A 247,314-nucleotide genomic window follows, 5' to 3' on the forward strand; every position below is an offset into this window, starting at 1 on the left:
ATGACTATCTATACTTACACATAATAAAAGTGAAAATATGTGTGTGTGTGTGTGTGTGTGTGTGTGTGTGTGTGTGTGTGTGTGTGCGCGTGGCTGGGGTGTCCACGTACACAGACAAGCTCCTGCCTCCACAAACAGATATAGCTTGCACCTATGAGGAGAAACCAATGTCCCTCCTATGACATTGCAAGTTATAGTGAGCACCATGAACATGTTCAAGAGCCCTGCCAATGTCCTCCACAAATACCATACTACCCACCACCCAAGTGAAGGCTTTCATTTGGGGACAATTTCATCCTCGATTTTCAGTTTTTCTTCCACCACAGACATTCCAGTGTTCCTTACTCTCTCCATTGGTGTGGAATTTGCATGACTCCACCCACTGCCTCTCTCATAACCCTTTCCTATTCTTTTCTATGGCACACAGCAAACAGCAACTGTACATACATACTAGAGAAATTTGGGGAGAATTCACTATGATTTATATGAGTTGTAGGCACTGGGATGTACAGTTCACCTGCAGTTTAAGAGCACTCTGAACTCCACCAACAATAGACCTGGAACTAACTTAACTTGGCACAAAGAACTCCCATGACCAGCAAAAAATACTAGCGGTCTTTAGAGGGATTTATAGAAGTAGTTCACCCACATCCAGAGCACACTATGAACCCAAACAATGATGGATCTGGACCAAACGTAGAATGAATACCCAATATGCCCAAATTTGAATACTGGTATGTTCTGAGGGGAATTGGGCTGGACATTTTGGAGTCATAGGTACTGGGATTTATAGTCCCCTGCAATCAATGAGCGCTCTGAACTCCACCAGAGATAGAATTGAATCAAACTTGGCAAACAGAGCCCCCATGACCAGCAAAAAATACTGGAGATCTTTGGGGAAAATTCACTTTGATTTGGGGAAGTTATAGTTCACCTACATCCAGAGAGCACAATTTTGTACAATTAAAAATTGATATTTCCAAATAACCTGGGCAGCACTGGGTACCCAAGCTAGTATAGGATAAAACTACTGATAGAATTAAAAGTAGTCAAAAGCAAGCCCATTTAAAAAACAGACCAAATACAGAGAATATAGCAAAAGATGAAATGCACTATTTTGGAAATGTTTTCCTTGACATATTGTTACTTGCTTATTTGTAACAGGATTTTGTGGAGGTGGGTGGTACATTCAAGCATACAGTTCTATGAATTAAGCTATAATGGCACCATTCAGGGGGGGAAACTACCGTCTCACCAACTGGTAATGGTACCAGAAAACAGAAACAGAGACAATGCACTTTTGTCTGTGGTAGGGATACCACAGTGAATCGAATTTAGCGCACACAGAAAAGAATGTGCAAAGCACAGAGTTTTATAAATCAGCCTGCTAGAGCTTTCACTGAATCTACTGAGTAAGTAAGAAAATGACCTGACTGAGTCTGAAAAGGATTTTTTAAAAGAATCAAGTAAGGATCATAAAATGGTGTTTTCTTTATAGGGCCTAGGAGGAAGAGTCTCATTTTGACTTCAAATCAAATTAAATGGAATAAATTGCTATATCATACCTCACACATACTTCAGCCAGAATTTCCCTTTCAGTTAGAAATCTCTCCCAGGATATTACTTTATTATCAAAGTAATTTCTTCAATAGACTAGAAATAATAACACTTTCCCTTGTCAGGTTTGGGGAGGTTACGATTAAAGTTCTCAGGATCCTAACAAGGGCTATGTAGTGCAGGCAGGCATGAAGAACCTTCTGGAACTAATTTAAAGTCCCCATGAAGCTGGATGCTCAACAAAGGACTCAGCTGGGGCTGAGTGAAGGTGGGTACAACTGTTTCACGTGGAGCATGAAGAATTGCCGCATGCCTAACAATTTAACAAAGAGAAACTGTTAAAGCATCTAGCTGTGTTCAGAAGACGTGCTGATCAGATACTGTGTTAAGAAGCCTTGATAAAGTTATTGAGCAGGAAAGACAATTATAAGTTTGAACATAAAACAAGGTATTTGATCTAAAGTGGTTTTACTCCCAGGCATGAGCTGGACTGAACCTTTCTAAACAGTTGTGTAGGTCAACATATGAAGGTATATCCACACTGAAGGATTATAGCAGTTTGGCACCACTTTAACTGCCAAATATAGCAGAGAAGGAGATTCCACCACACTCTGAAGCAACATAGTCCAATGTCAAACAGCTCTAAACATCCCAGCTGTGGATTTAGCAGATTTGGGAAACTACTTGCTATATGAATGCTTCACATCTTTGCAATACAGTAGAGTTCTGGTTATCCAACTTCCGGTTAACTGACACTCCGTATTATCCAAGGCGCCGGGGGCTGCCTGTATTGTTATAACAGAATGCACACCATGTACTGGAGGAGCAACTTTTGAAATTTCTCTCTCCGGAGGCAGGATCCGAAGGAGAACTCCATAGATGTTTTTTTCCCCCTCGCGTCTTTCCCTCAACTTTGAGGGGGTCGGAGGCTCCCACCAGCTGCTCTGAGGCAGCGGACGGTGGGGCGGGCTCCATGCGGAAGAGGGCACAGAGCTGCGAGGAGGCATGGGAGGAAGCCACCTCCGTCACCCTCATGGCTGTGAGTGAGTGTGTGTGCACAAAAAGTGGGGGAAGGGAGTGAATGAGGGGCTCTATGGTTCCATCTTCTGTCTCCATCCCTTCCATGGATTAATCCCCGGCAGCAGAAGGGGAGAAGGAAGGAAGATGATGAAGACGATGGGATTGAAAGAGACACGCAAGGAAAGGCTGCGTCTGCCTCCCCCTCCTCTGCCACCTCCTCCTTCGCATCCTCCTGGGGCAGCCCAAGGAAGGGAATGCTGCTGAGCCAGAGGGAGCTAGAGAGAGGGTGAAAAAGAGGGAGGAGGACTTTTCTCTCCCCAAGCAGCAATGGAGGGAGCCTGGTGCTTGGGAAGAGAAAAGGCCCTTGCCTCCTTGCCAAGCCCCCGGCTTGGAGCCTTGCTGCCTAGAGAAACAGTATTTTTCTAGGCAGCAACGGAGCTCTTGAAGCCGGTGCTTGGAGAGGGAAAAGTCTCTTCTCTCCCTGTCAGGCACCCATCTTGGAGCATGGAGAGGCTTGGATAATAGAGCCTCCCTATTATCCAACAGTTTCGGCTATCCGATATTTGGCCCTCCCTTTTATGTCAGATAACCGGAACTCTACTGTACTTGAGAATGATGCTATATTCAATGCATAAGCTCTGGAATCAAGAGCTGAATATTAGAAAACCACTGAAAACCTAGGTCACACCACCTGCCAGAGGTTGCTTAGTGCTACTGTTACCATCTCTGTATTTATAAGAGTTAAGACCTAAAGAAAGCTATAGAGCCCAGTGGGACAAAGGATTATCTATACCCCTCCTTCTCTTTCTGAGAAGGCATCTACATTGTTTGACAATCCTTTAACTGTGATTGCTCAATGCCTTGGAATCATCTTGGTTGTAGTTTCACAGGGCCTTTAGCATTCTCTGATGCTGATGCTTCCACAAAAGTACAACTCCCAGGATTTTATAGCATTGAGATATGGCCTCGAAAATGGTGTCAAACTGCATTTATTCTACAGTGTAGATGCACCCAGAATATTGGCTTGTAATTGCAAAGTTTAGTGAAAAGTACAGAAAATGACTCTTTTCCTGAAGACAAGCTACCATCAAGCCATATTGAATACTTCTAGCTACTAAATTAATTCTCCATTTGACATCTGCATGGTGTTTCCTTCTCTGTTTGTCTAAAGATACTACAATCTTTGTGGACAGAACAAGAAGTCCAATTAACTGAGTGCTTGTGACACGGCCACCGTTAGACCAAGTGATATGGGGTACTTTGTAGTTGCTCCTTCGCAGTATAGAAATATAGGATCATAGAGTGGAAGAGACCACAATGACTATCCAGTCCAGTGCCCTATCATGCAGGAATAAACAAAATAATAGCAGAACAAAAAAAAAACCTTTCCACTCTGGTACCAATTTTTTCTTCAGAACTTTGCTAGATACATCCCCAAAGCCATTTTATAGCTCTGAAGGCCCCCTTCTCCAAACCATAATACCACAATTTGCTGACAAATGAGGAATGTCCCTTCTAGAGCATTTTTCTCATTTCAGTTCTTATAAATTTAGTTGTGCCCTGGTTAGTAGTTAGATGGCAGAATGTCAATAAATGTCACCCAGAGAGGGTTTTTTTCTGGGGTGCGGGAATTGCCTCTGCACCCATCCCACATATAGTATTACCAAAAGTCATCCTCTACTGATGATGAGGACCTTTCACAGCATGTAACTGTAGCACGCTGACTCTATTTTAACTTCCATGGAGACATCCTATTGTAATTTATAGCTTGGTGACGCCATAGAGCTAATAACAACCATTCTCTAAACCATGGCAGTTAAAGTAGAATCATGGTGCAATTAATATATACAGTACAATCCCTGTATCCAAAGAAATATATATATGGTTTCAGTTATTCACTGAGGACACCTATACACTTTATGACCTCTTCTCAAAACCTCTGTTGCTCATACCATTGAAACAATAGGGTTCTCTATCACCCATGGTTCCCCTGTAGTACCCAACTTCTTCAGATGGAAGACCTCCCCTTCCTATCCCCAAATTATTAATTCTCCTTAGTCACCTTTCTGGATCTGAGATATGATTCGTTCTCTAACACAAGCTCATTTCTTCTTGGTCAAAGGTTGTCATTTACAGAAGTTGAGATAATGTCACTATTGCGAAGAATGAGGATTTGACCCTACCGTGGAGTCTTGTCAAATTGGACAAAAGGCAATGAAAGATCCATTGTCACTGAACTATAATATACATGCAAGGGTGATGTCCACCTATCATTCAGAAAGTTTGTAAAATGCTGTGTGTATGTGTGTGTGTGTGTGTTCCTGGTGTAAGAAGTTGCATAAATTGTGTTTCATATTCATTTTTTCAATATTAAAAACAAAAACAAAGAATTAAAAGTATCTCTCATTTTAATCTAAGGGGGAAACCAACTGTGTCCTATGTAGCTAAAGTTTACGAAATGCCGCAGTAATGTTTATAAGAACACAGAATTCTCCCATAATCTTAAGTGCCTTTAAACTCTACAAAAGCACTATTTAGGAACATCAGCCTCTCCAAAAACAATGGCAGCCAAGCCAGTCCAACGATTTCACTCCTGTTCAGCTACTCTACTATTTCTTCTCACTATAAAGGGAAAGCACAGGTGCTTATTGAGAACACATTCATCTGAACTCCCCCCTGACCCCATCTTCCTATTTCCAAAGCTACTCAGCAAAAGGGTACACTGGCTCCTCGAAACAATAACCTGCAGTTCCTATAAACTGAAGCTCTCTGGAAATCCTGGTGGTGATGTGCATTGCATAACACTGGTACCATTTGTGTGGTTGGATTTTAATTATGAAAGCAGTTTAGAAATGGAATAAGACACTGAGGGCAGCTGCAAAATCTCCTTTGTTGTAAGCATTTGAAGAGATTCCTGGAAATGTATGAGTCAAGGAAAGGCTGTAGCTCAATGGTAGAGTGCACTACACACAGGGAGTAACTAGTTCATCCCTTAGCATCTTCAGGTGGGACTGGGAAAGAGGGTCACTGCTTGTATCCCTACTTATAATAGTAAGAGTGAAAATCATATGGCCTTGCATATATTCTAAGAACCTTGGGGCAGTGAGAGCAATTTGGCAGTGGGACCAATTGTCTAGGGGGGGGGGTGGCATCTTCAAAAAGAGCTGGAATCTACCTGCAAAGAATGTTCTAGCTCAGTGGTTCTCAACCTGTGGGACTCTAGATGTTTTGGCCTTCAACTCCCAGAAATCCTAACAGCTGGTAAACTGGCTGGGATTTCTCGGAGTTGTAGACCAAAACACCTGGGGACCCACAGGTTGAGAACCACTGTTCTAGCTGAAGATCTTGTACTGAGAAGGGGGTTGGACTAAATGATTTATAGAGTTCCATCCAATTCTGATTCAATAATGGGAGCTTCAGGCCAACAATATCTGTTTGGTGGTGGGTGAATTATATGATTATCAGAATTCCTAGAATTGCTGATCATTGGACATGCTGTCTCAGCATTCTGCCACAATACTATGACATGTGGGATCTGATTCACTCCCAAAATTATTCCTCCGTGACAACAGCAAACAGCTTGTACTTCCCTCCTCCAACTCATACCAAACTTGATTTAGCTGCTTGTTTGCCAAATCTGTTGCCAACAGGAAAGCAAGAAGAAAGGATACATAGGCAAATATGGGCACTCACATCTTGCCTAGTGCAAGGAGAAAGTAAAACAGAAAATACTTGAAACCAGGGGCCCTTTTAGTTATAGCACTAATTCCACTTTAACTGCCATGGCTGCATGCTGCAAAGTACTAGGAGTTTCGTGAGGCACTAGAGCTCTCTGAAATCCAAAAACCTTTCCCTGAAATACAAATCCCTGTGTCAGTTAAGATGGTATCATAGTGCTGTAACCATACAATGTAAAAAGACCCCATGCATGTTCCTTTATTTTCCATCCTGCGGTTAAGGGAGTATGGGGTTGTTAGGGTCCTTGGGTCAACAGAAATAGGTGAATAAGGACTTTACTTGCTATTTCTGCAAATGATCAAATAAAACCAGCAACTGGCTGGAACCCTCGAGTTTTACTATATGGCAGAGGGAATCCCTGGGGAAAACTTTGTTCTTTAAAGAAAAACTTATTTTGAATGAATTCTTCAGCAAGGAAGCCCTAAGTTTCCACTTCTCGTCTCTTCAGTCTTACCGCAAATTAGAAGTTATGTGGCAAGCCCTCCTTTCTCAGTGCCCACATCATCCATCTTTGGGGTGGAGAGGGAAGGGGAATGACACTGAGAAAGAACTATAAGAAGATTCCCTCGGAAAAGCTATGGAAAGACTGCCCCCTTGGGAATCTTTCTTGCCCTCGCTATCAGTATCTCTTTCAGTAGCTGAACTATATAGCGCTGACTAGAATCTGTACTTTTAAAGAGGAATTCTTCCTGCATTAAGACACACATAAGTCCCACATTTATATCACATGGACATCTAAGCTTCATGTTCATTTATTCAGAAGCAAATCTGAGTGTCTTCAATAATGCTTAGTTCTTAGTAAATGTTATCAGGATAGTGAAGAAAAATATATTGTCACCCATCTGGATGTGTTCCACATATTTGTCTTGTCTAGGTGACCTCGAAGTGAGGTTTATAATGTCACCAAGTAGGTCAGAAACCTAACATTTCCTACTAAGCATTGAACCTAAGCCCACTGCTTATAGCCTCAGTTACCATTATTAGAAATGCAATGACGTTTGAAGAACCTCCACATGTCAAGAACACCACATCCTCCTAGGAAAGGCATGGATAAGCTTCACTCGTGTTGGTGAGCAGTAATTGACAAAACTAGTACTACTGGAGTCAAGAAGGCTATTTGTTATAGTATAACTTCATTTACTTGAATCAGCCTTGCATAATTTAGACCACAACTATTAATAAACTCATTTCAGAAAGCGTGAGTCAAAACTCAAAGTGATACAAAACAAAGTGACACGACAAAATGTTAAAAGAAATAACTACAATGTACTGCAAAGTTTTAATGGTTTTTCTGAACTGTGAATGTACACACACAAAAGTGTAGCCACTCAAAATTTTGGCAACAATGAATAGTTGTTGTCTTGCCAGTTCCTTCCTCTGAAATATAGCCTACAGAACTCAGTACTCATTGGCTGTCACCAATCCAGGTATTTACTAGAGCTGACCCTACTTAGCTTCTAAGATCAGACTGGATCTTCAGGGTATTTGGCAATATGCAAGTATCCATTACCCTTAACCACATTAACTCTTCAAAGACAAAGTCATAAAGTTATGCTTTGAAAAGAGTATAACCACTTGTATAGTAAACACCCACACGTTTGGTATCCCAGAGAATATTCCATAGAAAACTTTAATCTGAGTTTGAGGCAATTTTTTTAGGGCTTCAAGCATATATTCAAAGAACAATTGGGGAAAAACAAACTGCTGAATTCCCCATCAATCATTTCATCTGGTCAGTAACCATTAACTCTTCCTCCCACAAGGACAACACTTACTGAAAGCCATCACATTCAGTCCTAATCATTCAAAGGCCTCAGAAGATCCCAATATCTACTCCAGAATGCTGGTTCTCCAATTTAGATAAGTTACATTTTGATTTTGGCATCTCCAATAGGACCAAGACAATAAAATAAAATAAAATCAGTACATTCAGTCAATCCTCATTCCTGTAGAAGTTTAAATCACTGTCAGCATATCCTGCAGTGATTACTCAGTAATCTCAGTAATTTAGACCAATATGGTACAATATTCTCCAAGGGTAGGCACTTTTGTCACCCTCTGGGTCTAACTGTTCAGTTCTTGGCAGAATATAGCAGACACATTATAGCCAGTGTGTGAGGATGATTTACAAGCCTGGACTGGAACATCAGCCCATATGGTTTGGAAAAATGGGATTCCACAGAACAAGATACATAAGGAAACAATGCTCTCCTCTCTTCTGGAGTTTTTCAAAGAAATGCTGGATAGGAATTAGAGTTGGAAACTTTAAACTAGGATCATCTCTTTTAAAGAAGGACACATGTCCAAATGACCTAATAAAGTTGGCTTTTTAAACTGGTTTTATACAGACATTATTTGATGCTTGCAACCAGCTTGAGGTATAGATAGATTTTGGCAGTTCATGCATCATAAAGCTCCTGTGTTGCTTCAAATGAAATGTTTCGCTTTTTAAAATGCAAAAAAAAAAAAACATTTACAAACAGAAACACTGAAAGATATCAAACAATTAAAATGTCAAGACACACAAAAAAAAACACATTATATTTTACATATTCAGAAACTTCTCTGGTGAATGATTTGGCAGAGTTAGTGAAAGTATCTTAGCAACCTGCAGTTACCAGAGTTCTGGACTGTTGGTGTTACACAATTGTGATTGTCATTTAGCTTAGAAGTGTTCAGGCATAACACAAACCTACCCACTTATTGTATTCTTCAGTGGAGTGAAGGCTAGCTTCAGATTCCCCTGTCAACAAGAAAGGGCCTTCTTTGTCATGGCACCCAGATGGTAAAATGTTTTGCCATAGGAAACTCGTCAAACTATTTCCCTGATGCCTTTAAGAACTGGAATTTCACCAGTGGAACCTGGCATCATCCACTGAAACTGAATGATAGGAAATTTGGGACAAATAATGGGAAATACTTTTCCACACAGTGCCTGCTTAAATGGTGGGACTTATTCCCACAAGATAAGGAAACAGTCACTGGATAGATTTGCTAAGAGAGGAGGCAAATGCATGGAGAATAAAGCTAGTAATATCTATTAGTCTTGTGCATTTGTATGGAATTGCTACCCATTTCTATTTGTCCCATTCATATGACCCATTTCCGTCTGCTTCCAAAACGGGCACCTATACAAATGAGCTTTTCCTCGCACAGTCCAAAAAAACTAAGATTTTCAGACCTTGGGCGCAAAGCGTTAGGGCCTGCCAGAGCCTGTAGGCCCTGCCAGTCAGGGCCAACATCTGAGCAGGCCCAGTGCTCGGCTGTAGGCCTTGCCTGCTGGGCCTACGAGCATCGGGAGCTTGGCTGGCAGGGCCTACAGCCAAACGCTTGATGCTCATAGGCCTGGCAGGCAGGGCCTACAGCCAAGCAATCGATGCACATAGGTCCTGCAAGTCAGGCCTACGAGCATCGAGCCAGTTGACCAAGCAGCTACCATTTCCACCTTTTTTTGTTTCACTGCTCTTTCTGTTAGAGAGGGGGTTATGCCATTTCATGCCATCCGAATGGGTGGAACGGTACGAAACTACGAAAGAAACTGATGAAACAGTATCTAGGCCCAACTCTAATATCTATTAGACATGGTAGCTATGGACCATCTTCAGGACTACAGATGGCATTCCTCTGTGAACCAATTATGGGTGGACTTGAAGAGGGAGGCTACTGTTACATTCTGGTCCTGCTTGTGAGTCTTCCCATTGCCATGTGGTTGGCTACTGCGGAAGCAGAATGCAGAATTAGCTAGGCTGTTAGTTTGTGCCAGTAAGAATCTTCTCTTCTCTTGAAAAATGTTATCAAGTGCTTGTCTTCTGTAATGAACTGGAGGAAGGTGAACAAACTAAATTTTAATCAAGTTAAATTCTGATCCGGTGAAAGGCAGATCAGGGAATATAAATTCAGCCTGTACTAGATGGTGTTACATTTCACTTGAAGACACAGTTCCACATCTAGATTCAATACTGGGCTTTGATGCTCAGACTTAAGCAGAGGCCAGTACTGCATTTGCAAAGTTAAAGCTTGTGTGCCAGCTTTGCCCATTCCTGAAAACATTGGATCTGGCCACAGTGCCATTTGCCTTAATAATACCTTCTTTAAATTACTGTAATGCAGTGTACATGGTCTGTCCTCTGAAGAGCATTCAGAAGCAACTGGTCCAAAGAGCTCATCCAGATTGTTAACTGGAGCTGCCTACAAGGAGTACAAATGCTGGTTATGAGTAATAAAGCACAATAACTCTCAGGTCCAGGTTTTCTGAAGGAACATATTATCCCATATAAACATGCCTGTGTTTTGAGGATCAGGGAGGAAGCCCTCATTTCAGTCCCGCCACCCTCACATTTACATGTGGCAAACACACAGGAGAGGGCCTTCTCAGGGCCCTTCCACACAGACATACTACCCAGAATATCAAAGCAAAAAAAAATCCACAATATCTGCTTTGAACTGGGTTATTTACTCAACTTCCATATATTCCATTTCAGAAAATGTGAGATTTTATTCAGCTGCATGGAAGGGGCCTCAGTCCCTGCTCTAAGGTCTGGAATGCCTTTCCCAGAAAGATTAAAATGATACCTTCCTTGCTATCTTTCTGCAGCAGGTAATGCTTTTTTCCCATTTAGCTGGCCTTGGAAGAATGTTTGTTCAAGAAGAAAGGGCTTTTCCTAATGTGCTGGAGTTTCTGTTTGCTGCTTTTCTTATCTTTCTTTTAAGGTTTTTAAGGAATTGTAAAAAAAAATTGTTTAATTACATTTTAACCTTTGTGGATTTTAAGCTATGTTTGTTTTAACTGTCATAAGCTACCTTGAATTCCAAAGTGGGGAAAAGGAATGATAAAAAGAGGATGAGGAGGAGGAAGAGTTTGTCCCAGCTGGTTGCTACAAGTCACTTTGCAATGGAAAGTTGAAATAGAAATATTGGTTGGAATCCTGTTTGTTAGTCCCAACTAAAGTAAACTCATTAAAACAATTATTTCGTAGTGAGTCAATGCATAGGTAAATCCTATTGCTTCAATAGGTGTCTGCTCTAGTCGGGACTGGTAATAGAATTTAGGCCATTTTAATTAACTGAATAAGCAGAGATAAATTCATGTTACATATTCTTTCTGGTGTTACAAAATTCCAAGTTTTCCCTTAAAATTTCAGTAAGGAAGAACTCCAGCCTTTAGCCAACATCAACGTAGTGCCATTAGAAGTGGTGGTGGTGGACTGGATATTAAATCTCTGTTAGCGTTAGGGATTAGAATTGTCAGCACTGAATCAGCTGACAGCAAACATCTACTGACAGCTCCAGTAAAGTCTATAATCCTGTGCAAAACTCAGAAGCTACAAGTCGTTCTCACCATATATGTAACAACATCCTTTCCTGCCAAGCCCATTCACACTTTTCAACTGCCAGTCATCGTCAGATGAACAGAAACTGGGTGTAAAGAACTCAAGGACTTTGTATGCATGTGCAAAACACTCCTGTAGTTCTATAATGTGTGTATTTTAACAAGGTCTTGTAAAGCTTGAAGATTATCAGTCTGTTAGCTGAAAAGACTGAAGACAGAAGGAAGCTGGCGTGTTCTGCTTCAAAGTTCAAGAAAGTTGGGATCCTGATGCCCTCCAGATATTTTGGGCTAGAGCTCCTATTTGCCAGCATAGGGAATGGCTGGGGGTCGTAGGAGTTGACAACCACATCTTCAGGACGCCAGATTGCCTACCATTGCGTTAAGCAGTGCCAATATCTTTTAACAGTGGGAGCACAAACAAAAAGCAGCTGGGTTGAAATCACCAATTTGAAACTTCCCATCGTGTAAACAAACCAAAAGGCAGGCATTCCCTTTCCTTCATGAGCATTTCAATGATATGAATGGATCAGATCCTAGACATATTAAGATACTACAGCTTGGCTTCATAACTTAATATTTAGTACAATGCTTTTCTCCTCCTGTGTTGTCTATAAACATGAACAGACACTCTTTCTAGCACAATCAGAGTCATCCCCAAGTGATACCATATAGTTTGCACTCTATTCATTCATTCTCTTGCTTCTCTCCTTGAATCCTTACAATGGAGTGCCAATTTCTGCCACAATCCTAAAGCCACCCTATTCCAAAGCAGTAAATACCGGCATTGTGAAACCATGCGGCACAACTAGCCCTGCCTTGCCACTCCCAGCTATTGTCATGGGGTTTTTTCCCTTTACTTTGTCAAGATCTAAGGCATTTTCCACAATGGTTACTAGGAATTAGCTGGTTAAGCAAAGCTGTTTGCCCTGAGGTTATCTCAAATCTAGACTTTGGAGATTTCTAGAACTAAAAGAAAAGAGGGAAGGGGGTTGGAGAAGGGAGGAATTAACTGTAATCCTTCATAATTTGGTGTTGAAGTACAGGTTGATTCATATGTCTGCTTTCCACACAGATAACAAGACTACCAGACCGTGAGCAGTTTTATGCACACTAAAGTATCACAGTGGAGGAACGGTATAAGTGAATGGTGGGTTATTTTGGCCTAAACGACAAGTTGCTTCAATGGTTTCCTAAATATGTTCTTATTCTTTTTTTAAAGGAAGTCTTCTATAGATGCTTACACAGACTATTTCTATTTCAATGTATGAATGCACTGAACATATTTTTGAAATGTTACCAGAAAATGAATACATACTTTAAAATACCTTTTAAATGTTTGAAGTGTTTAGTAAACAAAAGGAAAGCAGGAGATACAAAAGCGAAACTTCAAAGGCAAGCTGGGCAAAATTCTAAGGAGGGTTTCTTATATGAAATCCCAGACAGTCTTTGTGCATTCCCTTAAAAAGCTGATAGTCTTGGTCTTGGTCAAGGCTTAAATATCTAGGAGTTCTAAAAATGCATTATTTTGAACGTGACCAAGATGGAATAAAAATAAATGAAATCCCAGCCACATAAATCAGACTTAGATATATGCTGTATCTTAGATATGCTTTCTCACTTTCCTAGTCGAGTGGATTCAAGAGGTTAATAACAGACGTGCGGGAAGTTACACGAATGAAGAAGCTGCTGTCCTAGCCACATAAATGAACAGTCTTTACTCTCAGCACAGTGACACAGAAAGAAGGACATGCATGCTGGTAAAACCCCTCATCAGTTCCCTTGTTTTCCTCCCAGAAGCAAGAGAGAACGAGAGAGAGAGGTTTCAATTGCAAAGCTTGACTTATAGCCACAGCATGGCATAACCGCTTTCTAATTGTCAGCAGGAAAGACTCCTGCAACTCCCAGAGGGCTGTGGCAGCAGATAGTCGGGCTCCTCCCTTGCATCTAGCGATTTTATTTGATAGAAAGAGCCCCTGCGAAGCCAGCCCAGCTAGGAAGAGATCAGCACCACAGGACCAAAATCACCTTTTTTGAAAAGGAAAAGGAGGAGGAGGGAAAAGCCAAGATCACAAAGGCTTTCTTCCCAGCTAATCGCATCCTTCCGTTACAGTACGGATAAAGCGCATGCAGAGATTGAAAGGTGGATCCCAGGGCCCTAAATTAAAGGAGGGATTGTGATTTTAACAATGCTATTCAAGAAAATACTCCTAGTGCTTAGAATAACATGGTCCCAAGGGGTTCAGAAGGGGAGGGTTTCAACTGACAGGTGACAAAAGTTTCCTGCTACCCTGTTGCATCCAAGAAGAAGTGCGGCCAGTTTGGTGTCTCAGTGTGTTCTGGCCAGGGAAACATCTTTTGAATGTGTTGTCAAAGGCTTTCATGGCTGGAATCACTGGGTTGCGGTGAGTTTTCCGGGCTGTATGGCCATGTTCCAGAAGCATTCTCTCCTGATTTTTCATCCACATCTACGGCAGGCATCCTCAGAAGTTGTGACGTATATTGGAAACTAGGGAAGGGAGGTTTATATATCTGTGGAAGGTACAGGATAGGAAAAAGCACTCTTGTCTCTTGGAGGCAAGTGTGAGTGTTGTAACTGATCACCTTGATTAGCACTGAAAAGCCTTTGCAGCTTCAAAGCCTGGCTGATTCCTACCTGGGGGAATCCTTTGTTGGGAGGTGTTAGCTGGCCCTGATTGCTGCATGTCTGGAATTCCCTTTTGCAGAGTGTTGTTCTTTATTTACTGTCTTGATTTTGTGGGTGAAACATCAGGAGAATGCTTTTGGAACATTCTGGAAGTGGTTTGCGGGGATCCTCTCTCGCTTCCTCACCCAATTTCCCCCAACCTTTGATGAGGGGAAAGAAATTATTCTCCACCTCTCTTCCCTTTTTTGCTTTGTGTGGCTGCAAAAGTTTCTTTCAGGATTGCTTTCCACCTTGAAATAGAAGCATCTCGGGAAGGAAGATGGAATCCAGGCTTCAATCTTATTGGGAGCTGGGTTGAAGTCTGGATTTAAGCGAGATTGGAAGTGGGAAGTGACAGGTTCCTCCCACCCAAGATTCCCCACAAAACCTGATCAGGAGAAAAAAAAGATGAACTGAAAAGAGAAAGGGCTGCTTTTCCAATCCCAAAGATCTATCTGCTCCAATGCTTCAAATCGCTTCTGGTTGCCCATCCCCTGTTTGGATAGCAGCCAGCATGCCAATGCCTTAAATCAATAAATAGTTTTCTAAGATTCTACAGAGATACTTGCAGGAGCACCTCAGCAAGCGAGAGTCCAAAAATGGCAGGCTAAAACCTGGAACCTCAATCAGTGGCTGAAACCGAATGAGAGATTCCCTCCTGGGCACACAGAAGACTGAGCGACTTGGAAGGCACTGAACAGACTGCGCTCTGGCACCAGGAGATGCAGAGCCAACCTTAAGAAATGGGGCCACAAAGGGCATGCGAGTGTGGAGAAGAGCAAACCACAGATCACCCTATTACAATGCAGTCTGAGCCCTGCCACTAGCACAATGGAGAACCTTCTTACAGCAACACCAGAGGCACTCCAAGTGGCCAGCTACTGGTCAAAAGACATTTAGTATAATGCAAAGTTTTTTTTAACTTTGCTTGTGTTTTTAAATACATTACAGCTGTATGCTCGGTTCACTTCTGACATGATAAATAAATAAAATCACCTTGATTAGCATAGAAATGACTTGCAGTTTCAAGGCCTGGCTGATTCCTGCCTGGGGGAATCCTTTGTTGGGAGGTGTTAGCTGGCCCTGATTGCTTCATGTCTAGAATTCCCCTGTTTTCTGAAGTTGTTCTTTATTTACTTTGCTTCAGACATGATGGATAGATAGATAAATAAATAATCTGCTCTGATAATGTCTGGGTGGGTGGGTGCCAAAGGACCATCCGCTGGGGAGAGCTCACCTGGAAGGCTCGAAGCCATTGCAGTCCCCACCCACCCACTTTCCATTCATGAGGAGAGAAGCAGGAAGGTCTGGTGGGCGCGGACCGGGTTTGGATCCATCTATACTAGGCATGGGCAAACTTTCTCACTTGGGGGCCTCATGGCTGGCCGGAGTGAGGTGGGCAGGCCAAGAAGGAGGGCGTTCTCCCCAAGTCCCCTCTCTGCCAGGAAGACTGGATGCCCAGAGAGGAAGAGAGCGTTATCTTCCTATCACATTCACTTTTCACTTTCACTCTCTTTCTTTATCTCCGCGACATACCAATACGCTCATTCCTCTCCCCTTGGAGGCTCACCCTTTACACAAAAGAGGGGTGTATGGGAAGGGAAGGGGGTACATTTGAGATGGGGCGGGGGAGAAAGCTGAGAAGCAGCAGAAGAGAGAAGCTCTCTCCTTCCTCCTCTTTCGGGAGCAGAAAGTGAAGGAAAGATAGAAAATGTCTGGATCCCAAAAGGGTTGGCCTTGGTGAGGATGAGATGGTGGACGGGACAGAAAAAGTGTATCAATTAGACCCCACATTGCCTATCCCTGATATGCCATCTTAGAGTTGGAAGAGACACCCAAGGGCCATCCCTTGGCACAATCAAAGCACTCCCAATAGACAGCCTCTGCAGAAAAGCCTCCTGAGAAGACGACTCCACCACACTCCCTGGCAGCCTATGCCACTCACATTCCAGGAAGTTCTCTTTCCCTGCCATTTGAACCCATGGCTCCCTTGTGCCCTGGTCTCTAGAGCAGAAGAAAGTCAGTTTCCACCCCATTCCTGCTCCTCAGTCTTGAAACAAGGTTCTTATGTTCCCTCTCAACCTTCTCTTCTCCCAGCTAAACATCCCCAGGAGGAAAGGAGGAAGGGGAAAGAGAAGAAAGGAAGGAAGAGAAGGAAGGAAAGACAAAAGGGAAGGAAGAAAGGAAGAATGAAAGGGTGGAAGGGAAGGAAGGAAGGAAGAGGGAGGGAAGGAGGAAGGAAAGAGAGAAGGGAGGAGGGATAGGATGGTGAGAGAGAGGAGGGCCTGAGAAAAGAGCCCAAGGGGTCGCATCCGGCCCCCAGGCCTGGGGTTTGCCCATACCTGGTCTACACACCCACAAGCCAGGCTTCCTTTTCTACAAGTCGGTAGGGTGATCCGTTGCTTGCCTACTAACCCTCCACCGTACCAACTAAAGTGCCCAAACATTGACATATATTGAGGGGGTTCAGGGAGTGTGTTGTCGCTTGTCACCCAGGTTTGTTGTGCTTCCAGACAAGGCGAAAGTGGGGTGAGATGATGGGTCCTTCCTTATTCAGCAGCCAAGCCATGCCTGCGTCAGACCCAGACCTGTGCCTTGCGCTGCCTGGCATCCGATCCCATCCCATCCAAGTGGAAATCCCTCTGGATGGCATCTTGGCTAAGGCTCCTTGGAGGTGCCTCTCCAGCCAGTCCCTGCCAAGCATCCCTCGGCCAAAGTCTCCTGTCTTCAAGCCCCAGCTTCCCAGGAAGAAGGTAGCACCGCTTTCCTCCCATTCCTCCCACCCAGCATCCACCACCAACGGAGCAACCTGGTGAACAACCACACAAGTTTTTAATTTGGCCCTCCATCCACCCACTCCGTGGCCCCTTTCTTAGTTCCTTACCTTCCACAGCCGCGATGGCAGACGCCAGGCAGAACAGCACCACAAAATCCAATGCCATGGGAGCCCCAAACATGACGATGCAGGAGAGGATGCCGTAAAAAAATAACAACAATAATAAAAATAGTTCCTTGCTGGACCAGATTTAGTTCCTTTCTAGCCGCCCCGTTTTCTTCCTTGCTTCTTCCTTTGTCAACATATATCCTTCCGAACTCCACGCCGCATGGATCCCCGTGTTGGTGCGTGTGTGTGGGTGTGTAGGTATGTGCGTGCGTGTGTGTGAGAGTGAAAGCGAGGGTCTATATTTGAGTGTCACATTGCAAGCTGTAGTAAAGTGTTCAGTGAGAACCAGATCAGGCACTCACTGAGGATGGAGGGAGGGGGAGAGAGAGAGAGAGAGAGAGAGAGAAAGGGAGGGAAGGAAGGAGAAAGAGGGTACTCCCCCCTCCCTCCTGGCCTCCCTCCCCCGCCCCCCATGCACTATCAACAGTCTGCCCACCCCCCGGAAGCTCCTGGCCAATCAACGACTCAAACCCCCCAAAATCCCCCGGCCAATCGGCAGTGAGTGCTGCCTTTAACGCTGGCGGGGTGAGTTGGAGAGAAACTTTTGCTTTCAACCGCGCGGAAAGGACCAGGGCGAGGAAAGGCAGCCAGAAGGAAGGGGAAGAGCGCCCCCTAGTGGCCACCAGCTCGAAGGGAGCCTCTGCTTTCCAAGAGAAAACAGTGTGTTCAAAACCAACTCCTGCTTCTTCTTCACCATCCCTGGATCTACACTGCAGTTTAAATCTGCATTATATGGTCAGTGTAGACAAGTGGTTCCCAACTTTTGGAGCTTCCAGGTGTTTTGTACTTCAACTCCCAGAAATCCCAGCCAGCTTGCCAGCTGTTAGGAAGTGTGGGAGCTGAAGTCCAAAACACCCAGAGCTTCAAAGGTTGGGAACCACTGGTGTAGACACATATACAGTAGAGCCTCATTTATCCAAGCTAAATGGGCCGGCAGAAGCTTGGATAAACGAATATCTTGGATAATAAGGAGGAATTAAGGAAAACATCAAATTGGGTTAATTTTACAAATTAAGCACCAAGACATCATGTTATACAATAAATTTGACAGAAAAAGTAGTTCAATACGCAGTAATGTTATGTTGTAATTACTGTATTTATGAATTTAGCACCAAAATATCACAATATATTGAAAACATTGACTACAAAAATGGCTTGGATAATCCAGAAACTTGGATAAGCGAGGCTTGGATAAGTGAGACTCTACTGTAATGCTATTTAATTGCACTGAACACCATTATATGGCTCTACACTGATCTCTTAATGCAGATTCAAACAGGGGTGTTGTGTGGTTTCTGGGCTGTAATAATAATAATAATAATAATAATAATAATAATAATAATAATAATAATAGAAACTTTATTTATAACTCGCTCCATCTCCTGAAAGACTCGGGGTGGCTTACACTGGAACAAGCCCAAAACAATATTACATCGATAAAAACAGTAACACAATAATATAACAGTATAATAGCACATGCTACACAAATTAAAATAAATTAAAACACAGTCAGTAATAAAATAACATAAAATATAGACAGTATGGGGCCCCTGGTGGCACAGTGTGTTAAAGTGCTGAGCTGCTGAACTTGCGGACCAGAATGAGCGCCTGCTGTTAGCCCTAGCTCCTGCCAACCTAGCAGTCTGAAAACATGCAAATGTGACTAGATCAATAGGTACCGCTCCAGTGGAAAGGTAACAGCACTCCATGCAGTCATGCCAGCCATATGATCTTGGGGGTGTCTACAGACAACGCCGGCTCATCGGCTTAGTAATGGAGATGAGCACCACCCCCCAGAGTCGGACATGACTAGACTTAACGTCAGGGGAAAGCCTTTACCTTTACTATAGACAGTATAGCCTGTTCTGGCAGCATTTTTCTCCTGACATTTCACCTGCATCTGTAGCTGTCCTGATTTTATGGGTGAAACATCGGGATAAAATGCTTCTGCAACATGGCTATACAGCCCAGAAAACTCACAGCAACCCAACCTTTTGAATGGTCATGTTCCCCCTTCATCCTCCAGGTCCCACTGACAGCACTTCCTCCTCTTCTTCTTTTCCCACCTTTTTGTTCCTGTGGACCCAGCCGTGTGGTTTTTTTATACAGTGGGAGGACCTTCCACCAAAATCGGGGTTCTCCAAAGCTAAGGCAACCGAAAGTTTCCTTCTTGGAAGAAGTTTGCTGGCATCCTCTCTCACTTCCTCACCCAATTCCCCCCAACCTTTGATGTGGGGAAAGAAATTATTCTCCACATCTCTTCCCTTTTTTGCTTTGTGTGGCAGCAAAAGTTTCTTTCAGGCGGGGGAGGGGGGGTTGCTTTCCACCTTACAACAGAAGCATCTCAGGAAGAATGATGGAATTCAGGCTTCAACCTTTATCAGGAGCTTGGGTTGAAGTCTAGATTGAAGAGAGGGTGGAGATGGGAAGTGGCAGGTTCTTCCCAACCAAGACGCCCCACAAAACACCATCAGGAGAAGAAAAGGTGAAATGAAAAGAGAAAGGGCTGCTTTTCCAAGCTCAGTGGTCTAACACAGGATCCAACACAGGCATGGGCAAACTTTTTTGCCTTGGGGCCGCATTATGGGCCTGACTGGGAGGGCTGGGAGGAAGGGCAGCTGGGCACACACTGGATGGGATGGACCTAGGAGGGGGAGAGCCTGGGAGAGGGTGGGCCAAGATGAGGGTGGGGCAGGGGCCGAGTCATCCTCAGGTTGTCCTTTTGGCATAAAAGATGGGGCTGCTTGCCCCATCCTTATGCCGGGGGGAAAACTAGACATGCGGCAACTGCCCTGATCCTCCTCTCCAATACTCCTCCCTTGATCTTCGGGCTGTCCTCTCAGCATTATGCCGCAAGGAGGGCAGGGCAGGTGATGACTGAGGGCTCTCGACCTCTGCGTGCCTCTTTCAAGCTGTCCTCCTGGTATAAAGACGGGGCTGTTCGCACTATCCTAATGCCAGGAGAAAGGCGAGACATGCAGTGGCTGAGAGCACTCCAAAGGGCTCTTAGCTGCTGCATGCCTTCCTCCCCTGTCCTTTCTGCAGAAAGATGTGGCAGGCCACCGCATCTTTAAGCCAAGAGGACAGGGAAAATGAGGAGGGCCTGAGGCAAGCACCCAGAGAGCCGCAGCCAGCCCCCGGGCCTTAGTTTGCCCATTCCTGATCTAACATCTAACAATGTTGGTGAGATATCCTCCTTTGAAGAGGCCAGCCACAGATGCAGGCGAAGTTTCAGGAGAAAATGTTGCTAGATCATGGCCGTACAACCTGGAAACCACACAAGACTCCAGTGATTCTGGTGTGAAGGCCTTTGACAATACAGATTCAAATATTATTATAGAGAATCATGGAGTTGGAATAATAATAATAACAACAACAACAACAACAACAACACACTTTATTTATATTCCGCTTTATCTCCCCAGAGGGACTCAGAGCGGATTACCACCTTCCCTTTCTGATTTTTAATAGGTCTTGATTTCCATTATCTCCCATAGCCTTCTGACATGTCATAATGCCATATAAAAGATGAGTCATTGTGAATGAAGTCCTATGATCATAAAGTTAGAAGAGACATCAAGAACTATCTACTCCAAAACCCTGCCACCCAGGAACACACAATAAAAGCACTCTCGACAGATGATCATCAACCAGCTTCTGCTTAAAAATCTGCAGAGAAGGAGATTTCAATACAATACAAGATAGCATATTTCAACGCCGAAAGTTCCCACCATCAGGAAGATTTTTTTCTAATGCTTAAAAATACATTTTGAATCCATTTGAATCCTAGCAGCAAAAACAATCTTCCCCCGTGCTTAATATGACATCCTTTCAAATAATAATTATGGCTATCATTTCTCTTCTCAGCCTTCTTTTCTTTTCTCCAAGCTAAACATACCTAGCTCCTTCAGCCCTTCAGCAAAGGACTTGGCTTCCAAACCTTTGATCATTTTGGCCACCCTTCTCTGAACATGTTCCAGTTCATCCTTTTTGAATAGTGGTTCTCGGAACTGCACACAGTATTCCATCTCCCCTCCCATTTTTAAAAAAGAACATTCTTCTATTTCCAACCTGGTTTGTACAATCTCAAGTTCCCCTTGCGCCTTTTATAAATATTTATCTTTCATTGGCGGCAGTGTGGGGAGTAGATGAGGAAACATCAGTGCTGTAATTCAGCATGACTGGCAGAACTGGATTAATACCTTTAGAGGCCCTAAAGCACTTAAAATATGGCGCTCCCATATATAGCTAATTCAAAATATAAAAAATCTTATTTTTCATAATGAAATAAAACTTAGAGTAAAATGGAAAGTAGTGGTTATTTTTTGTGTGCTTCCAATTATGTTTGGAAAGTGTTCTCCCACTTTTTCTAATTGCAAAGCCTTTTATTATGGGAGCTCTTTTTTGTGGAACCTCGTTCAACTGCAACATTTGCACATTTGTACCATAGAAAATTTGTGTGGTGCCCCTCTTCCCTTGATATCCTAAACATATGCTTTTTTTACTTAACGGTTAATCCAGCCCTGATGCCTGGGCTCTTTCTGATATATATTTATAGCATTATGATTCCAGGTTCACTGTCACTGCAGTTAAGGGCTGGCACTAAAGGTCTCTGGCTGAGGATTTTAAATATTTCTTCCTGAATGGCAAGTCCCAAGATCCCATTGGGTGGGACCTCAGCAGCTAAAGTGGAATCATAGTGCTGTAATTGTGCAATATGAAAGGGCCCCGGGTCAAACAGCAAGAAAATTTCCATGCTAAATAATATCCAGACATTTGAAAGGCTTGGCATAATCTCAGCCTCCAGGGTCCGGAGATTTGCTCAACCTGCTGCTGTTGCTGACACGGCCTTTCCTTGGCTTTGGACCATTTTAATCTCACTAATAACCCCTGGGATGGGATGGCTCCTTCATAACAACAAGAACTATAATTTTAATTACATTTGGGCAGGGCAGAAGCCTATTTTTGCATATAGAGAATCAAAGCAACATCACCGACTGTTCAACAAACTGCACAACAGATTGAAGACTGCTCATGATCTTTGACAGCGCTAATTCTGTCCTTCCATAGATATATTATCCAGAACTGTTGATGTCCAACCAAGTGATATAAATAACATGAAATATTAACTTTCACAACTGCAATTCTGTATCCACCTACTGTAAGAAAGACTCTGTAATTCCCCTGTTGTCCTTTCACCATTTGATAAAGACATTTCTATTTCTCCAAATATTTTCATGTGATGCGGTTTCTGGTTTAATAATGTGCTGTTTTAATCTATGCCTATAAAATTATATTTTCATATGGTTTTAATTCTATAGATAATTTAGTGTTGGTTTAATAATCTATGCCAATAAAATAATGTTTTCATATGGTTTTAATTCTATAGATAGTTTTTAAAATGTTTTTAGCTATAGGTAATTTTACTTGGGAAGCCCCCGGTAGCACAGTGGATTAAACCGCTGAGCTGCTGAACTTGCTGACCGAAAGGTCAGCAGTATGAATCCAGGAAGTGGAGTGAGCTCCTGCTGTTAGCCCCAGCTTCTGCCAACCTAACAGTTTGAAAACATGCAAATGTGACTAAATCAATAAGTACCACTCCGGTGGAAAAGTAACAGCACTCCATTCAGTCATGCCGGCCATATGACCTTGGAGGCGTCTACAGACAACGCTGGCTCATCGGCTTAGTAATGGAGATGAGCACCACTCCCCAGAGTCGGACATGACTAGACTTAATGTCAAGGGAAAACCTTTACTTTTTAGTTTTACTTTTTATTCTGTAAGCCACCTTGAGTTACACTCTTGGGGAAAAGATGGGATATAAATTGATTAATTGATTAATAACAATGACTCTATACAAACATATCCAGAGCAATAGTCCAACACAAACCACTAAACCACGCCAGAAAAGTATAGAGTGATGAAATTATATGTTCCAGCCTTTTAATTTGCCTATGGATTCCCTATGGGAGAAAAGCAGGATAGCCATTAAATAAGAAAGCAAGCAAGCTACAGTAGCTCTTCCCTTTCAAAACTATGACAAAAGGCTAGGGATCTGAGGGTCCAAACATCTATTTCAAAAAGCAAACAGAAATACAACCACCACCAAGAACTATCTGATTCTACATATTTTTCAATTTTAAATAATATGTTAAACTGGGATGGCCCCCAAGTAAATGTGTATATTATTATGGCAAGCCTTTATCTTCTCTGTTTTGTTCTTTATAATCTCAGTATAATAACAGTTTCAGTTTTTTGTATTCACCCTCCCCCCTCCAATTTCTATCCAGATGTCCTTGGTATTATATAAACTGATCCAAGCCATCCTATACTATGCAAGAGTGGGGGTGGGGGTGGTGCACCCATTTCACTGGCACAATATCCACTGTAATGCAAAGTTGTCCATCCTCAAATAGAAGTGCAGTGAAGAGCACAAAACAAAACAAAATGTTACACCACAGGCCTGGAAACGCCTATGTCCACTGCATCACACAAGAGTCCAGGAATATAAGCAAACAGTTTACTGTAAAAAAAATTTAAAAGCATAAACAAAATCAGGAATAAGAAAGGAAGATATATAATACAAAAAGGTGACAAAATTCAGAAACAACCAGGAATCACAGATACATTATAAATCCATACTCAGAAAGATATAACTAGTAAGACTTGAACAGGAGTACATGAACAGAAACAGAGAAAACTTCCAGGATATATTAAAGCAAAAATCAAGGCTTGACTTGAACCAGGAACAATAGAACACAGGCTTAGCTCCTCACTCTAACACAGCGTTGCCTGAACTGACCTTAAGGTAAACAACTTGTTGCTTAATAAACACCCATGAAAGCATTCTGTTTCCATGAATTTCACAACTTTCCCATGTAATCTGTCTGAATGACACAATTTATTTTTTGCTCTGCTTTGTAAACTAAGACTTTTATTGATCTCTGTAGCTGCAGGTGGAATCCCATGGGAACTCTCCTTATCACTCAGCTCTTCACATGATTCCTTATCTGCTGTTGTTACTTCTAACTCCCCTGAATGCCCTTGAAGCCCTGCACTTTCCAAGCCAGTTTTCTCACTGAGAGAACCACCATTTCTCAGACTTAAGGGCCCATCACTTTATGCCACAGGAAAGCTTACAATCCTCTCCGAATCATCCACAGGAAAGCTCACATCCTCTCTAAATCATAAGCTAAACCACCAGCCTCTGGTGGCTGATCTACAACACAAAATGACAATCACATCCCAGATTTGATAACAATATTGCCCATACCCACCAATCATGGAGACCATGGTAGTATAGAAATGTCACAGAGATACTGTGGCAATAGTGTCAATACCAGAACTAGGGCAAGGGGTCTGGCTTGGATTTTTCGATCAAAGGAAGATAAACAACCTGATGTAGTTTTCCTCATTTCCTGGTGTCTTCTATTTTGCCAAGCATCACTGCGTTTTCTAATGAGTCACACCTTCTCATGATATATCCAAAGGACATCAGTTTCAGCTTAGTAATCTTTGGCTCTATGATCTTTTCATTTGTCTTTTTAGCATTACATAATATCTGTAGAGCTCTTCTTCAAAATTTCAATTGAGTTTATTCTATTAGCTTTCTTCACTGTCCAGCTTCCATGACCATACAAAGAAATTGGAAATGCAACTGCATGGATCACAACTCTTAACACCAGACATTCTGTCTCAGGCTAATGGGAGTTGCAGGTCTAAACCTCTGAGGATAAAATATTTCTAGTTGTGCTTTAGATAGATGTCATGCTGTTCATGTCTTCAAACAGATTCACCTCTGTTCCTTTAGAAAAAAACTATTGATACTTAAGGGGAGTCTTGCCTATCACCGATGAACAACATGCCTAAAATACTCGGGAGTTTTTTTCTACTGGGAAAAGATCCCTTCAAGTCAAAGCTGCCTAGGTTCCATTGGTCAAACTGCAATGCGAAAAATGTACAGAAGCCATATGCATTGCAATCTGATACACAATGGGCCTAGAATTTGGTATACAGGATTGATATTCAGTATTTCAACTACAGCCTCATCTGCAAGAAATTATAGAATCAAACAGTTGAAAAAGGCCTCATGGGCCATGGAATTCAACTTCCTACTCAATACAGAAACTCCAATGAAAACATCCTCGGCACATAGCTGTACTGTCTCATTTTAAAGATGTCAAGAGAAGGAGATGTCATGATCTCTAGAAAATTGTTCTCATTTCATGAAGTTCCTTCTAATCAAAATTTATTCTCCTGTGACTTCAACCCATTACATCTGGATCACTTTGTGAAACAGCAGAGAACAGGCTCACCCCCCCCCAACCCCCATGACAGCCCTTGATGTACAGTATTTATAAAGGGCAATCATTCAGTCTTCTCTTCCTATAGCTGAACATGCCCTGCTACTTCAACCTTTCTTCATATATTTTGCTCTTCATACCTTTTTAAATCATTGCTCTTCTTTCAACCTGCTCCAATTTGTTTATTTCTTTCTTAAAATGAAGTGCCCTAAACTGAATATAGTACTTCACATGAGGCCTGACCAGCACAGACTATTACTTCTTGTGACTTGGAAACTATACTTCTATTAATATAGCCTTTTTTGCTGCAGCATCACACTGCTGGCTCCTATTCACGTTATTATCAACAATAATCACATGGTCTTTTAGATATATAATACTTCTGAGGCATGTATCCTCCATCCTATGCCTGCACATTTATTATTTGTGGCCTAAATGTAGAGTTTTGCATTTGAATTCTATTGAATTCAGGTTTATTAATCCCTGTCCAGTTTTATATAACCCATGCTGGCTCCTACTGATTACTGCCTTGTCATCAAGATACTTGTAGACAGACTCCTGGCATACTATTTTTTCCTGGGATTGCAGTCAGGCCAACTGGTCTGTAGTTTCAGGAACTTCTTTTTTGAAGAGAGGAATAATGTTTACAACACTCTGAAAACAGGAATTCCAGTCATGAAACAATCAGGGCCAGCAAACACCTCCCAACAAAGGATTTCCTCAGGCAGGAAGCAGGCTTTGAATCTGGAAGGCCATTAAATGCTAATCAAGGTGATTAATTGTAACATTCACACTTGCCTCAAACAGACGAGAGTTTCTCCCAACCTGGACTTCCCATAGATATATAAACCCCACTTTCCAAGTTTCCAACAGACCTCACACCTCTCAGGATGCCTGCTATAGTTGTGGGTGAAACATCAGGAGAGAATGCTTCTGGAACATGGGCATACAGCCCGGAAAACACACCGCAACCCAATAATGTTTACTCTTCTGCAGTCCTCTGGCGCCTAAACTGTTCTCAAAAATGTCTGAAAGTTCCTTCCTTCAGAAAGAAATGCAAAGAAATAGACTACCTCTTAAGTGTGAGTGAACACAGAGTAAACTGGAGCAGCATGACAAGGGAATGGAGATTGGGAGTGACTGATCACAGAGTCAAGTTTCCTTATCAATATCTGGGTTCAGTATTTTGATTTCCAGGCCCCTCCTAAGGGAATAAAGAAGATGCCACTAAATCAGCTGCTGTGTCACAGAGTCACAGCAAGATCTCCAAGAATCCCCAATAAAGGGTTCCAGGAGGTGCAGTCCACAAAATTAGTTTGGATCAGTGTTGTTCAGGATAGAACGTATGTAGATGAACCTAGCCCTATTCCAACAACTTCTCATCCAGATTTGGGAGCATTTTTGCTCATGTAAGGAAAACTAGATCCAAGGTAAAGGTAAAGGTTTTCCCCTGATATTAAGTCCAGTCGCATCCGACTCTAAGGGTTGGTGCTCATCTCCATTTCTAAGCCGAGGAGCGGCATTGTCCGTAGACACCTCCAAGGTCATGTGGCTGGCATGACTGCATGGAGTGCCGTTACCTTCCTGCCGGAGCAGTACCTATTGATCTACTCACATTTACATGTTTTCAAACTGCTAGGTTGGCAGAAGCTGGGGCTAACAGCGGGCGCTCACTCCACTCCCTGGATTAGAACCTGTGACCTTTCGGTCGACAAGTTCAGCAGCTCAGTGCTTTAGCACACTGTGCCATCGGGGGCAACCTGTGTGCAAATCAGTGAGATGCATTATCGTACATGATATTGTTGCATACAGCTTTATAGTTGCTGCATGTTGGATGCTGGTTTTTCTGCACAAACAATAAGGGGCATTTGGGGTTCATATTATTGTGATTGATGGTTAGTGACAAAGTTGGCACAAATTGCAGGAGCGGCTGCCTGCATTACTATACCAGCTTTTATTTCTATTTCTATTTATGCATTTATTTTTACTCTTCCTACATATGTTGCGTCCTGTTATAAAATGGCCATAACTTCAGCTTGAAAGAACCTTCAGGATCAGTCTGAAAGAATCTGAGATTTATTTAAGGCCTGAGGCTATAGCTATATCTTTGGGTATCACAGTTAACGCGCCTACATTTCCTGAATTTTCAAATATGAACAGTTAAGCTTTATGATCAGCAACCCACGCAAAGAGAAATCAATGGCATTTTATGGAGCAGTACACTGTTTCTGCCAGTGGCCTGCACATGGATATGACTAAGCCAAAGCAGGTTTCTGAGGGTGTTTTGGAAATGGAGCACATGTTTCAGGCATCCAAGATCCCTAGTGATATAGACTCTTATGTTGTGTCTTGTGGGAGTATCCCTGGGGCTACTAGCCAACCAGATATTAATGCATCTTCTTAGAAAAGCTGAATAAGAGGGAACATGTTAGAAGTAAATTTGATTGTGCAGAATGTAGAGAAAGTAGATAGGGAAAAATTGCCTGCCTCTGCTATAACACTAGAACTTAGGATCTTTCACTAAACTAGCTTCAGGGTAAAAACTGCTTCATATAATACACAGTTAAACTGTGGAATACACTTTGGCGCAATATGTTGTAATAGCTGCCACTATGGGCAAGTTAGGAAGGGGCTTAGACAAATTCTCAGAGGTTGCGGCTACTAGTAGCGCACTGAACATGATCAATAGTTATTCCTTCCCCTACTAGAAGTAGTATGTTCATCAATACCTGTTGCCATTAAGCAGAAAGTGGATATTTTATCCAACTTCTCTCTGTAGACTTCCATGAGCATTTGACTATCTCCTTTTAGAAGAAAGTGGTAACTAAATAGACCTCTGATCTGACCTAGCACCACTTGGCTTAGATATTAATGGCAAGGACATCCTTGTTTATGCTTTTCTGTGTGTTTTCCCATCACTTTTCACACATTTATTTTCATGGATGGTTCCAGACAGGTACCCCTAACACTATACTACTATTCCATATTTCCCTTCTGGGTGATTTTTCTTTCCTGGTAAGAAAACAAGATGGAAGGACCCTTGGAGAAAACATGGGAGGATTACAAAGAGAAAACTGTTTTCTGGACCTACTGTAAAATTCTGTGAATGCAGCTAGGGGGGTGTTAGAATTGTAGCCTCATCTGGAAACAGACATAGATTCTGACTTTGACAGAAGTGTAATTGGACTCACAAGACAGCCAGGCTGCCATGTTTACTTCTATCAGAGTTTCTACATTTATGAGCTGTGTTACAAGTGGGGAAGGAGGTAGCTTTTTTCCACATCATGGTGCTCTTATGCTGAGTCAAACCGTACATAGAAAGGGAAAGTCGGATGGGGGGGATGGAAATAGTATTACCTATCACCTCCTACAAGAATATGAACCCAGTTAAATCAAGACCTGTAAAAAGTATTATAGGATAAAGGGAAAGGTAAGGGTTTACCCTGACGTTAAGTCCAGTCGTGTCCAACTCTGGGGGTTGGTGCTCATCTCCATTTCTAAGCCGAAGAGCCGGCGTCGTCCATAGACACCTCCAAGGTCATGTGGCTGGCATGACTGCATGGAGCGCTGTTACCTTCCCACTGCAGTGGTACCTATTTATCTATTCACATTTGCATGTTTCAAACTGCTAGGTTGGCAGAAGCTGGAGCTAACAGCAGGCGCTCACTCCGCTTCCTGGATTCGAACCTGCAATCTTTCGGTCTGCAAGTTCAGCAGCTCAGCGCATTAACACACTACACCACCGGGGGCTCCGGTAATGCATGCTGGTTATAAGCATGCTGGTTATGAGAAAAACCATTTTTTGCATAATGGGAGGTGAGACAAATAATACATCCTATCTATAAAACAGGTGGGCAACTGTGGCATGTCTAGAACCCATTACACTGAGCATGGGATTTCCCAGGGACTGCATGGATGACTAAAAATGTCCTCAAAGAATATAGAATAGCTGGAATTTCACTCCAGGTTTTGGAGGGAAACAGGGCAGGGTTAGGGTTAAATAAGTGTTTCGTGCCCCCCCCCCCCTTTCTGCTTGGAATACTAGAATACAAGCCGATGGGTCTAATTTATGAGAAAAAAGATTCCACAAAAACATGAGGAAGCATATTTTTACTGTAAGAGCTCTTTGACAATGGAGTAGATTAATCTTGAGAGTTGTGGGCTCTCCATCTTTGGAGGTCTTTAAACAAAAATTGGACATGCAGATTTCAGGACTGTTGTAGTTATGTATTTCTGAATGGCAAAATGGTTGCACAAGAGGATCCTTGTGACCCCTTCCAATTCTATAATTGTACGATTCTATACAATTAGAATGCAAACTATTTAAAAGATGGATTTTTTTCCCACTGGAGGCTTCGAAAAACAGTAATTTCTTTTTCTTTTGGCTAGAAAATGGGCAGTCAAGAGAGATTAAGGTCGACCTGCAGCTGTAGAGCAGTACCTTATCCATCCCATCCCACCCTTGGCCATGAGTTGTTGCCTTTCTGGCAATTTTGATACCATTTATTCATAGAATTATAGAATTTGATAAAAATCAAATACCATCTAGTCCAATCCCCTGCCATGCAGGAATACACAATCCTAAAAGATGGCAGCACAATCTCTGGTTAAAGACCACAAAAGGAGAAGAATCTACCTCCCTCCAAGAAAGTTTCATTTACTGTCAAAACGTCAATCTCTTTCTTATAATTTCAATCCAACAGTTCACATCCTAATCTCTGGAGCAGCGGAAAACAAGGTGCTCCTTTTCAGGTATTTGAATATGGTTATCATAATACCTGACAATCTCTTCTTCAGGTCAGACATATCTGGTCCCCTTATTTAAACTTTAGTCTTCTTTCTGTTATCAAAGAAAATCCAGTTGGTAACAAACACCAAATAAACTGTAAAACCAGCTATGTTAGCTAGAACCCAAATTGTTAAAACCATCCAAAACTTGAAAAAAATAAAATAAAAAGAAATTGTGATTTTGTTTCCTACCCATCCCTCCCTCCCCTTCCTCAAACTCGTTCTTTCTTCCTACAGCTTGGCATACAGAACTCCCTACCAATGAGCTAGGCTGACTAATTGCACCATTATTTTAGGATTTTTCTGGCCTTTCTCCAATTTCCTGGGGTTTCTTTCTTTCTTTTTTTCACCATCCAGCCTGATGAAAGATTTTGAAAAATTCAAAAGCTTGCACAGCAGTTTGTGACATTTTGGTTGATTCTGATCATGACATTGCATAGCTGTGGAGTATTTTCATGAAGTAGTATGAATGTCCTTAATTTTGTTTTTGCTTTTTAAAAAGTAAATAGTGCAAACCTATGACTTCTACCAATTTTTAACAACAACGGCTGAGTTCAGCTACTACCTAGTGTTAGCTGGGTTGCCATGTTCAGGGTTTTTTTTTCAGACGCACAGTTTTGATTGAGCCAGTTCAGTGCAGGCAGATCACTTTGCAGGAGTTTTCTAGAATGTATGTTTCCTTCTCATTTCCATGGTTGCTGTATCTCTGTGGTTGAAAAAAAGAGAGATGTATAACTAAGAACAGAAATGCAAAGATCTGCTGGCCAGTTTCTTTCCCCCAAACAATTGTCATACATGGCATGTCAGATGTCTCCCATCTTCCTCCAGCAAGCTATTATGGGTGCTTCCAACTGCCAGAACATTTGACATCAGTCTATTTAGCCTTCCCATGCCCAGAAACGGAGGCTAATCCAAGCAATGTATTCAAGGCCAAGACATGTGGCCACAGAGCAGGGACCATCTGTTTGGCATCAAAAGATTTCATTTGTCTTGCAGAAGGGCACCAACGGCTTTGGGCCCAAACAAAGAGCCAGGCACACAGCCTCAAAGCGGCTTCCCGGTGCTGCTCCAAGAATTGCATCAGCGACCTGCACTGCTTTCCCTTGTCGCAGACATGGCTCAGAATCTCAAACCATCCTGTCATCTTTGGACACAGTCTAAGTCCCATCAGAAGGCTGGTCCACAAAAGCTCTTCCCAAACAATTGGCACAGACAATGATGGAATATTTGTTGATGAATGCCGACAAAGACACCTGCTTATTTCCTTCTTTGATTTCTCTTGTGCTGTCATGATTAGTAGAGTGAGGAGGGAGGGAAGGAAGTGCTTTCTCTGTGCCATCAAAAGAAATAATAATAATTTTGTGAAATCATTAAATTACATGTTTGAACATCCCTGTCTTTATGTGATTTTGGAGAACGGGAATGAGCCAACTATGAAGATTAACAGGAAGGCAGGACATAAACCCTTCCGTTATTCCTCATATGCTCACATTTGCAAAATAAGCTAATTCCATCACTCTCCTTTACAATATTGCAAGGGCCATTAGAATTACTGGTTTCAACAAACAGAAGTGGCTAAAAATCAGCTATGGGGTGACAGTTGGCAAATGCTGAATCATACAACCCTGTTGGAAGAAAATGTGCCACCTGAGGCAGTCTCCTTGCCACTGCCACCCACCCCAATCTCCAGCTTTCAAAATTGTTTTCAATGCTATGTGACCTTTAGCAGCGAATGTCCCCAGATTGGGAGGGGAACAACTCTCCTCTCAATAATATGATCTCAGGAAGCTGAGATGCTGGAATGGTGTCAAATAAGTATGAAACTTTAAAAAGTGTTTATTCCTGTCATGTCAAAGCAGCTTCCATGGAGGCCTTTTTTGAGGCCACCTCACCTTGGCTGTGAGAAAATTTATTTATTTACTATATTTCTATCCTGCTCTATCGCACCCTGAAGGGGACTCAGAGTGGCTTACATTCAAAGCAAATATATACAATACAATACAACACATAAGCAATAAAACAAATACAAAATATGAATACAATAAAATGGTTAAAAACATGATACCTAGTCCTGAAGTTGTAATTCATGTTGCTACATTATGCTAATTCCAAATTTTACTAAAACCCTTCTTCTTCAGTGTCTGAGCAAAGTATGGGAGATCTCTACAGTAAAGCTGCTATCAGGTTTCATTCAGTGTTGAATTAAAAATTACTATTACTTAATGTTAGGATATGTAGATGTGTATCAGTACTATATCTTTTCCGTAACTTGGTGCTTTCCAGAGGTATCACACTTCCCACCAACTCCAGTATGATGGAACAAAAAGCCCAACGGTGTTGGGAAACATCAGATGTGGAAGATTAGTGTACACAGATGAAAAGGCAATTGGAAAAATTAATGAGGCTTTCTCTCTTGGAACCAAAATACTTCTCAACCAGTAGAAGGAAAGGGAAAACCTAGATCAAAGCCTTTCCAAGCAGACCAGGAAGCAATTAGAGTCAGGTAATTGTGACTCCAGAGGAGTGCAACAGAGTTGTGCCAGAACTGCTGATGCCCAAACTTGCGTGTTAGTCCTCCTGAATCAACTGTCCTGTGCCCCACTAGCATCTCCTTTCCAAATTTTATAGTGCTCAGCCAACTCATCCTCTTCCTTCAGTACTTGCTACTTGTGACAAAGGAATCACTAAACAACCTCATAATGTGACCAAGTAAACTGGACTAATCCGCTCTTGTGTGGATAGAACCTGCCACATCAAGATGGTGAAAATCCAGATAAGGACAAAAAAGGATGTAATAACACACACACCCCAAAGAAGTTTAGATTAAGCTTGAGGGGATTCATGGATGGTATACATGGAAGCACATAGGGTGGGAAAGTGAATGGCTTGTCCTGAAAGTTGGCCAAAATTAGTGACCAGGGAGGTGACAGACCTATAGTGTAAGATTTCAATGAATCACCTTATAAAGGCTTTTATAAAGGAGATAAGACCACTGAACACAAGCAGCAATGCCCCCAGCCATGAATGAGACATCTGCCTCTTGCTTTGGAGGAGAAACCTGCACATTCTTGAATGACATGGAGAGAAAGCACAAAGAAACATCTAAAGTTGGAAAGTGTTTTCTTCTACACTAGGCAAGAGGGAAGATAATGTGCAGATTTAAAATGGGTGAAGAATAGAAACATAATTTGTGAAGAGTAGCAATGTGCATGAATATCAGTGAGGACTAGGAAATTAATTCCAGAGTGATTGTTCAAACACTTGAACACATGAGTATAATATCAGCCTGAGGCAGATGTCCTCATCCTAGATATACAAATTTAGGCAAATCCTAATACTTTCCCTACAAAGACCATGTGGATACCAAAAGACACTAGATCCGTACAACAATGAGGTTAAGATAAGGCAACAAGAAATAGACATTCCTCTCTGTAAAGGTTATCTGCCTGCAACCAGCCAATAAATAGACTGCACTTAAGATTTGATGGGCCATCATCATCTGGTCAGGAAGAACTGAATTTAGCAGGCATTTTATCTGTAAATGGGGAGGGCTTTGATCAGAGGAAAGACTTTCACAAACAAATGGCAGTTGTAGCTGGCACAATTTGGCCTTCCAGGAACCAGTCAAGGAGAACAAAGGAATGCTTTTATTTGATACTGAAAAGAAAACATGGTTCCTCTTTGGTCAAGAGAGATTCAAGATTAAAATACAGATTATCCTGTTTCTAATATAGCATATTTCCTAGGTTTATGCCACAGCCTATTACATCCTGACAGTTTATCTCTTGGCTGACACAGGCTTCAAAGGAAAGGCTTTTAGGGACCGTCAAAGATGGGTTCTCCATAGCTAAACGTAGGGAAAGGGATGAATATCAGCATAAACGTAAGATCCATTTAGTCACAGTGGGCATTTTATGATTAATCTGACAGGTCTGATCCACAAACTGTCTGTCAACTCTAGAAGAAGCACCCATTTTTCTAACTAGGCACCCTGAACACATCAGGTGCTATATAAATGGAGTCTCTTTAGGCACATGTCAATGCTTTTTATTTTATGACAATTATTTCTAATGTTGCACTGGAGTATATTTTGTGCTCTCTGGGGCATCATGGAAAATGTGACAAAAATTAATGGTTTCTATAGATGTTCTTTATCACATTCCTTATAGGCACATCTCCAACAAGAGCTTCCACATCAGCAAACCAGTTCTATGAGTCTTATATTTTCCCGGATGTCTTCATTGGCTGTTCAAGATCAATAGCCTGCAATGCAATAGAAATAGTCTGCAACAATGCAATTTTGATAGGGAAATCCATTTCCCTCTTTAGCCTCTGTGAGAATTGCAGCTAACCCAGAGGAAACAAGGAAGACTAAAAAGAAGTAGTAACTCAAGTCATCATCATCACTGTTAAAAAGAAAGGGAAGATTACCATTTTCTCAGGCGACACTCTAGCACTTCGACTTGGAGAGCCTTACTCCATTACACTATTAGGGATGCAATGGGAAGTGCTTTTCTGTATTTACTTTAAAACAACGTAAAATTCCTTTTCTTTGGAGAGTCTAGCATTTTTCATAAAATCAGTCCATTGTTATTAGTGTTTAGTTCTAGGGAGTTGTCTGAGCAGAATCAAGAAACTAAAGCTATGTATCCTCCAATATAATTATGCTGAAAACCAAGAGTTGTGTGGTCAAGCAACAACAATGTGTGGTCAAGATGGCAAAAGTTATTCATGAAGAAGAAAAGGCTTCAGCAGTTTGCTTTATTTGACTAGAAAGGGCATATTCCTACCAGTTTTCTCCTCTCACCCTCGACGTTTGCTCTTTGAACTCAGTTTGCAGCAATTGTGGCCCTCTCAATGCCAATTCTGCTAAAATTAAAAACAGATAATGAGCAGTTAGATAGAGGAAAATGCTAAAGGGGGACTAAACAAGCATAAAGTCCTTTGTAAAAGGGGGCTTCTCAGTTAGAGGCTTTGTTACCTGAGGTATGGCTGAAGAAAGAAAAATGATGTTTTCATTTTCACCAAGGCCTGTTTTTCATTGGAATGCTTGGAGGGAGCCCTGCTGAAAAAAATTAGAAGACTAAGGATGTATTAACATTAATGTGTTAATAATGTTGAATGTGATGAGTCCCATCTGCCAGTACAGCAACATTAGGAAGAAAAATCTGCCTAGCATTTGGGATAGGGAGTAAAGTAATGAATTCACTTTCTTTACTGCATGTTTTTTTGTTGGATTCTTTTTTGTGTGTTTTTTAAGACACCTCTTTCTCAACACAACATTAAAATGTTAATTACTGATTGAATACTAACTTGTTCCTCTTTTCATGCCAAAGCTCTGCTGCCTGTTTTGGCTACTTCCCACCACCTAACGGTACAACTAGCTGTCCCTTTCACACCAAAGTCCACTGCTGCTTACTCCCAGCTCACCACCACCACCACCACCACTTTATCAAAATGAGAAAAACAGTTTTATCATTCTGTTGAAACAACTAGAAGTCAGCTTCCTTTGTTGATCGACTGTACTTCAACTGTTACATCCCAGTCTACCTTCAGTCTAATCTTGGTAAATATCTTCTTGCTTTATATTTCTTTGTATCAAACATAATTTGAGGAAAATGCATGTGAAAACGGAATGACATCCATGCTATCTTTGGGCTTGGACCAAGTGGTGGGACTGCAAGCGGATGACAAATTGCCCCAAGGCCCCCATCTGTTCCTCTGAGTTTGCTCCCAAATGAACCACAGGGCTGTCCAAGACTCTTGTTCAGCGCTACTCAGTGCAAGCAGATGGTGTTTTTGTAAATTGAGCTAGTCTTTTGCTATAGATATTTTCATTTTCCTTGACAGTCCCCACTCAGAGAGCCAAAGGGCTTGCATCAGCATGTTGAAACAGAGGCCAGGACACTCAAAGAAAAAGCTAATTTATTGTGAGTTTAACAACCTTATCCATTTACATTGAATGGGATTTTTAAAAATGCACATTAAGTTACTATTCTGCTAATTATTAGTGTTGCAACCCAATAGTATGATAGAGAAAACAGCATATAATTATTTGGTTAATATAGGATTCATCCAAGTTGTAATGTTACTAGAAGTTCCTATTTGTCACTGTAATTCCCATGATTTGGATAATATTGAAATGGTATGTCTGTTGTCCTGAATTAATTGCTGGCACTTTCCAGCACTTTTCATTAGTGCTCTCCAAGTATCTATCTATCTACTTACCTACCTATACACACATATATATCCTGAGACATATTGCAACCCAAAGGTCCTGATGTCTGTTAATAGCCAGACACCTGTAAGTGGCAGATTTTGTTATTGGGCCCTTCAAAAGTGTTCCTTTGGGCATATAACCTGCTTTTCCCAACAATTTCCAAAGGTGTATGGATCCCACAATGCAATTGCTGCCCAGAGCTGGTCAGATTGGCATTCCAGCTCATCTGGAACCTGTCAGGTTCTGTACTGGTATCTTTATATTATTACATGTTGGTGCTGACCAGCTGAATCTCTTTCTTCTGCTGTCATATTTATTCATTCACCCTCCCAATACTTGAGAGTGACATGAAATTTGATCAGTCTCTATCAAACTGTCCCTTAAAAAATCATTTAAATACCCTTTAAAGACAACTTTTGAAAATAATTGAAGCATCGATAAAGTAGCTTCCCTACTCATTACATTTGTAATTCTATGCTGATGTTAACTTCAATATACCTTTGTTAGAAGTACCAAGTACAAATACAATAAAAGTATCTTTCACAAGGTCACCACATAATTTTAATTTTTCTTTCAGGCTATGTATTGGAACATACACGAAGTCCATTTTGAAGGACTGAGTTTTCTATAAGACTCAGCCAATCACACCAATAGAAGTTTGGCCAATTATTATAGATTTTGACTTCATGGCCTTCTGGTTCATAAAGAAATAGAATGGTAGAAAAAAGTCATATAAACAGTTTTCAGCAATTTCCTTTCTAGGAAGAAATGGACTCTTTTGTGATTCTATATTTACCAAAATTGCAGGATTACCATCACATCTCAATCGACTCGGTTATTTTGGGAGAAATATTGTTTTCTCAGTTTTTTCAAAAATCATAATGACAGCTTCTTCCTGGCCAGAGAGTATACAGCTGGGATAATAAAAACAATAATTTGCAGTGCATAATACTTGTCATCGAATGGCCACCAACAGCTATAGCAACTAATAATAATAGGCTATCTCAATCCTACAATTTTCATAGGAGTTTGCAGGGCTATAAACACTCAAATATGTATTCACAAATAATTAAGCAGATATGTCAAAATCGTCCCCTTGGTCTATTTAATCAAAACCAGTTTCTTAGAATCTTTGTTGTTAAAGATATTTGAACACACCATGCCCAGCTTCTTGTTAGTGATATACACAAGTCTAAATCCATCCTACATCTACTTGTAGCTTTTTAGTCATTGTAGTGGTTGATACACAGGAATCCCGGTGGCGAAGTGTGTTAAAGCACTGAGCTGCTGAACTTGCAGACTGAAAGGTCCCAGGTTCAAATCCCGGGAGCGGAGTGAGCGCCCACTGTTAGCTCCAGCTTCTGCCAACCTAGCAGTTCGAAAACATGCCAATGTGAGTAGATCAATAGGTACCGCTCCGGCAGGAAGGCAATGGCGCTCCATGCAGTCAGGCCGGCCACATGACCTTGGAGGTGTCTATGGACATTACCGGCTCTTCGGTTTAGAAATGGAGATGAGCACCAACCCCCAGAGTCAGACATGACTGGACTTAACGTCAGGGGAAACCTTTACCTTTTTAGTGGTTGATACAGTTTGAGTATTATCCAAAATGTTTAGGATCAGAAGTATTTTGGATTTTTTTCAGCTTTTGGAATACTTGTATTTGCATATATCTACGAACCATCACGGTGTTTAAGATCATCTGAGCAGGCCCTGCTCTCAGTCTTGCCTTCTTTGTAGGCATGTTTAGTGGGGACGAGAGACAGGGCCTTCTCAGTGATGGCCCCTCAGTCATGGAAATCCCTCCCCATGGATATCAGATCAGCTCCCTCCCTCTTGATCTTCTGTAAGAGAGTAAAAATGTGGTTCTCTGACCAAGGCTTTGGATTATCTGTGCAATGGATTGACATATATTGACTATAGGAACAGCCTGGATTATGCTTGTGGATTATGTGATTACTTGTGATTGTATGGTTTTAAATGTCTCTAATTGTTTTAATTTTATTTTATTATCCTATTTGAAATTTTAAATGTCTATTTTAATTTTGTATTGTTTTTAAGGCATTGAATAGCTGCTTATATGTAAAGCCGCCTTGAGTCCCCTTTGGGGTTGAGCAAGGCATGATAGAAATATCGTAAATAAATAAATAAATAAACAAACAAACAATGAGCTATCATGAATGTGGAATCCAAGTCTAAACAGCAAATTTATTTCATATACAACTTATACTCATGTAACCTTAACATAACTTGATGCAATTCTATCCTATCCTATCTTATCTGATTTGTCGTTAATCCACTCCTTTGGGCTTCATGCAAATCTACCATTTTATGCTATATACTTATATGAAAAAGATTGTATACACCAGAAAGCAAAGGTGTCATTATCTCAGCCAATTTTGGAGTTTTCTGGATTTCAGAATTTTGGATAAGGGGTGCTTGATCTGTATTCTCTTCTACAACCTACAATGATCAAAGCTCCTACTGTTGGAGATCAGAAATAATGAGAAAAAAACTGGATATGTTTTTGTAGCCAGATATACAATGGATCTCAGCAGAATGACTTCAATCTGTATCTGACTAACTATGGGAATATGCCTCTGCTCTCATTCAATAATGAAATTACAGTAGAGAATGGTTTGGAAATTTGATAAAACTGCAGAGTTGTGGAGCACTACCTGTTCTATAAATGTATTATAGTGAAACTCAATGGGCAACCCATAGGAATAGCTGGTAACTAATATTAAGCAGAGCACAGTGGGGCTTGGGAAATATTAGCTCAGTGTTTCTCAAACTGTGCTCCTCCAGGTGTTTTGGAATTCAGCTCCCAGAAATCCCAGCCAGTTTACCAGCTGTTAGGAACTGTGGGAGCTTGTTGTACCCCAGAGCTACACCTCTCTGACCATAAGACATCACACCAACTGAATATATCAGCAAGCAGTTTATTGAAGAATGTATATACAAACCAAGCAATAAAAAGGATTAAGAGGTAAAGTCTCAAAAGGTTTCTTTAAAACATCAGCAATAGTCCTCCACTTCCAAGGTACAGGAATAAATCACAAGGTACAACATTGTAAAATCCAAGAAAACACAAGGCAGAGTAAATCCCAAAAAACAAGGCATGAACTTGGCAAACTGGAACCATGAAATAATACACTTGGATTCAAAGAGAAAAGCTTGGGATGACAAGAACCATGAATTAAAAATCCATATAGGAATCTTAGAGCATGAACAAGCATGACTGACTTGAAGCACCAAAGTTGACCCCAATCAAGTAACAGGTTTTTTCTTTTGCCTTAATAAACCTCCTCCCCTGAGAAAAAGACATTTTGTTTCACTTTCTCAGCAGGATAGTAAATGTAATAGACAAAATAAGTTGACATATGCACATAAGTGTAAGTTAGAATCCATTGGTGGAGTCCCAAGGCTGCTCACTCAAGACAAAGGAAACAAAGAAACTGTTTTCTTGAGAGAAGGAGAAAGTGGCATTTGCAGCGAAGAAGGAAGCAAAAGGCTTGCGTACATAGACCATAGAAAGGTGAAAACAAAGGACAGACATTATTCTAGATTCCCTGCTCTCACTAATTGCTTTATACATGCATTTGTGCCTCTTTTTCTTCCAACATGAACAATATGTTGGGTGAATTTGTACACAATGTTTTAGAACCCCATACCAGAAAAAAAGTATCGGTGAGGAAGGGAACTGAGAAGTTGCAACAGAAAAGCAGCAGCAAACGGCTTAGCAGTGGTGTCTACCAGCATATGCTTCCAGGCATCTGGAATCGCAGTTCCCATCCACCCCAGCCCACATAGCCAGTAGTTGGGAATGCTGGTTTAGCATCTATAGTTCTCTCTGCCCCCCCCCCCCTCCAGATTTTCCATTACAAAGTAGACTATGGGATTTTCTTTCACAGGCAAAGCATGTCATGAAATGGATACGTTCTGATGATGATACCATTGTTCTCAAGGTCAGAGAGATCTGACACCAGGAAATATTTCTACCCAAGAATGTTGCCTTTCTAGGGCTTGCTTGGCTTGTTTCCAGAGCTTAGAAAAGTTGCTGTTTTGGTCAATAATTTCAAAGATCCCACAGTGTTCCTACTGGCTTGGAACATTCAGGAAACTGCAGCCCTCAAAAAGCAACCTTTCCAAGCTCTTGTCATTTGTGAATATCTGGTTTAAATTGTGACAGACCTATTCAGACCCTATGAATTGGTCAGGGCAGGAGGACCGATGTTAGTGTAGGTCATCATGCTAGGACAGTGTTATGCTGTGCAGTCTTCAGCCTTTGTCCAACACAATGAATGGCTTTCCATCTTTTGACAATCAGCCACTTCATACAAAAGAACATGATTTGGCAACTTGGGTCTTTTATTTTGATTATGTTTGAATGAGTCATTTGAAAAACCCAGGATGCCATCCAATACACTGTTCAAAAGACTGGTGAAACCATTGGGACTTGATTGCCTCCTCCCAAATGTTTGCATTTTTTACTGTAAATAAACCTTTTAAATATGCCAATGTTTACAATTAAAGAAGCAATCAAATCTCCTTTTCAAACATCCATGACATGAGAGAGACTTTAAATCAGTCACTAGAGAAGGATTTCACACTTTCCCTAGGAAATTAAACAGCTGTTAAGACACTACAGGAAAATTAGCTGAGTAGTTTGGTAATAAAACTGAGAACTAATAAACCACAATTCTAGGTTTTGCTTATTTAATGAACAGCTGAAGTTTGCAGAGCTTAGAACAGATACCTCTGTGGACTATAACTCAAAAACCTCCCCCACTACAACCCCCTTTGTCTGGGTATTCACAGCAGTGCAATCCATGAAAGTATTTTTTCTAGATGAAAGGGACCTGAGAAGTTTGAAAGATAATAATTTTTTTCAGTTATTACACAAGAAGACCTCTGTAACTGAGGAACACATATCTATTGTTTAACTTACTTGAGCATGGGAGGTATATGGGCTCTCTTGGAATTTGCTAGGTCCTCCAGGTTCCTCTATGACAGCAGTTCTCAACCTGGGGTCCCCAGATGTTTTGGGCCTAAAACTCTCAGAAATCCCAGCCAGATTACCAGCTGTTAGGATTTCTGGGATTTGAAGGTCAAAAACATCTGGGGACCCCAGGCTGAGAACCACTGCTCTATGAAATGCTTTCCCCAAAGGTTATCAAAAAGTTGGAAGACCTAGCAAATTTCTAGAGAGGATCCCTTGCTGGGAAACTCTGTGCCCTCCAATGCAACTCTATAGTGTGCTGGGACCAAAAGTCGGGTAATTTAAGGGTGTTCAGTTTCATCCATGTTTTCATGTAACCATGGTTCAACTGGGAACATATACCCCTCAATATGGGAGTCTTACTGTTGTGCTTTTTATATGATGTTTCTCAATAATCTTTATAGAGACCTTGTGAGATGGGCCAGTATTACCCTTGTATCACAGATAAAGGTACCAGTTCTGTAGACTGAACTAAAAGTTTGGTCCCATCTATGATTCACTAAAGGAATGTCCTAATGAGCTTAATAGTCTATAAAATGCAGAGGAATAGGAGAGAATGGGGAACACTTTGCCCTCTGATGTTTTGAACTGCAACTCACAATACCTTCCATTATTCACACTGAAAAAGGCTAATGGAAGCTGGGAGCCAGAGGTTCCCCATTCTTGGACTGCAGTACAGAGCTATACATGTCTGCTTAGAAGTCGCAGTAAATTCAAGTGTGGATATAAATATAACCTTAAAGATAATGGAATAGCAATACAGTGCACACCCATGGCACTTCTTTCTTGTTACAGAGCAGGACAGGATGGAGAAGTCCTTCAGATTTTGTTGACTGTAGCACACAGAATTTTTCACAATTGGCTATGCTGGCTAGGACTGATGGGAGTTTTGGTCCAACAACCTTAGGAGTGCTGCACTTTACCCACTATTGTTTTCACAATTATTCAATTATAAATTACTGTTTCAAAAATGGCAACCGCAAATGTCAAATCCCCATGTGTATGGCTGGCTGCTTTGCTACTTTACAATGCTCTGTCACAATGCTTCATTAATCAGAGTAATTGTGTATTTAATTTTTACATGCTCTTGTACTATATTGACATGGAAATAGGGATGGAAATAATATTTGGAGTTGCTAAAAATGTTGAAATGCATGTTTCTTAAGTGTTGAGAAACCACGTTGAGGAGAAACCTGAGCTAACAAGAGTATACACACATCAGGACCTTTTATATGAACAATTATCATGTGCACGGAATAGCGGATTGCATATAAAACAACATTTTCTGTGCAAGAACAATGGTTTCCATCTAAAATTACATCACATGAATTTTGCACAGAATTAGTTCCAAACTGTGAACAGTCGTCAATGATTTATTTTTATTTTTATTTTTTTTGCAGCTGGAAGGAAATGGCTAAAATTACTTCTTGCTTTTTTAGAGAATTGAATTAGCAAATAATTGAATCCCTTTGCTGAAATCCCATGATCCTTGGAAGACATCCCAGAGGTCTTAGCATGTTTTAGATCTCTCAAGCCAAGTATTGACAGAGGAAATGCAGAGCTTGGAAATGTTGTTTTGGACTACAGCCCCCAGAATCCCCTGAATCATCTAAACCAAATGGTCATGATGCCTGGGGTATTATAGGAACCATCAAGTAATAGGCTAATTTCCTCTACAGTTGATAAGGCATATTCTAAAAATCTCTAATTAGATTGTGTTTGACATAAGTGCAATAGAAATTGCTGTACACTGGAAAGACCCTAAGGGACACACTATTGGAAAATGGTTAGACAGACCTGAAAATTGATAGCGAAGCTGACTTAAAATGTACAGAAGTTGAAAAGTTTTAGAATCACAATTTTCTTTTTCAGTGCCTGGCCCCTGCTTGTGATGTACATGAATATAATTCCATGCAGATCTCTTATAGATTATTATTTTGAAGGAATTGGATATACAATTTTATTAGTATCCTATGAGAAATGTGTGGTTTTAAAAATGAATATTTTTAAGAAGGGAAAAGAAAAGATCACAAACATATATGGCAAGATCTATACATATGAATAAATTAAAAAATTCAGTCCTTGGTATTTGAGCAATATGGGGGGTTGGGGTAATATGGGGTGGGTGTTAAATGTAGCTGTTAGAGGAGATTTTTAGAGACTGGCAGTAAAAGTTGCCCCATGGTTAACTAGATGAGCTTCAGAGGTCTAAGATATACTTGCATTTGGAAAAGTTCACTTCACATTACTTTGTACCCTTCCTTATGAACCAGTGAGATAAATCTTGTAATAACTTACTCTCTTGATAATGAGGATATGTATTAAAGGGGAGCATTTTAGGAGGCTGCAGTGAGGCTACCAGTGCTAGGCAATGGCTGGTCCCCTTGCACCCTTCCTGGCATTGCCTCTGGTTGTTAAGAGTCAAATCCACAATTCAGGAAAGATATTGGCAAGTAAGAATGTTTGCAGAAAACAGCAACCAAAATGACCAAAGGTATGGAAGTCTGGGAAGATTATTTTAGGGCACTGGGTATGTTAATCCTGGAGAAGGAAAGTGCAACATGACAGCCATGTTTAAATATATGCAAGTATATGTTGAGGAAAGGGACACAATTGGTTTCTGCTACTCTAGAAACTACCACACAGAACAGTGGTTTCAAACCACTTTAAAAGAGATTTCACCTGAATATTAGGACGAACATCTTAATGGTCAGAGCTGTTTGATAGTGGAATATGATACCTCAAAGTGTGGTTGGGTCCCCTCTTTGGAGGCTATTAAACACAGATTGGATGGACATCTCTCAGGAGATCTTTGAGTATTTCTGCAAGACATAAGGTTGGGCTGGAAGGTACTTGTGGTCTCTTCTAACTCTATGATTGTGAGTCTTTATGATATCACATTGAACATTCACCCTTGTGGCCCATCTTTTTATGACATTATGTCATGGCACAAAGCTGTGGGAAATTATAGAAATCAAAACCTATCAGAAAAGGGAGGTGATAGCAATACTCTGAAATCCAAAGAATGGTATAAAAATTTAGAACTATTTATGACATTAAGCAAGTTTAGATCTAGCCAGGATCATATTAGATAGCAGGGGATCTCTAATTAGATATCCCACGGTTAGGGAAGACCACTATGCACCACTATTAAGAGGTTAGAGGGAAATATTTGGATGAAAGTGTACACACCACTGTACTGCAGAAAAACTGTAGCCTGCTCAGCCTGCTGTCCAGGTAGTTTCGTGTCAGTGATGGTAGTTTCATGTCAGTGAAATCTGCCCTGGATTTTAGTTTGAATTTTAAAGGAGCATCCCAAGGCACTAAAACCTATTCTCCAAATACTCTCTTCTTTCAAAGGTTCAACATCTTTGAAAGTTCCCCTAAAATTCAGAATTAAATGGAGGGCAGATTTGTCACTCCTATCAAATGGGAACCACCAACCACCACCTTGTCCATGTACAGATGGTGGGAACCCATAGGACAGAAAAAAACATGAGATTTATTTAAAACAAATATCATATTTTGGATAAAGGAAAACAGACAAGTTCATCCTTGATACATGCTGCAATGGGAACATTGTGGAAATTACTTTGATTGATTTAACCCCCAAGTGGCATTGCTTCTACTTATAAACCAACTGAACAAAAGGCATAAATTGAGATTGTCTACAGGAAATGGAATGATTTTAACATTGTCTTTTAACACTGTGGAAAGTTCAGCTCCTTTTTATTCTTAGTAAAGTAAAACAGAGAAAATATAAAGAAGTCGAGATAGTATGACTTCCATCACAGAAGGTATAAACTACGCTTTGTTGCACATATGTTTAAAAAAGATGTACTCGAATGGGACATTTAAGTACAATGAAAAGTTTTAAAAGCTAATTAGTGGACTCCATGGAATAATATCTGTGATAATGCACTAAAAATATTTTTCTCTTTCTCTCGCACACTCACAAGAGATATTTTTTTTCATCCCCTGAAAATGCCTTAATTAGCCTATTTTTGTGAAGCAATGAGAGGATGGAATAATAGAGCTGGATTCATGGCATCTTTCATCATCGAATTATCTGCTGCTACACTAGCAAGGGTTAAATATATGGAAGTGCATATGAAAAGCAGATTTCAGTGGCTTAACTAGATGGATTTACCTCAACGTTAAGATGCTTTGTCTGTCAAATAAGAGCCATCCAGATAGCAAAGGATCACACACCAAACACTTGTACACATCTGTCTTCTTATCACACAGGAAAGGCGAATGCTTTGCCTTCACATGCAGATTCACTGATGTCTTAAAACCTGCTCCTTGCTTGGTAACTTGTCTAATACTAGACAGATTTATCTGGTTGCTCAAGCATCCTAGTTTGAGAATGTTTTGAAATAGAATGAATTAATATGTGCCATACCTGAGATTATACAAAGTCAGGAATGAAATGAAGGTTGGTCACATCTTTACAGATAATATATTCCAAAATGCTACCTGTTAGACTGGTTAAGGAGAGCAGAGCTTGAAAAAGATAAAATAGTAAGATTGAAACTGAGAACAGAATAAATGAAAGAAAATGTCACATTTTTCAAAGATCACAATTTATTTATTTGTTTGTTTGTTCGCTTTGGGTAATTATTAAGATAGGACTAGAGGGGTGAAAATCACCACACATGGAGGGCATATCTACCACTTTTAGCCCTCCAACTCTTACAAGGTTTGGGTCATCCCCAAATTTTAGGGATGTTTTTCTTTCTATAAATAAAATATAATTTAAAACATTCCTTCTTTCCCTGCTTGCCCCTAAGTGCTTAAGATACCAATGATTCTGAGATGTTTTACTCTCGATCTGTGGAGAAGACTGAGGTTAAAAGCAGAGCTTAAAGTACCATTGTTTCTGAGAGGGCTCCCTCTCAATATGCAGAGGAGAACTGAGCTTAAAGACTGGGCTTAAGGTACCACTGATTCTGAGAGGTTTTCCTTTCGATATGCAGAGGAGATCTGAGCTTAAAGAATAAGCATGCTGCAAGACAGCCAGAGGCAGGCAAGAAGCGACAAGCGTGACTGAGAGACATGCCCTGCAATGAGCTCCAAGGGAACTCAGGGAGCACCACGTAAAACGAACAGCAGCAACGCAAACAGTTTTATTTATTTATTTACAGTATTTATATTCCGCCCTTCTCACCCCGAAGGGGACTCAGGGCGGATCACATTATGTACATATAGGGCAAACATTCAATGCCCATATACACATCAAACAGAGACAGAGACAACAGACAGACGCAGAGGCAATTTAACTCCTGAGGGGATGTTCGATTCTGGCCACAGGGGGGAGCAGCTGCTTCATCATTCACTCTGATGGCACTTCCTCATTCCAATGTTGTAAATTAGTTAAACTTGCCTCCCCGCTTTTATAAGTGGTACCTTATTTCCTACTTGATAGATGCAACTATCTTTCGGGTTGCTAGGTCAGCAACGAGCAGGGGCTATATTTTATTTTTAATTGACGGATGCTCACCCCGCCATGGGCTGGCCTCGAACTCATGACCTCATGGTCAGAGTGATTTATTGCAGCAGCTGTTTACCAGCCTGCGCCACAGCCCGGCCCCACAGCAGTTTTGTGCTGCTTTCACTTTTGTTTCACTTCTGCATTTGTGTAGGGAGGGGTCTGTTGTATCGTACAATACGAATGAACGGCACAATACAAAAGGACGAATGAAACATATGAAACAAATACCGGGCCTTACTCTAATAGGGAGTGGTAAATTGTGTTCAATGGGCTATTTATTTAGGCCCAGACCACAGTCATTTGGCAAAGGATTCTTTCTTTGCAAGAACATCCCACCTTCACCCCAATATCAAAACCACTTTTGCTCTCCTCACAATAGACATGAGAACTCTGGAAATTATTCCTTTTATGCTATATATCTACCTACCTTTCTACTGGTGGAAGCTACAATTACACCTAGAGACATTTCTCCTCCTCTCTCGGGATAAACCAAAATTGTTCCCCTCCCATGCTGCATATACTCTATCTTTGCTATCCACTCTCAATGTTCTTACTACTGACTAGTTAGGATACTGGGATGAATTCACCCAGTTTATGAGTACATCTGGAGCAGTTCTGTGCTTTGGAGGCAGCAACAGGAAGTGTAGGAGAGGTGATGAAGGAGTATTCATTTCTGTCCCCATTTTCATTTGTGAAATGGTAGAGATTATGGTTCAAATAAGCTATGGTCTAAATACTGTAAAAGCACTAGATTTCACCTGGTCTAGAAAGCTAAACTGGTCAGTCCTGGTTAGTACTAGGATGAGAGACCACAAAGAGATACCAGGTGCTGGAGGTTGTATTTCAAGTGAAAGAACTGGCAAATCACTTCTGAGAATTCTTGGTCTAAGGATCCCCTTGAAATTCATGGGGTTGCCAAAAATTGACAGATGTCTTGAAGGAGCATACATATAAACATATACAGAAGTACACATATGGTTCAACTAAACACAGGCTAGAGTCAGTTTGAAGACCTATGTCATGGATGTGGAGGCAATTGAAAATACCCCATACTTTTCCTCTGCTATTATCACATCTGCGAAGAGTCTTCCAGCAGAGCTGGAAGGGTAAGAATGTTCACAAACCTCCCTTCAAGATCACTTAGACCACTTCTTTGTGAAAGGTTTGCCCGTCACAATTATTCGGATATGTTTCTATTTGGATGCTATCATTCACATGGGTTAGTTGTTTACTCTGGCCCCTGCTTATCTAGTAATAAGAGACTCTTCCGTTTATTCAGCCCCAAAATATGAACAGGATCCTTTGAGAGGTGAAATCCACATGTTTTCTAGATCCTTGACCTTCTGGCTCATTAAGCAAGCCATAAGGGGACTGATTGAGTGGGTAATAGGAATGGTCAATAGGAGTGATTCCTGGATGGGACAAATTATCCAGATCCATTTCAGTCTAGCCTCATAACTGGTATGGGATGGAAACAGTTTTGGTCACCTACGTGGATGACTTACAACTGGAACGGAGTATAGAAATGTGCTCCTGTTGGTTCTGCTAAACCTCTTGATGGCTTTCAATACTAGCCACAGTATCCCTCTAGACCACCTTGCTGAGAAGAGATTTGAAGCTTTGTTTTACAGTTGCTCCATTCATTGCTAAAGAGGTGAAACCAGCAGGTGGTGTTTGGGATTCCTCTTTGATTCCTTGGCTATTGGCCTGTGGAATTCCTCCGGGTTCCGTTTCTCCCTTATGCTATTTAACATCTACTTGAAACCACTGCAAGAGGCTGTGTGGCATTTAGAGGTCAGGTGTCACAAATATGCTTATGACACTCAGCACTAACTCCAAAGAAGCTGTCTCTGTGGAAAACAGGTGTCTGGCATCAGCAGTGGATGGCATAAGGGCAAAGAGTTTAAAATTTAATCCAGATAAGACCGAGATGCTGCTTGTCAATCAAAACTCAGATCCAGGAATAGAGATTCAGCCTGTGCTTACACTTACCTGAACATCAGTTTCCTAGTTTGGGTGCATTCTTGCATTTATCTCTGAACCTGGAGACTCAGGTCGCCATAATGGCCTGGAGTGTATTTGCACAGCTATAGCTAGTTTATCAGCTGTGCTTCTTCCTGGAAGTATCTGATTTAACCATGGTGACACATTATTTTGTTATATCCCATTTGAATTACTATAACATGCTGTACATGGAGTTGTCTTTGAAAAATACTTTAATTAGTCCAAAAACTGCAGCCAGTTTGGTAGCTGGAGATGACTACTGAGAGTATAGAATTCTCTCAATACAACAAGAGCTCCAATGGCTGCTGGTTGGTTTCCTGGCATGATTCAAAGTTCTCAACATTGCCTGCTAAGATAACTTCCAGTCTATATGAAGGATTGTATATTACTGTTAGAACCTGACCATACTCTAAGGCAGAGTTTCTCATACTGTGCTCCTCCAGATGTGTTGGACTTCAGCTCCCACAATTCCTAGCAGCTGGTAAGCTGGCTGGGATTCCTGGGAACTAAAGTCCAAAACACCTGGAGGAGCACAGTTTGAGAAATACTGCTTTAAGATTTTCAGGGTAGGCCCATCTCTCAATTCCATCATCTACTCTGGCATGTTTGGCAGAAACATGGGAGAGGGCCTACTAAGTGGCTGAACTCAGACCTTGGGATTATCTTTCCAGGAAAGCTAGAATTGTTTCTTCTTTGCTGTCCTTCTGCTGACAAGTACAAACTTTTCCAGTCTGATAGGGAATTGACCGCAGTGGCTTTTAATAGGGTACAGTTTTGCTGATTCTTGACCTTTAATGGGTTAGTTTTTAATGGTTTAAATTTTATGGATAGTGTAATTGCATTTTAAGAACTATTTGTATAATTTTACTTAATTTTGTGTTTGTCTTTGTAAGTAATGAGCATCATTAATTGTGCTTGCTTTCATTTTTTCATTCACTTTGAGTCAGTATTGGAGTTAAAGTGGGAGATAAAGGAATAAGAAAAAGGATAAAATATTGAATTCAATGTATCTTTTAACATAGATATTACATTTTGTGTTGAGTTGTCCATAAACCATATGGAAAGATGGAGAAACTATTTCACAGCTGGAAGTGTGCGATAATTCCACATCTAGTGGTCTTCTTTCTATTGCTGGCTTAATGTGAAAATAAGAGAGATAATCTTAACATTAGGAGTTTTGAGATTTTTAAATAATTCATTATTTACCTTTAATATAACCCATTTCCTGCTAAAATGGTGCCACAATCCCATTCACTTTTAGTACCCCCACTCTATTGTCTCCAGCAAGATTGTAGAGATGATTCATACTATTGCAACTCTAAACAAAGGTCAGTAAACGAAGCCAGCAGTAGTTTAATGTCAAAACCAGTTCTGTCTTAATAGATTTGCTCTTGCTCTGTGATGGTGTTTTAAGTGATGCCAAGCCATTTCCAGAGGATTAAGATATGGAGGTCTGATGAAAGGAGATGTGAAGTGTTAACACACACTGCAGGGAGCATTGCTCCTGAAAATCCATTTTAATTATCTGCAGGCAAGCGTGATACAGTTCATGACATTGGTGTGAGCTCCTCAGCCTTAGCCTGCTCTCTGGACTGAAAGATACTTTCTATATAAGAGGCCTATCCAAGTAAATATACCAGCTGTTCTTTCCAAAATGGGAATATCAAATCAAGCTAAGAAGGCATGAGCAATAGTCTTGTACTCACGGGAACACATTACTACACTATTTCACTTGCAATGGATACTCAAGGTCAGTCATCCAAACAACTATCACAAGCGACTTACTTTGAAAAAACAGGAGAATCAATTCATATGATCCAGAATTGCTCAGACCAAGAGCTGCAGCAATGTTAGGCTTCCTTTCTAATCTGTCTGCATATTGCAAATATGTATGCCAGGTAATTCCTCTGCTCGTTTTGGCCACCTTCGTTTGATGGGTCACATCATATTGTGAAAGTTGTTGGTAAAGTGCCCTCAAGAGCATGAAGGTGGCAATTCTTGTAGCACTATAAACATTCAGGCCCTAAAAGCTTACAATGAAAGAAACCCTGGGTAATGAGGATCAGGGGGTTGGATTGGATGGACCTTGTGATTTCTTCCAAATCTATTATTCTGATTCTCTGTTTCAAAGTCTCATAAGAAGAATTCTACACCTTCCAAGGCAGTCTATTCCTTGGATTCCAATACCACCCATCACACGACACATGCTGACATCCGGTGGGGCTCCGTCGATGCTGAGGCACAAGTGTCTACGATGCTGTGCCCAGAACATGGGAAGCTTTTTGTGTTCCATAAGGAACAGGACCAGTGTAGGGAAAGGCATGGGGCAACACTTTCACACGTGTGATGTTGAAGCATTGCTGCAGGTGTGACGGGGGACAATATTGCTCCGCTGATTCACCACGAAGGCTGGTGAATTGCTCTGTGTGACCTCATCAATGTGATGAGTTCATCAGTGATGTTCAGTAGCATCCTGGGATACTCTTGCAGTATCAAGTAGCTAAAGACATTTCAAAATATTTCATTATTTAAGATACTCCAGGATTTCTTTAGGTCTAAGATTTAGGACAGAATAGCAATTAGAATGCTTGACTAGGATTAAAAAGTTGTCAATTCAAAACCCCACTCTGTCATAAAGTTTAATGGATGTCCATAAACCAGAACTAGACCATGTTCTGGCTGTCTGATGGAAAGGGCACACTAACATCTCTTTTCATTCCTTGAAGAAAAGGCTACTTAACTATCAATATTTTGATACTTGTGATGGGGAAGCTTTCTCCACTTCAGCTAAAGCAGTGGTTCTCAAACTGTGGGTCCCCAGATGTTTTTGCCTTCAACTCCTAGAAATCCTAACAGCTGGTAAACTGGCTGGGATTTCTGGGGATTGTAAGACAAAACACCTGGGGAACCACAGGTTGAGAACTACTGAGCTAAAGATAACTGTTCTAGGAGATGAATCTCAAACAGCATAACATATCTTTCTTCACCATTACCCTTTTGCTACCTTCCTGTAATGACTGCCTCACTCTACCTGAAGTGACCACTATCAATCAGCCTAATTAGTTTTTTTAAAAAAAATAATACATTGTCTCCACTATGAGCTCATCTAAAGGGAGGATCAAAATGTAATAATGGCATTAGCTGTGCCTAGGTGAAGACAAAAAAGTAGGAACTACTGCAATGATCTTGGCAACTTGGAGCACTAGGTAACATTTGGAAGAAACTCCTATTTCCCTGAGGTGTTAACATTCTTTCTCTACAAGTTGGCTTTGTGTTAAATTACACTGTCATTTCCCACAAGCCAATATTTTAAATACCAGGTGATAAATTATGATATTAATACCAATTAGTGCTAGTAATGTAAATGTATCTCCAAGAAAGCAGTGTGGTTTCACAGGCTAGCTTGTTAATTGCAGAAGCTACTCCAGACAGAAACAGCCTCAGGGTGACATATGGACTTGGAATAGCTGGACTAACTTCACTAACTACTATTGGAGGAGATCAAATGATTTGTCTTGGCAAAAGAGGCCAGCTAGGAGGAGGACAATTACCTTGTGCCTGAGCAATCTGGAAACTAAATTGAAAAGCAGTACAAAAGAAAATCAGGTGATATGAAGGTTAATTTGGCAGCTAGACTAAGAGAATGGGTGTAATCTAGGAGGGAAGAAAATCTAATAATTCCCTTGGTAAAGAAAAATTGAGTTAGAACAATAATAATGGTACTTTGTTCCTTTGATTGTGAAAATAAAGATAAAGTGGAGTCATTTTTTGAAGGTGGGCAGGAGAATGTACTTGTAAGCCTGAATGCGGATGCAACCAAAATGTGAAGATAAGGGTTTTGTAATCTCCTCACCAGATATCACCACTCCATTTGATGGATAAGAACAGTTCTGTAGCTGAACCAAAGCCGGCCGAGTAGTAGCCATTTCAGATCCCTGCCAGTTTTGCTCTGGTGTCTGCTCATTGCTATAAATGAAGTACGTATGGACCAGCCTTTCCTTACACAACATTTTCTAGTTGTGTTGTTTTGCTACTACTATCATCCCGATTTTCAGAAAAGTTGCTTTTCAGAACAGAAATACCAGACCAGCCCCCCCCCCCCCCCACGCACACACACACACAATTTACCATTTTCTGGTGATGATGGAAATTGTAGCCCAACACATCTAGAAGAAGAAATTGGAAAGATGAAAAAAGAAGAGGAGAAAAAAGAGGAAGAGATGCAGAACTACTAGTACTTCTAGTGGTTGAACAGCAAAGTCCATCACCACTACTTGCTCTGTCTGCAGCAAGCATTTAGGAAGTGTGTTGTCGAAGGCTTTCATGGCCAAAATCACTGAGTTGTTGTGAGCTTTTCGGGCTGTATGGACATGTTCCAGTAATATTCTTTCCTAACATTTCACTGGCATCTTCAGAGGTCTGTTGGAGGTGAGGCAAGTGGAGTGTACCTGTGGAATGTCCCGGGTGGGAGAAAGAACCCTTGTCTGTGTAAAGTAAGTGAGATTGTTGCAATTAGGAAGCTAAAATGGCATTGAATAGTCATGAAGCTGCAGTCAATCAGTGAGGGTATCTGCATAGAAGTAACCTGGTTGTTATTGCCTGAGACATCCTCAGTTGGGAAGTGTTAACAGTTCAGAAGTGGTGGATCTCCTATCATGTAATTCTTCCACTCCACCCCCCCCCCCCCCCAAGAATGGCTCTTCCCCCACCCATTGGCAATCACAGATGCCACTGTCCATGAAATACTAAAGTTCTCTTCAGTAGGGGTCAGCAACAATGTCTGTTATTGTGACAAAATGATATGACGAGTCAGGAATGGGCTGTTTCAAACAACTGGCAGATATTTCACTGTCTCAGATTTTGGAGGTACAGTAGAGTCTCACTTATCCAACACTCACTTATCCAACATTCTGGATTATCCAACGCATTTTTGTAGTCAATGTTTTCAATGCATTATGATATTTTGGTGCTAAATTCGTAAATACAGTCATTACTACATAGCATTAATGTGTAATGAACTACTTTTTCTGTCAAATTTGTTGTATAACATGATGTTTTGGTGCTTAATTTGTAAAAATATTAACCTATTTTGATGTTTAATAGGCTTTTTCTTAATCTCTCCTTATTATCCAACATATTCACTTATCCAACGTTCTGCTGGCCCGTTTATGTTGGATAAGTGAGACTCTACTGTAGTAATTCTAACATATTGTTGGTAGTTGCTAAGAACTTTTCATCATCTGCCACAAGACTGGAGTGACTTGCCAGAAGAGAAGCAACAGCTAGATCAGCTGTTGGAATTTAAGACACAATTGAAGACCCATCTCTTCCAACAGACCGACCCAATCAATTTTAAGTTGTGAATTTTAATCAGCATTTCATCAGTGGATTTTAACTTGTATTTTATCTTTGTATAGCTTTTTTGTATAGCTTTTAATAGTGTTTTATCTCTTGTTTTATGATATATCTTGCCTCTTGTCGCTGGCAGAGGTAATAAATTTGTTGTTGTTTACTGTCAAAGAATCCAGGCAGTGCCTATTTCTTATTCATTAGTCTTAGCCACATCTTTCTCGTTCTGCAGTTAGTCTAATTTTGTATAGTCTGTACTTCTTTTTCTCTCTCTCCATTTTTTGTAGTCTGTAGTTTTCTTTCTCTAACACTACAGAGGCTCTTATGTGATGTAATGAAATCTTTCATGTTTGTAAGAAAACCTAGTTCTTACATTTTGGTTTTTAAAAAGACCATGCTTGCTTTATTTCTCTGCTAGACCCCCATGTATGGTGGTGGTGTGGGACTAGTTGTTGCTAAACATCTGCTTGTGAGTGGTAATTACTCTGGTTGTGAGAAACACTACCATCTTTCATGTCCTCCAACCTGGAATCTGTCAACCCTTGTAAAGCAGGATCTGCTTGTATTGCAAACATCATTATCAATTTTCTACAAGCTTTTTGTGGTAAAGATTTTCTAAAATCAAAGGCTTACTAGTACATAGTAATTTCCTATGTGTCTGCTCCATTTTTTTAAATCTTGAATGTTCTTGCCCTGCTCAGCCTGACAAAAATGCATTGCTGGCTATCACGGTTTCTTGCTTTTTTCCACTTTGGGAAGGGTCTTCAAGAATACATACCTAAGATCCCTTGATGGCTGTATTGCTAGGCAATTCCATGAACTTAATGGGTTTTTAAAATTTATTATTCATTAAAATATTTATATCCCCTTCCTGCCTTTGAAATATCCCCCAAACAAGTAGATCAAAGCACAGGACATAAGGGACTAGCATGTGTATGGCAATGTCAGAATTTAACTTGAGGAAAATTATAAGACTTCCTGCATCAGGGAACTCATTATGGCAAACAATTTAGCAACCTCCAAAGATTAGGTTTGAATATACAATTCTGATAATAGTTACTAAACTCCATCTCTGCCTCTATCTGCTACCGTTTTGTGACTGACACTGTTTTTGGCTTACATTTCCTTCACATTAAAAAAAAAAAATCCAAAGCTTATAGATAGTAAAATAAGTAATCTATGTTTGCTGTTGAGGAATGTGCTGCTATTATGTAGTAGTTTTTAAAGTGAAGAAAGCAACAAGACAACAGAACCACACTTCAAGACTTAATAGAAAACCTAGACATACTTCTAGGAGCCCCCAGTTAAACCATTGAGCTGCTGAACCTGCTAACCAAAAGGTTCGAATCCGAGGAGCGAAGTGAGCTCCTGCTGTTAGCCCCAGCTTTTGCCAACCTAGCAGTTTGAAAACATGCAAATGTGAGTAGATCAATAAGTACCGCTCCAGCAGGAAGGTACCGACACTCCATGCAGTCATGCCGGCCACATGATCTTGGAGATGTCTACAGACAATGCTGCTCTTCGGCTTAGAAATGGAGATGAGCACCAACTCCCAGAGTCGGACATGACTAGACTTAATGTCAGGGGAAAGTCCTAGAACAGTGGTTCTCAACCTGGGGTCCCCAGATGTTTTTGGCAGTCAACTCCTAGAAATCCTAACAGCTGGTAAACTGGCCGGGATTTCTGGGAGTTGTAGGCCAAAAACATCTGGGGACCCCAGGTTGAGAACAACTGACCTAGACATATTTCTATTTCTACACCTTCCTCACTCATTCAAAAACAGTGCTGGAGCCAACCATAGTCATATAGTTAGGGTAGATCCATTAAGTAAATGGTAACTATGTCTAAGTATGGCTAAATTTGGATTCAAGCTTCATGGTTTTTCCTTCTCCATGGAAATTTCCTTCTCTGACAGAAAAACACAATATTATTCATTTTCTGTTTCAGAAGCAGTCCCCAGATATTTGTCATGCCACGAGCAGGCAAAACATTACCTGCTGCCTTATCTCTTTAAGGTTCCAAAGGGGCGGAGCTTAGCCTTGGCTCCTGCCAGCCTGAAATGGCAGTTATTTTTTGTCAGTTAGAATTTGTCTGTTGGTGAGGCTCTGGAAGGAAGTGTAGGAAGTAAAAGGATCACAGAAATTCACGTCACGTTGGAACTGTATTCAAATTAGATTAAAAAGCCATAGACTACAGCAATAGAGAAAGCCATGTCAACATTGCATTGAAGTCATCTCAAAGATACAAAAAATCCAATCATTCCAAGACTTTATACTCTGTGGCAATATCTATCCAGAACTGCATAGACTCAAAGATTTCTTTCCTCACAAGAGAATTCATAGTGGCAACAAGAGGAAAAGAGATCAATTTTGTCTATTAATAAAATATTTGTTTCACCAACTACAGTCTCCAATCTGTCCTTCGTGCTATGAGTCCTTCCAGTTCATTTAGTTAAGCATGGAGGCAGAACAGTGAATTTCTTTCCTTTGACCTTCCCAAGTAATAGTGAATTTCTTTCCTTCAAGCTTCCTGAATAAAAGTGAATTTCCTCTCCTTTGAGCTTCCCCAGCAAAAGTGAATTTCTTTTCTTTAAGCTTCCCAAGTAGCAGTTGATTTCTTTCTTTTGACCTTCCTGAGGAGAAGTGAAAACTACCTCAGAAGGAGAAGGAGTTAAGCAGTCATCTTGACTGTAGAGAGAGTGCAGTCATAGAGGGCAGCGCCATTTTGAAGGAACCTGAAGGAAGCCCTTTCGGAGGAAAATGTGGCTTTCAGGACCACAATAGTTATTTTTAAGTCTAAAAAGCTTTAAGTCTCAGTAAAAGGACTGAGAATCTTAAAAGTTAGTGATCACTTTATTTAAGGGGCTATTAGTAACGGATAGCAACAGGAGAATAAAGACCTATATTCCAAAGTAACGGAGAATAGGCTATTCAGTCCTTTCTGTCCAAAAGCAATTCAGTCTAATATAAAGTGACACAAACTTCAGAAGACTTAAAGATGTCTGCTTCTTCCTCACAAAAGAGCAGAATATCTAAACCTACCTCAAAAATAATGTCCTCCTGGCAAGATAAACTAGATTCCTTGAAACCTAAATATCAGAAGTCATGGCAGAGAATTTTAGATATGAGTCAAGCAAGCCATCGCTTCAGGCAGCAGAAAGAAATATTAGATTGTAAGGAAAGATTACAACATCAATACTGTGAGTGGATAACATATTCAGATAATATAATCTCTTTGCTTGAGCATATGAAAACTTCAGAATAATAAATAAGGAAGAAATGTTGTCAGAGAGAGAGAGAAGGGAACTAGAATTTGATACCATCATGAATGATTTATCTAACAAAATATCAGAAGGTCAGGCAGAAGAAGACCCTGCCTCCCTTATGGAAACTGTTGATGAAGAACAAGTGCAACATATGTTTAGTAAAGACACAGATACAAAGTCAAACAGGTCTGTGTGTACATTAGCAGGCAAATCAAGATCATCTCACACATCCCATAGAACAGAAAGAACGAGAGGGACTTCTGTTCATAGTGGTTCCTCTGGCCAATCCCTTAGTCTGGTCATAAAGGCTAGGGCCGAGGCAGCTGCCGCAGTAAAACAAATAGAGTTTCTTAAGAAAAGACAGCAAATTGTTGCAGAGAAGGCAGAGCTGGATGCCTTGGCCGCTGCCAAGAAGGCAGAAATGGAAGCCGAAGCCGCTGCCAAGAAGGCAGAAATGGAAGCCGCAGCCGCTGCCAAGATGGCAGAAATGGAAGCCGCAGCTGCCGCCGAGCAGGCAGCAGCTGCTGCCAAGCAAGCAGGTCTGGATTCAGAAAATAAGGCCATTCAAGTTAAAACAGAAGCTGCTCTAGCAACGTTAGCACAGGTTGCAAAGGCTGAGGTGTTACAAGTAAAGGCCTCAGTCCTAGAGCAAGGTCTCTTAGGAAATACATCCCCTCCAGATGTTACAACAGAAGATCCTGTCACAAAAGTGGACTGTCACAAAAGTCACAAAAATTCTTATTTAAATACCCAAATTATCAATATCGCAGCCCCTCCTGTGCTAACAAGAGAAAGTGCAGTAGCAAATAATTCTTTTGTGTTAAAACCAGAAATCATAGAGGTTTCTGCACTCAAAGAACATTATTTGCCATATGCAGAAGTAGCAAGTCAAGCAGCAGTTCCATTGCATGATATATCTCAAACCAAGTTAGAGCACAGTTTTCCAGTAGACACACAGGACTCAATACAGTCAAACTACACAATGTCAACAACTACATTCAGTCTCAATCCCAAAGCAGCTAGTTGGGTTCCAGAAAACCCCCAGATCCAAACTAACTCTGAACCAACTTTGCAACAGTCCTCAGTCCCACTTGATATTTTAAATTACACCTTCTATAGAAACCCAAGAAGTGACTTAGCAGACAAGTCATATATCATCAAATATGAAGAAAACAATCATACTGATAATAGAAGTTCAGAGCAGCCTAGTGCTTCAAAGTCTGTCATAAAAGAAGATGAAATTGAAGATATGTCCACATCGCAGACTGCACTTCAAACCAATTCCTCAACTCAGAGGGCAGAATCAGATATACCTTTTGACCATCCGGAAGCTCAAGCGTCTGTACAACAAGCTATAGATGCTGCAATGATATCTCCAATAGTGCAACCACCCACCAATGTTGGTGTCGACATTTTCGCCCTACCAGCAAAGGTTACCAAAGAAGAATGGATGACTGATCACAAAGAGACTTTTAATTGTCTAAATCATAGCCAAGTACAACTTCAAAAGGACAGTGAGCATAATACAGATAGCCACAAGAACATTGGAAGTGATCCTGCATTCTCACAAATGATAGTGAATTATACAGACTTCCACCCTGATGGCTTAGATGAGAATAATCATCTGCAAGCAATCCTTATTCAAAAGAACTTGGACTGTCAGCAGCTTCAAGCAAGGCTATCTGCATCTCAAAACTCACTGCAGAGGTTGCAGAAAGAATTAGGTGAAAGGAGAAAAGCAAGTCAAAAATTTAAAGAAGAATTTAAGCAGTTACAGCAGCAGGTTGCTGATCTTCAAATAAAGCCTTCACATTCTGAAAAGAAGCTAAAGGAGATAGCCGCAGTTGTAACCAAACTGCAGCAACAGCTAAATGGAGTGAAGCAGCAGTGCCAGGATCGGCGGAGCTTTCGAAAGAGTGCCCAGCAGAGAGCGAAGGTGTTGGAGTTGAGACAAGAGCTTGTACCAGTCCAGGGGAGCCTGAACGGGTGTTGCAGCGTTGCAGAGGACAGGTTTGCCTTCCATGTTCTAGAATTAAAGGTAAGCTTTGACCGAAGAGGATTTAGTCCACATGAAGGAGGGTCGCAAGGACATCGAAGTGTTGGACTTTGAAAGGCCAACCATATACTTCATCCCGCCATTTCATTCAGATCAATCTGCAGAGACTGTAGGAGAGCTGAAGGATGAAACACTAGAGGAAGTCAAAGGGATGATGAATCTATGAGTTAGAACAGTTATAGTTTTAGATTAGTTGATATTTTGTGTTAGTTATTAATAAGGGGGTAAAACTTATTAATAAGTTTTAGGTGGGGAGTGTCATGCCACGAGCAGGCAAAACATTACCTGCTGCCCTATCTCTTTAAGGTTCCAAAGGGGCGGAGCTTAGCCTTGGCTCCTGCCAGCCTGAAATGGCAGTTATTTTTTGTCAGTTAGAATTTGTCTGTGGGTGAGGCTCTGGAAGGAAGTGTAGGAAGTAAAAGGATCACAGAAATTCACGTCACGTTGGAACTGTATTCAAATTAGATTAAAAAGCCATAGACTACAGCAATAGAGAAAGGCATGTCAACATTGCATTGAAGTCATCTCAAAGATACAAAGAATCCAATCATTCCAAGACTTTATACTCTGTGGCAATATCTATCCAGAACTGCATAGACTCAAAGATTTCTTTCCTCACAAGAGAATTCATAGTGGCAACAAGAGGAAAAGAGATCAATTTTGTCTATTAATAAAATATTTGTTTCACCAACTACAGTCTCCAATCTGTCCTTCGTGCTATGAGTCCTTCCAGTTCATTTAGTTAAGCATGGAGGCAGAACAAGTCCCCAGATATTTTTTTCATACATTATAAAGCATTCAGCCCTGGTCAGCTTGATGTTGCTTCAAGTCATATAGTTACTTGCTATAAAAAATAATATATTTTGAAAAATTATAAATAAATAGCTATTGTCATATTGGGATGAAAACATACACATAGATCAGTTTGCTGCCCCTTTTTCTGGTCTGTTTTCCTTCCATATGGTTTCCTACATGATTCATGCAATGGCAGGAAAGGCTTCTAGGCTAGCTCTGATTGGCTGCTTTTTCAATCTTCTCCTTCCATTCAAAGGAGGTCTCATTTTTTCTCTTCCATTCTGTGATTAATTTCTTATTGTCACCTTGATCAATGGCCTTGCTCATGCTATCATAACGATAATGTGATTTTGCCCCTTTCCTATCAGACATAAGATAATTACATGGATGATTGCATCCAAGGGCAAAAATGTGTCTCTCACACACTTGCACATAAACATGGGGCTCAGTCCTACAGATATCACTGTAGCATAATGATACTTTTGTCTTGTAAAATCTAAGCAGTTCTCACCTAGATCGTACTGCATTCACTAAACCTGTGTTTATGCATTAATATTCAGATAAATATTCATGTATCCCAGACATTAGGCACTAGAAATATCACTTATGTTAAAAATGTCTTATCACACAAAGGACTTAGAGATTTCTTTAACAAGATGAATAATTGTAATTGTCCAGAGACAAAGCCTTCTGCATAATTTGGAGGAGAGAGCCTCAGTTCAGCTGAAGAATGGTCTAGATACACTTCCTTTGAGAATAATGTTGGTGTTTCTATCATACACCATGATAACAGTTTTCATTTAAAACGGTAGTGTTGAAAAGATAACTTCAGTTTAGCTACATTTGAAATTCTTCCATCTCTTTGCAAACACACAAGGGAATAGAAGTCAGCTAGTGTACTGTACGTTCTGCCTATTTTGCAAGAATCCACTCAGATCTTCTGCTTTCCATTTCTAACTTGTCACTCAAAAGTATTTATGTACTTTCAGTTAAGCTGGAGGTCAAATGAAGTTAACATCTCTCGGCCTGTATCCATCCTTTATTTAACATCTCCACAATGTAGAAAATACTTTGCCAATTAAGACCAAAAGACACAACCTAGTTTAGGATTACAGTTCAGTCTTAGCCAAGAGAATTAAAGACATCAGGTCTGAGTGTCTTTGTTAAAAGGGTGCTCCAGCTTTGGTAATGACTTTTCCTTTAATTTGTTTTGTTTCACACAATATACAGTGCATTGCCTCCATCCCATATTAGGGACACTTTACACAAGATAATTTGCTAAAATAGGAAAAGATCAGACATGAGTGCCATCAGAGAAGGTTGAATAGGGAATGGCCTTTTAAAAAATCCAGTTTGCAGAGCTATATGTATTCAATGTGTTGTCGAAGGCTTTAATGGCTGGAATCACTAGGTTGTGCATTTTCCAGGCTGTATGGCCATGTTCCAGAAGCCTTCTCACCTGATGTTTCACCCACATCTATGGCAGGCATCCTCAGAGGTTGTGAGTTATATTGGAAAACTAAGCAAGGAAGGTTTATATATCCGTGGAATGTCCAGGGTGGTCCAGGAAGGTCCAACAGACAAGAGTTCTTTTCTCACCCTGGACCTTCCACAGATATATAAACCTTCCTTGCTTAGTTTTTCCAATATACCTCACAACCTCTGAGGATACCTGCCATAGATGTGGGCAAAACGTCAGGAGAGAATGCTTCTGGAACATGGCCATGCAGCCCAGAAAATGCACAACAACCCACTATACATATTTGATATGTTGAATTTATATGGTTTCTTGTGCTTTCATCTATAGCAGTGGTTCTCAACCTGGGGTCCTCAGATGTTTTTGGCCTTCACCTCCCAGAAATCCTAACAGCTGGTAAACTGGCTGTGATTTCTGGGAGTTGTAGGCCATAAACAACTGGGGACCCTAGGTTGAGAACCACTGATCTATAGGATGTGCTATACAGAGACACGATTTGTTTCTAAAATTTTAGATATTAGGATTATTTGCTCCTCCAACAGTCTTTCTATAACACTACCTTTTTATTACTTAACCCTCAATATTAATAATACAGCTGGTTCTTTGTATATGTTTCTTAAAGGCAAAAGCTCTGGACAACAATTCAGTATAGAGCCAAAAAAGGGGAGGAGAAATGTTGGAGAACATGTCTGAGCCAAACCTAGAATCTAAGTAGGAGCCTAAGTAGCTTCAAGAAAGCAATTTCAAAAGGACAAAAACTTCAAGTACAGGCCAGAGGCACTAGCTTAAAACCCAATCTGTATTCCAGCTGTATTCCACTTTAATAGCACTAATGAGATCCTCTGTAGAAGGTGCTTTTTCTCCCTTGGTTCCCATCCTCTATGATGTATCACCCCCGCTCTCTGGTAGCCTTTTCTCACCGCAGGGTGAAACTGGAGGTGGGGGGGGGGGGGGGGGAAGAGAGGTGAGCTGACTAGTTTTCCACTTTAATCTTCTTGCATGATTATAGAATGAATACTGAACAGCACAAGACTGCTTGGAGTGAGCTCCCATTCTAATTAAGCCACCCGAGAGCAATAGTGGGGAATGTCAATGGAGAGTCCAGGGCGATCTGGAAAGAATCATAATCATAAGAAAGCCACCACAGCAGTCAGAAAGCTGGTCTCACTCCTCAGGTGTGTTCGAAATCAAAGGCTGCTGTTCTTTCAGTGCATTTATTAAGAGGTAAATTCCATTGAAATCAGCAGAACATCTGAATAAAGAGCAGGGGAACAAATCCCAGGTGTGTTAGATCTACAGTTGGTTCTCTATGTCCATGAATTCTGCATCCACAGGTTCAAGCATCCATGGCTTTAAAATATTCCCACAAGAAATTCCAAAAAGGAAATCTTGATTTTGCCATTTCTATAAGAGACAGCACATTTCTATGCCATGAGATATCATAGGATTTCAGCATCCATGGATTTTGGTATCCATGAAAAGCACTGAGACCAAACCACAGCAGAAACCAAGGGTCTATTGTATATCAGACTGCACTGCACATGACTTTTGTACATTTCTGCTCACTGCAGTTTGTTCAGTGGAACCTAGGCAGCTCTACAAAATTAAGAGTGCTTTGATAAATTAGGAGTCAATTATCTGTTCTATTCCATGAGCTATACACTAGATAGATAGATAGATAGATAGATAGATAGATAGATAGATAGATAGATAGAGCCAGTCTTTAGCACAGCAGGTTAATCACCAAGCTGCAATAAATCTTGTCAACTGGAAGTTTAACATTTCTAAGCCCGGGTGAGCTCCTGACCTTTAGCCCAGCTTCTGCCTACATAGCAGTTTAAAAACAAATATGAGTAGATAAATAGGAACCGCATTAAAGCGGGGAGGTATTTAGGCTCGGTGTTTCTATCAGAAAAAGGAGGACGTTTACGAACCACAAAGGCTCTTTGGCAGGGAGATGGATCGACAGCACCCCAGTGGCTGGAACCGAGCACAACCTCCAAAGATGCCAAAAGATGGGAAAGCTTATATATACCTCTATCTGATGTCTGTCTTGTCATTGTTATAATTGGCATTGAATGTTTGCCGTGTTTCTGTTCTATGATCTGGCCTGAGTCCCCTTCGGGGTGAGAAGGGTGAAATATAGATATTGAAAATAATTTAAAATAAATAAATAGATAAACACACACACACACAATTTCAGAGCCCTCATAACTGTTTTTAAAATGAAAATCTCAATGTTGGCAGGCAAATTGTTATTAATTATTATTTTTGTCTACTTGCAAGTAGAGGGAAAATATAGGGCCTGTCTGGAAGGGCCCTAATTTGTCCAGTTTTGCTTTATCTTTGTGTGTGTGTGTGTGGGGGGGGGGAACAGCCCCTCTAGCCTCAACTTGGGAAGCTTGAGCCCTTCCTGTCCCTCCCATCTCTTCATATGCCAGCGACTTCCTTTCCACGTACACCTGAGCTACTGAAGTACAGGGATTTTTCCACAAAATTCTCAAATGTGGTCAACCTAGACCAACAATAATAAATATAAATTGTTTTAGTAACTAGGCATAGGTCTATTACAATATTCCAGATAACATGGTTCACAGTCTTTTTTTAAAACAACAACAACAACAACAAGGAAAGCAGTAGAACTGATACTGGTAAAAGAAAGGAAAATTGGGCTAGCAGTTTCTTGTAAGAGATGTCTGAAGAACCATCAACAAGCTTTGGAGAAACTTAACACATCGTTGGATAGCATGATGATAAACATCAAGGGGCTTCAGTTTTATCCACAGACAGGATAGATAACTGTCTAAGGAGCAGTGTTTTGCCCCAAGATCCTTACAAATCAAACACTTCAAAATGAAGTCTGCTTGTTTTGTTAAGGTTACCTTTAACAGATTAAAAAGTGAAAGAGCCTCAGCAACTTATTGAAAAGATGAATTGCCACTTATGTAGGCTTCTAGCAAAGGCAGGTTATGCACATATTCTTGGGGTTTCCCCAAAAGTGATGGGGGAAAGAGGAGCAGTCTTTTCCTACTTCTGAGATTGGCCAACACTGATAAAACAGGAAAAATGGTAATCAGATTTTTTTCATAATGGATGTTGGTCATGTTACTCAGTGTCCTTGCTCTACCAACCTAGCTACAATAATAGTTTTGCTCATGATCTCTGACTGTGACTTCAGCTGAGCAGAATAAGAAGGGTCTCTGCAGGTGAAGCTTGTAAGACTTCAGAATGGCTGATAGGGTGTGAAATGCACCTGTTTATAATTCTAGCCCTAACTGTGACAAGCCTTCAGCGCTGCCTGCTGCTGACTGCAGGGCGCTTTGATTAACCAACGATGAGGTTGTCACTGATCACAGTAACTGTTCCAATCCATCATCATCTTTTTAATATACAGCAAATTTTGCTTCAAGTGAAATTGGCTTTGTTTCCACTCTCTCGCAAACACATATGTGCCAATTCTTTCTTAATCTTACCCTCCCATTCTTGCTTTATGAACAATGACCATGGGGCTCAGGATACTTGAAGTGATAGTCCAAAAAAGAAACTTTTCCCAGCTCTTCGTTTGTATCATATAGGTTCACAAATAGCAAGTTTCAGGAAAGTAAATGGGCGGGGCATTTGGGTCAGCCAGCATATACTACCATTCTGAAATGCTGGAGCACATTGGGGCTCTCAGATGGAATATAGAACAGTCTTCTTTGGATTTTGGTGTTAAATGATCTTGGATTAGGCATAGATATCATACAGTTCCTAGTTCCTGATCCAGGATGTTAACAATTAAAGATACAAGGGAATTGTTCAATATTAAACCTGGCAACACTTAAACTGTCTTCCTGTGATCCATGATTTTACGATGGTGATGGATGCTGTCTAATCCAAATCTGACAGAATTTTATAGTGTCTCTTCCTGATCAGAAATTTGTATTATTTCTTCCTGGATGAGCATCTGTCCAGAGTGGTTTGATTTTATATTCCTGCAAGGTAGCAAGTTAAACTGAGTGGCCCGTGAGGTCTCTTCCAGCTCTGTGATTCCTGATCCAGGATCTGCTAACAATTAAAGCTACTGCTGGTAAATCACCAGCAGTAATAAGATCTACCAGCCGAAAAGTGGCCAGTTCGAAGCTCAGTCAGGGTGAGCACCCGACTGTCAAGACCAGCACACTGCTGGAGGAAAAATCCTGAGAGTGCCTTGGACCGCAAGAAGATCAAACAAGTCCATCTTCCATGAAATAATGCCCAGCTGCTCACTGGAGGGAAGGCAAAGATGAAGTATTTTCTCACATCATGAGAAGACAGGAAAACTTGGAAAAGATCATGATGCTGGGGGAAATGGAAGGAAAAAGGAAGAGAGGCCGACCTTACTTACTTACTTAGGTGATCCCTCGTAGCTCGAGGACTATTGTCTTCCATCCCTGGTGTCTTGGGGGTGGGTTCTTAGGTGGCTGAAGAGACCTATTCTTGACACGCATATTCTCCCGCAGTGAGGACATCGGTTTCCAGGTGGAAGGCAGTCCCGGTCGGGGTTAGCTTGACGCTCCTTCCTCTTGGCACGTTTCTCCCTTAAGCCCTCTGTTCGTGCCTCTTCGAACTCCACAGCACTGCTTGTCACAGCTGACCTCCAATTAGAGCGCTCAAGGGCCAGGGCTTCCCAGTTCTCAGTGTCTATGCCACAGTTTCTAAGGTTGGCTTTGAGCCCATCTTTAAATCTCTTTTCCTGTCCACCAACATTCCGTTTCCCATTCTTGAGTTCGGAGTAGAGTAACTGCTTTGGGAGACGGTGATCGGGCATTCGGACAACATGGCCAGTCCAGCGGAGTTGATGGCGTAGGAGCATTGCTTCAATGCTGGTGGTCTTTGCTTCTTCCAGCACGCTGACATTTGTCCGCCTGTCTTCCCAAGAGATTTGCAGAATTTTCCTGAGGCAACGCTGATGGAAACGCTCCAGGAGTTTGGTGTGATGTCTATAGACAGTCCACGTTTCGAAGGCGTAGAGCAGGGTTGGGAGGACAATGGCTTTGTAAACAAGCACCTTGGTATCTCTACGGATGTCCCGGTCATCAAACACTCTCTGCTTCATACGGAAAAATGCTGCACTCGCAGAGCTCAGGCGGTGTTGTATTTCAGTGTCGATGTTGACTTTTGTGGAGAGGTGGCTGCCAAGTTAGCGGAAATGGTCAACATTTTCTAATGTTACACCGTTAAGCTGTATTCCTGGCTTTGCAGAGGGATTGGCTGGTGCCTGTTGGAAGAGCACTTTGGTTTTCTCGATATTCAGTGAGAGGCCGAGCTTCTTGTATGCTTCTGCGAAGGTGTTTAGAGTGGCTTGTAGGTCTTCTTCTGAATGCGCACAGACTACGTTGTCATTGGCATATTGGAGTTCTATAACAGATGTTGTGGTGACCTTGGTTTTGGCTTTCAGTCTGCTGAGGTTAAATAGCTTGCTGTCCGATAGATGATTTCCACTCCAGTGGGAAGTTTCCCATCAACAAGGTGAAGTATCATAGCGATGAAGATGGAAAATAAGGTAGGGGCAATAACACATCCCTGCTTGACACCTGATTCCACCTTAAATGGGTCACTTTGGGAGCTGTTGCTGTCCAAGACTGTTGCCATCATGTCATCATGGAGGAACCGCAGGATGTTCACAAATTTGTCAGGGCACCCGATTTTTTGGAGGATGGTCCAGAGAGCGCTGCGATTCACTGTGTCGAATGCCTTTGCAAGGTCAATGAATGCCATGTACAGAGGTTGGTTTTGTTCCCTGCATTTTTCTTGGAGCTGTCGTGCAGTGAAGATCATGTCCACTGTTCCTCTGGAGGGACGGAAGCCATTCTGGGATTCTGGGAGGGTGTCTTCTAAGACAGGGAGAAGGCGGTTTGCAAGGATTCTTGCAAGGATTTTCCCAGCGGAGGTTAGAAGGGAGATACCACAATAGTTCCCGCAGTCTGTTCTGTCCCCTTTCTTGAAAAGGGTGATGATGGTGGCATCCTTGAAGTCTGCTGGGATTTTCTCGGTCATCCACACCTTTTCAATGAGCTGGTGGAGTTGTTGTATCAGCTCAGGTCCACCCTCTTTGAAGATTTCAGCAGGAATCCCATCAGGTCCTCTGGCTTTGTTGTTTTTTTGTTGGCCGACCAAGGACAAGATTGTCAGAACCCTGGCAGCAGAGCACCAATAACCTTACACAGAGGCCAGTCTCTATCTAATATCTTTATTAAAGAAATATATAAAATCAATAAAAACAAGTGAAGAATATAGTTCAGAAGCAGACCTTTCAAATGAGGTCAAATATAGTCCAAAAATGCATAGTCCAATAAATGATATTAGAGTTCAAAGTTTTAATCCACTTGACCGAAACACACACTTTGCCAAGCAATAGTGTGGGGAAATAACAGAGTCTTAGAGTCCAATGAAGCTTGACAAGAAGGCTGGAAATAAACTTGATTCTTGGCTAGAGACAAGGCAAACATGAAGCATGAAACAGAGTCCGTGGTAAAACCGTGAGACAGGGCAAGGCTTGAAGCTTGATCCGGGAAGCAAGGAACTGGGATTACGAAGTCCACACACGATCTCTCTCCTCAAACTGATCAATTGACTCCGCAAAGAATCCCTCGCGCCAAACACCTATATTGGGTCTCGTTTTCCCGCCAACAGAACTCATTCCCTAGAGAACGAGAAGCGAAACCCAACTCTGTCCAGATGCATGACTCCTTAGAATTTCCCAAGGGAAGCAGACCTAATCAGCCATTTGTTTGGCAGTGATTCTTAGACTTCTCCGATTAGCTTCCCTGACTCCCCTTTCTCTAGAATAAATTTCCTTCCTGGGAAACGGAGGGGAGTTCTGCCCAAGGCCTGTTTGGCTGAATTCTTGTGGGCAAACATCAACATCCTGCAGGTGAAGAGACTCCAGTTCTTGTTGAACCGGCAAAAACCCCATGTTTTCATCTTCATCTGCCACAATAGTACTAGGAACAGGACTACAAGGCCCATGAGTCATCACAAAGATGGATGGTAGTGACTGGCTTGACCTTGAAGGAGCTGGGGGGGGGGTGACGGCCGACAGGGAGCTATGGTGTGGACTGGTCCATGAGATCACAAAGAGTCGGAAACAACTGAGTGATTGAAGAAGATGAAAGCATACTGATTAGAAGTGCATATATCGGAGGTATATTTTCAGTACTAGTGTTTACTGTTAAATATGGGGAAAGCCAGCTAAGCCAGTGGGTAAATGATGTCAGTGGACCCAGCTCTCCATGAGGTGTTCCAGGTAACTGGGATTGTATTTGTACTTTCCTTCTGTAGAAGTTCTACAGGACCAGGGCCAGGAAGAAAAAGTACAGAGTAGCACTTTAAATTACTAAGCATATGAAGCGAGTTCTCTCACTTGGATATGACAGGTTGTCCACACTCAGACCTTAGAAGAAACGTTGTACATGAATAGGGTTGTGCATGGAATCCGTTTCCTCCATTTAATTCGGTACTTCCTTCAGTACTTTGGGAGCACATAATGGGAAGCCCCCTCCTGATACGAAAATTAGCCCAACCTGAAAGCAAGCGGGAGCTGATCTCGGCTCCTCACTGGCTTTTCGTGAACAGCCTCCTTACTTTGGAAAGAGAGTGTGTGTGGTGTGCAGGCCCAGAAAGTGAATGCACCTGCCTGCAGTCAAGCGCCTTGTCTAGAGTAAGAAACTGAACTTGCCTGTTGCCTTCTTGCCATGGAGAGTGCGTGTGTGGCGTGCAGCCCAGAAAGCACATGTGCGCCTGTCTGCAGCCAAGCGCCTCTCCTCTAGAATAGGAACAGCTTAAATGCCTATGATGGGAAGGGGATCCTGGGAAGACCTCCCCCCACAATATTCTGATAGAAAATAAATATTTTGGCACCCCAGAGCAAAAACAGATATCTGCCCTCCCAATTTTGGGACACTCCCAAAAAAAATGGATTGGGGCCCCCACTGAAAACTGGGACACGAAACGGATCAAGGTTTACCCAGATCGGACAACCCTATACATGAACATAGGAGGTACAGGAACACAGAGCTGAGATTCTGCCATGCTAGAAGTCTGGAGCCAGCCTGGGAAATAATTGATGAAAATTTTAGTGTGCCATATTATAACTGTAGGCAGTAAATAATGCATTTAATGTGTTTTAAGATATTTTAGCTACTGAAGGCAAAACTGAATGTGCATGTTGTTGATTAAACGGAATGGAGGGGAGAGGCTTAAATATTTTAATAAGGGAAATAAAAGGAAATGTGTAGGAGGCAGTGTATTTGAATTTATTGGCATACTAAAACATGGGTGCTTTTAAGGTTTAGTTATCTTTAGTTTTATAAATGTATATGTTTTGCAGTGTTTTGACAACTGCTATAGAATGCAAATATGTTATGCAGGCTTGGCATTATTGCATGGGTTTGTTCATGCCCCTTACATCTAGCTGGTAATTAGCATTTTATTTTGAGTTTATTTTAGGGAATATTCAAAGACTGCGTGAGAAATGAGAAAAAGGAATAAAATAGCTAATGTATCCTAATATTAAAGAATGCTATAATGTAAATTAATTCATTGGGTTCATAATTGACAAAAAAGGAAATGGAGAATGATAACAACTAGTGTTTTGAGCATTGGACTGTGCCTCTGGATTTGATCCCTGTTCAGCCATGGAAATCCACTCAGTGACCTTGAACAAGTCACACACTCTCAGCCTCAAAAGGCAAAGGCAAACCACCTCTGAACAAACCTTGCCAATAGGCTTGATCGATCCACGAAAAATTTGATTCTAAACTCGTTTCAAAACTAGAGGGGGCAGCTTTTCGTTTCTGATGGTATTTCCAAATTTGGCCCCCAAAAAAATTCGAAATTAACAAAAATTCGTTATTTTCAAAATTAATTCGTTAATGGCGGACGCGCATGCGCAATTCCCAAAAACAGCACAGAGGGAGAGGACTTTACAGGACTCTCCCACCCTCATTTTTTTAGTGATCTTCTTCCAACTTGGTACAGTGGTAGAACACATTTAACACTGATAGCTCACCAAAATTTGGAACGTTTCCCTTATCCTCTGATTTTTGGCGAATTTTCATAGCTTTTATAATAAACCATTTTTTAATAATTGCAGAAATCTGTTCCTGGTTTGAAAGTCTTATTTCCTGTTAAATTGGGTTGTCTTTACTGTGAAAGTCATTGTTCTACTTCAGAAACTTTGTTTTTGTGGCTGAAACTTTGTTAAATTGGTGTGTGTGTGATATATACTGTGTATATATATATAGTCCCTGCATAATGTGTGTGTGTGTGTGTGTGTGTGTGTGTGTGTGTGTGTATAGGTAAAGGTAAAGGTATCCCTTGACGTTAAGTTCAGTCATGTCTGACTCTGGGGGTTGGTGCTCATCTCCATTTCTAAGCCCAAGAGCCAGTGTTGTCCATAGACACCTCCAAGGTCATGTGGCCGGCATGACTACATGGAGTGCCATTACCTTCCTGCCACAGCGGTACCTATTGATCTACTCACATTGGCATGTTTTCAAGCTGCTAGGTTGGCAGAAGCTGGAGCTAACAGCGGGCACTCACTCTGCTCCCGGGATTTGAACCTGGGACCTTTCGGTCTGCAAGTTCAGCAGCTCAGTGCTTTAACACACTTCGCCATCGGGGCTCATGTATATATAATATACATACACATACACACAATGTGGAGAATATGTGGAAAGGTAGATAGATAAGTTGGGAGCCACAGCGAAGGCACCTTCCTGGGAGCAAGGTCTAATAATAATAATAATAATAATAATAATAATAATAATAATAATAATAATTCACAAACCAGCAAAGGTTGTGGAAAATGAACACGCAAAGATACTGTGGGACTTCCGAATCCAGACTGACAAAGTTCTGGAACACAACACACCAGATATCACAGTTGTGGAAAAGAACAAGGTTTGGATAATTGATGTCGCCATCCCAGGTGACAGTCGCGTTGATGAAAAACAACAGGAAAAACTCAGCCGCTATCAGGACCTCAAGATTGAACTTCAAAGACTCTGGCAGAAACCAGTGCAGGTGGTCCCAGTGGTGATGGGCACATTGGGTGCCGTGCCAAAAGATCTCAGCCGGCATTTGGAAACAATAGACATTGACAAAATTACGATCTGCCAACTGCAAAAGGCCACCCTGCTGGGATCTGCACGCATCATCCGAAAATACATCACACAGTCCTAGACACTTGGGAAGTGTTCGACTTGTGGTTTTGTGAAACGAAATCCAGCATGTCTATCTTGTTTGCTGTGTCATACAACATTGTTGTGTCAATAATAATAATAATAATAATAATAATAATAAATCCCTTACAATATCCAAGATGGCTCACTGCTACAGAATCTTGGGAGGTTTAGTTTGATATGGTACCATTATTGGCAGAGAAAGCTAAGCTGTAGGAGTTGAAATCCAATCATTTATCCTCCCTATAGAATCAATTTTATATGCATTTTTAGCTACAGAAAAGCTAAAATCAGGACAGTAAAAGAACAACACCCAGAAAATGGGAATTCCAGACAGGAAACAATCAGGGCCAGCTAATACCTCCCAACAAAGGATTCCCCCAGGTAGGAAGCAGCCAGGCTTTGAAGCTGCAAGGCTATTCAATGCTAATCAAGGTGACCAATTGCAACATTCACACTTGCCTCCCACAGACAAGAGTTCTTTCTCCCACCCTGGACCTTCCACAGATATATAAACCCCACTTGCCTAGCTTCGCACAGACGTCAAAACCTCTGAGTATCAGGCCTGAGCTGAGGCGAGGCGGCGGCGGCCATTTCCCCCCTCCGTCTTCCTCCTCCTCCTCGGCCTCCTTCCCCCTCGCCCCCTCCCATTGGCTGAGCCCGTGACGCCCCTTTTGCTGAGGGGCAAAAGGAAAGGGCCTGAATGGTGGGAGTTTGGGTGATTTGCAAAAGCTTTTTTTTCCTAACGAAAAAAACGACGACATAACGAAAAACGGCCTCTCGCGATTTGAAACCGCGATATCCAGACGTGTGGACAACCAATGCCGTATATTGCTTCAAAACAAACGAAAATAACGAATTAATAACGGTTAACGGGGAAAACGAATTATTTGAGCAAGCCTACTTGCCAAGAAATCTGTATGGTAGGATCCATACAGATCTATACAGGTGATCCGTACAGGGGAGCCATACGTTGGAAACAACTTGAAAGCATGCAACAGCATTATTATGGCCACAAACTAACCCCCCTATGTTAAAGGCTAGGCCAAATGAATTACATTCTGCCGTTATCTGAAAACCATCAATGAAAGAGAGGATTTGAGGACTGTCTGTGTCAATTTGGAGGTGGAAAGACAAATAAATGGCTTGTTTACATGGATTTAAAATTTGATGCGTGACCTCTAGCAGTTGGACAGGTATGCTTTGCTTTTTCTCCTATAGATTTTTCTGAAGTTGGTGTGCTAGGCATTTTCTCTATTTGCATAGTATAATTAAGTAAACTTTTTGTGTACTATGAAAAGTGCTCTTGTGGGAGTATCCATTATATGGTGTGTTTTTAATACAGTATATATTGGAGACATTTTGCCGTACCTTGGACAAATGCATTATGGAAATTATATGGTATCCTTAAAAAACCATGTTGCACCTTTGAACCCCAATTTTTGCACAATGAGGATTCCAGGGATGCAGGCCTTTTCCTCCTTGAGTTGGTTTCCATGAACAAGGGAAGTGGAGACCAAGGTATTTCGGGGAGAGAGCAGCAAGTGGCATCCCACATCACTTAAGTAAAAGTGCCCAAAGTTTGAGAACTATTTTGGCATAATGGCAGAAACTCCTACAAGCAAAACTCCAATTTCTCCCCCCAGCCTCACACACAACTTTAAATCTCATTTTTACATTCTTGTAAGGGAACCTTTTTATATTGAATTGATTTGAATTATTTCTTTGATTAATGTGATATTATAGCAAGTCCACACGCTGTGACATAATCATGTTAGCGTTTGATAAAGATATATTTGGCTGAAACAGAAATTGGATAGCTAGGTGTTCAGTCAGAGAAAAAAATAAATGGCATGTCATTTATACGTAGTTTTATCTCGAATTTTTCTTTATTAGTGTTTGACTGCAAGACGTTCTTTTCATATTATTTGCTTATATGAATTTGGCTATGCTTCGCAAGACAGATAGACATGTCTCATATCTATATTCTGACACTGTATTCTGCCCTTCACCCACACCATTCTATTCTGTATTGCTTCATTTATATTAAATATCAAAGTTATTTTCTAACTGTGAAACATTGCTAGGTATGAAATATATCTGTCTTCATACCCATGGGAACAGTAATCACAGTTACACAGTCATCTCTAGAAATGTTTAGTTCCTCTGGGTAAATATATACTTCTGCAGAAAGTTACTAGAGAGTTGTCCCAGAGGGTTCTCTAGGTCAGTGGTTCTCATCCTGTGGGTCCTCAGGTATTTTGGCCTACAACTCCCAGAAATCCCAGCCATTTTACCAGCTGTTAGGAATTGTGGAAGCTGAAGTCCAAAACACCTGGAGGACCAAAGGTTAAACCACTGCATTGAGATGATCCCCAGTATTTGGATAAATGGGTACACAGTCTCCTTTCCTCCCTAAAACGGATCTTACCCAATGCCTCAAATGGCTACAACATTGTGACAGAGGAAGAATGCCAAGTGAGTGTCGTTCATATATCAACCCTGTATATCCCATGAGAACAATATACCATTTGACAATAGCCCAAATTATTATAATGAGAAGTTGCTTCTCTTCTTGTTGAAAAACTGCTAAGCAAAGCAGTTCTACAGCAATACACATTTTATGCTGTATAAAAGCCAGATTAGTTTTGTAGTCAGAATTAATACTGTGTACTTTCCTATAAATACACTGGCATTTGAAGGCCAATCAATTTGACAATATAAATAGAATGGATATTGAGATGGATAAAGCTTTCTGGAGACTTTCCAGAATTTTAGATTGATCATAACAAATTATTTGGGCCTAGGTCTAATACAACTTGGCTTTGCTCTTTAGAAATCAATAGTGTGGTGCCAATTAGAAGGTATGTCAGAACGGGCCCTGAGTATTTGCTATTGGATTTTCAGTCTTGTATTGTTCCATTTTCAGATACGGTATTGGTAAATTTGCCTTCATAAATCAAGTCAGCTAACACCATTTTATAAATAAAACATAAATGTCTATCTTGGGAGCAAGGCAACGAATAGTGGCATAGCAAGCCAATGCATTAGCCTTTGGGTCTTAGAGACCCATGTTCAATGTTGCTTCAGAAACAAGTGAAATTAATGGAGTGGTCACAGTCTATCCCCAATGGATATTTCTCTCTAACACAAAACCACAGCATAGTTGGAGACAATTAAGTATGATTGGCATTTTCAGTGATAACACACCAGGGAGCCATGAGGGTTTTCATTAAAAACATGTTTGCTCAATCTGTGCCTTCTCTGGTCAGTGCTTTTAGGAACTAAATCTGCAGTGGGGTGTTTCTTTTCCTCTGCGGGAGGATATACCCTAGAGTGATGTAACATGAAACTGCAAAACCTACATGTATTTCACAGGAAATATACCCAAGCATAAAGCTGGTGTGGCATTTAAACTGTACTGAGCCCCCTGGCAAATTAAGACCATTGTTACCAAAATAGGTTCTAGGGAACTGGGTCTAGATTAAAGCAGACTCCTGAGATCAATGGCTCTGGTCTAAGTACAGCATTACAGCATCTGAATCTATCCCAATATCCATTTTGTTCTGCCCTTGTTAAACACTGATCTGAAACTGAGGGCAATATAGCGCAGAATATCAAGGCAGAAAATCCCTTAATATCTGCTTTGAACTGGGTTATCTGAGTCCATACTGCCATATATTCCAGTTCAGAGCAGAAAATGTGGGATTTTATTCAGCTGTGTGGAAGGCGCCAAAGACAATAAATTCTTATTGAAAGGATGCTCAAGCTATCTCACTCATGTACCCCACAAAGAATAAACTTCCTAGACCTTTCTGTCAACCCCAAACAGACTGAAAATGTCTCATCTGATCAAAACATGTAGATAAATTATACATAACAGCTAAATGAGTGGTAGCCATATTTCTAGCATTAAGGTATTTGAAGTTTCTTTCAGCCATGAAGAGCACATAAAGGGTTCTTTGAACACTTTCATGGGTCCGCCTAGCAAGCTCAATATCCAGAATGTTGCAGTGATTAGCCCACCCCGCAGACCGGTAGTTCTCAACCTGTGGGTCCCCAGGTGTTTTGGCCTACAACACCCAGAAATCCCAGCCAGTGTTCCAGCTGTTAGTGTTTCTGGGAGTTGAAGGCCAAAACATCTGGGGACCCACAGGTTGAGAACTCCTGCCCTAGATGATGCCATGTATATTAGCCATGCCAAGGACCATGGCACCATTGGCACTTCTCCAAAGAGGGGAACATGTGAATACTGATGTATATTGTGTTTTGTCTGAGTCCTAACAGGAAATCCAGGCAAATCTCTTCTGAAGAACTCTTGCCAAGAAAACCATTGCCACAAATTGGAGTTGACCTGAAATGCACATAATAATTGATGCATACTTACTGGTTTAATTATTTGTTTTAATGTAATGTAATAATGTAATGTTTAAATAGTTTTAATACTGAGTTAATTTCATTTTTTTTATTTTTGGACCATTCAGCTTTTTAAAACTATATTTCTGCTTATTTTGTAAGTTGCCCTGAGCACTATTTTTGAGAAAAGGTGGGATATAAATAAAGGGAAAGAGGTTGGATTGATATTTAACTATGTTCACAGTTTTGTTGGACTAAAGAAACCTTTGAAGAGTATTTCTGGTTTATCTGAGAGAGTGCAGTTATATTTGAACACGTTTTTTATTTGATTTTTTAAAAGTTGTATCACAGGGCTGAGAATGTGTCTTGTGGAGTTGGGATTTTAAACCCAGTGGTCATTTGCAAAAAGCAAAAAAACAAACAAACTGTATTTCAAATATACTTCATACGCCAGAATTTCTCCAGACAGCATTGGCAGAGGTAATAAAGAACTTCAGGATTTATTTTTATTATATATTTTTAATAAAAAACATATTTTCAATCATAATATTCATGTTTTTACAAAGCAGTCTCAGTGCTGCTCTCCCAGAGGTAAGAAAATGCTTCCCCCCCCCCCCCCCTGTATGTTGATGCATCTAAATGAAGGTATGAATATATAAATGGGCCATGTTATTATTGTGAAGGATGAAATAAAAGCAAAACATAACAGCTGATCAGGCCTGAGAAACCCCAGGTGGGCAATTTGTTAAAAACACCAGCCAGGTGGCAACCCTAATTTTGGCAAGTATGCAAAATACAGAACATAAAGAGGGAAAGTGGCCTTTGCTTCAAAGCAAATATAGTTGCAGGTAAACATCTCTGCCTGACTGTCTTTATTCATGGGCAACAATCATATCAATGTGTGAACAACTCTCAGCTATGGTTTCTGGTAGACTGTTGTCTAATTTTAAATCATTCATTCTAAAAGAGAAAAAGCAAATTAAAGGGATTTGGCATGTCACCAGAATCAGGTTGTATTCACATCTTGCCAACTTGGACAGGCCTTCTGTGAATATCTAAAACAGGGAGCAATAAATCGTAACTTTACAAGCATTATTATCACTATTGACACACCGATCTACTGTATCTCCATGTAACATAATGCAGTTTTACAACACTTTAACTGCTATGACTCAATACTATAGAATCATCCGAGTTGAAACTTTACAAGATCTTCAGCTTTCTGTGCCAGATTGCTTGTTCCTCACCAAACTGCAACTCTCATTTCTCCATAGCATTGGGCCATGGCAGTTAAAATGATCTCAAATTGCATTATTTTACAGTGGAGATACACCCTAAGCCAGGCATGGGCAAACTAAGGCCTGGGGGCCACATGCGGCCCCCTGGGTACTTACCTCGGGTCCTCATTTTTCTTGTCTTCTCAGCATAAGGCCCGCCACATCTTTATGCAGAATGTACAGGGGAGGATGGCATGCAGCGTCTGAGAGCTCTCTGGAGTGTTCTTAGCCACCACATGACTTGAACAGTCCTTATGCCAAGAGGACAACCCGAGGAAGGCACACAGCATCTGAGAGCCTCCCAGAGCGCTCTCAGCCATCCCCTATCTCACCCTCCTCCCAGCATAATGCCAAGAGGACAGGATCTGGAGAGGAGGATCAGGGAGAAGGATCGGGACAGTCTCCACATTTCTCGTTTTCCTCCTGGCAAAAGGATGAGGCAAGCAGCCCCATCCTTACGTCAGGAGGACAACATGAGCATGACCAAGGCCCTGCCCTGCCTTGCCCACTCCCACCCCCCTCACTGGCCCTCTCCCGCCAAGGCCCATCCCACCCAGCGTGTGCTCGGATACCCTTCCTCCTGGTCCAGCCCTCTCGGTCAAGCCCACAATGCGGTCCCATGGCAAAAAGGTTTGCCTATGCCTGCCCTAAGCTATGTCTAGCATTGTATGCATATGTCTTGGGCTTATGGATATACCTCTCACCTCACCCTCAAATATATTTCAAGCTTTTGCTAGCATTTTCAATGAAATATAATTGAAACCAGAAGCCAGAATGTAGATTTTTGAGAAAATTAAATACTGTTCAGGGAAAAACCCAAGAAAGAGGGCTTTTAAATGGTGGTGTCTCTCTGTGGAACACTCTTCCCCAAGTGACTCTCTTGACACACAGACTTCTCACTTGTGTCCCAAACTCATCAGTCAGATTTCAATCCTGCTGAAGTTAACGGGACTTATAGTAGTTGTGACTTGATCCAACTTATATTCCATTGAAATAACTTGTGTGACTAGGGGTCCTTCTAGACAGGTCCTATATCCCAAGATCTGATCCCAGGTTTTCTGCTTTAAACTGGATTATATGCCAGGTAATCTGGGATAAACAGAAAACTTGGGATCAGATCCTGGGATATAGGGCCTGTCTGGAAGGGCCATAGCTTGGTTTGAGAAAAACTCCTTTTAGTCAACACTCCCTAAATTGTTTTCTGCTGTGTTTTATTGTTCAGCTCTGTTTAACTGCTGCTTGAGTGCCCAGTTTTATTATTTTATGATGATTATTTTCACAAGGTACTCCTGATAATGGCAACACTAGAGCACAGAGTATACACTTACTAAATGAATCAATTCATAAACAAGACTTTTATGTAGCAATCCTCCATGTGATATTAGCTGCATTTTGTTACAACACTAAGCAAGCAGTTTCAGAATGCAGTCCCCAGATATTCAGTGCCCAGAAGTCCCAACCAGCATATTTAATGGCCTGGGATTCTGGAAGGTGCAGTTCAATGACATGGGGAAATATAATAATAATAATAATAAAATAATAAAACTTTATTTATACCCAGGGCCGGCCCCACTATTGAGGCACCTGACGCTGCCGCCTCGGGCGCAGGCCCGGGGGGGCGCCGTCAGGCTGGGCGGGAGGCGGGGCACCGCCCTGACGGTGCCCCGCCTCCCGCCCAGTGCGCCCTGGCCCGTCTGGTCTTTTCTAGCAGGCCAGACTTCAGCGGAGGTCCCTGCAGGCCGCAATCGCGGCCTGCAGGGACCTCCGCTGCAGTCTGGCCTGCTAGAAAAGGCCAGACGGGCGAGCGGGAGTAGAGTGGGAGGCGGAGCCAGCTCTGACGCCGCCCCCCCCCCCCCCCCGCCCAGCGTGCCTTGGCCCTGCCTCCCACGCAGCGATTGCGGCCTGGAGGGACCTCCGCTGAAGTCTGGCCTGCTAGAAAAGGCCAGACGGGCGAGCGGGAGTAGCGTGGGAGGCGGGGCCAGGGCACGCTGGGCGGGGGGCGGGGCCAACTCTGGCCCCGCCCCCCTCACTATTCGCCCTGGCCCCGCCTCCCACGCAGCGTGGGAGGCGGGGCCAGGGCACGCTGGGCGGGGCCGGTGGCGGGGGCGCTTTTCAGCACCCCCGCTTAACATCAAAAAATATCTCCGGCCGGCCCTGTTTATACCCCGCCACCATCTCCCCAATGGGGACTCGGGGCGGCTTACATGGGGCCATGCCCAGGACAATACAATATAACCATATCATAATGCAATTAAATAATACAATACATAAAATAAACAGTACAACATAAGATCAAAACAGCAATATAACAAGGGCGGGTCGCATGAACACTACATTTAAAAACTAGATTAAAAATTAAAAACTCTGGGTGAGAAAGGGATCAGAATAAAAAACCTCGAGGGACAGGGACATCATATAATGAACCAGTCTAGAGGATAAATATTGGGGGGAGTAGCAAAGAACATTTACTATCCGAAAGCACACCGGAAGAGCCAATATATGTTTAGTAACCTCAACATTAAATTATGATCTAATGTAGTGGTTCCCAACCTTCGAACCTCTGGTTGTTTTGGACTTTGGCTCCCAGAAATCCCAGCCAATTTGCTATTTGTTAGGAATAGTGGGAGCTGAAGTCCAAAACACCTGGAGGATCAAAGGTTGGGAACCACTGATATGTGTTTCACCTATTCCTCTGGCACAACCATGAGGTGATAGGAACCTTCTGCTTCTGACTTAAATTAACTGCAATTCAGCATGTAATCTGAATCCTGATCTTTGGTTGATTTTAACTATGATTAATGGAAATAAGGCAGATATGCTTCCACCAACTGCAGTTAATATAAATAAATATAAATAAAACTTTATTTATATACCACACTATCTCCTCAGAAGGACTAAGAGTGGTTTCCAACATAAGGCAAAACATTAAATTGCCAAAAGGAAACTAAACAACAAAGTTAAACATAATAAAACAATATACAATTCTACTAAAACAACCACAAAAATTAAAATCCAGTTTCAATATGCTCCATCAACAGGTACACAACATCAATGACCAGAGCTTCAGAATGGATATGGCCAACTATGAAGGGCTAGACAAATAATAATAATAATAATAATAATAATAATAATAATAATAATAATAATTTTATTTCTACCCCACCACCATCTCCCAGAAGGGACTCAGGGTGGCCAACAAAATACAGCGAAGTGCCGCATATAGATAATACATAGATCTGAAATGATAAAAACCACAGAATCACAACCACACACATACATAATACAATGTAAATAATTAAAATTCATAAAATGCAGTCATAGCTGCAGATAAGAACAAGTTGATTCAATTGACATAGTCCAGTGCCGACGTGATGCCCACAGTAAAACCTCGGACTAATCCTTAAAAACCTATGTAAGATCAAAGTCTTACATAAAGAGCCATGTTTTTAAGCTGGAACAAAAGGCTTGAAGTGAAGGGGCTGGCCTGATCTCTCTAGGGAGGGCATTCCAGACCTGGGGCACCACCACCGAGAAGGCCTTCTCTCTCATTCCCACCAACTGTATTTGAGACAGTGGTGGGACTGAAAGAAGGGCCTCCCCAGAAGACCTCAATGCCCATGCCAGTTCATAAAAACATGTGGTCTCAAGTAGTGTGACAGAATATTCTAAGTCAAGAAATGGTTAAAGTACAGAGCAGGTTCTTAGTTGACAATCAGAGAGGCCTAGGGACTAATTCTGCTCAAAAACCTTCAGGAACCACCAGGTTTTCATGTCCCTGCAAAAGAAGGACAATGTAGGGGCTTGCCTGATCTCTCTGGGGAGGGTGTTCCAGAGTCAGGGGACCACCACCGAGAAGGCCCTCTCTCTCGTCCCATCAACCGTGCTTGTGACGATGGTGGAAGCAAGAGGAGGACCTCCCCAGCAGATCTTCGAGCCCGCCCCGGTTCATAAGGGGAGATGCGATCACCAAGACAGGCAGCATCCAAACCGTTTATAACCAATTTGCTTGAATCTGGATAGGTCTAGCAAGTTTCAATCAAATGTTAAGCTGAAGTGTTCGAATTGGTTCCAGCCTCACCATCAGAAGATTGACAACAGCTCCTGGGGAGGAAAACTTGGCTTATTCTCCTGATACTAAACTATGGTTTCAAGTGGTGCTGAAATGAGCCCATTGCATTAAAAATATGCTTACCTCAAATATTTCATTTTTATTTCTTAATTAAATACATTTAACAAATATTGTTAAAACAGTCAGAAATGAATTTATGCACAGAGGTAATTGATTAACTTGAATATTTTGAAAGTAAACATCAGTCCCTTCTTGTGAAAAGTCCAGCAAAGCTTTCCTTCACTTTTTGGCCTTTTATTTACCACTGCTAAATTATGCTGAGGGCTGTCAACTTTCACTCAGAATTTAATAATGTGTGCCATGAGGGCAAAGCCTGCCAGAGGCTGTTTTGCTCCAGTTCCTTTAAGAAGCATGAAGCAGCTTAAATAAGGCTGCAAGAACAGTGTATGCAGATGACTTGCTATGAATATTCATTGCAGACCGTTACGTGAGGGCTGTGCCTTACACCAAGAAACAAACATGAAGCACTGCAGGTGGAATTTTAGACGTTAACCAAGAGACTAAGGACCTTTCAAAACACCCTGCCTGTCCAAATGAATCCCTGCACTTTGCTGTTTTCTAATACAAAAATAGACATGGCAGACTCCTTCCCTTGATATGTCCACCAAAAATGAAAAGAGAGAAATTATCCTTCCATCAGAATAAATAGTATACTTTCTTTAAAAGACTCCAAAACAAAGAAATATGTATTATGCACACATATAAAGAAGGTTATTTTCTTGTCTAGTGTTATGAGTTTCACCTTCAAGTTTCAAGGTATTGGGCAGGTTTTAATAAATCTATCACATCAACTCAGTTGTTCCATGTACTCTCTATGGTCTTGTTTTCCCGACCCTCATATTTAACTGGAAATGGAAGGGATTGAACTTGTAATCTTGTACAAACAAAGTGTGTGCTTTACCATGGCACCATAGTGCTGTCTGCATGACTTCTGAGAAGACAGTAATTCTGGTCCATTTCCCTAACTCTCACCCTCCAGTTCTATGATAATATATCTCTTGTATAACCTTCCAAATAATGCACATTTTAAAAACATTCCACAGTATGTGAGGCAGCTATAGCTTCATGGGCTTAAATTTTTAACCATTTATACATACCCTTCAACTATTCCAATTTGATAGGAATAATTCTAATCATCCCATTTTTTCAGCTGCTTTTTAAAAATGGCTATTCCGTTTTCCTCCCCTCGCTTTCCCCCTTTGCTTGTGGCTTACTTCAGTTGCTGCAAACTGAGTTCAAAGTGAAAAATGTATTTGTTCTCAGCAGAGCAGAGAGGAAGTAGAAACTTGCCTTTCCCAGTAAGTTCAGGCAAAAGCAAACTACTGCAGCCTATCCTAGCTTGTGTGCATTTTTCCTCATTTATAACTTATGATATCTTGACCATCCTATCATATTGCTTTGCCACATGTTTCACAGTTTTCTTTTGTGAAATGTTGGAGGGTATGTTTGTATTCTTTGTGAAGCTCATTGAAAATAATGTGAATATTTATTTGAAAAATGGTGAGTGAAGACATTAATTTTGCACAACCAAAGTATAGGCCTGGCAAGCTGCTGGGGAGCGTGACTGACAGTTCTGGAGCTCACATTCAGCCCTTCCATCAACATACCAGTGACAGTGAGTGTGAAGTGAGTGTGATTTCTGAAGCAGCAGGACGTGCCATCTGCACACATTCAAGGTTTTGCTAGGTGTCATGTGCTGCTCTTCCTGTCTCTAGTTACTTCAGGAATAAATGCATAAATAGCACTGGCCATACCATTGCAGATAAATGGTAAAATATTGCCCCTGCACTGATGTAATGTACTCTTTTTTTAGTGCTGCCCTTTAAAATGTTATTTCTCCAGCCTACCTCGGTTTAAAATACAGTGTATGCAGCATTAGTATGGCTCTGATAATTGGAAAGCTAGACATTAAATATCCCATGAAACTACCTTAAGGGAATAATTGGGAGAAGATAATTGCACTGCAAATAAAGTTACAGTGTTTTTTCCTCTTTAAAAACTAAATCCTCTGTACCTTTTGTGTTTGTGATCTCTCATTATCTGCATGCTTCAGTTTATATTGGTGTTGTTTCTCCCCATCTTTTATATTACAGTAGAGCACATAGCTACATCTCGAAGGTTTCAGATGTTGTCATTGACATCTTGGTATTTGTAGTTTGGTGATAGAATTATAATGTATGTCTCCTTGAACTACAGTTTTAGAGCTGTCTGACAGAAAATTTCTTCCTCTCTGCTCTGGTGGAACCATGGCAATTAAAGTGATATGAAGATGCTATAACTGTCTGGTTGAAATGTACCATGAATTAAAAGGATAGCTAGCAGGTGATGTGAGAGAACTCTCACTGAGATCCTAGAGAACCATTCCCAGAGCAAGTCTGCACTGACTACTAAATCTGTAAATCATCTGGATGGCCCCAGAGGTTGTCACATGTGGTGCCCCCTCCTTCTTCCTGGTCATGCAGGCACCTCTGGGTACCCACAATGGCCATGCACTTAAATGGACACTGTGGCGACTTGAGAGCCGCAACATGTGCAAAGATGATGGTGCCAGGCAACATGGCTAAAGATGAAGATACTATTTCAACAGTGGACTGGCCCAAATCAGACCCAACCCAGCTGTCCACACTACCTTGAAGTCACAAGATACTCCAGAATTTCCAAAACCCTGGTAAACATGGGATACTGGAAAAAGTCAAACATCATGGGGACAGCCAGAAGTCAATTCAGGGTGAGTCCAGGTTTTCTTGCCCATTTAGACTTGCCCCAAGTCTCTGTTTTCAATAGTTGTTAATTGATGTGGTATAGAAAAACATCTGCTGTTACTTTGTCCAAACAGCAATCTCCAGGAGAGACTGTCCCAAGATGTTTGTGGCTGGGGCAGAACAGCAAATGGCATCCCCATTTGTATAAACCTTAGCTCATTGTACACAAAGCCTGGAAAGTTATTTTGGTTCAGGAGTGCACCATTCATCATCCTGGGCAATTCTAATTCAAGATATTGAATAACTAATACTCACCATCCCTAATGAAATGTAAGCCTTGTCTTTGGACCTCTTATAGAGTGCAGCTCTTGGTATACATGATGAAAAGAATTTATTTATTTATTTTTCAAACTTATATGCCGCCACTCCCCTAGGGCTCGAGGCGGCTTACAAGAACCGGCTAAAATCAACAATTTAAAAACATCTTAAAACATCTTTAAAACATCTTTAAAAATATCTTAAAAACATTGATACCAAGCAGTCTCCTGTTTGTTATCTCTAAATCCACAACAACTAAAGGAAAGCTATAACCTAACCTGGTTAGTCCCCATTTATTAATGCCCAGCCCTACTTTTCTGATAAAGTTGTACTCAGCACTTTACCCGCAGCCTTGGCCCTATAGTTTGCTTTTAGCACAAGTCCATGCCCAGCCTAATCTAACCATGCCCACAATATTCCTGGTTACTGGTTGTTGGTTTGATACATTTTTTCGATGTTTTATGCCCTGCTGTTTTAATTGTTTTGATTAGACTGTTATATGTTATATTATTTTATTGTGTTTTAACTGTGTTTTAGCTTGTATGCTTGGGTTTGGTCCATGCTTGGGTAAGCCGCCCCGATACCCTTTGGGCAGATGACGGCAGGGTATAAAAACAAAGTTATTATAAAGTTATTATTAACCTCAGATTTAGATTGACATTACTGTAAAGCTCACTGGCGAAAGGGAAGGCACATGGGGCAGCTCGTGGCGCCCCACACATCCTCCCTCCTCCCCTCATCACATGGAGGGGACAGGAGAGGTTCTTTGGATCTCCCCATCAAATGGCAGAAAGGGCCATCACATGGGGAAATTGGAGGGAAAGTGCAGGAAGCTGCACTAGAGCTACCCAAACTACATTTTCCTCTCCATTGTGGAGGAGAAAGTGCCTCTTGGTATTTCTCCTCCACTTTGGGAGGAATTTGAGCTGGGCCTGCCATGCATTGTGTGATGGCACACAGCAGGCCCTGTCTTTGCCGCACATAAAAGTGGCAAAATTGAGCAAATATGCCCCGTGTGAAGAGGTCTTAACATTTCCTCTACTACCTTGAAATACACCTATGGGTAAAAATTATGAAAGTTAGCATCGGTATTGCCGAATGCAGGAAACCTTTGTCCACACATATTTTCAATGAAAGTAAATTTCACAAGAAACATTTTTTTAAAAATACTGAAGCTACATACAACCCTGGTGGTGGCGCAGTGTGTTAAAGCGCTGAGCTGCTGAACTTGCAGACCAAAAGGTCCCAGGTTCAAATCCCAGGAGCGGAATGAGCGCCCGCTGTTAGCCCCAGCTCCTGCCAACCTAGCAGTTCGAAAACATGCAAATGTGAGTAGATCAATAGGTACCGCTCCGGCGGGAAGGTAGCAATGCTCCATGCAGTCATGCCGGCCACATGACCTTGGAAGTGTCTACGGACAACGCCGGCTCTTCGGCTTAGAAATGGAGATGAGCACCAACCCCCAGAGTCGGTCACGACTGGACTTAATGTCAGGGGAAAACCTTTACCTTACCTACATACAGCCCTAGGATGTTTGAACAAATATTTTCAAGCTGCACAGCCGTATCCTCTCTCCTATCATGTTATCACCTGTAATCAAGATTTCAAAAATGCTGTAGCTAGACATAAATATTTTTTTTCAAATCCAGATGAACTTCTTTCCTTTCTTTCTTATTAGGTAGTTCAATGAGATTTGTTTGTCTTCTTTTTTAATTCCTGATATAGCATGTTAAAGGAACTTAGCCTTAAAAAAAAAAAGAAATATGCTGTGAAACTATTTGCATATATCTGAAATACTTCTTCACTAATAAATAATGGCTGTTAAACAAGGTGTCTTTACATTAAATCATTACATGTGCAAACATTATAAATTGTTATATGTTTGATAGGTTGGGTAATTATATTATTTGATTATACAGTCGGCCCTCCATTTTCACAGGTTTCACACTTGCTGTTTCAACTGTTTACAGGTTTGAAATGCTATTGCCTTCTAAGGTAAAAGTAAAGGTTTTCCTCTGACATTAAGTCTAGTTGTGTCCAACTCTGGGGGTTGGTGCTCATCTCTATTTCTAAGCTGAAGAGACGGCTTTGTCCATAGAAATCTCCAAGGTCATGTGACCGACATGACTTCAGTTATCTTCCCACCAAAGCGGTACCAATTGATCTACTCACATTTGCATGTTTTCAAACTGCTAGGTTGGCAAAAGCTGGGGCTAACAGCAGGAGCTCACCCTGCTCCCCGGATTCAAACCACGGACCTTTCAGTCAGCAAGTTTCGGTTTAATCCGCTGCGCCACCAGGGGCGCCATTCCCTTCCAAAGTCAGGAGGTAAGTAAGGGATCTCCAAAAGATGTAGCCATCAAATGCCATACTCTGCTCTTGAAAATTCATCACCCACTTTAAAGTGATGTAAATCTTCTATGGTCCTTATTTTTGTTTTCTTAATATTTAGCTGCAATACTTCTTTTACAATGTCTTCCTTAACCTTTTATTCCCCTAACTGCATATCTTGTTAACATTTATTCCTTTTATTTCACACCTCCTTCCTCCAAGTGGTGTATGCTATATAGAAACTAAACAGATAGTATGATAAAAAGCAACATTATCTGATGCTGTTGCCTTGACAGTGGCCTCTTTTTCCAGAACTTAAGTTGGGCATTAGAATAATCAAAGTTCATGGCCAATCAATTTCTCTTAGAACTATCCATAGTTTTTCATGACCTACATACTCAAGGCATTTTTGTAGTCAATGAAGGTGTCCTGCCAAATTCTAGTACAAAGGATGGGTAGGTGGCTGGTAAATACCCAAACCTAGAGATTAGGACGTGACAAGGCTCCAGAGGTGAGAGTAATAAAGACAGGTATCTCTATGGAGACCAGTGGCCACACATGCAGTTGAAACCAAACAATTTCAACACACACTTTGGAAGGGTGTGGACAGATTCAGAGCAGTCTGAATTCAAGCTGAACAATTGCCCCTTTGGTGCAGGGTAAACACCTTTGCAACACAATAGGATTTGGCAGCACCTACATCAGTAAAACATTTGAAGGTGTGGAAGACTCACCCTTATGTTAGACTACCCCTTTGAGTTATGCCAGAAAGTGCAGGGGCAGATCTAATAGCACCAGGTGAGGTAGTGATAGTAGCCAGAGAGCAGGTAACTACTCTTCTAGGTGTTGGGATCACTGTGCCGAATGGCACTTGCAACCAGATGCAGTCTGGCCTGCAGAGCATTCAGATATTAGGATGGGTGGTTGATGCTGAATTTCAGAAATAAGATTCTGCTGCACAATTCTAGTACAGATGTTGATCTCATAGTAGGTTATCATATAGCGCAATCAATGTATTTGTGTGGGGGGGGGGATTAAGCTTACTGGTGCATGATATAATTTTGTGATTAGTTTCCTTTCCTATTCAATCCTGAGAACAAGAGAGGCTGACATGGTGATGGATGCTGCTACAATTGATCTTCTGACTGTTCTGCCAATGAGTCCTTCATGGGAGCAATCTGACAACCCTGTCTCTGTGCGAGTAACAAGTTATATCTCAATGGTTTGGCATCCTGTGATTATATTTGTATTTACTGTTATATGCTTGTTGATATTAGTGTGTATTTTGTATGTCAAGTTAAAACAACCCAGCATGAAGGTATCTAACATAGTTCAGAGAGTGTAAGAGAAAGAAAATTAGGCATGGATGGAAAACTGGCAACAGGCCAATAGGTGGAATATATAGGCAAATACTGGAAGACTTTTGTAATTTCAAGGAGATAGTGGCCTGGTGCTAGTTGTTCCTCGATGCTGTTGATGCCTCTCTAAGATTCCTCCATATTTGCCAAGTGTTTAAGATAATGCACCTTGAACATTGATGGGAGGACACTTATAATGGTGTAACTAATAACCTTGAAGTGTAAGGTCATACTTAAACATGCCAAGTTCAAGATAAGCATCTCTGAGATAGTCCAGGGTGGTATGATGTCCAGCATATCACAAAATATTAATTACAGTAATAGCCCTATAAAAATGCTTTGAGCCAAAACACAAGTTGGAGCTACATCACAAACCTGCCGCTGAGGTGTCATGTATCCAGTAGCTACAAAGAAGGGGTCCATCCTGCTGCTCTCTAGGGCTTCCAGCAGCATTATTGGGGGTGTCTTGCTTGGTATGTAATTTTCTTGCTATATAATAAATTTAAGAAACGTTTTCATCCACAATTGGTGTCTGTTGTTGCTTCCGAATCTAAAAGACAGAAGCACATACTAATTTTCTTATATGGTATGCTCCATTGACTATGTTTGCAATATGAACTTGACTGCCCCTTCTTTTATGAATACAACCTGGAAATCAGTTATCCGGAACTTGGACCCCAATTAAATGGCCTCTAATTACTCCCCTTATCTCTGGGTAAAGGAAATGCCTTCTGCCAAGCAGCACTGGCAACTTCTCTTTTTCCCGCCACCACATAATGGGTTCAAAATACCATAATTTCCTCTCTATTCTGGTCCCTTGACTCAGAATGGAGAATGGAATGCAGGTTCACTCATTAACTATGCTGATCCCTTGGAAAAACAATGAATTCTCCCTAAAGGAATCGCAAGCCCATCATCCTTGGGCTGCTATCTATTGTGTCATCAAGGAAAGAACCCTCAAGATTCCTCCAATAAAAGACTTTTAATTTTAGTACTACATTTTACACCTACCATAAACTGTAAAACATGGCAACAATGAATGTACTATAAACCGATAAGACCATGGATTGTAATTTGTGCCAATCAGAGCAGTGTCCATTATTTTCAAATGTCTGTAACCCAAGAACATGTCAGGTCTGGGAGAATTCCCCTGGCATCCTTCCTTGGCCAACTAGAAACATAAAGTGATCTCTGACTCTGCCCTCCACTCTGCCTATCTTCATTGAGACTGGGTTGGAGTTGGCACACTGAACGAACCACGAGATTTTGGACTTCACTTATACAGAAAATGTTTTTTGTTGAATAATCTCAGGCATAACTTTTCTTGATTTGGTTATTAATACAATAGTCTGACTAGTGCTGCAATCCTTATTGGTTTTTTTCATAGAGGCTGGATTGCATATTTAATATTACTTGTGTGAGAGCCATTGTTTTGTTTTTCATATTTCCTAACAGATTTCTGTTTACATTTGGATGGATTTTCTCTCTGTGGCTCAAAGAATCTTTGTTGCTATTCCATTTATTCCTTATGGCTTATTTCTTTGATGTGCTTTGACAGCCTCTTCCATTTCAGTTTTTAAAATTATAGATTCTTCATCAAAATATTGAGTTTTGAAATCATCTGTCATTTCCCTTCACTTTTGTTTATTTCTTTAATATATTGCATATGTTTCTATTATCATATTTTTGTTTTGTACTGATTATGTAAAGTGTTCCCCTATTGATCATTCAAAATCTCAACTTTTGTTTTAAATTGTCTTTTAATTTTCTGTTCTTTAGCTGAGAAACTGGAACAGATCCCCAATAGTTTACATGTAATTTTTAACAATCAGGTTGGATTTTGAAACTGTATGTTTTTCAAAATATTTTATTATGTGAGTTTATTTTATCCTCTATTTCGTTACAGTAATTGTACATGTGCATTATTAAATTGCTATAATTGGGGAAACTTCTGAGGCTGCTATCTCCCTCATTTTTAAAGCTATTGGGTGAAACTTGCTACAATGGTAGATGTGATGACTCATGGGCCATGTAGTCCCGTTCCTAGTACTATTGTGGCAGATGAAGAGGAAAACTTGGGTTTCCCACCGTTTCAGCCAGAATTGGAGCCCTTGCACCTGCAAGATGTTTGGCCACAAGAAGTCAGCCAAACAAGCCTTGAGCAGAAATCTCCCCCATTTTCTCGCCGGGATTATTATAATCAAGATAGAAGCGCTCGGGAGGCAACTCGCAGGAGCGCCAGGATAGCTGCCAGACAATTAGCTGATTAAGTCTGTTTCCCTTGGGAAACTTTAAGGAGTCATGCATCTGGACACAGTATGGGTTTCGTTTCTTGTTCCCCAGGGAAAGTGTTCCTTAGCGGGAAAACAAGATCCTATATAGGTGTTTGCCCGCAAAGAAATCCTTGCGGAGTCAATTCGTCAGCTGGAGGAGTGAGATCGTGTGTAGACTTCGTACTCCAGTTTCCTGTTCCCCAGACCAAGTTTCCAGCCTTGCCTTGTCCCGCGTTTGCCCACGGATCAAGTTTCCAGCCTTGCCTTGTCCCACGTTTGCCACGGATCTTGTTACTCTTGTTGCCTTGTTTCAAGTCTTGTTCTAGCCAAGTATCAAGTTTGCTTTCCAGTCTGATTATCAAGTTTCCATGGACCTAAGGACCTTGTCATTTCCCCACACTTTGCTTGGCAAGTGTGTGTTTCGGTTATTGGATTATAACTTTGGACTCTAATACCACATATTGGACATTACTTCTCTGGACTATATTTGACCTTTCCTGAAAGGTCTACTTCTGAACTATTTTCTACACTTGTTTTTATTGACTTTATTTATTTCCTTAATAAAGATATTAGTTGGATTCTGGTCTCTGCGCATGGTTATTGGTGCTCTGCAGCCTGGGTCCTGACAGTAGAACATATTTACCGCTGTTAGCCCACCAAATTTCAGAAGGTTTCACTTATCCACAGATTTTCAGGAAATTTTCAAAGTTTTTTAAAACAATATTTAAAAAAGATTACAAGAGCTATTTACTTGAATTTTATATTCCATGCACAAGATAACTAGGGCATCAATCCCCAAAAGTTTCAGAAAGATTCATACATGTACTGATTTATGGGATTTTAAAAAGTTTAGACAAAAACAATTTGTCCCCCAAAGAAGCAACAACAGTAATCCCCTTGAATGTCTGTCTGTTTTTATGACACACAACCACATAATGTCAACTTATCACAGATGTATACTATTACTTACTTACATTAGTCCTCTTTGAGGATTCAATAAATTATTATTATTATTATTATTATTATTATTATTATTATTATTATTATTATTCTGACTCTAAACAGCTGGTGTGGCAGCCCTGATTGGGGCCTTCAGGTGCTGAGCATTGCATTATAGGGTCTTTTGCATTCCCTGCCACAGGGGGCCTCGCCTTCCCAAACTACATTTAAGATGGCAGTGTTCTCAGTCTTCTGCCCATTAACTTTGCTAGTCCTACCCCCAGTGCCTTTGTTTATGGCCAAAGAAAAAGGATTGGTTTTTAAAACACTTTATGTCCTCTTGGCTTTACCGAAGTTGTTGAATGGTTATTAGGAGTTTTTTTATTCTTAAATTCCCCCCCCCCCCCCACACACACACACACACACACACATACCTTTCCTGCATGTTTCTAATATTGATTTTTAGCGCAAATTTAACTAATTTGATCCAAGATACAAATTTAAAACAAAATTATGCACACCCCTAAAACTTACCACTACGTACTATATAATTGTCTCAATTTGAGAAAAACAAGCTTGAGTAATTTAGTTTCCACACTTTTTCAGCTGCTTTCAAAATTTCTCCTACTTTTCCTCTTTGTCCATAGCTAACTGCAATTGTTACAAGCAGAGTTCAAAGTTCAAATGGAGTTTGTATTCAGCTATCTCAAGAGGAGCAAATAGAAGAAGGCACAATCTTGTCCTTCCTAGTAAGCTCGGGCCAGTGCAAATTGCTGAAACTTGCCCTTACTTGTGAGTCATTTTGACCACACTTTAATATCCTTGGCCACAAGCATTCTAATATTCATTTGTGAAAATTTCATATGTGATCATGGTCCTAATGAAGTGCTCCATTGGCATCCCCAACCATATTATCATCCCAAACAACCAAAGGCTTGTATAGTCAGACTGGTCTTGTTTCAAGCAACTCTTGAAACAGATACATGGATAAAAACATTTATCAGTCCTGCTACTGGTTTTAATGTGATCCCCTTTCTATTGGTCATTGAAACCATCTAGATGCAAGTCTGATTTGCCACATTTTAATTCATCAGGTAACTCTGAAATCACTCAGTATGATAGTTTAGACTATGATAGCAACACATCTTTATTAGGTGAAGAGTGAAAGCATATTCTCAGCATCCTAGGAGGTGGTGGAGTACTGTTTTATCCACAGTTGTTCTGTTCATCCCACCTGCTTGACATGACATTCAGTAATAGGTTTCCACTGCCCTTGAGTGATGAAATGTATTCTCAGACCCAATAAACTAGTGATTATATGGCTGCTATACGTGATGTCAAAGGGAGGTTTAACTATGTATATGCTAAAATTGTACATGCTTTGACTTGTGCTTGCTCATATATAGCTGCACAATAAGTATAAAGAGAGGCTCGTATATATTTCTGTTCCTCCCTTTGCCATAAATATGACTTTATCAAGGTTGAACAGATAATTCTAGTGCTGAAGAATTTTTGTTTATATTCATATATTTTATGCTGCTTGATCCAAAAAAATCAGTTTGCTCTTAAGTTTAGCCAAGCTTCAAGAATGAGCATGCTGTTGTTAATCAACAACATTTTAACAACATGGCAGAATACTCCCAGGAAATGTGAGATTGAGGGTGTTTCCCTATGAAGCTTTTATCACACCATCATCCTGCCTCATTAACAAGAATTTATCAGGGTTTTAGATGATAACGTTCAGCATGTGTTGCCAACCCTTGTCTTTTTATCGCTTCTCTCATCTATGTTTTTCAACAATATAAAATTGTTAAAGGGGAAAAGATCGAATAGCTGCACAGAGCTTTCTAATTGCTAGCATGAAGATTCCCCCATCTGAAAATAGCCTGAGGCTCATAAACAGTTTTATTGGTAGAGGATATTTGTCATTTTTAGAACCTTGACACCACTTTTGCAATATATCAACACTGTGTCTGTCTACACACACCTGTTTGTGTAAACAATTCCAAACATATTCTATATACCTACACAGACAGCCTGCATGGTGTAGTAGTTTGAGCACTGGATTATGTCTCTGGGGACCAGGATTCGAATCTTCACCCAGCCGTGGAAACCTAATTGTGACCTTGGGCAAGTCACGCTCACTCAGGCTCTAAGTCAAAGGCAAACCCCCTCTGAACAAGGAGTGCCATACGTTGAAAACGTCTTGAAGGCACATGATGAAAACAATCAACACTAAGGGTGTGCATGGTCCCATTTTTCAAAACGGCATCCAGGAAATCCAGCAGTTTTGAAAACCAAATCCCCAGAAACGAAAAAGGGGGTCCAGACCTGGATTGACTCAGCCGAAACAAACAATGTGGCTGCCAATATCAGCTGCTTTTGGTTGCTTTTGGGAGTGTCGTCACAACAGCCATGCACACGGGGGGAAGAAGTCCCCCTTAGTCTTGTCTGAGCCAATCAGACCAAGAAAGTGAATCATGTGTCTTAAGCTGGTCTATGTATACCAGGGCAAGCTCCTTCATTTTCCTGTGGTGTCCTGGCTTCTGAGACAGAGAGATCATGTGCTAGCTAGCTCTGTGTTTTATTTCAGTGCCATCGCTGCTTAGGATCATTTTTGGATTCAATTCAAATCTTTTCCTTTGGCAATTTTATTACTTTTTCTTAGTTTAATATCTTTCAATCCTCCTTTTTATTATTTTGCTAGGGAAGCGGAAGTATGTATGTGTTTTGGCGGGCTGTGAAAGGACATTTTTGAGAGGTGTTTCTTAAAAAAAAAAATAACTTTCTGGGAGGGCAGTTTAGTGAAGAGAGGGGAGGGGATAGCCAGACTCCCTTGAGTCCCTACAGGGAGAATTCAATCCCTCCCCAGCCCTATCTATCTTCTTGCTTCTGTACTTTGTCTTGTACTTTCTTCCCCCAAAAAAACTTTACGAATTTCCTAAAAATCAGTGGATGATCCAAATGTTCTGAATCTTGCGGAGCTTGCAGTGATAAATGTGTTCTCCAGTTGTGGACATTTTTATTGTGATAGCCATACAAATGGTGGACAGGGGAGCCTCAGAAGTTCCCCCATTGTCGCCAATGGGCCAGATCTTCCCAGAGCAAAAATGAAACTTCCAGATGATGGATATAATGGTATTTTTCCCCTCCCAAATTCGGGCAGTTATTGAAAAAAATTGAATGGAGACAACTGAAAACCACCAAAAATGGCACAGAATTGCACACTCCTACCCAACACAAGAAAAATGGCTGATGAAATTCTATAAAATGGTTTAAACTGATCAAGGATACATTTATCTCTAGTTAACCTTATGAACGATTGGGACACATCCATTGCATTTTCACAACAATGAGGGCATTGATCAGCTTTGGGATTCATAAATTAGTAGGATGTAGTTTAAGTAGAAGTGTGATTACATTATTGTTTAAAGGGAGTAGACTATTAAGAAGTCACAGCCATCAGACAGATAGTAAGAAATCTGTAAATTTTAGTTGTTTAATTGTAATGTATAATATGTGGCAACGTAATCTTAGTAGTTTTATGTATCTAAAGTGTCTTTTTGAGTGTTTTATTTTGTGTTTTAAATAATACTAACCAAACAATACTTCCATGTAAGGGATGGCCAACTAGAGCCACAGAAAGTGCAACTAGAAAGGTAACTTACATTTTCCCATGCCAAAATAGAAACATGAAAGTTTGTGGCTGTACATTAGGATACATATAGTTAATCATACATTATTAAACTAAGCAGGAACAGCTTAAGAATCGAAAAGAGGAGTGGCCCATGCAAAAATGTTGAAGAAGGTAACTCCTCGTGCTTTTTCTATGAGCTGGCCTTGTTAATAAACCAAAGAGAGTCCACATCACTCTTTCAGTCGTCCCTTCTTACAGTTAGGTAAAGAAGTATGAGCCATGCTTGTTAGTTCCGCCTGCTAACTTTTTAAAGTTTTATCCAAGGGCTTATGGTTAAGGGCTCTGACAGAAACCTGACTGAAAAGCCATGGTTTGAAGGAAATTGTGACTTCAGTGGTGTCAGTCTTAATTTATTATATGCAAGAAGGAAAAGTGACAGGGAATTCCATTGCTGTCATATTTAACTCCAAAAAGAAAAACACCTCTAAACTGGGAAGAAAGGGGAAATCAAAATGATCAAATTCTCTTCAGAATGATACACTAAAAAAAGGAATGAACCTGGAGATTGAGATTTATCAAACAAACTGAGCACACATTTTGTTATGGATTTGTAGAGGGGCTTCCCATTTTCTACTAAGGGCCTCTACATACAGGGGTTTTTGACCCCTTTTTCTTCTTTTGGATGGGGCCTGCTGAGTGTCATCAAACAAAGCTGGCTTGGGTCCATCCACATCCCTTCTGAAGTGGAACCATTGCAAGTCGTTCCTTTCTCATGAAGGAGAGGAAAATGTTTTTTGGGTAGCTCCACATTTTCCTCTCCTTTTCCCCATATGATGCCACCCTTTCACCCATCTGATAAGGACAGGGCACCTTGTCCCATCCCCACCATATGATGGGGAAGGAGGGAGGGGAGGGCACATGGGGCACCATGTGGAGCCAACTGCTGGCAAAAGGGAACGGTGTGTGAAGAGGTCCTAACAGTATATATTGGATATTACAAACTATTCCATTTTAGTCTTTTTATTTATATTCTTTTCCCATTTAATCCGACAGCATTGTTGTTCTTAACTTTGATGAATTGTATAAATCTATATTTTAAAAACACTCCAAAACATTTGGGTGCTATCCAAAACCACAAGAATAGCCCAGTTACAATTTAAACCACACACGAAAAGTCTAAAGAGTTCAAGAAGCCACTGGCATGACTATGAAGCACTTTAAAGCAAACTATGAAAGCTTCCTTCAGAAACAGAAAGAAAAGTAAATGGAAAAATAGAGGGTCTTTGAGGAGCATGTTGCCAATTTGTTTTGACCCTCTCTTTAAGAAGCAAGCCCAGAAAGACTCAGTATGAGGACTCAGGCTGTCTTTCTATTTTGAAGAGCGTGCTCACATGTTTTGGGCAGAAAGGAACAGTTGAAGTCTTTATCATCTTATCTGAAGCCACAACAATCCTGGGACCATATGGCTCTATTAGTCATGCCGGGGGAAAAGGGACACTTCTTAAGCTGTTAGGTTTTTTTAAAAGCCAGATGTTGGCTTGTGTTATAGGATATTTTAATAAATATATGTTAGTTTAAGACATCTGTTGTAGTGCTGTGTCCTGTACTCAAAAGCATCAAGATGAGCTAACACATTTCTTTAATTCATCAGGAGCAGGAAATCTGTTAGGACCGGAGACAGTTAGACTATTGGGTGACAAGGGGATTAAAAGAGGAAGAAATAGACTCTGGAAATGCCAGAGAGGTTAAATAATTATTTTAATCTGCCATCACCATTTCATATAAAAGGTAGAGCCGTGTGCTTAAAGTGATGTTTCCAGAAGAGAAAAATAATGGCAGCTAGGCAGTGCAATGTTTCAGGTGACAGAATGGAATGCTTAAGTTTGAATTTTAAAGGAGCTGTTCAAGGTGCTGAATCTTTTGCCCAAATGCAAGCACCTTAGGACCCTTCTACACTTGCCCAAATTCACATTAAATTAGTGTTTGATTTGGAGGCCATGCTGGGGGACCAAACCCCACCTTTTGTGTGAGGTAATTGTACACCCACCGGTGATAAACTGGCATCTGCACAGGTGGCATGGCCACCCAAACTCCTGCCCTTCCTGCTTGCCTCCACTTCTCTCTCTGCCGGGCTTCCTCGCCCTCCCGTTGCCCCTCCAAAGCCAGGAAGGATGAGAGTGAAGGAGCACCCACAACAGAAGCAGCTGTGGCTCCCTCGCCCTCTCACTGCCCACCTACGCAACTGTGAAGCCAACAGGAAACTGAAAGTTACTTGGGAAGGCCAAAAGCTCGAACATTGTTTCCATCCTAAATATCTTGGCATCACCTTAGATCGAACACTAACATATAGGAAACACTGCATGAACACCAAGCACAAAGTAGCTGCACGCAATAACATCCTGCGGAAACTTACTGGCAGTGCATGGAGTGCAGACCCACAAGTAATAAGAACATCAGCCCTGGCCTTGTCTTTCTCAACTGCTGAGTACGCCTGTCCTGTCTGTCACAAGTCTGCCCATGCGAAGCAGGTGGACATAGTACTGAACGAAACATGTAGAATAATCACAGGATGCCTTAAACCTACACCTTTTGATAAACTCTAAAAGCTAGCTGGCATTGCCTCCCCTGATGTGTGACAGGAAGTTGCTGCCAACGGTGAGAGAAATAAGGTCGAACATTGTGAAGGCCACCCACTGCATGACTATCAGCCTCCTCCCAGTAGACTTAGGTCAAGGAGGAGCTTCATGAGAACCACCACTCCTCTTGATGTTCCCCCAGCAACAGCAAGGGTGTCCCTCTGGGCAGCTAAACCAGGCAATTCCAACTGGATGGCCCCCCACGAGAGTCTGCCTCCAGAGGTAACTTGGAAGTCCCTAAATAGACTGAGAAGCGGAGTGGGCAGATCAAAAGACAACCTGGCAAGATGGCACTACCTGGAGGAATCCTCCCCCTTGTGTGACTGTAGAGCAGAACAAACAACTCCTCATATGTATGCTTGCCCACAATGCCCTGCCTCATGCATGGAGGAGAAGTTGTTTAAAGCTACAGATAATGCGATTGCTGTTGCCCACTTTTGGTCTAAAACTATTTAGCTGTTTGTGATTCCTTTATTTTATTGCTTTTAAACTTATTTATTATGCAGTGCTTTTGACACGAAATAAATAAATAAGCACATCACTAAGTTCAAATTATATATGTCTACACTTACCCAATTAATCCAGGTTAAACTGCTTTGGCACTGTTCCAATGCAGCCCAGAAACATCCCCAGAGCCCTTTTGGTGTCCAGATAGGTAGTCAGGTGCCACTGCCATCATGTTTTCAGCTACAGTTAGTTCCCTGGCTGAGGCTTACAGGTAACATCCCTTTTCCTGGCAATGTGACTGGCCACCATAGTCATCAGAAGTGACATTGCCAGCATCTATTAAGGAGTTGTTTGTGCGCAAATATGCAATGTTTGGTGTGTTGTACACATAGACTGCTCCGGAGTAAATTTCTCCTTGAGTCAGATTAATGTCCAGATGCAGCACTTCTGCTGCAAATCCATTGTGTGGATTCCCTGTAGCAGCTGAAAGGTGAGTCTATATTATGTGGTCCATGTAGACTACTTAAAGCACTCACATGTAAAACTGCTGATCTCTCTAAAATGTGTAGTCTGTGTTTGATGCCCTCCTTTACCATGCTTACAGTGCCAGTGTTACTATATACATTCCCAACTAGACAGAAGGTGCAGAAAACTGGGAATTGGGCAGGCATAAAAAGACTTTGTGAAAAGGAGCTTCTTTATCAGAGGTGTGGTTAACTGAGCTATGTGTACTGACTTCGTGTCAATAATCATTGGGCACATTTCAGGAGAGTACATTTTGATTGAACATTAGAAGGAAGTTCTTGAACTTAAGAAACAGAACAGATTGCCTAAAAAGGTGGTAGAGTCTTCTCCTCCGGACAACTTCAAAACAGGCTGATTAGCTACCTGCTGGGGATACTTTCGCTGGAGACCCTTCACTGAGCAGGGGGTTGGACTCTATGGCCCATGAGCCCCTTTCCAACTCTATGCCTCTATTCCCACTAGAGAGTTGGTGATGTTATCTTCTTTCCACAAATGGAGGGCATCTTGGAGGGATCCTAGAAACTATAGGCAAATTGGTTTAACATTCCTACTGGTAGAATTAGTGGGAAATGTGTGTGAACACATCAACCACACTATGATTCTTCCACAGCTGTTGGTGAAATGAAAGGAGGCCTCTTTAAGATAATTATTCTGTTAAAGAGATTGGGCCTTTAGTATCCACAGATGTTTAGTTCCAGTATACCTTGTGGATACTCATTCCATTATATACAATGATGTATTAAAAGGATTCCCCCTTATATAAAATGGCAAAATCAAGGTTTGCTTTTGGATTTTTGAAATATTTTCAAAACACGTAAGGTTAAATCCATGGATATACAATTCATGGATGCAGAGGGCAGACTATAATCATTTCTATATATGGCTACAATTAAAATAAATCTCTTTCATTGACTGCATTGCTGTACTTTTTGTTTTGTCTGTTATTTTATTTCCTTTTTCCATTTTTTTCTGATTGCATTGATTAGTTATTATTGATTGTCATTGTTTTTTTAATAGTTTCTGAGTAGGCTCTTGTTTGCATGTTATTCCGTCTTTACAGTATCATCTGCATTTTTAACCAAAAAGGTTACATGAACAAACAAAAAAATCCATAATTTTCATTACTACCACCACCACCACCGTCAGAATTATCACGATTTTTCTAAAAGCAAGATAAAAAAAATGCACTTTTCCTTACTCAAAATATTCTCAAAGCTTTAAGACTGTTACAGATGTTAAGGAAAAATAGATTTATACCAACAACTGTCACAACTAAGGAATGGTCTGAACAAAAGCCTTGGGATTCTTAGCAGATATGCTGCCAATGACTGTGTTTACAGTGGATGTGATGAGATTGCTTTGAATTTCTAATCGGGCTCACAATTGGGGGGAAAATCACTTCAAAAATCCTCTTCCATCTCCTCTGAAGAGTATCTCTAGGCTATGTTGAATCAGTTTCAAAGGGAATGTCAGCAGCCGCTCACATTGAACTGGATAGAATGAAATTGGTGTTGCTGGCAATTCCAAAGCATTATATGTTTTAAAAAGTCAAAGATTTTAGATTCATTCAAACCAATGTTTGAATCTACCAATTACAGTACAGCAAATGGAATCAGGTGGAGGCAAAGTCCTCTCAATATAGTCTATGGCCCCAAAGATTTACCACCTACCTTTTAGGTCCTACAAGGAATGACTAATGAAGAGAAATGAATGAGCCACTAAGATAATTCCATATTATCATGAAAGAGTTTATTGTTGCATTCGAATAACTTACGACTTATGGCAACCCCAAGTTTAACCTATCACAGGGTTTTCTTGGCAAAATTTATTCAGTAAAGTTTTGCCACTGCCTTCTACCAAGGCTGAGAGTATGACTTGCCCAAGCATATCCAGTGGATTTCCATAGCTAACTGGGAATTTGAACCCTTTTGTCCTTAAACAAGTCTCCGACCATTACACCACATTGGCTCTCATCATGAAGGGGTAAGGTATGGAAATTGTGTTGTGATTGCATATGGCTGATTCCACCTTTTTATATTCAGTTCACATGACAGATGCATCCATTTAAAGGGGGAAAAAACATTTCTGCTAATTCCTAGCATTGGCAGTACTTTTCTTCACAATAAATGTGAACATTAACTCAAATTACAACCACTTCCATATGTACATGTATCTCATTGCACCACAAATTCTAGGAATAATTAAAATTGTTGGTTTTGATATATACATTGTCTGTACGGCTTGGAGGCAGAATATCTAAAGGACTATGTTCTCCCATATGAGCCTGTTCATTCTTATGGGAATTTTAAGAAACCATGAATCCTGTAAACCATACAGTATGGTTCCCCATATCCATGGAACCAAGACCCCTTGTAGATACCTGAAATCATGAATAGTAGTAAATTTTGTGGTGTAAATGTGCCCCTTGCCTTGCAACTTTGGGGGGGGGGGGTTGCAAGAATTGTTGAATTGTTTTTAAACCTCCTGTGCTCAAGGAGACTTCAAACATGACTGAAATGCTCCCCACACTCTCTGTAATTCAGGTTACGTCCTGGAACAAAAGTACTTGTTGTTTTGGGAAAAAAAGTTTTGAACCTGGAAGGGGGCACATTTGGTCATGTGCTACATTTTGCCCAGTGCTGCTCTACACTAAAGCTGTTTGCTGAAGAACTGTACTGTATATGATATTGCTTTTATGATACTTGCAATTTTTCTGGTTTATAAAAATCTATGAGTCACTTTCTGAGAATCAGGCTGCAATTGAAGACTTATTTCATTTTTTCCTTTGTACTACTGGAATTCTTGGGTGACATTGTCATTTACTGTTCCAGGAACAAATTCATTGCGTGGAGCAACAATGGGCACCCTAAGTATGACATTACAGCTTGAAACATTAGCTGGTGACATCAGCTTTATCTCATTGTTCACTGGTGGCAGATTTGCTGTGTTGTTTCATTTAACTAAAAGCATGAGAGTTAATTAGGAGTTTACCAAGATACGGGATTAATTGCAGGAGCAAATGGCACAAAACCTTTCCTAGCACTTCTCTGCTGCCTTGCACTAGGAATGTATTCTTAACAGTCAAGAGGTTAGGTGTCTCGGTAACTTGTCTATGACCAAATAATACAAACTGTCATCCTTTTAGATGAGATACTAAATAACTAAGTTGATCAATTAGGCTTTTAGTGCAGAATTTATTGACTTAGCAATTGCCATCATTAGGGTTTATAACTCTTCCCCGCCTTTCTAAACATCAATTGGTTAATGCATAATATTTAACTGTTATGGAAGACTATAGAGCTCTTTAAATTTTCCAACCACCACATATGAGTATTATTCATATAATTTACACCTACAGCACCTCTTTCAGTTGGGGCTTGAATGTAATTTCGTTAGCATCTTTTATTATACTGAGGGCCAAAATAGATGTGATGTTGGGGAAGTGGAAGTATTTAGTATAGTATGACCTCCATATTCAAAGTGCTCACTATGATGTGTAAATGTCTGTATGGCTTGGGTCCAGGAAATCCAAAGAACTGTATTCTCCCGTATGAGTCTGCCATTCTCCCAGAAATATTTAAATGTGTAAGTTAAGATTTTAAAAAACCTATCCAGTGAACCAAAAAAAAACACAGGGAGAATATGTTCTAAGACCCTTTGTGGATGCCTGAAAACCATGGATAATTGTGAACCCTATATTTTAACCTTACTTCAGCCATAGAATTGAACTGGGGGACTTAAGGGGACTGAGGGAGATCCACAAGCACTTTTGGGAAAAATATTTTATTGGTGATGGGTTATCTGTGTGTTACAATGGCTGCTGTTCTTTGCCAGCCACAGAACTCCATCATCATCATAGGCTATCACGCATGACCGGGGATATGGTTGCCTTCCAAGTGTAAAGTCTTGGTGGTGGGTCCATAAGTGACTATAGAGACCAAAAAGCGGACCAACTGTCATACCTTGAGGTAGGATGACTGAATCCATATCCATCACCCATGTGCCAGTCTGTGGCTAGAGGCTTCCAGGTTTCATAGTTCTGCCTCCGTCGCCACTCACTGATCGACATGGGACTTTTGTTGGTTTTCTTTTCTTTTTCTTAAAAGACACCTATGTGTGAATTTATGTGTGGAGATCAGTGCACACCTGATAAACATACAGTCTTCATAGAAAGAGGTTCATATCCAATGGCATGTTTAACACAATGGTCGGTGGCCTCTCATCTGTTGCTGCCTTCTTCCACCTTCATGGCCATTTTAACATGCTATCGTCCGCCTACTCTGCCACTGAGGACTTCAGATTGTGCTTGACCTGGTTCCTCCCCTGTGACTTTGCCACCCTGGGAGATCTCCTGGGAGCACATGACTCCAACGGCTTCACCCACAGGTTCACTGGAACACACAAGCCCCCTCACCATGACAAGATGGGGATCCATCTAGGAGGATTCATTGAGAGCTCCCTGTAAATGCCATTATGGTTGCATCTTCTGATGTCATTGGGTGCCTGCATGATCAGCAAAGAGGAGGGGATTGCTCTATTACCTCATTGTTGGTCATGCAAATGACCTATTATGACCTCAACAAATGCAACAGCCAGGTGCTCTCAGAGAGCTCTGTGGCCAACAAGGAGCGATGGCAGCAACAAGGAAGACAAGTGGAAAGTCCAGTAGGGCCAATCTAGCCTTGATCTAACTGGATCTTCTAGAGACAATACTGCAGAGGTGTCTGCCCAGTCCATGTTACCACCATCATGGTTGATCCAGATAGTGTTCCAGAGTCCTCAGATTAAGGAGATGGTGTAGAAAAGGCCTCAGTCACTGTATCATTTATTTGCATCTCTTGGATTTCTAATTTTTCAGGAAGCTCTTGCATTTCCAGAGCTTCAAGCTGAAAAGAGGGGCCGATCCAGGAGGGGGGGGGGTGGCTATAGGGATACAGCCCTGAGCCGCCCTGAGTCCCCTCAGGGAGAAGGGTGGGGTAGATATCGTAAATAAATAAATACAGCCCACATTAATAATCTCTTCTTTGCTATGTTGGTGATGCATGGTTAGTTTCACGCACATGCTTGTATTGTTTCCATATAATCTCATACAGTCCTAAGGTTCAGTGTCCTCTAAATTCTTCAAATGCTATGTATTAATATTTGACATTTTTTGGCTATTGTATTCATTAAAAATCTATTCGTTTTTGTTGTGTATTTTTTCAGATTTCTGTTTTAAATTTATAACGTAGTGGTGTTCTACATTTAAATAGTTTGTTTGTATGGGCTAAATGTCCCTGCCTCTGGTTCTCCAGAATATGTACAATGAGTCTTTGGTGTCCACTGAGAAACCAAAATCCACGGATGCCCAAGTTCCATATCATATACAGCATTGTAAAAAAAATGACAAAATCCAAATTTATTTATTGGATCGGGAAAGGATATTTTCAAGCTGTGTATAGCTGAATCCATGGGTGCAGAATCTGTAGATATGGAGAAAGTTACTGTTGGTCAAAATTGCTTGTAGTAGTTTTAGAGGGGAAAAAATCTTAATGACTTTCCTTGTCCACTGGGGGGCTATAAAGAGTCTTCTTTATTTTTTTCTGCTTATTCAAATTATGGTTGTTGTGGATTTCCACCAGTTCTTTTCACAACTAATTCAATCAAGAATTCCAACAAGATCACTTTCTATAACAAAACCATTCTATTCTTGAGACCATGGCCCGTGAGGTGTCTTCTAACTCTATGGAATTATGATATTTTATTTTCCCCTGAAAATAACTGTAAGGCTTTTGCCTGACTAATGTTCATATGGGCGAAAAGTCAGGAGAGAATACTTCTGGAACATGGCCACACAGTCCGAAAGACATACAACAACCCAATGTTCATATGTGTTGCCACCACTTACCTACATTGTGCTATTTGTTTCTGGAAATGGAATTCTTCCATTAGAGGATATAAATCAATCGACTTGAAATCACTGTGCCAACACAATATTTGAGACCACTACTCTAGGAGATTTGCAGAAGCTTCTAAATATGTTATTTAGGTTATTTTTTAACTACAACTCATCATCGGCAATCACTTGTGTCCAAGTAGGATGGCCTTCCAAGCATAGGGTTTTGGTGGTGGGTCCGTAGGCAACTGTGAAGACCTCTTCTTGACCCACATGTTCTTCCACAGTGAGGCTATCAATTTCCAGGTGGAAGGCGGTCCCGGTCAGGGTTGGCTTTGTCAGAGTAATTGTAAATCCACATTAACAGGCTTGGCACACCTTCCTCTTGATGAGTTTCTCCCTTTCACCCTCCATTTGTGCCTATTCAAATATCACAGCACTGTTGGTAACAGTTGACCTCCAATTAGAGCGCCAAGAGCCAGGGCTTCCCAGTTCTTGCTGTCTGTGCCACAGTTTTTAAGATTGGCTTTAAGCCCATCTTTAAATCTCTTTACCTGTCCACAAACCTTCTGTTTTCCATTCTTCATTTGGGAGTAGAGTAACTGTTTTGGGAGACGATGATCAGGCATCTGGACGAAGTGGCCAGTCCAGCAGAGTTTATGGCAGAGGATCATCACTTCAATGCTGGTGGTCTTTGCTTCTTCCAACAAGCTGACGTTTGTCCACCTGTCTTCCCAAGAGATTTGCAGGATTTTTCAGAGGCAACGCTGATGGATTTGTTCCAGGAGTTTAGTATGACATCTGTAGACAGTCCACATTTCGCAGGCATATAACAAGGTTGGGAGGACAATAGTTTTATTAAAAAGCATCTTGGTCTCCCTATGAATGTCCCAATCCTCAAACACTCTCTGCTTCATTCAGAAAAATGCTGTACTCGCAGAGCTCAGATGGTGGTGTTTTTCAGTGTCAATGTTGCTTTTTGTGAAGAGGTGGCTGCCAAGGTAGCAGAAATTGTCAACATTTTCTAATGTTACACCATGCTGGGAATTTTAATCCAAAAACCAGGTCTGATTGAGTGGATAGCAATCTCTTTTTTCTTTTAAAAAAGAGTTTTGCAGCACCTTAAACACTACAAAGGTGGTTTATGTTTTCATAGATATAGTAGAAGCACACTTCACCACATGCAGTGGACTACAATCCAGAAAGCATTGTCTCAAATAAAGTCTTACTGCTGTAGCACTAGTTTTCCTGTGACACAAAATCATTGCTGTTTTTGTTGCAGCAGTGAGACATAAAATTGCTCTTATGCTCATATAATCTTTGTTACTGATAAGAACATGATTGATAAAAGTTGTCTTTAAAAAAAAACTCTTTTCCACAAACTAAAGGAAGGCCAATGGTAGAAAAAGCTCTCAGTAGTCCATTCTCCAACACAGAATCTGTTTTCTTCATTTAAATAATAGTGAACCCTCACCATTTCTATTTTATCCAGACCCTGAAACACTGATGTTTAAAGGTAATTTATTCTTGCTACTCACTTGCTATTTTTCATGGTGTTTGTGCCTTTAAGTCAACTCTGATTTATAGTGATCTTATCAGAGAGTTTTATCCACAGGAGGTTTACACTTGCCTTCCTGTTGGGAAAATGAACCTAGTAATTAGAAATAAGCAATTGTATGGGGTGCTGGATTAAATCCATATCCAGTCTAGTATACCCTTGCTGACCCAAGTGACAGTCCTATAATAAATGCATCCTGAAATGCTCATATTCCATGCTGACTCTGCTACTCACTGCATACCGTTGTTTTATTCCTCATTGTTAGTTAGTGCACTAGTAGTTTGTTGCTTTAAAACTGTGTTTTTCAACAGCATTCAAATACCAATGTGGCCACGTTTTTCGCAACAATCCCTCAACAGTAATGTTTTACAAATACAGTAGTGAAGAATTATTACTTTGCTATATTGAAACAGTAGCACAGATACATTTACTTTTTAGAACATTGTCACTTGTTACCAAAAGAAAAGGTAATGAACTACAGTGGAACCTCTACTTATGAGCATCCCAACTTATGCACATTTTGAGTTACAAGCCATCGTGCACCCTTTGTTTCGCTTTGACATATGAGCAGCATTTTGAGTTATGAGCTAGTGCCAGAGAGAGGGCTAGCACGAGAGTACAGAGCTAAGGGAGCAACCTCTGTGCCTTGTGCTCTTATCTGCTTTGGGAGATTGCTGTTTGCTCCTGTCTGCTTTGAGAAGGTTAGTTGATTTTGTGTGGTGTTTATTCTTGGAATGTTTGGCTTCTTGAAGAGAGAGGGAGGGGGAGAGAGCAAGAAAGAGGGGAGGCTGGAATGAGTAAAGTATGAAGAAAATGATGTTTCTGACTCTTCACTTTGTGCTTCCTTGCCACATCTTTGTGCTTCTACCATTTCAAAGCTGATTTTACTTTTTTATTGTTCCATGTGAATGGTTTTGCCTTGCTCTCACACTGCCCAACACACATTTTGTTGCCTCAAATGTGTTTCCTTGCCACAACTTTGTGTTTCTGCCATTTCAAAGTTGATCTTTCTTTTTTATTGTTTAATGTGAATGTGTAGGGTTTTTAAAAATATATTATTGTTATTTATAAAGTACATTTTCTCATTTAAAAACATGTAACAAAAAATGGTGTGGTTTTGGGGCGGGGGGGGTACAGATTAATAGGATTTCAATGAATTTCAACTGTAAATTTGTTTTGAGGTAAGAGCGATGTGAGTTAAGAGCTTGGTCATGGAACAAATTAAACTCTAAACTCAAGTTATCACTGTACTTGTTTTGAGTTACTCATTTGATCAGAATTCAGCCTATACCCCTTTGCTTTCAGACTGTTGCTTTGACATAGATTGCCAATATGTAATGTTGAACAACTGGGCTAGTAAAAACAAAAAAAGGTTACCTGGAAGCTTGTATAATGGATTCATTCTTCAGCAATACATTTCTATATTGCCAGACATAAAAGCACACCTTTTGTCCATATGAGCATGACTTCTCAGCCAAAGGGGAGAAATGAAATTATTTTTAACATGAGCTGAGTCAAGTGTGTGTTTTTCTTTTTTACGATCTGAGCTCTGAGCCATCCCATTCTTGATGTGTTTATGCATTTTATGTAGCCAGTGAATACCAGCTACTCAATTTGTTTGCACCTTTTCTCATCACCCCATGTTATCTTTCAGTTTTGCTTCATTCTAAGATGAACACACTGGGTATGACAGAACTTTTGCTTAAAAGGACCAAGTGCCTTCTCAAAGTCTGAATTAAAGTAGACCTGCCTGAACAAGTTTATAAACTTCCTAAATCAGCATTTACTGTATATCATCGCATAATAGTCGCCATCACATAAAATTCATACCCCTATTTTGGGGAAGAAAATATGTTTTGCCAATCCCTGCATAAAAGTTACACCCTTAGTTCACTTGCACAGGTGCTTACTTTGGGGGAGCAGTCATGTGGGTGAGTGAACCATCACCCACCTATTTGGCGGCACCTTATCTGACTTATGTGGTGAAAGAAGCCCCTCACACAGGGACCTTTCACCATGTAATATTTGCCATTGCATAATAGTTGCACCCATCCCCCATAGGAAGGGGGAGTGTGACTATTATGCAATGAGATGCAGTATTTAAATGCCATTGATTCAATGAATCTACTCCAGCTGAGACTAACATTTGCATGCATGCCATTTGCACATGCACAAAACACACACTTGTGTTTGAACACAGTCTTCTTCTTGGTGAGCCTGGGGGAAATAGACTCTGTTGGCCAAACCATCATAGAGTTTATTTATTTATTTATTTATTTACAGCATTTCTATTCCACCCTTCTCACCCCGAAGGGGACTCAGGGTGGATCACATTGCACACATAAAGGCAAACATTCAGTGCCATTACATAGAACAGAGACAGAGACAAGACGCAGGCACGGGCTGGCCTCAAACTCATGACCTCTTGGTCAGAATGATTTGTTGCAGCTGGCTTGCTATCCAGCCTGCTCACCTTTCCTATTCAGAAGAGCAAAGTTCGATCATTCCAAGTTGGGTAATATCCAGGAAAGGAAACAGGGTCAGGGAAAAGTAGAGAGGACAAGCAAATATCAGGTTACAATGAGAAGAATTAGGAGCTGCTGCTTCTTCACTTCCATACAAGAGTTCACCTGGCAAAGAGGGTTGCTCCATAGACACATCCCTCACACCAGGGGTCCCCAAACTTTTTAAACAGAGGGCCAGTTCACGGTCCCTCAGACCGTTGGAGAGCCGGACTATGGTTTTTAAAAAAAACTATGAACAAATTCCCATGCACACTGCACATATCTTATTTTGAAGTAAAAAAACAAAACGGGAACAAATACAGTCTCAATGTTAATAATAATCATAATCATAATAAAAATTATAAAGAGAATTGGAAGAGACCCCTTGGGCCATTTAGTCCAACCAAAAGCACAAGCAAAGCACCCCTGACAGATGGCCACCCAGCCTTAATGTTGTTGTTAATAATAATAATAATAATAATAATAATAATAATAATAATAATAACTTCCCAAGTGTTTACCATCCGAAAATACATCACACAGTCCTAAACGCTTGAGAAGTGTTCGACTTGTGATTTTGTGGTACGAAATCCAGCATATCTAACTTGTTTTCTGTGTCAGACTATGTCGTTGTGTCAATAATAATAATAATAAATCACACAGGCCTAAATGCTTGGGAAATGTTCGACTTGTGATTTTGTGATACGAAATCCAGCATATACATCTCATTTGCTGTGTTATACTGTGTCCTTCTGTCAATAATGACAATAATAATAATAATAATAATAATAATAATAATAATAATAATAATGAAGGTTGGAAGAGACTCCTTGGGCCATTTAGTCCAACCCCCTTCTGCCTTTGTGCACCAAAACACTAGTAAAGCACCCCTTGATAATTAATAATTAATTAAATAATAATTAAAATACTATTATAAACAAGCAAAGTTTTGGAAGGCACGCACCAGGCGAGGGAGGAGGTGGGAAAGGCATGTGGAGGAGGAGGGAGCCGCCACCGTGGGGGCCGGATAAATGGCTTCGATGGGCCGCATGTGGCCTCCGGGCCTTAGTTTGGGGACCCCTGCCTCACACAGTCAACAGAAAATGTGGCCAGGAGAATGTGGATATCGAGGGCTTTGCTAATGAGGCAAAAAGCCATTAGTATCAAGTTAGGGACACAAGGGTGAGGGATCGCAGGGCAGAAGAAGTGAATGCACTTCAAACAAATTTAAATTGTCTGTTTTACTGCATGAAGAAAAAAGGGCTGGTGATAGGAGGAAACGGCACAAATGGTTAGTGATCATTTCAGATGATTGCATGCATCAGGCAAAGAGCAATTTAAATGTGAGGGCACTAATATGCTATCAGATGCAGTTGCCCTTATTTTCACCATATTTGATTGAAGCAGTGTGCCTTGGTACACTGAGGAATGTAGACATATTATACTCCATCTCTGCAGGAGTCCTGCAAGATAGAGGTCCATTTACCTCCGCATACTTCTTGTCTAAATGATATTTAGCCATAAATAAACAGTCTCCAAATGTCAGCACTAATAAGAGACAAGAACTATATTTGGCAGCCCCCACATCTCTGAGACTTGCATTTTTTAAACGAATTAGCTTATATTTAATTTTATCCTTTATGCACAAGAAGACGTCTCATAACAAGTAGCATTAAAAATGTTAATTTCAATTACCCTCTCTTGCAAGTTAAACAAAAGTTGCTAAAAAGGAGGTGTATGCTATGCTATATTATTTTCTATACTTGTCCACACACAGAGGCAGCCTTGTGAATGACAGAAGAGCTAAATTATCTTGCTCTTCACTGCCATTTAGACTCGAAAAGGGGGTATGCCTATTCTCTACTTTATGGTTAGCAGGTTCAGTATTAAAATTTTACTACCGGTAATACAGCAATCCCTTCTATATTGTCCATATGAAGTAAAGGAACATTAGCATGCATAAAATTATTTTGAAGACCTCAACTTCCTGGGTCCTTCAGTCAGCGTGGTGAGTAGTCATGCTGGCAATTCTATTTCCCTGTATGCTTGTTGGGAATTAAAGTGTATGGTGCAGAAAACTGGCTCACTGATAGACCTGCTCTCACAGTCTGGCTTTGTCTCAATTCTGCAGATACCTAGCAGAATCCAGCCACGTATAATATTTGATATGGTACTATTGATATTTCCATAGCCTTTTGAAATCCTTCCCAAAACAGAAGTTCTATCCATAATTCTAAAATATCAATATGCATCAAATTAACGTAGAAGGTCACTATGCTAAACCATCTGCAACTGCCATAAAGCAAAGGCAATCTCATTTGAAACTGCCATAAAGATATAGAGCCAATATTGGCTGCCTCCACATGGAAGGTGAAACATCTGAATCAGTCCCCTGTTTTTATAATGGGTAAGGAGCAAGTTTATCTGGCATAGCTTGCTCCTTAGATCTCAGAAACTCAGGGGAATGAATGCGTTTGATACCACTTTAACTACTATGGCTAAATATTATGGAATAATTGCAGTTGTATGAGTTGTCAAAGGCTTTCATGGTCGGAATCACTGGGTTGCTGTATGGTCATGTTCCAGAAGCATTCTCTCCAGATGTTTCACCCACATCTATGGCAGACATCCTCAGAGGTTGAGGGATCTGTTGGAAACTAAGCAAGTGAGGTTTATATATCTGTGGAATGTCCAGGGTGGAAGAAAGAAGTATTGTCTGCTTGAGGCAGGTGTGAATGTTGCAAATGGCTACCTTGTTTAGCATTTAATGGCCTTGCAGATTCAATGCCTGGCTGGTTGCTGCCTGGGGGAATCCTTTGTTGGGAGGTGTTAGCTGACCCTGATTGATACTTGTCTGGAATTCCCCTGCTTTTTGGGTGTTGCTCTTTATTTACTGTCCTGACTTTTGAGTTTTTAAATACTGGTAGCCAAATTTTGTTCATTTTCTTGGTTTCCTCCTTTCTGTTGAAATTGTCCACATGTTTGTGGATTTCAATGGCTTCTCTGTGTAGTCTGGCATGGTAGTTGTTAGAGTGGTCCAGCATTTCTGTGTTTTCAGATAATATGCTGTGTCCAGGTTGGTTCATCAGGTGCTCTGCTATGGACGACTTCTCTGCTTGAGTCAGTCTGCAGTGCCTTTCGTGTTCCTTGATTCATGTTTGGGCAATGCTGTGTTTGGTGGTCCCTATGCAAACTTGTCTAAAACTGCAAGGTATACGGTAGATTTCTGCAGATGTGAGAGGATCTTGGCCTTGGGGTTGTACTTTTACAAGATTTTTAGCCTTATCTGCCAAAGAGTGCTCGTGTCTCACTGAATTCCAACTCTCATGGTTCCATGCACTAAACCATAGTAATTAAAGTGGAATCAAATTGCATCAATTCTATGTGTGCATGTACAAGGCCCAGTTATAGCCGTTTGGCAGTCTTTTAAGATAGAGCCATGGCAATTGAAATGGTATCTGACTGCATTGCTGTAGTTAGGGGGGGAGCATTAAATCTCTCAGCAGAGAATTCTAAGCACCTCACCAAACTACAAATTCCAAGTTTCTGTAAGTCACAAGAGTTAAAAATGGTTATCAATCTGCTATAACAGTGTGATTTAGATATGTTCTTAGAGAAGACATCCATAGCTAGAAAAGACAGTGTCAGCTCCTCTGTAAGGTTCCAGGGATCCTATTTCAGCCAGAGCCCCCACATCCTGTGGCATGCCATCTCTTTATAGAAGCTTTTGGCTCAGTGCAGCTGAGAGCAGATGGTCATAATGACTTGGCTGAGAAGAGCTGTCAGCGCAGATCCCCACCCCACCCCCCACCCGTCTCACATGATTTAAAAAATGCCACCTGGGGAGTGCGAAGTGTGTTGCTGCGTGCATACAAAAATTACTGTCCATGCCTTGCTCCACACTCTGGCACCTTGCAGTATGTGCCTAATGCAGTCCCTAAAGGTTATGTAGCACTCCGGTCCAGGCAGCATAACAGAGGAAGAACATAGCTTTCTTGGAAGGAATGCCTTGGTTGGCATAGGACAGTCATATTATGGTTGAGGGTGAAGATGTGGATGGGCACTACCCCTGATGCATGTGATGATTTGTACATTCTGAAAAAAGGAAAATCAAAGTTTGGAAACCTTTCTCTCTTTTTTTTAACTGCAAGTGTCAGATTCCCAGAAGCAACAGAGACTAATATGCCATACTTGTTAGGGGAGTCTGGTATAGTCCAAAAATGTAACTTAATAATAATAATAATAATAATAATAATAATAATAATAATAACTTTATTTTTGTACCCCACCTCTATCTCCCCGAAGGGACTCAGGGTGGCTTATATGGGGATGGGCCCAATCAACATAGTTAAAATAACTACATAAAACAATATCATAAAGCAGAATAAAACAACAACATTATAACAGAGTTTAAGGTAACCATTGAACCAACAACCAATGAACAAACAGTTTCTGGGCATGGGTACACAGACTGGTGCAAATCAATTTTGAGGATAGGGCTGATGGATAAAGTGAGTCAGATGGCAAAATTAGGGATGGAGGGCAACGTAACATGGAGCATAATATTGTTGGGTAGAGAACAGTAGTATAGTGCCAGGCCAAGATTTTAGGTCCTAGTTGGAGCCAAATTATCTAGGGCAGGGGTGCCCAAACTAAGGCCCGGGGCCACGTGCGGCCCATCGAAGCCATTTATCCGGCCCCCGTAACGATGGCTCCCTCCTCTTCCGTTGAGGAAGGCGCATGCGGCGCAAGGGAGGAGGGAAAGGCGCGTAGCTTTCCCACCTCCTCCCTCACCTGGTGCACGCCTTCCAAAGCTTTGCTTGTTTATAATGGTATTTTAATTATTATTTAATTAATTATTAATTATTAAGGGGTGCTTTGCTAGGGCTTTTGGTGCACAAAGGCAGAAGGGTGTTGGACTAAATGGCCCAAGGGGCCTCTTCCAACCCTCTTTATTATTATTATTATTGGTACAAAGATACAGTATAACACAGCAAACGAGATATTTATGCTGGATTTCATATCACAAAAACACTAGTCAAACACTTCCCAAGTGTTTAGGACTGTGTGTATTATTATTATTATTATTATTATTATTATTATTATTATTATTTTATGACACAGCAAACAAGATAGATATGCTGGATTTCATATCACAAAATCACAAGTCGAACACTTCCCAAGTGTCTAGGACTGTGTGATGTATTTTTGGATGATGCACGCAGATCCCAGCAGGGTGGCCTTTTGCAGTTGGCAGATCGTTAATGTCTATTGTTTCCAAATGCCGGCTGAGATCTTTTGGCACAGCACCCAATGTGCCCATCACCACCGGGACCACCTGCACTGGTTTCTGCCAGAGTCTTTGAAGTTCAATCTTGAGGTCCTGATAGTGGCTGAGTTTTTCCTGTTGTTTTTCATCAACGCGACTGTCACCTGGGATGGCGACATCAATTATCCAAACCTTGTTCTTTTCCACAACTGTGATATCTGGTGTGTTGTGTTCCAGAACTTTGTCAGTCTGAACTTTGTCAGAACTTTGAGGCTGGGTGACCATCTGTCATGGGTGCTTTGCTTGTGCTTTTGGTGCACAAAGGCAGAAGGGGATTGGACTAAATGGCCCAAGGGGTTTCTTACAACCCTCTTTATTATTTTTATTATAATTATGATTAACATTGAGGCTGTATTTGTTCCCATTTTGTTTGTTTTTTAATTCAAAATAAGGTATGTATAGGAATTTGTTCATAGTTTTTTAAAAAAACTATAGTCCGGCCCTCCAACGGTCTGAGGGACCGTGAACTGGCCCCCTGTTTAAAAAGTTTGGGGATCCCTGATCTAGGGGATTGTCTAGTCAAAAGCACAGAAGATCATCCTTGTCTTAGATTTTATGGAACATGGACAGGGTGGGTACTAGCCTAATCTCCCTGGGGAGGGAGTTTCAGAGCCGGGGGGGGGGGCACCACCAAAAAGGCCCTCTCTCTCATCCCCACCAGCCATGCCTGTGATGGGATGGGAGCAAAAGAACAGCCTCCCCAGAAGATCTCCCCAGGTTCATAGAGGAAGATGCGGTCACAAAGATAGGCAAGTCCCAAACTGTTGAGGGCTTTATAGGTAATAACCTGCATCTTGAATTCAGACCAGAAACTTATTGGCAGCCAGTGGAGCTGTTTGAACTGGAAAGTTGACCGCTTCCTGAAATCTGCTTCAGTTAACTTTCCTCAGCTTTTGGGTACTATAAAAACCAGAACTGAGGTCACAGGATTTAAACTTTTCAAGTGTTGGTGAGGAATTTTCTTCCAATTTAGTTGATACATATTTTCACCAATTACTGTATATTTTTTTCCATTAAAAAAGTCCCTTAAACTAGTGTATCAGGTGGCCCTTGATCTCTCCAGCTTTTCCTCTCCTACACACAAGCTCCCTTAATCTCTCTCTCTGTCTCTAACTGCCAAATTTAAAGCTAGATACAACAATCTTATACCCTTAAATCTGCCAGCTTTGCACAAGATGAGGCATTTATGACTTTTTCTGATCTGTTGTAGGTATCCCACATAGTCGGGAGCTGACAATAAAAAAGGAGTAAATAGGCATGAGAAGGAAGGAAATGTGCATTCTTATCTCCTGATAAAAATGTTTGCAGAGGAGCAAATCAAATCTCCAATGAGAATCGTTACTCATTTTTTCTAATCCTTAAAAAGTGTTCATTTTCTTCAATATATTTCAAATTTTTTAAAGCAAACAATATATTTTTTAAAATCAGGTTGGATTTTAAAACTGTGCTATATATGTTTGTACATAAATTGCTATGAGGACGTGGCCCTAGAAAGGCAGCATGTCTATCAATAAATAGATGACTAAATAACAGCACATCCACACTGTAGAGTTAATGCAGTTTTGACACCACTTTAATTGCCTGGACTCAATGCTTTGAAATACTGAGATGTTTAGACTGGAGGGCACAAACACTCTTTGGCAGAGAAAGCTATAAATCTGGTAAAATGACAACTTTCAGCCTGTTTTCCTGTCCAAGTAAATTCCAGAGTCCTGGAGCAGCCATTAAGAAAATCCTGTCTTCACCATCTGATGGTGGTTGAACCAAGGACTTTATCACATTACTTACAATAGCACTTTGATTCCACTAAAAATACAGTGGGTCTATCATATGAAATCTTGGGGTTTACAATTTAGCGAAGGGCAGGGAATTTTCAGCCCGAGTGTAAAGTCTCACCAAACTACAAACCCCAGAATTGCATAGGATCTTGCTATTGCAGTTCAAATGGAATAATAGTGCTACAAAAGGATCGTGTGATAAGGACCCAAGAGAAAGACCTTCCTCAAGTATCTTAAGACACTGGCAGATAGATACAACCTTTTAGATAGCCCAGCACTATAAACCAGCACTTTGAATTTTACCTGGACATGAACCAATAGCCAGTGAAGTTATATCAACAAGCGCTATATGTCACTGAAGCTAGCCCAAATCTGTACCCTGTATGTTGCACCTGCTGACCCAATGATATGAACAGCTATAAGCTGTCTGCATCCTTATCATAGAATTATAGAGTTGGATGAGACCACAAGGCCATCCAGTCCAACCCCTGCCATTCAGGAATACACAATCAAAGCACTCACAACAGACAGCTAACCAGTTTCTGCTTTAAAACCTCCACAGAAGGAGCCTACACCACACTCTGAGACAGCATATTTCACATTGAATAGCTGTTACTGTCAAGGAGTTCTTCCTAATCTTTAGGTGAGATCTTTTTTCCTGCAACTTGAGTCTGTTGCTCCTTCTTGTAGTCTAGATCCAAAGAAAACAAATTTGCTCTCTCTTCAATATGAAATCCTTTCAAATATTTAAACATGGCTATCATGTCCCCTCTCAACCTTCTCTTTTCCAAATTAACATACTAAACTCCCAGCCAGTCCCCTTAGTACTTGACTTCTACACCCTGGACTTTCCCTGGAAACTTGGTGATGAAAGCCTATCATGATCAAGGTCTGCTTTTCAAAATGTGCTACTGTGACTTTTAACGCTCACTTCCCGGGAGTCTCAGGCTTGACTCCTGCCCAAGCCATGTCACACACATTGTGAAATCAAAGCTCAGCAGGCCTATAATATTTTAAAGAATGTTATGTTAGAGATCATGAATATACATACAACAACAACAACAACAACAACAACAACAACAACAACAACAACAGATAAAAATTTCCCTGAGGAGAGGGAGTGATTGAACAACCCAGTTAAGCTTCTGCTGGATTTTCCACATTCTCTTCCCACAACAAATATTCTGTACTTTGAACAAGGCAAAGGTAATATGATTGCATCGCCTAACTAAATTAAGCTTGTTGGAATTAACAACTGCTTCTAATAACATTACTCTGTTCCTTCACTCCCCATCCAGTTTAAATGTGTGCCCCTGAATGCACTCACAGACATTGGAAAAGGCCACGTAAACAAATGGCAAAGTTGAGAACACCAGCTGCTCACCAGCCCTTTGGTTTAAACATGCCTTTGGGCCACAGAATTGTTACCCACCCCGCCCCCTCTCTGCTGAGCACAAAATACAAAGACTGTTTTTGGACAGTCAGAGGGCATGTATGGTAAACAGAACATAGTTATGCTAAGTATAACAATATGACTGCAGGGGTGCCGAAGCAGCGGCAGCAACAAATGAGATAATGTGATGGAGTAAAAAAAAGGCTCTGGTGCTCTTAGCCAGTCAGTGGCCATATGCATGAATGGTGCAGAATCAAGACCATCCTTGCTTCCAGCTTCCTCAGTATTTCTTTCTAGTAAGATCCTGGAATTTTACCTCCCTCATCAGTTAGTAGCTTTTCAGCAGTAGGAGTTTTTTCTCATTATCCCTCCTTACTCTTCAAACTACCTGCTGGGGGTGATATACAGTAAGAGCCAAAGCTTTTTTCAAGTGCAGAGCTTTCAAGAATATGCACAAGTGGTAAGCTTCCAATGTTTTGAAATGTGCAAGCATTTCCACCCACTCCAGGTAAAAGTGAATAAGGCCTTGGGAAAGTCAGACTAGTCACAGTGGATGCCTGAGAAATTAAAGGGAAATGCCAGCAAAGATCTTAGGGGGATGTCAGAAGCCTTCAACAAGCACAAGGCAGAGCTTGCTGGAAACTGCCTTTGCATCCATAAAGAGGAGAGAAAGTGCAGCAAGTCAGAGGACGGGAGTTAAAAGCTTGCATTAATAGACTCTTCCAAGCTCATGTTACACGCCCTCAACCTCAAACTCGTCTTTGTACAGTTGAAGCATAGCGGGTGAGCTGCAGTTAATTTAGAAGGCATTTTTAAACAGAGACGAACATGGTTTCCCTTCCCAGTGCATTTAATTGGTGGCCTGCTGACTTGACAAGACCATTTTCCTTGAACTGGCTGCCTTTGGGCTTTAGGGTCCGATTTCCCTGTCCATCAGTACACTACACAATGCACATTGGCTTGCAAATTGTTCACTGGAAACACCATCAGAAACAGAGTATGCTTTTTCTGTACTGATACAGAGTGCACATTTCCCATTTGGGAATGTAAACCTGTGGTTGCTTAAGCCTATGGCAAGAAAAATAAATGGGGAGTGATGAATGTCTGTTAACCTATATTCTCTTCAATGAAAAATATTTCAAATTCTCCCTTTTAGGAATCATAGGTGGGATGTAATCCCCCACATTCACTGGAGTTAGAAACAGCCCTCCCAATAAAAGTGGGAAAATTGTAAATAAACACCTTTTTTACCAGAGAGAAAACCCCTTTAGGAATCTGTAGGCCCTTTGGTGCAAGTCTATGGTCACCTTCCACCAGAATCACACTGAAAGACCTAAAGATTCCTAGAGAGAACATATTAATCGAATCTGTGAATAATAAAATCTGTGAAAATGAAATGTGCAAATATGGCGGGCTATAGCTATAGAGGCTTCACAGAATAATTTCATTTTTATTCTAAAGACATAGGACCTCATCACATGGACTTTGAGAAGCATTGGGGACTGTCTGTCTAGCAAAGGGAATCATATCATTAGATCTCCAATCATCCCGTTTCAAGTTTTGTCTTCCCATCACACACATTTCTCTAGATTTTCACCCATTGTTGTCTGCGTTCAGAACCATGACATGGGGATTTTTTTCCCTTTCCATATTACTTTTTTTAATCAGGGAAATATCCAACTGCAGTATCCAAAAGTCAAGATTACATGGTATGAATTCCATTTGGAAGGAAATGTTAAAACCTCTTTGCCCTGATCCCCTCTTGCAAGGCATTGCTTTTCTTCATTATAGCAGCGTAATTTGAACCCTTTTGCAACAATCCGCTCTTGCAAGGCTTTGCTTCTCTTCGGTATAGCAGTGTAATTATAAAACACTTTGTAATGATCCCCTCCTGCTAAGCTTTCCTTCCCTCCATTACACCAGTGTTACGTTAAAAAGCTAGCAAGAGAACAATTTCGAGTCTAGATTTCTTTTAAGGAGAAAATGCAGTGAAAGGAAAGTGGTTAGGAACGCCCATTCCTTCATGTCATCAAAATTATTCAACACGGGCAAATCTGTCAGATCCCATTACATATGTTTTTTGGTGTTAGCGACTGTTCTGGCATGTGCTATGGGCTCAGAACACAATTTCTTGCCCGTGTTCTTAACTCTTTTCTTTCAGCCTGCTTCAGCTCCACTTCAAGGTTGAAAGGCAATGGATGACAACCAAAAGTAGGCAAGCATCATCTCATGAGCTCCGTTCCACTTTGTTCTTGAAATTAACGTAAAATGTCCTACAAGGAGGCAAACGCTCCATGTGATGAGGTCAATAGACCATATATAGTATGTTGTTCATATAATTTCCTACCAAGGTTTAAAGGTTTAACCTTTTAAGCCTGCAGGTCACAAACTAATGGGTGGTATCCCATACTACAGGTGTATCCAGGGCCGTAGCCAGAAAAAAAATTCGGGAGGGGTTTTGAAAATTTCGGGGGGGGGGGGGTTGAACCCCTAGCACATACCCCTCCCTGCTACAAACCTGTCAATATCTGCTTGAGATAGTGCCTGGAGGGACTTTTAATGTTTTGCATCTCATAGACTTAGCATGGGGATTTGGTTAACCAGTTAAAATTCATGAGTAAACGAGATTTTTTTTATAACTTGAAAAATTTCGGGGGGGGGGGGGGTTGAACCCCTAAACCCCCCCCCCCTCGCTACAGGCCTGGGTGTATCATTGATTTGCTTCAAAATTAAACTGACATTGATTACCAGCTTCTAAATGGTAGGTGTGTTCTGATACACATTCAGTTTTTTACACACACAAATGCCACCTTACTTTTAACTCTAAAGTGAGACATTTAGAAACACTGTAGTCAGATAATAAGATAGATGGGAAACGTTCTAGTCCATCTTCCTGCTCAAAAGAGCTTCTAGATAAATTCAGACAAGTCATTAGAATGTGGAAAGTAACACAATGAAGCAGGAATAGAAATTGTAAATATAAGAAATATAATAATGGTAGCCTTTCTGTGCCCTAGAGGTAAAAACAACATGATGGTCTGGATGTTTTTTAACTACAAGTCCCAGTGGCCCTAGATAGTATTGCCAAAGGTAAGAAATTGTGGGAACTGCAGTCCAATAATGTACTTTATAAAACATATGAGAGTTTCAAATGCTTCTGGATGGATGGGTCCCTTGTGGTACCAGTCAAGTACATTGTACAGCCACTTATTCTTTCCTTCCTGCTATAGCAGGGGAGAACAAAAAGTCAGAAAGCTAAATTTTTTTGTTTTTCTAAGCAAACCTTCCCCATCACTGACTTATATCATTTCCATCCTTTCTAGAGCTCGGTGCAGATGCAAAAAAGTGGACAATTGCTGCCCATGTAATTAAATAGTGGTGACATGAATTTTCACACTTCAGCATGCCCACATTCACATTACCATTACTTATTAATATGGGGCAAATTATCTGCGGTCAAAGAAAATAATAGAAATCTTACAGACCCAGAGGGTCTGCTGTTCAGCTAAAAACTATTTAAAATCATTTAAAAACTAAATAAACATTTTTATTTAAAAAAACACATTGTTAAAACTGTTTAAATTGCAAAAAGATAAAAGTGCACTCCTATTAAAAGTCCCTCTGGCACATGAATTGTAAGCCAAATGCCTACCTAAATAAGCTCTTCATCTGCCAGCACTTGCAAGCGGAGTAGGCTAGTGAGTCTCCTATGAGGGAGCAAAATGCAAGAACTAATAACTTGCTCAGCATCTCGGTTGCATCATTCCAGGCACTTTTCAAAAGGCTGAGTGAACTAAGCAGAGGGAACTGTAGTAGTCTAACCATGGCCAAATCAACCCTTTTTAACAATGGTAGCAGCTGACAAATGTGCACTAATGTGAGGGATACAGCAACAGAGTCACTAGAAAATAGGAAAAATTAGACTCAACAGTGTGAAAGCCATTCTACAGTTCAAAAAACATGGTCAAGATGAGAAAATCCAAACGTAGGCTCAGCAGGTGTAGCAAGGGGTAAAGGCTTCTCAACATGCAGAAACTGGAGATCCAGCAGAGTACTCCGTGCATATCATTAAAAGCTGGTGCCAAAACAATTTTAAAACAACCTGGACCTAGAACTGAAGGCTTTTAAGCCCCAGCTTTCAGATCACAGCTGTAGACTTCAGATTCTCCTGTTCTGCATCAAACGTCTGTGACCATAGGCTGCTTCTATTAGAATTAGCAACATTTGCTTTACTTTGCTTGTTGGCTGCTCATTTCCTCGTTGGCAGGCTTCCTGTTTGCTTGCTTACCATGCCTACTTTTTCCAGCATCTCCTCTGATCCCCAGCTATTTTCTCCCTTCTCTCTCTCTCTCTCTCTCTCTCTCTCTCTCTCTCTCTCTCTCTCTCTCTCTCTCTCTCTCTCTCTCTCTCCTTTACTACATTTTGTATTATAAGTAAAACAACATTTATAGGTTTTTTACAAAGAGCAATAAGCTTATTTTCATTCTCTGGTGGATGCTGTAGTTCGGGAGAATAGGACTGGTTGTTGTTCAGCTTCTGCCTTGCCAATTTAATTCTGATGTCGAGCCAAGACACCCCACCCCACCCATTTTTTCGGCAAAGTCTTCTTTTGGACCATGGCAGGAGATCCAAACCTCGCCAACTGGAGCCTGAGTCCCAATAGCTTGCCGGAGGAATACTTCCAACAGCCGCCATTTCCAGAGGATATATTGTCTCTAGACCTCCTTTATGAATTACAAAATAACCCCTTTAATAAATGGTCACCCCAGTGTCCTTTTGCCCTCATACTTGTTTCACTGTAGCCTTGTCTTCTTTTTGCTTTCCTTTTTACTTTCCCAACCTGATCCAGTTACTGTGCAGCCCCTCAATCCCAAGCAGGGCTTCTATTCCCTCTCCTTTCCCCATTTCCACTGCCCCTTTTCATGCCCCAACCCTGGGTCAACTTCGATACCCCAAAGACCTCAGCATCCGAGACTAATCTGCTGATTAGGCAATACCGGATCTCTTATGTGTGTGTGTTGTGATATTTTATGTTTTATAATTTTATAAAATATCTTTGGAAGCATGAAGCCACCACCATGACCTTGGTTCACCTTGACCTGGAATTCCCCTTGCGTCTCCCTGGTCTTCACCTCAACAAAGGATTCAAGCACCCATCATATTCAAAGTCAATCCATCTCTATTGATTCCAGGTTGGACTGACTGCACAAAGGATGACTGGATGCTGAATTGGTCTAACCTTCTTTTGTGTGGCCATATGGACATAAGCCATTCATAATTACCTGGCACCCTTCTTGGAGTTTGGAAGGTCCTTCCATTGTTTTTCCTGAATGTCATTTCCCCTTTCCCAGGAATGGATTCCCTAATCCCATCACTCTGAACAACATATTTGTAAGGTCAACAATGGACACAGACACCATGGGCACCAGACCCACCTGATGGGTCATTCACTGGACAATCACCAAAACAGTAATCCTCACGGACCTAATGGCCCCATTTTGTTAGTCTTGAGGTTGAGACACAGTAATCTTTCATAAAATTATACTCTCCTTTGCTTTTCCTGATCATCCCGCCCCCTGCCTGCCATTTGAGAACCAAAATTTGCATCAGAAGTCGGGAAAGCTCTCTAATTGGCCGCTGGGTGCCACAGCCCCTCCATACTGCTTGTGACATCAGAGCCGGCTCCGCCAATCAGCACAATCAGCTGGCCCCAGCTGGGCATACACATGAAAAACAAAAGACTGAACTGTATAAAATGTGTGTTTTATCTGTACAATGGCATGTCAACTTCTTTGAGCAGCTTACCGCTAACTTTCATCCTTTCTGGCTGGAAATAAATTACCTCGGTGGCTTCTGCTTCAGCTGGTGAGACTTTTTTGATTGGGGAACATTTAGTTTTAGCTTTGGGTCTTGCCAGCCATGGACTCTGCGGCCCTGTGCCAATTCCATTATCCGCTTATCAGATCTCGTTATCCGTCTATTGGGTTTCGCTATCCACTGTCTGGATCTCATTATCCACGAACTGCTCTAAATTGCTCAATTTCAACTGCTCTGCTTGTGGGATCCAGTACTATCTCACACATTTGTCACAAGAACTTTGCAGCCTCAGGTCATCCTTCAATCAAAATTCATTGAGAGCATAACAAACGCAGTTGGGGAATCTCCTGGCAACAGCAATTGCCAAAATATCCAGATTTAAAACCAGGCCCAAGACCAATTCCAAACCAAGAACTCATGGCTTCCAAATATACGTTATTTAAATAGATAAAATGTATATAATTTTTCGCACTCCTATAGGTTATGTAAGTAGAAGGCAGTAACGATCTTGCTAAATGAATTGTTCACAGATTGTCATGCAGTTGCTGTGAAAAAAATGTCATGTGGAAGAATCCATTTGTGCTTTCTGACTTCTAACATCCCCAGATATACAGTATGTCAAAGATGGGCTGAGAAGCCATTATGAGTAGGGGTGACAAGTGTAGAATGAAAGTAGCAGCTGTCGTCCCTCTTCTTCCGGTGATAAAATAATAAATGTTGCATTTCCCATGCTTAGTAGCCCTTGGATACCTAAGAAAAGAGCACCACAGAGCTGGCTGTTATATTTTGATCATGTGATTGAGTCACAGTCAAAGGACAAAGTAGCGGTCAAACAAAGTGCCAGTTTCTGACTTGTGAGAGTACCAAAGGCAGTCCAGAAGTAATGCTTGCCCTCAGAGTCATATCAATCATAATATGGTACCATAAATTTCAAGAACCTTAGAATACTGGACTATATAAATATAAAGTATCATCTAACGGATGACTCAATTATAAGTGAGTTTTCATGACAACTAATAGCACTTCAACAAAGCAACTTGTGGATCAATGGCAAACCAAGAAGACAACATTCTGCTATTCCACTTTCTTAGGCCACTGCACTCCTCCTGACCACTAGCCTCACATCCAAATTCGATGAACTCATTCTCTGGAAAGTAGTATTGCCTGCAAAATGTGTGTGGTGCAGTTTTCTAGAATGCTAATGCCCAAATACAATGTTTCGTGGAGATTTTCCTCAGAACAAAGCAACGTGGGGAAAGTGGCTACGTTTGCAGGGGCACCCATCCCATAATAACCTTACTATGAAAAAGGACCTTCCACAGATCCATCTTTTGAGCCTTGGCAACATTCTGGTGCCTCTTTCCAATGGATTTCCTGCTCCGATGGTCCTCCCTCTGAGTAAGAGATTGGGTGGGAAGTTGTCCCGGGAAAACCCACCATGGCCATCATTCTCTTGCTGCTTCCATTTTCACTGCACCCTTCTTGCTCTAGTGGTGTTGTTTTCATTTCTTTCTTCTTGCTCTGAGTTTCTACTTTTTTGTTCTCTCTCAGTACAGCTAATGGGAAAGGTATATGTACACTGGGTTGGTGGACACTTCTCCCTTTATCGGGAATATGTTGAGAGATCAAGAGGTCTTCTTAGATGCAGTGAATACCCAATCTCTCCCAATACGTGCATATGATGCTGCTGAATCTATCTTCCTTTGGCTGTCTGTTCTGATGTCAGATCAAGAAAGATAAAAGTATGGGGGCTGCAATGGGGGAATCTGAGAATGGATCTCTTCCCTCACCAAACAATGTTATGGGGTCCCAATAAAAACTTGCAACACCAATCCCTCCATGGCATCTGCATCCTATATATACAATCTCATGATCCATAAAAATGTCTAATTATGAAATTACATTTACATATTCTAAGGTTCTGAAAAATGCCTGACCTTGCTACTTATATTTAATAATACCCAGCTTAAGAGTCCTAGAAATTTGCTAACTCTACAGTATTGTAACTTTAGGTTCATTAATAAAGGGATTATCCTGTTAGTGCTTTGATTTGTTTTTATTCTGATAGACCAGGATGGTGGCAAACATTATGCCAATTAATTTTAAAGCTCTATTTTTCCCACCTATTTCATTGTAAAATCATGATTTAGCCTTCAAAAGCCAATATATATTGTAAGTTCATGTTCAACTGACAAGATGTCTAGTTGACTCCCTATTCAGCTTGCTTATGGACACTCCTCTTTAACTTTTGCCACAACCACCAACAGGTAAAGTTCATTGAAAAATATATCTGCCTATTTATTGTAAATCCATTATAATAGAGTACTTTATATTGTTTTCCAAACTCCCATCAGTGACCAACCAAAAATACTGGAAGGGTTTTGGGGGGCATTCTTTGAGTTTTGAAGTTATAGTTCACCTACATCCAGAGAGCACTGTGGACTCAAACTATGATGGATTTGGATCAAACTTGGCACAAATACTCAATATGACCAAATGTGAACACTGGTGGAGTTTGGGGAAAATAGACCTTGACATTTGGGAGTTGTAGTTGCTGGGATTTATAGTTCACCTACAATCAAAGAGCCCCCTTGAACCCCACCAATGACAGAATTGGGCCAAACTTCCCACACAAAACCCCCAAAACCAACAGAAAATACTGGCAAGATTTGGGAGGAATTAACAGTGATTTAGGGGAGATGCAGTTAACTTACCCCCAGAGAACACTGTGAATTAATATGTGTTTTCTGATGGTCTTTGGCAACCCCTCTGACACCTGCTCATGACCCCCCAGGGGTCCTGATCCCTAGGTTTAGAAACTTTGATATATAGGATATTTCTGATGTACACATTTAGAATGCTCTCCCTGTTCTCTAGGTTCTAGTGTCACGTACCTTGGGACTGAATAAAAAAGAGTTATTGGTTGTTTTGAATCTATGTTCTCTGATGCAAAGATGACGTTGACTAAAGTTGGATTCAAACCATGTTTTAATGTATCAGACACTTACTCAGCAGCCTGCAAATCCTGCCAGAAGAAGAAAGAACCCTTGGTCCCACTTTCTGTGGTACGTTATCTGTATACACTATATAAATTTGTAACTCTTGACATGATAACAATATCAAATAGATATACTTATTGTCTCAGTTCTAGCTTAACTGTGGAGATAATATTTCTATTGTAAAGAATGGCCTTAAGATGAGAGGAACCCAGAAGCCCAGCTGTTCAGAATGTTGCTTGAGGTTGCTCTAACACTGCTTTTGATTGGCTCCAGCAAATCTCACAAGATCATGATAACAGTTGCAAAAACACAATGAAATAAGTTTCTGTAAATATCCTGCCTCATGTGGCTGATCTTATAACATTTTATGTTAACCAGATTAGATCACAGCAGTAAGATGACTGGAGCAGGCAAAGTCCTACTGGTTCACATATAAATTGGAAAGTGGAGTTATTTTTGATGCCATGAAAACTCTGAATATAGTGAATCCACTCAGTCATGAAAATCCACACGGTGACATTGGGCAAGTTGCACTCTCTCACCTCCAGAAAACCCCATGATGCTTTAGGACCACTATAAGCTGGAAATGATTTGAAGATACAGAGCAACAACAATATGTCATGGTTTCTTCATGTGTTCAAGATGACTTGATGCTGCCATTATCAAGTGATGAAAATGTATCAATTGGACAGCTGGCAAATGCCTCCCTGGTCTCTCTTTCTCTCATTCTCTCTCCCCCAGTTATTTCCCTCCCTGTCTCTCTGATTTGTTCCCACATATTAAAGCTACAACTGCTTGAGTGGTATTATTTAGCCAAGGGTGCATAAAGGGATTCCATTGTTTCCTATGTATATGCCCCAGTCTGTTTTGTCCCAGGAACAGACATCTGAAAACAAAGGCTATGGTTGATACTAAAGGAAAAATAAAGTGGATTCAGCCATGGCCTTCAGGATTGTTTCTCAAGACTATAGTCCTTGTCCCTTCTGCAACAGAAGAGAGGGAGGAGGAGCAAAGCCAAGAAAGCCACAGCTTCAGAATGCCAGCTGACATCTGGCGCACATGCCAAAGCTATCCAAGCAGAAGGTTTTGATACTGACACACACAGAGCTAGGAAGTATTTGGTTTTAATGAGTTACTTTGATGTATATATAGTTACTATCTTTAGTATTAAGCTGAAACATAATTTGTTCCCCTCACCAAATGGCAATGACTGTAACTCACTATTTTTAGTGAAACAGGAACGGGTTAGTTGCCTGCCACTCTTTACTGACCATAAGCAACAGAAGGAGAGAAACAAAGATCTCATGGATTTTTGCCATGTGTTGCAGATAGGAAGGATTATTTATTTACACGGAACAATGGCTTCAAACTACAGGAAAGGAGATTCCACCTGAACATCTGGAAGAACTTCCTCACTGTGAGAGCTGTTCGACAGTGGAACTCTCTCCCCGGGGCCGTGGTGGAGGCTCCTTCTTTGGAGGCTTTTAAGCAGAGGCTGGATGGCCATCTGTCGGGGGTGCTTTGAATGTGATTTCCTGCTTCTTAGCAGGGGGTTGGACTGGATGCCCCATGTGGTCTCTTCCAACTCTACTATTCTATGATTCTATGATTCTATGATTCTATGATGTATATCTTGCATTCTCAAAATTTGCAAGTGCAGTATCTGAATTAACCACTAGGGGAACCTAAGAGCATTTTTATGTCTCCAGTGGCATAACAGCAACAACAATCATAGCAACTTGTTTTTAACAAGTAACATAATGAGTTACCTTTATGGATTACAGTAAAAAGCAAGAAGTAATTAGCGTAATGATCAAGCAATTGTTTCTTTGAAAACTAACATTCCAAGCTTTGGTTAAATATCATAAGATACATCTGTCTGCAAAAGCTTCCAAATCAAATAGACACTACTTATAGATCACGATCTTTTGAGAAGAAAATAAATCAAGTTATTTATTGGTCAGACTATTCCCTCTGAACAAAGAATACAAGAAAAATATGTTTAATCTGATTAAAGGCCTTTTATGGCAATTTTTGGATTCCACAACAACTAATCATATTTCCAGGTAAGTTCCTATATAAGACATAAGACAATAGCAACCTCCCACTTGTGTTGTCCAGAAACTAGTATTTTCAGTCAGCTGTCCATGGTTTTTTCATAGCCGTTCTTCTCTAAGATGTTTCATAATAGGAACTTCAAAGCAAATGTAGTCATATGTTCAGGTTAAATTTGAAGGTGTTAGCAAGCACACAAAAACTGCTGATATTCTACTGATATTCTACTTAAATAATATTTAAGATTGTGTTGTGTTTTATTCCCATGCAGCAGAGTGTGGAGTTAATTAATTAACAAGTAATATCGACACCTATAACTAGAATTTTTAAATGTAACAAAACCACATTTCAAAAGTAACAGAAGGGGAAAAGAAAGGTTATTTAACTGTGCAGTTTGTAGTTACTTTTTTCAAAGATGCATTTGGAGCATCACAAGAGGAATTTTTCAAGATTTGCATCATTCTCTTATCAATCCTACAGAAGTTTTACTGTCAAAATGGTAATGGAAGTAAAAGTAAAGTAATGTCCAGAGCAACAAAAACTTTTAAAAGGTATTTCCAAGCTCTGCTCATTACTTAGATCTTACAAAATAGGGCAATATTGTTGCCTTGGTATTGTGCATAGCAGACTCAAGGGCAGTGCTTGAGGAAAGGCTGCAACATTTCCAAGTTTCATGTTTGTGGAACTTCTTCTAAAATTCTGGTGAGCTGACCCTAAGTCATGGTTTAACAATACATCCAAAAGAAAACAGCGAGCACAGAGTGGAGATGTCTGAATCTGAGACTTTCTGATGTGTATCTCAGGAAGCCCCACATGCCTTCTATTTTCTATGGTTGTTCTCCACATCATGCAGCAAGATGATTCTATTAACAATCATGGAGGCTTATTTGACTAGAATGAAATAATAAATTAGACATTTTCTGCTCCAACACATTGAGTTCCACAAAGTTTTCCTACATTCCTTCTGGAATTTAAATAATTTAGTTCTTCTGCTCTCACTCAGTCACTGGTGTTAGGATATAAATATGGTACCCTGTATGTGATACATTTATTTATTGTGTGCCCTGGTAGCCCTCTCTACATGTCTAATCCATCTCCCTGGGACTTATTACTAGGAATATCAAGCCTCCAAGCAACATGAAAAACATCTTCTTCTAGCTTCATTTAGATGTTAAATTTCTACTTCAAAGTTCAGTCTGAATACTGGAAGGGTGGAATTCCATACCAAATTAAGTTCTTCTACATACAAATTTAATTTGTAATTATGGTGAAGGACTACAGCTATGATCTTGAGCGTAATTATTAACTTGGCAGAACTTCCTTCTTCCAAATAAGCATATATAGGAGTGTGCTAAAACTCAAAGTACATGGCATCCCACTGTGTTCCTACTTTACTTTGGTAAAGACAAAATCAACAAGCATAGCCTGTAATCTAGGTCAAATGCAAAAAGGAAAATAAATATAGCCTGTTTAATTCCTCCTCATGTGCAGTAACCACTATAACAAGCTTTTAAACTCATGTGGGAAAGGAAAAGATAGGTATAATGTTTGTTTTGTGAGTATTATATAGGAATATTGTTCTAGTATGGGAAAGTCTGTCCTCAGAATAAGGAATCAGTAACATGCACTCTGGGGCACATCTACATGGGCCATAGATGGTTATTTATTTTTGTATTGATTTATTGCATTTATATACAGTTTTTCTCACTCTTGATGCTAATCCAGGATGGGTAATCTGGATCAGCATTGCCATGGTCCATGAAGAGCTGCCGAACAAGCTCGGGGACTGGTGCATGTCCACACTGTATGCCGCTGAGCAGAACCGGCCCAAGGTAATTCCAAGTAGTAGGCAAACCTAATCTTGGTGCGCCCCCCCCCCCCAATATTGGCACCCAAACACCCCCCACAAACCAGAGGATGTGGCTGTGGCGGCGGTGCGGCGGCTGCTGCAGCAGCGGTGCGGTGGCAGCAGTGGCTGCTGCAGGGGCGGTGCACGCTCTCATGCCACCCGGAAGACGGGCCCAGGACAGCGTGTGTCGGCACGTTTTAGACTTCAGTTCCCACAATCTCCGGTCATTGGCCAAATAGCTGAGGTTTCTGGGAATTGAAGTGCAAAACACCAGGAAGACCAGAGTTTGGGAATTACTAGCCTAGAGATTTTCAGTTTTCATAATAGTTATCACCAAGACTCCCCCGGTGGTGCAGTGGGTTAAACCTTTGTGCCGGTAGGACTGATGACTTGAAAGTTGGGTTGCTGACCTGAAGGGTGCCGGTTCGAATACAACCTGGGGAGAGTGCAGATGAGCTCCCGCTATCAGCCCCAGCTCCATGCAAAGACATGAGAGAAGCCTCCCACAAGGATGGTAAAACATCAAAACCTCCAGGCATCACCTGAGCAACATCCTTGCAGACGACAAATTCTTTCACACCAGAAGCGACTTGCAGTTTCTCAAGTCACTCCTGACATGAAAAAAAAAAAACAAGACAGTCCCAAAGAATGACCTCAGTTGCCAGTAAGGAATCACATAGCCTACTTATAACATCCCCAGAAACCAGGCCTGGCCCAACACGGGATGCTGACCACGCCCCCGCGTTCGGCGCCATGTTCCCAGGGGCGCTATCGAGCCCCTGGGAGGCGTGGCCACGTGATGTGGGAGGCGTGGCCAAGTCTGGCCCCATCTCCCATGGCGCGAGCCCTGGACCCACCTCCCATGCCGCAGGGTCAGGGCACCTCCCATGGCGCGGGGCGTGCAAAAAACTTTTTCTGCATACCCCTTTCGATTTCCTCAGGCCGGTCCTGCCAGAGACCAATCAGGATATAGAAATATAACAAAGCAAATAGAAATAGAAAAAGATGCACTATTTTGCACAGCATCACTGACTTCAAAAGGATAGAAGTTAGGTATCATTAGCAAGGATAATTAATGAGCAGAAGTGAGGAAGTTGCAGAAGGCAGTAAGATTTCCTTTAAAAACCCGAGAACAAAACAAAAAAAAACAAGCTCGTAAAGCAAACATTGAGTTGACTGTAAGGTAAGTTGAAAATCATTGAGGAAGACTTATTTAGTTATTTAAAGATTTTTACCTCTGGAAAAAAAAAAGAAAAACAAAAAGGTCTCCCAGAGCAGTTTACAAAAATCTATACTAAGACCGTCCTTGCCCTCAGGCTTACAACTGAAAAAGCACAAAAGTCAAGGGATGGGAGCAAGGAGGAAGGAATACCATCATACACTGTCTGCTTCTTCTCTCATTTCCTCGGGGCAAGAATGAGGATAATCAGAGTAGCCCTTGCAGTGGAGGTTGGAGGAAGGAGGAGGCCAGTGCTGAGGGCTAGATGAAAGCAGCAGTTGTGTCCCTTTTTTCTCTTTTTTCCCTCAGAGCAGGACAGATGATATCTGAGTAGTCCTTACAGTGGCACTTGAGGGCAGGAGGACTTTTTCTTTAGTCTTAAAAAACTTTTTTTAAAAGATTAGTAAATATACCAGGAGGGAGAATGCAACTAGAAGGCTAGTTGACTGTTGCATAAGTCAGTGAAAGTTTGGCTAAATGGGAATGGGGAAATTTCAGAGAAGCTGATTTTCTTTTCTTTTCTCATGCCTTTCAACCTATAAGTCTCACCTTCCATCACAATCTCTTCCTTCATTTTGAATAGTTATCTTCCTAGAGTTTTCAACATATTCAGAAACAACTTACCATCACCATTACTTTTTCTGGCACAGCATTGTACTAGCCAGGGTTGGCCCTAGGTAATTTTCAAGTGTAAGCAAACAGAATTTTGGCGCCCCCTCCCCAAACCAATCACTGAAAAATAAAAGCATTGGATAAGTGAAAATGTTGGATAATAAGGAGGAATTAAGGAAAAGCCTATTAAACATCAAATTACATTATGATTTTACAAATTAAGCACCAAAACATCATGTTTTACAACAAATCAACAGAAATAGCAGTTTAATATATGGTAATGTTATGTAGGAATTACTATATTTGCGAATTTAGCATCAAACATTGAACTGGGATATAGGGCAGTGTGGACTCAGATAACCCAGTTCAAAGCAGATATTGTGAGAATTTCTGCCTTGATATTCTGGGTTATATGGCTATGTGGAAGAGCCCTAAGGGTACTTCCACACAGCCATATAACTCAGAATATTAAGGCAGATAATCCACATTATCTGCTTTGAACTGGATTATATGGTAGTGTGGACTCAGATAACCCAGTTCAAAGCAGATATTGTGGGTTATTCTGCCTTGATAGAATCATAGAATCATAGAATCATAGAATAGTAGAGTTGGAAGAGACCTCAAGGGCCATCTAGTCCAACCCCCCGCTAAGAAGCAGGAAATCGCATTCAAAGCACCCCCGACAGATGGCCATCCAGCCTCTGCTTAAAAGCCTCCAAAGAAGGAGCCTCCACCACGGCCCCGGGGAGAGAGTTCCACTGCCGAACAGCCCTCACAGTGAGGAAGTTCTTCCTGATGTTCAGGTGGAATCTCCTTTCCTGTAGTTTGAAGCCATTGTTCCGTGTCCTAGTCTGCAGGGCAGCAGAAAATAAGCTTGCTCCCTCCTCCCTATGACTTCCCCTCACATATTTGTACATGGCTATCATGTCTCCTCTCAGCCTTCTCTTCTGCAGGCTAAACATGCCCAGCTCTTTAAGCCTCTCCTCATAGGGCTTGTTCTCCAGACCCTTAATCATTTTAGTCGCCCTCCTCTGGACGCTTTCCAGCTTGTCAGCATCTCCCTTCATCTGCGGTGCCCAAAACTGGACACAGTATTCCAGGTGTGGTCTGACCAAGGCAGAATAGAGGGGGAGCATGACTTCCCTGGATCTAGACGTTATTCCCCTATTGATGCAGGCCAAAATCCCATTGGCTTTTTTAGCTGCCGCATCACATTGTAGGCTCATGTTTAACTTGTTGTCCACGAGGACTCCATATTCTGGGTTATATGGCACACAGCCATATAGAAAGAAGAAAGTTGTTTTTTTAGAGGAAGGAAAGGAGAGCTGCATGAAGAGAAAGCCCCCGGCGAGCAGCAGCCTCTCCCCAAAAAGGAATGCGATCCCCCTTCCTCTCCCTTTTGATGGCAGGAAAGGTGGGCACAGAGGTGGGGAGGAGGACAAGGCAGGAGGGGGAAAGAACGGCGGTTTCTTCCCTCATGGAGACATCAAGAGACACCTACAGAGAGCGAGAGAGGGAGAAACAGCTGCCTGCCCTTCTTCCTGCCTGCCTTCCCTAATGCACCACTTCTCTTTCCACTACCCACGCTTTCCCCAAGAAAGGGGAAGAGGAGGAGGAGGAAGAAGCCTCCTCGCCTGGTTCTCCTCCCTCTCCCCAGCAGGAAGGATGAGACCACGCTCATTGGCGCCGAGCAGTTCCTCCCGCTCTCACCTCAAGGTGTGAAGGCTGTTGCGGTGGTGGCAGGGTGGCAACTGCGCCGGGATTCAAGCCGCCTCTGCCATGTTCCTGGGGTGCTGTGCATGTCCGGCAGCGGCCCTGGGGGCTTCCCTCCGCCTTCTCGCGCCCTCCTGCGCCAGGATCCAAGCCACCTCTGCCTCCTCCGCCATGTTTCTGGGGTTCCGCACATGCCCGGCAGTGGCCCCAGGGTCTTCCCTCCACCTTCTTGCACCCTCCTTCCCTGACAAGGGGGTGGGGATGTGAGAGGGGGCGCTGCCATTCCCGCCTCCTCTGACTCCGGCAGGCACCCGGACCCTCGCTTCCAAGGCGCGCTTGCGGAGGCAGGCCAGGCCGCGCCCACGGAGGGCGGGGGAACCAGGGAGGGGGAGAGAGGCAGGCTACACCCTTAAGACTCATGGCGCCTACCGCAACTGCGTAGTCTGCCTAACAGTTGAACCGCCCCTGGTACCAGCACAGTGGTTCTCAACCTTCCTAATGCCGTGACCCCATAATACATAATGTTATGACTTAACTTTATACTTGCAGAGTCTCAGCGCCTTCCAGTAGCTTACATCTGCTCAGTACTTTCAGTCTGCTTCCATAGTAGACTCTTGAGCACATGCCCGGCCATTGTCAGTTTTTACTACTGTCTTTCCCCCAGTCTAGATGATATTAGAGACTCACCACAGAACGTAGTATCTTGTCCAAGTAGTAGTAGGTTTAATTGCATATAGACGTCACAACATCGAAAGGAAAGGAAAGGGGGAAGAAATACGCTGAACATGGTTCCTTATATACAATACAATTACTCATAGTAATCATTGATTGGTTACCAACTAATTAACCCAACTCAAACTCAGGATTGCATCATTGACAATCACCTGGAGTAGGCCCAAACACATTCCCCAAATGATTCCCAATAGAAGCCCATTAGCAGTGCATGACTCAGTACATTGTAAAACCTAACAGTTTCTCATGTTGTGGTGACCCCCAGCCATACAATTGTTTTTGTTTCTACTTCATAACTGTCATTTTACTACTATAATGAATCTTAAAGTAAATATATGATATGCAGGATGTATTTTCATTTACTGGACCAAATTTGGCACAAATATGCAATACACCCAAATTTGAATACTGGTGGGGTTGGGGGGATTGATTTTGTCATTTGGGAGTTGTAGTTGCTGGCATTTATAGTTCACCTGCAATCAAAGAGAATTCTGAACTCCACCAATGATGGAATTGAACCAAACATGGCACACAGAACTCCCATGATCAACAGGAAATACTGGAAAGGTTTGTTGGGCATTGACCTTGAGTTTTGGAGGTGTAGTTCACCTACATTCAGAGAGAACTGTGGATTCAAACAATGATGGATCTGGACCAAACTTGGCACAAATACTTAATATGCCCAAATGTGAACACTTTGTGGAGTTTAGGGAAAATAGACCTTGACATTTGGGAGTTGTAGTTGCTAGGATGTATAGTTCACCTACAATCAAAGAGTCCCTTGAATCTCACCAACAATAAAATTGGGCCAAACTTCCCAAACAGAACCCCCATGACCAACAGAAAATACTGGTTTTTGACAACCCTTCTGAACCCCCCTTGCGACCCCCCCCCCAGGGGTCCAGACCCCCAGGTTGAGAAACGCTGTACTAGCAAGTATTATTTATAGTGCCATAACAATCATGAGATCTTCTAATATTAGTGTCACCTCCCCTAATATTGTTCCCTAGTAGCTTCCCTTCTAAAGCTTCCCTGGACTCTCACCACTGGAACTATCAGGTATTTTCTACAGATTCAGCCATTACTTCTTGAAGCAGATGAATGTATGTTTTGGTCTGGTATCTCCACTTTGAGCATTCCACTTGGTGATCCAAGGAGAAATCTCGAATCTTGATAGAGTCTAATCTCTTGACAGTGTTATTCTCTTCCTCTTTGACACATTCAACCTCTAAACTGCATTAAGATGTGCATCCAACAGAAGGAATTTTCTCAAGTCCTGCCTGCTTTATTGCTTCATGACTGAGCAATCACTGATTCATAGCATTTTAATTGTCCCTTGACTATCGCCTCTTACTTGTCCAAAGTCAGTTTCTTTTTCTGCAGGAGGAGAAAGGCTGTAATTACACACCTGTTCTCCTTCGGTGTTTTAAAATAGTGATGTTGTGTTATTTCTCATTACAGAAAAATAAAATAATGGAACCAGATTTTAAATTAAACCTCCTTCTATAACCCTGTGGGAATGGAAATTGGTACTCGGGCAATCAAATAAGACTCTTCAAGGGCTAATTGAGAGGTAATTCACAGTAACTCCTCAACAGATAGCCCTTTTGTCCTGCTTTACAAAGGACATTCCTCCTGAAAGGTTTTCAGAACACACCTATTTAAAAGTGCTCTCTATTTGAAAATCTATCCGTCCTTATGAAGTTTTAAGATAAAGAACATTATCACACAAAGCTTGTAAGACAAGCTACAACCTCCTCAGACACAAATGGATTGCTTATCACCACACAACACTATCCTAAATTCATTCCAAATCAGTATTCAACTTCTCTGTAATCAGTGCTTTGGGGTTTATTTATTTATTTACAGTGTTTATATTCTGCCTTTCTTACCCCAAAGGGGACTCAGGGCAGATCACAATGCACATATACATGACAAAGATTAAATGCCATTAGACAAACAATATATAGTCAACCACATATAGAAAGACACAGGCAATTTAACATTCCAGCTTCTGACTTCATGAGAGTATGCTCAATTCCGGCCACAGGGGGAGCTGCTGCTTCATCCACTGTGACACCGAGTCCTTGATGGAGTACTTCCTCATTTTCCGCATGGTGCTGGAGATTTTATGGCATCGTAAATTAGTTAAAATAGCCTCCCCACATAAGCGGTACCTAAATTCCTACTTGACAGATGCAACTGTCTTTTGCCTGCATAGGTCAACAGCAAGCTAGACTATTAATGGTCAGGAACTTACTCCGATCCTGGCTGGCTTCGAACTCATGACCTCTTGGTCAGTAGTGATTCATTTCAGCTAGCTACTAACCAGCTGCGCCACAGCCCGGTCCTAAATTTTAAAAAATTTAAAAAGGGAACTCTCATTTTAACCAACTAAACATGCTTTGAATCTGTGCTCAAAAGTGTTCTCAGACATTTGGGGAAATCCAAAGTGTACCTGGAATGTACCTATAACATTATAGAGGAGTATTGACTATGAAGAATGATGTTACTGGGCATTATATCAATGTATGAAGTGCTGTTTAGAATCCTTATTGAAATTTCAGGTTAACTATAGCAGACAAATACCTCAGAGCTATGAAAGATTCTAGTAATGATGCAATTTCAGCATGGGGTGGCAACAGCAAGAAATCCCATAGTAATAAGTATTTAAAAAGGATTTTAAATTAAAATTGCCAGCATCATATTCAGCAGCAATAAAGAAAATGTGTGGCCATTTATCTCTCTCTGCAAAAGCTCCAAGACAGTGAACCACTGTACCTGAAACTTGACATAAATGTTAATGGGACCCTGGGGTGTGAATCCTAGGTTATTGTGTTTTTAAACTACATGAATTAATTGTTGCGCTTTGTTTATGGACTGTGGTATCATCTTCAATGCTAGATAGCCGTAATCTTTTCTAAAAAGAAAGCTGGAGGCAAATCTTGGATATTCATTTCCCAAGAGGGCATAAAAGCAGCTCCCATGATGCTTCTCTGTGCAGAGCTCCTAAATGCTTCAAAGAGGTATGGGGAAAGAGAGAAAAAATGTGGATGTGGTGCTGTCTCATAAAGGAGGGTGGAGCATAGCCACAAGGAAAGGTTGACTGAGCACAGAAACAAATGGATAGAAGGACTAGCATGAAAGGAATGGAGTGAAGGAAGCAATGGCATCACTGGAATTAATGTCACCCAGGAACTCATGGTATCATTTCCATGAACTTCTTCTCATCCCAGACAAGACCACAATATTGTTAGCAAAATATTAGGAAATTGGACAAAATCAGTTGTTACTAAAAACAACAGCAGCAACAAGATCATTGCATGCTCAGCTCATGCAAGGTGAATATGTGCAATTTGATAATGATAAATAATGATGTTATGATCAGAGAACATGCACATTAGAAAGTTCAAAAAGTAAATTAATATTGAGTTTTAGGACTATTAAAAGTGGACAAAGAAGTAACCAAAATTGTTAGTGCAAATGACAGGCATTTATTCATTGTTTATTTACAGTATTTATAATATTTTTAACAGAAATATGACCAAAAAGGAATCTAAAGCAACTGATAATTGTGTGACTATCTTGTCCTGATCCTTGCAATCTAATTGAAGACATGATATGGATAAATGGAAGGAAGGAAGGAAGGAAGGAAGGAAGGAAGGAAGGAAGGAAGGAAGGAAGGAAGGAAGGAAGGAAGGAAGGAAGGAAGGGAAGAAAGGTGTAGAGAAGGGATTAAGTACAGTACTTGCTAGAATAGTTGCTGATAGTTGACATAGAGGTCAAGATATCAGAGGGCTGTTAGCAACAGCTGAGCTAAGCACAATGAAGTGTGTCCTCCTGCTACTCTCCCTCTGTTTAATTCAAGGAAGTAGTGAGCAGGTACTGCAGAATCATGGGCCATTTACTCATGCATGCATCAGGATAGATTAAGGAAATACAGTGGGCTAACTTGGAGGATTCATAGTTCATGGAGGCAGTTACCGAATAGCAGGGTTAACTCTGATGGAAGGAGCGACTACTAAAGTAAATATAAGTACTTCTTTATCCAACATACTTTAATTGACCTTTAAACTTACACCATTGGGTGTGATGAAAACGGGCCTTTTCACACTCCATAAATACATTGCTATTACTCCATTTTAACTGTCAGAGTTCCACCCTATGGAATCCTGGGATTTGTGGTTTGGGTAGGGCTATTTACAGTTGCCGCTTAGAGAATTCTGGCACCTCCCCAAAGTACAAACTCCAGCATTTTAGAAGATGCTGTCATGGCAGTTACAATTGAAGCATAGTGATATATTTTTGTAGTGTAGAAAAACACCAGACCTTAAATAGGTTCAATTGAAGCTAAAGAAACTAATGAGGGATGAGTGTAACCATGTCTGCTAGTCATGATAGTTGCATGCAAGCTCCAGATTCAGAGGTATTTGGTGTCTGCTGTATCTGAGATTGAGTCCTAGTTGCTGGTGTGCAAAACGGAAAAACCTAGCTTTTGTCTATCTGTGGGTTTCCTAGAAACACACAGACTTTACACATGGATTTTTTTCTCTCTCGCAGACTCCAACAGTAACTAGTATTTGACAACTCTAGGGTAGTAGCATTAAAGCCCTTGGTAATCTCTGATCAATCATGTGGGCTCACATTCAACTGTTGAATTGAGTGATGCAAAAGTTCAGAAATTACATAGCTTTATCTCACAGGTGTTTCAATCCCCACTGACACCATGAGCCAAACATTGCTCATCTGCCAGCTCGAGCTATGACAGAATGGAAGCCCAAGATATATTTAGAAAAAAAAATTCAGCCAGCACACTCTTCCCATTGCAGTGCCTAACTAAAGTAGGTCACTCATAACTGCTAAACCATGCTTCTTCTTGAACCCCATTTGTGGATTGAGAGATTGGAGAAAACCAGCTACATGGCCACATTTCACATGTTCGCTGCCAGGGTCTCCAATAAAAATTGAATCATGCATGAAAATTGTTGCAGAAGTGGGTGCCTTGTGGGAGAAACAGACTGTGTGTTTTCGAAATGCATAGACGTTATTATTGTGTTTGGCAACCTCACCGCTTGTCAAAAATAATTACCAATTTTTAATATCAAATACCCACACAGTGTGGTTCCAAGCATGTTCATTCACAAAGTGCACCTTCTGTCCTTGCTGTCCTTTTTGCTGCTCTTACAATAATTGATTCCTCCCCACTCCCCTCCCAACACCAAGTCTTGTTTTAGGTTTCCACATCGGGTTTGGCAATCAAGGAGAAGTCCTTTTAGGGGCTGTATGAGCTTCACAAAGCAAATTCTCCGAGAGCAACAGTGGTGTTAGCGGGATTTACATGTGGGCAAGGGCTTAATGCTGAAAGGGCAGCCAGAAAGGGAGGGGGTTTCAAAGAGAACATGTTCTGAAACTAGACCCCTCTGTGCGTTTGTGTGTGTGCCTCTTTTTGATATGTGCCCTTCCTCAGGTTCAGGAAATGGATCCCTGCTGGGATTTCCTTTCAAAGGTGACTTGTAACCTACTCATTAGGGTCAATTTCTGCACGACACTCGAAAGAGTGCCTTTGGTAGGGTCAGCCAAAAGCTTTCTGTGTCTGTGTGTGTGTGTGTGTGTGTGTTTGCATGCATATGTGTGTAATTTGGGTGGGGGGAAGTACTTGCTTGTCAAAGGGTGCGGGTGGGGGGAATATCCTCAGTACTTGGCAGTGGTAGCAGCAACAGCAGCAGTAAGCAGCAACTGGCACTTTGAGAAGAAAGGAAGAAAAGCAATGTTCTGATGGGTACTATGGAGTTTAAAAATGATCCCAGTCCGGTAGCTCTAGAAATGCTTCTCATAGTCCAGCCTGAGAAGAGGAAGACTGTGCAGAAGTTGCAGACAGACAAACAGCTGGAGAGCCGTGCTTCACTCCAAAGGCAAGGTAAAGAAATCCGTAATGATGGGGTAGTTAGTTTATCTTGCAGGGATGGGCAGTATATGCAGATTAAACAAATGAGCAAGTGTTAAATGGCACAGGACAAAGAGTGGGGAAATCAAGGAAATAACAGCAATTGTTTTTTGCACATACACATTTGTATATCAGACACACACACTAAATTAATAGATCATGAACAAACTCTTTGCATTGTTCCTTCTGAAAACTTTTCAATTGACTTCCCTTCTACCAGGCTTGATAGGATGAATGCCTTTTCATGATGCATGCAAAGCAGAATGAGGAGGCATCCCTGGGTGGTACCCAGGGAGTAAACCTGTGCAGCAGGACACAGAAATGAAGCACAACCCAGTGCCTCATTATTATAAGGGTGATCTGTGCCCACTGTTCTATCATAATGTGAGGTTTTGCAGTGTAAGAAACCTCTGGTCCCATTCATAATGCCCTTGGTCTGCAGGGAGAGCCGGTGAGCAGGTTGGCTGAAACAGACAAAGATTCTGTCACTCAACCCCTGGTTTGCTGACCTCATAAACAAAGGGAACAAGTGCTTGTATCTGTGTGTGTCTGTGTATATGTGTGATTAATACAAGGAATGTTGGACAGAGCCATTTATAACTACAGTAAATCCAAAATCATGAATCACATTTTGCAGAGTGAATACTTATAGAAGTAACTTAAGTACCTCCCTTTCATTGTATTGAATACAGCAAAAGGCATGACTCTAGCAACATTGTCACCACCACACCAAGATTTTATTACCTATCTAGCTGTGCAATTGAGCAAACCAGGCATTTTTAGATATTCAGTGCAAGTTGAGCATCCCTTATCCAAAATTCCAAAACCCAAAATTGTCCACATTGAGATAGTGACATCTTTGCTTTCTGATGGCTCAGTGTACACAAACTTGGTTTCGTGCACAAAATTATTTTAATAAACTGTATAAAATTACCTTTAGGTTATGTGTATAATATGTATATGAAACAGAAATTAATTTTATGTTTAGACTTGGGTTCCATCTCCAAGATATCTCACTATGTATATACATATATGAAAATATAATTATTCCAAACCAGGGGGAAATCCAAAATCAAAAGCTTTTCTTGTCCCAAGCATTTTGGATAAGGGACACTCAACCTGTATATACGCCTACCCTTTTTGCAAGGAATTCAGGGAAGTATATACAGTTGTCTCCCCTCCACACATTTCTACCTGAACAACAAAACTTTGAGATAGGTGAGTCTGAAAGACAATGATTGGTCCATATTTCTCCATCAGTCTGAAAAGCTGAGTAGAGATTTGAACTTCAATCTCCCAAGTCCTGGTCTGAGTATTACTTCACACTGGTTCTCATACCTGAGCCAGAATCAAACCAGCACCCGAAGTATAAGTACATTGTGTTTTATGTAGTCCTCAGATTTGTCAAAGATGTTAAAGCAAGTGGTTAAGACTGGCATTTTTTTACACTTGGTTTGTCATAAAAGTCTCTTACTTATTTCTGGGGGCTTATGGCAAATGTTCTCCAAGGAGAACCTGCAGATTTCATGCAATACCACAATAGTGTGCAGTATTAAGTAGTGATGGAGTCTGCTCAGTACCTGCGAAATATTTTTCTCAGTATCTGGTCAGAGAACATAATAGTGTGGATTGGACTAAATACAGAGAGGCAGCTCACCTTCCAAGGCTAACCACAGCAAAGAGAAAGGATGGTATTCTTTGACTTTGGCAAGAGAAAAGAGAATTCCCCTCTTCCACATGAACCACAGCCTTAATGAAGATTACCACACATAGCTGTTAACAATTTAAAAAAACAGCCTTAGCTAATGTGATATAAGGACAGAGAGACAAATTATTTAATTGCCAACAAAAACTGAATGATTACACTGTGACTGAAAAATAATGCACATGTCAGATCTCAACCTGCATCCTTTTAAGTTACTTGATCTCCATGAAATCATTCTAGATAAGGATATTATTAGCAATTCTACAACTATATCCTATACAAAAGCATCTACACAGCAATCCTAGAAGCACAATATAAGGTTTGAAGTGAGCCCTACTGAACTGTGAGAGGTACATTGCAGCATACATTCATAAGACTTCCATTCTGTTCTGGTCCTGGCCAGTGAAAATGACTTCACTGTACTCTCTTAAGTAACACATATCTGATGGTGTCCAGTTCCATTTGTAAACGTAATCTGTCGCATCATGCATTAAGGAATTTTGGGAGTTGAAGTCCAAAGCACCTGGAGGGCCAAAGTCTGCTCATGCCTGGTTTAGAGGGAAAGAGTTAGACTTTGCCTATGTACTTTGGTGAATAAAGAAACGCTTTCACAAAGCATACAACATAACAATAATAACAATAACAATAATAATAATAATAATAATAATAATAATAATAATAATAATTTTATTTGTATACCGCTCTGTCTCCCAGAAGGGACTCATTAGTAGCTTCAGACTTGGAATTTTAACTTCAAGATGTAGTTTGGAATGAGCAGACATCTGGTGGATTCCTGTTGATGCTCTATGCCAATGGTTCTCAACCTGTGGTTCCCCAGATGTTTTGGCCTTCAACTCTCAGAAATCCTAACAGCTGGTAAACTGGCTGAGATTTCTGGGGTTTGTAGGCCAAAACACCTGGAGACACACAGGTTGAGAACCACTGCTCTATGCTGAGATAAATGCATTGGCACAGATGGCAAAAGCAGTAAAGGAGAAGCTGTGAATGCTGCAGCAATGAAGGAAAGAATGCATCAGAGAAACAGGTTACTTGGACCTGACAGACTCTGTCTGTCTTCTGTCACCATCACTGCATGATCAAGGAAAATGTGCAATTGATAATATTGTAGTATATCAACAAGGTTGTGGCTAATGATGTTGTACTCTGGATTTCATGGTCAAATTGGCAATGTGGTGCTCTTAGGCAGTTATGAGTATTATCTCATCTATTTCAAAACAGAGCTTGAAATGTTACTTTTAAAAGTAATTATGAAACACATAACATAATTACCATACTTAAAAGTGATATTGTTCCTATTCCCAGTGCCCAAATGGGAGGTGCAAATTGCTCCTAACACATGGCTTTTTCATTACAATACCTATAACACCAGAACCCATGGTTTCACTTATCCAAATCCAACAAAATATGCCCTCTCTAAGCATTTTCTTAGTCCCCCAATATAATATTATTGGGCCAGAGGTCCCTCCTTTTAATAGCATTTGCTGTTATCTGTGGTTTTGTTCATCTATGTGAAGTCCAAGAAAGTATCCCTGTGGATATGGAGGTTGTACTGTACTTTAAAATAATTTATTTGATCCCATTCCAGTAGAAAGGCAGAATATAAATTAACCCTTCTCTATGCTATCCAAAGCTAAAGAATATGTATATTTTTGGCTGGAGTTACACTTAAAAATGTACCTGTTCCGACTTCCATACAAATTCAGCTGAAGAACAAATCTACAGAACAAATAAAAACACAGAAAATAAAAGAGCTCTGTATCCCCTCTTTGAAACATTAGACATTTGTTTTAACTTGTAACCACAATAGCTGAGAATGCATTAAAATATGTTTAAATTAAATTTTAAAGTACCGTATATACTCGAAGATAAGCCGAGTTTTTTAGCCCTTTTTATGAGCTAATAAAGCCTTCCCCAGCTTATAATCGGGTCAAGGTCAAGCCGGCAGCGGAGCCTGGAGGCAGTTGCTTGCAATATATGATATATTTATCTCTCATCTTATCCTCCCTTATCAGTGTTTACTTTTCCAAAGCCTCCCTCACTCTTAACTAAGGGAATGTTTTGAAAAGGGAAAGAAGCCCTTGCAAGTCAGGAAAAAGTGTATATATATATACCCATTAATCTTATAAAAGCATTTTCCCCTGAAATATTTGTTAATCTCTGCTACAAATATATAAGCATTTCCCCCTGCAAGCCTTTGCAATCCCTATGTACCTTTATATTTGTATCTATCTATCTACATTAATTTTATATATGAATTTTCCCCTCATATGTTTGCAAGTGTTTGCAAATCCTATATACATATAGATATCCAGAGATTTCCATGTACCTGTATATCTGTATCGATGTGTATACATTATTTTATATATGAATTTTCACCTCACATGTTTGCAAGGCTTTGCAAATCCTATACAGATATAATTATCTATATACAGAGAGGTGTCTAGATAGATATATATGAATATAGATATATATAGGGCTTGTAAATATTGTGGGGGAAATGCACACACACATAGAGATTTCTAGATAGATATAGACAAATCTATAGGGCTTGCAAATATTGCAGGAGAAAATGCACATATATAGAGAGAGGATTTACAAACATTTCAGGGGGAAATGCATATGTGAAATTAGTATATATAATTATAGATCTATATCTAGCTCTGTATTGTTTATGTAGGCATTGAATGTTTGCTTGTTACTATGTTGGAAGCTGGCCTGAGTCCCCAGGGGGAGATAGGATAGGGTACAAATGAAGTTTATTATTATTATTATTATTATTATTATTATTATTATTATTATTATTATTATTATTATTATTATGTTATTGTTAATACTATATTGTTTTTGTTGACCCTACTTTTCCACTTACAGAGCTAGTTTACTGTTTTTCTTTGAAATACGGTAAATATTAAAAAACCTTTAACCTACTGATGCCTCAAAATAATTTCATTGGGATCTATTTTCATTTTGAAATTTACCAGTAGCTGCTGCATTTTCCACCCTCGACTTATACTAGAGTCAATAAGTTTCCCCAGTTTTTTGTGGTAAAATTAGGTGCCTCAGCTTATATTAGGGTTGGCTTATACTCGAGTATATATGGTAACTGTAAAATGTTGCATTTGTTTTGAAATTTCTTAGTATCACATACTTGTTACACCAGCCTGCCAATGGTACACATTGCAGTTGGCAACATTTCTTGTAAATCATTCGTTCCTAGTAACTCAGACTTGCTGCTTATTTTGCTGAGGGACTCCAGATCACTTCTGCCCTAAAGTATGTTTAATAGCACCATTGTGGGCTGCTCATAGATGTGAAAAAAGGGTTCCATCCAAGTTCAGGCTTCCAAGTGCCACTCTACCTCATTAAACCAGGTCCCCATCTCTTGCCTTCTGCGGATTTGGTTGGATTTAGGCATAGGAGTTGAGAGAGAAAATACATGAAAGAAATGGTCCATTCTATGCTGATTTGTGCCTTTTATTTGTCATGAAACTGCTTCACTTGCAGAATCAAACAATCCCAGTGCCCTATCAGCAGTCTGTTCCCTCATTGCTCCCTGTGTTCTGTGCTGGTCAGCTGCAGCAGGGAGGATCAATCAAAGCACGCTCAGCTGTGTGTTTGTTGCCAAACAAGGAAGAGTCACAGCAGTGGGGTCAGGAACCAAACACGGAAAGTGATTTTTCCCTTGAGCTGACACATTTCAGATGTTACCCTGGGGAGATTTTTATTTTTGTTTTTGTTTCTGTTTCTGGCCAGCTCTTTGGTTTGTTCACTCCTTTGGGAAGGTCTTGTGTATTATTTAAATTGGCAGATGCAGAGCGAAAAGGTACAGAACAACCTGAAAACATCTGAAATATGTGTTTTTTTTAATTTTAAAAGTCTCTCTTAAGTAATAAATTAAAGTACAGATTTTAGAACAAAGCTGGGAAATAACTGATTTTTAGCAATTTACTCTTTCAGATAGTTACTTTTTGCAATAATGATTTGAAACGGTTACCTTTTTCTTGTAATAACAACTGTAGTTCACTAATTTTCAATGAAACAGGAATTGTTTTCCTACCTGTTACACATTACACGATCCAGTCAGACAAATGAGAACTGGAAGAGATCACAGGGGAAGCCTCCAAGGATTGCTTTGTAAAATCTTTGGCACTTTTCTAAGAATTTTCAAAATGAAATATCTGAATTAGCCACTTGTGGGAACCAGATAGCATTTCACAGACATTATATGAAGTATGGTTGGTGCTAAGCCATCTGCTTAGGTTTTATCTTGGTAGTCTTAACATCAGTACCTCAAATGGGAGAGCCAGTTTAGTGTAATGATCTTAGGGTTGGTCTCAGACTCTGGGAGATCAAATTCAGTCATGAAAACCCACTGTCTGATCCTGCTCAGATCAAACTGTCTCATACTAAAAACAATGGTTTCTAGCCTGTGGGCCGCGACCCACTGATGGGCCGTGAGACCTAAAATAAGGTCTGCAAGACATGCGGAGAAAATCAGCTCTAAGTTATTAAATATGGTTTTCTGAGGGTGAGCAGATGGTGACTACTGGATGGCATACATCCTGTATCAGAAACTAGAGCTGATAATGTAATTTTCTGAATCAGCATCCCAAATAACCAAATCGAATCAAAAGTTGACCAAAAACTGATTTGTAACCCTTGTGGTACTAATATTAGAGAGTAGTCCCTGGTCAAAGTGGGCTCTGGTTAAGTGGTCCCTGGTCAAAAAAAGGTTGCGAACCACTGTATTAAAAAGAAGGCAACCTCCCATGAATAAATCTTGCCAAGAAAAATCCTATAAGTTTGACCTAGGTCAGAGGCAACTTGAAGGAAAACTACAACAATCTTGGACAGCCATCTCTCATGTTAGCTTCAGAAATCTTACATTTTTTTTTCTTCCTTCAGTTCCTCTCCGGTTTTTTAGCTGAAGTATGTATTCCATACCAAATGCTCTGAAAGGGATTCATGGGGCCATATTACAGTATGGTATGGGAGGAAGTCCATGGGGGTGTGAAAAAGACCTTGGAGTCCTCTTGGACAAAAAGTTAAACATCAGCCTACAATGCGATGCGGCGGCAAAAAAAGCCAATGGGATTTTGGCCTGCATCAATAGGGATATAGTGTCTAGATCCAGGGAAGTCATGCTCCCCCTCTATTCTGCCTTGGTTAGACCACACCTGGAATACTGTGTCCAATTCTGAGCACCACAGTTGAAGGGAGATGTTGACAAGCTAGAAAGCGTCCAGAGGAGGGCGACTAAAATGATCAAGGGTCTGGAGAACAAGCCCTATGAGGAGCAGCTTAAAGAACTGGGCATGTTTGGCCTGCAGAAGAGAAGGCTGAGAGGAGACATGATAGCCATGTACAAATATGTGAGGGGAAGTCATAGGGAGGAGGGAGCAAGCTTGTTTGCTGCTGTCCTGCAGACTAGGATGCGGAACAATGGTTTCAAACTACAGGAAAGGAGATTCCACCTGAACATCAGGAAGAACTTCCTGACTGTGAGGGCTGTTCGGCAGTGGAACTCTCTGCCCCAGACAGTGGTGGAGGCTCCTTCTTTGGAGGCTTTTAAGCAGAGGATGGATGGCCATCTGTCTGGGGTGTTTTGAATGAGATTTTCCTGCTTCTTGCAGGGGGTTGGACTGGATGGCCCGTGAGGTCTCTTCCAACTCTACTATTCTATGATTCTATGATTCTATGTTTTCCCTCATGGTTCAAATACATTATGCAGCAGGCGGCGTGCATGTGTGTGTCTGTTTGATTGTGGTCCTACATATATGCATTTACCTGGGAATGTGTGAACTCAGTAGTTTTTCCTTCTAAACAGCATGTATGTGATTTCACCCTATATAGGACCATTCAACTGTACAAATCTGCCACCTGCATTCTGAAGCTAAATGTTTAGAGAGATGGTAGTATATGCTATTTTTCTGCAAGCTCAAATTGATTTTTGGAATTTCATGCTATAATTTACTGTTTATAGGCTTTCAAGGGGATGGCAATGGAAACAATGAACTAGAACAATACCAAGTAAATGGCATTCATGGTATGTCACTTTCTAATATATTTTGGCATTTTGTGTGAGAAATAAAGTTTTACACTGCATTCTGATACCACTTAATAGCAACTAGTGTATACAGTGGAACCTTGAGTTAAGGATGTCCCAACTTAAGAGCATCACCAAGCTTGGGTTTTGTTTTTACATATGAGCAGCATTTTGAGTTAAGAACTGATGTCAGAGGGAGCACTAGCTCCATCATTTTTTCACAATTGGCTTAGATGCTAGGTGAAGTCAATAGGAGTTGAACTACAAGATCTAAAGATTCCCCACCTCTCAAGGTTCTGTTATCTTGGAGTCATCCTGTTCTTTATTTTATGTAAGCCATATTACCCTGGATTCCTGTTTAAATAGGCATTTAGCAAATAAAACTAAATGACAGGAAATATCATATTTTATGGACTGGAGTAAAGTGCAAAACATGTCTCGCTACGATGCCACAAGAACTGTGAATGTATATTGTAGTTGCTTTCTTAATTTGTTTATTGTATTATGCTTATATTTATTGTGATGTACTCTGATTGTTGTTTATGTGATTTTAATATGTTGTAAGCCACTTTGGGTCCCATGAGGGAGAAAAGTGGGATATAAATTATTATTATTGTTATTATTATTATTATTATTATTGGTAAGACATTTTGGTGTAATAATAATAATAATAATAATAATAATAATAATAATAATAGTTTATTTGTTACCCACTTCCCCTAATAGCTTGAGGCATGGTGCAACAAAGTCGAAACATATCATAAAAACATATAATAAAACATGTATTTCAAACACACAGTTATAAAAAAATACACCAAAACACATGATATAAAGATCAACATACATTGGTAACAGAATGCAAAGTTCAATAGAAATTCAAAGTTGGCTGGGTAGGCCTGCTTGAAGAAATGGGCTTAAATTCTGATAGTTCTTTTAGCTGTCGGAGCTCTTCTGGCACGTTGTTCTACAGTTATGGGGTGGCCAATGAAAAGGTTATATGGGTGACGGTTGCCAGTTGGGTTCCAGCTGGTTGAAGTAAGCATCCCCCAGATGACCTCAGTGTCCTAAGGGACAGATGTGCATGGGAAGGCAATTCTGTAAGTAATCTGGACCCAAACCATTTAGGATTTTAAAGGTTATAACCAGTATTTTGTATTTTGTTCAGAAACTAATGGGCAAGCAGTGGAGTGATTTTAGTATGGGTGTGATATGCTCACTCTTAGATGTTCCTGTAACCAATCTGGCTGCCATGTTCTGAACTAATTGGAGTTTCTAAACTTGGTACAGAGGTAGACCAATTGTAGAAGTACAACCTTGAGGTTCCCAAAGTGTAGAAAATTTAACAATTGGATTTGGCACCTCTTAGGTTTGTATAGATAATCTGTAGTTGCATAATGAATTTCATGAATTTCTTCATAGCAAACATGGAGGTGTCAGTAAATCAATTTCACTGGATTACTGTATTTATGAAGTCTGACACTGTGAAGCAGTCAATGTTCCTACAGTATTTCCCAAAGTTATGATGTACCTGCATATTGGGTTGAATTAAAACAAACACGTGGACAATTGCACACATTGCTGAAACATCATTCATGAGTTAGAGCCATGCCCGTCATAATATGTAGTATCCAGGAAGGCAAGTGCATATTTAAAATGCTAGAGCTTCTCTCTGGTAACTGTCAATGAAAGAATAAAGGTGCAACTCCCTTATTCCCAAATTTTGGGAATAAAAATCACAATCCAAATTGTTACAGAAATAGTATTGCAGCTGTTTCAGTTAGGAAGGAAAAATATAAAATGGAGGCAGCATTTCTGATTCCACTTGTTTTTATTTAACTTGCTTTCTCTAAACAGATATGGTCATCAGAGTATCAAAACCTCTTTGTCACTTTACTGCTTCCTTTCCATCTCCAGGCTCTGCAGTTCGGATGCAGCAAGTCATTACTTCCTGCTCAGCCCAAGGTATGTTTCCACTGTTTTATGACTTTGAAATCATAAATGTTTTTGGGGAAATCACTATAACCGTGCTTGGGCATTATTGGAGTCAGCAGGCCCAAGGTTTTTCAGGGGACAATCAGTCTCTGAGGTCAAATAAAATCCAGAAGCGAAAAGACACACTATGACAATAATCTATGAATGTGTTCTCTCACTGGGTGAGAGCTGAACAGATGGGGGAGGAACCTCCAGGCCAAGCCAGTTTCAAATACTCATCAGAATGGATTGTGATAAAAATGTTTTTTCCAGCTTTTTGCAATAGTAGCATTGTTGCTGAAGTGCAATAAAGCACATTTCCACGACAAAGGGCCTATGCCTGGCCTCAAGAAACCAAGGAGTCCCAGGAAACCTCATACCTGGAGATCATGGCTTGAATTTAATTGGGGTGTTACTCATGCATGTGTTCCCATATGGTTTTTGTCTCATGTATAATGTCCACAATTAATTCAGGGTCATGAGATTGGAATTGCAGTGCCATTGTGCGTAGGGATGCTGATTTTTAGCCAATGTATTTATCTCTACTTCTGCTAAAACTGACAGTAGTACAGTAGAGTCTCGCTTATCCAACATAAACGGACCAGCAGAACGTTGGATAAGCAAAAATGTTGGATAATGCGGCATTAAGGAAAAATCTATTAAACATCAGATTAGGTTATGATTTTACAAATGAAGCACCAAAACATCATATTAGACAACAAATTTTGCAGAAAAAGTAGTTCAATATAAAATAACGTTATGTAGTAATTACTGTATTTACGAATTTAGCACCAAAACATCGCAATGTATTAAAAACATTGACTACAAAAACACTGACTACTAAAAGGAAGACTGTGTTTGATAATACAGAATGTTGGATAAAGGGAGGTTGGATAAATGAAACTCTACTGTACTTCCTTGGTTAGTGAGAGCCAGCAAGCATGGTGCAGTGGTTTGAGTGCTGGACCATGACTCTGAAACACAGGGTTCAAATACCAACTAAGCAATGGAAACCCATCGGGTTACCTTGGGGAAGTCATATTCAGTGGTACATTTGATGGTACACTATTGCCATTTAACACAAAGGTAACATATCTTCATATGCAGATATTTTTATAGTTATCTTTATTTATATCTCACCCTTTCCCCAGAATTGGGACACAAGGCAATGTACAAATTCAAATTATTATGGTACAAAAAATCAAAATTAAAATATTAACCATGGTAAATATTAACCATAGTAAAACAAATTAAAAGCATAGGTAATGGTAAATGCTTTTTAAGGTTAGTCTTATCCTACTCTGGAGGTTGGTGTTCATCTTCATTTCTAAGCTGGAGAGCCGGCATTGTCCGTAGACAACCCCAAGATCATGTGGCCATCATGACTACATGGAGCGTTGTTACCTTCCAGCTGGAGCAGTACCTATCAATCTACTCACATTTGCACGTTTTCAAACTCCTAGGTTGGCTGAAGCTTGGACTAACAGTGGGGGCTCACCCCGCTCCCCTGATTCGAACCGCTGACCTTTCAGTCAACAAGTTCAGCAGCTCAGCAGTTTAATCCGCTGTGCCAGCTGGGGCTCCCACTTCCCCCATAGTGTAACTCAAATCCATTGTAAACTATCTTTTTTCCTACTGCACACTTTTCAGATCTTAGGCTACTACAAACTCCACTCCAACTGAAAGCCCAGCTGTCATACATTAGCTGGCTTGCAACCCACCTAAAACTTCCCACGAATCAGCATTCACTTAAGCACTCCATTCTTTCCCCATTTCCAACATCTTCTGATCTCTGGCATACAATCAATAAATCAAACATTTTCAAATACAAACCCAAACATTTTTAAATGCAAAGGAATAAAGGGCAGCTACTAAATCACTAAACATAGCCACTGCCCTTTATTCTTTTTCCCATTCGGTGACAGGCCTTTAAAGATTCATTCATTTCCATTTCATGGCATTTTCCGCCACGTTTATTTTTTTAAGAAGTTACATTACAAACATAATTGTAAACAAGTAATTTTTGAAATTGGAGCCTGTGGGTGACAGGCAGCCCCTCCTCAAGACCATTTTGACAAGATATTTGAATCTGCACAAATCTGCCAGTGTAAGTAAATATAAATTAATATATTTCCTGAAAAAGCATGTACTTTATGTAGATGTGTTGAGAAGTTTGTTTTAAGAAAATACCGGCATCTGTAGCTCATTACTGATCATGTGATTCTATTATTCTATGTGGTCAAGACTATATAACATTTCATGCTAATGCGACAAACTGCAAGCACACCCATTTATTTAAAATGTATATTTGCATGTGGTTCACAAGACCAGATCAGAGCCAGACTAAAAAGACTAGTGGTGCATGACAGAGGCTGAACTACTTTATTTATTTATTTATATATTTACAGTATTTATATTTTGCCCTTCTCATCCCAAAGGGGATTCAGGGCGGATCACAATGTACACATACAAGGCAAACATTCAATACCATATGAACATAGAGACAGAGACAGACATAGAGGCAATTTAACCTTCTCCAGCCTCTAGCTTCCTCAGGGTATGCTCGATTCCGGCCACGGGGGAGCAGCTGCTTCATCATCCACTGTGATGCCGACTTCCTCATTCCAAACACTGCTGGATGATTTTTATGGTGTTGTAAATTAGTTAAATTAGCCTCCCCACATAGTGGTACCTAAATTTCCTACTTGATGGATGCAACTATCTTTCGGGTTGCTTAGGTCAACAACGAGTAGGGCTATTTTCTATTTTAATGCTCAGGTGCTAATTCCGACATGGGCTGGCCTTAAACTCATGACCTCTTCGTCATAGTGATTTATTGCAGCTGGCTACTCACCAGCCTGTGCCACAGCCCAGCCCCAACTAGATCAAAAATAATCTACAATGGATTAGGTTGTGCCCAACAACATGCTGTTGAGCAGATTTTACCCAAAGTAGGCAATCAACAACCAGTTATCCAAATTTGGATGGTAGGTTCTCTGCATCAGTCCAATTGAGATTATCCCCGTGATTCAGCTCATTATTTTGTGCCCCTTTCCTCCCTGTCTCTATTTTTTACCACAAGAAGGGAACAGCCTTGCTAGGTATCTTCCTGTGAAGGAAAGCCTCACAAGGTCTAAAAAGAGGTCCAAAACTTCCAAAATGGGCAGAAGTCTCCTTCTCTGAATGCTATCATCTCTTTGTAAGCAAAACACTTTTTTCAACAGGCAACAATCCAGGGTGGGTGGGTACAATTTTCTCGAATCCCATGGATGGACCATGCACCTCCCCAGTCCACTCTTATTATAAATGTGGGGAAAGATTAGCTAAACTACACAAAAAGGAGAGGAAGGAGGTAGGCGGACAAGATTTGCTTATTTGACAGAAGAAGGATGTACGGGAGAAAGCCGTTATTTAACTTCATTGCTTGCAAAGAGGTTACAGAAAATCATAATGTACACCTGGAAATGCCCAGAGGCTTCCAGCCAAATTTCTCTATTTGAGAAGATGATATCAAACACTAGAAAGAGACAACTTCTATAATGTGCCTTGACTTCAGGAATGCTACCTAGTCCCTCATGGCCCTTTCTAAGATAGTGTGAGAAATGTGAACTAGATTGTGATAGATAGCTTTTATTGATACAGCATGCATGATGGTAGCATAGTCATGTGTGGAATTAGATGATAAAGAGTCATACTTTGTCTTCCAGTATCAAAGTGATGGACAGGCGAATGAACAGCAGGGAGTGGAGATCAAAAAGAGGGGGGGGGGGAAACAGAGGAGCTGAGTTTTTGAACTATTTAAAAGCAAAAGGGAGAGGATATTCTGTAAAAATGGGCAAAGATTCTACATCACCATCTACATTTCATAACTTTACATATGTGCAGCTAAGTTGCAGAAATGCAGCAAAACTCCTGTTAGTGATTTGCAAAGATGTGCATTTAGACAAGAATGCTCTGATTGCAATCAGGCAATTCTATTGTGCATTGGGCACTCTTTCTTGCTCCAAAATTTCTTACCACCTCATCACACAGGGTTTTTTCCCCCTTACCACATGGGGGCTCCTCTTCGGTCATAGTTCTGGAAGTGTCACATCAGATGATGCAGGCCGTGGCCCCTCCTCATCAGTGGGAGAAGTGGCGAAGAAGCGTTGCAAGAAGCTTTCTCACCACTACAGCGAGTCTCCCATCTTTTGGGTAGATCCAATGGAGCTACACACAGTTTTTATGCTTTCCCCTGTTTAATGGGGAAAGCACCAATGCACCTTGCCCCAATTCTGCCAGGATTTCCCTTATCTGATGGGAAAAGTGACAGGGCACCAGCATGCCTTGCCCTGATTCTTCCATGAGATAGAGGAAGGGGGGGGGAGCCCGGCCCACTGCAAGTTGCCACATGGGTCTTCCATTTTGCCCATGATTGCCAGCGAAATCGGACAGGAGAGGAGGAAAGCTCATCAGTGTGATGAGGTCCTAAGTCTGCTTCCTGACAAATTGTATTGATTGGGCATTACGTGGCAGACACTCCACTGGCTTGTTGTTATGTACCTTCAAGTCATCTCCAACATATGATGATCCTTAGGATAATAGAATCATAGCATTGGAAGAAACCACAGGTCCATCCAGTCCAATGCACTGCCATGCAGAACAGCCCCCTGCCATGCCTTCTTCTGAGGGTGAGAGAGTGTGATTTGTCCAGTGTCACCCAGTGGGTTTCCATGAGTGAGCAGAGATTTGAATCCTGGTTTGTAATTCCATGGTCCAACACTCAAAACACTACACCACATTGTCTACCAGTGTACAATGGACACCCATCTATCTTTATGTCACAGCAGCTTTTTGGTGAATATAGACATTATGAAGATGTTCAATGTTGTTTCTTGTACATGTAAGTCCTCTTGCAAAGGTGTACATCTCATATTGAATTCCAGCCATAGTCTTTTCTAGAGGTCTTTGAACCTGTGCAAGCAGAAGCCTGCTTTCCCACTGCCTATTTCCTGTTAAAATGCCTTTTCTTCCACAAAGTCCTGAAATGTAGTATAGGAGAGAAGGAAAGACATGGGGAAATTGATGGATGCAGCTTTCATGATCACACCCATTGCTTATTACACAAGCTGCTGCTGCTTTTGTTGTTAACTGCTGTTAAGTTGACTTTCCACCTCATCAGACAGTCAAAATTGCCTATCCGATGCTGGTTTCACCCCTCTTGAGGCTCGGAGCCCACTGGCTCCTATCACACAATGTTGATCTACTTCTGGCGGGGCTCTGTGCCTGAAGAGGGGTGAAATCATAAGTGGCAGCAGCGGCAAAACAGGAGGTTTACCATGTTGCATCGAAAACGACAAGGAGAAGCCTGGAGGTGACGCTCCCCCCCCCCCCCCGGGATGAGATGAGGGGGAAGATAGGCGATGTGGGGCATGGGGATTCTCCACACTCACCCCCGGACCCTGCCAGATTTGTCACAGTCTGTAGCGAATTGGAGCTTAAGATGATAAGGTCCTTAGATCTATGGCTACCCCTATGAATGAGAGACCTCGAAGTTACTATATCAACAACAGCTCTTCTTATCTCTTGCAAACTCATGGCCTGGCTTCCTTGCTTGGGTCAAACCACCTGTAGTGGGATCTACCTCATTTCCTACTGCTTTCTACTTTCCCAATAGTTATTGTTTTTTCTAGTGAGTCATGTCTTCTCGTGATATGTCCAAAGTACAATAGTGTCAGTTTAGTAATCCTGGCTTCTAGGAAGGGTTCAAGATTTATTTCCTTTAGGATCCTGTCTTTTTTGAAGTCTTCTTTTGCATCACATTTCAAATTAGTTTTCTTCCTAGCAGCTTCCTTCATTCTCACTAACTTTTACAACCATATATAGAAATGGGAAATACAGTGGTATGGACAATCCTAACTACTAACCTAAGCATTTGGTTTTGCTTATGGGTCCATTTTAATTTCCACCCTCACACCTCAAGCATTTCCTCATTGACTTCAGGTTTTCCCATGTATTTAAAGGGCTGTAATGGGGCAGAGTGGGTAGAAACTTACATCTTGTACTTGCACTGCAGTGGATACAACCAACATGTTTAGCTGCCTTGAGTTCCACTCTTGTGGGAAAGATGGAGTATAAATAAAGTGTTTGATTGATGGATTCACATACATAATTACTTTTCTCAGGACTAATTAGCTCTTTAAAAATATCCTGTTTGTTGTAGGAACCCATATGACTGTCGAAGTACATGCCAGAAATTCTACCCCACAGTTATTTAAGAAGCTCTCTTTGGGGAAAGGTATGTAAGATTTCAAATTATATTCTGTTAGACTGACCACCTCATCACACGAGGTGATTTTTGCATCCTAGGATGCTGTCAGTACACTTCCTCCTCAGAGCCCAATGCTACCCATCGCACAATGTACAACATCTTCTGGTGGGGTTTTGTAGAAGAAGCATCCTTACAGCATGGTAGGAAGCTTCCCTTGGAATACGGGAGGATTCCCATGTTCTGTTCAAAATAGTGGGACCAGCACGGGGGGAGCGGCGCGACAATGTTTCCTCATGGGAAGCATTGTTGTGGGTGAAGCAGGGCATGGGGTGCTGGGATTGCACCGCTTCCCCGCCAATTTGCCACGGAGGCTGGCGAATCGAACCAGGGGACCTCATCCATATGATGAGGTCTTTAGTGTGATTTTGGAGATTATCACACTATACTGTTAATGTGCTCCTATTCTAGTTAAATCCAATAACTGCCTCCTGTGGAATTCTGGGATTTGTAGTTTAATGAGGCCAGGGCCTCTCTGGCTAAAAATTTTAAATATCCTTCCCTAAACTTGAAATCCTGAGATTCCATAGGGGACAGCCAGAAGATTTAAAGCAGAATAGCAGCACTTAAACAATGTAGCATAATAATAGTGGTTAAAAGGTTGAACAATGAACCAGGACCTCTAGTTTGACTTTTGTGTCTGTCGCTACATATTCTCTCAACAACCTTAAGGAAAACTGTTTTCCCTCTGCCCATATAAACCTGCAATTATGTAGGAAATTGTGATCACTTTCATACTTTGGTTCTTCTGACGTTTTATGTTTTCATTCCCAGAATCTCTAGCCATTGGCCACGCTGGTTGGGGCTTCTGGGAAGTGAAGTCCAGAACTTCTGGAGAAGCAAAGATTGAAAACCATTGTCTTAAATTACTGCTATAAGAATTATATCTAGATAAGAATTATATCTAGATAAGAATCAAGAATACTTCAATGTACTTCAATGTACATTGCACTTTATTGTCCATTTTAGCTGTGAAACTACCTCTCCCCATTTTGGAATATTTTGCACTTTGGCCTAGATCTGTGTATTAGTCTCCTGTTTTTTAACATTTTATGCTGCGTGTTGATTTTAATGACTGTTTTATTGATGCTGAGGTTTTTATTGCTGGGATAATTGTTTTATTGTTTTGTTGTTATTATTATATTGTTGTATCGGGCAAGGCCCCATGTGAGCCGCCCCGAGTCCCTTCGGGGAGATGGGGCGGGGTATAAAAATAAAGTTGTTATTATTATTATTATTACTGCATCAGTGTAAGATGGCAGTTGGACAGACTTGTATGTCTTTCGGGCTGTGTGGCCATGTTCCAGAAGTATTCTCTCCTGACGTTTCACCCACGTCTATGGCAGGCATCTTCAGAGGTTGTGAGGTATGGATCAACTAGGCAAGGAAAGGAAAAAATATATATCTGTGGAGAGTCCACAGCTAATGTTTCCAATGCTAATTAGGGTGATTAAATGAAACATTAATGCTGGCTTCCAACTGACAAAGGACTCTTGTCCCACCCTGGACTCGCCACATATATATATTTTTTTCCTTTCCTTGCCTAGTTTATCCATAACTCACAACCTCTGAGGATGCCTGCCATAGATGTGGGCGAAACGTCAGGAGAGAATACTTCTGGAACATGGCCACACAGCCCGAAAGACATACAACAACCCTGTGATCCCAGCCATGAAAGCCTTCGACAACACAGTTGGACAGACTATTTCTCAGTTATTGCACTTTCCCCAAATCCTGCAGACTAAACACAAGGATGACTCAACCAAACAGAAAGTTTTGTGTCTGCCAGACAGAAGGTGTCAACACTATTGGTTTGATTGTTTAATCATCTACTATAGAGGAAGTGCCTCAAAAACAAATGATAGGGACTGTTTCTCTTCTGTCTCTCTAACTGAGGCAAGCAGCGATATCTGACTTTTGATTGCATGCTTTATGGAACATAGATAGTTCTAATTCAGAATATGTATTTGGTGAACAAAAGGATACTTTGGGGGAAGAAGAAAAATAGTACATGAGGCTGCACAAATAGTACCTCTTTTATCAGGAGGTAATTGAATACACACCATTAAAACAGATACTCATGTTTGACAATAGTGCTGACTGGAGAGACCAATTGCAGACATAGTCAACTGCAAATCATTCCATCATGGAACTATCAAGGCAATTGAAGATTGATGCAGAATGAACTAGGCCATGCAGAACTGTGACATTCAGCTCTCCATACTCCAAAATTCTAAACAAAACATTATAAAGACAGTTAAGATGTCTACCTTCCAAGAGTTTATCTTTTCAGCTACAGGGAGGATCATTTAAAGTGTCAGGTTTGGAGAGACTGTTAAAAAGCTGGTATGCCACACAGTATACACGGAACTGCTGCTGCCAAAGAGTCCCATCGTACTAATGAATCCTACTTACTTTAAGTGAGAAGGCTGTCAAGTTACCAGGTCTGCTCACTTTGAGTCTTTAGTTATTAGAGAATTGTTCCAGCTTTGTAGAACAATTCTTCAGGGTTTTTTTTCTATGCAATTAGATTTACTAAAGTCAAAAGAAAGGTAACAAATAATCAAAAGCCATCTTCATATGAAACAATACTCACTTCCAATTGAGATGCCAGTTTTGGAAGGTTGTAAATATGAATTAAAAAGATTAGAAGAGGAATTTCATGTATATTCATGACAATATACATCCTTACAACTCAGTATGCACCTATTTGGACACCTTTTCACCTATGCAAAAACTAAAAGGGAAAAGTCAGGTGAGACATTTATGTAATAGCTTCTTGAACAGTTTGTTGCTAGCGAGGCCCCTTCCACAAAGCTGAATAAAATCCCATATTTTCTGCTTGAATATATGGCAGAATATATAGCACTGGAGTATATGGCAGTATGGACTCAGATAACCCAGTTCAAAGGAGATATTGTGAGATTTCTGCTTTGATATTCTGGGCTATATGACTGTGTGGAAGGACCCTGAAACAATTGGTTGCCTTGTACCAGGGTGGGAAAAGTGAGGTCTGTGGATTACATGCAGCTGCGTGAGATATTTTGTGTCCCCTAGGATCCCGTTTTCTTGAAAAATGTTGTGCCTTTCCCCTCTCAAATACCCCTAGGGGAATGTGGGAGGCAATTTGGGTATGGGGAATAATATGTTTTATCCCTAAAAGAAGTCCTTTTTCCAAGTAGAAGTGACCTAGACACTGGCTTCTTCTAGGCTAGGTCTTAATATGGCCTCCCCCATTTTGTTCAGAGGTCATTGGGGGAAATAAATTTTATTGTAGGGGTTCATTCATCCCAGGTTCCCATGATGGGCCAACATAATTCCTAACAGTTCCTCTCCCCCATCTTAAAGTCTCCTCTCTTTTTTTCTCACGTTCCTTTTATAATTTCATAGGTTTTCAAGAGAATGGAAAACGGAGAACCCGTCCACCTGGATTAAAAGATCAACATGGTAACTATAGAACTGTTTTCCCATTCCAGCAATACAGTCTATGTAGCTGGAATACAATATTCAAAATCAAATATACTTTTTAAAGAAAAATAATATGACAAGTTATTACAAAGTTTCAGTATCTAATGCCTATGATGTATGTATTTTCAGATGGCCTGACAATTTATGGTGACCCCTTGAATTTCATAGGGGTTTGTTTTGCTCAGAGGTGATTTTGCCAGTTGGTAGCCAATGCTTCTGTCAATTCCACTGATACAGCCAAATAAAGCCCACACCAGTAAGAGCTGATACTAGCTGAGTGTCACTATCAGTGGAAACTAACTGAGCCAAGGTTGTTGTACAGAAGCATGCCCTGGGCATAAATGCAAACTGTTTTTGCAGTTTGAACTCAGTTTGTAATTAAAGTAATCTGAAGACAAATGGGAAAAGTGAAAGCAGGCGAGAGAAACGGGAGCATTTTAAAAGCAGCTGGAAAAGTGGGATGATAGAGAATTAATTGAGACTGTCCTTGCCAAGTTGGGATAATTGAAGGGTATGCAGTGTCTGGAGGGTCACATGATTTCCACCATTGGAATATGAGTATCAAAGGCAATAACCATAGTAGAGATTGACCTATTATGTGTTGGTTAGCCAGCAGGAAGATGTATATCACTGCTGCCTGATCTCTTCACTGCATATTACCTCCCTTCAGAAAGGAATGGGCAGCAGTTTTAGCCAAGTGTACCACATTTAAGATTGGCTTCCAAGTCAGTAAGCGAAATAAGGGTAGTCACATCTATGAGTATTAGGCTTCTTTAAATATTGCCTTACTCAAATCAAAGCAATGTACCTGGTACACAATTCAAGCTACTAATAGCAACAGTGTATGACCATGAGAGTTATTGTGCATTCTGTAGCTGTAGGGAGCCTTTCCGGTTATAGCCTGACAAAGACTAAAACTGATCACCAATTTGAAGAAACTACCCAGCTCCCAAATGGCAAAAAGTAATTTTCTGAGCTGTATAGAGCGAGAACCTTTTAAGTGCGTAAATCTGCTTTAGTTTTCTTTAGGTCACTGTAATAGCCCTCTTCAGCAAAAGGCCAGATAAACAAACAAGCCTGTTAAAAAGATAGATGCCTTATGCTTGAGTGCTGGTTTGAGACAGACAGATGGCTGCTCAGTACATTAGGTGACAGCACACCCGCTCTTGTCTCTGGTTGCTCCTTCACTTATCACAGGGGTTGAACCAAACTGTAGCATTCTGAAAGCTGGCCTTCTTTCAAGCTGGCATTGAAGTTTATTTCAGCTGTGTCTGGCTTCTACCCCAGCAGTTCCGTTACAAGAGAAAGTACAAGGAAGGCTTGTGTGCCCCCTGGTTTTAAGCTCAGAAATGGCACAACACATGTGACTATACCAGGACTATCTTCGTGGTGCCATAAAGACCCATCAGATTATTTAGCTCAGCTGTGTTTCAACTGAGTTGGAAGACATGTGGTCCCTTGCATATTTTTTGGACTACAATGTTCATCACCGCCTGGCTAATAGTAAGTGATTGCAGTCCATCTGGAGGACTTCCTCAACACTGAGCTGTCTTGCCAGATGAAGGGCATACATTGATCAGGTATTAATGAGAACTCAATGCAAAGCTAATCTCCAGATCTGAACTTTCACAGTCCATCAAGGCATTCAGACTTACTAAATCTGAGCAAATGTTCATTTGTTTGTCTAAACTATTTATGGCGCATCTTACATCTGAGGTTTTCAGGGTGGCATATCAAAAGGAAAACAATTTAGGTCAATTTATATGTTAGTGGTAAAGTGCTAAAAGTGTGTCAGGATTTCTGCACCTTTTAATAGTTGTGTAGAAACATGTACTTAGGTAGGTGGATGTTGACAAGGCATGACAACAAATGAGAGCAGATTGGTGCAAAAGAATACAGGACTCCTACACATTTGACAGTAGTTAGAAGAATAAGAAACTATATGGATGTTACACCCCATTATAGTTAGTCTTTAAATTGCTGTTGGGTTTTTTAGATTATTAACTGAGCAGGAAGGCAGGGGTCAAATTGCTGTAAGCTTCACAACAATTTGGCCCCTGAAGTAGATCTGGTTTAGAAGTGTACTTTCCTTTCCAAAATGATTGTTCCAGGGGGAGGATGACAGATGTAAAGAAGTAAAAGAGGACAGGACTCCTTCACTGTAACTGTTGTGCAGAAGCCATTTCAGCAGTGCGGCCTTTGGACTGATCCAGTTGGCTTTTTTTTGTGTCAGAAGCAAATTGAAAACATACTTCAAGTTGCTTCTGGTGTGAGAGAATCAGCTATCTACAAAGACATTGCCCAGGGAATGCCCGGATGTGTTACCATCCTGCAGGGAGGCCTCTCTCATGTCCCTGCATGGGAAGCTAAGGCTGACAGGTGGAAGCTTACTCTGCCTCGCGAATTCGAACTGCCAACCTAACCGGATTGCATGTCTGTTTCCAGCTTATCCATGGGACAGGTTGTGCCTGAAATCGATGCCTTTTGACCTGAAGCAGTTTGAGAAATTAGATGCATATGCAAAGAAGGTAAAAAAATATGAAAATATTGCATCATGAAATTAAATTGAGTTCCCGTTATTTCTAAAAGACCTCTGATTGATATAATTTATCCTACTATATAGTGTCAATGTTTTTAAAAGAAATATCAAACTACTTAAGCAAGAAAGCCTTGACAGTTGTCCTTTAGCATGACTTTGGTATGTATTATGGAACCTGGGAATGTGCTTGTGGACTGATTGATCAGTGCAAAATAGATTCTGCAGTCACCAACTTTTTGTATTTATTGTTTGTTGATTTCTATTTTATTTATTTCCCACCATTCTCCTGGTAAGGAACCCAAGGCACATACTTGTATATGTGAATTGGAAAACTATTGGAAACTGGGTTTCCACAGAGATATAGGCTGCTTAAAAAAACTCAAAGTATAAACCCATGGTTGCCTGTAGAGTCCTATTTGGGCATTACTGGAGGTATATTTACTCAGCCTGCATGGAAGAAGGGTACACAAGCCTAAACCCCCTTCTGTCACCCTCCATGCATGAAACATGATTATACCTGAAGAGGGGAGCTCTTTGTGTTTATTGGAACGTTAAAGTTCTAGCTCATGTGGAGAAGCTGCATGGACAGCAAAAACAATTTGGTTCATACTATGACCCTCCATGCACATAATATAACAGAGATGGAGGGGGCAGGGTTAACAAATCGCCCTTCAGCATGTATTGAATAAATACACATTCTGGCCCAAATAGAGCTTAAGTCACACTGTTTTTCTACACAAAGTGTCTATAGAATAGCAGCCTTTATTCAGGAAATGCTACCCCCTCCCGTGAAGTTTTGCTTGTTTTATTAAAACCATAGCTTAACTCTTTGCTCATCTAGCCTACTCTTGCCCATTTTGTTCCAATTCAGAACTGTTGTCCTGGGACTGGAAAGAACAAGATTAGCGTATTCTGGCATTATCCATCAGCCAAGATGCCCAGGATCACTGGGAGTTTGGAGCCCCTGGCTCCCAGGAAGAATACAAAAAAAACGTGAAATGTACAGTGTTTGGAAAATTATAGTCATTTTATGACTGAATCATCATTATCTCAGGCAGAGGTCTTTCAAATACTTTACTACTTGATGCTAGGAATTGAACTTGGAAACTTTTTCCTGAAAATCATGTGCTCCACCACTCTGTAGAAAGGGAGAAATTACTAGATATTTTTAGTGAAAAGGACTCTTCACATTTGCTTCAAAATCTGCTGTAGGTAAAATGGGCAAACAGCCTAAGGATCTGCTTAAAGCCCCTTCAAAAAAACACAACAACTATTCTCAGAAAACTTTTTTAAAACCCTTCCCTCAAAATTTCCTAGAAGTTTCAATTGGAGGAGAAATTCCAAACTTGCCTCCAGTTTCACTTTAGGTTGAATTTCACTAGCAGCTCTGATCTTAAACAACTTGCTAAATATTTCACACAGAAATGTCTTGTGGCTTCCAGGACTTTGAAACACACACTTTATTGGCTGGCAAAGGAAATTCTACAGTAATAAAGTGTAATCTTTGGCCTAAAGATTGAACTGATGACAACCATACAATGGGAAAGGGAACAACTTAAGTAGAATCACTAGTTAGTACTTGTACAGATCCAAAGATGATCGACAGAATAGGGGAGAGTAATCCTACCCAGTAGTATCTTTGAAGCTTGTATAAGAGTTCTTCTAGTCAAAAAACGGCACAACCAAGCTTATGAAAAACTTGTTAACCTTTCACAATTTAGTACTTTTGAGATATTTGGAACAGTGACTCCCAGGATCCCTCACCACTGGCCATGTTAAGCAACGAGGCAATTTTTCCTTGAATGCCTTGTTTCAAGGGAATGTGGCAATTCTGGTGGCACAAATTACTGAAGTTACAGATTGTTCTGCCCAAATTCAGTGCTGTGATGACAGTAAGTTTCAGCCCTTAGTGGGTTCAGAAAGGGGTCAAAGTATCCCCCATCTTTGAAGTTTCCCACCTCTGCTATATACTAATGCAGCATATAGCAGAAACGTGGACTTCCCTAAATTTTATATAAAGGCAAGAAATATTATTTGTTAATTAAAATAATAGTATCCTGTCCCTGTATCTTAGGATCTCAATTGGTTGAGTAAAATCAACTCAATCCATTTAAAATAGTGAAAATATTTTTAACAGGCTAAAAGTCTATTTAGTACCTTTAAACAAGATAATTTAAAACAGTTAACATAATTTAAAACTAGGCCTACGTGGAGAATTGTACCATTAGTTTAAAGACGCAGCATTGTCTAATTTCAAACTAACCACCTTATTTTCACCTTACAATACAGGTGACTGCCAAGGATAGTGTGGAAGAGCTAGTGAAAACCTTGCTCCGTGTTGCACATACTGATTTGGAAAAAGTTAGGGCCATCTGGACATGGATATGCCACCATATAGGTAAGCTATGGATTTATGTTCTTTCTGAAACCAGTGGAAAATGCTGAATTATTGCTTGGGTGTGTTCTGATTTTCAAACTCCAATTTAAACATTATTGTTTGGCTAATACAGATATTGAGCATATGAAGAAAATGTGCCCCTAAGACCACAAAAGCTGTGTTCTAAGAAATAATCAATTAATTTTGTTTTGTTGTTACCAGCATTCCGTTTATATTTTCCAAACTATAATCACAGGTTGTATTTACACTATATTTTTGGAGAATTTTTTATTATTATTTTCAAAATTACTGTAAATAGTGCTACACAAAATTATACAAACATTCAAAACATTTTTCCATTGGTAACACATTTACATTATTCTCCTTCTTTCTTCCTCCCTCCCCTCCCCTGGAACAGTTTACAATTTTTTCTGTATTTATTACAATTGTTTGATCATGAGGAAGCTTAATTTACAGAATAAAGAGGAAAGATAAATATAAGGAATTAAAAAAGGTTGCCCTCATGATCGCACACTATAAAATTGATGCAGTTGGACACCACTTTAACTCAGTGATCATTGCTATGGAAGTCATCATCATGGCTGAGTATGATTGCCTTCCAAGGATAGTGTCTTTATGGTGGGTCCATAAGTGACTGTAGAGACCTCTTCTGGATCTGTATGGTCTGTATGGTCTTCTACAGTGAGGATATACATTTCCAAATGGAAGGTGGATCCAACAAGAGTTTGCTTGATGCGCCTTCCTCTTGACACATTCTCCATTTCTCCTTCTATTTGTCCTGCTTCAAAATCCACAGCACTATTGGTAATAGCTGACCTCTAGTTACAGCACTTGAATGCCAGGGATTCTCAGTTCTTGGTGTTTATGCCACATTTTTTAAGGTTAGCTTTAAGCCCATCTTTAAATTTCTTCTGCTCTCTCTAGCAATGTTTTATGTTCTTGAGCTGAGAATAAGGTAACTACTTTGGGAGACGGTGATCGGGCATTCAGACAACGTGGCTGATCCAACTAAGTTGATGGCAGAGGATCATCATTTCAATGCTACTGGTCTTTGCTTCTTCCAGAACACTGATAATTGTCTGCCTGTCTTCCCAAAAGATATGCAGGATTTTTTGAAGGCAACGCTGATGGAATCTTTAGCCATTTCTGAAAACAAATGTTTTGTTGACACCAAACTACAATTCCCAGGATTTCATAGCAATGAACCATTGCAGTTAAGTGGTGTCAAACTGCATTTATTCTACAGTGCAGACACACCCTCAGTATCTATGTTCCTTTCCAATAATTATCTATTCTGAAGAAGCAAACATGTAAAATATTGTTTTCTTTGACCAAGACAAACATCTCTGAACAAATCATGCCAAGAAAACCTTAAATTAGGTTTGTCTTAGGGTTACCATAAGTTAGAAATGACTTGATGACACACAACATGAAACTACAAATCCTGGAATACCAGAAGATTGAACTGTGGCAGTTAAGGAAGTATCAAACTGCTGTAATTGTGCAACAAGGATATCTCTTCTTACTCTCTTAGGCGATCCCTCGTAGGTCGAGGACAATTGTCTTCCATTTCTGGTGTCTTGGGGGTGGGTCTGTAGGTGGCTGAAGAGACCTATTCTTGATCTGCATATTCTCCCGCAGTGAGGACATTGGTTTCCAGGGTTGGCTTGACGCTCCTTCCTCTTGGCATGTTTCTCCCTTAAGCCCTTCATTCGTGCCTCTTCGAACTCCACAGCACTGCTGGTCACAGCTGACCTCCAATTAGAGCGCTCAAGGGCCAGGGCTTCCCAGTTGTCAGTGTCTATGCCACAGTTTTTAAGGTTGGCTTTAAGCCCATCTTTAAATTTCTTTTCCTGCCCACCAACATGCCGTTTCCATTCTTGAGTTCAGAGTAGAGTAACTGCTTTGGGAGACAGTGATCGGGCATTCGGACAACATGGCCAGTCCAGTGGAGTTGATGACATAGGAGCATTGCTTCAATGCTGGTGGTCTTTGCTTCTTCTAGCACGCTGACATTTGCCCGCCTGTCTTCCCAAGAGATTTGCAGGATTTTTCTGAGGCAATGCTGATGGAAATGCTCCAGGAGTTGAGTGTGACGTCTGTAGACTGTCCACGTTTCGCAGGCGTAGAGCAAGGTTGGGAGGACAATGGCTTTATAAACAAGCACCTTGGTATCTCTATGGATGTCCCGATCCTCAAACACTCTCTGCTTCATTCAGAAAAATGCTGCACTCGCAGAGCTCAAGCGCTGTTGTATTTTGGTGTTGTAGGATATATCTTAATCTGGGTCTCAGTAAGGTCTTTGAGAGTAAAAACTGGTATCCTGTCACTATTTAAAATTCTGGAACTCCACAGCCTTTCATGTCCCATAATTACAATATTTAGATCCTACTTTAACTGACAGAGCTTCAGCCTATGCTATCCTGGGAACTGTAGTCTGGTGAGGTTCAGAGGTCTCTGATAGTGAATTTAAGTATCTCACAAAACCTCAAATCCCAGAATGCTACAGAATGGAGCTATAGCAGCTAGAAAGTATTATAATCATATGGCGTGAAAAGAGAACTTACTGTCCATTGACACTGGTGCTGTTTGAGAAACACATTCTGTAGGGGGAAATATATAATTCATGAGATCCTATGTTAGTAGCAAAGGATGCCTTTTTAGCCTTTGTAATTGCATAGAAAAATCTGGGCTACACCTTCAGATGTGTATCTCAAGAAATGAAAAGCATCTGGAGGTACAAACATGTATTTTATTCTCCATCATGTTTTAGCATATTGCTCTTAGTTTCTTGATTTAATATCACAACCATGATTGAAATTGTGCCATTCCTTCAAATAACAGCAGGCTTGCTGTTATCGAGTTAGGGAAAATGGAGCCATAATATTCTATACTGCTTTAGAGAATAGCAGATGAACTGATAGCATGTGTGAATACTAAATTTGTGACTTTAAGGGGAAATCTTTAAAAATAATATTCTGACAGAGAAGTAAGAAAGTTCCATATGCAGCTATTACAAACTTAATAAATGTCCTCAAATAAAATATTTTCCTGTTAATACAAAAGTGGAAGAAATTAGTCATTCTAAGGCAAACTAATCTATTTCACATGAAATGTCATTTTTCTTTGGTATTTGCACTTCTCTGACTAAAAGCACACACAAAAGAAAACAACTTATAAAATGCATTTAGATCAATTGAAATTATTGGCAAAGAGTGCATCTTAGACAATAATGCATGGCAAAATCTGTGTATTGGAATAAATGCTCATGAAAAAATGCATATGGAGTTTATGTGAATGTTTAAGAATAACAAACCAATGCAGAAACTGGTTGGAATGAAATTAAAATTGGAAAAAGGCCAAACAGAGAAGCTGATGTTGACAGTTTCATCTATCCCTGTAAACACTTAGGTTTTAAATGCAAACATTTATAGAAGAAACACTGTTTGGCTCTTTGAATAAGTTTAATATTGTGCTTGAATAACTCCTTGTTATGGGTTTTTGTGGTCTTCAATATACGCATATGGCAAAGAGTTATCTTTATGATATACTGTAGTTAAGTTTGTAACTTTCCACCTTTTGCTTTATTTTACACTTGTTGCTGAACTTTTTCACCTTTCTTCCTCCAGCATATGATATTGTAGGCTTCTTTCACAAAGACAAACTGTCTTTCAAGCCCAAGGATGTCCTTCAGAGCGGCAAGAGCATTTGTGAAGGATATGCCGGGCTTTTTGAACAAATGTGCAGGTAACAATATGCCCAGAAATATTTAAACCCAAAGGAAAATTAAGTTGTCCCTTCACCCCTGTCTCCATTTACACCAGCTAGGGTCTGAAACGTCATTTCGAAGCTGTACCATTGAGTAGCAGCAAGTCCTCGAAAGGTCAATTTTGCTTCTCTTCCCCCCTCCCTCTATAATTTATTTTGTGCCATCTGCTGAGGCTCGCATTGCATTAACATAATGGCAGATGAGTACATTGTGATAATTTAGTTAGAGGAAGCCCTGCGTTTTTCCTGGAATATCTGAAGGTTAAAAGAACAACAGTCCCCCCTTCTGCACCCCCCCCCCCAGTGCAAAGCAATGGGAACGAGACCACCACACTGAGCTTGGACACATGTTGTGCAAGTGGCCCCACCCACTGAACACAGACCCCTCTTACACATACGATTTGACTGAGTACCCATTGTTATTACTGTCTATCTACTTTAATAGTGTAACTCTAAACAGAAGTGAGGAGAAGGAACTTTCAGCCTAATAACCAAGAGCGTAACAAGGAAACAATGATCTACAGAAAACCTCCATAGAAAAAGTCACACTGCCTTTGAAACATCATTACTGTGTTCCCTAAATACATCAGGAAGCACCAAAGCATTGGATACAGACATGTGACATTTATGCCAGGCTGTATCTGAAGGTCCTAGAACAGGGGAGAAGGTTGTTTTCCATACCAGAAATTCACAAGACAAATACTAGAAGAAGAGGAATGTCATATTGATATTTTTTTAAACCCTCAGTAAATACAACTATAACTTCCAGCAGATCCTCAAACTTTTTTGCCATCCTTGAGGAGCCTTTCAGTCCTGCTCATTCCAGAGTAATTTTCCTGAGTTCCTCAACCACAAAGCATTAGTCAACAGGAAAGTCAAAGCTATGCTTGGTCTGCCGACACTGAGACACTCAACTGTCAAGACACTACTCTGAATCAAAAGCCTTGGGATATGGCAATTGTAAAATAAAAATGGGTGGTAGCCTGCTGAGAGGTTGCTGAACACAAAAATGGTTTGCCATTAATGTTCCCATAATGAGGGTGAGAATTCTTACTCTGTAAACAAGTTCCTCTCTCAGTCTTTCAGTAATGCCTTGTTATGCATCTAGGTCAGCTGTGAGCAGAAAGTGGCTCTGAATCTGCCTGTAGCTCTGAATAATTTGCAGTAGATTGGTAAGATCTTTCAACTTTCAATTATTCAACAAGAGCAACAACAACATTTCTCACCATCTAAATTAGTGAGATGAAAGCAGTATAGCCAGTAATTGACTTTGATACGAAAGGACTCTGAGATCAATTCAGGGTTGTTAATGAAAACAAATTCCTAGTCTTCAGCTCTTTGGTCCTATTGACACATCTTCTTCTAGTTTTGGTTGCTAGACCTTGAGATTTCAGGTGAAAAAAACCCGAATTTGGTAAGATGAGTTTAAATTTTTCCCATACTTGATCAAGGCAACAGTTCAATTCTTCTTCAGTCCGGCTTGCAAAAACTACTTTTTGAATGACAGCTTCCAGAATTCCCCAGCTAGTGGACACACTGTCTGAGGAACCATGGGGACTGTAGTCCAAAGAAGTATGTTTGCCAACCTCTGTTGCTGAGCCATTAGTTGGAGTGAGAACACAACACAGGCTGGGAAATAATCTCAGTGTTATTGGACTGTAACTTATATTGGTCCTGGACACTATAGCCAATGTTGAAGGATGATGGGAATTTTGTTCCAACAACTACAAGAAGACTATATGTTCCTCAGTCAAGATTCAGAGTGAGAATATATGGCTTGCTTAGATTTCTGCACCCCGTCCCATGTTCTGATGTGCAAAGCTCACATGCTGTTTAACCTCCGCATTTGAGCTGAGTCCAGGAGCACGGAGACAGGTGTCAGTGCCTCTGCTCTGACAGCTGCTTTCCTTGGCAGTCCTGCCAAAGATCTGACCACTTTGGGGGGAGAGAAGGACATTCATGGAGAATAATAAACTCTCTGAAGGAACCGAACACTAGAAAGCCTCATCTCCCTCACCCTCCATTACCTCCGTGATGTTTAAACACAAAAATAGTCTGGGAAACAAATGGGTTTGACAAGACACCATTAATCTCTATTCTTCAAGTAAATATTATTATCCACCACCACCCCGTTTCATCAGAATACATTTTTTAAAATAACACCGAACTTCCAGTTTGGCATACTGAGGCAGCAGTTGCTCTCAATTCCAGAGCCTAGCTGACTTGGGCAGCTGTCTGGGTTGGCAACCCCACAACTCACAACAGCAAAGTTAATTGACTAAGGGCAGCTCTGACTGGCAAGCAAAGTACCAGTTTGGCAGAGAAACATGGCAACATGCAGGAATCTTTATGTTGTAGGAGCTTAATCAGAAATCAGTGTTGCCTCTCGCATTGACCCAGCCAGAGACATTATGGGAAAGAATTGGCCGGCCAAGTGACCATTTTCTCTTTCATCAATTATATAGACTTGCCTCCTCTCCAGGCTTACACTTTATCACAGACAATTATCTTAATTTTCCCACATGCCTCACTGAAGTAACTCTCTTACCTTATGCGCTTTCCCCAAGCGCTTTGCATTTTTTGTTCCTTCTCTGTCAAGTTTTATTCACAGTGAAGTGACCAAATCTGTCTACAGTAGTGAAGGGAAGGTCATGCCATTCACGTAATACCATTGTAATTTGTACTGTTTTTGCAGACTATTTTCAATTCCCCTTTGAAACACAGGCTAACATCTTATTTGCTTTTAATCATCTCCATGCATTGAGCAGATGCTTTTGCTGAACTGTCTGCAGTGATTGTATCAGTGTCTGCAATCAATTCCAATTGTTTTTTTCAATCCATGTTCACCACAAATTTAATTTCATCTACCATCACGCTATTCAAGTGACTGCCTTAGCTGAGTGTTGAGGGAGCTCGTCTCATCCCTCTGCTTGCCACTTGCTTCTTATTGATGAGCTGTTACCCATAAAAGGCAGGACCCTGATAGGGGTAGCTCTATACCACATAATGGTTTTGCTGTGGTTTTTAAATTTATTCCCCACCCTTTTGGTAAATTGAACTATACATGACAGCTTATAAAAGGTGCCAGTATAATACAGTGATAAGATAAAGCATCACATAAAACACAACTCATTTTAGTAGCAAACAACAATGTAAGTCTTGCTGACTTGCAGTATGAAGTACTCTAGCACTCACACCTGAATATTAGAAATAGGGTAAAAATCAGAACCTACAAGAGTACATGTATCTAAATCTTTATTGTCCTAAATTCAGTACAGAAAAAAACTATATCATTTCATAGGGTCCCTTCTAAATTGTGCTTTGAACTATGCCTGAGCAACTATGGCCCAATGTTTTGGATTTCAGCACCCATCTTTCATCATTAGCTTTGCTAGTTTGGACTATTTGGACTAAAGTCAAGGCAAACACTTAAATTGAGCCCAAACACAAACTGGTAACCATTACAGATGGCAGATACATGTAACATGATCTAAATGGGTTGCCAACAGAACTCTCTCAAATAATCTACACCAGCAGTTCTTAACCTTTTTTTTTTTTTAGCATGGACCACGTTTTAATATCTTTTATTGCCATAAACCACCAAGACTTAAATCAGTGGTTCTCAACCTGTGGGTCCCCAAGTGTTTTGACCTACAACTTCCAGAAATCCCAGCCAGTTTACCAGCTGTTAAGATTTCTGGGAGTTGAAGGCCAAAACATCTGGGGATCCACAGGTTGAAAACCACCGACTTAAATCAAATTTAAAACCCTAAAGTGCATATTATTATTATTATTATTATTATTATTATTATTATTATTATTATTATTATTAATAACAACAACAGCAAACAACAACAATAACAATACCTGAACAACCAACCACGGCCTGATATAACTTGTTCATCGTTGCTTTGATCTTGTCAGAGACCCAACACAAGTCCTCCATCTTCTCTCTGTCTTCCCATTATCTCCCTTGAGGCTAGACTTGAGGGGAAATAATATGGAAATAATTCAGAAAGATGTGGCAACTGGTGAGGATGTATCTTTTCAGCCATTTATTGTTATACTGCAGCAGATGGTGAGAAGCCTTCCCCACTTGTGACAGGGTTGTCACCCATCATCTTGGTAGTGGTGTCAGGAGGCAGCAAAGAGATCAGCACAAACATGCCCTGGAGCTTATCATTCCAGATGATGTGGAAGTACTCGTGGTACTTGTCAAAGATAGATTCAAGCTTTTGTAGGTTCCCTATGAGGATATTTCAAGTTCCCTGGGGTCCTTAGACCACAAGTTAAGAACCACCAATGGAATATTCCATACTATCTTCAAGGAAAGTCCCATGAAAAGATATTACAATAATCTAACCTGGGAAACAGTGCAAGCAATGATACTATATATAAAAACAAAGCAGCAAAACTTTGTTCTTTGCACTAATATAAGTTCCTCAGTGCTGGCCAGGGCTAGAATCCAATCACTGCTACAATTGATCTGGTGGAACTGATTTCTAGAGGTTATGTGCAGAGAAACTGAGTCATTACCAGCAGCACCAGCCAAGATTACATTTGCCTGAACAGATAGGAAAGGAGGATATAGACCAAGTCTGATAAATACAGCATTACTGATGAACTGGCAAAGGGGAAATTGCCCAAGGGAGCAGGCACATGGAACTGCTATTGCTCTGGAAAGAGGAAAGCAAGACCACTTTCCATCACAGACTTTGAAAGCATTGTATACTTCCTGATTTCCTGTAAGAATGCGAGGATGTAGTTTTCAGCATTCTTCATTTATGCCAGCCTATTTTGGAGGGTGAACTACAAAATACTGTACTTTGCAATCTATTAGTAAACACTCTTTTCTCAAAGTAACATCCTACACAAGGCATGAGAATAAATTCAAAAAGCAGGATATATTCAGTAGTGATGGTAGCATTTCACAGGAAGATAGTCATCATTTGGGATATCTTTTATGGAACTTTGATATGAGCATGGAAGAGTGTAACTGTTTAAAATGTGTAATTTTGGAATAGTAGAGGGGGAAAAGGAGGTCTTCATGTCTGAAGGGCTACTTGAGTTTCTTCATGCTTATATTTCCTTCAGCATCGCAGGAGTGCAGTGCATGAATTTATCTGGTTACTCTAAAGGCCATGGCTACAGATCTGGACAGACCTTTTCTGGAAAGTATGACCATGCTTGGAATGCTGTTTACCTTGACGGACGGTGGCATTTGGTGGATAGCACATGGGGGAGTGGCTCCATTGATGACTGTTTCAGCAAATTTACCTTCAGGTACAATTATCACCTATCTACTCCAAAACTTTGGGCGGTACAGAGATAGGAATACTGAGATTTTTTTTGTACACACCAACAGTCTTCCCACTATGTAATATTTTATATGTATCATTTACCTTTTTTAAAACCATTTTTCTTTTTTCCTTAAACCAGTTTACATATTATAGTAATAAAGTATGCCCTATGCACTCTTCATAATCAAAGACATCCCATAATTCAAAGTTTAGCCTATTACTGTCAGACAAATTATAGCAACAGGCCATAATCCATATCCAATGATCATTTCCAAAATTCCACATTGCCACAGCTAGAATCTGCCTATGTGTTGTGAATGAATTCCATGTAGATTCACAGGTGTCTTCAGTTATTTTCCACCTGGTGAGGCAAGAGCCAATGTGGTATTTTAGTTTGAGCATTGAAATGTGACTCTGGAGAATAGAGTTAGAATCCCCATTTGTCCATTTAAACCCAGTGGGTGACCTTGGGCAAATCAAACTCTCTCACCCTCAAAGTAAAACAAAATTAAACCTCTCTAAACAAATCTTGCCAAGGATACACCATGCTAACTTCACTTTGAGATCACCAAGTCAAATAATTTGAAGGCACGCAACAACAAGTAAAGCTTGAGTGCCAATTTTTCCCAATAACACAAGAAGCCAAACTCTGTCAAACCAGAGATGAAGGGCTAAACTTTTCAAGTTCTTCTACATCATTATTTTAAAACAAATCCATGCCAGGTCATAGATGTTAATGTATTATGAAGTATTGTAGGGTGAGGTCCTCATCATTAATTCATCACAATGCGCTTACCACACTCTTCCAAGCCAAGCTCTGCATCTTGGAGATTGAAATGAAAAGGGGCAAAGGCCCATGTTCAAAAGAGCTTTGAATCTATAAAAAGTGTTTTTATTTTTCCTGATAAAATGCCTGGCTTCCATTGGGATTTGTAGGAATGAGACAATTGAAAAGCTTTAGCTCTATAGTAACTAGATCCTATTGAAAATTAATTTACCATTAACCTCTCTAGTAATGTATTACTCAAAAATGAATGACTTAAACATGTTCCAGCCACTGAACACTGAGTGGTTATACTGGCATTAGGGATGATTTGTCCATTAAAGTACCACAAGAACACATTAAAAATAACTCAGTGTCTAGAGTTAGGATGTTTCCCTCCAAAGTGCTACATTTGAAATGCCAGATTTACCAAAATGTATGGGTGACAAAATTCAGTATCCATAGAATGTCAGCCATATGAATTATATGACCATTCCCCTTGAGAGAGCTTTTATTAATTTAAAAACATATTTATAGTCCTACACAAGTAGACATAGAAGTGTGTGTATGTCTTGAGTAACTCTGCTTTCAAATACTTACTGAAACAAAATTTAAATTGCAAAAGTGAAACAGTACTGAAAGTTTAAGTAAAGGTAAACGTTTTCCCCTGACATGAAGTCTAGTCGTCTTCGACTCTGGGGGTTGGTGCTTATCTCCATTTCTAAGCTGAAGAGCCAGCATTGTCAGTACATACCTTCAAGGTCATGTGGCTGGCATGACTGCATGGAGCGTCATTACCTTCCCGACAGAGCGGTACCTATTAATCTACTCACATTTGAATGTTTTCGAACTACTAGGTTGGCAGAAGCTGGGGCTTACAGCGGGAGCTCACCCCACTTCCCCGATTGGAACTGCCAACCTTTTGGTCAACAGGTTCAGCAGCTCAGTGATTTAACCCCCTGTGCCACTAGGGGCTCCTACAAAAAGTATAAGCAGATGAATATCCATGGAATAATTTTGATAGATACAAACATTTGGATTTCATTGACCATTTTTCTTCCTAAGTATACACACTTCTGCCCAGGCTAGAGTTCTCAGAACAGGGGTAGAAATCAGGTATCCTTTAAAATATTATTGAATTGCAGGCCCTAACATTCCTCACACTTTGCTATCCTGTGCAGAGCTCCTAAAACTTGTAGCCCAACGACACCTGGAAAGCTGCATTTCGCCAAACCCTGTTGCGTAGGGTGTGATCCCACTTAACAGGAAGACAAAGAAGCTGCATTCTAGGTGGCTGTTCAGTTCCCTCTTCGGCTGCCTTCTGCACATTTTTCCTTCTGTTCTTGCTTGTATGCAAGAAGAGGGAAGGAATCTGGCATAAGTGTTCCCACTCCCTTAACATTGATCCCACATCACTACAGAGCACATAACCTCTTTCAGACCTTCTTCTTTGGTGTAGTAGAATTAAATATTGGAGGAAGCACAAAACGAGCTTCCTAGTTGCAGCTTCCCCAAGCTGGAGGAATAGAACTGAAAAGGAGTGTTATATACAAGCGTAGCTCTTTGTGTGTTTTGGAATACTGGAGGGGGAAAATGAATACAAAAGGCTCCCTGCTGGAAATGTTTCCCTCTTATGTCTGGAGCACGATGAGGATGGATCTCATGTGTGAATTCTACACAAAACTAAAACATTTGCATACAGTCTGTGGTTCCCCTGGAAAACTAGGTTGATGCAGATATTGCCAGTTGACACAGAATGTGTCCAGATCGAGAGAAATAGTTCTTTCTCTTCTGCTTTGCTCAGACTTCACGTGGGCTACTGTGTCCAATTCTTGGACACAATTCAAGAAGGATATTGAAAAACTGGAACATGTCCAGAGAAGGACAACTAAGATGGGCAAAGGTCTTTCAATATCTTTAACTATCTGAAGGGATGCCATGTAGATGTTTATTAAGACATGGGTGTTACATTTTAAACCACTGATTTTGACTATACTTTACAGTACTTATTACCCAATCAGCCAGACTCTGTAGTTCTTTTGCTCTCTAGAAATCTGATTTCCTTCTTGGAAGTAAGGCCCACAGATTTCAGCTAAACTTGCTTCCAAACAAATATGCATCGGAGTACAGCCTCAGTGATCTTTGGTGCAAGGTTGGACATTGTGCCAGTTGCCAGTGACCTCTCCCTTCTTGTTACAGATACAATGAATTTTACTTCCTCACACACCCTGCCCTCTTTATTAATAATCATTTCCCAGACAACAGCAATTGGCAGCTACTCAAACCAGCGGTGACACTGGAACAGTTTGAAAGCAACATGTTGTACAAGAGTGACTTCTACAAGATGGGATTGCTGGCAGCCCATCCACCAACTGCAATTATTCAAACAGGTACAGTCACACACATTCCGGCTATATGCCAATATTATACCAAACTGTTCCATCTTTGGAGGGGGGGGGAATTAAGCAGCAAATGCTAGGAATTAGGTTGCTGGGAGTTTTTTGTTTGTTTCTTTTTACTTTAAAAGCTCATCTTTCTAATGCAGAGCTATACTGTTGATTTAGGCTATAATTCACAGTAGGGATCCCAATCTGTATAAATTTCAAGCATTTTTACACAGTCAGATTGCATGAGACCGTAAGTATTGGAATCTTGTAGCTTGAAAGTGGGCTCTTCCATACTGATTTAAAGGAGCATAAGCAAGGCTGATGATGACAGGATAATAATAATAACAACAAGAACAACAACAACAACAACATCACACAGTCCTAGACACTTGGGAAGTGTTCGACTTGTGATTTTGTGAAACGAAATCCAGCATATCTATCTTGTTTGCTGTGTCATACAATAAAATAATAATAATAACAACAACAACAACAACAACAACAACAACAACAACAACTTTATTTTTTTACCCTGCCTCCATCTCCCCGAAGGGACTCAGGGCGGCTTACATGGGGACGAGCCCAATTAACATAGTTAAAATATAAAATATGACATACTAAGTACATACATAGTAAGTACATAAACAACAGAAAAGCTGGAACATTATAGCAAAAATAAATCTAGCTAACTAGATAATCTAGGATAGCTTTAAGATCACTCAAAGTCAAAGTCAATTTGAAGGCAGTTAACAGCAGCAAGTTTTCACAAGATAGCCCCTTGAATTTTCCCCATACTTTTCATGTATTTGTCCTCACACATTCCATTCTTGGAGGCTGTGTGTGTTTGTAGTGATTTATTAGAACTTCACTAGGGACCTTGTCAAGTGGCCCATTGTAGGGCAGGAGGAGATGGGGGAAATCATGGGGCAGAATAGGGAACCCGTCTGGCTGTGTTTTCTACCATTGTGGTCTGTCCTTTGCCTTCACATGGTGTTTCCCCATTGTCCCCCGCTTCCTCTTTGGCTCCTCTGCCTTTTTTTGGATGAGGAATTGGGGGTACACCCATCTCCTCTGGGCTCCGCTGCCACAACGTTGCGACCACAGAGCCCTGCTGGAAGAAGCCCTATATCATGTGATGGGCTCCAGGTGACTCCATGCCGGCCGGGGAGAGAAGTGGGAAGAAAATGCTTCTCTGCCTTCATTTGATGAGGTCAGACTCTTGCAGGGTTTTTTTCCCATCAAGAGCATGGTTTTCTGAGCTCATTCTATAGACCTCTTCGATTTTGTAAATACAGTAGAGTCTCACTTATCCAACATAAATGGGCCGGCAGAACGTTGGATAAGTGAATATGTTGGATAATAAGGAGAGATTAAGAAAAAGCCTATTAAACATCAAAATAGGTTATGATTTTATAAATTAATCACCAAAACATCATGTTATACAACAAATTTGACAGAAAAAGTAGTTCATTACACATTAATGCTATATAATTACTGTATTTACGAATTTAGCACCAAAATATCACAATGCATTGAAAACATTGACTACAAAAATGTGTTGGATAATCCAGAACATTGGATAAGTCAGTGTTGGATAAGTGAGACTCTACTGTACGTTTTCTTAGAGTTATGGTTTAAAGTGTCGTTGCACTGAAGTAATGTAACTCATAACTCCAAACAAAAAAATTGAAAAATAGGATAAACAGAGGACAAAGAGAAAAGTTTTGTGTTGTTCCAATATGTCTCAGAATTAAAAATAAACCATTTGAGTCTGTCAGAAAATTGTTCAGGATAACAGTAATATTTACAGATTAAAAAGAAGAGGAAGAATGATAGTGTAGAATCAAACACACACCATCGTCCCCAGCAACCTCCTGATATATTTGCACCATCTGGAGGAGCCCATAAATGCAAAAAATAGAAAGGTTTCAGAAGAGGGGAGGGTTGGAGATTCAGAGCCTTTTGTTGGTGCATGTAATTACATGGGGCCTCAGAAGCTCCTGGCTTCCCCCTTCAGAGTCTCTCAGAATCAGAACCTAATTTTGGAATCCTGTCTTTTGAACTCTCTCTGCTTCTTTGAAACTGACAGCTTCTCAAGTATTGTCGGCAAAACTGTATGCTGCTTGAGCTGTATCTGAAATCCACAGAGGCTTTAATCTTTTCTCAGAATGATGAGTAGTGCCATTGCATCTGTAATAAAATAGAAGCAAACAAGTATCCCAAACTAAAAACTCCCCCACCCTTCAACCCTCTTGTTATTTATTCTGAATTGGGAGTTGACAGACACTTGACAAATTCTAACCAGCCAACCATAATATCCTCCCTTTCACTGCCAAAATGATTGACAATACAGCAGGATATTCAATTCTCTAGGTCATTTTCTACAGGGCTTTTGACTGATTTGTGTTTTTCAGTAAATAGGAGGAAGCATCTTAACCAGCCTTCTTTATTTGCATGTCACAGTAAATGGAAAAGTAGCAATAGAAGTGGAGAGCCGTTTCCCAATGCTGTTCATGTTTGAGTTGAAAGGGGCAAAGGCGTATAGCTTGATGATGCTGAAGAGGAATGGGATGAATCTGGAACTCTATCCACAGAAGACAGGGAGTCACAAGCTACAGATCTATGCCAAGCCATCCAAGGGCTCTGATGAAGTCTACAACTGTGTGCTAGAATACACCATAGAGTGCAGTGCTGTAGACAGGAACATCTGCTTTCCAAAGGAGCTCCATCAGCCTGTTGGACCCAGCTGGTTTACAGAGAGACAAGGGTTCCTCAAACCTTCACAAAAAGCCCCTATTATTCATACCAACGATGGCCGTTTTGACCTCAGCTTCATCCTCAGTAAAGACTTGAGTGTTCTAGCCTCACTGCATTCAGATGATCTAAACCTCAGCGAGGACATGAGTAGACGGTATATTTTGCAAGTTTGTCAAGGGAACCAGATAGACTTTAAGATCCATCTTCCCTACACAGGAAACTTTGTTTTCAAAATTTTTGCTAAGAAGAAGTCTGATCCTGGCAACTATAACTACGTCTTCAACTACCTCATCTGTTGCCCAAATGCAGAGGTTAAGTGGCCAATGTTCCCCCAGAATTATAGCAAGTGGGCAGAAGGCTATGAGTTGCTGGAGCCTTTAGCTGCACTGCTACCAGCTAACTGCAACATCAAGTTTAAACTCAAGCTTCACAGCATCGCCAAGGCATTTGTTCAATGTGAAAAAACCTTCCCTTTAATTCTAAGTAAGAATGGTTACTGGGAAGGATCCTGTAGCACTTTTGGTTGCACAGAGGTGTATGTGATGGTGTTGGAGAATGCTAACCACAAGTTCTACTCACGCATCTTGAAATATGACGTTGAGGCACAGTGAAAAAGCCACTCCGACACGTCTCATTTGTCCGGATGAGTAGGGACATTTGGTATATCTACAATCCATACAGCACCATGCAGTCTATTTCACCCTAAGGTTGGGCAACAATACGTACCTCTTTTAAGTAGCAGAAAAACTTCTTCATGGTCTTTCACTGGTATAATATAATGAGTGAAGTTTGTAGGAAATGTAACTTCCATACTCGCGTAAAGAAAGACAAGGTGTTCTGTATTTTATTGCAAACTAGTAATAATCTAGCATATTAAAAAGAAGTTCATACACATCTTACCACCAACCTATTATTCTGGGATGCAGATTTCCCAACAGGTGATATCTGAATGGCTGTGTTGAGAAAAAAAGACATTATTGTGAATTGGAAGGGGGCATTGTATAACTCATTCTGTGCCAGGGATAGTGGAGGACCATACATTTTCAAACATCAGTACAAGAGTAACTGCAAATGGCAAGCAAGACAAATGCTCTTGCATCTAAAAGAAATCTTTCTTGTATGCACTTCATTGTCTTACAAATATAAAACAGTACTGCGAAATAAGGTTTTTTTTACACCAGATCTTAAATTTAATTAAATGCTAGTTGTTATCTCATTGGATTGTGGTGCTTTTTAAGTCACATCAAGCTTAAGAAATCAAGTTTTTTTGGGGGAAAAGGTATAATTTAATGTTATCTGCTCTTTATAAAAGTTACTTACTCTGGGAAATAACACTTCATAAAAGGTAACTTGCCTGTAGAGTGAAATGGGATACACAAAGACAATCCTGATGAGTGTGTTGCATGAAACATATATACAAAGCTATATTTGAAATAGGTGGCTTAATTCCCCAGAGATTCTCAGAGTTCAATATGACTGGCATTAAAAAATCTGTGGTTTTACTGAGTCAGAAAATAAATTTCTTTAAACAGAAATTACAATCAAATAAATTGCATTTTTGTTTCTTGGCTTTAAAGAAAGCTCTTATCTAATTAAACATGCAGTGAGTTGACTTGATAGCTCTGGAGGTCTTCAGGCTTACAACATTAATTTTTGATTACAGGTTTCATATATTCATTGAATAGTATGGATTCCTTGCCTCAGCCAAATACAGAAAAGCCAACAGCAATTTATTTTCCAGAATGCCATTAGAATAGTTTGCTTCTCTGCAGTTTTTGCAGAAATGTAAGGTATCACAAGATGCCCTTATCTAAAAAGCAATACTTCTTTCTCTGTTTTAGGAAGGTTACTAGTAAATATCAGTTAAAGTATTAATGGAGTTGATCCAATTTTGTGCCCAGAACATTTCTATGGTGCACTGCTAGATCCCAGAGCTAGATTGCCAGTAATGCAATTACTCTAAGTCCCTCACTGTCATGGGCCTTCTTTTATCCCATTCATGTCTTGAATCTCTTGATGTTTCTCCTACTCAGTTACTTAAGTAGCAACATTTCTTATGCTACTTGAGTAACTGAGCACCGCACTCACCTTCCTTGGCGGAGGCGGCAGCTCCCTCCTCCTAGGTCTGATTTTCAGGGGATGTCTTATATTTGGCCAAATGATTCAACAAGTCCCACACTGCTTTCACATCCAGCTTGTTCATGGGTTGAAATAATGTTTATTTCCATATTACTATTATATAAAACTTCAGAGTTATGCAGACAACAACAAATACCTGCAAAATAGCTAATGCTAAAATGGCAATCTTTATCTGAGGTCTATGTGACCAGTACAGAAAAAACCATGGCTTGTTTGTTGTTCAAGAGGATGTTTTCAGAGTCTGGTACTGTATGTAACCAAAACTTCTGGTTGTTGGCCCTGGGCGTGTAATATTGCAGGTACAGCATTTCTAGCACAAATGACAGGGCTTAGCAAGTATAGGTAATGCGGAGACGCCAACCGTCCAAATAGAGTTGATTGAGTTTGCTAAAATTGAAGCTTTGTTTCTTTATACTAACAGGCCAGGCTGAATATTATCCATTGCATGGCAGATAATGATAAAAAAAAAGTGAGTTATGATGGTGTGCCTCCATTGTAATTCACTAAAAGGCTGACAATCATAAAATTGGGATGTTTATTGTTGAAAATGGTTCACATATGGAGATTTGTGCTCCTTTTGTATTTTGCACCCACATGGGCACAAAGATAGCCTAGTTTGGAAGTGCTCCAGGGCTCCAACAACCTTGATCCAGATTTGTCAGCCCCATTACATACTCCATATTGTAGAAACATGGAAACACAGTAACATTGCTACAGAGAGAGATTTTCAGAAAACACACACAGACATACATGCCATCTTTCAGTTGTAATAGTGTGTGCTAGAGTAAGTTGAGGAAGTACTGCTGCTACTGCAACCAACTGACTAGCTCTGAAGAGCGGAGGATCAGCTTGGATCATACATACATACATGCGTAGATATGCAGTTCACACACATACCTCCTGCAAATTTCATCAAGGAATGTGATTTAAAATAGACAGATAAAATGTAAAGCATATTCCACAATGGGCTTTGTAGAATTTTTAGTGGATGGAAACATTCATCTTGCAAGGAATTGTCTTTAAAGAGTTAGCAATAGGAAAGTGTTCGGTTTCTGTGCTTTGTTTTGTGGTTTTAATGATGTAGGAAGAAAAATTTGGCACTGTCAACAGTCACAACTATCCAATATGTGCCTGTGTCACTTTTATAGATTGTACAACCATATGCCATACAGCAATTAGGTTAGATATAGTATTTTGCAGGGAAAAGAGCTCGAAGAAATGCAGTTTCCTAGCAACCCAGGTGAGTTTTAAGTCTTGGGAATGGTAAAAGACGACAGCAACATAAGCATTCTCACTGGCCACACAGATAACCTCCCCCACCAAATAATGCCAATTACCCTTTTATTGCTTTCCCCCAAATGATAGTGGGTCTGAGTATTCAAAGCTATAGGCATTCATTCAAAAAAAAGTGCCCAAAACGTTGCTTCACAGCTTGGAACAGTGGCAGATATATTTTAAAATACATATACTACAGCATACTCACTTCTGTCATAAGATGTGTAAGGCAGTTAACATGACTTTTATCACTGAATATGCTGGAGGGAACTTGGATTGGCTCTAAATCTAAAATATGTCCACTCCTAAAATGAAGCCCATAGCATCCCAATATCCTCCCCACATTTTGTGATGGGTAAGCTCAAAATATGTTAGCGTTTTGAGATAAAACAAACACCTTTTGTTTCTGGCAATATTGAAATGGAAGCACAATGCTAGCTGTTACAGCTATTCAATGCACATGAAAGTGGACGTGACTATGAATCATTCTCTATAGCCCACTGCTCTAAATGGGAAAAAATATCCTTAGAACTAGGCTAAATATATCACATCCTCTAAAATATTTCCAGTGAGAACCATTCCCCATCTTCACCCATTTACTGAAATGGAACAGAGGTAGAAGCCCCAGCAACTGAAATTGCTTTAGAGTGGATGATCATTAACTGTTTTTTAAAGCTGTTTTGCCAACAAGACAAAAAGAAACCCATAATCTATAACAGCGTAACACCTTTATTAGGCCACTGAGAAAGCCACAAAACTGTGAAAGCTATTGAGATCTTCAGCTCTTTTTATTAGGACAAATTTTGCAAAACAAAAATGGGGAAGAGGATGATGAAGTGGAAAAAAATCATGGTATCTTGAGAGGGAATGTGGGACTTGGACGCATTCAAATGAAGGAGAAAGGAATGACCATTATGGATGCTGGGAGCAAGAAAGGCAAAAAATAATGGCTCATTTTTGAAAATAAAACATCTGGCAATATATACAAGACCTTTCTCCACACTGGAAATTTTACAGTGGAAAATAAAGAAACTGGGAAGTCTATAGATCTTATTTTTATTCTTTCTTTCCTTTCTCAAATGCTGAACTCATGTGATAACGAGAGAAACTCAGGCAGGATCCACATTGCCATATAATGCAGTTTGAATCTTCATTATGTGTTCAGTGTAGACTCATGTCCACTGATAAACTGCATTATACGGGTCTAAAGGTAAGGTAAAGTTTTTTCCCTGACATGAAGTCCAGTCGTGTCCAACCCTGGGGGTTGGTGCTCACCTCCATTTCTAAGACGAGGAACCGGCATTGTCCATAGACACCTCCAAGGTCATGTGGCTGGCATGACTGCATAGAGCACTGTTACCTTTCCACTGGAGCGGTACCTATTGATCTACTCACATTTGCATGTTTTTGAACTGCTAGGTTAGCAGAAGCTAGAACTAACAGCAGAAGCTCACCCTGCTCCCCGGATTCGAACCGCTGACCTTTTGGTCAGCAAGTTCAATAGCTCAGTGGTTTAATCCACTGCACCACCAGGGGCTCCTTATATGGTCTATACTTACCATATACAGTATTCCTTCACTTATCGTGGGGGTTACGTTCAAGGACAACCTGTGAAAAGTGAAAATCCGCAAAGTAGGGACACTATATTTGTGTTGTTTACAATCTCATTAGCAAGTAGCGTCTCTGTCCCCTCCTCGACTGTCTAGCACGCACGTGCCTTGTGAGGCGAAAACAAAGCTGCTTCAGCCTCCTTTTCTCTCCCTTCGGCTTCTCCTTCCTTCCTTCCTTAGGCTTCCCCTTAGGTAGGAAGTATAAAGAGGGATTTATAATATTATTTTATGATTTATACTATTTTAGTGTTTATTAAAAAACCGTGAAACAGCGAGGGCACGAAAAGCGAACCACAAAGTAGTGAGGGAACACTGTAATGCAGATCTGAACTGTATTATATGGCAGTATAGATCCAACCCAAGTGATAACAGTAGATCAAAACAGTCTAATCTACATTAAAACTGTATTTCTAGATCATCAATTTTGAGTTAGTCTCTGGGTTTTCACAAAGAATGCAAGGGTAAAGAGGAGTTTTAGATTATAGGAAAGGCTGTTATTCAAAATACTATTGCTTCCAATCATGAAGGTTCTATTCAAGTTGTCACAGCTAAAACTTGTATTTAATGAGAATTTATCTCATCTCTTTCCGCAGCTTAGGAATCAAATTGCGGTATCATCTTTTAATGAATCCTATACGTGCATTATATTGTGCAAGAAATACTTCCTTTTTTCCAGGGCTCAACCTATATATATAGTCTATCAATGCCACTGGGTGACTCTTACCACTGAGAATGAAAATAAAAAAATCTCCAAATCCCCATTCTCCTGACCACTTCATTTTATAGTATGAAATGGTGTTTGCAATAGTGAAGTAACTGTACAACAAATCAGGAAATTCGTGATTAAAATTTTGCACCTGACATAAACTTGTTAGGTAGCTTGGCAAGCCATCTTATCTCTCAGCCCCATCAGCAATACAGGGATAATAGTAATGACCAGATTACAAGCGCATAAGTGCCTTGTGAAGGGCTTTCAGAACTCTTTATGCCAAATGTTACCATTATTGTATTAGACACTATTCACATCTCTACTGGATCATTAAATTCTCTCCCCCCCCCCACCCCCTCAAAGGCCCCAATGTGTAAAGGCTGTTAATTGAAAACATTCATCTACCTGCCTTCATCCTACTGGAGCAGCATAATATCAGTTATATAATAAACCTATCAAACATCTTCAAGAGCAGATTCACATAGCAAATGCATATCAGTAATTCAACCAGGAGATTACTAGAGAGTGAATCACTGGGGCTCAAATCTTATTGTCCAAGAAATGGCTGTCGGCAACAAATCCACCTAATGGCAAAGGCATTATTTCATGATGCCAACCCGCCTGAGCTTGAAAGGGCAACACTGAAATCTAGTCTCACACAGTTTTCTTTGAGGAGTACGAGGATTGAATGAAAAGTAATGCTTCCACCTTCATAACTCCTCAACATATGGCAGTACTGGTATGCGGCAGGTACTGGCTTGTTCAGTAGACTCTCCTCTACAGTTCCATCTGGCAGGAAGCCTTAGCATTGAACAGCTGTGTTGTTAAACTGCGAAGTATGGAACCCTGCGCAGATGGTCAATGCGACTTAAGCAACATGCCGTCATTGAAGTCTTGACAGCAGAAGGTGTCACCCCAAAGGAGATTCATCAGAGAATGCAAGCTATTTATGGTGATTGTGTTGATGTGAGTACTGTGCATCGTTGGGCGAGTAAATTTAAAGATGTTGAGGTGGGATATGTGATTTGCGTGACAAACACAGAGTTGGGCGTCCTGTGACAGCAACCACCGAGTTTCACAAGCAAAAGGTTGACAGATTGATTCAGGATGATCATCGTATCACTCAGAGAGAAATTTCAAGCATAATTGGCATTTCACAAGAACGTGTGGGTCACATTATTGCTTTGCTTGGCTATCGGAAGATCTGTGCACGATGGATACTGTGAGACGCTGGTTGTGGAAACAGAGTGTCAACTTCTTCTGTGATGGCTTCAGAAAACTTGTTCATCGTTGGCAGAAATGTATCCAATTGTCTGGTGATTATGTGGAAAAATAAATAGTGGTAGTTAAAGAGCACATTCTAAGGATTAGCTCTGTGTTTGATTTATTAAAATATTCCCATCCAAACTGAAGTAACAAAGTTGGAGGCATTACTTTTCATTCAACCCTCATACAATCCTATTCACAGTGGGAGAAATACCCATTCCCAAGAAATGATACCATTTACTTACATCACCTCCATTTGACATGATTCAATTTCAGTGTACTGATGCTCATCCAGCCCATCATTGTGTATAGACTGTGAAGCCTGCTGGGGTAACAATTTCACAAAATGCAAATGACAATACTACCTCTGTGCTCTGAACCGTATTATATTTTATGGAGCAGAAAGATGTTGCTTGGTGCAGGACAGCTCTAAGGATTGCAGTGACAATCTCAGCTGTTAGATGCCATCTTCTACATCTCGTGGGGAAGGTATTATCAAAGATTAGCCACAGTGAAATCCGTAAACTTTCTCCAGACTACTAGCTAAATCTACTGACATACTACAAACTGATTTCCAAAAGATTTTTTTAAAGAAAGCATATAAATTAAAAGGATCACATCTGGCTCAATCTTGCAAAGGGAGAGGGGAAAAAAGAAACTCTTTGGTGTTATTAAAATGTTCAGTTCAAAGAAAAAAAATCCCCTCCAGCTTCATTAATTATAAAACTGTTCAGGCCAACTGATTATTCCAAAGGGATGTTCGACATTCTCAAGGCATAGATGAAGGCATGGAAACCCTGCAGCCACGGATAAAAGGGCCTCAGAAGTCTGCAGTAGCTTTGTCATCACCCTCCAGGATAAACAACCTTCCTCCACCTCTAAAACATGCATATTTACAGTCTCAACACATATTAGGCCACGCAAGAGAAATCTGATGATGCAGCCCATGAGCCACACATATCTTCCTATTTATTTAAATTGTCCTTGATCACCCACACCTACTATTTTTATACCTAATATAGAAAGGAGAGCAAAGAGCATAAATTAAAGTCTCTATGTGCCAACTTCTCAGATTGCTGTCCATTTGGAACTAGCAGGTTGCCCTGCCAAAATATAAAACGGTCTCAGGTTCTTGGCACCTCTGTCGCCACAACTCCCTTTCTAAGAATAAATCAGTGTTTTCTCAACATTAAGGAATACAGTAAGCAACCCCATTACAGCTAGAAACAGGCATGAGGAAGAATATTTCCTTTTATATCTTTTTGGGTTCGACATGAGTGCAAATATGTATGAAGAATTATAATACACAAATTATTGATTAAATTTAAAGATGTCTCAGGTGAAGCTTTTGATGGGAAGTGACCAAAACTGAATACTTGCCTTCTCAACATCACATAACTGTCTGAGAGTAGATTAGGTTCTTCAGAATAGCACCATGATGCCTAAGATTATCTTAAAGATGTGTGTTTAGTAGGAATGTGTGATCCATTAAAAATGGTTCAAAAGTCATTACAAAACTGGGGGCACTGGCATGTTGTTTCTAAAGTTTTTCTAAAGTGTAGTTAATGAAAAATTCATTACTGTAACAATTACTTTTAATAATTATAATAATTATTACTGGGCTGTGGTGCAGCTGGTTAGTAGTCAGCTGCAATAAATCACTACTGACCGAGAGGTCATGAGTTCAAGCCAGCCCAGGTCAAAGTAAGTTCCCGACCATTTAATAGTCTAGCTTGCTATGCCTATGCAGCCAAAAGACAGTTGCATCTGTCAAGTAGGAATTCAGGTACCGCTTATGCAGGAGGCTAATTTAACTAATTTACAACACCATAAAATCTCCAGCAGCGTGCAGAAGAATGAGGAAGTACTCCATCAAGGTCTCACAAGTGGTAGCTCCCCCTGTGGCTAGAATTGAGCACACCCTCATGTAGCTAGAATTTGGAACGTTAAATTGCCTCTGTGTCTGTCAATATATGTTGTATGTCTAATGGCATTGAATGTTTGCCATGTATATGTGCATTGTGATCCACCCTGCGTCCCCTTTGGGGTGAGAAGGATGGAACATAAATACTGCAAATAAATACAGTTTAGGGAAGAGCCTTTTTAATTCTCTGGCATAGGGCTCCTCCCTTCCCAAACTACATTTTCCAGAGTTCTGTGCTGTTTCCAGCAAACACTGATCCCACTCTTCCCTGCTCCTAATGGTGAGACTCCATTAATTTACAGAGGAAAGGCAAGGCACTAAGGCAGGCTTTTTGGCTTTGCTTTCAGCTCTGCTTCCTTGCACTGAATATAAATCTGACCTTCTGAGATTTACAAAACTAAAATGAAAAAGTATGGGGTAAGTTTCAATTCTTAAATTTTTGTATGGGTCATGCCCACATATCAGATATCGCCTCATAAGTATGAATTTAATGAATTTGATACAACTTACAAGAACAAAAAAAAATGCAGGGTTGTTGTGTGTTCTCCGGGCTGTATGGCCATGTTCCAGAAGTATTCTCTCCTGACGTTTCACCCATATCTATGGCAGGCATCCTCAGAGGTTGTGAGGTGATGCACAACCTCTAGTGTTTACGTGCTATTGTCTTTGACATGTTAAAAGACAAAGATGACAGCATCTAAGGAAATTATGGTGTACTCCATGATTGTTTACACGACATTCTTGCTAGATTTAACCAAAATTGATAAAGCAATGTCTTTTACACTCATTCAAATTCTTGCAAAAATATATTATATTGGGTTGTTCTATGTTTTCCGGGACGTATGGCCATGTTCCAGAAGTATTCTCTCCTGACGTTTCACCCACATCTATGGCAGGCATCCTCAGAGGTTGTGAGGCATGGAGAAACTAAGCAAGGAAGGACACACATTTATAATGAAACATGTTTCCTCCCCAGTTGGGGTTGCTAATGTTCTGGAACTAAATCTTGCATCTACATAGTGCAAGTAAAATCTCATGAGATTATATGATAGAAATAATGGTTGGTACACTAGTCAGAAAATGAACTGCTTTGTGGGATGACCTCAATGCTGCCTTAACAGAATCTGTACCCAATATGACACAGTTGTCTCACACAATGTAGAAACAAACTAGCAGTCATAGAAATGGCAGGGCATATCTCTAAATGTTTGACACGCAAGAACAGACATCAAGGGAATATTGTCAGAAGGTCAAGACTGTGGCTGATATATATACTTCTCTCTCTTCAATAGTATTTCATCACTTCTTCAGTTTTATCTTGTCTGTCCACTAGTAATAAAAAGCTCTATTTCTGCTCTCTTAATATTTCATCTTCATACTAACAAATCACAACACTATTCTAAACCTACAACCAGAAAACACCTGTAATTATTTCTTTTGAAACTAAAGTTGTATTGCAGTACCTTAAAAGTTAATGAATTTATTACACCACAAACCTTCAAGGATTAGTCTACACATGATATGCAACTCTGGTCCATGAAAACCTGTGCCATAATATATTGATCTTTAAAGTGCCACAAGACCTTGCCAATTTTGTTCCAACTTATTGATATGGTGTCCTCTCTGGAGACTGTAACAAGTCTATTTGCCCATCCCATGAATAGTGGGGGTATTGCCCCTTTCAGTGCAGCAAAAATTAATCTCACGGAAAACTACCTGCACAGCCTGGGTGTATTGCTTAAGGAGAGCTCAATGGGACCCTTCCTTTGCACCCAGGATGTGACTCTGCATTGAATTGCTCAAGGAAAAAGGAACATGCTTCGTTCTATACAAAATCTACTCTCATAAGTAGTAGCATATGTTCATGTTGTTGAATATGGAGAACAACTAGTTTTCAACAAAATAAAAGGCTGTATATGCATTTTGACATGGATTATTTACCATCCAGATGAAACAGCATAACTCGAGACTTACTTTTCACATTTCTTCATGCTGAGCTTGATTTCATATTGTCCATCAACATTAGGCTAAAGTGCTGGCAAAGAGTGGCACGGAGCCATAAAAAGCAAGCATTGCAATGCATACACAAGCATTAGCAATCTGGGGAAAGGATTGCACAGATACTATGGCACATGAATGTTAGGACTGTATGTACTGATGTACTTGTGAAGCTACTGTTTCAAAGTGGAAGTCATGATGGACAACTTGGGGGCCATATACACCTCCTCAATTCTTAGAAGGCTGTAATCTATATTTTATCATCAGTTGGGATGAAAATGGCAGAATTGCCCCAAAGTCCCTGAGAGGAGGGAGGGGGACATTTTTTACAATTGTAAAAGTTTTTTTACAATTACAGTGTTCCCTCCCTACTTTGCGGTTCACCTTTCGCTCCCCCACTGCTTCACGATTTTTTTCCTAAGAGATGCGCATGCGCAAAAGGTGCCAGTTTCCCTTCTGAGCATGTGCCATACCTCTTATCGGTGTCCAGCCAGACTACTCTGGATGCCGATGAGAGGGAGGAACATGCACAAAAAGGAAACTGGCAGGTGCCGGAGAGGAAGAAGCACAGGAAGGCTTGCAAGGGGAGAAAGGCCACCTAACTACTAATATAATGTGTAAATATTGAAATAAATATAGTGTCCCTACTTCATGGAAGTTCTCTTATTGCGGGTGGTCCTTGAACATAACCCCCGCGATAAGTGAGGGAACACTACAAAAATGGAGGTGCTAATAAGCCCTTGCAGGTAGTGTAAGGGCTGTTAATGAAACTCTAACAACTACCATCTACTACAATTTCACAGACACTCTGTCCTTGATCCAGATGAGGTATTCTTAAATTCACTATCCAGAATGAGAACATGAGCATTAATAACATTATGGGTAGGAAAGGGAAGGCATATCAAGTCAGGACTTTTTGAAAAGGGGAAAAAATATAGGCTTTTTCTAATGTGGAAGGCAACATACAATGGATCATGTGGTGGACCATGTGGCAAAGTAGCAGATGTTTCTAAAAGGGAAAGTCAAAGATTAAGGGTCTGTCTGAGACTGATATTTCAAAGACTCAAATAGTACAAGTCTAATAAATCCTTTATTTTTACTAAAAACAAGAATTTAAATCTGGTTGTTCAAAAGTCAGAAATCTTATTAGAAATTTGTAATGTTTTACCAAGTAAAAGGCAGAAAGGACAAGTTGTGCATATGGAAGGACACTGTCTGGCTTTTTGATTTTTTGTCCAAGGACATATTTTTAAGATCTTCAATTCATGCTTAAGTTTAAAAAACGTTAAAAGCAGTATAGTACACTGACCAGCCTCTTAAATATGTTCTTATTGCTATGAACACCTGCTCAATACTTCATAAGGCATCTGGTAAATGAAACTGCTGTCACGTAAAGGTACTGTTTACCACCTATCAATGAGATTCACCTTTAGAACCAACCTATCTTCAATAAGTAAATGCCTCTCTTTTTACGTAATGGCTATTTGATTGTACCTCATCTCCAACAGCTATGAAAGCAACCCAGTAATAAACCTGAACCCCAATGATTAATTTCATAGTTGGTATGCAAGTGAGACTGACATGGGAAATACTCACCTACATAACATAAAAACTAGAAGACCAGCAATACTATAAGCTACTTTCTCACACCAGTTAATCAACAAGTTGTATGGAATAAAGTGAACAGCTTGGAAATGAGAAAGTAATATGTTAAAATGGTTAACAGCATAGTTTACAGAGATATTAAAGGAGGATAACAGGTATATTTCTCATTTTATTTCTTTACATATATTCATAAAATAAACTTTACATTCTTCTTGATAGAGCTGTCTACATCATTCCCATTTGAAGGTCACTGCATACTCAAGGACTCCAGGACACATTTAAGGCAAATAAGGCTTTCTGTAGTAGTGCAATTGCTGCCATGTTTTGCCTCAAGCATCATTATCATAATTTCATGGTCATCGAAAACTTAGGACAAAGAAAGAGGAAGCCCCCTACTGAATTCTTCGGGGCTCCCTGGATGATAACCAGCTTGTGCCCTTTGCCTAAAACATCTTAAATTAAGCAAATTTTCCAATCCATGGAAACTGAAGCAATGTCATTTTTGGTGCACAAACTGTTGCACTGTTCTTTCACTCTCTCTTTTCAGTTCCTCAATATGTGCATCTATGCATTCCACAATGTGGTAAGTTCGTTTTTCTTCTTCTTTGAAAAACTTGGCAACAACGGCCCCAAGGTTTGCAATCTGATGGGGGCTCTGAAAAGAAAATATACATATATTGAACAGTATTCTGGAACCAAAATGTTTGGCCTTAATTCTATTTTATTCTTAAGCAGTAACGCTAGACAACACCAGTTTATGATATATTGACACATCTACACAGCATAGCATCTTTTCAGCAAATGATGCAATGCAGGGATGAAAAATATTACCAAGGTAATTCCAACCAGAACTCAATTTTCTTCCAAAACTAAAGTGAAATGCTACTGAAGTGCAGCATGTGCATAATTTTTTATTACGTCGGTGGCTACATTATTTCCAGGCTTGTGCAAACAGGAGGTGGAGGTGGAAAAGAAAGGTGCCAGATCTTCAGAGATGCCAGCCACAAATGCAGGCAAAACATCAAGAAAAAATGCTGCTAGAACATAGCTATACAGGTTGGAAACCACACAACATTCAAGTGATTCTGGCCATGAAAGTCTTCGACAATACAAAATTGTGATTATTCACCATCTTGTACTGCTGCCTCTACCTTCCAAAGGTAGGGCAACTGTGTGGATATTCACAGAGCAGTCCCATCCCTAGGAGATGGTGAAGAAGTGAGGGATCCCCACCCACAGTGCACCCAATTCCCAAAGATGTATCTGTTCTGTCCTCAGGAGGTGAGCAGGAGAGACGAGTCAACACTCCCCACTGCACCACTAGCCTTTGCAAAAGTAGAGGCCCACAACTTTCAATATCCCCACACAAAGCCTGAAAACCACAGTTCAATTTTATGCATGGGCATTCAGATGTAAGCACCAATGCAATGACATTGAGGCACACAAATGTGACTCATATACTAAGCTCTTTCATTATTGCATCCTGCATATAATATTAAAAAATTTAAATGTCTTTTGAATGGCCCTTATCTCTAATCACTGAATACATATTCCTGCTTAACAGCTGAAGGTAGTTCCTGTTCCAATCCAAAACTTGTTCTCGAAGTTGCCAAGGGCTATGAGAGCTGCACAACTGACAACTCAGGGGTACATGAGCTGTAAATACTCCTGGAATAAGGATACACGTTTGTTCTCTTCTAGAGCTATTACAAAAATGCATATTCTATAAGAATGTATCAATAGGACACAAAAGCACGGTAAACCACTACATTCATATACACACTTAGTTTCAGGACAAAAATGATTGATACCCCAACTGCCCTGCCTTACAATACTTGCTGAACATAAAATAAGATCATGCATTCATTAATTTACAACAACTTTAGTCTAATCACTCAGCTTTTGTGTAACTACAGGAAAGGAGATTCCACCTGAACATCAGGAAGAACTTCCTCACTGTGAGAGCTGTTCGGCAGTGGAACTCCCTCCCCCGGACTGTGGTGGAGGCTCCTTCTTTGGAGGCTTTTAAACAGAGGCTGGATGGCCATCTGTCAGGGGTGCTTTAAATGTGATTTCCTGCTTCTTGGGAGGGGGTTGGACTGGATGCCAATGAGGTCTCTTCCAACTCTACTATTCTATGATTCTATGAACATATATGATGCTGTTTTCATAACAATTATGAGACCCACATTGAATCCATCCTCATTTGCCTGTATTCATACCCACACAATTATCTACTGCACTGTCTTAAAATTGGGAGTCCCAACACCAAATGGGGTCCCTTTAGCTCAGTGTTGGGGTCATGAAAAAAAATCAACAGGAAAAAGTTTTTAAACACCACACATTTACACAAATCTGTTAGTGGCATAGTGTTTACAGTGGACTCTGCAAAAAATTCATCATCTGTACTTCAAAAAAGAAAAATCAGCTTGTTTAGCAAGCCTTGTAAATGCTGATTTATTATCAGTAATTTTTATAATACTTATTTTATATAACTATATACCTAGCGTCACATAAAAAATACTCAGGTGGAAAGAGATTGAGAGTGAAAAAATGTTTAAGAAGCCCTGATCTACTCTATGTGCAACCCTTGCAGTATTCGCATGTGCACAAGAAGAGTATCTGACACAACAAATGGCTCCAAAGTAAGCCTACGCTTCCACAGAAAAGGTTGCAGCAGAATTTTAGCTGCTAGTGTTATTATGGCATACAAATGCTTTCAGGCCCTCTAGAGACATTGGAGAAATGATTCTCCATGGCTTCATGCATTTGACGTTAGCAGCCCTTGAAAAGGAAAAGGTGGGTCTAGCCCTGCACACATATTACTTGTCTATGTAGAGGAAAGTATTGTCAACCAAACTTAAGTTATTAAGTTATCCTTTTCTATGCCCACTAGTCAGCTTCTACTGCCATCAAGTGTCAAATCAAGGAAGCTCTACAGTCCTCAAGTGAAAAGAGGCTTTGTGGCCTGAATGGTGAAAACTTTCTGAATAGGTTACTCAAGTTAAAACATAAATTTCCACATATAAGGTCAGATAGTACATTATTTTATAGTGCTTACCAAAGGCAAAAATTCTTCGTCACAGTAGCTTGCTGGAGCGCAAATAAATTCCTTGTTTTCATGTGACAAGGCATCCGATCTCAGAAGGGGACTATAGGATAGAGATTCCACAGAGTGGTTCCTGCTGACAGGAGGTGACTGTTCAATGGCTGGATTAGAAAGAGAGACTTTGGCTGACAATTGTTGCATCTTCTGGAGTTCCTCTGCATAGTGCTGAACAACCTTTTCAAATCTAGCCTGGAGAAGTCTTACTTCTTCCTCATGCTTGCACTGTAGCTCTTGAATTTTTCTGAATTTTGATCAGAAACAGTAAGTTAGATCAGAAAACACAAGCTCTTTTCAGATGCAAATATCAAATAATTTTTGACAACGTACCAATGTACCAAACTTTTTGTTTTCTGTCCTCCACACATGACCCAGGCAAAAACACAAGGACACAGTGTCCAAAGAAAATATCATGGTATATCCTGGCATGACCACTATCACTACATACAGAAGCACTACCCATCAACAGCAATCTGCTTTGATAAACACAGCATCCAATGAGTGCTGAAGCAGACTTCATCTACTGTCAAAGAATAACAATCTGCAAAGTACTTAAAATCACAAAAGAGTCAAGTGTTTTAGAATGCATCAAGATTTCTTGGTATCTAAAGCCAGTAGTCTCATAAATTAAATTATTGTCAAGTACCGTTCTTTCAGAAAGCTGCCTCAGCTTCCAAATTTATATAGGTTCTTACCTGCTGTCTTTATTCTTTAACTCAGTCACCTGATGCTGCATCTCCTTCACAATACTCTCATACTGGTCTTGGGAGATGTGAGATGAGGTCTCCAAGAGAGCTCTAGTTTCTGCTAGTTCCTTCTGTAGTTGCTGCTTCTCAGACTCCACTTTATTTAGGGCCTTGGTATAACTTTCATGGAGTTCTGCTACTGGGGTGTTTTTTACCTTAATGTCAAAAATGCTTTTGTTAGTACTGTCTTGTTCGTTTTATAAGTCTAAGTCTCGCTAAAATTTAGCTCTGCATTATAGATTGAAGTAGTATATTTTCCAAGCCTCCTACTTGGAAAAAAATCCCTCCAGAGGGCAAATCAATCAGAAAACATCTGAACCAGTCTAGATCTTGACAGACTGAACTAATCAAACCTACAGAGGTACAAACTTTCCTCATTCGTCTCAATTGGGTGTGAACTTCAAGACCAATTTGTGACCACTTAAACGTCAGTCACATTAAATGTGTTCCAGCTGTAAAGCACACTATTTACACCCGAGCCAATGGAAATGCCGGCCTTCAGTTGGGTATAACCAAACCTCCTGATATTCCATTCATTTAAAATTACTGTGTGATTAGTGCATTGGAGAGTTGCAGAACAAAGTTTAAATAACCAGCTGGGACTGACTATTCTAGAACAACGTGTCCAAAATCCTATTACAAACAAAACTGACCACATGCAGGAATACAAATCAGAGCTTAAGGAAGGCCTGCTTTGAAGCTTTTAGCCAAAGCATTCCCTTTTGAAGTTCTGTGTTTTTAGTTTGGATTAATGATTACATTTGTAAAGCAATGTAACTCAGGCAACTAGCCTCTTCCCCATTCACACCCCCACATTATAATTAGCTTACAAGACTGACAATATATTTCCCATGTTAGGATTTCATAATGCAAAGTCTATGCTCACTGCACTTAGACATAAAGCATATGTGGACCACAAAGTAGGCAGTGGAGCATGGTAGAGTCTCCTTCTCTGGAGATTTTTAAGCAGAGGCTGGCTGGCCATCTGTCAGAGGTGCTTTGCTTCCGTGTTCCTGCATGGCAAGAGATTGGACTGGGTGGCCCTTGGGATCTCTTCCAGTTCTATGATTCTATGCTTCTATAGAGAACACTCTTCCACAAATGAGAATGTTTGGACATGATACCCTCTGTCCTCTATGTAGAGACAGAGAGGGACCCTGGGTTTGTGGGTTTCTTTTTAGGTCCCCTCACTAGATGCATACATGAGTATCCAAACTAAAAATCCTGCTTGGTCAATTTAATTTGAAAAATCCAGACTGGCCCCATGTCCAAATAATTACTAATGTAGGAAAATTCTATTTGTTTTGACCATGGTGGGGGGGGGGGGGGAGAGAGGTCTTACTAGTTCAGTAATACGAATCACAGAAAATCCATGCCTACCAAAGACTAACTGCATCAGGAATTGTTTCAATAATGAGAAGGAACTGTTAAGATGCACCTACTCATGTGATCAACATTTGTCACTAGAGCTTCACAGTGTCTTCTAGTCATGGGCCCTGTATTTGTATCATTCAATTAATTTGTGTTTCCATTTCGTTCCGTCCATTTGGATGGCACGAAACAGTACACCTCTTTCCTGTATGGAAAAAACATTGAAACGAAAAGGAAAGTAGGAACAGAAACTGTTTGGTCGGCTGCTTTTCGGACCACTGAGCCCTGCCTGTCGGGCCAATCAGCAGAGGAGAAGAACGCCATCCACCTCACCTGCTGCCTGCCTTGCCTCGCCTCACCACCACCATTCTGCAGACTGAGGAGAAAGCATCATATGTGGTATCTTAAGCCTTTCCTTTACACTCACTTCTCTTCTGCAGATCGAGAGTTAAACTTCTCAGAATTAGTAGAATCTTAAGTAACTCTGATGCTTTTAATCCAGGTCGTAATGAAGGATATAAGTACAAACCATGCCATGTTTTTAAGGAGATTTTATTTATAGAAAGAAAGAATCCCTAAAAATCGGGGGACAACGCAAACGGCATAAAACTTGGTGGGCAAAGAGTGGTAGATGTGCCCTCCATGTGTGCCAATTTTCACCCCTCTAACCTTAAAAATGAGGGGAAGGGGAGCCTGGGAAGGATGCCCATGTTGGCCAATGGTCTGAACATTTTTGTTCTTTCAGACCCAGAACAAAAAAGCTCATTCGGAAAGGCACCAGTTTTTAGGAGAGGCACTTGAAAATGAAAACGGGATCTTATGAATGAAACAAACCAAAACAGATAGCGATTCTATACAAATGCTCAAGACTAGTGTCTTCATAATAATGTTACTGGCTATACTATACCCCAGGATTCAAATCCCCACTGCCAGGAGCCATATTGCTTCCCAGTCTTTAGAGACTTGAACGAACATAACATGAGGTATGCCAATTCTGAGTCAGTGTGGTGTAGTACTTTGAACATTGAACTACAATTTTGGAGACCAGGGTCCAAATCGTCATTTGACCATGGAAATCTATTGGGTTACCTTGGGCAAGTTGGGTTACCTTAGGGAAAGGCAAAGGCAACCCCCTTTAAATAAATATTGCCAGGAAAACCCTATGATGGGTTTTCCAGAGGGTCTTCATAAGTTAGAAATGATTTGGAGGTATGCAACAATGGCAACACCACACATTAGCTACATCACTGTGTATAGTGGTTCAAATGAACTACAGTGTCAAGTGGCATGTATGCTTTTTATAATAATGTTTTTAGTGATATTCTTCACTAAGTTTCAGTAAGATTACTTGCACTGACACCTAGTGGTCACAGAAAAAGACAATAAGCATATTCTCCTTCAGCCTACCTGGGGAATACAGTCTTGTCCTTTTTTATTCCTAAATTTAAAATGCTTACTGCAACATAAACCCAAATAATGTCACTTGAGTCACATCAAGCCTTTAAACTTAAACACACACATTTAGCACCTTGACCTAGCAATTTCAGAAGAAAATCATATCATTTTCAACTTTATATAAAAACATGAATGTTAACACTTGCCAGTGCAAAATACAGAAGCATACACTGTTCATAGAGATAGCGCAGAATACATAATAATGGAACCAATATGACAGATGCTACCTTTTGCAGCATTTCAGAGAGGTGCTGATTTTCTTGTCTGAGCGTCTCCAACTGAGAATGGATAGCCTGAAGTAACAGGTTAAAAAAAAGTTACCCTTTGATTTTTCTAATCATTGGTACAGAGCAGGTACATACATTCCTTTGGATGTATGCCTTTTACAAAGGCATGTATTGTTCATTTCATAAAACAGTTCAGGTGTAAAAATCTCAACTTTCATCTCAGCAAGTTTCTAACCCACATACTCGAATTTAAACATACAATACCAACAAGACTAAGGAGGCTGGATCAGCAAAAACGTAAGCAAACAAAAGAAGTCATGTATCATTAATCTGAATTTCAAGGTTTCTAACTGTATACATCAAAACATTTCAAGGTATAGCAGGCATTTTACCCTGTGCTCCACTGCTTTCCGCTCTGTTTTTTCTATTTCTGTTTTTAACTGTTGCTCCAAGCTCAAAGCAGAACCACTAGATGAGGCGATTCTGATGTCGCGCTGCTGCAGTTCCCTTGCTAGCTGGGTAACCTCCTGCTTCACGCCCTCCAATTCAAAGTTATGACTTCGTTCCTTGTGTAATAGTTGCTCCTTTAGCTGAACAGAAACATACATGATTTTTTAGGTTAACACTTCAGTGATGCTTCACTCCCTCCAATTCAAAATTATGACTTCATTCCTTCGTTCCTCCTTCAGTTGGACATATATATATTAGGTTAACACTTCAGAAAGAAAGTCGGATGTAGTTTCACAGACTAATTCAAGGCTCCCTGGAAGCATGTGTTCCAGAGCATCCTCACTATCAAATCCTAGTCTGCAGCAGAATACATTTAGCACCAAAACAAAAACAAAAAAAGAAGAAAAAGAAGAATGCTTCTGTCAGACGACACTGTACAGATTTTTTATCTCCCACACACTTGGATGGTTGTATTTAGTTGAATCATCAATTCATTCATATGAAATGGCAAGCTTGCTATAAATGGACTGGCACACTAACATTTTTAAAGCCATATTCCCTCCCAGATTATGCTTTATTTGTAAGCTATACATGAATATAGGCTGTGATAGAGAATACAAGATATACTTGTATTTCTTTAATTTTAAGACACACTTTCCCCCCAAATAAACATCTTTAAAAACAGGGTGTGTCCTAGAATTACAGGGTTTTTTAAAATTGTATCAGAAGTGAATTGAGAACATACGCAAGTTGCTTCTGGTGTGAGAGAATTGGCCGTCTACAAAGACGTTGCCCAGGGGACACCCAGTTGTATTACCATCCTGCTGGGAGGCTTCTCTCATGTCCCCACATAACTAGGGCTGACAGATGAGAGCTCACCCCATCTTCCAGATTCAAACTTTCAACTTTCAGGTCAACAGTTCAGCCGGCACAAGGGTTTAACCCATTGCACTATCATAATCACAGCATGAATCACAGGTGCATGCTATTTATTCGTTGTTGTTGTTGTTGCTGGTACTGAAATTAGTGTGCATCTTACAATTGATGGTGCCTTAGAAGCGAGGGCTGTTTCACCTAAAAAGGACCACTCCTACCGATTTGTTGAGAATAAACAAAAAACAGGCTCCAGCATTTTGTCTTTTCCCTGTACATCTGCCTACATATGAAATCTTTTGTTGCATCTGTGACAGTTTCCTGTGGCATCTGGAAAGTGGTTTATGACATCAGAAGCTTCTTCTGAAGTCAGTATGTGAAATGAAAGAAGAAATGGGACTGCCTCTGGCATGTTGACACTTCAGCAAACAACAGTTTGTTGGTGGATCTTGCTTCCTATGATCTGCATTGTATATTTTTACTTCTCACAACAATCTTTGCATTTACAACTCATAGCAAGCCATGCTGTATGTTATCTTTGATTTCTTGCTTTAGCCATGAATTTATGGCAGATTAACTAATCATATAGGCTTAATTATTTGTGGTTTGTTTCTTTCTTATTCCCTTTGTCAGGTCAAGTTGGGTAGTTATGGAAGGAAGTTATGGACAGCCTTATTGCTAGGTTTAGACATAATATCAAATAATGATTTAAAGACCCGACCAAACCTAGAGGCTATTAATGGGTAATGAATTATGATTTGTTTGCAAGGTAAGATTCTGATGGAACAATAGGCCAGATTTCAACAGTCATCAACTTGGCTCACTGTTATATGCAAATCTAAGCACCTGTACCTGTATTTTTATCAATTCATTCATCCATCCATTGAATTTATATCCCATCTGTTTCAATGCAGCTTATTCAAATCAGATATTTTATTGTCTCAAATAAATGTCTCCTCTTCTATCTGGCCACTTCTATGCCTCTCTAGCTGCTACTGGATAAATGGAGACCCAGGGATCCCAGAGAGAAATTTAAAAACATTAAAGAATAACAACGTAATTTGTCTTTAAAGCATATAGCAACCCCTTCTGTTGCTAGACATTTTTTTCCTTGCACCAGTTCATAAACCTGCTCGCATCTGTATAATGAACCCACAAGTTACTCTTCTGCAACATACTTGAAGGGGTTTGAAAGAAAGGACCAAGTAGTTAAGGAAGACTGTCACTAACCTACATCGACACAAACAACTGTAACAATCCTTCATACCAACCAAATTTGGAAGCTGGTGCTTTTTTCTATTTATGTTTCACTGGATGTAGGGAGGAATCTGACTCAGTTTCTTTTCTAACACCAATGCTGGGTTAGAGCCAACACACAACTCTTTGCATTCATTAATTCTTCTGAATTTTAGTAGACCATATTTTCAAGTAGATGCTCTGGAGATCAGACCACAAGATACAAAGCAACTTATGTATTTTTTTAAGTTTACTTTGCATCTCATCCTTAATAGTGTAATGACATGACCAGCTTATATCTAAGCTTCTGTAAAAATTGCTATAATTCTCCAGTTTAGTTTAATGAATTACCATCCACACTACTTATTTTCAAAAAGAAACTCCCACCTTTTTCATTTCCACGTCGGCCTGGTAGAGGCGCTCTTCAGCCAGCTGTAGTTCCCAGTTCTTTTCCATTACTTGTTCATCTGACTGGATGCTCTTTGCTTTTGCAGATCCCATGCTAACCCCCAAAAGATACAAGCATTGGATATGTCATAAGCCATTATAATATTACAATGCAGGAAACAAACAATTTAGAAATTTTTTACATTTACATCTTGGAAGAACTTTATGGTTTGTTCTACTGTGCTTCAAAATTTGTTAAAAAATTGGAATTACACAGAAAGCCAAGATTATTATAATGATACTTTGGTTGGCTACTTTAAAGTGGGTCACCTAACAGCAGCGGACAGAGGTTTGCTTGCTGGAGTTTGTGTGGTAGTCATCTCCAATTCTGCGGGTGAGGAATTCAAAAATGAGCTTTTGCCTCACTCCCCAAAGCCAAAGCTGAGGAAGGAATGCTCGCCCTGCCCTCTGTGCTAGACTTTGGACACTTTCCAAATGCTTCAAGCTCAGCATCATATCAGAGATAAAACCTCATCCATCATTCCTCAGGTGAGGGACCTTGGTGGTGGCAAGCTATCTACCAAAACAAGACAAAAGTTGTGGATCACTTCAGAGAAAGGAACAACCAATTAGATGCTCAAAAGGACTAAGGAAGAGTTGAGTCATTTGTCTCATGTTCCACTGGACAGCAGTAAAAACTATAGAGTAACAATGTACTCTCAAAAAGTCTGATTCAAAACACATGTACATGTTGATTTAATAATTTTAAATCAAAAGAAGTAGGATTAGCAATACTGAGAATCATAGAGTTGGAAGAGACCTCATGGGCCATCCAGTCCAACCCCCTGCTAAGAAGCAGGAGGAAATCGCATTCAAAGCACCCCCGACAGATGGCCATCCAGCCTCTGCTTAAAAGCCTCCAAAGAAGGAGCCTCCACCACACTCTGGGGGAGAGAGTTCCACTGCCGAACAGCTCTCACAGTGAGAAAGTTCTTCCTGATGTTCAGGTGAAATCTCCTTTCCTGTAGTTTAAAGCCATTGTTCCGTGTCCTAGTATCCAGGGCAACAGAAAACAAGCTTTCTCCTTTCTCCCTATGACTTCCCTTCACATATTTATACATGGCTATCATGTCTCTTCTCAGCCTTCTCTTCTGTATACTAAACATGTCCAGCTCTTTCAGCTGCTCCTCATAGGGCTTGTTCTCCAGATCCTTGATCATTTTAGTCGCCCTCCTCTGGACACATTCCAGCTTGTCAACATCTAGTGGTATACTACATCAGACTGATTACATTCAGCAAATGTATCTGTTATTCTTCTGAAAGAATTCTCAGAAGAGAAGGGGAACTTCATAATTGATTTTACTAGATTAATTGTTTAACTTTTAGAGATGAGAGATCATATATTCTTGATTTCAGATGGAACAGAAAATGCATGGCAGACTGTTGAAGTTATAGGGAAAAAAGTAATAATTTAGATAGGTTCTGATGTCAAGAGGCATACCGGAGGAGAGCTTCTTTAGATCGTAGCTTTTCAGATAACCTGAGTATCTCCTGCTGTAACTCTTCATTATGAACCTCCAAGCTATTAATGAAGTCCTCCTGAGACAAAACAGTGGCTCTGAGTTCCATCTTTTCATTGTGCAGAACCTTCAAGAGAGACAGCAGAAATTACTGTTACAGTGATATAATAAATGAAATTAACATATTAACTGTCAATCAAGCTATTATGTCCAAATATACATGTCAAACAGAGGATGACTAGGAACAACCTCTCCCCACATTGTTCCTCATCTAGGACCGTCTTTGCACCAAGAAGCTGAGCACAAAGCTGGCAGAAAGCCCATTTAATTAATGACTTGCCAGCCCACTGCTATTACAAGCTGTACACAACTTTGCTTCCAAGCAATTCAGCCACAAACCTCCAGTGAGTGCTGGGAAATTTTCAATTCCTCTGTGAGTCTTTGTTGTTCTTCCAAAATCTTCTTGTTTTTATCAGTCAAATCATCTACTCTCATATTCAGTCGCTTCATTTCCAGTTCATTGGCACAGATAGTATCATTGGCTATTTCCAGTTTGCTGGTTAAGTGATAGATTTCAGATTTGCTTGCTAGTTCAACAGACTCCAGCATTTCCTTCCGACTGGACAACTGGGTCTGTAATACACAGTGCACTTATCCACTGAGAATTAAGCACAAAAGAGCACAAATAAAGCTACATTTTGCACTTTAAACCATCACAACATTTTCCACTGTGATAGACAACATTTCTAGGATTTGCTTCCAGTGGAGAAATGAGGAGACATCACAATTATTTTACTCAAAATCATAAGATTGTATACGTTTAATGCATATCTTTGGCTATTAATGTTGACATTTAAAATCCCATCCTACTAGATAAGCCTTAGATAAACTTTTTGAGGAGGACAGCTATCAGTCCAAGTTTCCACTATCTGTCACTCATATCTCAGTTCTTTCAGAGAGAAGTTCTGAAATTACAGGATAACTTATGGAAGTGATCTGAGCATTCTGAAAGTATGTAGGTTATGATTGGAGGGAGAAGTACATGTTCTCCTCTCTGTGGCTGTTAAGTCTCAGAAATGCCTTCAAAGCAGAGCATGACTTCCTGACTTCTTAAACAATTCTGACTTCTTAAACAATTCTGAGCTGGGGAGGTGATTTAACTCTAGTGCTGGGCTTCATAATATACTACTGATTAATAATCCACCTCTTCTTTTCAAGAGAGGGACAATTTTAGCAACAAGAACAAAATTTAGCTAGCTTGGGCTGTTAGAAATTTGGGAACTGCTGACCTTCCGTAGTCTTATTAGTTTTAAATTTAAATAAACTCATTCACTAAACTGACCAACACACTAAATTGATTTCAGGGAATCTGGTTAAGAATGCAAGATATGATTATATGAGCCACACTGTTCAGCAATTACAGTTTCACACACTCAAATTAGGTGCACCTTTAAAAACTGGCAGAACATGTAAATGGCAGGGGAATATTACATGCCACATTCATTAATTGCCATTACGTCTTCTCAAGTTTACAGTTTTTCCTCACAGTATCAGCTTAACAAGAAAACTGAAAAACACAACATTCCAGGGCTTGAGAAGCAGTTAAAACTAAACACAGCATGGATACGACCTTAGTACCCAGTAAAGTAATATACACCATTTTGACACTAGTGCACATGGAAGCTCTTATGGGATCAGGGGAAAAAAACTCGTATTACTAGAGGCATGTGAATGAGCAATAACAACATATGTTACATTTTATTTTAGTCCACTTTTAGTATTCAACATTATACTACATTGATGGAAACAAGCATCTTGGCATTTGCTAGAGCCATTTTTCCATGTGCAGCAAAGGCTATCCAAAAAAATGTAGTACTCTGTTTGGTAGAATAATCCCATAACTGACATAGAGGACATAAAAGCCAACATAAATTCCACAAAAGTTACATCCTCAAAATATTAAAGAAAAGGAGCAACATTCCTGTTAAATGAACAAGAATTCCACCTTTCCTGACACACCAGAATCTGATGCAGGTCTCATCACACCCTGCAGCAGGGTCTATTCACTAGTTTATATACTCTATTTTTATTCTGTTTTTCTCCCTGACTTTCTCAAAGTGGTTGCAGAGGTAGAATCACTCTAGTAATGTATATACCACATTCAGAGGAGCAGATTTTCCCTCAGATGATCCAAGTTTGTGGCATACAAAGAAATAATCCTCCCATGTCAACATGCATAGGGCAATTGCACATCTTCTATCAAATATACTGTATCAAAATCCCATTTCCGCTTTTGCTTGCTGTGACAGACAAAGCAGGCCAACCAAAGCTCCAAGAAAGTCTACCTGCTGAAAGGTAACCCATTTTGAATACAGGCACAGCTGCAGAGTGGCATCTGTTTCAAAAAATATCATAGTCCAAGCAAATCTGCCAGTATCTACCTTTTCCAAAGCTCCCATCAGTGTCAATTCCAATTCCATCACTGTCAACTTCTCCCATGCAGAACTTACACTTGATGGCAACTCTGGAGTTCATTAAATGCAAAGCTCCTAGCAAGAGCTTCTTATCAACATCAGCTGTGATTGAGCAAGCTTCTTCACAGTTGGCATCTGGTCACTTTAACTAAGCCACAGCAGCACTACCTCGATGAACACGTTAATATGTCAAGAACAGTAAAAGTTTTGCTCTCCTGCTTAAAGAGACACAAGTGAAAGAACTATGAATTTACACTGATTCAGTTATCTCACCAGATGCACTTTTGTAGGAAACACACCATTTTTAAAAGTGCTACTTAAGTGTTATCTCACACCTAGGAGCTACACAGTTCTTAAAATTTTACACTATGCAATTTTGTTACAAGAGCAGTTGTACAGCCTTTCCCCTGTTGATTATTAAGAGCAAATTGATTTCCAGTCACTGAATACATTTTGGATTGTTTCCCTATTATGTATATTTACTGGACAGGACATGCTTATTCTGCGCAAAAATCAAGATTATTTCAATGGTACCATAAACTATACTAGGACCCAGAGTATTTATCTAAGTCTTTTCCCCTGCTTCCCAGACATCCATTAACCCAACCTGAAAGAGTTCAGACTGCTCAGCCAATGCCTTCCTCTGGGCTTCCAGCGATGCCACATGCTGTTGGTAGTGCAAACGCTGTGTCTCCCAATCTAGAGATTTTTGGCGGAACTCCTGTAGAGAAAATTGTCATTGGCTATCTATTTGGTTGAAAAATATACCCCGTTCCAAATGTGACCATACTTTTTACTCTAAGGCAATGCTTCTGAAGCAGGCATATCACATTAATATGTGCTACACATATAATGTTTGTGCAACGAACAAAATACATCTTCTCCAGGCAATTCTATGGCATACTTCTGCCAGACATTACCATTGTCACCTTGGATGACCCAGAAAATTCCTTGAGAGGGTATCTATCCATCCAGGAATTTTATAGGTCCTCCAGGGCAACTCTGATATTTATAGTGTAAGTTGTTCATTTCTATAGGGTTACCTATTCTCCACGGTTTCCTGTTTCCAAGCTAAATTCAGGAATGTATAAGATGTAGATAGGGAGGTTGCACTGTATTCCCAACTGAGTAATGTATTCAGTCTTGTTATAATTGCTTTGTGGAATGTAACTGTCACGAGTGCATTAAATATAGTTTGTGATACAATTTCAGATGAAGCTAGCTTCCAGTGGATAGATTCCAAAAATATCCCTGTACCAGCTAATTTTCAAATAATCTTTAACTAAAAACAGTGCTATGGCTTGATGCAAATAATAAATAATTTTCCACATATTGTTTATAATTAGAATTCAGCCTCCTGGTTGCTTCACATAAAAATTTAGTGGCCCAGCGGAAGAGCTACTATCTCCCTACAACCTGGCATAATGTATATAATATTATTCATGCCAAGTGTTTTTCTCCATTCATAGAGAAAGTTGGAGACCCAACAGTGCATACACGCAGACACACACACACACACAGAAGGAAAGCAAAGTTTAATTATTAGGCAAAGGATAAAATGCAAACAAAAAAAGGAGAATGTGTTGAGCTCTTATGAGACACCATTCCACACATTCTACATATACCTTTGCAGAAATAAACCACCATTAAGCTGAGCAGGATTTATTCTTGAGAAATACTCTCACAGCCATAGCTGCAAGTAAATAAATATACTTGGGATTTTTCCAATCCAGTCAACTATTTGGGGCTACTAAATTCTTATAAGAGATGGCCAAAAGTGTATTATATTCACTTACCTCTAATTTCTTGGTCAGCATGCTTACATCAGATTGATCATTTTCTTGGCTCTTGGAAGTCTGCCTAGCTTCTTTCAATTGTTTCTTCAGCAATTTCTCATAACTCCTCTTTAGTCTGGCTAGCTGCAAACAAAGCAAGGCAATTTCTGAAAACCTAAAGGCTGACAGACACTGACATCCAATAACTGGAAGCCCACATTTACCATTGAGATATATATATTCAATGCTAAAAGAAATATAAATATAGCAGAGGTAATGGAAAATTTAGTTTATTAGTCTCTGATATGTTCAAGGATAAAAGATTAAAACAACATGTTGTAGATATCAGTTTACATATACTATGATTCTATGTGATATGTTTCTAATATAGAATTTCTGCATTTTATTTGGAAGTTTCAATGAAGTTAAATTATCAATCAAAATAATAAAGAAAAGAAAGTCCTTCTCAACGGAGAACGCTACGAAGAGTTATATCCAATATGTATTCTACCTCAAAGTGACCTCCTGAAATCAGTGGGACTGAAATTGTCTGTGACTAACAAGTTCATTTTTCAATGAGTCTAACTCTAAACTGAACTAATATTGTATTTAACTTAGGGATGGTCAACTTCTGAGAGGTCACTGACCATTTTTGTATAAATTTGGCCTTGGGAATTTACAAAAGTGTTTTATAACAAGAGAATACCACACAGAAACTAGATTTTTATGAAAACCGCTTTTCAGAGGCCAATGAATTCCACTTGGGAAAGAAAAAAATGAGATGGGCATCAGAAAGGTTGAGGGGATCTTGATTACATGGGGAGAGAGGAGAAACATACAGTGTTGCCTTGTACTAATATAAAATGGAGTAATAATATATTTTCATTATGCAATGCATATTAGTAGTCTATATTTAGAGACTGCCCTCTATTGTTATACACCCTGAACTACTAACCTTCTTCAGCCTTCCTGAAGGAGGTTAACAGTCATGCTAGTCATACAGGTGCCACTATGGCTTATAACCTTTGCAGAGATCTGCCACTACAATTCAATCATGGTTGGCAAACTCCTCAAAAATGCATCACGGACACCTTCTAAAGAAGCACCATTATTTATACTGTAATGAAAAAACTTGTAAAAATACGGACAGATGTCTCCAGTTTGCAACAGCACAAAAGTAATGTTATTTCTGGCCTACTGAAAGCAGGACTTGAACCAACTCTCTAGAGGGAAAAGGTTAATGTATTACTAGTCTCTTATGGCATTTAACTTATAGCAGCTGACAAGCAAGAAGAAAGCAGGACAAAAAGTGAAGGCCAAACATGAACTGCTTTCACAGCATTCAAGACCTTACAATGAAATATAGCAGTACATCAAGTCGTTCTGTCCCTTATTCTCTTAATGAAAAGTTTTAAAGTCATATTTAGACTACAATCCATCTGCAGCACATTTACTTGGAATAAGCCATGTTCAATACAGTAGGACCTATTTCAAAATAATCAAGTGCAGGCCCTATGTATTCTAATATTATGTTGCTAGGCCAAAGAGGAGAATATGCATTTGTTTCCAACATAAACAATATACAGAAAAATTCCACAGTGTAAGCAACAAAATCTATCAGCTATGATTTGGAAGGATTGCTAGCCTAATGAAAACCCTGGTTCATGCTTGATCAACAGCTACTATTTGTCTGACCTGAGTTTTATTTCCTTCCACCAACCCAACCAGGCAGACAAGATATCTGAAGCTATTAAATGATTTTGTAAAAGCGACTCAGTAGCCATTGCAATAACATATTAGCTCCATCAAATAGAAGATTGACTGCAAAGTGCAGCATCTTATCAGCTGGAGGATATGACATAATGGATTTAAGCTTTAGGCTACAAACAACAAAGCTCACTAAACCACAGATGCAACTTTCACAAAAAAAGAAATGGGTTAATTTATCCTGAAGTAAAACTTGCTTCTAAAGTAGACTATGAAAAGGGCGAGTTTAAAAAACCATGAAATGTTCAAGAGATAACTGTCCTGTTGTTATAAATTAATTGCATATTCAATATCCAGGGCTGGGTTTGTGCAACCAAATATTCTATAATTGGAAAACCTTAAATAGGTTCATTTCACCAATAAGTCAACATATGTATTGTACACAGTGTTGTTAATACCACTTGCCTTTTGTTTTAATTTTCCTTTCGTCTTGATATACAAGATATACACACACCACAGAGAGAAAGATTGCAATTATATATCAGCAAAATATTTGTGTATCAACAAGGCTTCTTTATGCCCTACTGTAATTATACACTGAAGGAATGCTTCTTCCTTGTGCCAGTTGAAATGGTATAACCATTGACTAATTGCAGTGATTTAAAATTATCAGTCTGAATTCTGTAACAATTAAATAATGAAAGTTAAAGTTTTTTAGGAAGAACGGATGTTGCAAAATTTCGAATGTTCCATCTCCAACCAGTTCTTAGTTTACCACTGCTGTAAGTAGTACAGTGGACTCTTGGTATCCACTGGGATTTGGTCCTAGTCTCCACACCCCACACTCCCCAAGGACACTAAATTCTATGGGTGCTCAAGTCCCATTATGTACAATGGTGCAGTAAAATTGTGTCCCTCGTATAAAGTGGGGGAAAAGGTTTGCTTTTTGGAATTACAAAAGTATTTTCAAGCTGCGGATGGTGGAATCCATAGCTGAAAAATCTGGACACACACAAAAAGTTATATGAGACATTGCAATATTAAACACATGAAAGGATATTTCAGCAACAGCTTGATAGAGGCTCACCTCTTCTTGGACTTTGCTTAACTCCTGTTCATACTCCACAGTTATATCATGATTCAGTTGTTCAATCCCTTCAAGTCTCTGGCACAGCCTCTCAATCTGAAAGCCATCAGAACACATTAGTCCAACAATATAAACAATCTTAGAGGAAAATCTTGATTGGTGAGGGAAAAAACAACGCAAGACAGATCTGACAATGTCAAAATCACGCAATTTTGCACACAAAAGACATGATTCTCTACAGAGGGGTGGGATACTTTTTCTCATTAAGGGTCACATCATCTGTCAGCAGCTAAAACTAAAGCAAGTTCCTTTCTCCTCCTTTCTCCCCAACAAGCTGTTGAAGGGAAGACATCCTTCTGTCTGGTATCTAAACTCATAGGGCTGCATCTATCAATTCCATTATTTGTCTTAGTTCTTTCTACTTTGATGTTCTCTCTCCCATCCACCTTCTCTTCTTCTGGGCTCTACTATAACTGCATGAAATTAGAATAAGAGCACTAGGTTGCCCCCTCTGTTGATCCCATTATTATCCTCAGTAGCTAATCCTCAGTAACTGTAATACAGTGAACCTGTCACTCCAAAGAATTAAAGGATTTCAGCTGCTTCAAATACAATTGAAGACTATAAAATGAATAAGATGGGTGAGTGATTTGGCTGATCAGCGTGAGAAGGGATGGAGCAAAAGCCATGATATGCTTTCAGCCTCACAAAGTACAAGGATAAAAATATATTTGAAACAGAAACAAAACTGCGTTAGGAGCATCCATATCAAAACTCATACAACTGGGAAAGTGTTAGCCTGTGATTACAAACTGGAAAAAAGGAAAAGGACACATCTTATTGTTTCCTTCTTAACCTAAGATATTGGTTCACTTAACCCTTTCCAGTTCAGAAGCAAAGGAAGGGTACTAGAACAAGAGGTGCCTCTTCTAGAAATTACTCATGCTCCCTTAAGGAGGCAATCATTACATTTAGACTATATAAAACTGAGGTTATAGTCTGCTACAAACAAGTAAATATAATACTAGAATAAGAACTTGAACAATAATTCCCAGTGTATGCCAACTATATACAATGATAATAAAACACATGCAGAATGTTCAAACATACTATGCCATATAGAGAGAAAACAAATGAAACTAGTTTCCACAACCATTATCTGTTATAACTATAAAGAAAGCTCATGCCCAGATATTTCTGGTGATTACTCAGTTCAGAGACAGGCAATTTGGTGCAAGGCCACTCTGCAAAGAAGTCCCCCCCTCCCCCCCCCCCCCCAAGCCTGGGGACTATAGCAACTATTCAGATCATCTTATCCTGCTGAAGATGCTGCAGTAAGCAGTTGTTGAGCAATTTCAGACTTTTTTGGATAGTACTGCTCATTGTTTGGATCCATTTCACCCTGGTTTTAAGATTTGTTCCAATAAAAACATCTATTACTCTAATGGATAGCCCGGTGGTACAACTACAATAAGGGGAAATGGGAGAGTGAATATGACATTTTTTGGACCTTTCCACACATTTACATACCATTAGACATGCCATATTTCCAGATTAACCGTTCAAAGTAGAGGTCTGCTGATGACATCCAATACTACTTTTCCTTTGCAGAGTTGCTGAAATGATTTTGAAATCAGTACTGGACAGAATGTGGGCTAACAAACTAAAATGTAACCCACATTAGACGGATTAACTTCTGGTGGTTAGTTTATCTGGTTTCAGAAATCCAGCCTTTTTTAGATATGACCACTTGCTCTTAAAAGATTCAAGTTCACATGTTAGGAACTGCACTATCCAGGTATGCCCAAAGCATTATTCTCCAGTTTTGACAGTATACCAGCTGTAACTCCCCCTGAACAGACATAGCTGGAACAGTTCTATTTAGATGGTAGTAACATGTGTAATGATTTACACACAGAATTCTTGAATACTACAGGAAACATCAACTTGTATCAGTATAATGGCAGGACTACTGTCTGAAACTAGTCAGACTGTTTCCAAATTCCCAAACAATTCAAATTATTTCAAGGCCAAAAATGACTTGAGATCTTTTTTATGTGAACCTACCTGAGTGTGATGACCCATGGGCCTTGTAGTCCTGCTCAGGACATTGTAATTCCTGATGAAGATGAAAACTTGGGTTTTTTACCTTCCCAGTCTGAACTGGATTCCTCTCAGCCAGATCTTTCCCAGGCAGATCTGGGAACCTTGCACCTGCAAGAAAGTTGTCTCCCAGAAGTATGTCAAACAAGCCCAGAGCCTACTTCTCCCGTATTCTTGCGCCGGGAGTTTTGTAAACAACAGAGAAGTTTGGATTCAGCTTCGCGCAGGAGTGCGAGGATTGCAGCTAAGAATGTGGCCAATTAAGACTGCTTCTCGTGAGAATCTTTGGGGAGTCTCACATCTGGTCTCAGAGTTAGCTTTCGGTTCTGATTCCCAGAGAACTGCTTCGGCGGGAAAGCTAGACTCTATTTAGGTGTTTTACCCGCGTAGTAACTTCGCGGAGTCAATTCGTCAGCCTACGGAGCGAGTTGTGTCTGGACAGCGCGCTCCGGTTCAAGCCTCGCTCCTGCTCAAGCCTTGCCTTGCTATCCAGCCTTCGCCTTGCTTCCCAGCCTTTGTTTATCTACGGACTTTGCCTTGTTTCCCAGGATCAATCCTTGCCTTGTTCCACGGATTTATCAAGTTATTCCACGGACCTTGTTCTTGTTCTTAGTTACCTTGTTCCACGTTCAAGCCTTGTTTCAAGTATCAAGTTATTTCCTAGCCTCGCTCAAGTTTCATGGACTAAAGGACCTTGTCATCTCCCCTCACTTTGCTTGGCAAAGTGAGTGTTTCGGTTATTGGATTACAACTTTGGACCTTAATATTTCTTATTGGACATTGCTTTTTTGGACTAATTCTGACCTTTCCTGAAAGGTCTAATTCTGGACTATTTTCTACACTTGTTTTTATTAACTTTATATATTCCTACAATAAAGATATTAGATAGATTCTGGCCTCTGTGTATGGTTATTGGTGCTCTGCAGCCTGGGTCGTGACACTGAGTAATAAGTTCAGACAGTCCTGCTAGGAGTCCCAAAAACCTTGGAATCTGAGCAGTGACCATAGTTAGAGCTATTTATGTAGTGGTGCCTCCTTTACGGAATGCTGTCTATACAGAGACTCACCCGATGCTATTATCACTTCTGGAGCAGGGTAAAGACTCGAGGCTTTTAGAAGTTTCAATCTGTGTGCATACTGAGGTTATAATTCTACTGGAGCTCCTTCAGTCATTTCTGGGTTGAATGTGATTTACATTTCCTTTGCACAATTGTCAAACTGCAGCAAGTCATCACATTCCATTTATTGTTTGTTATTCTTCTTTACAATTGTTCCTACCAATAACTCAGTTTTGAAAATTACGAATATGTGAATTTAGCGCTCTTGCAAGGACGTAGCATTAAATGGGCTCAGGGTGAGAAAGAAAACAAACCCCCAAATTACCTCTTTGTGTTTCTCTTCCAATGTATTCCTGACAGCTGACAATTCTTGCTCTCGGATATCCAAGAAAGACTCCAGTGCCTGAGTTTGGCTTTCCCATTCAGCTTTCTTATGAGCCACCATGATATCTATCTGCTTCATTAACTCCTGTAGTTCAGCCTCACATGAAGTCAGCAGTCCTCTACAGTCAAGAAAACAGGTTATTCTGACAATACTACAAACAATAAAGATACCAGATAAATAAAGCTTTATTTTTTACATCTACACACAGTTTTGTATACACACCGTGATCACTCCTCAAGCAAAAATAAAAATTACAGAGTCATTTTTTATGATTAGATCCCTTAATATTAAAGGCCAAAAAGTGTTTCATTCTAAAAGAAATAGTAAGAACAGAAAGAGTATGTAAGGAAGCAGGGTAGTATAATTTGAACATACTGTTGATTTGCCATAATATGCAAATATGAAATTCAGAAGCCTATATAAAGTGAGCCAGCATGCAGTAGTGATTTGAGCACTGAAATATACCTCTGGAGACCAAGATTCAAATCCCCACTGCATGGAAACTCATTGGGTGACCTTGGCCAGGTCACAGCCTCTTAGCCTCAGAGAAAGGCAAACACCTTCCAAAGAAATCTTGTTAAGAAAACCCTGCAATAGATTCTCTATAAATCAGAAATGTCTTGGAGGTACAGAATAACATTCAGCACCATAAACCATTGCTTTATTGCAAATGACATAAAATAAAACAAATTTAGAAATAACGGATGTGAAACTTAAAAAATAACAAAAGCTAAGAAAATAATGTTAATCAAAACTATATATTTAAATAAATGTCCTTTAATTTGTTTAATATTTAAAACAATAAAAATTACCTGGCATTAACTACCAGTAATTTAAATAGCTTAGATAATTCTGAAAACTCTTTCAAATCCTAAGTACCAGTATATTGCTTCAGTAGTACATTGTTCATACATATAGAGAAGTTACTTCTAACTTTACACTCTTTGATTTATTTGTCTGTTAGCCTCTTTAAAATGTAAATCAAATTAAATTGTTCAACTGGTCAAGTTCACTATTCTGAACATGAAATTAAGCCTATAAGATACATGTCTCAAACATAAGGTCATTTTGTGGCCCGCAAGGCTTTCAATGCCAGGGCAGCATAGTTACATTTATACAATCTGATAATTACAAATGGCCCAAAAGGCTGATTTGACCCCCTGTGAAAATGAGTTTGACACCCCTGCTATAAGACCACAGCAAAGCAATATGCTGTAAAATATAGAAATTAAAAGTAAGATTGCTTTCCTTCTCTCATCACTCCAGCTCTGCAAGTTAAACTGAAAGCACAATGCTTTTAGGGAAAGAGACACTGTTTTTAGAAACTACATGCAGTTCCTCAGAGGACAGCTTTACCTTTTTGAACATAATGGATTATAAACATACAGCCAGCATTCTGCAGTAAGTATACTATCACAGTCACTGAAAGTTTCCCATTGATTAATGCCCAAGATGAATGTTTCTGTAAACATGAACAGCAAGCAGAATGTGTATTTATCATTAATGTATTTATTTACTGAATATATACCTTGCCTTTCTCTTAAGATAATCTTGAAAGCATCTTACCATAAATTAGAACAAGATTAAGTTAAAATTTAAAGGCTTCGTAACAAATTGAAAATATTACCTAAATTAGTAACTACAATTGTGAATACAACGATACTTGCAATCTGGAAACATTCAACATGCCTTGATGAGTTTTTTATTGTTTATTTAAAATCCAAAGCAAAACACATATTTTTACACTACGGATAGTTTCCAAACGTATCTGAAACATAAATAGTTTCAGAGTAGGTGCAGAAGAAAAGTCCAGTTGAGTTTAATCACTTAGACAACTATTCGTGCAAATGACAGCATTCTCACAAACCACAGAAATGCACTACCAATGGACAAATGGTGGAAAATAGAAAAAAAAAATATTTAGTGCACTACTCTCCTCTTTGGATTTAGACTTAAGTTTCACACACCAGGACATACCATCACTCTCAACTAGGAAAACAGAAAACTGACATGTTCTCAGACAGAACAGAATGAATGACACCACAATAAAGAGACAAAAAACATTAGCCATCCACTGTTAAGAGTTGGCTCCCCAGATATTTTGGATTCCACTATGGCACAGAAGTCAATTAAACTTGCCCAGCTAACTTCTTTGGAACTTTGCAAGATGCTAGACCAGAGACAATGCTAAGAAATTCAAGATGGAACCCTAGGGAGGTCTTGCTGATCTTTATCCTTTTTAATTTGTCTGCCAAATACAAAAGGTTAAAAAGGAATGGAAATCAATAGGCTAAGAGATTGAAATTTCTCATTTTCTCCAGAGTGTCCACACACTTTTTACAATCTGACAGCTATTCTGGAGGAGGAAAATACTTTTTAAAAAGTTAACTTTATAGTTGCATTATTCACTTTCATGCCAAAGGAACTGAGAATAAATCACAATCAGGCCAAAATTTGTTTTAAGATAGAATGTGCATCTTTATACTTATCACAACAATATCTGTTTGGACAATTATTGTCAACATTAACTAATATCAATTCTCTTGACCTGGAAATGTTAGCAGAAGCTAATCATGGAATACAGGACTTTTCACATGATGAGAGCATCACTTTCCATTAAGTAATTCTTCCCAAAGCATCATTATATCGTTTAGATTAAGAGTTGTAAGGACAAATATGTTTAACCGATACATCTACTAGTGTATATACTTGGTATTGCCTGGGTTTGGATCTTTTTATGGCTCTTTCGTTTCTTCCTCCTTTTCCCTCATACACCTTCTCCCACTCTTTTTTCTTCCTTTTTTCCTTCTTCTCTTGCTTTCTCTCATGCACCCCTCCTTTCTTTCTTCCTTTCTGTTCCTTCATCTTTCCTTGTTTTTCATCCTTCCCTCCCTTTAGTCATTCCTTTTTCCCTTTGTCTTCCAGTCTTTCTTTCTCTCTCCTTTCCTACCTCCCTTCCCCTTCTTCCCCCTTTCTTTCCTTTCTTCCTTTCTCTCATACACATGTCACCTAACAACAGCCAATCTGTCTTATTTCTTTTCTTTCCCACAGCTCTGGGCCCAAAAAGGGTGGTCTTTTTAGTTCAAATGCCTCAATTACTTTAAGTTGGATAAAGAAGGGGTATGTTTGCCAAGTTTGGACCAGATCCATCAAGCCATGTAGAGACCTTTCTGTACAAACCAACCAATCAACCAACAAACATACTTTAACTCCTATATAGAGAGACAACTGATACATTCACTGCTAGGTAGCCACTGCCCAAAGTTACTTCAAGTCACGGATACCTTATAGGACGACAGTACTGGAGAATTTTACCAACCAGCCCGTTTGACCATCAACTTAGTAATGAAACTGGGCTTGGCTTAGCTTATGGCCACTGACTTCTTTGCCAACACTCAACTTTCGACTCTATTCCTCCTGGGCTTTAGTGGGGACTTTTGTTTATGTTTTGTTTTCAGATTTTATTTTATTTATTTTGTGGAAACTTCTCTTAATTTTCTCTCTGGCTCATGTTTATCTCTGATGACTGAGAGTAGCAAAATATACTAATTGAGGAGTCTCCTCAATAATTATAATTAGCTTTAAATGTTTTAAATGCTTAATATTTACTTAATATTTGTTTGTGTTTCTGTGTCTCATGTGATTGTAAAGGCATTGAATGTTTGCCTATGTATATAAATGCTGTGATCCGCTCTGAGTCCCCTAGGGGAGAAGGGTGTAATATAAAAAAGTGTATTATTATTATTATTATTATTATTATTATTATTATTATTATTATTACATCATAAACATACTTAGCATTTTACTTTCTCATTCATTGGTACTAGATAAATGAGAAGGACACTTACATAATCGGGGAAGGGGTAAAGCTAGTTATGAGAAGTTAGGAACTTCCCAGTCTCATGAATACCCCGACTAGATCTTTGTTTAGATTCTGGCACTTCCAGAAATATAACCCACAAATATGAGGGAAATTTGAGGGAAACACATCATAAAAAGCTTAAATCTGTTCTGTCCAAGGCAACTGAACCCTTACTCATACAGCAAACAGAAATAGACACACTGTTTATTATATGCTGCAAATGTTAATGATAGTGCTTGGTAATACAAGGCCTTCTACTTGTCTCTCTGCACTCCCTGCACTTTTGAAGCAAAACAAATTGTAGTGATCTGCCAATCATTAGAACTGCATAACATAAGAAATAATAAAGAGGTATATAGGAATGGGTTAAACTGCTGAGCTGCTGAACTTGCTGGCCAAAAGGTCGGCGGTTTGAATCCAAGGAGCGGGGTGAGCTCCCACTGTTAGGCCCAGCTTCTGCAAACCTAGCAGTTCAAAAACATGCAAACGTGAGTAGATCAATAGGTACTGCTCCGGTGGGAAGGTAACGGCGCTCCATGCAGTCATCCCAGCCACGTAACCTTGGAGGTGTCTTTGGACAATGCTAGCTCTTCAGCTTAGAAATGGAGATGAGCACCAACCCTCAGAGTCAGTCACGACTAGACTTAATGTCAGGGGAAACCTTTACCTTTACAATATAGGAGTGACTCCTAAGCACACATATCTTTAGTAAGTTCTACTAAATACAATAGGAATAAAGGTAAGCTCCTTAAATCTCCCCATAATCAAATCACCCTATTATTTATAGCAATTTTTCAAGGTAAAACTTTTGTCAACTTTTAAATCAACCCTTGCAAATGTGGCTTTCACCAAAATATATGAATACATGTACTGAAAGGCACAGCAAAACATATTGTGTGTCTGGAAAACACTAAAGAAACTGAAGTGCTACTACATTACAGTACAGATTTAGGCCTTAGCTAAAATTGGGGGACAGAAATTAAAAAATGAAAAATATAGTATTAAATGAAAATCCAAGATTTTGAGAATTTTATGTAAGAAAAAACAATTAAAAGCTTAAATGAATTTTTCTCTCAGAATAGCAATATAAACCAAAGCATACACATTTTTAAAAGTACCATGCTTTCACATTATTCCAGAGAAAGAGACACTGCATGTAGAATGAATGTTAAAAGAAAATGTTGGATTGGCTAGAAAGAAGAAGCTGTCACATGGAGCCATTGTGCAAGGCAATCTTTGTATGTGTTTGAATAATATTATTAAGAATTGGTTTACACATACCTGCCTTGTCCTTGCTTTTGCATTATTTCTAGCAATGCCTCCATTCTGAAATAACATCCTTTGGGATAGCTGAGAAAACAAACAAAGCAAAAGGTTATGCCACAGCAATTCATCACTATGCCCAATCCCACTTTAGGTGACTGCAGCATATGTGAGCTGTGTCTGACAACTGAGAATAGGAAAAAGTGGGTGAAGAATTACACAATTTACAATAAGGGTGGCGGGATTAGTTGTCACTTCAATAAATTTACAAGCAAACATTGGACAGGTTATAAATACAAAAATAAATCACAGGGGGGAAAAACCAGAGTTATCACTTGCATCATTCTTGAATGTTGTGAGCACTTTAGGCAAATATTTGGCATTGTTTTAGATGAAGAAAGTAAAGGAAATTGCATTACATTAATATCCTAAAAACAGGCATATCCGATAAATAAGTGAGAAGAAACAAGACATTATTTTGCTACAACTATGCCCACTTTTGCTTTGTCAGAACAGCAACTATGGAGATGCCAGAAATCTATGCAGAATAAGGTTTTGATGTGTATCCACTATGTGTGTCAAGGACAGAACGCCACAAGATTCAAAGTAACAGAGTTTATTAGATTACAGAACTCAAAAATGCCCGTAAAACACAAGGGCCAGGCAGTTTTTGCCTTTAGGAGCAAAAAGGGGCAAAAGTAAATGTTCAAAAGATAAACCGGATTAAACCGGAGTTTAATCCGGGTAAAAACAAACTGCTTGCTTCAGCCTGGGTATAAACGAAACGAAAGCCAAGGAACAAAAGATACAAAGAATGCAACTAATTGGCAGCAGATTCCTCTCTGCTGCCAACACTGTGCTTAGAGTAACTTGCGTCGCTCCCCCACACACACAGCAGACAGGATCTCCAACACGAGTAAATCAGCCAAGGATTGTAGCAGTTGAGTAGACCAGTTCCGTTCCGTAGATCAAAGCCAGAAGCAGACGTTTGTAGTTTTTCCAAGTCCAAGAAGGGGGGAAGACAAGCCGTGGTCAGTTCAGTCCGAGTTCTCAAAGCAGGAGATGGCGTCCGTCAAGAAGACGACGGAAGGTCAAGGTCACAGCACAGGAAAGCACACAAGTCTTCAGGGAAGCGTCCCACACACACACGGATCCCAAGCGTTTGCCCAGATTACCTTGCCCAACGCAATTTGCAATTGCTCTCAAGCCCCATTTTATGCCAGTTACAAATCTTCATCACTGTCAGCTGTCCTCCTTAACCCGGGCGTTTCCTCATCACTTTCCTCGTCAGAGCTGGAACACCTCTGACTACGCCCAACAGCATCTCCAGCTGTGGATCCCGTCCCATCCCTCCAGCTAAACCATGGGTCTAATCCTGAAGGTCCCCATTCATCTTCTGTCCCATCATGGCCAGTGGCACCCACTTCCTCCCTTACCCGAGTCCAATCCATCTCATCCTCCTCTGAGCTAACCAGCCCCTCCTCCATTCTCTCCGTAAACCCTTCGAAAGACTCCTCGTCAGATGGTGCTGCAAATATGTCTCGCAGTCTTTTTCTCTCTCGCTCCTCGAGAGTATCTGACTCTCGAGGAGTCTTACGCCCACGTCTGTCAGTAACAGAGCCATGAGGCTCAATCATAACACTATCCCCTCTCACAAAGGCCTCCTCCCCCGATGGCGGAGAAGTGGCAGTGATACCCTCCGCTATAGCACCACGACGACTAGAGGTATCAAGTTTCAACAGCGAACGATGAAAGACTGGATGGACCTTTAAACTAGACGGTAAACGCAAACGAAACGCAACAGAAGAAATCTTTTTAACGATAGGAAAGGGACCCAAATACCGAGGCGCAAACTTTCCCCCAGCCTGTTTAATATGTTTGGAAGATAACCACACCAAATCCCCTTCTTCCAACTCCTCCCCTGCCTGCCTGTGGCGGTCAGCCTGAGTCTTCTGCGTTGCCTTAGCTTCCAACAGTAAGCGACGGGCAACATCATGCAATGCAGCCATTTCCGAAGAGCGGTACACAGGGTCCGAAGAGACCACATTGGTCGACGGCGCCACACCTCCCCGTGGGTGAAAACCATAAGTTAGCTCAAATGGCGTATGCTGACTAGACGTGTGCACCGCATTGTTGTAAGCAAATTCCGCCACCGGTAACCACTTTACCCAAGCCGTGGGTTGATCTAAACAAAAACAACGCAGATACTGCTCTAAGAGCCCATTAACCCGTTCCGACTGTCCATCCGTTTGCGGATGGAAAGCTGAAGACACGTTTAACTTAGTCCCCAAACACTCATGGAAGTGTTTCCAAAAGCGTGACACAAATTGCGGAGCCCTATCTGAAATAATCACCTCGGGTGCTCCGTGCAAACGATAGATGTGCTTTGTAAATAGTAAGGCCAACGTAGGGGCCGCCGGAATGGTAGAACAAGGAATAAAATGAGCCAGTTTACTAAATAAATCCACCACCACCCAAATACAAGTATAACCCCCAGACTTAGGCAAATCTGAAATAAAATCCATGGAAATGATTTGCCATGGCCTCTCCGGAACAGGTAAAGACGATAACAACCCTCTAGGGCGCCCAACAGGCGTCTTACTCTGCTGACAAACGGCGCAGCTGTCACAAAAGCGCAGAATGTCTTGCCGCATCTTTGGCCACCAGTAGCTCCTGGTGATAAGCTGTACGGTCTTGAACCTGCCAAAGTGCCCAGCCATGGGTTCGTCATGGTGGGCTCTAATCACCTCCAACCTGAGGGTCCCTACTGGTACGTAAACCTGCCCCCTACGCACCAATACCCCGTCTTGATCCTGGAGATGCGGCAGTATGGTACGGTTACCTGCAGAGAGCAGCATCAGTTGCTCCTGAGTCCACACATCATCCTTCTGAGCCTCAAGGATCTGGTCATGTAACCCAAGCTCATTATCTACAACACACAGAGAGGCAGTAGGCAAGATGGTCTGACATACTACCTGCTCATTGGTCTTAAATTCCGGCTTGCGGGATAAAGCATCGGCCCGCAAGTTTGCCTTCCCCTCCACGAACTGCACCTTGAAGTTAAACCTGGAGAAAAACAAAGCCCAGCGGATTTGACGCTGGTTTAACTTCTTTGCTGTTTGCAAGTGCTCTAAGTTCTTGTGATCAGATCTGACCACGATCTGGTGCCGTGCCCCTTCAAGCCAGTGCCGCCACACCTCAAACGCCACCTTAATCGCCAACAACTCCTTCTCCCATATGGTATAGTTCTGCTCGAAGGGTGTTAGTTGCCGCGAGTAAAATCCACAGGGACGCAAGGTCCCTGAGGAATCCTTCTGAGACAATACAGCCCCCAACGCGTAGCTAGAAGCGTCCGCTTCTACCACGAACGGTCTGTCAACATCAGGATGGGTTAGTATGTTGTCCGATTGAAAACTAGACTTTAGTTGTAGAAACGCCTCGTGAGCTTCCCGCCCCCACACAAATGGCTGTTTCTTGCGTAGAAGCTGCGTCAAAGGTACCGTGAGCTTTGCAAAATTCGGAATAAACTCCCGGTAGTAATTAGCGAAACCCAAGAACCTTTGTACATCCTTCTTAGTCTTCAGCTCCTGCCATGAGTTGACGGCGTCAACCTTATGTGGGTCCATTTTAAGTTCCCTACCTGACACTACATGACCTAGGAACTCCACTTCAGGCACATGAAAGACGCACTTGGAAGCCTTGGCGAAAAGCCCATTAGCCCGCAGTCGGTGCAGAACCTGCTTGACATGTTGACGATGTTCTTTCTCGTCCTTAGAAAAAATCAAGATATCATCCAAATAAATCACTAAAAATTGGTCAATTAGGTCCCTGAACACATCGTTCATGAACCTCTGGAATACCGCAGGAGCATTACAAAGCCCAAAAGGCATGACTCGGAACTCGTGGCATCCGAAACACGTGTTAAATGCCGTCTTCCATTCATCCCCTTCCCGTATACGGATTAAGTTATAGGCCCCCCGCAGGTCAAGCTTGGTAAAGACCTTAGCCCCTTGCACCCTTGATAACAGTTCCGAGATTAAAGGCAGCGGGTACCTATCCCGAATGGTGTATTTGTTTAGGATCCGATAATCGCAGACCAACCTAAGTTCCCCAGTCTTTTTGGCTACAAAGAATACCGGTGCCGCAGTTGGAGAACTAGATGGGCGAATAAACCCCTTGGCTAAATTTTCATCTAGAAACTCCCGCAAAGCTTGCCTTTCCGGTACAGTCAAGGCATACAGCCTCCCTGCTGGCAGTTTCGCACCTTCTGCCAACTTGATGGCGCAATCATATGGTCTGTGCGGTGGTAATTTGTCCGCTTCTCTTTTACAAAATACATCAGAGAACTCCCCATACTCAGCAGGCACTCCCTCCATATCAGAATGAGTAACATTTAGAGTGCAACAATCCTGCCTCTTTAAGATCACTTTACGTGTTGCCCAATCTACTTGTGGGTTTACTACAGCTAGCCAATCCATCCCCAGGATCACATCATATCTAGGCAAGCTCGTAATATCCCACACAAACGTTCCCGTTACTCCCTGCACCTCCCACGTTACTGCTGAGGTTTCATGGTTAACCACCCCAGTCTCCAGCAGTCTCCCATCTGCTCCTTCCACCCACACGTCGCATGCCTTGCGCACTCTAGGAATGCCATGCTTCTTAGCAAACTCAATATCTACATAGGAGACCGTAGCCCCTGAGTCCAGCAGTGCCAAAGTAGAAACAAGTTCCCTTCCCCCAACAGATAATGTAATGGGTACGAAAACATGCTTCCTCCCCTCAGTTGACTGCTTGAGGAGCCCTAGTGCGTTGGACTCACGTCGCACTAGGGCTGGCCTTTTCCCGAAAGCTGGGAAGGTTTCACATTACAATTTTTGGCAAAATGCCCAGCATTCCCACAGTACAAACACAAGCCCAGCTGCCTCCTACGGCTCTTTTCCTCTGTAGACAGCTTTTTAAAGACCCCAAGCTCCATGGGCTCTTCCCCCATCACCACAGGTGCCCTGGTTACATGCATGGGTGGCGCACACATTGCTTTTGAGTGTTTACGAGCCTCGAACCTTGCGTCTAAACGCAGCACCTTAGCTACTAAGGCGTCCCAGCTTTCAGCCGGCTCCAAGCGTGCTAATTCATCCTGGAGCATATCACTTAACCCGGCAGTAAATAAAAGCATGAATGCATTTTCCCCCCAATCCAGCTGGTGGCGATACAGGTTAAACTTATTTAAGTAATCCAAAACAGTCCCCTTTCCCTGTTTCAACCGATACAGAGCCCACCCAGCGTTCTCCGTGCGGAGAGGATCCCCAAAAGTATCAGTTAACAACTTTTTGAAATTATTCAAATTGTCCTTGACTGGGTCATTTCCCAAAATTAAATTAGTGGCCCATTGTCCTGCGGGACCGGTCAACAAACTCAAAATAAAGGCCACCTTGCTAGTGTCTGTAGGAAAAGCATGAGCACTGAGCTGAGAAAAATAAAGCTCCACTTGTGCCAAAAAGGTTGGCAACTTGCACCTGGTTCCGTCAAAGCGTTCAGGAGTCAAAACATGTCCTTTCACAGCCTGAGCTGTTTGGATAACGGTAAAAGCCGTTTGCAATTGGTCTACTTTGGCCCTTAACTCATCCATCGTCTTCCTGACGGGTTTATTGCTGCAATAAACTTTTTATGGGCGTTGGGCAATCTGTCAAGGACAGAACGCCACAAGATTCAAAGTAACAGAGTTTATTAGATTACAGAACTCAAAAATGCCCGTAAAACACAAGGGCCAGGCAGTTTTTGCCTTTAGGAGCAAAAAGGGGCAAAAGTAAATGTTCAAAAGATAAACCGGATTAAACCGGAGTTTAATCCGGGTAAAAACAAACTGCTTGCTTCAGCCTGGGTATAAACGAAACGAAAGCCAAGGAACAAAAGATACAAAGAATGCAACTAATTGGCAGCAGATTCCTCTCTGCTGCCAACACTGTGCTTAGAGTAACTTGCGTCGCTCCCCCACACACACAGCAGACAGGATCTCCAACACGAGTAAATCAGCCAAGGATTGTAGCAGTTGAGTAGACCAGTTCCGTTCCGTAGATCAAAGCCAGAAGCAGACGTTTGTAGTTTTTCCAAGTCCAAGAAGGGGGGAAGACAAGCCGTGGTCAGTTCAGTCCGAGTTCTCAAAGCAGGAGATGGCGTCCGTCAAGAAGACGACGGAAGGTCAAGGTCACAGCACAGGAAAGCACACAAGTCTTCAGGGAAGCGTCCCACACACACACGGATCCCAAGCGTTTGCCCAGATTACCTTGCCCAACGCAATTTGCAATTGCTCTCAAGCCCCATTTTATGCCAGTTACAAATCTTCATCACTGTCAGCTGTCCTCCTTAACCCGGGCGTTTCCTCATCACTTTCCTCGTCAGAGCTGGAACACCTCTGACTACGCCCAACAGCATCTCCAGCTGTGGATCCCGTCCCATCCCTCCAGCTAAACCATGGGTCTAATCCTGAAGGTCCCCATTCATCTTCTGTCCCATCATGGCCAGTGGCACCCACTTCCTCCCTTACCCGAGTCCAATCCATCTCATCCTCCTCTGAGCTAACCAGCCCCTCCTCCATTCTCTCCGTAAACCCTTCGAAAGACTCCTCGTCAGATGGTGCTGCAAATATGTCTCGCAGTCTTTTTCTCTCTCGCTCCTCGAGAGTATCTGACTCTCGAGGAGTCTTACGCCCACGTCTGTCAGTAACAGAGCCATGAGGCTCAATCATAACAATGTGCTCATCTTAATGGACTGATTCAATGGTGTAAACTAAATGTCAATGAATAAAAATATTTTATATTATTAAATACTCTTTTTAAGACAAAGATTGCCTTTTAGACTTATCTCCCATGGGAAAAATATCTTTCTACAACAATGTACTTCCGTGTGTGTGTGTGTGTGTGTGTGTGTGATGGCATTACAAAAATTCCATGTAAAAAAACTGTTGTTATAGTATTGATATGTTAGGGGCTGCTTCATACATTTAGATGTCCATGGTTGAGTACTTTCAGATAGGATCAAGCTTCTACTTTTAGAAGCTTGATTTGATCTTTCTTTACATCCAATATGGGAGCCATCACAGAAAACAAAGTTATATATGAAACACTCAGCTCCCTACTTAGGACCTCTGCAGTAGGGGTCTTGAAAACCTGCTTGCTCAAGTCACAGAAAAACCATTCTTAGGCAGTATGAACCAATATTGAGTTGCTGGCATGGACTCTACACAAATCTGTCTGGATATGCACAACCTGAATATCAAATACAGTATTCTCTCACTTATCCAAGACTCGCTTATCCAAGGTTCTGGATTATCCAAGGCATTTTTGTAGTCAATGTTTTCAATATATCATGATATTTTGGTGCTAAATTCGTAAATACAGTAATTACAGCATAACATCACTGCGTATTGAACTACTTTTTCTGTCAAATTTGTTGTATAACATGGATGTTTTGGTGCTTAATTTGTAAAATCATAACCTAATTTGATGTTTAATAGGCTTTTCCTTAATCCCTCCTTATTATCCAAAATATTCGCTTATCCAAGGTTCTGCCAGCCCGTTTAGCATGGATAAGTGAGACTCTACTGTACTAATCATTTGATGAGGTATCCAAAATTAAAGTTAACTTAAAGCTTCTTTCCAATGTTTAATACTTAGAAAGTCCAAACAGAACCATCACTTTTCTGGCTCACTTTTGTCCCCATGAAGCAGCTATTATTAAGTCAGAAAAATAATAAAAGGATCAGCCCCAATAAAGCAAAGTCAATGACCCCCTACTACAAGTTTTTAGGCATCTTTACTTGAAAGCATTCAGAGCTCCTTGTTCTTTATATAGTAGAGTCTCTCTTATCCAACCTTCACTTATCCAACGTTCTGTATTATCCAAACACAGTCTGCCTCCCGCTTGGATCTACAGCTCTTTCTCGAGGCAGCAGCACACAGCAAGCCTACACAATTAACAACACAAGTGCAGCCACACTTCCAAACAAGCGGCAGACTTGTTGTAAAGCACGATGTTTTGGTGCTTAATTTGTAAAATCGTAACATAATTTGACATTTAATAGGCTTTTCCTTAATCCCTTATTATCCAACATTTACGCTTATCCAATGTTCTGCCCGTCTGTTTATGTTGGATAAGTGAGACTCTACTGTATAATCACTGGGGAGGAAGGTTTGTTGGTGGTGATGCCTTCAAGTCATTTCCAACCTATGGCAACAATAAAGAAAACCAATCAAGGGGTTCTCTTGGCAAAGTCTGTTTAGAAGCAGAGGGTGCCCTTGTCTCCTCCTCTGAGGTTGACAGAGTGCGACTTGCCCAAGGTCACCCAGTGGCTTTCCATGACTAAGCAAGGACTCGAGTCATAGTCCAATGCTCAATTGACAGCACCACACTGGTTTGTAGAGGAAAGTTAGCCTGCACAACTCACAATACATACAGCTGGTAAACCAAGTAGTTATGGGGAACACTGTTTCAATATCAACCAAAAGAAACACTGTTTCAGCTCGGAATATAAAGCAGTTACAGAAATGCACAGAAAAATAGCAAGACTCCACAAGGGGGAGTGCTAGGAAATACAGAGGAGATTAAACCCCACAGGGTCTCATCCGAGTGTTAGCAATCTCTTCAGGCTTCCCACTGGGTTATGAAAATGGGTTGTGTTGTGTCCAGTACTGTTTCTCCGTTTTCCATCTCATGAGCTTTCAGCATACATCGATGTCTCTCAGACTATCTGATGTGGGGGACTTGCAAATACAGTAGTCTCTCACTTATCCAAGCCTCGCTTATCCAAGCTTCTGGGTAATCCAAGCCATTTTTGTAGTCAATGTTTTCAATATATCATGATATTTTGGTGCAAACTTCGTAAATACAGTAATTACAACATAACATTACTGCGTATTGAACTACTTTTTCTGTCAAATTTGTTGTATAACATGATGTTTTGATGCTTAATTTGTAAAATAATTACTTAATTTGATGTTTAATAGGCTTTTCCTTAATCCCTCCTTATTATCCAAGATATTCACTTATCCAAGCTTCTGCTGGCCCGTTTAGCTTGGATAAGTGAGACTCTACTGTACTTTTAAATCACTGTGCCTACTGGGTACAATTGTTTCTTTTTTTCTGAAAACTTGCCAAGGACCTGCTACTAATCGTTCAGGGACAAATAGCCATTCAGGAACCACCACTGAGTAGCAAGGAGTGGAACCAAGGAGATATAAATACCTGCTATGTTATGTTTTCCCATGCAAATGTTAAATATTGGTTAGCGTTTGTTAGTGCTGAGTGCTGATTTCCTCCAAGGATGGAAATCTTGTTGCCCTCCACATGTTATACTGCAACATCCAGCTTTTCTCACTGTTGGCTGTGCTGGATAGGTCTACTGCAAATGCCTATACCAACTAGGTTTGCTGGAAATGGTAATTTAACAATACCTGGAGTTCACTTCACACATGACTTATATTTGTGACCTGTCAACAAAAGTGTAGCAATTTAGTATCCCTTACTTTCTTCAACTGGACATGGAATTACTTGTGCCAAGTTTGGGGACTGATATTAAGATGCCTGTTGATAAAAACATAACCACATGCAGAACAGGTACAGAACGCAGCTAAAATGTGTGCCTCCACCCTGTGCTGCCCACACATCTCCCCATTCGGCCAATGTGTGATGTTACTGGCAATGGTGCAACTTGGGCTTTTATAGAGTTGCATAGTTTTCATCAAATTCTTTAGTAGCCACCATAGTTTATCTCAGACAACCTCAAACAACAGCCCTCCAGCTATTTGGGCCTCCAACTCCCAGAAGTCCTAGCCAGCTTGTTCACATCTACTCATTATCACTTACTATTGTCACAAAGTTACTCCCATTTTTATACAGCTAGACCTTGAATACATACAATATACCATGCAAATCAGCTCACAGTACATGAAGACATGTGTATGCTTCTGCAGAAATTATATTTTCATATGGACAAAATCTATATTGCAATCACTAAATGTCTTTATTTGAAAAGCTGAATTGGCTTTCCTCCAAATCTGGAGAGAACTGCAGAATAATTTGAGTCTAAGCATTTGTATTCAATAGTAGGTTTGTTTTATTTCAAAACTGACATGCCGTTAGGTAAGAATCCCTTCTCTGGAATTATGAAATACTCCAAAACCAAAAACTATCAACATGGGTGGCTGAGATACGGGGGCCTTTTGCCTTCTGGTGGTTTACTGTATAAAGTTGGTTCAGTTCACAAAATTACTAAAAACATTGCATATAAAATCATCCTCGGACCACGTGTATAAGGTGCATACAAAAGATAAATTAATTTTATGTTTAGACTTGAGTTCCACCTGAAAGTTATCTGTGTACGCCAATATCCTAAAATCTAAAATTACAAATGCTTCTGGGCCCAAGCATTTCAGATATGGGATACTCAACCCATGATACACAATCTGTTACTGCTCAAGCAGCGGGACCCTGGTTACTACTCCCTGAGAACTCATCAGCTTTTCAGGAACCTTTAAATAGATATTGCTTCTGGAACATTGCTCCTTTCAATGAATCAGTCTCTAGCGGCCTTCGAAGGATTCGTTAGGCCCCAGCTACTCTGCCATATAATGAATGAGTGGAAATCATCTATCAGACAGACAGCAAGCTATTTAACCTCAGCAGACTGAAAGCCAAAATCAAGGTCACAACATCATCTTTATAGAACTCCAATATGCCGATGATAACATAGTCTGTGCGCATTCAGAAGAAGATCTACAAACCACTCTAAACACCTTTGCAGAAGCATACGAGAAGCTCGGCCTCTTATTGAACATCGAGAAAACTGAAGTGTTCTTACAGCAGTGCTGTGGAATTTGAAGAGACACAAATGGAGAAACATACCAAAAGGAAGGTGCATCAAGCTAACCTTAACTGGGACTACCTTCCACCTGGAAAACAATGTCCTCACTGTGAAAGAACATGTGGATCAAGAATAGGGCTCTAAAGTCACCTACGTATCCAGGACACTGCACTTAGAAGGCCATCCTACTCAGACAATGAAGAATCACTTAAGTAAAGTAGTTCAAAATTGTGCTATATGGCAGTGTAGATCGGATCCCGGCTATCCAAGAAAAGAAATTCATACTCCAGGAAAGCATGCAATGGAAGGCAAAGGAGAGCAGCATCTTCTCCCAGGTATATACAGTGTGGGGTAGGGAGCAGTAACCAGTGGGGCTATGATTGGAGAAGAAATGGGGGAGAGTTTAAAGGCATAAATCCAACTCTCAGTCCCAACTACAACAGATCTACTATGGATGCGTCTACGCCAGGCATGGCAAACTAAGGCCCAGGGGCCAGATGCAGCCCCCTGGGTGCTTACCTCAGGCCCTCCTCATTTTCCCTGTCCTCTTAGCATAAGGACACAGTGGCCCTCTACATCCTTATGCCAAAAAGATGGAGGCGTAAGGCACGTAGCAGCTGCGAGCCCTCTGGAGCACTCTCAGCCACTATGTGTCTCATACTCCTCCCGGCATAAGGGCGGTGCAAGCGACAGCCATCCTTATGCCAGGAGGACGGCTCAGAGAAGGCATGTGGCAGCTGAGAGCCTTCCGGAGCACACTCAGTCACTGCTTGTCTCGCCTCCTCCCAGCATAATGTCAAAAGGACAGCACGAGGCTTGGGAGAGGAGGATAGGCAGGAGGTTTGGGGCAGTCGCCACATGCTCCATTTCCTCCCAGCATAAGGATGAGATGACCAGTCCTGTCCTTATGTTGGGAAGTGTGTGCCTGCCCCCTCTCCCACCTGGCCTGGCCTGGCCCTTCCAGGCAGGACCACAATGTGGCCCCAAGACACCAATCCCTGTTTTCACAACAAGCCATTTTTTAAAAAAAATCCACGGCTGTTAGGAATTGTGGGAGGTGTAGTCCAAAACATATGGAGGGACAGTTTGCTCATGCCTGATCTACACTGTAGAATTAATGAGGTTAGACACCACTTTAACTGCCTTAGCTCAAAGCTATGGAACCCTGGAATTTGTAATTTGCTGAGGCACTAGCACTCGGTGGCAGAGAAAGCCAAATACATTATCAAACGACAACCCCCACGATTACAGAGCACTGAGCCAGGCAGTTAAAAGTGGTGTCAAACTGTATGAATTGAAGTGTGGTCTGCACTTTTGTAACTAACTAAACGACTGAATAAATGCGGACTTACCAAATTCCCACTGGTATGTTTTGGGTTGCGGTTAACAATATGGACTTAGGCCTAAAAATAACCCCCTCCCTTTTGAAAAAGCCAAAAGTTGTCCTTGTTGTCAGTGAGATTTAAGACTGGAGCTCCCATTAAAAAGCGTGAAGACTAGAGGCTAACTGTGGCACAATGGCTCCCTTTTTCATAGAGAGGGAAAGACTCTGGAGCGAGGTAAGGAAGATTCAAGTTTCTCAGAAAGAGAGAGAGAGAGAGAAAGAGGCCCTCAACAGAACTACCTCACTTCCGTTCAATTCCAGCGAGCCACCGGAACTGCTAGCGACCCGTTCGTCCGTTACGTGCGGTCTAGGAAGCCTCGCCGACGGTGTTTGGGAAAGACTTGTATTCCCGCCCCTTCGCTGCCGCCTCTCACTGTCTCTGTGCTTGCCACCGCCTAGAGTGGCCGCCTGTGACGTCACGTCCTCTGTTCCAGAGGCTGAGAAGCCAGTGGTGTTACGGCGCCTCAGGTGAGAAGGTGGGAATGTTGGGTCGCTGTGAGTTTTCCGGACTGCACGGTCATGTTCCAGAAACATTATCTCCTGACGTTTCGCCCACATCTATGGCAGGCATCCTCAAAAGTTGAGTCCCCTCGGGGAGAAGGGCGGGGTAGAAATATCGGAAATAAATAAACAAGTTGTGAGGTATGTTGGAAACAAGGCAAGGGAGGTTTATATATCTGTGGAAGGTCCAGGGTGGGAGAAAGGACTCTTGTCTGTTGGAGGCCACCTTAATTAGCATTGAATGGCCTTGCAGGTTCAAAGCCTGACTACTTCCTGCCTGGCGTTATTGGGTTAACTGGCCCTGATTGATTCATATCTGGAATTCCCCAGTTTTCAGAGTGCTGTTCTTTATTTACTGTCCTGATAAGAATTTTTTTAATACTAGTAGCCAGATTACGTTCATTTTCATGGTTTCTTCCTTTCTGTTGAAATTGTCCACATGCTTGTGGATTTCAGTGGCTTCTCTGTGTAGTCTGACATGGTGGTTGTTAGAGTGGTCCAGCATTTCTGTGTTCTCAAATAATATGCTGCGTCCAGGTTGGTTCATCAAGTGCTCTGCTGTGGCTGACTTCTCTGGTTGAGTTAGTCTGCAGTGCCTTTCGTATTCCTTGATTTGTGTTTGGGCGCTTCCAACAAAGGATCTCCCCAAGTGGGAAACAACCAGGCTTTGAAGCTGCAAAACCATTCAGTGCTAATCAAGGTAACATTCACACTTGCCTCAAGCAGACAAGAGTTCTTTCGCCCACCCTGAAAATTCCCCAGATATATAAACCCCACTTGCCTACTTTCCAAAAGACCTCACAATCTCTAGGATGCCTGCTATAGATGTGGGTGAAACATCTGAAGAAAAGGCTTCTGAAACATGGCCATACAGGCCGGAAAACTCACAGCAACCCAGTGATTCTAACCATGAAAGCCTTCAACAACACAGTGGGAGGGTTGCTTACATAGATAAGTCAGGGTGCATTTACACCAGGCATGGGCCAACTTGGGCCCTCTGGGTGTTTTGGACTTCAACTCCCACAATTCCTAATAGCTGGTAAGAATTGTCAACAGCCGTCGAAAAATGGAAGGCATATAAAAATGGAGAGGAAAGAAAGTGTTGGCACTCCCCAAGAATCTATAATCAGCATCTTCCATGTATGTTTCATTTACATACCCAGGATTTCCCTTGAAGGAATGTATTTAAGAGAATCATAGAGTTGGAAGGGGCCCCATGGGTCACCTCGTCCAACCTCCTGCCATGCAGGAAAAGCACAATCAAAATATCCATGACAGATGGCTATCCAGCCTCTGTTTAAATGCATCCAAACGCTTTCACCCACTGTAAGTCAGAGAGTTCCAATGCTGAACAGCTCTTATGGTCAGGAAGATCTTTCTAATGTTTAGGTAGAATCTCCTTTCCTGTAATTTGAACCCATTCCTCCAAGGCCTGGTCTCCAGGGCAGCAGAGAACACGCCTGCTCCCTCTTTCTTATGATATCCTTTCACATATTTCAACATGGCTACTATGTCTTCTCTCAACCTTCTCTTCTGCAGGGCTAAACGTACCCAGCTCTTTAAGCCAATCCTCATAGGGTATGGTCTCCAGTCCTTTGATCATTTTAGCCTGGGCACATTCCAGAAGGGTAGAAGACAGGTAAAACATAAATACTATGCATCACAAATCTCATTCTCTTTAAAGCAAAGATGGACAGTGAGGTACAGAGGGATGGGAGGATCCTAGATTTGATTGATGATGCATGGAGAGAAGACAAATTACCATATGAAGATGTGGCAATCCCATTGGTAAGTTAAATGTTCCAAATATAACTCTGAATTGATTTTCTTGTGTCAGTATTCCCCATCCTTTTTATTTACAACCATATATTTTTCCATTCATCCAAAACAGCTCTTAGTGCTTATTGCAACAGTTACAGAATGTAAAATCAGCTAAGAACGAATATTGTAAACCACCATATTTTTGATGCTGTGAGAAAGGTGGCATCTAAGGTTAAAAGATAAATAATATTTTTAAAAATTAAAAAAAAACAAAACAGTGGCAATGCAGATGGATGATCATATGGATAGTTCATGAGTAAAGCATAGATGTATTTCAGTTTCATTGCTTTCATGATTTGTTGTAATACATTACACAAAAGTAAATCCCAGATCAGTGTATTTTATTTCTCACTACATCTGCTAAGAAATGCATAGTGGCTTTTCAGATTACTATGTGTATAAATATACAACTTTTGTCAGCAAGCCACTGCAGATGGATTCTAAGAAGGCTTACTCAAAATATTTTCCTTGTCTGTGATTATTTTGTTCTATGGATGAATTCAAAGTCTGGCACATTTATTGGTCCCTGTGTTCATCAGTGCAAAGTTGTTTTTGTCAGCATTTTAAAACAATTTTAATATATTTCCGTACTCAGAATGAACTTCCTGAACCAGAGCAAGACAATGGTGGAACAACAGAATCAGTAAAAGAACAAGAAATGAAATGGTCTGACTTGGCTTTGCAGTATCTTCATGAGAATATTCCTCCAACAGGAAACTAGTCTATTGTCAATGTTACGTAAAGCAATTTCTCTGCAAATATATTGCTTATTGTTCTTCACACGGTCCTTTCAGCCTTCTTTGCGATGGAAGGAAGGTGTATGTGGAAAACGTCTAGCCCTAAATCACAAGAAATTATTGTCATGGGTCCTTTGTCACTGACTCCATTCCTGGAGACATATCAATGCTTAAAGGATATCCACAGTTGACACATACTAAAAATGCTCCAGGTATCAATTTTTTTATTTAAAAAATCTTATTATTATGCTTTTTGCTATGAACCACAAAGCTGAAATCTGGTCACAGGAATATTAAGCAATGACTAAACTAGGTGGTTGTTGTTAGCTTGGTTTGGCATTTGATTTTCATTTTTAAGTTTATTTTGTGTGAATAGGCAATATTTGCCAATTGAAATTGTTTTCCTTTTGTTGGAGGTAAAATGCTCCAAAATTAAGTCTTAAGCTGCCTATCCAAGAGTAAGACTTTAACATCCTTTTTAAAAACTTCCAGACTATATACAATATATGTATTAAAAGAGAGAGGACAGTTTAAGTCCATAATCTTAGAGATCTTGTGTTACATCATTTACATTTCTTTGCTTTGTCTTTCTTCTGTCTATAACCATCAACTTGCTATGATAGGCCAGTATCTAGGGTAAATTAAAAAGCAATCTGCTTTGGCAGTAATTGATACCAAGACACAGACAGAGTTCTATTCAAGGTAATAAAACAGAATCACAGAAATAATTTGCATCTGTTTAAGCAAACTGCTTCTGTGGCTTGATTTGGATAAAAACATTTATAAAAATACAGTAAGTTGTGTGCTTGACCCAGTTTTATATTATATTTATATTTTATTATTCCTTCCTTTTTGAAATTAAGGCCAGAATTTATCTTTACCATTAGTATTTTCTTCTTATTCATAGAATTCTCAAATTGATCCTACACTGCTTGTTGATACTTTAGAGGGGAAAATAAGACATTTTACCTAATATCTCTGGACTAGATCGTATAGTAGAGTTTGTGAATCTATTGTGCTGTTAAAAAATGAATTCTTTTGTACAGTTACATGGAGATTCTGTTGCCAATGGAATTGAAACTCATAACTTATGCCACAGGACGGCCCTGTGTCCACATTGTTTTGTAACTGGATACCTCTGGATTCCCTGGATCGCCTTTTTCTGGAAAGAAAAATGAAATGCCTCTCCTCAAATCCTTCTGAAATGTCATTTTCTCCTTAAATGGGTTGCAGGGGCATTTTTAACAAATTAAAATACACATTTTTCAAATTAACATCTAGCTACTTGCTTTTTTCTTGTATTTGACAGCCCATGTAAACTAGATCCACAAAATTTGATCAAACCTGGCATGTTGTATCCTATGTATGCTTATAAAAGACTCAGTTCTTTAGGAATGATATTTTACTGCGGCTGAGAAAAAATGAGACTAAAATGCATGATCCACTCATCTGCCATTTATTAGAATAAAATTGAATTAATATGTAACCAATTTAAAAGGGAAACACAATGTAGGGTGCCCCATTTCAGTTTCTGGGTTTTGACTAATCTGTAAAAAAGCAATAATACATTCCATTTCTTGTTTTATGTTTAATTCTTCCTGATTCATATTTCCCACATTCCATGTTCCCGCAATACATGTTGTGCAAATTGGGATTTTCCTTGGTGGGGGCTGTAAGCGTAGGCAGAGCAATTATTTAATATGCAGTAGAGGGTGCTGTGCAGTCATCTCTAACAATCAAAATGCTGCTTCTTACACTGTTCAAGTGCTCAAACACTTCCTTGAACTGTCCAGCAGAGGTTGCAAAAGTACCATAGTTTACTTGACAATAACAGCTTTTGGTAAGCTTTTAACTATAAGATCTCATTATCAGAACTTTCAGGGTTATTTGCTAGGCAGTATTTTTCCACTTCTTTTTGATTTCATAGGAAATTAAGTTTGCTGAATCAAAGTCCTCTCTGATTATCTTTTATTGTTTGTTTAGTAGATGAGTTGAGGGTACTACATATTACAAATCAACCTGCATAATCTCTACTCACTGATTTTCTCCAGCATCTCCTAAATTCTTTCCTACTCTCCTAGAGGCTAATAAACTGGAAAGCAGATTAAAGGAGAATTCTGAGGAAGAATATTAAATACAGCAAAATCCAAAAAAGACATTACAATGGTACTTTTATTATACAAACCAAAAGATACAAAATACATGGTGCATATTTTCAAAGCTTACAAACTTCTTCATCAGGCATGGATGTTAAAATTGACTTTAGTGGATGAAATGTGACAGTAGAGGGTCACAGAGCTGAGATGTTGTAGCTGGGTTTAAGATGATAGTAGAAGGAGCTACATTACCTTTTGACCATGATGCATTTGGTACATTTGTTTGAGAGAGAAGCCTCTAGGACTCATGAGAAAAAGACATAAAATTTGAAAATGCCTCTAAAAATAGCCTCTACGTCCAAAGATAAGAAAATTTTAAAGGTTTCATCAATAAAATAACATCACTCACTTTTTACTCATTAGTTTTATGCTCTTGTTCTCAAATATGTGACATTAGAAGTAATTGTGAGTTTTTACATAATTACCATCTATTAGTCTAGGTTGGGCTCTAGAGAAGTCACAGACTGGGGTTTTAAAAAAAAAGACTGGCACATAAGACCGCAATTCAAGAGCATTCACAACCAACCAGATTACTACTGTTAGAAAGGCTTTTATATTTCCCCTCTGTTCGCAAACCATTCTACTGCTTTTTCCATTTCTAATGGACATCAGAAATAGTTTGCTTTATGCCACTGGGGAGTAGTCAAGGAAAATAGTTGAAAGCCATGCTGGGGACCTACAAGCCTTCCACATGCCTAAGGGGCTTTGGGGATTTGTGGCTGCTGTTAAGGCATGCAGCATACTTTGCCCTTTATATAATAGTGGAAAATTGTAATGTGTGCTTAGATGTGCTAAAATTTGGATGCAGCTTTAATAAAACATTGTCCGCCCAGAATTATTCTTATTTTAACAGACGTATTTTAGTCTTCTTTTCCAGGAGCTTAATTTTGTTATCTTGTGCCTTGCTTAGAGTCTAAGACAATATGACGTCTGGGGAGCCTTTAGGTCCTAATGCGGGCTGAGATGGTCCCAGCTAGGACTCAGGGGAGCTCGTGGAACACAGAGGAGCCACCCACTGCGTACATCAATCCTTGGACAGTTACTTATAGGAAAAATGCTCCCTAAATATGTATTTAGGACTAGGTGGTACAGAGCCCAAGTCATCCATAGCCCTGGTTTACGTTTTGCAAACTCAGACACCCTTCCTTTTGGAATCAATTTATATTGTGGTTATTGTCTTTTCCAGTGAGATATGTCATTCCATAATTTGTCTGAAGAAAAAATAGACATATGAACAAATAACAACTTACCTTGAGTTTCTGGCCTGTACAGTACCACGTGTCTCTGTCCGAGTGGAAAAAAGTGCCATCTCATTGTCCCCAGATGTTTTGGCCTTCAACTCCCAGAAATCCTGGCAGCTGGTAAACTGGCTGGGATTTCTGGGAGTTGTAGGCCAAAACACCTGTGGACCCACGGGTTGAGAACCACTGGGTTAGTGGATAAGAAGGTAAGGTGTTATATAATAGAACTAACTTGACAGTTCAGTTTATGTGGGTTAGCCACAAATCAAATTACCGTATATACTCGAGTATAAGCCGACCCGAATATAAGCCGAGGCACCTAATTTTACCACAAAAAAACTGGGATAACTTATTGACTCAAGTATAAGCCAAGGGTGGGAAATGCAGCAGCTATGGGTAAATTTCAAAACAAAAATAGATACCAATAAAATTTCATTAATCGAGGCATCAGTAGGTTAAATGTCTGAATATTTACCGTATTTCAAAGAAAAACAAACTAGCTCTATAAGTGGAAAAGTAGGGGCAACAAAAACAATATGGTATCAACAATAACCTAATAATAATAATAATAATAAAAACTTCATTTGGATCCCACCCTATCTCCCCATGGGGACTCAGGCCAGCTTCCAACATAGTAACAGGCAAACATTCAATGCTTATATAAACAATGCAGAGCTAGATATAGATCTATAATTATAGATACTAATATCACATATGCATTTCCCCCTGAAACGTTTGCAAATCCCCTCTGTGTGTGTGTGTGCATTTCCCCCTGTAATATTTGCAAGCCCTATATATAGGTAGATAAGAATATCAAGACATCTCTCTTTATATAGATATTTGCAGAGACTTGCAAACATATGAGGCTAAATTAATATATAAAAATAATGTATTTTTTTGGCTACAGATACACAGGTACATGGATCTATATGTATAAAGGATTTGCAAAGACCTGCAAACATACGAGGGGAAATTCATATATAAAATTAATGTATATAGATATACACATATAAAGGTACATAGAGATGGCAAAAGTTTGCAAGGGGTTAATGCCTATATATCTGTAGGAGAGTTTAACAAATATTTCAGGGGAAAATGCTTTCATAAGATTAATGAATATATATTTTTCTTCTTCCTGACTTGCAATGGTGTCTTTCTCTTTTCAAAACATTCCCTTGATTAAGAGCGAGGGAGGCTTTGCAAAACTCTCTCTCTCTCTCTCTCTCTCTCTCACACACACACACACACACACACACACACACACACACACACTGAGAAGAGAGAAATAGATCACATATTGCAAGCAATAGCCTGCAGGCTCTGTTGCTGGCCTTGACCTTGACCCGATTATAAGCCGGGGGAGGTTTTTTCAGCTCATAAATAAGGGCTGAAAAACTCGAGTATATACGGTAATCTCTTCACCTTTCAGTTTAAGCAATGGATGGGATTGGACATTTTGGTTAACTTTCAGTCCGACCTGATTTCTCTAGGAAGCAGGACATAAGAAAGCTTGCATAAGAGTTTAAAGAAATTGGTCTGTCCCAAACAAAGCTTCTGGCTATCTTTATAGGAGACAGTAAAGTTCTCTTTACATAAAAGCTAATTCTTATGCTTTTTGTCCTATTTTCCTGTTAGGGAGTCATACTTCAATGTGTGCCGCTAGCTGTGCGTTTGGGAGAAACAGCCTATTTATGGCTGAAACTGATTTTATAAATATAAATAGGCTTCATTTGCAGATGTTTAGTGCATAGTGTGTGGAGTCATCAATATAAAGCAATTTCTGATATTTCCCAACTTACATTTTCACATGATGCTCCTGTAGAGAAGGTTTTGTCTTGCGTGCTCACCAGACTAGCTCCTTGATGGTAAGATGTGTGCTAGAGTCTCAATTTTAGATAAGTTCATATAGAATGAAACAGTCTTTCAGATATCCTAGCCATGTAGGGTTTGGATAGGATCCAGAGTTCCTGCAGGTAGAATTCAATTTGCAAGGCAATGCTGCTGGAGAAAAGGTAGGAAGCATTTTTGATGTTACTTCCATCCTGCTATAAACTCAGGTCTATATCTTGTTGAAAACATATCTGGAGCATATGGAAGGCCTCCAGCATTGTATGGGAATTAATGGTTGTGGCAGAAATTACCTCCTTTAGGAAGAAGCCTAGACTTTTTTTCCATTTGTGAAAGAGCAACTGTAGCTCCAGCTCAGGATATAATGATTGTTAATGCTTTGATGATTCCAGGCAGAATACACTGGTTTTCTAAACCTGTGAATGATTTCCCCTTGCATGTACTTTAAAAAAACAAAACAAACATTGAACCTATTAATTCACATATGTTAATAGGTTTGTGCTCTGGTGTGCAGATTTCCTCCCCTCTCATATGTTCTTAATTTTTTTTCCTCTTCAGATTTAATAGAAATAATACTTTGCCTGATTGAGTATAATGAAAAATTATGATTTGTCATTAAATCTGAATGGCTGGGAGACATAGGAGGGCATAAGGAGAATGGGTCTCTTTTTAGTTCTGCAATTGAACTCCCCCTCCCCTCTTTAAAAAAATAAGAAATCTAATTGAAAAAAATTACATCATGAAAAATCCCAGATATAAACTCTCAATATTGTAGCAAGTGTTCAAAATTAAGATGTTTGCTCGACAGAAGTAAATAGTTTTATCCCTCCTGGCTATCTTCTTAGTTCTGTGAGCTGCTGTTTACATTACGAGAGTAGAAATAACATTCTTTTATAAAACAATTGGTAAATAGCAAAATATTTTTTCTTAATATTACTGTTTCACTTTCTAATTTCCATTCCAGGTGGAAGCAGGTTGTGCTATATGTTCCAGTGTTTCCATCATAGTAATAAGTGGTAAAATATATCAATAGCAGATTGAAGCCTTCTCCTGTAGGGGAAGTCTCTGCATGAAACTAGCTTCCCATCTCAGCAGATAAAATGTGAAGAAAACACACTCAGTGTTATGTTATTTTTAAATGAGCTGAGGTCCATGTGTTCCTCAGATCTCTAGTCAAAATACTGACTTTTCTTCTTTAAGATTATGGATGGCAAAGAGTGGTAGAGATGCTGTAAAGTCTAAATAATAACTTTGTATAACGTAATCATTAATGTGGCTTCCTAGATTTTAGCACAGAAGATGATGACATACATTGTTCTTCCTGTGAATCCTTATACAGTTTCTCATCTCATTCTCTTTTTTAACATTATTCCCTTCCCAGCTAATCATGTTTCAGAATCATGGTAATAAAACAGTGGTCTATCAAGCCAAGCCCTATGAGGAATGGCTGAGGACGCCAGCTATGTTTGGCTTGGAGAAAAGAAGACTAAGAGGGGACACAATAGCCATGTTTAAATATCTGAAAGGATGTTACATTAAGGAATTGGAGATTAGGACACGGAGTAATGGATTCAAATTGTAGGAAAAAATATTCCTTGTAAACGTTAGGATGGTAAGAGCTGTTCAGCAGTAGCAGCATAGCCTCGGAGCATAGATGGCTGGATGGCCATCTGTCAGGGTTGCTTTGATTGTGTGTTCCTTTCATGGCAGAATGGGGCTGGACTGGATGGTCTTCATGGTCTCTTCCAGCTCTATGATTCTGTGATCAAGACATTAAACTCAGTAGGAGATGATGAAGGGAGAGAAAGGGATAGTCACCCACCAAACATGCAGCGAAATGGGAAGTTATTTTTATTGCTGTGTGTCTTCAAGTTGCTTCCAATTTATGGTCACCATAAGGGCAAATCTGTCACAGAGTTTTCTTGATAAGGTATGTTCAGAAGGGGTTTCCTTTGTCTTCTTTTGAGGTGGAGAGCGTGTGACTTTCCAAGGTCACCCATTGTATTTCCATAGCTGAGGATTTGTACCTTGGTCTCCAGAGTCCTAAAGCAACATTTACACCACTACACCATGCTGGTTGTTGTCATCCTCCTCCTCCTCAACATAGTCTATATAGCCCCATCACTTTACATGGCACTTTACAAGGAAAAGAAGAAGAAAAAACCAGTTCCCTTCACTTTGTCTGTTTGGTACAAGGTTTCTCATCCTGAGTTTTCCATAACCTTATGGTGGTGTGAGAAATCATAACTGGGGGATTTTATCAAGCTGTAGATATAATGATTTGTATGCAGGAGTTCCCTGAGATGTGAAAATTATTTCAAATGTTCCTTCGAGGTAAAAAAAGATTGAAAAAAAAAACTGGTTTAATAACATACACCAAGGCAATATGGAAACATGGTAGATGATATCAAATGTGGGATACTGCTATTTCCAAGCCAAGATGGGAACCTATTTATTTGCAGCGTTTTATCGAACTTACATTCCAAGACCATTGGCTTCTAACTGAACTGGAAGAAGTGGATATAATGTAACAAAGTTAGATATAATTAAGATCTCCGTCAAGTATCTCTTCTCTAGAATCCTGAAATTCTGGGTTGCTGTGAGTTCTCCGGGCTGCATGGCCATGTTCCAGAAGCATTTCCTCGTGATGTTTTGCCCACATCTATGGCAGGCATCCTCAGAGGTTGTGAAGTCAGACTTCACAAACTCTGAGGATGCCTGCCATAGATATGGGTGAAACGTCACGAGAGAATGCTTCTGGAACATGGCCATACAGCCCGGAAACCTACAGCAACCAAGTGATTTTGGCCATGAAAGCCTTCGACAACATCCTGAAATTCATTTGTTTTCTGATGATACAGTGTACACAAACTTTGTTTCATTTAGAAACACCATGTATAAAATAACCTAGCTATGTGTATAGTAAGGCATATATACAACATACCATATATACTCGAGTATAAGCCGACCCGAATATAAGCCGAGGCACCTAATTTTACCACAAAAAACTGGGAAAATATTGACTCCAGTATAAGCCGAGAGCGGTAAATTTCAGAAATGAAAATAGATACCAATAAAATTACATTAATTGAGGCATCGATAGGTTAAATGTTTTTGAATATTTACATAAAGCTCAAATTTAAGATAAGACTGTCCAACTCTGATCAAATCATTATTCGCATCTTCTTCAATGTAAATGTGCTTATGTATCCTTTTAATAATAATAGAGTAAAATAATACATGTAGTAATAATAATAATAATAATAATAATAATAATAATAATAATAAATACAGGAAAATAATACAGTACATGTAATAATAAATAGAGTAAAATAATAAATGTAATAATAATAAGATCAGAGTGAAATAATAATAGAGTAAAATAAATGTAATAGTAGCAACAATAATAGAGAAAAATAATAAATGTACCATATATTCATGAGTATAGGCTGACCCAAATATAAGCCAACCAGGACCCTCACCCGAGTATTAACCAAGGGGGGCTTTTTCAGTCTTAAAAAAAGGGCTGAAAAACTAGGCTTATACTCGAGTATATACAGTAAATGGATATTGTGTTTAGACATGGGTCCTATATCAGGGATATTTCATAATGTATTGATATGCAAATACATACATTCCAAAATGGGGGGGGGGTACAAAATATTTCTAGTCCAAAGCATTTTGGATAACAGATTCTCAACCTGTACTCCTAATTTCTGTCCATAATACCAACAGGGAGATTTTGAATTCAAGCAAGGAAATTGAAATGGTCCCGACTCTTTTTCTTTCTTTTCACATCGCACTCCTATAGCACTGTTACCACCTTAATTGCCATTCAGATCTATTATAATATCCTGGGATTTGTAGTTTAGTGAGACATGAGAGCATTTAAAGTGATAATTCCAAATATTCTTCCCTAAATTGCAATCCCCAAGATAGAACCACATCACTTAAAAGTGCAGTCTATGTAGTGTGAAAACCCCTTCATCTGCCACTGATTTCTTTTATCCACATTTATGTATTTTATATCTTTATTTGTATCTTGTCTTTCCCTCGATACAGGCACTCAAGGCGGCATGGCCACTGGTAAATGTTAAGATATGTTCTATTTAAGAGATTGTTTAAGGAGCAAGCCTGGTGTCAGCAAATGAGACGGTATTGGAATTTTAATGCAGACCATCTGGAGTATTTGCTAACGTTGAAATATCAGCGTGATGTGGTAATTTTTGGGGTATACGCCAGGGGATGGGGGAGTGAGCTGTTGGTACTTGTTGCCCTAAAACTGAACAACAATCAACATGCTACCGCACTCCCAGTACACAATGTCAAAAACAGAGAGAAAGAAATATGATGGCATGTTTCTCCTATTGGGGAAGGCAGGGGTGTGTGTTTATTCTCTCTATTTATTTATTTGGTGCTTTCTTTGGAAGGGGGAGGTACTTTTCCAAGGAGACCTTGAGGTATGATGGGGTTTTGCTAGGCTGGCCGCCAGCTCGCATGGAATCTGGTTCTCCATGGAAACCGGCCACGAGGAGAGCAACAAACAGAAGCAGAGGAATGTCAGCATCGCCAGCCAGGCCTCACTGGGGCAGGAACAGCTCTCTCTTTCTAAAAGGAGCAAGGAAAATAAAAACTTGCCCAAAGCACAAGGGGCACAAGCACGGCTCAGAGAATAATTTAAGCACTGGGACCCTAAAGCGACCTAAAATACATCCTTGCTCTTCCAGAAACTTCACACTCAGATGTCGCTGTCCTAGGGTGCACCTACGGTGTACAAACAATGCTGTTTGACACCACTTTAACTGACATGGCTCTTCCAGAAACTCTAAACTTAGATATTAATGCCCCAGAGTGCTGCTACACTTAAAATTAATGGAGTTTAACTGCCATGGCTCAGGATTATGGAATACAGGAGTTGTAGTTTTACAAGGTGTTTAGCCTTCTTTTCCAAAAAGGGCTGGTTTCTCACCAAACTACAGCTCCCAGGATTCCAAAGCATTGGATCTTGGTAGTCAAAACAGTGTCAGACCACATTAACACTATAGTGCAGACACACACCCAGGGAACACCAGATACAGAACCTAAAGACCTTCTGAAAGGGATGGTTTAAAGTGGAACGGATTGTTATCTAGCACCAAAATCCTGAAGCTTGACATTGTATTTTAAACCCTCATAACTTTTGAATTATGTAAGTGTAAATGGCATAATAGTGTAGTTTTCACTAACTGAAAATATGAGACTGTTTAAAACAGTAAAATAATTCATTAACAGGAAAGTAAGGCCTGCATTGAGTGATTTAGGCATTACATAAAGAAAATATTACGTTCTGATGTTGGCAGAGAAAGTGCTTAAATGGTAGGGACTTTGGAAACTGCTTTAAGTCCCCCATCCGGGGTGAGAACAGCGGTATACAAGTAAAGTAAAAAATAAATAAATCGGGACTAGCACAATATGTTGGTGAGTATTTTGTCTCCCACATGATGGGAAAGTGAACAAATTTCCATAGCAGATAGGATTCCCAGATTTCAGGTATTGTACCTGAATCTTCAAGATGAAATCTCAGAGCAAGAACAGTGCCTCAAAAGTATGTATGGATACATGATCCTTTATTGTTAGAGTTTTTTATTTGAATACTATTGAAGGGGTATACTCACTATACTAAGATGTTGTCAATGGTTAATTAATAATTTTTAATTATACTAGGGCCTGGCTTTATGTCATCACAAAAAGTCATACCTAGGAGTCAGATTTTGGCCCTGGGATAATCCTGTCCTGGAGACTGTAGTGATAGAGAGAATGCTCAGGATTGGAGACAAAAACTTCATTCTCTCTAATAAAAACAGAACAGATGGATAAAGCTCCTGATCCCAGCTATAACTAAGGGTGCATCTACATCTTGGTAATTATAGTTTGGTGAATCACCAATACCTTGGCAGGAAATGCTAAAGACCTTATAAAACTACAACTTCTGTGACTCCATAGCATTGAGCCATTGCAGTTAAAGTGGCGTCAAACTGCATTAATTCTATAGTGTAGGTGCATCATAAGTTCAGCACCAGCTAGTAACTAAAGAGAACACAGAGTTTGTTATTTGCTATGCACACAAAAGGATTGAGTCCCCCCACTCTCATAGAGATTCATACTTTGCCAATTATACATGGCCAAAATAACTGTTTCCTATGCTTTCTGCACAATACTGGTAAACGGGTGTGCATTACTGTGTGCCGTATTTTGCACCGCAGTGACAGTCTTCTTAGGAATAATGGCTTAAGCATTAGACTCTTGGAGGCAAGGGTTTAGATCCCCATTCAGCCATGGAAAGCTACTGGGTGATCTTGGGCAAGTTTAACACTCAGCGTCAGTGGAAGGCAATGGCAAACCCTCTTTGAATAAATCTTGCTCATTATAGAATTGCCTTAGTTCAACAACTAAAGAGAAAACAACTAAAGAGAATCTCTCACAGTAGAAGAGGATATGCAAGTGGTAGCCCTAGTTTCATTGAAGTAGAGTGTATATTCGTGATGCACCTTTTCTTTTCTAGTTTGTCAGTCTCAGGTCAAACTGGTTTTGCATGTTCAGCTTGTGTTTTAGGTTTGTTCAGGAAAAACGCCAAATCTGGCTTCTGGCATTATTGCAACAGATGTGTGCATAGCTTTCTTGGATAGGTGATGAGTAACACTGTTTAACCTTTTCCCAGTTTCCCAGTCATCTACTCAATTACATTTACCTGGGAGAAATGTGCAATGAACTCCATCTATTTTTCATATTATAATAGATGTGTGAATATCCACTTATCTTCAGGTATATTTGTGAAGCTCTGTAAAAGAAAGCAGCATTTACTCCTCCATTCCCTTAAAGTCCAATGGGAACTTTATTGTTTTTTCACTGCACTCTTCTTCAAATGAGCTCAGGGCAGTATGTAATGTTTCTCTACTAATTCTGCTAATGTTGTCTTTATAACAACCTTGTGGAATTGGTTAGTTTGCTAGTGAAATTCAAAGATGAATAAATACTTGTACCTGGAGTTTTCTATTTGTGTATAGGTAAAAGTAAAAGTTTTCCCCTGACATTAAGTCCAGTCATGTCCGTCTCTGGGGGTTGGTGCTCATCTCCATTTCTAAGCCGAAGAGCCGGGGTTGTCCATAGACATCTCCAAGGTCATGTGGCTGGCATGACTGCATGGAATGCCGTTACTT

General features: G+C 40.4%; 4 protein-coding genes across 20 annotated transcripts in view; 2 read left to right on the forward strand and 2 right to left on the reverse strand.

Moving 5' to 3' along the window:
- Positions 1-17,653, reverse strand: part of ephb1 (EPH receptor B1) — an 802,587-nt gene extending 784,934 nt beyond the window's left edge. For 6 of the 8 annotated variants that reach the window (XM_062976501.1, XM_062976500.1, XM_062976498.1 and 3 more), the window contains exon 1: positions 17,212-17,643. In XM_062976501.1, the coding sequence (XP_062832571.1) occupies positions 17,212-17,284 (73 nt within the window). In that variant the 5' untranslated portion in view covers positions 17,285-17,643. Of the gene's footprint in view, positions 1-17,211 lie in introns of all 8 variants that reach the window. The other 2 variants (XM_062976503.1, XM_062976502.1) reach the window with 2 other exon arrangements.
- Positions 17,654-107,194: 89,541 nt separating this feature from the next.
- On the forward strand, positions 107,195-181,499 carry ky (kyphoscoliosis peptidase). 3 transcript variants are annotated; one of them, XM_008106378.3, is made up of 11 exons: positions 107,195-107,291; positions 148,244-148,306; positions 150,221-150,268; positions 156,480-156,554; positions 159,975-160,031; positions 162,498-162,580; positions 164,881-164,989; positions 168,619-168,736; positions 173,852-174,040; positions 177,020-177,210; positions 179,668-181,499. In XM_008106378.3, exons 3-11 carry the CDS (start codon positions 150,235-150,237, stop codon positions 180,570-180,572), a joined length of 1,761 nt encoding a protein of 586 aa, XP_008104585.1. In that variant the 5' UTR covers positions 107,195-107,291; positions 148,244-148,306; positions 150,221-150,234; the 3' UTR covers positions 180,573-181,499. The 3 variants fall into 3 exon arrangements, with proteins under 3 accessions (XP_008104585.1, XP_003218412.2, XP_016847610.1); XM_003218364.4 differs by lacking the exon at positions 107,195-107,291 and adding an exon at positions 139,859-140,507; XM_016992121.2 differs by lacking the exon at positions 107,195-107,291 and adding an exon at positions 145,299-146,083.
- Positions 181,500-192,643: 11,144 nt separating this feature from the next.
- Positions 192,644-232,190, reverse strand: cep63 (centrosomal protein 63). 6 transcript variants are annotated; one of them, XM_008106369.3, is made up of 14 exons: positions 232,055-232,190; positions 219,591-219,659; positions 214,388-214,565; positions 210,902-210,997; positions 208,129-208,251; positions 206,940-207,053; positions 204,258-204,491; positions 203,840-203,985; positions 202,339-202,453; positions 199,785-199,982; positions 199,393-199,458; positions 196,289-196,494; positions 195,549-195,837; positions 192,644-193,142 (listed from the first exon to the last, which is right to left on the reverse strand). In XM_008106369.3, the coding sequence occupies exons 2-14, from the start codon at positions 219,632-219,634 to the stop codon at positions 192,984-192,986; spliced, it is 1,968 nt and encodes a 655-aa protein (XP_008104576.2). In that variant the 5' UTR covers positions 219,635-219,659; positions 232,055-232,190; the 3' UTR covers positions 192,644-192,983. The 6 variants fall into 6 exon arrangements, with proteins under 6 accessions (XP_008104576.2, XP_008104577.2, XP_003218410.2 ...); XM_008106370.3 differs by having other exon boundaries at positions 232,052-232,175; XM_003218362.3 differs by lacking the exon at positions 232,055-232,190 and adding an exon at positions 231,783-232,045.
- Positions 232,143-236,147, forward strand: anapc13 (anaphase promoting complex subunit 13). Of its 3 annotated transcripts, XM_062976506.1 has the most exons (4): positions 232,143-232,282; positions 233,855-233,893; positions 234,000-234,103; positions 234,732-236,147. In XM_062976506.1, exons 3-4 carry the CDS (start codon positions 234,005-234,007, stop codon positions 234,855-234,857), a joined length of 225 nt encoding a protein of 74 aa, XP_062832576.1. In that variant the 5' UTR covers positions 232,143-232,282; positions 233,855-233,893; positions 234,000-234,004; the 3' UTR covers positions 234,858-236,147. The 3 variants fall into 3 exon arrangements, with proteins under 3 accessions (XP_062832576.1, XP_062832575.1, XP_003218409.1); XM_062976505.1 differs by having other exon boundaries at positions 233,855-234,103; XM_003218361.4 differs by lacking the exon at positions 233,855-233,893 and having other exon boundaries at positions 232,149-232,282.
- Positions 236,148-247,314: the final 11,167 nt, after the last annotated feature.

Source organism: Anolis carolinensis, chromosome 3, assembly GCF_035594765.1.
Source record: "Anolis carolinensis isolate JA03-04 chromosome 3, rAnoCar3.1.pri, whole genome shotgun sequence".
In the NCBI taxonomy this organism is placed as follows: Eukaryota; Metazoa; Chordata; class Lepidosauria; order Squamata; family Dactyloidae; genus Anolis; species Anolis carolinensis.

Coding starts and splice junctions, on each gene's coding strand:
- ky (XM_016992121.2), top strand. CDS start 145,744: ATGAAACTGCTTCACTTGCAGAATCAAACAATCCCAGTGCCCTATCAG. Junction 160,032..162,497: donor TGGATTAAAAGATCAACATG/GTAACTATAGAA, acceptor GTCTGTTTCCAG/CTTATCCATGGGACAGGTTG. Junction 177,211..179,667: donor AACTGCAATTATTCAAACAG/GTACAGTCACAC, acceptor TGCATGTCACAG/TAAATGGAAAAGTAGCAATA.
- cep63 (XM_008106369.3), bottom strand. CDS start 219,634: ATGGAGGCATTGCTAGAAATAATGCAAAAGCAAGGACAAGGCAG. Junction 214,566..219,590: donor CAAAAGCAAGGACAAGGCAG/GTATGTGTAAAC, acceptor TCTTGACTGTAG/AGGACTGCTGACTTCATGTG. Junction 210,998..214,387: donor TGGAAGAGAAACACAAAGAG/GTAATTTGGGGG, acceptor GATGGCTTTCAG/ATTGAGAGGCTGTGCCAGAG.
- anapc13 (XM_062976505.1), top strand. CDS start 234,005: ATGGACAGTGAGGTACAGAGGGATGGGAGGATCCTAGATTTGATTGAT. Junction 234,104..234,731: donor AAGATGTGGCAATCCCATTG/GTAAGTTAAATG, acceptor TTCCGTACTCAG/AATGAACTTCCTGAACCAGA.